This window comes from Spermophilus citellus, assembly GCF_964194105.1.
Source record: "Spermophilus citellus genome assembly, chromosome: 13".
Lineage (NCBI taxonomy): Eukaryota > Metazoa > Chordata > Mammalia > Rodentia > Sciuridae > Spermophilus > Spermophilus citellus.
The window spans coordinates 61,879,446-62,167,803 of record NC_138193.1 but is presented as its reverse complement, the minus strand read 5'-3'; the positions used below and the strand labels follow the sequence as shown (position 1 = coordinate 62,167,803).

Here is a 288,358-nt window from a genome sequence, read left to right as displayed (position 1 = left end):
AAAGGTATTGTGTTCAACTACAACTAAAAAATAAATTTTAAAAAAAATCAATAAATGGAGAGTAATTTAGGAGACCCCTAGGCTTCCCCAGCACCTGAGAAATCCTACCATCTAGGTAAATCCTCCTTCCCTTCCAGGCACACATGGGTAGTTAAAATGGAATCAGTGATATTGGGGTATAAAGCCCCAGCTCTGCCACTCGGAGATGTGAAGCATGTTTAATGGAAAGGAATAGAGATTCTTTACCTGTATGTGGTGGATGATGGCTCCATATTTCATCAAGTCCAGGATGTACTTTTTCACACTTTAATACCTCTGAAGTCAGGATATGTCTCACAATGGATGTGGGAGTGGGAGACTGTATTACTGTGTGCTGCAGTGCCCCAACAGTGTGTCTCTATAGGAGGAGCCCACATCCTACCCTGCTGAGCCCAGGTGCCATGTCACTTGCTGTGGCCAATGGCATGTGAAGGAAGATGACATACATCATATCTGGGCTGAAGTTTTAAAAGTCAACGGCAGCAGCCAGGTGCCATGGCACACACCTGAAATCCCAGTGGTTCAGGAGGCTGAGGCAGGAGGATCGAAGGTTCAAAGCCAGCCTCAGGAAAAGTGAGGTACTTAGCAACTCAGTGAGACCTTATGTCTAAATAAAATATAAAATAGAGCTGGAGATGTAGCTTAGTAGTCGAGTGTTCCTGAGTTCAATCCCTGGTACCAAAAAGAAAAAAAGAAAAAGAAAGAAAGAAAGAAAGAAAGAAAGAAAGAAAGAAAGAAAGAAAGAAAGAAAGAAAGAAGAAAAGAAGAAGTCAACTTGGTTCTCCTCATGCTCTTTTTCATCTACCCCAAGACCAGCAAAGTTTCATATGAGGCTATTTCATGGGCCTGGATCCCACAGGACAGATGATATGGAATGGAGCTACAGCCATTAGTCATTTAAGAAGAGAGAAGCATAAACCTTTCTCCTTTTAGCCATTGTGATTTGGGCTGTTTTGACAGCACAGTCTAGCATATCTTGCCTGGTACTGCGTCTTCCAGTTAATTGACAGATTTTTTTTTCTTTCTTAGTAATTCATAATTGATGGTATTGTTGTTTCAGTGAAATAAGGTTACCTCTCACAGCCTGAATGAGCTAATTCATGTAAATCACTTAGCACAACGCCTTGCCTACAGTAAGTGATTGATTCATGTTGGCCATTGTTACATTTTCTAACTTTCTGGATATAGCCAGTGGTATTGGTCAGTTTTCCTTTACTGTAACATATGTCACATAAATCAACTTAAAAAGAGAAAAAGGTTTACTTTGTCTCTCTCCATTAATTGGTCACATTGCTTGAGGCCTATGGCAGAAGAGTATGTCATGTGGGAGCACAGGGGGTGACATCTGGGTTAAAGCCCTAGCTCTGCCACTCAGAGATGTAAAACAGATTTTCTGGAAAGGAATGAAGATTCTTTATCTGTACACTAAGGATGATAACTCCATATTTCATCAATTTCAGGATGTACTGTTTACCTCCTGGAGGGGAGCCAAAAAGAGAAGAAGGAAGGAGTAGGATCCCATTATACCCTTTGAGAGAAGACTTCCAATGACCAGAAGACCTCCCACTGGGCCCCACCTCTTAAAGGTTCTGCCACATCTCAGTAGCACCAGACTGGGGACTGGACCTTTAACTCATGGGCTTTGGGGAGACATTTCAGATCCAAAGGACAGAGTCAGTATTTTTGACACAGATGGAGTGATGACACATAAAGGTGGGAGACCCCTCAGATCCCTTAGGGAATGAAAAGGTTTATATATAAGTTCAAGTGAATAAAAATGTGGCCTGTTGCTTGCTACTGAAAGCTCTTTGAGGGTGTGGGTTTTTCCAATGCCCTTCCTAAAAGCCAGCCATTGAAAAGGCCACTGTTTGGATACATAACTAAGTTAGAATAAGAATGCTGAGGTTTTTATTCTTATTCATTGACAGTTAATTGGCTGGGAAATGAGGGGGATGGGGAAACTACTCAAGTGTGACATGGCAAGTTTTTGGTGCATTAGAATAAAGAAACTCCGCATGTTTAAAGTAAAAAAGAAACACCTTGAATTTTTGCAGAATTAGGCAGGGACCCAGATCCTGGTCCAGACAAACCGTACTTCTGGCTAATTCTTGACCTTTTATGTTACGATGCTCTGGAACAATTCTCTAGAGAAATTGGGTAGTCAGCCTGCAGATTCCAATGCAAGAAGAGGGTTGCCTACCAGGCTGAGCCTAAGCACAGTTGGGAGGGCAGCTGTCTGTCTCTGGTTCTCCATGACATTTCCCATCCCTTTAGCATCCTCTCCCCTACAACTCACAAACTCACACTACCCGCCTGTGCCTGTCTCTTTCTACCCTTCCTCCACTCGGGAAAATAACCAAAGGAATTTATCCTTAGGTATTAGTGATATATGCATTCCTTCTACTGGAGCATTTATATTTTAAAAAGGGAAACTAGAAAGTGAAAAGGAGATTACAGGGCAGCATGAAGGTTATGTTAGGATCTATTAACTGCAAGAAACAGAAACTTAAACTGGCTTAAGTTAAAAAAATAAATAAGTAAAGGAGGAGGGCTTATTATTAAGCAACCGGAATTGGCATAGCGTGTACAGTGTGGCCACAGGGAACCAAGAAGTCCCGGGCAGCTACTCTCTCCAACTCTTTCCCACTCTCTGGAGTTCCATGGGCTTTCATCCTGCTTGTGTCTACCCCAGTCTTTCTTTAGCAGATGGCTTCCTTCACTCTATGGTCAGCTTGCCCATGGCCCCATAACGTGGCTGCTCCCAAATCCCAAATGGTGGCCCTAATACCTCGTGACTATGTGACTTTTTGCTTCCTTTTTTTTTTTTTTTTTTCCCGCGGAGGAGGTGGGGAGAGTACTGGAGACTGAACCCAGGGCTGCTCTATCACTGAGCTACATTATTGACCCTTTTTATTTTGAGAGACAGAGTCTCACTAAGTTGCTGAGGCTAGCCTCAAAACTTGCAATCCTCCTGCCTCAGCCCCCTGAGTTTCTGGGATTATGGGAGTGCACCACCACACCTGGCTGTGACTTCTGTTTCAAGCCCAGCACCAACTAACTAGAGTTTCTATGACCTCTAACCCTGAAGGCCAACTTCCTCCCTATGGGGCACCTCTTCTTATTTTTCAGTCCTGCCTTCTTCTGGCTCCTCTGCCACCTCTCCCTCCCCAGCCTCCAAGAAGGAAATTTGTAGGATATCCACCTCCCTTTCTCTACTTAGTAAATTCCTGTCTTTCCTTCAATACCCTGCTCCAAACCTCCTCCCCGTGAAGGCTTCCTTAGGGGCCTTCTGTGTGTGGATGCCAAGCACACAGCCTGGCATGAACTAGGTGTTTGGTGTGAGGCAGTTGCAAAGCAGTATAGCATAATGGGTAACAGCATTAACTCCGGTGATGCCCCACCCTGGGTTCAAAGTCAGGCTCTGCTCTCTACTACAACTTTACCTCTCTGTGCCCCAGTTTCCTCTCCTTTAAAAAAAAAAAGTGCTAATGGTACTTCTTATCCGACAGGCTCCCTGGAAGACTACATGGAGAAACATATGCAAGAGGTCCATCACTTATTAGGTGTGAGCTGTTATCTTTACTATTTCTGAATATGATGTTTGTGTAGCGGGAGGGGTGCACACAGCCCTGCTCTTCGCTAGCTCTTTGATTTTGTTGAGGCAAGATTATCTCTCTGAGAGATGCAGGTTGATGATACTTAAAAATATTTTGTGGTGGTGGCATGCTGGTGTGTCATCTTCTTGGAGAAACTCAGTGAATTACAAAGTATCATGTCTTTGTTTAGAGGATCTTGCTTATTTCCTTGGCCCTTCCTTGTTTGCAGGGAACATATTTAGTCAACCAAGCAGGTTATTGGAAAAGGCTTGGGTGTCAAGGGTTAATCCCAGAGCCTTAGGAGTTGGGCCCTGGAGAAAAAGAGATTTTTAGGTATGGTGGAGAATAAGGGTCCCCTGTATCCATGTGAGACCCTGGGAGGTATCTCCATGGGGATGCTAAGTGGGGTCCACTTTGGCTATACATGGGGATTTCTTTTTTCTCTTTCTTTCTTTCTTTCTTTCTTTCTTTCTTTCTTTCTTTCTTTTTTTCTTTCTTTCTTTCTTTCTTTCTTTCTTTCTTTCTTTCTTTCTTTCTTTTTTTTTTTGTCCTAATGGGGACAATTGAATTACATTATGAAGAAATGAGGCTCAGAAAAAGGAAAATGTTTTCCCCAGCCAGGGTGACACACAAATTTATTAGAAAAGTGAAGACTAGGACACTGACCTAGTTATTTTTATTTTTGCTACAAGGGATTGAACTCAGTCTGGGACCCTTTGCCACTGAGCTACATCTTTCTTTGTTTAAAATATATTTTTAATTTATTTTTTTATTTTGAGACAGGTTCTCACTAAATTGCTTAAATCTCACTAAGGTTGAACTTGTGATCCTCCTGCCTCAGCCTCCTGAGTCTCTGGGATTACAGGTACGCACCATTGCACTCAGCTGACCCATTTATTAATACGTATTTTTGGAGGGGCCTGGGGTATGGCTCAAGGGTCAATTGCTTGCCTAACATGCACAAGGCCCTGGGTTCCACCTCTAGCACCTACCCACCCACCCCTACACACACAAAGGATGGCACTCCTCAGTGCCAGGCCCATCTCTGAGTCTGGAGGACTCAGCAGAGCAAGGCAAATAGGGTCTCTGGTCTAATGGGAATGGTAAGCAGTAATCACAGAAGCAAGTAAATATATGCTATATTTCACTGATTCTAAGATGCCTCCTTTTCACATTGAAATCAGGGTGGCTGCATCTTGTGACCAATGATAGGACTTGAGAAGATTTTTTTTTCTTTCAAAGTGATATTTATTAACAAATACTGCACCTTACAATTGATGTTGTCTGTGATTTAATCAAATGTAGTAATATGATACAGGTGACAGCATCCTGACCTCCTTGATCCTGATTTATTTCCTTCCAAACAAGTTTACAATAGAAAGCTCCAGCTTGAAATGGACAATGATCTCTATGATTGACCTGTTCCTGGGGCTTCTTTAGAAATTCCCAGGTCTCTTAATTGTATTTCAGTGAAACCACTTTTGTTTAAAATCAATAAGTAACTTTCCTGTATTGGTAAGGAATTTGTTTGGCTGCAACTAAAAGAAAACCTAACCACCCCTGACTTACCGATCATTTTTATAATCTTAGGGCTGGTGTAGCTGCTCAAATAAGTCACCAGGCCCCTAGGCTACCTCTATCATTTTGATCTACCACCCTCAGATCTTGACTTTAGTCCTCGAGGTTACAAAATAGCTGCTATGCTTCTTGCCCTAATATCCCTGTTGCAGATAAAAAGAAAGACAAGGCAAAAGGCACACCAGTCCCTTTTAAGAAGAATAATAATAAATAGTAGCCAAGGTACTGTGGTACATGCTCATAATTCCAGCTGCTCTGGAAAGTAAGGAAGACAGACCAAGAGTTTGTTCGTTGTAATGGTGCTGGGGATTGAACTCAGGGCCTTGTGCATGCTAGGCAAGCACTCTACCAACTGAGCCACATCCCCAGCCCTAGATTAAGCGTTTGAAGCCAAACTTGGCAACAAGGGTCTTGCCTTACTTAAAAATAAATAAATAAAAATAAGTAAATAAATTAGGGACAAAAAGCCTTTTCAGAAGCCTCAATTGGCTGACTTTGCCTACATCTTGTAGGACAGTGGGGTGTCACATGCTCACTGCCTACCTAGAAGGTGCTCCTGGAAAGAGGATTATGCGTGGTGGAGAAGCTGACAGAGTCTGCTCTGCTGGAAAACTATAATGGCACTGGTAGACCAGAAGAAAGAGGGGAAATAGTTTCTATTGCTAAAGGGAAGTTGCCAAGCATATCATTCTGAAAATGTGACAGAAGGCACTCAGCACGAATGGAGACAGTACCTGTGCTGCTTCATGCTTCTGTTCAAATTCCCAGCCACCTTGAAGACTGGGGTGATCTCAAGGACAATGGCCATGCTACTAAACTCTTACTAACCCCCCTAGATAAGAGAAGTAACCTTTCCAGAGGCAATGAACCCCTGACTCAATGAACCCCTGGATCAGAGCTTTGATTCTTCCTAGAGAGACAGAACTGGCTCTACTGGAAGACCAGAAGCTCATTGGGAACTGCATTGCTAGATGAGAAGGTCTCCTTAACCAGGTACCAGCATCTTGGGAGTAGGACTCACATCTTGGGCAGTGTCTGGCCAGAAAGAGAAGGAGCCTCTGTAAGGGCTACTGGGGATCAGGCACAGTAACAAAGAGGTTACCCTTTGGCAATATTTTACCAGTCCATTGGTCTTTCTTTCCCATATATCTTTTCATCTCAAGCTTGTCAACTGGCCTGTTCATATAATTCCTTTTGGAAATGGTTAAAAAGCTATACACACTCACAGATTTATATTGGTACCTATAATAATAGGGCCCAATCCTTCACTGTTCCCTTGTGATTACCCCTTTGAAAATGACCTTGTGGCTGCCCTCCATTCCTTGATTTGGGCTGCCCATGTGACTTCTCTGGCCAGCAGAATGCAGTGGACGTTGTTTGCGCAGTTCTTAGCCTCTTGCCTACTCTCTCTTGGAACCCACATGAACAGGCCCAGGCCAACCTGCTGGAAGGAGGAGCCAACACAGAGGAGCTGCCCCAGCTGAGGCCATCTGCTAGGTCTGAATGTGTCCCTCAGGTTCAGGTATTGGAAACAGCATCCCTAACATAACAGTATTGGGAGACGGGGCCTAACAAGGTGATTAGGTATTAATGTCGTTTTCAAGTGAGTCGGGGATCATGAGAGTGTATCTGTTATAAAAGCAAGTGTGGCCCTCTCACGCTCTCTCGCTTCTGCCCTCTCTTGCCCTTTCACCTTCCACCCGGGTGTAGCGCAGCACAAAGGCCCACACAAGGTGAAGATGCCATGATTGGACTTCCAAGCCTCCAGAACAATGAGCCAAATAAATCTCTGTTCACTCTTTCTAAATTACCCAGTTGCAGGCTTTCCATCACGGCAGCAGAAAGTGGAATAAATAGCATCCTAGTGCAGCCAGACCCCAGCCGACTTAACAGTTGACCTCGGGGCACGTGTGAGCCCAGCCTAAAGAACCACAAATTAGGCTGGGGCTGGAACTCAGTGGCAGAATGCTTGCCTAGCATGTGTGAGGGTTCCATTCTTAGCACCACTTTAAAATAAAAAAATAAAATAAAGGCACATTGTCCATCTACAACTATAAGAAATTAAAAAAAAAGAAGCCAAAAATTACAGAATTTTAAACTAAATAAGAGGTGTTGCTTTAACCATTAAGTTTAGGGATGCTGTGTTACACAGAAAGAGCTTACTGGTCGACTTACTATGTGCCACACCTGGACACTGGCTAGGTACTTTATGGAAGTGTCTTATTTCTTTTAATGACATGGGTACAGATCAGCATGCAGAGTATAAGTTCGGGGGAGACATAGCCCCCAGCCCACCCCACAGTCTGCTTCTGTCTGTTCCATTCTGATGGAATTTCTATGTAATCAATTGCTCTAAAGAACTTCCAGACTGACTAGAGGGTTAGGATGTTCTGTGAGAGCCTCCTAATGTTCTTCAGTCTCTTGTCACTTAATGGTGTGTGGGGTTGGGAGGTGGCACGCTGGTTAGAATCCACCCAGCTTCCCATTGTACCAGCATCTTTTTGGGGAGATTTCTTGCTAGTTTTAAGCATATGGAGGTCCTAGAGGTCAGGGATAAGGAGGGATCCTTTAGTGCCACTCACTAGACACTCCATGTCCAGCAGGGGAGGAAATATGAGATGCTATATTCTTTTTGTGCAGAAAGAAGTGGGCCTAGATGGGAGGTGATAGCTTAAAACCCTTTGCAGGAGGACATCACCAAAGCAGTGACTATGATAAATGGCACCTTTGTGCCAATAAGGAGCATGTGGCATCAGGTTGAAGGTGCTCCTGCCTGGACAGCCACCCTTCAGCACACATAGCCTCCCACTGAACCTACTGTGGGTTATGGGCAGTTGGTCACAGTTCCTTGATGTAACACTTAACTGAAAGTCAAGGTGTCTGCCAAAAGATAATAGCTTTCAATGTGAAATTATAAATCATTATGGGTAGTATGATATACAAATTGCAATGGAAACATCGGTAGGATTTTACCTTGATTTCATTTTAACTTTCCTTTCATTGCCAGCTTTATCTAAAGTCACTGTCTGGGACACTTTATTCCCATGCCACGTACCCTTCAGTGATGGTACTGATGTTGTCCACTTGAGTAGGAGGAGGTGCATGGAAGCCAAGGAGAGTGAAGGAGCCTTCCCTTCCAAACAAGCTGTGATTATTTCTAAGAAGTCCGTATTTAACTTTTTCAACATGGTTTCTTCATGTATCCTCTGGGCAGTGCTCAGAAATGTCTGATTTCCTTTGGGACTTGGAAGTCCATTTTAATGGTTAATCCAAAAGGTACCCCTTTTTTTCAAAAGCTTAAGGAAGCTTTGTTTAAAAAAAAAAAAAGAGGCTGGATTTGTTTCCTTTGTGATTGGCAGGCCTCTGTTGGAGAGGGAAGACTTGAAAACATTGTGGGCCTTAAAAGGTTCCAACCCACCTGCTGGGTACTTTCTTCCCAGGAATGTGGGAAAATTGAAAAGTGGCCATTTCTCAATGCTTCCCTTTATAACCACAGGGAGGAAGGTATTGCTGAATATCTGCCTTAAGCAGCAGAACCAGAACAAGAAAAGAATAAACAGAGGGAAAAAAAAAAAACCCAGAAGTGTGAAAACACTCCGAAAGTGTTTTTATCTCAAACTTCTTACAAGAATGGAGGTTCCAATTGGGTGGCCCTTTCAGTCACCCACAGAATCCCCTCCAAAAGAATTCCCAAAGAGAGTTGATATCCCCCAGGGGCAACTGCTGAGAGGACCTGTGATAAAGATTTCCAGAACATTCTGGGCTGAGGACTGTCTCCTCCAGGCTGCGTCTGGCTTCATCTTCCTCTTTTTCAACTCCCCTGTGGCCACCTGTTTCCGAGGAGGCTCAGTGCTTGTCATAACAAGGAAAACCCAGAAACTGAAAATAGATCTGATTTCCCAGAATCTCAGGTACTGAGAGGCGAGAGGGGTGGGGACTTCTTGGACATGAGCTCATAGGCGGCTGTCCTGTGCCACACAGCTCTGTCCAGCTCCCGGTGACATCGCAAGAAGACCATTTTGCTAAGAAATACTACCGAGGTTTTCTCTTCATTTTCGAACATACCCTGGTAACTCAGGCCAGACCAAAATGAACGCACTGCTGGGACCTGCTTCTTCTAATTAAAGTGCTAGATCCATTTCCAACCCTGGGAACTGCTTTAGTCCCATAACTCTCATTTCAATGTTTGTCACCTGAGCATTGAGGTCATCTGTGAACGAAGTCTGCCAGCCCAGGCATCTCTGCAATCTCTGGCTTCTGAAATACACTTTGAATTGGCATGAAACTTCTCATTTCAAAGGAAGCTTTGTACCTTGGCTCAATGGTCCTTAGCCCACCAAGTTATATATAACCTGGAGCAAGGTAGCCTTAGTCATTAACACTGTTCATGGCACACCTATATGAGAGCATTTCCTGGTTTCTTTGCGAAGGAATACTGACCCAAGGGGGAAAAAAATATTAGTTCTCTCTTAGAGAACTAATATGCTTAACCACTTGACAGTAAACATTTTTTTGTTTTGTTTTTATATTTTATTTATTTATTTTGGTACTAGGCATTGAACTCAGGGGCACTTTATCACTGAGCTCATCCCAGCCTTTTTTTAAAATTTTGATGTGGGCTGGGGATGTGGCTCAAGTGGTAGCGCGCTCGCCTGTCATGCGTGCGGCCCGGGTTCGATCCTCAGCACCACATACCAACAAAGATGTTGTGTCCGCGGAGAACTAAAAAATAAATATTAAAAAATTCTCCCTCTCTCTCTCTCCCTCCTCTCTCACTCTCTCTTTTAAAAAAAATAAATAAAATAATTAAAAAAAAATAAAATAAAAATTTGAAACAGGGGCTTGCTAAGTTGCTGAGGCTGCCCTTGAACTTGCAATCCTCCTGCCTCAGCCTCCCAAGTCATTGGGATTACAGGTGTGCACCACTGTGTCTGGTGTAAAGGTATCACTTTGATTATAATTTTAAAATACATATTACATTGAGTAAAGATTTGCTAGAGAGATCTGAAATTTCCCTACCTTGTACTTTTATCTGCTCACCTTTTTGCTGTTAACTGCTTCCTCTGGGTACCTGTCTATCTCCTATACTGAGCTGCATGCTCCTCAGGGTCATGAGCCTTACTATATTATTTTTTCTAGGGTCCCAACACCCATGTTCCTTCCCATTGCCTCTTCTCCCATTGTCATGCATCTGGCCTAGTATAATACACATGGAAGGCACTGGACATGAAGAGAATGGGGTAGAGTTACTCTCTACCCACAGTACACTCCACAGTAGGGACACGACTGACCCTGGGGAGATTCTCAACCCACATTCAATTAGACTGAGCAGAAACATAGATTGCAATTGTCCTGGTGAGGTCCCTCAAAATGGACCAACAATACCAAGAGTGGTGAATGATAGGATTGAAGGAACAGAAGCAGACACCCCAGTGATTTCTTTTCTTAGCAGGGTCAGGGTTTTCATGACACCCTAGAGCCTGGGGAGAGTAAACATATTTGAAGCTGGCCAGCTACTCTCAAATGTGATCCTGGGGGCTACCTATGGTTCACCAGAATGGACAAACTAGTCTCTGGCAGAGGTATGAGACTCACCAAATGAAATAAAACCCTCTCATTTAGAAAGAAAATTGTGTTCTGTCCCCACCCATTACTCCTCTGTGGTTCATCTCTGCACAAACATTGGCAAGAAGAGAAGAAGGAAGAAAATGAGGAAGAAGAGAGAAAAAAAAAGACATTTCCTCTTTTTTTTTTTTTTTTGCACCAGGGATTGAACCCAGGGATACTACTTAATCACTGACCACCTCCCACCCTCTCTTTTTATTTTTTTATTTTGAGACATGAGTCTCGCTAAGTTGCTAACACTGGCCTTGAACTTCTGATCCTCCTGCCTCAGCCTCCAGAGTTACTGAGACTATAGGCATGCACCACCATGCCTGGAAAGAGAGGCATTTCCTCATGTAGACTGGCTTGCCAAAGCAGCTGCTCTAAGATGCATCTTCTCCCTGGACTTGCAGACAATACAGCCCTTCTCCTTGCCCACAGAGCACTACTGGCACTCCTGCTAGACAATGTATTTCCTTTCTGCTCTGAGTCCCTTCTTCATGTTGTTTGCCTATTCTCTGGGCATAGCACATTCTTAGCTGCTCCCCACATTGGCATGATGGCTTCTTTTAAAGGCCAAAGTCAAAACTCCTTTGATTGTCCAGTACAGAAACCTACTTCATTAGAGCTTAAGCTAGAAAAGAAATATGTGGGCACAAAACTACCTTATGACGCTGTAATGCCATTCTTAGGTATACCCCCCCACCAAAGAATTGAAAACAGATATTCAGATTCTTGCACATGAATGTTCATAGCAGCATTATTCACAAGACTCCAAAATAGGAACCAGCTGGAATGTCCATCGGTTGATTAGTGGATAAACAAAAGGTGGTGAGCAGGCCCAGTGGCACATGCTTGTAATCTCAGCAGCTCAGGAGCCTGAGGCAGGAGGAACACAAGTTCAAAGCCAGCCTCAGCAACTTAGCGAGACTCTGTCTCAAAATTAAAAAATAAAAAAGGGCTGGGGATATGGCTCAGTGGTTAAGCCCCCCTGGGTTCAATCCCTGGTTCCAAAACAAATAACAAACAACAACAACAACAAACACTGAAAGGTTTGATTCCATTTATATGAAATTTCTAGAATAGGGAACATCATAGAGAAAGCAGACTAGTGGTTGCCAGGAGTTGAGAGGACAGAGGAGGAGGAAATGATTGCTTAAATGGTATAGGGTTTCCTTTTGGAATGATGAAACCTCTTGAACTGGATACAAGTGATGGTTATACTGTCTTGTAAATGCCACTGAACTGTACATTTTAAAATGGTTAGTGGTACTGGGGATGCAGCTCAGTGGTAAAGAACTTGCTCAGCATGTACAAGGCCCTGGAATGGATCCCCACCCAGCACCAAAAAATAAATAAAATAAAATAAAAAACCTTAAAAAAATGACTAGTGGTTAATTTTGTGTTGTATCAATTCGATCTCAATGTAAGTAAAGGAGAAAACAACCCAATGCTTAAAAAATAAAATCTAATGACAATTTAGAAAAAGCAAAAAAAAAAAAAAAAAAAAAAGCTAGGTGTGATGGCACATGCCTATAGTCTCAGCTACTTCAAAGGCTGAGGCAGAAGGATTACTTGAGCCACAAGTTTGAGATCAGCCTGAAACATAGCAAGATCCCATTTCAAAAAAAACCTATATGGACTCATGTAACTGAAAAGTCTGGGATCCATCCATCCTACTAACTTCATATATGGCTAAGGACTCAATGACACTGTCAGGGTTTTATCTCTATCTCTTGGTCCAACATTTGCTGCGAGTAGCCCTCCTACATGGGAAGAGCGGGCCCTGCCAACTCTGGAGTCACACAAGGACTTCACAAACAAAAGAGGAGACTTCCAACTCGTGTGGGTCACGTAGAGCTATCCTTGGACTAATCACCAGGTATGGAGTCCTCTGACTGACCTGGTTTGGGTCATGTGGTCATACCTGTGGCCAGCCTGGGATGGGTGTGGGAGGCAAAGTGTGAGGTCGATGTTACCCAAAGTTCAGGGGCTGAATGGCTCTTTTGGAATGGAGAAAGGGCGACTCTCCATAGGAAAGTATTCCAGGTAGCAGGTGACTCATCCAGGGATTCCTCCTGGGCTATCTTGCTCCTTCCCTAGATAATCCTGCCTCTCTCACACCATGTGCCCAAAGCATTTCTGTCCACTGGGACCTCCATTATCAACAATACAGCACTCATGAGCAGACTCTAGTCCTTTAGGTGACTGTGTTAATTTTGCTCTGTAGATAGCAATTTGGCCCTGTGCACTAACTTTGGAATGTTCTTATCCTTTGACCTGCAGTTATGCTTTTAGGAATACTGTATGTCCTAAGGAAAAAATCAGCAGGAGAGCACACTTGGGGATTGCTTCCCAACAGTGAACTTGGAAACAAATAAATGCACAAGGGAAGAGTTAAATGAGTTATGGGAAGATGAATCAAGGACTACTTTAAAGCTGCTCAAAAGGATAACACAACTGTGTGTGGTGGTGCACACCTATAATCCCAGCAACTTGGAAGGCAGGGGCAGGAGGATCAGAAGTTCATGGCTAGCCTCAGCAATGTAGCGAGGCCCTCAGTAGCTTAGTGAGACCACGTCTCAAGATAAAAAAATAAAAAGGGCTGGGAATGTGGCTCTGTGGTTAAAGCGCCCCTGGGTCCAATCTCTAGTACCAAAAAACTCCCCAAACAAACCACACACACACACACAAAAAAAAGAATAACATATCTGCATTTATTGACTTGACCATAAAATATGGTCAATATATAAAAATATATACATATTAAAAAGTTCAGTGTGGTAGTGCACACTTAAAATCCCAGAAACTTGTGTGGCTGAGGCAGGATGAAAAATTTATTAAAAGCAAATATAGTATGACCCAGTATTTAGAAAGCAATTCTTTTTTTTTTTTTAATATTTATTTTTTAGTTCTCGGCGGACACAACATCTTTTTGTATGTGGTGCTGAGGATCGAACCCGGGCCGCACGCATGCCAGGCGAGCGCGCTACCGCTTGAGCCACATCCCCAGCCCCTAGAAAGCAATTCTTATGGAGCTGGGGGGTACACCTCAGTGGTAGTGCCCTGGCCTCGTATACCTTGCACGAGTTGGATCATCAGCACTGCAGAAATAAAAACAGAATCAAAACAACCCTAATAAATCAGAGGGGAGACCCTGGGTCTCAGACTCTCTATAGACTTAATTCACAGTTTAATGGTCAAAATTAATAAAAAAATAAATGTCATTAGTTTATCACATCTCTGGAAGGACATTAAAAGACCTCTGCGTCCTAATGACTTTAGTAACTTAGCGAGACCCTGTCACAAAATAAAAATAAATAAATAAAAAGGGTTGGGGATGAAGCCCAGTGGTAAAGCACCCCTGGGTTTAATCCCTAGTACCCCATCCCCATAAAAGCCCATCTCAGAATCCCCTTCTTCCTCTTCTGATTAATCTAGCATCCTATAGCTACCCCAGACCCTTGAATGTGCTAAAACCTGAAAACTCTCCTGATCTGTAATCCACAGGCTTTTCCCTGCTCTAGACATCTTCCTGTCCCACTGTGATCCTTTATTATTATGGGGACCAACTTAGCTGTCCTCTGCAAGTAATAACTCTTGCTCTCTCTAGAAGAGAGAAGGGAAGGAAAATCAAATAAGCAAGGTCAGGATTTTCTCCAGTGGGGAGGGGCAGGAAGAAGGCTCCTGTTAATTTTTTTTCTTTTTTGCAGTACTGGGGATCAAACCCAGAGCCTCATGCATGCTAGGCAGGCGCTCTACCACGGAGCTACACCCAAGCCCCTTCTTTTTCTATTTTTAAAGAAGCCATCATACTGTGGCATATTTTTTCCTTCTTTCAAGCTCTAGCAAAGGATGAAGAGAATTGAGATACTGAATCCATCCTCGACACGGGATGATTTCTTTTTTTCTTTAATTTTAGAACTTTAAAAAAAGTAATCTCCCTCCACACATAACAAGTATTATGAATAAAAGATCACTCTTTGGAGGTTTATAAATTTCACCCATAACAGGCTACGATGTAAATTCATTTAAAATAAAGCAGCCATAGGCCTGGGGTGTGGCTCAGTGGTAGAGTGTATGCTTCACATGTGCCAGGCCCTGGGTTCCATCCCAGCACTGAAAAACAAAGTAAGATTATAAAATAAATATATTTATATCTCAGAGTGACTGAGCTTGTTTGGGGGAGTCAGTCCCTCTGATTATGGCATGGGCAGGGAAGGCTGTTCCCCCACAAGTTCCCTGCAGACTGCCTTCAGATTGAAGCTGTCCTTGCAGCCTGGCCCTGGAGTGTTGGCAACTGCCCACTGCTTCTTTGGCTTTGCTATAGCCCCCTCATGTGAGTCTCCAGTGTGTCAGAGTGGCCTTGGCCACGTGTGAAGCCCAGTGGGTACCTCCCACTGCAGAGTTGCTATGCAAAAACTCTGGGGTCTGAGCAGGGTAAAAATTACCCTTCTGCCTGCTTCCCTCTTCCTGTGCCTCTCTCTCCACCCCCTCACCCCAGGGCTGCTCTACCACCTCCCCTGGGTCCTCTCTGGCCAGCTCAGCTTTTGTGTTTAGGCCAGGCGGGGGGAAAAAAGCATTTGGCTCAGCTCTGTTTGTCAGGAGTCCAATATTACCAGGGGTCTCGCCTGGTTTCAAGTATTTCCCGGTGCCTTTCCTTGCTCCGTAGTCATTTCTAGCCAGGATTTCTTGGCTCTGGAAAAGATTGAATGCCTGTCTGAGCCTTCTGGGCCTGTGTTTCATTTGCAGCTGCCTGGCCCTGTACTGGGTGACAGTCTCAGCCCTCCCCAGTCAGCCCATCCCCTCCTCTTGGCCAGCAGAGGAGGCCCTTTGTGTTGTAGTGGTGAAGCTTGGAAGGGAGAGGGAGACTCCTAGTTTCCACCCACCGCCCGGAGTTCTGGGTTTACTTTAGCCCCAGCCCAGCATCAGGGGTGGCACTGCCTTCTGAGAGCGTGCCTTCTGATGGCTTGCTGCCCGCTAGGCCGAATAAAGACAAGAATGCCAACCCCAAACAGCCCTGACCCCTAACTGTGTCTAAGTCAGACTGGGACCTGCTCAGCACCTGGTGCTTTCCTGCTCAAAATTTCCAGCTGTTCTGATCTTTCACACAGGGCTTGACAAGGAGGGAAAGATCTGGAACCAAAAGAATTCAGGAGATCTGCGGAACATCAGGCCTCACTCTCTGGCTGCTGAGGGGAACCCCGTTGTGGACTCCCCAGTTGCTTCCTGCCTTTGGATGCATCAGAGGCAATGGCCTGATGGGCTGCTTGGCCCTGGAATCCAAGAATCAGGAAGGAGAGAGCAGTTTACCTTTGTGACATTGTTGCCATCCCATGGCTGAGAAAGTGTGCCAGCCAAGGCTAGGGGAGCCAACTGAGGGCCTGTTTAGTACATGGCACATAGAAGCAAAGAACTTGGGGCCCCCGATGTGTTTTCACCACCACAGGTGACTGTGCCCTGCCCTGATAGGGTTGAGAGGAGGCTGCGAATGTTAATGAAGTTCTGACAAAGATGTCCTCCCTTTTCTCCTCTTTGAGACTAAAATGTATTTCCCGAATTTTCCTTTTCTTTGCCTTTAGGTATCATGACCAAAGTTACAGACAAATACATGAGCACTTGGACTCTATGAAAGGTAACTGTCAGGGTGTGCTGTTGTAACCTTTTAGAGAGAGAAAAAAAAAGGCATTGTTGACAAGGGTTTCCTCTCTACAATTCTTACACTCCAGAAGTAAGGGAGATAAAATAGGTGACATAAAAGCACCCTGCCTATGCTCCAACCTGCTAGGCCAGCATGTATTTCCAGCCTCCTTCCCCAGGGTTGCTAACACCTCCCCACCCCCATTTTCTGCCCTGGGAGAGAGGAGCTACAGGAAATGCCTCTGTACATAGGGTGTTAAGGAAAGCAAAGCATCCTCCTTAGGCTCTTCCTTTGGACCCGGTGAACTCTCTAGAGGGTGGGTGGGCGGGAGGGGAGGGAAGCGCAGTTCTCACACCAGCTGCGGGGCGGTTGCTGACAGCCACTGTGTCTTGAGTTTGTCCTCGTCCTCTGGGCATCACAGGAGGACTTCACATCCTTCGTTCTCACATCACCCCACTCAGAGAGGGACAGGCACCGGCCTCGACTCCAGATGAGGAAACGGAGGCTCAGAGAGTCTAGGATTGCCCAAGGTCTCTGCGCTGGTCGACTGTGGAGCAAAGGCAGAAGCCAAATAGCCTGGCTCCTGGGTTGCAAGAGGCCCGGGCGTGGCACTCCGGGCGCCACAATCTGCGGGTTGCCGGGGTCCTCTGGTTCGCTGCAGAGATCGAGAGGTGCCTGCGCCAGGCGGAGGCGCGTACAGCAGCCGGTGGCTGCGACCGGCAGCGGCAAGGACATGAGCCCTGCCGGCTTCGCGCTCCTGGCAGGCCCTTGGCCCCGGGCGCCCCAGCTCTAACTCGCGGAAACACAGGCCGCGGCCACCGGCCGCCAGCAACCTCGCGTCGGGAGGGGAGGGCCGGGCGTCGGGTTACCCGATCGTCCGCGGAGCCGGGCGGGGAGGGGCGCAGGTGGCAGCTGGCCCGCTGGGAGGGGGCGCGAGCGGGACTCGCTCCCTGCCAACCGCACGGGGCGGGGGAAGACCATTCTTGGCCTCGAAAGGAAACCAGACCGCGTTTGTATCCAGCTCAATCAGCAAACACTGTGCGTCAGGTGCCATACTGGACTTGAGCCTGTGCAAAGTAGGACAGCTGTGTTCCCGCCCAAGCGTGTGTCCAGTCGAGGGAATGAATCCACATCGAAGAGGAACGACAAAGACACCAGGAAGTGGAGGATAAGGCCTGAGAATCGTGACCAACCGAAGGTATAGGGGTTCCTGGAAAGGAAGTCTATTTCTCTGCAGAGCCATCTGGAAAGCTTCCACACTGGGTCAGGTGCAGCTGCCTTGAAACCTCCTTTGGGGCCTGTCATCTGCCCCATGTCTCCCCATGACAGTCCTGCAAACCTTACCCCAAGACCAGAACCCTTGCTTTCTTCCTCCTGAACCCTACATGCTCCTTGGACACCACTGTCCCCATAGCCCTTTCTAGTAGAGACCCCCTCGAGCCATGCACCTCAGGTCTTGGAGATGACCTCTGCAAGTTTCCAGTTTCTTCTTCCTCAAAGACCCAGCTCCCTAGGGCAGCAAACTGCTTACTTAGTACTATGATGATGGACACCTGCCATTGTTTGTCCAAACCCACATAAAGTAGCCATCAAGACTAATGTAAAGAAAGTGAAGAGTTTACACTAGGTAATAACCCTGTATCTTAGGTTCAGAGTTGCAACAAATATACCATCCTCGTGGGAGATGTCCATAGTAGGGGACTCTGTGTTGAGAGAGGAAGTACATGGCAGATCTTTATTTTTTATGCTCAATTTTGCTGTGAACCCAAAACTGCTTTAGAACATAAAGTATTAAATTTAAAAAAAAATTTTAAAAATTCGATCTGGTATTGTGGGGTGTGCACTTGTAATAAAGACTATCCTTGGGCAACATAGCAAGACCCATCTCAAATATAAAATAAAATAAAATTTAAATTTAACCCCCTCACACACACCTTTGGAATGCACATCATCATAAGCTTGCCACCCACCACTCCTCCACATTAGTGTCATCTGTTTTCCTCCTGGTCACTTCCCCCTTCCCTTGAGAACTTTTAGCACTGGGCTTTTGCTCTCCACAGTCATTATTTTTGGTAACCTCAGCATCAATGCTGACAACCTACCCAATACCTGGCCTCTAAAGCTCTTGACTTCTTTAGCCCTAGCAACATAGGCCTCATGCCCCACTCAGCCTCCTGGTCATGTCCTAAATCTTAGAATCATCAGTGTCTACACTATGTCAAAAACTCAGATCCAAAGATGCCACAACTTGCCATCTGTCCAGCTCATTTTCTCAAGTCTGTGGATTCAGCAATTCTCCTACCTGAGACCTTCAATCCACTCTTTCTCCCCCAATATGTCTTCATTCTCAACCAATTTAGATACCATGGTTAATATGCAAAATCTCCCTCGAGAACACTCTTACCTTTTTTTTTAATTGGACACATTTTTATTGGTGCATTATAATTACATATAATAGTGGGATCCATCATTCCACATTCATTCATGCACATGATATAACAATATAATTTAGTCAATGTCATTCTCCAGACTTCTACCTTTCTTACACTGGCCTCTGTCTACCATACTCACTGGGTGAAAACTCCACTGTGGTTATATCCAACTGTTTACTTCTCACCTACTCCAGAGCAGTTGAACACCACTAAAGTAAATCATCCACTTACTCTGGATAGACTTATTGCAAATTTACGGCTGTAAATTTCAAGTGGGTATTTGAACTGCTGGCCAATCCTACTACAGTTTCTTAGAAAATTCCTGTTCCTTCTCTACAGTGAAACATTTTCTCACTTTCTCCTCTCTGCACATACTTTCAACACCCCTTCCTCTTTCATTCTCAGTAGACTCCATCACAGAGAAAATAGGTACTGATCAACTGCCTGATCTTCCTCCCACCCAAGCCACCAGAATGCCACAGGTCTACATTCTCTCTGGCCATCGTTGACAATCACTCCACTATGCCCTGAGCTCTGAGCCCTTTTACCAGCCCAAGTATTCCCTGTCTTTCATGCACCATCAATTTCTTTCTCTCTACTAGATTCTGCCCATTGAAGTAAAGCAGAACTTAATATCCCTAAATTTAGAAGCATATAAGGCATAGTCTCATATCCCCTGCTGGCTACTGTCCCACTTTTCTGTCCCTCTTCAGAGCAAATGCTCTGGAGAGAGTTGGCCCTATGCTGACATCTCTACTTTGGCACCTCCCGTTCTCTCCTCTACCCATTCCAGTTGGACTTTTCTCCTACTTTTTTGTTATAATCACCCTTAATGGGGATGCTAGTTAGCTACATCTTGAGGTCCCATTAGTGGCCAGTTCAATATCCTGTATTCATCTGGCTTGGCATTGGCATTGACATGTTCTGCTACTCTCCCTGTGGATGACTGAATTATGGTGCTATATCCTGTCATTTCTTGCTCTTTCCCTATCCCTTCAACTAGAGGTAGTATACTGTTTGCATCTTGACTTTGAGCTTGGCGGAATGACTTGTTTTGGCCCATGGAGTAAAGGAGGAAGTGGCATGGTACCAGTTCCAAGTCTAGGCTTGAGGAGCATTTTATGTTTTCATCTGCCTATTCATGTCTTTGATCACCATGGGAGGAAGATGCATCCTCTCTGTCCTGCTGGCACAAGGAGAATGTGGGACATGTATCTGAGCAGACTCAGATCCAGCTGAAGCTTAGAACAGCCCAGTCAAGGTCACCTAACCAACTCCCAGATGACCCACAGACTTGTGTATAGGACATAAGAATATTTATTCTTATGCCATTGAGAGTTTTGTGGTTATTTGTTACCCTGTAATAGAAAACTGACACATTCTTCTCCAAATTTGCTGTTCTAATCCTTGTCATGACAATCTTTCAGTTTTCCTCCAACTTTGAAGGCTGCCCTTCTGATTCTTTTGCTGGCATTTCCTCTACCAGATCTTTAAAAGTTGAACTGGCTTCAGCATCAGCTCTCTGCTATGTTCTATCTTCAATTTCTCTGTAAATGAAATTATCCAGGCCACTGCTTTGAATATCATCTACATGCTGGTTCTCAAGTTTACATCTGCAGGTGGTATACACCAGACACTAAACTTTTTAACACACGTTTACCTGATGTCTGATAAGTCTTGGCATAGCCCAAACAGAACCCCTGATCAACCTCCTGCTCCTGACATGGACATCTATCCATCCAGTTTACCTTAAACTATATGTACCATCCTCCATTTTCTCTTTCTTAATAGGACAGATCATCAGTGTCTCCACCTCCAAAATTGGTCAAGAAACCATTATCACATCTCACCTTACCCATATCCATACCCCAGGGTTTTTTGTTGTTGTTGTTGTTTAATCTCTTCTTGTCTTCTTGCCTGACTTCTGCAACAGTATCTTCGCTGTTTTCTTCAGCTGGGCTTGGTGCATGCCTGTAATCCCAGCAACTGGGGAAGCTGAGGCAGGAGGATCACAAGCTTAAAGTCAGCATCAGCAACTTAATTGTTTACAGTGAAGCTTATGGTCCATGCTCTACACAGTAGCCATATATCAAATAAAACCCACACTCGTTATCTTGGCGCCTAAGAACTGAGATTATGTAGTCCCTGCCATATCCCCCAAAACCTCTCTATTCTCTTGGTTCACAGGTCCTGTGGCACATGCCCATACTCCTAATGATTCAGGAGGCTGAGGCAAGAGAATAACAAGTTCAAGGCCACCCTCAGCAACTCTGAGCCCCTCATTAACTTAGTGAGACTCTGTCTCAAATTTTTAAAATAATAATAAAAGGTCTCTAGGGATGGAGCTCAGTGAAAGTGCCCCTGAATTCAATCCCAAGGAAAGAAAAGAAAAGAAAGAGAGAGAGAAAGGCAGGCAGGCTGGCCAAGCCAGAGAGTTCAAGATTTATAGGAGGGGCTGGATGGCTACAATCATGGGGTGAATGAAGGAAGAAAAGTCCATGTGGTGGGAGGGTTGAACACCATTGCCCAAGTAGACCAAAAAACAGGTACCGTCAAGGATTATGAGTCAAGGACAAGATATGTTCAAAGCAAAGATTTTAAGATGATTAAAATGGTCGAAGGATATGCATTTCTGTGTCCTTAACTAAGTGCTCTCCCCCCTGGGAACCCAAGATTTTAGAAGACAAAGACATCTAAGAGTCTAGGAGCCCAAGGGAGACAGAGATTGGTCCCCTTGGATTTCAGATGCAAGAAAAACCCATTACCCAACCTTTTAGGGACCAATATTGAGTTCCCAGTTTTGGAAGGTCTCCCTAGGTAATTAAGGACTTGCTGAGCGGACAGCAGGCACTCCTACACTTGTGTTAACGAGCTGGCGGCCCAGTGCGCTTGGGCTCCCTTACCCACCCCAACCCCCACCACACACACACACACACACACACACACACACAGGAGCTCGACCAAATCGCTTTCATTCACCCAGTGACTGAACACAGGCTCCAAAAGACCCTCACCCCACGAGCACATCCCGGACCCAGCTACTTGCCTTCCCAGCCCCCTCCACCCAATTCTATTGTCAGGGCTGAACAAAAGGCCCAAGGCATCCTGGGTTAAAGGATTTTTAACTCTGCCAATCCCAGGAGGCTCCGACACGAGGCAGCTTCCTGCTGGAGAAGTGACTGAGACATCTCCCCAGGCGACAGGGGCTTTTTTTTTTTCTTTCTTTCTTTTCTTTCTGAAAAACAGAACCTAGCCGCCAATCAGACACTGCCCCCCCCCAGGACCCCCACCCTAGAGACCTCCTAGCAGTCGACGGGTCTTGAGAGCTCTTCCCCAGTGACTTCTAGCTGTGGCTGTCAGGCTCATTTGCGTGTCCCTCCCCCCCTCCCCCTCTCCATCAGGCAGGACTCGCGCCTCTTCCCCTCCGGGGCTCCCCCACCCCGCCCCGCGCCCAGCTCGGCAATCGCAGAGAGCCAGGCCCCGGGCTCTCCCCGGGTGTCCCTGCGCAGCCCCCAGCGCGAGTGTCCCGGCACGCGGGAAGCCCCGGCCGGCCGCCGCCGCAGCGTAGCCCCTCTCTGGGCGCACCGTGCTCCTGCTCGGGCACCGGCTCCGAACCTGCCCGGCCGGAAACGAAACCCGTTTTCCGAAGAGGAAAGCCTGCAGGCATGTTGGCTCTTAGCACGAGAATTTCAGGGCGGCCAGGTTCGCGAGTGTGTGTTTAAACGTGCCTCTGTCCTAAGCCCCGAGCCCCGGGACGCCCAGTCCCAGAGGTTTCCGGGACAAACTGCATTTGCTGTCACAATTCCTTTTTGCCCACCTTGGCACAAAAGTTATGCATGCATTTTCCTCCTCTTAATTTCTTCACGTAGAAGAGATACCAGGTAAATTAGAAACATATTTCGGAAAGGGGGGAGCAACAAACGCTGGCATTAAAGCAACACAAAAATGCCCTCGCCGGGGTGCACTCCCCGGCGGCGGCGCAGCGCCCTCTGGCGGCCTCGCAGGGCCCCACAGAGCCGGTCCACGCCGGTCTCCTGACCCCGCATGCCCAGAGCTGCCAAGAGAGAGCGGTGCGCGACCCGCCCCTCCTACAATCCGCCCCTCTGCGCAACACTGGGGCAACTTGGGAGGAAGGGAATGAAAGGTGTTGGCATCAAGTCCCGAGAAATGCCAAACGCCTAGGGGAGGGGCGGACTTAAAAAAAAACCCTTGTTCTATTTTCAACGGATGCCTGAAATTCTACCAATACAGCATCGTCCCCTTACCTGCAAAAGGCTTTGACTCCTTTTACAATCCAAATGCTTCAAGGAAGGGCAGCCCTTAAAACAAAGGCAGATGGAAGGCTACATTCCCCCCCCCCAAAAAAGTAACTAGAATCCCCATTACTCTTGGGACTGAGGCAGGAGGGTTGCTTGAGCTCAGGAGTTTGGGGCCAGTCCGGGTAACATAGTGAGACCTTGTCTCAAAAAACAAAAACAAAACTGTAATAATAACAAAGTAACAAATAAATAAATGAAAACACTAAGTAAGGAGGCTTCTCGGGCTGAGGGGTATAGCTCAATGATAGGGCTTATTCCCTATGTGGGAGGCCTTGGGGCATCCCCTAAGTTTGATTTCCCAGTACCACTAAATAAATAAATAAATAAATAAATAAATAAATAAATAAATAAATAACCAATCCATTGCCAATTTCCCCACCAGAAAGACATATCACAGTGTGTACATAATATATGATGGTTCATTCTTTCTCTCTTCCTTTCTTCCTTCTTTCTTTTCTTTTCTTCCAGATGGGGTCTCATCATGTTGCCCAGGTTGGTCTCTAACTCCTGGGCTCAAGCAATCTCCTGCCCCAGCCTCCCAAGTATCTGAGACTACAGGCACATCCCACCACACCCAACAGCAATGATATTTAATAAGTAATGTTTCATCTTCACATTTCTCTTATTGGCTGCCCGAACAGCCTTTTCCTCCGAACAGCAGTTATTTTAGGATGCCCCACCCCCAGTGGCTATACCCCCTTTTCAGATGCCTCTACCTTTCCTTGCCTATTGTATATCTTCAGCATTTCTGTGATCATTCCATTTCTCTTTCTGACAGCCACTGGGAGTTTAGATTCACAACTTCTGAGTCCCCTTAGTCAGGATCACAGCAGTCACTCACCGATGTGTTTGGATCCCTTTTCACTCACGCAGGATCCCAGTGAGACCCAAGAAGATCTTTCAAGTCACCTCTGCCCAACATGCAGCACCATTGCCTGCAAAGACACCTTGCACCCAGCTTCCTCTCTATCTGGAAATTTTTTCCTTTGGTCACTCCTCCATCTGACAAAAGCCAGAAGAAGTGGGGGTGCCAGGCTTCTGAGGGACCCAGGCAGGTCTAATTACTTTTCCCCTCTTGGTCCCTCTTTTCCCTTCCCAAAGGGTTTCTACTGCCTCTGCTACTTGGTGATTGTCTGTGGCAAGCTGGCAGATCATTGGAGGGTTAAACATGGCCCACTGTCAGCTGGTGTGGAAGGGTGACTGGGCCACATGTGTCCCATCCAGCAGACTGGCCTGTGTGGGGTTTTCTGATGGTAGTAGAGTTCGAAGGCTGAAAAGTGCAGAACCTATAAGGCTTCTGGAGCCCCAGGCTTTGAACCAATGTACCCTTACTTCTGCCACACATTCTCTAGGTCAAAGCAAGTCACAAGGCCAAGCCAAACAGAGGGGGTGGGCAAATGAACCTCATCTCCTGTTAGAAAGATCTGCAGTCTTGGATTCATTTTTTCAATCTGTCTTGGGGCTCATTGCCAATAAAGTGAAATTCACTTAAAAATATTGCATCACTTAGATGCACCAAAGACATGCAGTTTGCATTGTGTTTATGTACAGATGCTCAGTAGTCAGAGTACTTGAGCTCCAATCCCACCTCTGCATGTGCCAGGGATGAAACCACAGGAAATCTACCTCACTATCCTGTGCCTCAGTTTCCCAATCTTAAAAAAAATGGGAGTTGTTGTAAATAGTAAATAAGTCAACCCGTACAAAGTGCTTAGGCAGTGTCCAGCACATGACTCTGTGTCCCTGAAGTGATGACTAGTGGCCCACCCCTATTACCAAGGCCACTAGCACCACAGTCCACAGCTCTCTAAACCTCCCACGGCTGCTGGCACTGACAGCCTCAAGACAGCATCAGTGACAGTAGTACCTGGCATTTACACTGCCCCATGGAGACACCAGCCAAATGGCCCATCAGTGTTTGCCAGTTCCTTCGTGGAAGCCTGTTTGTCTAGAGCTGGGACGAGTTTGCTGTTATAAAAAGAGGTCTGAAGTCAGACACACCTGAGGTTCACTTCTGACTCTTTTTCCTGCAGGATTTAGGTGAGCTTATTGATTTCTCTGTGTTTCAGTTTCCATGTCTGTAAAATGGGTGTGACATCATCACCTCCCACAAAAGCATGACAGAAGAACGTAAGATGTCATGCTTAACAAATGCTACTGTTCCTAGGACATGGGGCCTGGGTCCCTGAAAATGCCCCTCCTATGTATAGGTGAAATTGCTGTGGATGGATATCTTTTCCCAAAAATGTCTTCCATTACTCATGCAGCCCTCCCATGCCCAGATGGGGTGGGCGTGATCCTAAGGAATGAGCTGTGCTCTCTCTACGGTTAGCTTAATGTCTGTGCCCCCACAATACTCCCTGAGGCCTATAGCTTTGGGAGTATTTTTTCTTCAATCTAGTATCTAATATTTAGTCCAGAGCTTGGTGTGATACGTACCCAATAAATGCATGATGAAATAATGAATGAATGAACAAAGAGGTCATTCTGATACAGTTTGAGTATCCCTAACAGGAAAATCCAAAATCCAAAATGCTCTGAAATTTGAAACTTTTTTTTTTTTTGAAAGATGACATCTTACTATGTTGTCTAGGCTGGCCTTGAACTCCTGGGCTCAATCAATCCTCCTGCCCCAGCCTTCCAAGTAGTTTGGAGTACAGGTGCATAACCGGGCTTGGGGGAAATTTAAGCTTTTGATGATTCATTTGATGCTCAAAAAGTTTGGGGTTTTGGATTTTAGGATTAGGGATGCTCAACTGGTAAAATTTATAACAATATTCCAAAATCAGGAATAGTCTGAAATCTAAATACTTCTGATCTCAAGCCTTTTGGATCAGGGATCCTCTTTTCCTTGTTCCTAGTTTCTCTTTTCCTTGGGTTAGAGCACTTCTGGATAGTTCCTAAACCCATTCAACTCCTGGGGGCAGAAGGGAAGATGTTGCACAGAACTGGGAGTAGGGAGCACTCCTCAACCCTGCTACCACTGCAGTCACCAGAAGCCAGGTGAACCCCCAGAGACCCAGATGTAACTTGCCTAGTGAGTGGCTTGGATGAGCAGTACTGGGAGAGAGCACTGATCTGGGCACAGTCAGCATTTTCTCCAGAATTGAGTCTTCGATAGCTGATAGAGAAGAAACCCCAGATTCTGCTGATGGCTCACCTGGAATTCAGACCATGGAAAATGACAGAGCCAAGCAGAGATGTAAAGGGGGCAGGACAAACCCACTTCCATTCCTGAGTGTGTGTTTGTGTGTGCCTAGACATACTTGGAAAAAAAAAAAGAAAGAAAAACCACTCATCTTACCTTATTGCTTTAACCAATTCATGAAATGAGTCCATATTCGTGGATGCACACGTCTTGCAGAATAAATGCATGAGAGCCTGAGGGTGAGGGTGGCAGACTGTAGAGCAGATTCCAGGGGCTGGGGGCTGTCCCCTGGGGGCTGGACTTCCACGAGTCCTGTTAGAGAAATCTGTGAGCCAGTCAAGCCAGTGGCCATTCAGTCTAGTGGCTGGAGGTGGTGCAGGTGCAGAGGGAAAAGGGGTCCTTTTGAGACCATGGGACTAGGCTTCCCCTGCCAATGAGAGTGGAAACCAAGCTCCTGTATGAAGAAGCTGAATTCATAGTCTGCCTTTTTTTCTTTTTTTCTGCTTCACCTTAGCTTTTGCAGGAGAGATGTGTATCCGTCCACCAACACTATGGCCCAAGCCTACATTAGAAGGACAGCAGAAAAGTGGGAAGGAGGCGAGTGGGTGAATGTGGCCACAGTGACATAGTGAGCACTCACCCTGAGGGAGTTGAGAAGAAAGGGATCTTGCGGTGTGTAGTTCTGGAATTGGGGACAAGGGTATCACCTTCATCAGAGGGGGCTTGGAATCCCCAGAGTATACATTTAGGCCCCCAGGATGGGGTCTGATTTCTCAAAGGACAAAGGAGGTAAGGCTGAGATTGTGTTGATTCTGAGCTGGGCTAAGGTTACTTAGTTACAACCAATTATAAAAGCCTTTCCAGCAAAGGGTGGTCCTAGGTGTTTACAGGAGAATTAACTTGACTGCTATTTAATATTTTGTTCCAGGGCCCATCTCAGACCTACCTAGCCTCTAGAAATGTGAAATAGTGCCAAACTTCATACTCTTTTGTTTTGCAAATATACTCTTTTGGGGCTCTCTAGGGAGTAGGTCTGGGGAATTCAAAAATTCTAAATATGTGCCCCCCAGATGATTCCAAGGTACCCCAAAATGGAAGAGCTTTGTTGAGGTGGCTCCCAAACCTGGGGTGTCTGAATGGCTGGGAGCTCCACTAGGTTCCACCCTTGCTTGATCTAAGGAGGTGGCTTCAGGAATTGCTCTTCTTAAGGAAGCTCTCTAGATAGTTCTGATAGTCACTCTGGCCTGGTGTCCTTGAAAGAATTAACTGATAAGAGACTTTTCTGACCTGTTACTCTGGGAGACTTAAGTCTCCCCATATTGCCTCTTAATTCAGACCAGGGCATTCTGCACAGACTCCCAGAGCAGGCCTAGGGGTGTGTAAATGCTGGGGCCACTGTGTTCAAGTATTTTTAGATTGATAAGAACCCCCAAATTGGGCCCAACATCAGTAGGGTATCTGAGTGAGAAAAATAAGACAGACAGACACACATACACACACACCGGGGAAATAAGCCTCCTACAGGCCTCTGGTCACCATTCTGCCAGTCTCAATTCTGCAGGGACAGCGGGTACGAACAAGTTGGCTGTGAGAGAATTCTTATACTCATAGGATGTGAATGACATCTACACGTGTGTCTACACCAGCAGAGACCCTGTTTTCTAGCCCCACTGATGTGGAGGCTACATCTTTGCTGGTAGGTAAATGTCAGTGCAGACTGACTTTCAACCCTCAGCCCTCACCAAAAGCAGCCTCTCTCCCCCCCTCCCCCCGCAAAAAAAAAAAAAAAATCATTTCAATTCTTATCCAAAAATAAAATGGAATGCCATTCATATTCCATTTAATATCAAAATGAGCAGGGTATGCAAAGTCAAAAGTATTGTCATAATTAGATGGTATTTGCCTTCTCTACTCCCATTCTCTCACATGTGTACAAAGCTAAGTGCTTTGGGAAAACTCAAGTCTGTTATCACAACAGACTAAATGCCAGATAGGAGATTCCATCTGTATTTATTAATCTAGACACTTTTTTTTTTTTTTGGTACCAGGGATTGAACCCAAAGGTGCTTAACCACTGAGCCACATCCCCAGACCTTTTTAATTTATTTATTTATGTTTATTTTCAGACAGAGTCTAAATTGCTGAGGGCCTTGCTAAGTTTCTGGGACTGGTCCCAGAACTTGAGATCCTCCTGCTTCAGTCTCCCAGAGTCACTGGGATTACAGGTATGTGGCCACCATACCAAATAAGACACTTTTTTATTTTTTCTAACAGAAATGTACAATAGTGCCAAACTTCATACTCTTTTTGTTTTGCATAATAGTTATTTTTCTAAACAAACCAACAGAAATGTTAAGTTAGCATGTAGTGGGTTTGTTATTGTAAGAAATAAATATGTTTTCAATTCCCAATTTCTAAATTGGTAAATATTGAGAGGTACAACCCACATAGTCAAGCAAAAACCTCTTTGAGGTTCTCAATAACGTTTAATGTTTAAGTATATAAAGATGCTTGAGAATCACTGCCCCACTTTGCCTCCTCCCATAGCGAGATGGCTTCACTTTTCTCTATTCAGAAAACACAGAATAGGGTCAGAGGCTCCAGACAGCTGGGGAGGTAAGGGGTTTCAAAGAACTTCTGGGTTTGAAGGCAACAGGTCAGCAGTTACTCGTGAGACACCTATAACTGCTATTTGCCAGTCCCATCTTGGGGGAAGAGGTGTGCCCAGGTTACCACCAACAGGTATTTAGCCCACCTCACTCCTACTTCCCAAAGCCCCAGATTTCCGAGATTCGACTGCGCGAGCCACCTGGTGGTAGTCTCTCGCCCACGCAGTCTTCTTCCCCCAGAGCTGCCTACCACGCACCAAGATCTCAAACCCAGCATCTCATCATCCAGCACCCTTCATCCTGAGGAACAGTTAGGTCCTGAGCTACCTCCTGCCTGTCCCCGTGAGCAAGTCTCTTTCTCTCTCTATCTCTCCTCCCCTCCCCGCCCCGCCTTTTCCTACCATGGATTGAACCCAGGGGCACTCAACCACTGAGCCACATCCCCAGCCCTTTTTTAAAAAAAATATTTTATTTAGAGACAGGGTGGCTGGCTTCGAACATGAGATCCACCTGCCTCAGCTTCCCGATCTGCTGGGATGACAGGCGTGCGCCATGGCAGCCAGCACACGTTCGTGTTTTGATGACTAATTTCAGCCTGCCTCTGCCTCTGTACCTGCCCTTTCTGGGGGCTAGGCCCCATTTGTAGGTGATACACAGAAATAGTACAGTAGTGCTCCCTTTGGGGGAGGAGATACGCTCCCTTTGGTGGATGCCTGAAACTGTAGATAGTATATAACCATATATATACTGTTTTCCTCCCATATTACATACATGATAGTTAATAAATTAGGTGCAGTAAGAAATTAACAACCATAACCAATAATAAAATAGAACAGTCATGTCAATGTACTACAATAAAAGTTATATGAACAAAGTGTGAAAGAGTCAAGACTGATATTCATATTCATATTTTTGGACCTCAGATGACTGCTAGTGACTGGGGGCTAACTGACATCTACTGTAAGTGGTGTATATTGGACCCAAGCCGGGCAGCACCAGGCCAAAGTTTCACTTCTTACTGATATTCCCTACAACAAAGAACCTGGCAATAGAAGGAACCCTGGACATTGCTCACTGATGGATACTCTACCCTGAGGTCAAGTTCCTTTGGGAGGGAAAACTGTGTCCGGATCCTCTGTCTCTCCTCAGCTTAGGCTGGATATCCTGTTCTCCCAAAGCACATGTCAGTTTATAAATTCGGGTTATAAGTTCAATATTCTGATGTGAGGATCAATACTCAAGCCCTCATGACTTTATTCCAGCCATTTAGGGGCCAAATGTTCTTCTATAAGATTCCAGAATTCCTCAAAGTGTATATGCAGATTAACACTTTGTAGCCTTCTTAACGAAAAATAAAGTAAGCCCTAAGATTGAGGAAGAAAACATCAAAGTTGTCTCTCTTTTAATCAGAACTTAGACACTCAGAGTAAAGATACCTCCAAACTGATAACATTATTGGGGGAGGGAAGGAGAATTCAGAGACAGTGAGGTATCCTTGCAGGGAAACTTTATATTTTATTTAGAAACAGGGTCTCACTGAGTTGCTTAGTGCCCCAGAGTCCATTCATTAGAAGGAATGTGACCATGCCATCTCAACCATCTTGAGCCCTGTGGTTTTCATGGGAACCATCAAAGAGTGGTCCCCTTTTCTTTTCCTACAGATCTTCTTCCAACCGGCACCCCCATCACCACCCCCAGGAATCACTTTCAAGAGCAACCCAGAACTGGATTCTATACAGATATCATTTGCAAAGGTGTTGCTTCCCTCATTCAATCTATGTTTTAAGGAGGTTCAAACTATTTTTTTTAATTTACACAGAAATGCCCTTTAAAAACAAATCAGAATTATAAAGTACAAGACACTGATTAGTCTTTCTACTTAAAAAATTTTTTTTTAGTTGTAAATGGATGCAATACCTTTATTTTTATGTGGTGCTGAGGATCAAATGTGCAAGGCATGTGCTCTACCACTGAGCTACAACCCCAGGCTCTAGTCTTCCTATTTTTGTACATGCTTTAAAAATTTCTACAACTACTGGGTGCAGTGACCCATATCTGTAATCCCAGTGGCTCAGGAGGCTCAGACAGGAGGATCGCAAATTCAAAGCCCGCCTCAGCAAAAGCAGGGCACTAAGCAACTCAGTGAGACCCTGTCTCTAAATAAAATACAAAATAGGGCTGGAGATATAGCTCAGTGGCAGAGTGCTTGCCTAACATTTACAAGGCCCTGGATTCTACCCTGATGGGGGGAGTGGTGGTCAAAAATTTATAATAATATATAAATAACAAAAAGAAAGGAACATTCAAAACAAGATTTTCTTTCAATGTTTCTGAAAAAAATCTGGTCTTTGAAGAATTAGGAGAGGTTATGAAATAAAAGCCACTATCTACAAATGAAAACCATAAATTATAAACCTCAATCCTTATTTGGGGAATGGGAGGATAGCATGGCTTAAGACTTTAATTTTAAAGCCTTTGAAGAACATAAATCAATTGTTGTTGTTGTTGTTTTTATTTTGGTACTGGGGGCTAAACCCAGAGGTGCTTAACCACTGAGCCACATCCCCAACACTTTTTAATTTTTTTTTTTTTTTTTTGTATCAGGGATTGAACTCAAGGACATTCAATCTTTGAGCCACATCCCCAGCTCTACTTTATATTTTATTTAGAAACAGGGTCTCATTGAGTTGCTTAGTGCCTTGACATTGCTGAGACTGGCTTTGAACTATCCTCCTGGCTCAGCCTCCTAAGCTGATTAGAGGCATGTGCCACCATATCCGGCCTTAATTTTTTTATTGTGAGACAGGTTCTAGCTAAGTTTTTCAGGGCCTTGCTAAGTTGCTGAGGTTGGCCTTGAACTTGTGATCCTCCTGCCTCAGCCTCCCAAGTCATTGGAACTACAGATGTGTACCATAGCACCTGGCTTATTGTTGTTATTATCACTATATTATTGATTCTTCATTTTTTTCCCATATTTTTATTGGTGCATTATAGTAGTAATAAATAAAGCTTTAGGGTATAATAAAAATGGTTAGATTTGGGAGAAATCAATCGATCACATTGTCTTTCTTCCAGAGCCCTCTTCACACCTTTCTCCCAGCAGCCTCCTCTCTTCCCTCAACCTTTCAAACTTCCACAATGAGAAACACACAGCAAGTATGAAAACCCGCTGTGCTGTCCTACGATCCAGGTTGGGTAACCTGTGCTCCTTGAGCTAGTTCTCTAGACCCAGAGTTCTGTTTCTGAATGCCCAGCACACTAAGAATTTTTTTTTTCCATTTGTAAAGGTTGTACAGCAAGCAAATACACAAAGAAGATGTGCCAGAGATGTCTAAGTGCATCGTCTGGCTGGTCTGCCCTCTGCCGCAGGCTGGCTGGAGCCCCAGTGAAAGGTAGCTTTGCTTCCATCCCGGCAGCAACTGGTAAGAGGTAGAGTGTGAAGTTGCCATGCCGACAGGGAATTCAGTTCTTAAAATAGTAGACTGTGCTCAGGCATTTTCAGGGTGGGTGGGTTTGGAGAGAGAGGGCTGGGGAAGGGGTAGGGAGAGATGATAAACTAATGAGTCAGACCCAACTGGTGACAGCTGTTCCATCATCCCGCTGGCAGTAGGGGGGAGGGGGGAGGGGACAACTCAGAAAACAAGGTCTGAAAGAGAGATCCTCCATTCAGAGTAGGGACAGCTCCGTCTCCTCACACGGTTTTATTGCCCTGCCAAAGGAAATTCCCCTCTCCTGCTCTTCTCCTGTCTCCTCCTGCAGAGAACAGAAGTTGGAAACCATCTCATACAAGAGCCTGTGTGGACTGGGGGGTGGGGGTGGGGGGGCGTCTGGGTGATGCCAAGGATCAGTCTCTGCAGGGGTGACAGGGAGGAGCTTACTCTCACACAGATGGCTGGCCTGCCTCAGAGCTCCGAGCTCCGAAGGCCTGGGGGTATTATTCATCATCGTCCTCGTATCATCTGATTGAAATTTCACACAAAAAAATGTGTCTTTAGGCCCAATGCAGTGGCTCACACCTATAATCCCAGCTACTTGGGAGGCTGAGGCAGAAGGATCACAAGTTCAAGACCAGCCTCAGCAATTTAGCAAGACCCTGAGCAGCTGAGTGAGACCTTGTCTCAAATAAAAAATAAAAAAAAGACTGGGCATGTGACTCAGTGGTAAAAAGCCTTTGGGTTCAATCCCTTGTACCAAAGGGGGAATAAAAATGTCTTTCATCCAAGTTCACCAATCTATCAATCATTCCTTAGGAATCTCCAGTTGCTCCACCGTCTTGTCCTCATGCCTGGAAAAGTGAGCTGTATTTATCCATGCTCTTTATTGTGGTAAAATATAAGTAGCACAAACTGTATCATTTTAATTTTTTTTAATATTTATTTTTTGGTTGTAACTGGACACAATATCTTTGTTTTATTTATTTATTTTTATGTGGTGCTGAGGATTGAACCCACGGCCTCCCAAATGTTAGGGGAGCACTCTACCTCTGAGCCACAATCCCAGCCTCTCATTTTAACTTTTTTAACAGTACAATGCAGTGGTATTAAATTGATTCACATGGTTGTGCAACCACGGTCATCATCCATCTCCTTATCTTTTTTTTTTTTTTTTTTTTGGTACCAGAGATTGAACCTAGGATGCTTAACCTATAAGTCACACCCCCAGCTGATTTTTATATTTTGTTTAGAGACAGGGTCTTGCTGAGTTGCTTAGGGTCTTGCTAAATTGCTGAGGCTGGCTTTGATCCCACAATCCTCCTGCCTCAGCCTCCTGAGTTGCTGGGATTACAGGCGTGAGCCACTACACCTGGTTTTGTTTTGTTTTGTTTTGTTTTTGCCTTGTTCTTGAACTCAAGGCCCTGCATATGCTAGACAAGCATTCTACCACTGAGTCACATCCCCTGCCCTTTTATTTTATTTTGAGACAGGGTCTCATGAAGTTGCTCCTGCTGGTCTTGAATTTGTAATCCTCCTGCCTCAGCCTGCTGAGCCCCTGGGATTATAGGTGTGTGCCACAGCACCCAGCCCACCAGCTCCAGAACTTCAAAGTCATTTTATACTTGACTCCTATCCTAAGTGCCCACCCCAGCAGCTGGCAACTACCTTTCTTCTTTCTGTCTCTATGAAATGGACTTATCTTGGCAGCTTATATAAGTGAAATCATACAATATTTGTCTTTTTGTGTCTGGCTTTTTTCACTTAGTACAGCATCTTCAAAGTACAACATCCATGTTGTAGCAGGTATCAGAATTTATTTCCTTTTTAATTTTGTTTTGTTTTGCTTTTAGACAGGATCTTGCTCGGTTGCCCAACCTGATCTGGGACTTCCAAGCTAAAGCAATCCTCCCACTTCAGCCTCCTGAGTAGTTGGGCTTACAGGTGCACCCCACCATGCCCTCCTTTCTCTCTCTAGTTCCTTATAAAATATGTAACAAATCATCTATGCACCCATGGATGGACATTTTGGTTGTCTCCTCTTGTTGGCTATCACGTGCTGCTATAAGCATTGCTGCACACATACCCGTTCAAATCTCTACTGTTAGTCCATTTGCAGGCTGAGTTCGCTTCCAGAAAGATAACGGGCAGACTGAAAGCCCAGCCAGTGTGACGAAGAGCCTGCAGCCCTGCTTTGTGTCTCCATTCCACCCTCTCCATCCCCTGTGAGGTCACTAGCTCCTTGATTCCTGTCCTTACCCCATGCTCCAACCCTCTGCTCTTGCCATCTCACCCCTGAGGTCAAGGCCCTGGGGACCTCTGGTCCCAGACCTATTCTCCAGGACAGTGGGGAGCTTTAGTTCTTTCCTATTTTTCAGAGTTGAGCATTCTTAAAGAAATTTTCCTGCTTTTTACTGTTATTAGTTTTGCAGTGCTAGGGATGGAACCCAGGGCCTCACATGTGCTAGGCAAGCACTCTACCACTGAGCCACATCCCCTGACCTTTCTGTTCTTAATTACAACTGTATCTTCTAGAACGATTTGAATCTGTTTTTGCACTAAAGGACCCATGTTCCACCAGGAGTTAAAAAAAAAAAAAAAAAAAAAAAAAAGGAAGGAAGGACTCAATGTGTGCCATGTCACTAGGAAGTTTGGGCTGAGAATAGGCACAAGGCCTCAGTTGGCTCCCTCAGGCTAAAGGGAAGGGATTTTATTTCATGGCTGAACAATATGTTCTCCTTTTTCCTCTGGAAGTGTTCCACTTGATGTTGATTGAATGGAGCTAGCTGGGCTCTGGATAAAGCCAGTGCCTAGGTGGGGAGGCAGAGCCCAACAAATAGCAGAATATTTCTAGAACCCTGATCCAGGGAGCTAATAAATTGCCTTCAGTTTTAAACCTAGTTTGTTAGGATTTCCTGATCCTCAGGGCCAAGAAACATCCCAACTGGCTCAGTCTGCCTGGTGTTAGGATTTTGGTTTTCACTCCAAGAACTGTGGGAAGTCATTAAGAGGTTTTAGGCATGGGGTGGGCAGGGAGCAAGGGGTGACAAGATCAAATCAGCACTTCAGAGCATCACAGTCCAGGGTGGAAATGGGCTTCTATGGGGGAGTGGCTGTAATTGGGGGGTACTGGGCTAGTTCTGATGAGAAGCTGTAGAGAAGGAGAAGTGGAACAGACCTGGATGGTTTTAAAGACGTTAGTAAGGTTGATAAGCCTGATGACATTTTGTGGGCATCAAAAGAGGGGGTCGAGGGTGACCTCTGGCTTGTGGTTTGCTCAACTGAATGAACAGGGGTGCTGCCCACAGCAACAAGACTGTGGTTGAGGGGAAGGGATGGAACACTCAGTGTCACATTCCCACAGGAGCAGGGCCTTAGGCGGAGGGGGACACACAGCTGTGAACAAAGTCACACTAGCTGTGAACCAAGTATGGCCCCAAAGTGCTTTTTTTGTTTTATTTTGCTTGGCCTGGTACTGGGGACTGAACCAGGGAAACTACCACTGAGCCATATTCCCAGTCCTTTTTATTTTGAGACAATAAGTTACTGAGGCTGGCCTCAAACTTGCAATTTTCCTGCCTCTGTTTCCCGAGTCACTGGGATTATAGATAGGCATGTACTCTGCACCTGGCCCCAAAGTGCTTTGTGTATATAAACTCTTTAGCACAATAGCGTTACTCCCATTTTATAGATAAGGAAACTGAGGCATAGAAGTGACTTAACATGCCCAAGGCCACACAATCAACAAGAAAATGGGATTGAACCCAAAATGGTTGTTACCATGAGGTTCCCAAGGAAGAAGGCTATAACCAGCAAATGACAGGTAACATTTGTGACACAATGATCTGGGGCTGGGTCCTACTCCTGGGGAGCTGGATTTTGATTGCTAGCATAGCTCCCCTTCTAAGTCAGACCTAAGCAACCTGGGAGGAGTGCTCTGTTTCATGGCCCATGGTCCCAGCTGGAGTCCCCCATCCCACACACGACCTAATGGTCTCCAGCAGTGCCAGGGCAAGATGCTGGCACTTCCTCCTCTGCCTGGGGCTGCTCCTACTGGAAGAAGAGGACATCCACACAGCTGGCTTGGGGAAAAGGGTCTGCCCCTGCTCTGGTTGCCTGCAGAGAGGAGAGGGCCATCCTTGCCTGCTCTACCTCTTTAGAAAGCACCACAACTAGATCTGGTCCCTGGAGTCTGATGGCTGTCCTTGACACTTACAGGGATTTGACCCTTCACTGTGGCTTGTCTTGTCAACACGGTGCTAAACAATGTCCTCAACACACAGGAGGGGGCTCCTAGTGCATTATCCTGGAAATACCTCAATGTAGGTGACTCCAAATGTCAGTTCAGCAATAAAACTATGGATCCCCAAAATGAGGAGCTGGTGATGCCACTCTGTGTGTCCATCACCTGCAGCAGCAGCGTCTTCCTCATTTCTGTCACCCATAGGTGCTGCCCACTTACCTTATTCTGTCTTCCACTATAACTCAGGTGGAGGCTTCTTCTCCCTGACATTCCTCCCCTCGCCCAGCGCACATCGAGACCAAAGTCAGAGGAAAGTCTAAAACTCCCCCACCCATTGCTACTATTCTGTGGCCCAGGGACATGATTTTTATTTCTCATTGCCCTTTCTGCACCTTGACCTCCCAATTCTAAGAGTGGTTTCTTTTATCTGCCAGTTCACAGCAGCGTGGATTTTCGTCCTTCATGGGTATTCACAGAAACAGGTCCTCATAGACCCCGGGTTAAAAACACTCAGTTATGTGGGGTCAAGGGCAGGCTTACGATCCACCTCTGCCTGCTCACTTACCTGCTTTCCTTTCTCTTCCTCTGCCCGCTGCTTGGTCCCCTCCAAGTGTTTGGGAAGTGGCCAGGCAGGGTAGGCAGGACAATTCCTGAGTTTTGCTGCTTTCCTATAGGCAATGGTTGAATGCCCACGAGGGTTTTAGCTCAGGACATGCCATGATTCTTTGTGCTAAACCCTCCCTCCATCCGTGCCTGGGGAGAGCAGAGGACAAGATGGGTGAAAATCTTTAAGATTTTTTTGCTTGCTTTAATCAGCTCCCAAGTCCACTGACTTCTGGCTCTCTGGAGTCCAATAGGAAAGAAAAGAAAGAGTGGATTGAAAATGAGAAAATACTCTGTGAAGGAGTAAAAGGCAGTTGGAAGTGTAACACTCATTTGGAGATGGAATGAATACATGAGATAAAATCCTGAATAAATATCTTGCATGGTACTAATTGCGTTTTAAAGGCTGCCATCGGAGAACAGATAAAATGATGCTGTATTTCATTAGTGGCTCCTGTAATTCTATGGTATTTGCCAGCAAGCCCTATTAAAGCACTCTGTAATTAAAGACCAGTTCTGGGTCCTGTAATTTAGAGCATTATCAAAATATGGCAAGTGACTGGAGGTAAGGCATGGAAACAAACACTGCTTTCATGAGGTCCTTGTAGATCACACAGAATGTGAGTTTTAAAAGCTCAGCCTTTGTGTCACTGCCACCAGCAGGGTCAGTCCACATCAGTGTTTTCCATTTGACAGGCGACCAGTTACATCTTCATTATCCCAAAGGACTGTGGTTGGAGAAATCAATCAGTTCTTTTATAAAAAATAATTTTTAAAATCTGAGATATAATTTTCAAAACAGAAAGTGACCACTGTGAAGTGTATAACTTGGTGGCTTTTAGCAGAGTCACAATATGTATGACCATAACGCCTCTCTAACTTCAGAACATTTTCATCACCCTAAAAGGAAACTGTGCCTATTAACAAAGTCTTGGTCCATTCCTGCTATTATAACAAAATACCTTAAACTGAGTCATTTAGTAATAAAAAGGTATATCTCACAATTCTGGAGGCTCTTAAACCTTCCTAAGCCTCATCTCAAAAATGGGAATAAGTCAAGCAGCTTATCTCTCAAGGACTCTAAGATACAACTCTTTCATAGCTAAACATTCTTAAAACTGGGATGTCTGTCAGTCTGGTGGCAGCTGTCCGGAGTTGTCCCTGCCTGGGTTGCACATCAAAAGCTATGGGGGAAATTAGCTGGGCAGAGTGGCGCACACCTATAATCCCAGAGGCTCAGGAGGCTGAGGCAGAAGGATCACAAGTTCAAAGCCAGCCTCAGCAACTTGTCAAGGCCTTAAGCAACTCAGTGAGACCCTGTCTCTAAATAAAATATTTTTTTAAAAAAAGGCTGAGGTGGGCTAGGATTGTGGCTCAGTGGTAGAGCACTCGTCTAGCACGTGGGAGGCGCTGGGTTCAATCCTCAGCACCACATAAAAAAATAAATAGAATAAAGGGATTATGTCCAACTACAACTAAAAAAATATTTTTAAAAAAACAGGGGCTGAGGATGTGGCTCAATGGTTAAGGCCCCCTGGTTTCAATCCTCCGTACAAAAAGAAAAAAAGTTATGTGGGGAGCCAGCGACCTGAGAGAAAACTCCTGAGATAGTGGTGCTTTGTTGTTTTATTTTAGAGGCAGGGTAGGTACCAGGGATTGAACTCAGTGTCACTGGACCACTGAGCCACATCCCAGGCCTATTTTGTATTTTATTTAGAAACAGGGTCTCACTGTATTGCTTAGCATCTCACTTTTGCTGAAGCTGGCTTTGAACTTGCAATTCTCCTGTCTCAGCCTCCCAAGCACTGGGATGCATGCACCATCTCGCCGTTTTTTTTGTTTGTTTGTTTGTTTTTTAATACCAGGAATTGAACCCAGGTGCGCTTTAACACTAAGACACATCTGCAGCCCTTTTTATATTTTGAGACAGGGTATCACTAAGTTGCTTTGGGCCTTGATAAATTGCTGAGGCTGGCTTTGAACTCACAATCCTCCTCCTACCACAGCCTCCAGAACTGCTGGGATTATAGGAGTGCACCACCATACCTGGCAGCAGGGCTCTTTTTAGTTACACTGTGTCACCAACAATCTTCATAGCCAGCAGTGTTGTTGGCAAACCTGGATCTGATCAATACCTGTGGTCCAAGAGTTATCACAAGAGTGGGCCCTAAATGTGAGAAAGTGTGGACGCTACCTTCACAACTGAAGTTTACTTGGATTTTCCCTTTTGTCTGGGCACAAGAATGATGTGTGGCAAACATTTCTGTCTCAATCTACAAGAGTTCTTTCAATAAGTAAAAAAACAAAAGTCCTAAGTGCTAAGAAATCCTTGTGTCAAATAATTGGCATCTCTTTCTTCCATAAGAAAGCATAAAATAGTGGTGTGTGTTATCTTCAGGGACAAAATACAGGTGACCACTTCCCACAACCTGGAGCTATTGAAAGAACTGGGTGAGACACTGGTGTGAAACAGCCAGGGCCTGGCAGAAAGCAGTCATGTTATAAATGTCAGTGGTTAAGAAGATCAGTAATAATAACATATCTATTTGGCTAGCACTGTGACAGGCATGAGTAATGTCCAGCTTTCTACAAGGGACTCCTCTTCTGATCCTGCCCTGACTCACTGATTCCGGAAAAGGAAAAACTATAATAAATGCTGATTTCTTTTATAGTTCTCAGAAAACCCAATAAATTAGCTGGCCCAATAACACAAAATTTAACAAATGTAAGTCAAAGGCCTCAGGGAAAAGACTTGTTATATGCTATTTGAAGACTGGAAGGTGATACCTAGAGATCACTCACTTGGCACGATACAGGTTGGTCCCAATCAGCAGGTGATTCTGGGCCAAGGGGTGCAGGGGCTCTGCACTCTCCAAAGCTCAGTAATTAGCATGTGGATCTCTTTCCAGCTGTGGTTCAGTGACTGCAGTGGTAATTTGAAATTGGCCATGGTATGAAAATCTACATCACAGGAGTTGGCAAACACTATATGCACTGGATCCCTTGGGTTGAGGTGGCATCTGTAAGCTTAGTATCAAACCACAAGCTGCAGGTGCTCACTGGCTCAGCAAAAGTATCTGAGCCTCTGGGAGTTGTGGCACCATGGGCATTTGCTCTCTGCTTCCTTGGACATGTGTCCTTACTGCTTTATCCCTTTGGGACATAGGCAACCTGCTTGGGGGGATGGGGTTCTTCTTGCTCCAGCATCAGGCCCTGGACAAACCTCTTCTTAGTTTCTACGCAGATGGAATTAGGATTAGTATTGAGGCCTCTGAGAGCTGAGTTAGGAAGAGAGTGAAACAAAGAAAGCACAAGAAAAGAAAAAATTATATAATGAGTAACTGAAAAGAGGCTAGAGACAGGCTCTTTTTTGTACCAGGGATTGAATCCAGGGACACCTAACCACTGAACCACATCCCCAGCCCTATTTTATATTTCATTTAGAGACAGGGTCTCACTAAGTTGCTGAGCCTGGCTTTGAACTTTCGATCCTCCTGCCTCAGCTTCCTGAACTGCTGGGATTACAGGCATATGCCATCTCACCCAGCAAGACAATCTTTTCTTAATTTCTTAACTAAGGTGGGCTCAGCTGAAATTATTAGCATGGCTGAATGTGCAGACTACCTGCCTACTTGAGAAGCAGAATTCTGTTGGCTCAATTTCTCCTTCTCTCCTCTTCAGTCATTGTTAGGTCTAGCAGACCAATGAAGAGAAATGGAGAAGCAAAGAAAACCCAGGTTGTGTGGGGGAGAGAAGGCAGTTTGAGGAGGGCGGTGTTGGAGCAGCCATAGGGCTTGAGAGAAGTAGGTGGGCAGGAAAGGGAATTGAACATATTATTTCATTATATTTTTGAATAGGTGATACAGGCACAGGTACAACTATAAAACCCTTAGCTCCCCCACCATTTGCATCTGACAACCCCATCATCCTTCCTAAAAGCCACCTGTCACCAGATATTCTCCATGGCAGAGCTCCTCAAGCTTCCCTGTGGATGAGGATCACCAGAGGGCTTGTTCAAACAGAGCGCTGACCCCAGCCCAGAGCCTCTCTCCTGTGCTGTGCTGGCACTGGTACAGGGATGATCACACGCTGAGAACCACAGCTCCCCAGGTATTAACAGGAATGTTTTCAGAGCTAAACCCTCTTTCTCTCTCTCTCTTTCTTTCTTTCTTTCTTTTTTCTGAAGCGATATGAGTTTCATGTTCTGGGAAATAAAAATGTGCCTATTGAGACAGAGTTCATACATCACAGTTCCCGCCATGGGCCTTTCCTGTACTGGTTTTGTCACTTGGGATACTCTCATCCTTGGCCTCTGTAGAGTCAAGGCCAGCTCAAAGGCCACTTTGTCCAGGTTCTCCCCCTATGGCAGAAGAAATCTTACCGTCCTTTTTTTTTTTTTTTTTTTTTTTTGGTATGGGGGATTTAACTCAGGGGTGCTTTACCACTGAGCTGCATCCCCAGCTCTTTTGTTGTTGTTGTTGTTGTTTTGAAATAGAATCTTGCTAAGTTGCTTAAGGCCTCACTAAGTTGCTGAGGCTGGCCTTGAACTTGTGATCCTCCTGAGTAGCTGGGTTTATAGGCATGGGCCACCATGCCTGGCTTTACACTTCTTTGAACTCCCATATTACAACAGATATTAAAATGAGTCTCTCTCTATCTTAATTCATATATGTGTGTACATATATATACTTATATACACACATATATACATATATGTTTTGTTAGGGTTTTTTTGGGGGGACTGGGGATTGAACTCAGGGGTACTCGACCACTGAGCCACATCCCCAGCCCTAGTTTGTATTTTATTTAGAGACAGGGTCTCACTGAGTTGCTTAGCACCTTGCTGTTGCTGAGGCTGGCTTTGAACTCATGATCACCCTGTCTCAGCCTCCCAAGGGGCTGGGATTATAGGCGAGTACCGCTCCGCCCGGCTTATTGTTGTTTATAAAGAGATATGAGATCCCAAAATGAGTTTGAAAGATCATTAAATACAGAATTTTGGCTTTGGAACATTTGGTCCAAATGTAACATGGATAAGTGGAGCAGTCTCCAACAGGGACAACTGGGTGAGGACATGACAGTAGGCATGTTGGCAGCTTTGGCAGAACAAGACACCCACCTTAGCCCTCAGAAGGCAGCAGCTGTTCTGTGCCCTTGGGAGAATCCAAACCTACTCTTGCCAACTTGTTCACTTTTCCAAGAAGAGTGGGAAATCTGGATTCTCAAGTGGAACGTTCCAAACAAACACACCTGTGGATTGGTTCAACATGACTGTGTGGGGCTCCTGGCTGCTGTTGGATCCCTCACCCTGGTGTCCCGTTGAACAAAGAGGGTCCGCCCCTAATCGTGAGCCACGTTCTGCTTCTTTAGAAATTAATTAGTCGGGGATTTGGAGGAGCTTTACACAAAGGACTTAGCTTTATTAAAACTCCTTTGGCCCAAAGAAGAAATATTTTAAAAATCCCAACCCTAAGTGCTTAATCTGCTAAAACGCACAACAAATAAAATTAACACTCTGCAAAGAGCTTGCTTCCTGTTTCAGAAGAGCCCCTGTGGCCTCTCTAATCTGATTACAGAGAAGTGGTCTTTCCTGCCAGGAGTGCGACAACAAGCCACAGACTTACCCAACCACATCTCGGTTTGAGAGGAACTAGTCTGCAAGCAGCATTAACTGCACTTTCATTACCTAGAAGAGAATTCCCTCAGTTAGGGCCTGTAGGGCTGATCCTTCTTGGTGAGGCTGATCACTCCTGGGGTGGTGGTCCTCTGAGCCTCCTGCTCTGGCACTTCTAGGAGCACAAGGCCCAGGAGCCTGCTGTAAATGACGCTGGAGAATCTCTGGAAGTCGACACACAACATGAAGTCAGCCCAGGAAGAAACAACTACCTGAAACGCCTTCTCTCCATGTTCTGAATCCTGGTGTGGGGACAGCTCCAGGGTAGCACTCCATATAAGCGCGGTGGACAACTGCCTCAGGTTACAAATGTAGCCACATTTCTCATTTTTACCACTACTAACTCTCATCTACCTTTATGAGTAGGAAATCTAATGATCTGCTTCTTGAAGTGACCCTTTAAACTTTCTAAGAACCCTAAGCACATCTTCCAAAGAGGCGAGTTCTCCATCCTAAGGCCTGATGGAGCGGGAAAGGGCCTCCAACTCACCTGAACTCTCGTTTCAATTGCTGCCACAGGTGTGGCGGTAAGAGACTGTTTGGACACTGGCTGGTCCACACTTGCCCTGTACTTCAGACAACACCAAGCCATGAGAAGCTGTTTCCTAAGCATGGCGTCTTGCCATTCCTGATTCACAGCTGAAATGGTCACACTTAGGTTTTTTAATTTGGATCTGAGTGATTCCAATTTACTGTCATCAAAATGGATCCATCATAATTTGTTAACTGCAGACAACATACATATTTTTGTTTGAAACTTTTTGATAAGTTGGATGGATGCAACAGATGATCCTCTCAGTCTATTGTTTGTTTGTTTGTTTTAAAACCAAGGATTAAACCCAGGGGCGCTTTACCACTGAGCCACATACCCAGACCTTTTTTAAATTTTATTTTGAGACAGGGTCTCACCAAGTTGCTGAGACGGCTTTGAACTTTCGATCCTCCTGCCTCAGCCTCCAGAGTCACTGGGATTATAGGCTTGCACCCTTGAATCCAGCCTGTTTTATATCCATAATGATCAAAATCATAAAACAACTTTTTATTTTCAAATTCTGTCTAGGGACGGCTTTGTGTGTTACTTGACATAGAGAGATAAGTCATCAGTATCTGTGTTTGACTCCTGTGCTCTTAGACAACACAAAAGCAGACAGCTGCGGAAAGGCAGCCCAGATCATGCTCCCACCCCTAAACACTTAGGTAAAATCTCCCAGGTTCATTTTCCTGCCATTCTTTACATACAGGGCCTTGCCTCCTGCTTTGCTGAGAAAATAGAAGCCATGAAACTGCCTCCACTTCCTGCTACCTCGTCTCAAAGTTTCCTGCAGCCAGTTCCCCCTTCACCAGTCCCTTGTCCAATAGAGCAGTGTCCTTCCTGCCACCAAGGCCAGGCCCTTCCAACTGGACTCAGAGGCCTCTTCCCTCCTGCCTTCTCAGGATCCTTACATTAACCATCATGATGAGGACCCCACACACACCTTTTTTTTTTTTTTTTTGGTACCCATGATTGAACTCCATCACTGAATCACATCTCCAGCCCTATTTTGTATTTTATTTAGAGAAACATTCTCATTGAGTTGTTTAGCATCTCACTTTTGCTGAGGCTGGCTTTGATCTCGCCATCCTCCTGCCTCAGCCTACTGAGCCACTGGATTACAGGCGTGCACCATCATACTGGCAACACTTTTTATTTTCAACCTCTCTTTCTCCTGGCTTCTTTTTTTTTTTTTTAAGAGAGAGTGAGAGAGGAGAGAGAGAGAGAGAGAGAGAGAGAGAGAGAGAGAGAGAGAGAGAATTTTTAATATTTATTTTTTAGTTTTCGGCGGACACAACATCTTTGTTGGTATGTGGTGCTGAGAATCGAACCCGGGCCGCACGCATGCCAGGCGAGCATACTACCGCTTGAGCCACATCCCCAGCCCTCCTGGCTTCTTTTGATGGACATTGGGACACGCTCAAAATTCATCGAAAACAAAAACGTCAAGAGCTTTTTTTTCCAGCTGTATTTATTAAGCAGTGGTTTTGATGGCTCTAAAGATCCCAAATATCTGAACCCACTTAAAACTCTGATGAAAGTTGACTCATTTCCCATGGCATCCACACCCAGCAGCCCAGGGCTGGCAGGGTGGCACCTAGGGACAGAGACCTCAGCTTTTGAGTATCTGTGCTTCCTAGGGGGTGGTCTTGTCTGCGCAGTCTGTGGTACCTCACTCTCCTGCTAGTGTTACTGCAGCCCTAGGCCAGGGGCCTGACTCTGGGAGTCCCCACAAATCAGATTTACCCCAGAACCAACAGGAAAAAGTGATGGTGAAAAACAGGAAAGGAACTTCAATCAGTCTGGCCGTACTGGGAAGGCCAGTGAGATCCAGTGTCTCAGCCCTGTCTTCAGGCTCTGGCATGAGCTTTAGGTTTAAATAGAGGCCAAAAATATGGAGATATGCATAATGACTCAGACTTGGTCACACTTGAGTCTGTAAACTGTCAATCCAATATCATCTCAGTTCTTGTTTTGAGGCTGCTCTTTTTCTCAGAGAGGACAACCTCCATTTGCAGCTCAAGATGTTTATCAAACCTGTGATCCCTGGAAGGGACAATTCAGTTCCCATGAGATGATTGCTTCTGCTTAGAAAGGCAGCCAGCCTCGCTGTGGGGTGATCTGTCTGCCGGGCTCCACTGTTCCTGGAAGGTGCCTGGCGATGACCGGAGACTTCTAGGCACCACTTTAGGGGGCTGGAAAGCTGGCAGTGGAATGTTCCTGCAAACCTTTAAAATACCATGATTATTCTTATCTTGGTGTCCTCAGTCCTGAAGGGTGATGAAAGAGGTTAGGTAAATTTAGAGTTAATAAACCTTGTATTACCAATTTTTAGATAAATAATTCTTTTTTTTTTTTTTTTTTTTTTTTTTTGGTGGTGGTGGTGGGAGCTACTGGGGATTGAACTCAGGGACGCTCTGCCACTGAGCCACATCCCCAGCCTTATTTTGTATTGAACTCAGGGTCTCACTGAGTTGCTTAACGCCTTGCTTTTGCTGAGGCTGGCTCTTTGAACTCAGGATCCTCCTGCCTCAGTCTCCCAAACTGCTGGGATTACAGGTATGTGCCACCATGCCAGGCTAAAAATTCTTAAATTATTAATAAGCCACCTGCAGAGAGGAGCTAGAATCTGAAGACAGATACAAAATGAAGGCAGAGATGCCAAGCTTTATCCTACTTTTAGTTATCCACTGAGCAGCTGCAGGCCCAAATGAAGAGTCAGTGCTTTTAGCAAAAGCAGCTTCTAATTCTCTGTTCTAGAAGAATAGGGAAGGAGGGATAGGGAGTTGGGAACCCTTCCTGTAAGGGTATGACATCTATTCATATTCTAAGGGCCAGAATTTAGTAACAGGCCATGCCTAGCTACAAGGAAGGTTGGGAAATGGAACCATTATTCTGGTACCTAGCTAAAGGTAGACACTCTATTACTATAAGGGAGAATGGACACTAGGGTATGAGCCCTGCGTCTCCTCCCCCATCTTCATTTCCTCTTTCTTGCCCTAATTTTTCTTTCCCTCCCTCCCTTCCTTTTCCTCCATTGGGGATTGAACCCAGGGGCTTGTGCATGCTAGGCATGTACTCTATCATTGGGATATACCTCAGGCTCTTTTCTATTTTTGTGTTTTGAGACAGGGTCTTGTTAAGTTTCCCAGGCTGGCCTTAAACTTGTGATCCTCCTGCCTCAGCCTCCTGAGTAGCTAGGATTATAGATGTGCACTGTCCCACCTGGCCCACCCTAATTTTCAAATGAGTTGTTCATATTCATTACCTCTATTTCCCTTCTGTGTTTGGTTTCCATATAAATGAAGGTTTGCCAAAGTGTTCTGAAGAGAGAACATTATGAAAGTCCCTTCCTTGAAGCTGAGACCTTTTAGGGATGGGGTGAGAGACTTGAGAAGAATGAGCCTGGGAAGGCAAGGTCCAGGCGGCCAGGATCATTGTGCAGGGCTGCCCAGGAATTTTCCAGCAGACGCAAACAACCTAATCTCTTTCAGCAAACAAACTGGAAGCCCAAAGAGATTAGATCTTGTGTAAAGATACAAGACACAAGGGGACAAGATAACACATAATGGGGTTGGCAGCCAAAGGCAGGAGGGGACAGGGGAGAGAGGGGGGGCTATGAGGGTGGCTTTCAAATTGCTAATCTCCTCACTCTTAGTACATGTGGGTGGTGGGGGTTCCTTTGATGTAGTACATGCTGTGCTTTCCCAGAATACATAGTTACTTAAAAGAGACACACAGAGTAGGGCAACATTCTTATGTGCACCAATTCCTTTCTGCTTAGATCTGTTCATACTTGTGCTATTTATAAAGTAACATGTGCTTGGAGAGTTGCAGATAAAATTTGTGAAATCTGTGAAAACAAAAGCAATTAATATGAATGTAAAGCCTGTGTTAAGATTAACATGGCTAAGAGCCAAGCACAGTGACCCATGCCTATAATCCCAGTGGCTCCGAAGACTGAGGAAGGAGGATCACAAGTTCAAAGCCAGCCTCAGAAAATTACCGAGGCCCTGAGCAACTTAGGGAGACTCTGTCTCTAAACAAAACACAAAAAGGGATAGGGATGTGGTTCAGTGATTAAGTGCCCCTGGGTTCAATCCCTGCTACCAAAAAAAAAAAAAAAAAAAAAAAATTAACATGGATAATTTCTGAGGCATATCGCCTGGGATCTAATCCTGGCTCCTGGACAAATTAACTCTGTGGCTTTGGGCAAGTGACTTAACACCTCTGTTACTAATTTATAAAGTGGGGATAATAATTAGTATGCTTAGTTTTAGTAAGGTTGTGAAAGTAACAGATGCAAATCTAAATGAGCTTTCACAGTAAAAGGGAAATGATAGGCTTATGTAGCTTAAAAGATGTAAATGGTCAAGCACAAGCATAGTTTGATCAAGGCTCTGATTCAGTTCCTCTGAGATTTCCTTTGACTTTGATCATGGCGGCAAATTAGGCAGGAATTCGGGTTCATCTAAGCTCACCACCTTCCAGGAAAGGGTGTTTGCATCCCAGAGTTCCTGGCAGCCGCAGTTCTGAGGCTCACTGTGGCTGGCCTGGAGCCACGATCCCCTAGATGCTCACTGTGGCCAGTGCTGGTGGGCTTAGCTTAGGCCCTGTGCTGCCCCGATGGAGCTGGGTGAGAAGTTGGCCTCCCAGATCTGCTGCATGCCTCGGAAGGCTGCTAGGAAGCAGGGAGGGCAGATGCAATCATGGGAAGCAGGCCGGAGGAGCCTGCTATGTCCACACACAACGTTTTGACCCTTCCCCCTAGCTGTTATGACCATCCAGGTGTCCTGCGATCACCTTTAAAACGCCAACACAGATCCAGTTTGTCATAACTAGAGAAATTGCCACTTGCTCATAAAGAAAAAGGCAGTATAGGTCACAGCAGCGCCAGGTCTGCCCTCATCTCCAGGAAATACACTGGAACCTAGATGTATATCAGTTATGAAACCCTGTTTCCTGGGCCACAATACGGTCATTATCCGTCCTGGTCACTTTTGCCTTCAGGGTCCCTTCTCACAGGACGTCATAAAAATAAAAGCTAAAGATGGAGCTTAGTGGTAGAGTACTTGCCTAGCATGCATGAGGTCCTGGGTTCAATCCCCAGCACCACACACACACACACACACACACACACACACACACACAGTATTAAATATTCTGTTTTATTACTGAGTTGGTCTTGATGGGGTTCAGGACAAGAGACCCCAAAATATGACACTTTGGCATTTGAAAAGACAACAGAAGCAGAAAGGTCTCTTATTCCTCTGAAGCAGGCAATAAAAGAATTCCCTGAACTCCCTCTGAAGAAGATCTTTCCAGAAGTGCCCTCCCTATACCTGGGAGAGAGGAATGTCCTTATCTCTGAAGGCACAGGGTTGTGAAGAAGAATCTGAACAAACAGGCTTCTCTACGTTCTGGTTCATCAGATAGGCCCCTTCTGTCCTCCAAACATACTTCCTTCCACATGACTGTCCTTAAAGATATAATCCTCCCTGTTTCTTTAGGTCTTCATTTCTGAAGCCTCTGTGCCATATACATTTATATTAAATAAGTTTTTATACTTTTCTCTCATTAATCAGATTTTAATTTTTCCCTGTACAGTATAATGATGACTTTATTAATATTATATGTTAAAATATTATCTTCAACCTGAAAGTTCATTTCCCCTTCGAGTTTAAAAAAGAAATTAAAGCACTTTCAGGTGCTCCTGAAAGTATCATGAGTTCTAGGCATTGTACAGCTGTGCCTAATGGATTAGCCAGCACTGACTCTATCCCCAGAACCAACAGGAGAAGAGGTTTTGATGTGCCTCTCCCAAGAATTGTGTGTTCTTTATGTTGGGCATGGCATTTTCAGACCATTCCGGCTCTTCTAGAGCTTGGTTTGCCATCTTGCTTTTGAATCCCCCTCATTGCCTAATGTTCCCAGCGCAGGATGAGGACTCCTGATCTCCACAAAGGCTGTAATATGTGACAGGCAAGGTGGGGCCCTGTCAGAGGTGGGCTAAGAATAGTAACGGGACTCACAAAAGAGTAGAAAGGGACCCTCTATGCAATGTGCAGGCATTGATGCCATCTGTCACTGAATGAGGATAACAGAGAAGCCTAGAAAGGTCACAATGGTCTTCACACTTCCCTCCCTTGTGTTTTAATATTAGGCTTCTGTAATCTTGAGTGTGCTTATCCTTTTGTTAAAAATCTAATCAGTCTGGGTATAGGTTAGGCTATGCTATGGTAACAAATGATGCCAAAGTTTAAGGGCTTAAGACAATGAAGACTTGGTCTCTGTTCATTCTCCATGCACACCTTGCATCTTGGGGTGCTGAGGGGCTGTCTGCTATTGTCCTCATCAGGGACCCAGGAGGCCTGACAGAGTAGCTGCCATCTGGAACAGAGACTGCAGCAGTGGCAGAAAGAGGGAAAATGGGGTAAATTGCAAATGGCCACCTGGGCTTGGCCAGCATCACCTCCACTCCCTTGTCTTTGGCTTCTAAAGTCCAGTAAGGGGTGGGGGGAGTACAGTTCCAGAATGTTTCCAGAGGGGAGAGTGAGAACTGGCCTGCTAGGCAGAGTAAACATCTGGAGGGAGAAGTGGAGGTGATGCATGAGTATGGAGGCCAGCCCCAGTGGTTACAATAATAATTATAATATTTCCCCATTTTTCTTTAATTCTAACAACATCTGTGCATGGAAAGTAATAGCTCCATTTGAGGGTTGAGGAAACAGCCTGGGTCACCTTATCACTGGAGACAAGAAAAGCACCCACCTGCCAATCTGCTGGTGACACCTTGTGGCAGGTGGGAAGCACCAGACCCTGGGGGCAGAAGCCAGCAGCCCTCCCTGCTCTCTGGCTTCCAGGTCAGAGGTCCTAGAACTGGCCTGTCCTGCTGGCTGAGTAAACATCTGGAGGGAGAAGTGAGGGCCATGCAGGGCCCAGGAGACCTGGATGGAGCAGAGGGTTCTCCCAACTGGGAAACAGGGAGCATTTGAATGTGACCTGCAAAAGGAATGTGACCTGACTATGCTCCCTGCCAGGGAAGCAGGAAATCTTGTGACATATAGCCATCTACATTACAGATTTTTTTCTTTTTCTTTTTCTTTTTTTTTGTACTGGGGATTAAACCCACAGGTACTCTATCAGATACCTACACCTCCAGCCCTTCAGCCCTTTTTACTTTTACTTTGAGACAGACTAAGTTTCCCAAGGCTGGCCTGGTACCTGTTATCATCCTACTTCAGCTTCCTGAGCAGCTGGGATTTTAGGCATGTGCCACCACAGCTGGCCCCTTTATTTTCTTTCAGTCAACTTAATTCTGCCTCAGGGCTCTCATTTATCCGATGGGAATTTGCCCTCAGTTCCTCATGCCACAGTTGTGCCAGCATCTCTGGTTCACAGCAGTGAAATGCTGGGATATTCCTGTGACTTTATTTTTTTGGGGGGAGGGGGGTGCAGTCCACACAGTCTTCTTTCAGTTTACAGGGTCCCACAGGGTCTGGCTAGGGCACAAGAACCCTGGGGAACTGAAGACATTTCCTTGAAAGCAGGTTCTGAAGCATCAGCCCTGAAGTCTTGCTACCTGTCCCCCGACCCCCATCACCTCTCCAATCTCCCTGCATCCCCAACTCTCTTCCACCTGCTGAACTTCCAGACACAGTTTGGTTTAAGTTTTCCATAAGTATATTATCTTTGCTGAAATTCATGAGTAAAGGGATAGAAGCAACATAGATACTAGATGACTTAAAATTCTCCCACTATAAACTTCTAGAAATGCTGAACTTTCAAGAAGAAGGAAGGAAGGAAGGAGGGGGGGTGGGAAGGGGGGGGGAATATCATTCACCAGGCACCAAGACCAGAGCCAGGACTTTGTTTTGCTTCAGGATGCAAAAAGCAATGTCTAATAAAGAGACAGGCAAGCCAGAGGGTAAATCTAAAAAGAAAATGAAATAAAATGAATTCAGAACATACAAAAATGAGACAGGACTAAATACTGGATAACAATAATACATAAGATGGGAGGGTGGAAATCTGATATAGTATCTTAATATCACTAAATTTTGGGGAGGCATGAAAGACATTGATTCACTATTTATATAATATAGAATATGTATGTTCAAAAATTAGAGTATCATTAATTAGAATCGAGTGTACTTCCTCCATGGGAGAAGAAACAAAGCCTGGGTTCGCTTCTGGAAAGGGAGACAGAAGAAAAATTCAGAGAATAATTTATGAATTAAGTCATTAAAAAAAATCGGTTACACATACATATAAATATACAAAAGGACATAAGGAACTACCTCCTAATGTAACTGTGATTATGATGGAGAGATCCCAAGTGAGTTTTGTTTTATCTTTATACTGTGAGAGCCAGCCTTCAAAATGGCCTCCCATCACCCACCTCCTAGTACCCACTCCTTTGTGTGGTCTTCTCCCACCTTAGTCCCAGCAGCCAATAGAATATAGAAGTGGTTCATGTTGAGGCTGTAAAAAGTTGCAGCTTCCAATGCGTGCACTCCCTCTTGCTCTTTCTGTCTCCTTGGCTCTTGGGGGAATTTCATGTGAGCAGCCCCATCGAAAGGTTCACCTGTGGCTCCTGCCAAAGCCACATCTGTCAGCCTGGAAGTGAATTTTGCAGTCTTGGTCAAGCCTTCAGATGAGAGCAGCCCTCTCATCTGAAGTGGTGTTGTGTGGTGGCCATGTGTGGTGGCATATGACACAGGAAGGCTGAGGCAGGAGGACCACAAATTCAAAGCCAGCCTCAGCAACTTAGCAAGACCCTTAGCAAGGCCCTAAGCAACTTAGCAAGACCTGTCTCAAAATAAAATATCAAAAGGGCTGGGATGTTGCTTAGTGGTTAGTGCCCCTGGGTTTAATCCCCAGTATAAAAAAAAAATTAAAAAAAGATAGCAGCCCTGGCAACATATGGGTTGCAACCTCTATAGAGTCTCTGAATCAGAACCCACTAGATAAGGTGCTTCCTCTAACTGAGAGATAATGAATGTTTGATGTCTTAAATAATACAATACTTTTTCCCCCAATTTTCAATTTCTATATAATGTACAGTCTGCCCTCTGTGTCCAGGGGTTCGGAATTCATGATTCAACCCACTCAGAATAAAAAAAAAATTAATTATATCTATACTAAACATGAACAGACTTTATTCTTGGTATTACTCAATACAGTAAAACAATATAGTCTACAACTATTTGGGTAGCATTTACATACTATTAGGTACTATAAATAACCTAGAGCTGACTTAAAGTAAATAGAAGCATAAGTATAGGTCATATGCAAATACTATGCCATTTTATCTAAGGGAATTGTGCATCCTCGGATTTTGCAATACATGGAGTCCTGGAACCAATCCCCCAATTGTTATCAAGGGTTGATTCTTGATTGCTTTACAAGCAGGAAAAAAAAATATTTCAAATAATCTCAATCAAGTAAATCCTTCATTCCAGTGTAATAAAGGGCAACCTGTCTTGATTATCATCAGTGCTCGGCACCGTGTATCAGCTGAAGTTTGCCTGAGAAGAACCAGCTAGAACCAGTAGAGGCATCCTTAATTTTTATTTGGCTGGAGACCCTGGCCTTCTAAAACATCACAAGGGGCTGAATCTTTTCCTGTGGTCCTGACCTTGCAGATACAGCTAAAAATTCAAGTTAATTTCCTCAGGAAATTGGATAACTTAGATTTGGTTAACTGCCTCAAATGCTGCGCAAATTAATAAATAGCAATTTGATTGCAATATATTGGTCACATTGTGTTCAAAGAGGATTTTCTAAATCTGGGAATGTACAGTCTTCTTTTGGAGACCAGTGGACCCAGAACTAAATGTGGAGCAGTAAGAAGAATGCTGTCCCTCGACCGGAAGCCTTGCCTCTGCCAGGAGCAGCTCTGTGGCTTTGGGACAAGTCACTTTGCCTCTTTGGGCCCCTGTTTCCTCACCAGTAAAAGGGCAGCTTTGGAGTATACTACTATTCCTAATAACTTAAAAAATCTGTTAACTTATGGTCCTGCTTCAACCTGCCCTGGGCTTTTGATTTTTCAATGACAAGCCATCTCAAGGCCAGCACCATTCTCATGGGGGCCTTGTACTATCCAGCTACAGCCTGTAGCAATTTAGGTTCAAGTTAATTAGAATGAACTAAAATTTCATTTTTTTTTGATGGGGTAGACACATTTCAAGTGTTGAATAGCCACCTATGGCTGGTGAGGACAGACCATCAAGAGAGTCTGAACATTCCACGATCATGACATAGAGTTCTACCAGATAGGGATACTACTTCAGGGCCTTGCCACTCAAAATGCAGTCCTTAAATCACCAGTATAGGCATCACCTGACAGCATTTTAGCGATGCAGTCTTCTGAGCTCTATCAGATCTGCTGAATCACATTTTGGATTTTAACACTATCCCCAGATACTTCCTGCCCTTGTGAGTTTGAGAAGCCCGACTTTAGGGAGCATTACCCACCTCCCCCACGAAGTAGGAAGCTGGAAGGACAGAGTGGTGGTGAAATATGTGGTCTCTTTGGTTAAACTCCACGGACTCAGTACAGCTCTCAAGGCTGTGTAACCTTAAGCAAATTAAAGGTTGAACTTCTGGGCTTCAGTTTCTTTGTTGGTAAAATAATATCCAATAAAAAATGCTACTTGACGTATCCGAGTATAAAATCTGAGACTATAGCAATATGATGCAATGATCATCGTGCCTAATGTGGAGTAAATATTCTTCAAATGGCAGTTTTGTTATTTTTGGATTCCATAAGGCTTAAAGTCCAAGGTGCAATGCAACTAACCAAAAGCGTCTCTTCCTCTCATCGCCACAGGGTGGCGCTGTGTCACCAGCATTCTTTCCTCTCGCTCCGGCTTCCCCGCAGCAAACTAGAATTTTTGGAGATTTGCAGCGCCTCTGTTTCGGATTACCAAGCACGACTAGGCAGCCCGGACACCGATCCAAGCATTCATCTAGCAGATAATGGGAAAACGGGCCTCAGCTTTGTACCCAGCTGGAATACAAAAGTTAAAGAACACACAAAGAACTGAATAAGGACTATGTGAAAGTTGTCCTGGAAGCAAGAGGCTCCTGTCCCAAGGCTGGGGGAAGGGAGTTGAGGATTTTCTAAATCAGTTCCTCAGTGATTTGGGTCCCACACTCCCCACTTTCAGGCTGTGGTTTTTTTGCAGGCCAAGTGGTGGTGGGGGGGGGTGATTACAAATTAATTTGGTGGTGAGATAGTGGGAGTCGGTTTTCTTCTGGTCATATTCCAAAGCATCTCAAACTTTAGGCTACATCACAGTCCCTGGGCACCATTCTCAGAGTTTCCAATTTAGTGGGAGGGATAGAGTAGCCTGACATTTTTCATTTCCAACACATTCCTGGTGATAACAATGCCGCTAATCTCTTAAACTCCTGAAAAGCTCACCTGGGACAAGTGGTATAATCCTGGCTCAAGAGAAAAGCATCACTCCAAAGGAACAGCAACCCCACCACCATCACCCTGTGGTGATCCCCTCTGCTCTCAGGAAGCTCTAGGGGAATGCCTTGGCCACAAGAGGGTACTTGTTAGTCAGAACCAGGTGTAGACAGGAAAGATGGCTGTCAGGCCAGGCACCCTTCCTATAAGACTCTTAACTCAGAACTCCTGCTCTCCTGAAAAGGGTGGTGAGGACTCTCAAAACTCTGCTTAGCCCCAATGTGGGTACCAGACCTGCAGAGACCACTCTTTCTGCTCGACACCCCCAGTCCAAAGCAGTGTTACTGTCCCCAGGCAAAGTGCAAAGGGAAGGGGTCTAGAAGATTCTGGGGTGTGTGTGGGGGGGGGAGCCAGGCATTTCAACAACTCAGATGGGACCCCAGGGATTGGTATGGGCTGACTAGAAGTCTCCTTACCAGAGGGGCTACCTGATCATGAGCTGTGAGCTTTTTTATCCTTTCAAAAAGGGTGTGAGAATTACTCACGGTGTGCCAGGAAGCACTATTTTTCTGGGTTAGAAAGTGAGGTGAGTTAGTTTAGAGAAAAATAATAACTTCTAGAATGGGTGCTTATCTGAAGTTTGGGAATCATTGGCCCAAGGAATCTACTCCAGAGGAAGCCTGGGTGAGACACACAGACTTCATGGGAGATTCTGTGGCCGAAGGTTGAGGAGGAGTCTTTAAAGAGCACAGCCCTTGCCTTGCACAGTCATAGACTCCCTTAGGAGACGATCACCAGGTATTTTTATTTTCTGTGTTTCTGCCACAAGAGAGCCCTACCCTACACCACCAACTCTAACTTTTCCCCTCTGTTATGAGAGAGAATCATCCTCTCCCAATTTCCACTCCAAACTCTGGACCTGAGAAAAGTGTATAGCTCATGCACTGGGATCAATGAACACTAGTAAAACCGTTTTTAAAAGACATTTCCTTAGTGAATATAGGAATGCAAAATGGCACAACAACTATGAAAACAATCTTGCAAGCTCTTAAAATATGAAATGTATATAACACAGCCATTCCTCTCCTACACATTTCTGTACTTTCTCAACACAGACAAAAATACATGTCCCCACAAAGATGTGTACATGAATGATCACTGCAGCTTTATTTGCAGCTTTATTGGCTAAAACCTGAAAACATCTCAATGTCCAATAACAAGTGAATGAATACACAAATTGAGGTATATCCATTTAATGAAATACTCTCTGTGATTTAAAAAATGAATAAACTATCAATATACTCAGGCAGGGATGAATAACTATGCTAAGAGAGAGAGAAGCCAGACAAAAAGAGTACATACTGTAAGATTCTATTTATAGAAAATTCTAGAAGATGCAAGCTAATTTAGAAAGCTGGTCACTGTTTGAGGATAGGGTAAGAGAGAAGGTTAACACAGGATTATAAAGGAGTACAAGGAAACTTGGAGAGGGGGCAATTGGCTCTATTCATTATCATGATTGTGGCAGTGGTTTAACAGTTGTGTACTTGTCTCAAACTTTTAAATTGTACATTTTAATTTCTTTTTCCTGTGCTGGGGAATTGAACCCAGGGTGCTCTACCACAGAGCCACATCCCCAGCCCTTTTTATTTTGAGACAGGGTCTTGCTAAGTTATTGAGCCTGGACTCGAACTTGTGATCCTCCTGCCTCAGCCTCTTGAGTTTCTGGGATTACAGATGTGCAACCTCTATGCTCTGGCCTTAACCATACATTTTAAATATATGCAATTATATGTCAATTATACACCAACCAAGCTCTTAAAAATAATAATGCAATTCAACAATAATAAAATAACCAAATAAAAATTGCAAAAGACACTTTATTAAAAAAGAGAGCAAGTAAGCCCATAAAATAATGTTGTACACCATGTATATTAGGGAAATAATATAATAAATACAAATTAAAACCACAATGACATACCACTGCGTATCTATCAAAATAGCTACAAACAAGAAAACTTACTATACCAAGTTCAAGTTCTGAAGAGGATGTGGAGCCATCGGAACTCACACTTCTCAACAGAATGCAAACTGGTAGAGACACTTTGAAACACAATCTGACAATTTCTTACAAAGTTAAATATACACTTAGTTTAGAACCCAACAATCCTACTCCTATTTACTCCAAATAAATTGTGTCATTTTACAATAGAATAGTAACTCAAGAATAAAAAAGAGGGACTGGGGTTGTGGCTCAGTGGTAGAGCACTTCCCTAACACATATAAGGCACTGGGTTCAATTATCAGCACCACATAAAAATAAATAAATAAAATAAAGGCATTGTGTCTATCTACAACTAAAAATTTTTTTTTTAAAAATAATAAAGAAATGAACAACCAATATGTGCACACAAAATGGATGGATCTCAAAATAATCAGAAGCCAGATTTCAAAGGCTGTATACCAGAAGATTTTATTTCAATTACATTCTGGAAAAGGCAAAACTGTAATGAGGGAGAATATTGGAACTTGGGGTGGAGCAAGGTAAACTATAACAGGATATTTTTTCTGGTTATGCAACTCTTCTGTATCCTGTGGTGGTTACACAACTTTATGCACCAAAGAGTGAATTTTATTCTTTTTTCCCCACATTTTTATTGCTGCATTAGAAGTGTACATAGTGATGGAATTTGTTTTTACATATTCATGCATGCACACAATATAACAATATGGTTTGACCAATAGACTTTTTTTAAACTTTATTTTATTTATGTATTTTTTATACATAAAAAATATGTATAAGAATCTGAGAAGCAAACCCAGTGCCTCACACATGCTAGGCAAGAGCTTCACCACTGAGCCACAACCTCAGTCTTTTACTCTCTTTTAATAAAAAACAATTTAAAAATAATAATTCATATTTTTGTAGAAATGTCAAGTGATATAGAAGTATAGAAAGGAAAAAGGGTAAGGTCCCTTTACACAAATATGGCTCAGAGTTTTGAGCCTGCTCTCCAGAGCTAATCATGATTGACAGTTCACTGAGCATTCTCTCAGACTATTTTCTAAGGAAGACATATGAATTTATATAGATATTTTGTTTTTTTATAGAAATGAGATTCTCTCCTATCTATGGCTCTGCATCTGCTTCTTGGTGCACTGTAGTGAGGGCCTTGAAGAAATCAAGTTTAATTCTAATGTACATTTCTGTAGATGGCAGACGGGGTTGGAACCCAACTCTCAACTTTACCAGGTGGGTGACCTTGGGAAAGTCATGTGACCTCCTCTACTGGGTTCCACAGGCCTGTTGCAGAGGTTAGAAGTGTGCATGCTGGGCTGGGGCTGGGGCTGGGGCTCAGTGGTAGACTGCCTGCCTAGCATGTGTGAGGCACTGGGTTTGATTCTCAGCAACAAATATAAATAAAATAAAGATCTATCAACAACTAAAATAATATATATATATATTTTGAAAAAAAATAGTGTGCATGCTCACACATGCTAGTTACTAGCTGCTCAGCACAGTAAGAAATTGTCCTGTTATTACCTCCTGACCTCAGGTCTAAGGAACATAGGATCCCTGTGGGGGCTTTCCTGAGTGGTTACTAAACAGATGTTGCCAACAGCTGCCCTTCCCCCAAAGGCAGGGGGCAGGGCCTACAATTCTCTCCAGGTCAGCACCAAAAAAAACAGCTGAAACTTGCCTTGGGACATTGGCTAGCAGGGCCTGTATCGATTTTGTTCTGGAAGCCTTTCAAGCTGCGGCTACCTCTGTGATCTCATTGCAGTAGCCAGTTACAAAAGCCAGCGGCTTCCCTCAATGGCTGATGAAGACTCTCATGCTTCTAGAAAGACCAGACGCCTGGGCCACTAGAGTCAGCCTTGTGTTTAACAGGGTCTCAGAGCTCAGCATCTTCACCAGTTCACTTAACCACCACCCAGGTAACTGTAAGGGGCGTGGCCACGAGGCTCCTCCTTTCCCCACTCAGCCAATATTGATCCTGTCCCTACGTGCAACAAAACCACACGCAGCACTTCCTAAGACCTTTTACAACCCGGAGCGGCTTGTTGGGCAGGTCAGCGGTAAACAAAGGAAGGGCGACCTTAGCTGATTCCCTGTCTGATCTTGCCAATATTTAAACCAGGTCAATTCTTCCGGACTAGCGCACCCTGTAAGTCTGGGCTGCAAATGCAGAGGCCCAGCGAGCGCTAAGCGAAGTAAGCCAATCCCAAAAAACTAAAGGCTGAATGTCTTCTTTGACAGCCGGACTCGCAGCTGTGTGGCCTTCAATGCTTCAATCGAGTGTGATCACTCAATGCTCTTTGCTGCTTTCATGTTTTATTTTAATTTTTGCAGAAATAAGACCACAGTCTCAGAAATTTTGAAATGTGACTTTTGCTGTTTACTACAAATTCTATGGACAGAAAAGTGAGGGGGAGTAGCCACCAGCCCAGAGTGGAAACTACCTTTTTAAAAAAGGATTGTCATTTATGCAAGAGGTCCACATACACACCATAGTTCACACTCACCTTTCCAGAAATTGTGCTGGGAATCCAGAGGAGCGGGAAATCTTGTACTTGCAAGTAAATAGACTTTTGTTATAATTTTATTATTGCTATTTAAAAAAAAAAGCAGTTCAAGTAGATACTTTGAAAGCAAGTAGAGGAATATTAGACAAGATGAAATATATTCTTGGAAAGACAATATAAACCAAGGGGAAGCTCAGTAACAAAGGTAAAGAAAACATGTGACAGAGTTTAGAGATACATTATAAATTTAATTTTAAAAAGGGATCATAATAATTAGAAAATTGCACATTAAAACAACAATGGCATCTAGTTCATGCTTAATAAAATGACCAAAATCCAAAACTCTAACACCACCAAATGCTGGCTAGTGTGTGTGGCAACAGGAACTCTCATTCATTGCTGGTGGGAATATAAAATGGTACAACCACTTTGTAAGAGAGCTTGGCAATTTCTCATAAAGCTGAATATACCCTTTTATGATCTAGCAATCTCTCTCTCCATGGTATTTACCCAAAGGAGTTGAAACTAATGTCCACATAAAAACCTGCATACAGATGTTTATCATAACTTTATTCATAATTGCCAAAATATGGAAGCAACCAAGATGTCCTGAAGTAGATGAGAGATAAACTGTGATACATTCAGACAATGAATTATTTTCAGCACTAGAAAGAAATGAGCTCTAAAGCCATGAGAAGACATAGAAGAAACAGAAATGCATATTGCTAAGTGAAAAAAGCCAATCCAAAAAGTCCACCTTCAATCTGATTCCAACTGTATGACCTTCTAGAAAAAGGCAAAACTATGGAGACAGTGAAAAGATGGATGGTTTCCAGGGGTTTTGAAAGGTGATTTGCACTACTTACTAAAAATTCTGCAGGCAGAAGGGAAGAGAGCTGCCACCAGCCTCAATGGTAACTACGTTTTCTCAGGAGAGAGGGATGGAGGGAGGGGTAAATAGAGCACAGAGGATTTTTTAAAAATTTGTTTTATTTGTTCTACTAAGTTGTACATAACAGCAGAATGCATTTCAATTCATCATACACAAATGGAGTGCAACATTTCAATTCTCTGGTTGTACATAGTGTAGAGATGCACCATTCATGCAATCATATGTGTACCTAGGGTAGTGTTCATCTCATTCTACCATCTTTTCTATTCTTATAACCCCTCTCCACCCTCCCCTTTGCCCAATCCAAAGTTCCTCCATTCTTCCCATTCCCCATCCCCCTGCATCATAGATCAGCATCCATTAATCAGAAAACATTCAGCCTTTCGTTTTTGGGGATTGGCTTACTTTGCTTAGCATAATATTCTCCAGCTCCACCCATTTACCTGCAAATACCATAATTTTATTATCTTTTAATGCTGAGCTGAGTAATATTCCACTGTGTATATTATATACCACAGTTTCTTTATCCATTCATCTATTGATGGGCATCGAGGTTGGTTCCACAGTTTAACTATTGTGAATTCAGCTGCTATAAACATTGATGTGACTATATCACTATAGTATGCTATAAACATTGATGTGACTATATCACTTTGGATATAAACTGAGGTGTGGGATAGCTGGGTTAAATGTTGGTTCCATTCCAAGTTTTCTGAGGAATCTCCACACTGCTTTCCAAAATGGTTACACCATTTTGCAGTCCCACCAGCAATGAGCACAGAGGATTTTTAGGGCAGAAAAATACTCTGTATGATAATATTCTGTATGAAAATGCTCTTATGTCATCTTACGTTTTTCAAACCTGTAGAATGCAACAACAAGAGTGAACCCTAATATAAACTATGGGCTCTGGGTAATAATATGTTTTTTTGTTTTGTTTTGTTTTGTACTGGGGATTTAACCCAAGGCACTTAACCACTGAGCCACATCCTCAGCCATTTTTATTTTTTATTTTGAGACAGGGTCCCTCTGAGTTGCTTAGGGCCTCAATAAGTTGCTGAGGCTGACTTTGAACTTGTGATACTTCTGCCTCTGCCTCCCAAGATGCTGGGATTACAGATGTGCATCCCCACATCTGGCTGGGTAATAAGGATTTTAACAAAGGTACCACCCTGGGAGATGCTGATAGAGGGAGAGGCTGTGTGTAAGTGTGGGGACAGAGATCCCTGGGAACTCTATACTATCCACTCAATTTTATTGTGAAGCTAAAATTGCTCTAAAAAAATAGAATATATTTTAAAGTGGGGGTCATGATATTCAGTAACAGTTTTGAAGTTTTTGAATCTATGACATGATGTTCAATTCACTACAGGGGCACTCATTTCCTCACTACTGTTATGAAATATTAAAATGCTAACTTAGTGCTTGCACAGCATGCTAGTATATAAATGCACCATGACTTATTTACTTATTTAGTTCTGGAAATTTAGGTTGTGTGTGTGTATCTGTGCATGCATGTGTGTTGCTATTATACACAATACTGCATTCATAGCTAATACTTACCAAGCCCTCACTTCATGCCAGGCACAGTTGTGTGCACCTTCTAAGCATTATCAAATACTTCATCTGGAATATAGCCCTAAAACATTTTACTGCCTTATGTGCATAGATAAGAAGACTGAGGTCTAGAAAGGTGGAAAGGCAGAGCCAGGATTTGGACCAGACATTGGCCCCAGCACCTGTGCACACACCAGGCATGCTAGGTCATGAATGTGTTGCTGGTTATTTCCTTCCATTTCTAGAAGGGGGATTTCCAGATAAAAAGAACATGAACTTTCCTCTGGTGGTACTTGACATGTGAGCTCAAGACACTCTCCAAAGACTGGTTCAATTCTCATTCTCTTCTGCTGGGTTGGAGGGACAGATTGGCCCAGCATTGTCCACATCGAATGTTCTGTTTGTTCATGCTTTATAATCTGATAGGTGAAAAACATGATTTCATTATTGGTTTAATTTCCATTTCTTTGATTTCTTGCACATCTCTGCCTTTTTCTTAGCTTAGTCATTTGTTTTGTTTGTCTCAGTGAGTAATCTGATCTGTCATTTGTCTTTATTTTCGGTTAAAATTTAGAAAATTGAACAACATTTTACACATCAAGACTAGCAAACCTTTGCCTCTGGTATTCATTGCAACTATCTCAGTTCATGAACAGTTCTATCCTATTTAAGGCATTATTAGTGTTCAGTTCTTTCTATATTATAACATACACACACACACACACACACTCAAAAAAAAAACCCCACTGTTCTTTTATTCCATTACCGCTTAGAATGTGTTGGGACAAAGGAACAGTATTCCCTTGGTGTCAGGTGTCATAGAACAGATCTGGATCTATTTTTCCTCTTTTGGAGCCATGGGTTCTCAAACTGCACTCTAGACAACAGACCTCTTCCAGAAGTTTTTTTGACAGCCCATACTCTAGTGTTGATAAGCTGGACACGCTCTTGTAAGTCAGATGCCTGTGAGTTGGGAGCTGCCTATGTTCTCAAAGGATTTGAACACAGGCAGAGGGAACCAAAAAGTATTTCTATGCCCTGAGGACCTGGCTGGTCCAAGGCCCACTGCAAGAAGAGAGGGGATGTTGTGGGAGACAAGATCTGGGGCTGGAGCGTTCATCCTGGGTGTCAAACTCATCTCTGGAGATGGGCAAAGAAGAGGTGGAAATCTTTAGCAACCTACAACCTCAGGCAGTGTCCCTGGCTGAGCCAGGCAGAAAACTTATTGAGGATACTGAATGACCAAAAAGACAGAACCAGGTTGCAAAATGGAAGAGGAAGATGTCATAGGACAAGAGCCCATGCTGTATCCCCGGAAGCAGTTTGTTCTGCCACCACTTGGGTCTGAATGCACTGGTCACCCTGCTGGCACTGTCAAAGCAGAATGTGAAGTCTAAGGTAGGTACATCTAATCAGCCAAGCTCTAGTGACACAAGACATTGGGACAGAGAGTGCCCAACCTCAGCAGTGGGCTTTGCCTTTTGATCGTGTTCGATGAGGTTGTTCTAAACTCAGGAAGGGGGTCAGAGGCTGGGCTGCCAATACTTTACAAATATCCCTTAGAGCGAAGACCAGTCCATCAGTCTCTGTGGCTGTGCTGACTGCTCAGAAGTGGAGGTTATCACAAAGGGCAGTAAGAGCCCTGTCCCTGAGTGACAAGATCTCCTGGAGGCAGCAATGGGGCTCTCAGAGGGAGAGTTTATCCCAGTGACTCTTATCTAGGGACAGTGTTGGCAATGGAAAAAGACATTTTGGGTTGTCACACCTTGAGGGAGGAGTGCAAGCAGTATCTAGTGGGCAGGGGCCAGCAGGGATGCAGCTCACACCCCCACCAGAGAAGGATCCCAACAGAAATGTCAACAGTGCAGAGGTTGAGAAATCTTGCTTTGTGCAGAGGTCCTCACAGGTCAGTTCTCCAGGCACATTTACCCACAGAGGACAAAAGCCCAGCACGGACACTCAGCCAGGATTCAGATTTAGACTATAGTATGGGGCTTCTGGGTAGCCCAGGATGACAGAGACATAGGAACAAGGACCTTGCAGGAATTTGTCTTCTAACAACTAACATTCAGAGGCTAGCACAGGCTCCTGCCAGGGATCGGGCAGTATGGCCAGAGAGTCTTGTGTTGACTGGGACCAGAGAAGGCTTCTGTGTCTTCAGCTCTCAGGAAGTGGGGAAGAAGGGGTAAGGACCCAAGTAGGACTGACAGTCTCCAGGCACCCCTTAAAACCAACTACAATTCACTCTTTTATTTTTTTTTTTTTTATTATTTGTTCTGATCAGTCATACATGACAGCAGAATGCTCTTTGTTTCGTTGTACACAAATGCAGCACAACTTTTCATTTCTCTGGTTGAACACGATGGAGAGTTGCACCGTTTGTGCAATCATACATGTACCTAGGGTAATGATGACCTTCTCATTCACCATCTTTCCTATCTCCATGCCCTCCCCCCACTCCCCTCCATTCCCTACAATTTACTCCTGAGCCCTGTCTCCCTAGTTAGACTGTGATCACCATAAGCACATATTGGGGAGGGGGCCTAGGAGAACGAATCAGAATCAAGGTCTCCTGGGAGGCAGGAGTTATTGGGAAATAAGACAAATATCTATTTGTTTTCAGAGCACAACAGACAGAAATTAAAGCGTAGCATACTCTTCTTGGTAGGTGGAATATTGTTTTTAAACCTGATATATCAGTATCAAGAAAACTGATCTAGACTTAATTGCTCCAAGCTCTCTTGGATTTCTCATAGGCCCCTGGATGGTGCTAATTTTCCCAGCATATCATATGTTGGTAGGATGTTTTTGCTTTTTCAAAACACACTTCCGGGGCTCTTGTCAACTCTCAGCATCTCAGCAACCCTATGAGGTAGGCCTCAGTATTCCCATCTGACAGGCCAGGAACAGAGGCACAGACAGACCAGGCAGCTCACCCAAGGTCCCAGGGCTAGTTAGCAACCAAGTGAACCGCCCCTGGCCTTCCTTCTTCTGAAGGACACGTTGATTCCAAGGGGCTTTCTGAAAACACGTGGGCACTATGACCAGGAACTTCCCCTTCTTGCTGTATTACTTCATGGTCAGCATGCCTCCCCGGGCTGCCTGCTCCCACTCTGGTTTGATTGGCAGTTTTCTCCTATGGGGAAAACAACCTCTCAGTAGCCACCTACTTATTATTTTTCTCACATGGACAGGAGCTTTTTAAGAGGCTGTTGCTCTTTGTGAAATGCCAGATTAAACCAAAGCAAGAGTTGCCTTAGCCACAGACCCTCCCCTGCTGCTCTGATCCAAGTGGGGGAGAAGGCCCCGGGAGCCAGCTTCCTTAGGAATCATAGACTGAACTAGTCTTTATTTTACTAAATTGGTGCTAATTGCTATGGTGGACATTTGCTTGTTTCTTTTCTTTTTTTTTTCCTTTTTGAGGGGGGGAGGGGTACCTGGGATTGAACTCAGGAGCACTTGACCACGGAGTCATATCCCCAGCCTGATTTTGTATTTTATTTAGAGACAGGGTCTCACTGAGTTGCTTAGCCTCTTGCCATTGCTGGGTCTGACTTTGAACTCTCCATCCTCCTGCCTCAGCCTCCCAAGCTGCTGGGATTCAGGTGTGCACCACTGTGCCCGGTGAGACATATTTCTTTTCTTCTTCTTTTTTTTTTTTTAATCCTAAGATTGTTGTTAAAACACATTTTTTTTTGAAATTGTCAGTAATCAATCCACTCAAGACTATACATTTTAGCACTAGAAAATATTGATATGTGCTTCCATGATTTACTAGTCTAGATGCAACTATAAAATAATAAATTACCACAAAAGCTTCCAAACAGTAATTGTACTCTTATCCATCTTCTTATTGATTTTGAAGTCAGATTCCTTTGAGTCACTTGGCCAGTTTTGGGGGTTTTAAGCAATACAGTGACATGCATTTCACATCTGAGATAACTGGGTTCCCTTTTTTACAACTGCTGTTTCTAAGCGCTGGGACTCTTAATCTACAAAAGTAATTTTGAATAACTTTGTTAAGGTATGATTGGCATACAATAGATTACATATATTGAAAGTGTACCGTATGATTCATTTTTACCATATGCACACATCTCTGAAACCATTGCCCCAATTGAGATATTTCCATTGCCCCCAAATTTCTCTCAACTCTTGAAGTTTCTTACTGTTGTCTCTTTTCACCTTCCTCATCCTCATTTCCTGGGCAATAACTGATCTGCTTACTGTCATAACAGAGGAGTATTTTCTAGATTTTCATGTAAATAGAATTGTAGAGTCTCTCCTCTTTCTATCCATCTTCCTTGACTCAGCCTAATAATTTTGTGATTCATTCTTGTTAATCTGTTGTATCATTTGCTCATTCCTTTTTGTTACTTTTTGTTACTGAGGACTGACATTCTAATTTGTGTGCAATGATATGTCACTATGGCTTTAATTGCATTTCTCTAATGACTCATGAAGTTGAACATCTCATGAGTTTATTTTCTCTCTGTATATCTTCTTCAGTGATATGTCCATTTAAATTTTTGCAAAAATAAAAATTTGCATGACTTGGTACTCCATATGATTGATTTGTCACCCCACCACCTCGTGCACTGACCTTCCACTTGAGACACTAATTCAAATCCTGTAAGTGTGCAGTCAAAATCCTAGCATCAGTAAAAACTAACATTACATGACAAGTCATGTGCTAAATGTCTTATGCATGTTAGCTCAGCTGATCCATATAACATTTAATTTGGGGGGTGAGAAAACCATGACACAGACTTGCCCAAGTTTGCACAAGTTAGTTCAGTGGCGGAGCTGAGACTCAAACAGCCACATGGAGAAGCCAGAAAGAAATACATAAAGAAGCATTGGTGGGCAGATTGAGAACTCATCCAGCTTTCTCTGCAACCACTGTGCAGAACAGGAATGGAATTGATTCAGTGTCCAAAGTTTTGCCAAATTCAAAGAACCAAAAGTCATGACATTGACCAAGTAGATTGTGAAATGCCAGATTAAACCAGATTAGGTGGTCTTGGCTAGATAGAAAGTGAAGACAAAAGGGGTAATGGAAAGCAAGGAAGAAAGAAGACATCTCCATGAGATTTGAGGGCTCAGAAAGGACAAAAGAGTACCAGAAAGTAAGATGTAGGAACTTACAAATTCAAAGATGACCGGGCTCTTGATACTGATGGGATCCAGGGCTGGATGTTAGCAATCAGTTAAGTGGAGTCAAACATCATTGATGGCTTGCATCTCAAAAGAGATACTCACTTATTTCATTTTTGTTTCCTACGGAAAAACACAGAAGTTTCCATGTTATCCAGACTATGTTCTATTTTTTAATTCATGGTGTTTTTACACAATGAAATCCATCATTCTCTTCCTGTATAGTTCTGGGTGGTGTTTTAGAGGGATCAGCCATTAGCTTGCCTGGGACTGTCCCAGTGTTAGCACCGGAAATCACACATCTGGGAAATGCCTCTGTCCTGGGCAAACCAGTACAGTTGGTCAATCTAGAAGCTGTGGACTCTTTCTCGCTTTGACAATTACTAGTAGCCTTCTTTTCGTTCTCATCTCCCTTCTCTCCTGATGATTTCATCCTGAAGCCCAGCTCCTTACTGCCTACCTACAACACAAAAGAACAAACTCACAGACTGGTAGGAACCTACATCTTCAACCCTAACTCCCGTTACCCCTTCAGGCATCCAAGATTCTAGCCAAATTGATTTAAATATGATTCCCCAAATTCCCTTCCCCATCCAGGTGTCTCCATTGGTCTGGGTTGCTATAACATAATTCCACACACTAGGTGGCTTAAACAACAGACATTTATTTCTCACAGTTATGGAGGCTGGAAAATCTGAAATCAGAGCACTAGCATGGTTGGTTCTGCTGAGGGACTTCTTAGTTTGCACATGGCCAAGAGTGCAAAGAAGAAGCAACCTTTCTCTCTTTTTTTTTATAAGGACACTAATCCCATTGATAAGGGCTCCACCCTCATGACCTAATTACTTTCCAAAGGCCCCACATCTTATACCACCACATGGGGAATTGGGCTAACATATGCCTCTCGTATGGGTAAGAGACAGAAGCATTCAGTCCATAGCTCCAAGTTTTCCTATCTCAGATCTTTGTTTAGGGTCTTTTCCCTGAATTCTCTCTCCCTTCCCAGCCTGCCTGCTTCCTGGTCTTCCTTTTTGAGTCTCCTTTGAGGCAACCTCATCCAGGAAGGCTTTTTTTAAAAAAATCCAAAGCCTTCATTATTAGATATGTATAGCTTTGAACTCCTAGATTAGTTACAATTAGGAGGTGGCAGAATGTCTGACACCAATATGCTCAGGCATGGTTGGGAACTGAATCCAACCAGCTAGAGGGTGTATTTCTCCTTCCATCCCTCATCTCAGGTTGCCTCCTACCTTGGTAGGCTCTCCCTTGTGGCTATAAGGCAATGTCAGCAGCTTCCCCGGCTATGTTATCTCAGAGAGTGGGTAAAGAGTGGAAGTCATACAGCAGAGAGGCCACAGGTGGAAGCTCAAGTCCTCTCACACTGACTACCACCACCATCCTGAACCCAGAGACTCAAGCTAGGAATAGACAATGCCACCAACTGGAAGAAATGAAAACGGAGTACTGAGAGACATTGTTTTTTCTTTTTTTTCTTTCTTTTTCTCTCTTCTCTCTCTCTTTTCAGCCATTCACCCAGTCTCCTCTACCCTTCCCCCTCGGGTCGTCGCAACCTCAACATATGTGAAACCAAAAATTGTGCATGAAAAGGGTCTTTAACAACGAAATCACCAGAATAATATAATATAGAGGACTTGTATGTGCCCCACCTCCCTTCCCCCTTTTTTATTTCTTTTCTTTTTTCTCGTATTTTCTTTTTCCCGCTCTCTTTTTTCTCTTCTGTTCCTTGTTATTTGTTTTCCTCCCTCTTACTCCCTCTATCCCACTTGCAACCCCCTAAATTTTACTATTCATAAGTAGGGTAATCTTATAAATACAGATAGGAATTTGAATCTATACATTCTTCCATAAATTACCCATCTATTGGTTAGAGCTCTCCAAAGTTACTAAGCTAGATTAACCCCATACCCTCACTCCTTTCCCCATAAACATAACATCTTACACCTGAAATTCAGTTTTCTTCAAGCTACCAGAAACAGTACGCCTTTCATGAAACTAATGACTATATTTGTAAACGATAATCAAAACCAACATTTGTAGACATAGAGTCTAGCTATAAATGTAGTAATAAGGAAAACGTGTGCTTAGATGATGTACTATTGATATTGAGAACTGTTAACATTGTCTTTCTCCACAAAAGGGAGACTTTGCAACTATACAAGAGCAATATAAATATATAGGGGGAAAATTCAATAACACAACAGTTTCACCAAGCAGAAAGAAACGCGAGCAGTATGAAATGAAAAGGAAAGAAAGGACCACAAGCAATGCAGGTCAACTCAACTTTAGAAGAGGTAATATCTGCAGCAGATGGAATGTCAGATAAAGAATTCAGGATATACATGCTTCAGATGATCTTGAGTCTCAAGGAAGACATTAGACAGCAAAATCAGACAATGAAAGATCACTTCGACAATGAATTACATAAACAAATCCAAGAAGCAAAAGATCAATTATACAGGGAGATAGAGATTATTAAAAACAAACAGAAATGCTAGAAATGCAGGAAGCAATAAACCAAATTAAAAACTCAAATGAGAGTACTACCAGCAGAGTAGAACACTTAGAAGATAGAACATCAGACAATGGAGACAAAGTATTTCAACTTGAAAAGAACATAGACAACTCATCAAGACTGTTAAGAAACCATGAGCAGAACATCCAAGAAATATGGGATAACATAAAGAGACCAAACTTAAGAGTCATTGGGATACAGGAAGGTATAGAGGTCCAAACCAAAGGAATGAGCAATCTATTCAATGAAATATATGAGAAAACTTCCCAGACTTGAAGAATGATACAGAATCCCAAATCCTAGAAGCCTACAGGAAGCCGAATGTGCAAAATCATAAGAGATCCATACCTAGACACATTATAATGAAGATGCCCAACATAAAGAATAAGGAGAGAATTTTAAAAGCTACAAGAGAAAGGAAACAGATTACATTTAGGGGTAAACCAATCAGGATAACAGCTGATCTTTCAACACAGATTCTGAAAGCTAGAAGATCCTAGAACAACATATTTCAAACACTGAAAGAAAATGGGTTCCAACCAAGAATTGTGTACCCAGCAAAATTAAGCTTCAGGATGGAAGATGAAATTAAAACCTTCCACGATAAACAAAAGTTAAAAGAATATGCAGCTAGAAAACCATCTCTTCAAAACATCCTCGGCAAAACGTTACAGGAAGAGGAAATGGAAAATAACAATGAAAACCAACAGTGGAAGGTAGTACAGTAAAGGGAAAAAATAATCAAAGAGGAAAAACAAAATCATGTTCAGTAACATAAATAAACAAATATGGCTGTAAGAACAATCCATATCTCAATAATAACCCGAAATGTTAATGGCTTAAACTCACCAATTAAGAGACACAGGCTAGTAAAATGGATCAAAAAAAAAAAAAAAAGATCCAACAATATGCTGCCTACAGGAGACGCATTTGATAGGAAAAGACATACATAGACTGAAGGTGAAAGGTTGGGAAAATCATATCACTCATATGGACTTCGGAAACAAGCAGGAGTGTCCATACTCATATCAAATAAAATAGATTTCAAGCCAAAGTTAATCAAAAGGGATAAAGAGGGACACTACTTATTGCTCAAGGGAAACATACACTAACAAGACGTAACAATCATAAATATATATGCCCCAAACAATGGTGCAGCTATGTTCATCAAACAAACTCTTCTCAAGTTCAAGAGTCTAATAGACCACCATACAATAATTATGGGAAACTTCAACACACCTCTCTCACCACTGGACAGATCTTCCAAACAAAAGTTGAATAAAGAAGCTATAGAACTCAATAATACAATTAATAACCTAGACTTAATTGACATATATAGAATATACCACCCAATATCAAGCAGTTACACTTTTTTCTCAGTAGCACATGGATCCTTCTCAAAAGTAGATCATATATTATGTCACGGGCAACTCTTAGAAATTATAAAGGAGTAGAGATAATACCATGCATCCTATCTGATCATAATGGAATGAAACTGGAAATCAACAATAAAAGAAGGAAGGAAAAATCATGCATCACTTGGAGAATGAACAATAGGTTACTGAATGATCAATGGGTTATAGAAGACATCAAGGAGGAAATTTAAAAATTCTTAGGGATAAATGAAAACACAGGCACAACATATCAGAATCTATGGGACAAAATGAAAGCAGTTCTAAGAGGAAAATTCATTGCTTGGAGTTCATTCCTTAAAAAAAGAAAAAAAACAACAAATAAATGATCTCACACTTCATCTCAAAATCCTAGAAAAAGAAGAGCAAAACAGCAGCAAAAGAAGTAGAAGGCAAGAAATAATTAAAATCAGAGCTGAAATCAATGAAATCAAAACAAAAGAAACAATTGAAAAAATTGACAAATCTAAAAGTTGGTTCTTTGAAAAAATAAATAAGATCGACAGACCCTTAGCCATGCTAATGAAGAGAAGAAGAGAAAGAACTCAAATTACTAGCATACGGGATGAGAAAGGCAATATCACAACAGACACTTCAGAAATACAGAAGATAATTAGAAATTATTTTGAATCCTTATTCTCTAATAAAATCGAAGATAGTGAAAGCATCGATAAATTTCTTAAGTCATATGATCTGCCCAGATTGAGTCAGGAGGATATACACAACCTAAACAGACCAATATCAATTGAGGAAATAGAAGAAGCCATCAAAAGACTACCAACTAAGAAAAGCCCCGGACCAGATGGGTATACAGCAGAGTTTTACAAAACCTTTAAAGAAGAACTAATACCAATACTTTCCAAGCTATTTCAGGAAATAGAAAAAGAGGGAGAACTTCCAAATTCATTCTACGAGGCCAACATCACCCTGTTTCCTAAACCAGACAAAGACACTTCAAAGAAAGAAAACTACAGACCAATATTTCTAATGAACATAGATGCAAAAATCCTCAATAAAATTCTGGCAAATCGGATACAGAAACATATCAAAAAGATCATGCATCATGATCAAGTAGGATTCATCCCTGGGATGCAAGGCTGGTTCAATATACGGAAATCAATAAATGTTATTCACCACATCAATAGACTTAAGATAAGAACCATATGATCATCTCAATAGATGCAGAAAAAGCATTCGACAAAGTAAAGCATCCTTTTATGTTCAAAACCGTAGAAAAAGTAGGGGTAACAGGAACATACCTCAATATTGTAAAAGCTGTCTATGCTAAGCCTCAGGCTAGCATCATTCTGAATGGAGAAAATTGAAGGCATTCCCTCTAAAATCTGGAACAAGACAGGGATGCCTTCTCTCACCACTTCTGTTCAACATAGTTCTCGAAACACTGGCCAGAGCAATTAGACAGATGAAAGAAATTAAAGGCATAAAAATAGGAAAAGAAGAACCTAAATTATCACTATTTGCAGATGACATGATTCTATACCTAGCAGACCCAAAAGGGTCTACAAAGAAACTACTAGAGCTAATAAATGAATTCAGCAAAGTGGCAGGATATAAAATCAACACACATAAATCAAAGGCATTCCTGTATATCAGCAACAAATCTTCTGAAATGGAAATGAGGACAACCACTCCATTCACAATATCCTCAAAAAAAATAAATAAATAAAGTACTTGGGAATCAACCTAACAAAAGAGGTGAAAGACTTATACAATGAAAACTACAGAACCCTAAAGAGAGAAATAGAAGAAGACCTTAGAAGATGGAAAAATATACCTGTTCATGGATAGGCAGAACTAACATCATCAAGATGGTGATATTACCAAAAGTTCTCTATAGGTTTAATGCAATGCCAATCAAAATCCCAATCATGAAATTCATATGGAAAAATAAAAGACCCAGAATAGCAAAAGCAATTCTAAGCAGGAAGTGTGAATTTGGAGGTATAGCGATACCGGACTTCAAACTATACTACAGAGCAATAGTAACAAAAACAGCATGGTACTGGTACCAAAACAGGCGGGTGGACCAATGGTACAGAATAGAGGACACAGAGACCAATCCACAAAATTACAACTATCTTATATTTGATAAAGGGGCTAAAAGCATGCAATGGAGGAAGGATAGCATCTTCAACAAATGGTGCTGGGAAAACTGGAAATCCATATGCAACAAAATGAAACTGAATCCCTTTCTCTCGCCATGCACAAAAGTTAACTCAAAATCGATCAAGGAGCTTGATATCAAATCAGAGACACTGCGTCTGATAGAAGAAAAATTTGGCTCTGATCTACATATTGTGGGGTTGGGCTCCAAATTCCTCAATAGGACACCCATAGCACAAGAGTTAATAATTAGAATCAACAAATGGGACTTACTCAAACTAAAAAGTTTTTTCTCAGCAAGAGAAACAATAAGAGAGGTAAATAGGGAGCCTACATCCTGGGAACAAATTTTTACTCCTCACACTTCAGAGAGAGCCCTAATATCCAGAGTATACAAAGAACTCAAAAAATTAAACAAAAAGAAAACAAATAACCCAATCAACAAATGGGCCAAGGACCTGAACAGACACTTCTCAGAGGAGGACATACAATCAATCAACAAGTACATGAAAAAATGCTCACCATCTCTAGCAGTCAGAGAAAGGCAAATCAAAACCACCCTAAGATACCATCTCACTCCAGTAAGATTGGCAGCCATTATGAAGTCAAACAACAACAAGTGCTGGCGAGGATGTGGGGAAAAGGGTACACTTGTACACTGCTGGTGGGACTGCAAATTGGTAAGGCCCATTTGGAAAGCAGTATGGAGATTCCTGGGAAAGCTGGGAATGGATCCACCATTTGACCCAGCTATCGCCCTCCTCGGACTATTCCCTGAGGATCTTAAAAGAGCATACTATAGGGATACTGCCACATCAATGATCATAGCGGCACAATTCACAATAGCTAGATTGTGGAACCAACCTAGATGCCCTTCAATAGATGAATGGATAAAAAAATGTGGCATTTATACACAATGGAGTATTACTCTGCATTAAAAAATGACAAAATCATGGAATTTGCAGGGAAATGGATGGCATTAGAGCAGATTATGCTAAGTTAGGCTAGCCAATCCCTAAAAAACAAATGCCAAATGTCTTCTTTGATATAAGGAGAGCAACTAAGAACAGAATAGAGAGGAAGAGCATGAGAAAAAGATTAACATTAAACAGGGACGAGAGGTGGGAGGGAAAGGGAGAGGGAAGGGTAATTGCATGGAAATGGAAGGAGACCCTCATTGTTATACAAAATTACATACAAGAGGAAGTGAGGGAAAAGGGGAAAAAACAAGGGGGAGAAATGAATTACAGTAGATGGGGTAGAGAGAGAAGATGGGAGGGGAGGGGAGGGGAGGGGGGATAGTAGAGGATAGGAAAGGCAGCAGAACACATCAGACACTAGTATGGCAATAGATAAAACAGTGGATGTGTAACCAATGTGATTCTGCAATCTGTATATGGGGTAAAAATGGGAATTCATAACCCACTTGAATCAAATGTGTGAAATATGATATATAAAGAACTATGTAATGTTTTGAACAACCAACAATAAAAATTAAAAAAAAAAAAAGAGTGGAAGTCATTGTCCCAACATCCCAGAAGTCTTGAGATGTCTTCTGATTGGACCACTGTATCCCATCACCAAAGCCAGGAGGACATGCAGTGCCAGGGACCAAAAGGGAGTTCTCCTTCAAAGACTAGCCTGACAGTTACAATAAACAGCCCCCTGGGAGATATCCTGCCTGGGAGACACCCTGCAGCCATCTATCTCCCTGAGACATCCTGCGGCCATCTGTCTTCCTGAAACATCCTGCATTATCTCACCTTGTGAAGACATCCAGCAACTGCCAATAAGAGAGCTTCCCCATCCCCAGCCCATAAATACCCCTGTGTGAACAATAAAAGTTTGCAGCTTGATCAGAACTCCTGTCTTGCTGTCACCCTTCGTGTCTCTTGTCCCTTCATTCCTCCCCATCTAGGTTCGCTGCCCACGTTGATGTGTCCTGCCGGTCGGGACAATGCAGGGCCATGCACAGGTGGTCACTGTGCACTGCCCAGCATGCAGAGGTGCCAACACATAGACTGTAGCCCCAGTGCTAGGAATGAAGACCTCCCTTCACCTCCCTGGGTCTCAGTTGCTTCATGAGTCAGATGAGAGTGGCGACTCTCTAGGTCCCTTCTGACTCCAATCCACCCTTCTGCATCACCCTCCACTGAAATAGCATTTTAATGGTTTGGCTACTTTTTAGTGAAGAGGCTTAAATTCTTTTTGGTCAACCCCTTCTAGAAAAACAAGTGGATGGGAGGCCTTTTTCAAAAGAGGAAAGAGAGAAGCCCCCAAGAAATTGTGATGTAAAAATAATACACATTGTAAAAATTCTCATTCCATGCAGCCACTGGTTACATTCTATTTGAGTCAACAAAGTATTCTATGGACACTGTTGAGCATTGGCTTTGTGCTTGGAGCTGTTTTGTGTACACTGTCTCATCTAGCTTTTCCTAGTGAGCCCCATGGAAGAGATAGTACTGTACTTGTTTCCATTTTAAAGATACACAAAAAATAAGGCCAGGTATAGTTGTGGAGGTTGCCTAAAGAGCATGTTTATGGAATGGTGACATCAGGACTCGAACCTATGTTTGCTGGGCTCCACATTTTTGCTTTGAATCAATATGCTTCATCATGCCTTTGTCAGTCTATCTGGAGCTCGCAGCCTCAACTGAGGCTCCCATCCTGAGGAAAAATACATTTGCTGGTGCATAAGAACACAGGTGTTTTTTTTGTTTTGTTTTTTGTTTTTTGCAGGGTAGGGAACAAGTACTGGGGATTGAACTCAGGGACATTCGACCACTGAGCCACATCCCCAGCCCTATTTTGTATTTTATTTAGAGACACAGTCTCACTGAGTTGCTTAGTGCCTTGTTTTTGTTGAGGCTGGTTTTGAACTCTCAATCCTCCTCACTCAGCCTCCCAAGCTACTGGGATTACAGGTATGTGCCATCCTGCCACCCCCTGCCCCCATCCCACCCCTGCCAGCGAACATGGGTGTTTTTAAAAGATTCTATTTCCTAATAATGTTATATTTGGAATTTTTTATAACAAAAGAATAGAATTTTAACAAAATTCTATTTAACAAAATTCTATAACAAAAGAATAAAATTCAACCAAACATTCTTGGCAAAGGGAGAAACACAAGGATGTGTCTCTGTGTATCAGGACCTTGGGTCAGGATGACCCTGAAGATTTTTATATTGATCTAAAGAAGGTACCATTTTTTTTAACAGAACACTGGCTTTCTTTGGGGTAACAGGTGCACAAAGGGACTTGCAGCTGAAGGTACCAGTTCTACCTAGAAGAATAGAAATTAGTCATTGAGTGGGGTTTCTGGGAATTCCCCCTGCCATGTGGCCTTTATCTATTTCCCTTTCCCCTTTCTTCCTGAGATTGCAGACAAAATGCTGGAGAGCACACAGTCATCCTTCCAGCATGTGTGTAGCAGCCACATGCTCAGGATAGGGGAACAAAAAGACGGAAGGAGCTGGGAACACGGGAACATAATGAGGCTGCCACATCTGCCCTGACCCTAGTGCTCTAGTCTAGACTTGTGAATTGGGGCAACTTAAAACTCTAATTTGCTTATGCCACTGTTTTCAATTTCCTGTTATTTGCAACTGAACCAAACCTCTGTGTGGGGACAGGAATTTCTGCAAACATCAAGTTCATTCTGGTTGGAGAAAAAAATGTAGGACTCCTCTCTTGCTGAAACCAAGCACAGAGGCTGTCACATAGGTGAAGGGCCAAGGTTAAGAGCTGGATTTCTGGTTTTAGTTTCCCTGTGGGTCAGGCTATGCTAGAGGGGACAAGCTATGGCCAGTGAGGGCATCCTGGTACCCAGTACCCTGCTCCTTCTGTCCCAGTTCAAACACCTTCCCAACATCCCTACAGCTGGAGACTCCCATGACAAGAAGTCTGGATCTGGGTAGCTCCAGGGTCTGTTCAGGGACTCAATATTAACTCTAAGAGCCCTGGTTTGGTTTTTTTATTTGTTTGGTACTGGAGATTGAACCCAGGGCACTCAACCATTGAGCCACATCCCCAGCCCTTTTTTGTATTTTATTTAGAGAGTCTCACTAAGTTGCTTAGGGCCTCACTAAGTTGCTGAGGCTGGCTTTGAACTTGTGATCCTCCTGCCTCAGCTTCCCGAGTTGCTGGGATTACAAGCATCCTCCACCTTGCCCAGCTTTTTTTTTCCTTTTAATTGGTTCATTCATTCAAATAAAGACTTGTTGAGGGCAGGGTGGTGCATGTCTGTAATCCTCAGCTGGGAGGCTGAGGTTGATCTAATCTAAGGACAGCTTCAACAACTTGGTGAGACCCTGTCTCTAAATAAATAAAAATAAAAAGGGGATGTGACTTAGAGGTAAAGCATTTCTGGGTTCAGTCCCCAGAATCAAAATGTAAAATTTCTCAAAAAAAAATTTTTTTAATTAAACAAGACTTGTTGATGGAAAAAAGAAAAAAAAAAAAGACTTGTTGAATGCCTGCTAGATTCCAGGCACTGGAAATATTCAAGTAAAAGAGAAGGTCCCTCGAGCTAGTCACACAGAGGAAAAAATTCAAGTAAAAGAGAAGGTCTCTCGAGCTAGTCAGACAGAGGAAAAAATTCAAGTAAAAGAGAAGGCTCTTGAGCTAGCCAGAGAGAGAAAGAAAGTTTAGAGCAGAAAAAGCCATCAGGGGAAAAGTTTAACAGGAGACTGCTACTAACACCATTCTATCACCAGAGGGCATAGGTGTCCAACCAACAACACCACCTCCATATGCTGGGAGGCCCCCAACCCCCGCAGTTGATAGATGGGATCCTGAGACAGGATCTCAAATATTAACATGCCCTGTATTTGAGGCAGGAGGGCAGCGAATTCACAATGCTTTAAATTTCAAAACAGTGAAGCAGCTAAAAGAGGCTGTAACAACCTGTGGTCCTCAAGCACCCTTCACTGTAAGCATGGTCGAATCCATTAACAACTTGAACATGACGCCAGCAGATTGGGCTAATATGTGTAAAGCTGTGCTAAATGGAGGACAATACCTGTTATGGAAGGTTGCCAATGAGGAATTTTGCAAGGAGACGGCTAGGCGAAATGCAGCAGCTGGTTATCCTCAGAGAAATCTAGATATGTTGTTAGGAAAGGGACCTTATGAGGATCAGCAGCAACAAATTGCATATGATCCTGGTGTATACACACAAATTGCTGTAGATGTGGTTAGGGCATGGAAGACTTTACAAGGACATGGAGGTTTACAAGGTCAGTTATCTAAGGTAATACAAGGAGCTAATGAACCTTACATTGAATTTGTAGATAGGCTTATTCAAACAGCTACCAGAGTTTTTGGGAATACAGAACAAGCAATGCCATTAATAAAACAACTGGCTTATGAGCAAGTGAATCATTGGTGCAGAGAAGTCATTAGACCATGGAAACATGAAGATTTAAACACATATATTAAATTATGTAGAGACATTAATGAACAAGGGCAAGTCGTGGCAGCTGCAGTGCAACAGGTTTTAGATGCCAGGCCAAGAACATGCTACAATTGTGAACAAACAGGACATTTTAAAAGGAATTGCCCCATAGGAGGAGGGTTTAACAAAACTAGGTATCAAAGGAGTAGAATACCGGGTATTTGCCCACGATGCCATAGAGGGAGACATTGGGCTAATGAATGCTGTTCTCAAACCACCATAGAGGGTACTCCATTATCAAAAAACGAACAAGGACCAGGTGTTTATCCACGATATCGTGGAGAAAGGCATCGGGCTCCATTGCCAAAAAATGGACAGGGGGGCCCAATGCTCTGGGGCCCAAGACCACAAATATACGGAGCACTGGAGGAACCTAGCAACCCCATCAGGGTAGTGCCCAGGACACATTGTCCATTAGATCCCTCATCAGACAAACCAGAGGGAGCGCAGGGTTGGACATCTGCGCCTCCACCAGAGCAGTACTAACTCCAGAGTTGGGAGTTCAAATCATTCCCTCAGGGGTAAAAGGACCTCTTCCCAAAGGAACAGTAGGCTTATTATTGGGATGCAGTTCTTCTATTCTAAAAGGACTTTTGATAAGTCCTGGAGTAATTGATCCCGATTATGAAGGTAAAATAAAAATTATAGCCAGTTCTCCAAAGGGTATATTAGTAATTTCACCAGGAGATAGAATAGCACAGTTACTAATAATACCCAGCCTACATGATAAATTTTCCAGTCATACTATAGAAAGAGGTTCCAAGGGATTAGGCTCCACAGGTGTAGATTGGGCTATGCTTTCTTTAAATTTAGATTCTCGCCCCATGCTAAAACTAAATATTCAAGGACATGAATTTAATGGGCTACTGGATACAGGTGCAGACCTTAGCATCATCTCTCGTCAAGAATGGCCAAAACATTGGCCATTACAACAAGCCACTCAAACGCTTTGAGGCCTAGGAGTGGCGACTAATCCCCATAGAAGTGCAATGGTATTAGATTGGAAGGATCCTGAAGGATGTGAAGGAACTATACAGCCATATGTATTGGATCATCTTCCTGTAAATTTATGGGGACGAGATGTCCTAGATCAATTAGGTTTGACATTAACAAATAACATCAACCAAAATGCACCCACTATTATGACTAGACAAGGTTTTAGGAAAGGAAAAAGATTAGAAAAACAAGAACAAGGTATAGCAGCACCAATACAAATAGATCAAGGAATGGACAGACATGGGTTGGATTTTCAGAAAGGGCCACTGAGACAATAAAAATTACTTGGAAATCAGAAAGACCAGTATGGGTTCCTCAGTGGCCCCTGACTAAAGAAAAGATACAAGCAGCCCATGACCTGGTCAAACAACAATTAGCAGAAGGACATATACAACCTTCTGTATTTCCCCATAATATTCCCATTTTTGTCATCAAAAAGAAATCTGGTAAATGGAGATTATTGCAAGATTTAAGAGCCATTAATAATGAGATGGTTATTATGGGACCTGCTCAATTGGGGAATCCTCAATTGTCTGCTTTGCCAAAAACTTGTATGTTTTAGTTATAGATATTAAAGATTGTTTTTTTTTTTCAATTCCAATTCATCCTGAGGATAGTCCACATTGTGCATTTCCTATCCCTGCACTGAATCATGAAGGCCCTGATCAGAGATATTAATGGAAAGTACTCCCTCAAGGGATGGCTAACAGCCCAACTATGTGTCAAATTTATGTTAACAAAGTAATCCAGCCACTTAGAAATCAAAATCCTGAACTACAAATATTTCACTATATGGATGATGTATTATTAGCACACAAAGATAAAAACACATTGCTAGAATGTTATGCCACACTTATTAAAAAATTATAATCTAGAGATAGCAATAGATAAAGTACAATTAAATTTTCCAATTAATTATTTAGGAGTTCTATTATCCTCAACCATGGTCTGTCCACCAAAAATTCAAATACAAGTAGATCAACTCAAATCACTTAACAACTTTCAAAAGTTATTAGGAGACATAAATTGGATAAGGCCTTATCTAGGTATACCAACAGGAGAGTTGGGACCTTTATTTGATATCCTAAAAGGTCCATCAGATCCAAATTCACCCCGAATGTTAATGCCTGAAGCAAGAAAGGCATTAAAAATCATTGAAACATATATGGAAAATATGCATTTGGATAGAATTGATATAACTGTGCCTTTATTATTTATTGTACTACTTGTGGTAGTGTTGGGGTATTTTTGCTGATGGTGTCATCAGTGGTACAATTTTTCCAAAAGAACCTCACCCCCCCCCCCCCCCCGCTGGTACAAAGACCTATCCACAGGTGTGGCTGTATGCTGGATTGGTAGTCAATGATGGGTAAGATCCAATTGCAATGGTACCAACCTAAGACAGGAGGCTGACGCCTTAAGGTCAGCTCATCCCATGACGGGTAAGGACCATATGTACTATTGGACAACCTAAGGTAGGCACGGTCCCTAAGCCACATGCTTGTTGTTTAAACAGAGAGGGGGAGATGTTGAGAGCCACAGCCGAAGGGGCCCCAGCAAACTTCCAGCTGCCAGCAAACTTCCAGCTGCCAGCTGATGATTAGCTCACAGTGGCCCCAGCAAACTTCTAGCTGCCAACTGATTGGCTCCTCTGCGGTGATGCTCATTGGGCTGTTTCCCCGCCCTTTCAGACCACGGAGCTGCTCATTGGGGGACTCTTTTTGGCTCCGCCCACACGACCCAGCCAATCGGCCTCAGAGCAGGAGGAGTGGGGGAGGTTGAGAGGCTTGTGGGAAGCCGGTGGTGGCAGTTGGGCTCTGAAGGTTTTCCTGAAGAGCTGTGTGGTTTGGCGTGTGTGTTCTAAAAATAAAGTTCGTTTCTTTTGACAAGTGGCTCCTGAATTGTGCCCAGCCAGACTGTGGCATTTGTTCTGTGTGCTGAGGAGAGTAAGAAGAGAGAGCAGGAGAGAAGTTACCGAGGTCTGCACTCACAGCTTTGGGGCAGGTACCCACCTGTGAGCCTTAGCAGCCCCTTTTGTTTCTGCCACAAGGGGGCTCTTGCATGCCACTACTTAATGCAGCCCTGGGGAACTCATCCACCTTCCCCCAGACTGTCAGGTTAGCTGGTTAGGACCTGTCCCCTGAGCTTTGCACTAAGTCTAGCACTCAGTGAGTACTGAGGGTTGATGCGTGTTTGTGAGAATCCCTGTTAATTCACTAATGATGTGCTAAAAGTTTTACTTTCTCAGTATCATTCATTTTTAAGAACATTTTTAGTTATACATGGATACAATATTTTTATTTTGTTTATTCATTTTTATGTGGTGCTGAGGATCAAACCCAGTGCCTCACATGTACTGGGCAAGCGCCCTGCCACTGAGCCACAACCCCAGCCCTCTCAGTATCATTCTTAAGAGCAAAATTTGGAACATTATCACCTCCAGCATACAAGGTCACTGCAGGCTCGTGGTTTTCTGTCAAGTACGGAAACTGAGACACTGAGAGTTTAAGTCCCTCTCCATGGCTCGGCAGGTGAAAATGCCAAAAGCCAGTCCAGGTCCACAGCCACAGCACTGATGTCTTCTCATTCCCCACCCCCCACCCCAGTACCAAGATTTTTTTTTAAATTCAATCCAGGGGTTGAATCCATGGTCGTTCCAACTACTGAACCCCAGCAAGTTGCTTGGGGCCTCACTAAGTTGCTGAAGCTAGCTTTGAATTTGCAATCCTTGTTCCTCCTGCCTCAGTCTTCAGAGTTGCTTTGCCCAGGACCAAGATTGAACCCAGATCCTGACACATGCAGGCAAGTACTGAGCCACATCCCTGGCCCTTCCTATTGTACTTTAATTTGAGGCAGATCTTGCTAAACTGCCCAAACTGGTCTCAAACTTGCCATTCTCCTGCCTCGGCCTCAAGAGCCACTAGAATTACAGGCTGTGTCGCTGTCCCCAACACTGGGGTAATTTTGAAGCTGCCTTACTATTTACTCTTTCCTGCAGCCAACACTTAAACTTGACAATAACAACTGCAAAAACCATTTGGTCAGAGGCCTGGCACTGCCCACCTGAAAAAACAAGTTGCTGCAACGAGGGTTATGTAAAGGAGGGACGCAGTTCATGCTCAGCGGGAGCCCTGCCATGGTGACTTCAGCATCCTGGCCAAACAGTGAGCCTTGGTGGTGTTAGCTTGCCAATGGCCTTGGCATTGCCATTCTGCTGGCTGCAATGCCAACTGGCTCCCATGTGTCCACCACTCCCTGACACTTTGGCAGTTCCTCTGGTGCTACTGGCAGTCCCAGGCGTTGTGCCACAGTTCAGGCTCTCCCCACCTCTGGAGCAATGGAAATGTGCAAGACCATAGTCACTGCAGTGGGAAAGGCTGCATCCAGCCCCATTAGTGTTCAGAAGTGGAAGCCAAATCCCAGACAGGTCTCAAGGCTCCTGAGTGGCAGAGCCTAAATAAGACTCTCCTTGGAAACGTTTTCCCTCCTTAAACTGCTGACCGTCCACTTCCCACTCAAATGGTCTTCCATATTGTTCTCCTCTTAGATCCAAGAGCCATCTCCCCTGTCCTTACCCAAGGCCCCAGCATTGGTCCTACTGACCATCCTAATCTCAGCAGTGACCTCCCTGCTCAGCCTCCGCTATTGTCCCTTCAATCCTTTCTCCACCAGGGAGCCAAAGTGCCCTTTCCAGAGAGCAGGTCAGGTCATGTCACTCCCCTATTAAAAGTCACTGATGGCTCGCTCCTCCTTGTCCTGCTGATGAAGCCTTAGCACAGGTGGCGGTTCTCCCTGCCTGGCCCTGGCAGGCTTCTGTAGATTCATCCTATGCATCCCTGACATTCCAGCTACATGACTCACCTAACTTACTGGCTTTTAAGAGAATTAAATAACGTCTGAAAGTGTGTAGCATCTGGAGCATGAGAATCCAGAAAATATTGGCTGTCACCTGGCTGGGATGGGGCTCCCTTCCAGTAGGCTCCCTTCCAGAGCCCCTCTATGCTTATTAATACACAAGCTCAGCTCTGCTGTCCAAGCTAGGACACATGCCCTTAGCTATGACCCTGGGCCAGACCCTTACCACCCAGATTGAGGTTACACATTCCAAGAGAAGGAGTAAAATGCAGATCACCTGCCCCGCTCAATAGTTTTCAGTTTGTTTGTTTTTAAGAAAAAAAAATTACAGTAATGCAGAGAAACAGCCATATAGTTCATCATTATTTCCTGGCTGGAGAGGAAGGGAGCCACTATTTCCCTTTGAATCCCCACAACCACAGCTGCAGGTCTGAACTCAGGGCAGAGGCAGGACTTCAGGAATGTTCGCCGCAGGGTTCAGGGGAATAATGGGCAGGAGCTGCTATTTCTATCATAACTACTCCTTCCTACATGTAGGTACTTGCAGTCAGACAGGCACCGATCCTGATTTTATGAGTGAGTTTATTACATCCAGAGAACGGCAGCCAGTTCCGTGGTCACAGGGGCAGCCCCCATGAGCCTTCCTGGGGAAGGCCACTTCCTACCCACACTGAGAACCAGAAGCTGTTGGTCCATTAACCTGTCCATCTATCCATCCCTCTGTCCGTCTATCCATGAACTTATTCAAATGACATTAACTTTGCCTCTTTCTCATGTTTGCTGTTGAATAGGACCTGGGGGGAGGGGGAGTCAGAAAAGCAAACCAGCTTCTACTTTCATTCTTTCTTCCTTCCTCTCTCTTCTCCTTTCTTCTGCCTGGAGTACTTAATAGAGTGTTCCTTAAAGATGATGAACTATACAGGAGATAAACTCAATTATTTTCTCCCTTTTATTATAGTTGATTTTTTAGCTTATAAAGATTTCAAACATATGGGAAAGTATGGAGAATACTGTTACAGTCACCCAAGGGCACATCACTTGCTGGGATGAACATTGACCTTTTTGCCATATTTGCTTTGAGGGTTTTGTTTTTTTTTTTAGGAAACAGAAGGTCACGGGTCCAGCTGAAGTTGCCTCCCTCAACCTCATTCCACCTCCCTTCTCTATCAACCCTTCCCAGGGGGTGTGTAGTCTTCCAACAGGGTTTAGGCCGTTACTAGATCCCTAGGTACGAACCCCATGACAATACATCCTGTTGTTCAACAAGACCTGTGTGGAGAATCAGCCTGTGGGGAGAAGTCAGAAACATTTTGGATTTTATGTGCATGATATCATACTGTATGCATCCTTTTGCAACTTGCTTTTTTATTTTATTGGGATTTTAAAACTGTAGGTGTGATACATGCTGGTAGTAATGAGCAAAGGTGGAGAAGGGAAAAGTTAATTATCTCCTTCTGCCTGACTCCAATCCTACCACCCAACATAACCACTGGTAACAGTTTGACAAACATCTTTCTGCACCTTTTCTTTTGCTTGCATAAACAGACATAGGGCCTCAATGCTGAGGAAAGATCCAGGGAAAGTTCAGGAAAGGCTGAAGAATCCAGGGATAGCAACATGCATAAACATGGTCTCCCTCGTGCTATAGCGCAACTAGAGGCCGCATGGAAGATGTGCAACTTCCCCTGTCGTTAACCCACAGAATGTGGGTTTCCCCACTCAGAATAACAGATCCTGTGGTCTGAAGAGGGACCAGGATAGTTGACGAGCAGCATTCCTTCATTAAATGTCTCTAAGCTGAGCCACTGGCCAGCCAGGTAACCATGGTAAAAAGACTCCAGACTTCTGAAATCCTTTTGACCATTATCAACCCAATAGTTCCAACAGAAAAATCTGCTGGTGGGTCTAAGTGTGGGGACGCTCTTGGGAGGCCACAATGACACAGCCCACAGTTTGACTTTGGTATGACAGAGAAGAAGTTCGTGGTGGTATGCGTATGCTGACCGTGCTGTGACCCAGGAATGAGAACATGGAATGCCAAGAAAATCTCCCAGCATTGGTATTCTGTCTACTTTTAAAAAGTGGAATAAGACTAGACATGTAGTGTTCCAAGCTGGGTAGAAATGATTTCCCTTTCCTTGCCAAAAAAAAAAAAAAAAAAAGACAATAAGTAGACCTAAAGTTTTGTTTTGTTTTTTGTTTTTCAAAATTGCTTTCAGGTTACTGCAAAGTGGGAAGAGAAACTGAATGTGAAACTTGGGCCCCACGTCATCTGGGAGACATGTTCAATTTTCAACCCTTGAGGCCATGATATCTTGAGAGGTCTAAAGCTTGCTGGGATTTCTCCATTGAGAGTTGAGATGATCTCTAAGGAACCTCCAGATGTTAAATTCTATGATTCTTTTTTCTCTTTTCCCATGCATTCAACAACTTTATTTGAGAGCTGATTATTGTGGGAATCAGACTGGATGAGAAGCAGCAAGCAGCACTCGGAGAGGAAGAGAATGCCAAACTTCACTTTATGCAGGGAGGCCCAGAGAAGAAACTCCAAATTCTGAGCCATGATCCACATTGTATATGTTTTAACATTTATAGGTTATTTGGCATCATCTTAGACCCATCCATCATTTTTTTTCTTTAAAAAGTGACTGGAGGCCTTGTGCAGGGTCTCTAACATAAAGCACTTACAGAAACAGATAAGAAGAAATGGCTCTTTCCCCCGGCATCTGTTAAATCTCTAGCCTGGAAAGCCTGGCACAGGGGTGTTTACATTTCAAGAGGGAGAACTCAGACTCCTAGAGACAGTTATGTACAATCCAAAAGTAGAGACCCATGGATGATTAGGTTTCCTGAAGAAAGGCTGATTAGAAGGGGAGGGGAACTGACTCTTTTTCTAGGCATTGTTTCTTACCATAACATTTTTAGGGCTGGAGATGTGGCTCAAGCGGTAGCTCGTTCGCCTGGCATGCGTGCGGCCCGGGTTCAATCCTCAGCACCACATACAAACAAAGATGTTGTGTCTGCAGAAAACTAAAAAAATAATAAAAAAATGTTAAAATTAAAAAAAAAACATTTTTATAATTTCATTTTACAACCAGGTCTGGTTTTGCCATCACACTATGTGTCTGTCACTGTCTTAAGAACTGGGGAAATCAGTGAAAAACCAGACAACCCCCCCACCCTCATGGAATTAAGAACTTTTAACAAACAATATTAAAACACAAAGACTGGGGCTGAGGTTGTGGCTCAGTAGTAGAGCACTTGCCTCCCATGTATGAGCACCACATATAAAATAAATGAATAAAATAAAGGCCCATCAACAATACGTATATATAATATATACACACACACAAAAAAAAATTTTAAAACCCAAAGACTTCTACTCTTTGTCAATATTTCAATGATCATCCATGCATCTTTCAAAGTGTATGGAGCCCCATGACATCCTCATGCTGATGGATAGAACAGGTGTTTCCGGCACTGTTTTCCTAATGGGTAGACCAAGAATGGATAAATGTGAGAAAGGAACATTGGAATAAATAACGAGTCTTTAAGGAGACAGAAAAAGGTGGAAAGGGACAACTCTTTCTCTGTTGAATCTCTGTCTAGCCCATCTCATGGGATGGAAAAACTTGAACGTGCATGTCTTCATATTGAATAACAGAAAGAAAACTGAGTCTCCAGACCTAACTCAAGAAGCAGGTGATGAAGTCTGGTAAAGGTTACCGAGGTAAGAGAGGCAAGGAGTCTTGATTCCTTGAGCAAACAAGTGCTCTCTACCTGGCTTCATTTTTTCCAAAGAGCGTGAATACCCATTTAGCATTGTTGGGGCTCAGAAAAGCAATACCCCAAAGTGAAGGCCTAGTGAGTGAATTTTCTCTTTGACCTTCCTCTCCCTCCTATCTCTCACCCCCCATTCTCCCTGACACAAGCCATAGAAATTAGAATTCTGCTTCCCCCACCCAGGTCAAAGAAACTAGACTTCCTTTTCCCCAAAGTCAACCATGAAATCTAAAAATGCTACTCTTTCTTTTTCCGAACTTTCTGCATATGAGCTGGCCATAAAGAAATTATGGTAGATCCTAAGACCCTCAATCCAAAAAGGGTCCTGCCCCAGACCCAGAAAGAGGGAAGGTCACACAGACACACCTTGCTGGGTTTCCCCACTTAACCTCTCACTATCAGGTCACCCCTTTTTAATTCAATCACATTTCTATATAACGGTGTGTGCTTTAGCTAAAGCTAAGCATAAAGATGGAGCATTCACCCTGGGTCTTGAGTCTTCATTCTGAAAGCTCCTATGTCAGGTAAAACCATGAACAAATAAATTTGTTAATACTTTTCTCTTTTAACTTGTCCTTTGTTATAGAGGAGTCAGCCATGACCCTGTATGATGGGCAGGAAGTGATCACCCCCTTTCATACCCCTTCAGCATTGTTAAAGCTGAATATTGATCTTTCTTAGATTTTTTTTCCTTCCTCTCCTTTTCCCTGCCTTGGTGTTGAACCTGATGACAGCAACCTGCAGCCTTCATCCAGGAGGACCCCTCTTGAGGCTGGAGGGCCATTTGGTCCTTTCTTTCAATGCCATTAATATCAGAGCCAGAAATCCCTTAAACTTCCCAGTGAGGTCTTTATAAGTCTTTAATAACTTGCCCTTAACTCCCAGTCCAGGATCCTGGCCAACCTTCCCCAAACCCTCTTCATTAGTAATGAAAGGGCTGTTTAGTGTTGCGGTCAAATGCAGGACCTTTTTGCTCCTTTCCTTGCAGAGCTGTGAAGTCCCTTTTAGGCTGCTGTCTCCACCCAGCACTACCCATCCATCAGAAGATGTTCTGGTCCTGTGAGTGGGCCTGCTGAGCCAGGAGGTGGCTTCCACGGTGATTTAGAAGATCCCCAAAAAGTCTCCCCACATGGCCTTGAATTGGCATCCCAGGCATAATGAATTGTCTGAATCAAATTGCTTTCTTTAAAAAATGCTGGATAACAAATTTTAGGATAGCAAGTGTCCATATTTCATGAGTTAAAATGGGGAAAATATTAATGCAGTCCCAACCTATCCAAAAAGCCCCAGCCAATACCCTCTCAATCAGTGAAACACTCAGACACTTACATAATGATCCACCAAGGAGCTCTATCTATTATCTATCTATCTATCTATCTATCTATCTATCTATCTATCTATCTATCTATCTTTGCAGTACTGGGGACAGAACCCAGAGGTGCATATAGTCTAGCTACATCCCCAGCCCTTTCAGTGTATTTTGAGAGAGAGAGAGAGAGAGAATTTTTAAAATATTTATTTATTTATTTATTTTAGTTTTCAGTGGACCCAACATCTTTATTTTATTTTTATGTGGTGCTGAGGATCGAACCCAGCGCCCTGCACATGCCAGGTGTTCGCGCTACCGATTGAGACACTTCCCCAGCCCCCTTTCAGTGTATTTTGTTTTCTTTTGTGACAGGGTCTCACTAAGGTGCATAGGGTCTTATTATATTGCCTAGGCTGGCCTTGAGCCTGTGATCCTCCTGCCTTAGCCTACTGAGTTGCTGGGATTATAGGTGTGCACCACCATACCCTGCTAGTTCTTTATCCTGTCTGAAGGTCTCTTCTACACAGCCAACTCTCCAGCAGCCCTGAGTCTTGCACTGTCACATGGGAACTTCTGGATCTCCTGCACTTCTAGGGTTAAGTGAACCAACAGTAATACCCTTTGTACTGGGACCCAGTTCATTCATCCTCTTACTATCAGAACTTTGCATATTGCTGGGAGCATTGTGACACTGCTGTCTGATGTAGAGGCACGTTGGACGGTGTAGTGCTATGATGTCATGGTTAACTGTGGTAACCCTCCACACCATCCTGGATATGGATATTGTACTGATCATACTGGTCTGTTGCTGAGTGTAGCTTATGTGGTGGTGGTGGTTTGTTGAATAGTGCAGTAGTGACATAGTTGTTTTTTGAAGGAGGTAGCGGAAAAAGTAGTGGTTTGTGGAATGACCCAGCAGTATGGAGTGTGATTGATGCAGCCGGGTGGCTTAGTGGTTTATTGAAGAACTTAGCAGTGTGGTTGGTAGAACAGTGCAGGGGTGTGGAGTGAAGAATCATACATATTTAAATCCTCCTCTGCCACATATTAGCTATGTGATCTCAGTTGGACAAGCTCCTTAACCTTTCTGTGCCTCATTTTATCCTCTATAAAACATGGCTAGTAACCTTGCAGTATTGCTGAAAATCAAATGAACTTGGAACATATAATAATTATCACATTTCCTGATACATAATAAAATGCTTAATAAATGTTAACTAAAATAATTATATTATTTTTGTGTGATCTACTTCAGTTGCATAAACTGGTTAATGTGTCAGAAGAAAGAAAAAAAATTCCTTCCAAGGACAAAGAATTTGAATACTTGTTCATGTTCAAATAATGCAAGGAACAATCCAAGCAAAACCTTGCCATGCGACAGGGAGAAAGTTAGACATTTTTCTGGTGCATTTTTCAGATCTAATTCCTAGTTTCCCTTTTCCCTCCCTTGACTCGAGGCCAGCTTGCCTGGATCCTTACTATTGCTGATCTGCCCTGGAGAGTGAGTCATCATCCACAGGAAGGCACTTGCAGAAGAGGGGGAGTTGAACACTTGAAGCTGCACCATGAAAGGTCATTACTAGTCAACAGGAAGAGGACTGGGCATTCGGCCCTGCTTGGCAGCTGACCTTGGCCTTTGGCAAGCATCCCTTGTGGGTTTGGCATGTGGCAAAAGTGGGCAGGTCCTCCTGACTCCTCTCTACCCCACACCCTTAGCCCATACCCGGGGCCAATGGGAAGGTCATCTGTCCCTCTTAAATCATAATACCTGTGTTTAGACTCTCTAAGTCCTTGCTAACTGGAGACTGGCAGTTATAAACTAGGACCAGGTACTTATATTTGTTTATTGAGCTTTTTTTTTTTTTTTTTTTTTTTTGGTACTGGGGATTGAACCCAGGGTCTTGTGCATGCTAACCATATGCTCTGCACTTCCAGCCCCCAGGTTCTTATCTCAACATGAAAAGCAGTATATGAAGAATGGCTAAATCTACATCAACATCAATAGTGATGAGTCATGATGATGATGTGCACCTCTGACACAATGTGATAAGAATGACGCTTCAATGGTTTTCCTCTGCCACACCTACAATTCCTGCCTAGTCATGAATGAAACTGCAGAAAAATCCCAATGGAGAGGCAGCCTATAAAACATATATTCAGACCCAAAACTGTCAAGGTCATCAAAAACAAGGAACTGTCACAGCTAAGGGGAACCTAGGAGCCTGGAGAACAAAATGAACAGATATTCTGCAGTATCCTGGGACTCTTGAACAGAAAAGGATAGTAAGTAAAAACTAAGAAAATCTGAATAAAGTATGGACTCTGGTTAATTATAATAATGGATCAATGCCAGGCGTGGTGACCCACATCTGTAATCACAGTGACTCAGGAAGCTGAGGCAGGAAGATTACAAGTTCAAGGCCAGCCTGGGTAACTTAGCCAGACCCTGTCTCCAAATAAAAATGGCTGGGGGTATAGCTCAGAGAAAGAAAAAAAAAAACTCCAAACTTCCTTAAAGGTGTTTTTTGTTTGTTTGTTTGTTTGTTTTTTAATGTGCACTTGAACTAGCATTTTTTTTCTAAATTTTATATAAAAATCTACTTATGAGCTGCAGTAAGGGGTTCATTGGTAGAGAACTTGCCTAGCATATGTGAGGCACTGGGTTCGATTCTCAGCACCACATACAAATAAATAAAATAAAGGTCCATTGACAACTAATGTGTGTGTGTGTGTGTGTGTGTGTGTGTGTGTGTATAAAATCTACTTATATATCTCAGTTCCAAATCTACCATGCCCTATTTAGGACAACTAATTTTTGTTTCCAAGTTTGAAATGAATAAATAGTAACCCATTGTATACTTCCTGGGTAAGTCCTTTTTTAAAAACAATATATTTATTATTTTTCCAGTTATAGGTGTACACAATATCTTTATTTTATTTTTATGTGGTGCTGAGGATCAAACCCAGTGTCCCACACATGCTAGGCAAGCACTCTACCTCTGAACCATAACCCCAGCCCCCCTGGGTGACTCTTCCAAAAATAATGATGAAACTTGTTAATTTGAGTTATACTGCCTGTATCTACTTTGGCATTCTCAGGTGTTTTAAATAGCATAGAATCTTCCCTGAGAACAACAAATAAAGGCCTCTTGGAAAATCATTCTCTCCCTCAGGATGGAATTGGGTTTATAGCTGAAGGTCTCTCCTTCCACAATCATGAACGTTTTTATTCTTTTTATCTGCATGGGTCCACAACCTGGGTGAAATTAATCCTCTTTTCCTGCACTCATTTCTAAATGATTCCATTTTTAAATGTAAAAATAATGCTCGTTACTGAATAAAAACTTATTATAAAAACAAAACAAAAATCAGAAACATTTATTTCTTAGCACAAATCCACTCTCATAAAAAACAGCTGACCTGCCAGTGCCTGGTGGTACACACCGGCAAGCCCAGCAGCTCAGGAGGCTGAGGCAGGAGGATTGTGTGTTCAAAGCCAGCCCCATCAGTTTAGCAAGGCCCTAAGCCACTGAGTGAGGCCCTGTCACTAAATAAAATATTAAAAGAGGGGTTGGGGTGCTGGGGATACGGCTCAGTGGTTAAGCGCACCTGGGTTAAATCCTCAGTACCAAAAAAAAAAAAAAAACCCACACAGCTAACCTGATTTATATTTATTATATTTATATTCTTTTTTAAATTTACTTTTTAGTTGTTATTGGACACAATACCTTTATTTCATTTATTTTTATGTGGTGCTGAGGATCAAACCCAGGGCCTCGCACATGTAGGCGAACACTCTACCACTGAGCCACAACCCCAGCCCCTTATTTATATTCTTGCAGTTCCAAGTACATATATTTTTAATATGTAAATATTTATACACAGAAGACATTGTTGACTCTCTATGCAACATCTACCCTTGTTCTTTTCTAAATAACCCATTTTTATCAGGAAATTCAAGCTATTTCTTGTGCCACAGATTGGTTTAAAGGGCACAGGCTGCGATTCTGGCCAATGAGACTTGAGAACAAGTCACCCGGGACTTCCAGGAAACACAGGTGTTTTTTTAAAAAAATAGCACTCTTATATTTAAACAACTTTAATTTTAGATTTAAAAGATTTTATAGATCTCAGTTCCAAACTTATCATATCCTACTTAGGACTACTAATTTCATTATGGAAAAGCAGAAATGTTTTTTTTAAAAAATGACAACAACAACAGACTCAACAACTATCATCTTGTTATGTAATAATCTGTCTGAAACAGAAAGCACTGAGGCAATACCTCAAGGATATTTGCTGCAAACTTTGAGGCAGGAGCAGAATTTGTCAACTACTTTTAAACTGATGGGGGCTTCTTGGAAAGACCCCTCATATCCCAGGAAGAGGCAGCCCCTCTTTTTTGCTTAATGTTGCCTTATTTGAATTGGTTGCTAAGATAATCTCTTCTGAGTGATGGATATATTTTACATTAAGAAAACCCAAACTGAGGGCTGCGGCTGCGGCTCAGTGCCAGAACGCTTGCCTCGCACATGTGAGGTACTGGATTGGACCCTCAGCACCACATAAAAATAAATAAACATAATAAAGATATTGTGTCCATGCATAATTAAAAAATATTTTTTAAAAAAACTGAGCCAGTTTCGAGCCTGTAATCCCAGCGGCTTGGGAGGCTGAGGATGGTGAGTTCAAAGCCAGCCTCAGCAGCCTAGCAAGGCCCTAAGCAACTCAGTGAGACCCTGTCTCTAAAAAAAATTTAAAATAGGGCTGGGGATGTGGCTCAGGAACTGGAAAAAAATCCCCAGTACCCACCACCAAAAAAAAAAAAAAAAAAAAGAAAGAAAGAAAAAAGAAAAGAAAACCCAAATTGTCTCTGAGGGACTGAACTGGAAAATCAAACTAACACTTTGAATGTGAACTTCTCATAAGGGCAAATATCCTCATGGCTTAAGTCAAATAAGCCAGGGTTTCCTGTATTTTGCAGCTGAAGACATCTAAATTGATAGAATATATTGTTTCAAAAATAGAATCTCATTACCTAGGTGGATCATTTTGTCCCCTTAAGACTGAAAGGCCCATATCCCAGGAATCACCTCAGTTCCTGAAAACCTGGACCATTGTTTATCCCTACGTCACAAATACTTCGGCAATTTTTTTCACTTAATATATCTTGCATGTCTTTCCATATTAACATATGAACCCTTACACAACACTTCCATTTTATTAATTTGGATGCTATGTAGAATTCCTTTAGATGGATTGTTCCACTAATAAATGTTTTAAATAACCTTAGCCTATTTGTTTTGACAATTACATTGTTCCCTCCTGGGTATTTTTCCCCCTTAATGAACACAATACCTTTATTTTTATTTATTTATTTTTATGTGGTGCTGAGGATCAAACCCAGTGCCTCACACACACCAGGCAAGTGCGCTACCACTGAGCCACTACCCCAGCCCTCCCTCCTGGTTTTAAAAGAAGCATTACATACACTTGGTTTGCAACTTTTTTTTTTTTTTTTTGCTTGTAAGATTTTATAATATGGTAATCTTTGAGTAGGCAAATAAATCCATAAGTAAACAAAAAAACCTCCTGGAGACATCGCCTCATGTTTTAACATGCTGCTTACTCATCAACCTCTCTTAATAGAACTGTCTCATACTTTCCATCTTAATCTTGCCCATCCATTTCCCCTTCATTTGTTCTATCCTCATGAACTTTGGATTTGAAAGCAGAATTTGCTGACATCACCACAAAAGCATTGCCCGTCCTGCATCTCACTCCAAGTGATGTTTCCAGACTTTCGAACTTGAAATGAATTTGCTGGAATCCAAGTTGTACCAAATTTTGAAGAATAAAGTAAAAGAATGAACCAATTTTCTCTGGAACAATTAGATCAAGAACATTTTGTTCTGTTCCTTGAAAGTCATATTTCTTCTGGAAAGGGGAAAGTGTATCCTTTAGGATTATTTTAACATAAGAAAACTCATTGCAAGTGACTTTAAGATAAGGATTTTTATTGTTGTTTCTCAAAACAAGAAGTCCAGACATGAGGGAAATCCTGGGCTCAGCTCAGAAGTTGGTTGATGTCATCCAGGACATAGATTCTCTCCATCTTTCTGTTTTTCCGTGTTCAGTGATCGGGCTTTGTTTCCAAGCCTGTTCCCTCTTGACTACAAAATAGCTGCAGCATCACACACTCAAAGAATGGCATCTCAAGACAGAAAAAGGAAATGTCCTTATCATCTATTACTTTTTGAAAGTGAGGAAAATCTTCCCAGAAATGTTGCAGATATTCTCCAATTTTATTTGCCCCGATCATATCTGTATCTTTATCTAAACAATCACTCAGAAACCCATGAATGTGTCAGTCATTATAAGCTCAGATGAATCAAGAGCCATCTCCTGCTTCCCTTAAAGAACATCACAATATGGCCACTGGAGGAAGGGGAACAGAGCCAAGCAGCAGGGAGGAAACTGTCAGGTGAGGGGAGTAAGAAGCCACTATTGGATGGCCTGATAGATAAGATAGCTGTGGGGCACACCTGTAAATCCCTGCTAGTTTGGAGGCTAAGGTAAGAGGATCTCTCAAGTTCAAGGTCAGATTGGGCAATAATTCAGCCACACCCTGTTTCAAAATTTAATTTTTTTTAATAGGACTAGGTATGTAGTACAGTGGTAGAGCACTTGCCTACCATGCATAAGGGACTAAGCCAGGACTCAAAAATCACCCGAACTGGGGAGGTAAAAAAAAAGATAGGACAGCTTCCAGAATTTTATCAGGTTATATATACTTTGGGGAACTGAGGCTTCTCTCAAGTGGTATTCCAGTTATATAATGGTTTCTGGTTTTGGTTTAAATAGGATTACTAGGAGGTTATTTTAAAAAATTATTTTGGCTCTGTTGTTGATTTAAAAACAGCATCTACAGCAGCACCTCTCTAAGCCTCAGTTTCTTTGTATGTAAAATGGGTCTAATAAACTGGAAATGACACACAGAGTCACTTGGAACAGTTCCTGGCACTTAGTGAGCATGTGTAAATACTTGTTATTCCAGTTTTTGATACAATTCCAAGATAAATTATCTCGTTTCCTAAACTGCACCAAATTGGGTAAAAATGGCAAGTTAGAAAATGTCTAATGACTTAGAGGCATTTATTGATTTAAAGTTCATTCCAAAAGGTGGCTGCCAAATGTACCTTTTTTTGGGGGGAGGAGGTACCGGGGATTGAACCCACAGATGCTTTACCCTGTGCTACATCCCCAGCTCTTTTTATTTTTATTTTGGAAAAGGGTCTCACTAAGTTGCTAGGGCCTCCCTGATTTGCTAGGCTGGCCTGGAACTTGTAATTCTCCTGCTTCAGCCTCCAGAGACACTGGGATTACAGGCATGCACCACCATGCCCGCCAGACTTTAAAAGTTTTGAACATCCCAGCCGAGCCAGGCGCCAGGCTCGCCCTCCTTGTTCCCTTCCCCTAGCCACCCCCTCCCCCTTCACCATGAGCAACTTAAAGCCTGACAGCCAGCACAATCCTGAAGGAGGAGGTTCGGACATTGTCAGTGGACTCCCTGTGGACATTAAACCCAGAGAACTCTACCTGCTCTTCCGGACGTTCAAGGGACATGAAGGGTCCCTGATCAAGCTCACCTGGAGACAGCCTGTTGGTTTTGTCATCTTTGACAGCCAGGCAGGAGCAGAAGCCTCCAAGAATGCACTGAAGCATATTCGCTTTGATCCTGAGAACCCACAAACCCTGAGGCTAGAGTTTGCCAAAGCCAACACCAAGATGGCCAAGAGCAAGCTTATTGCAACACCAAATCCCACCAGTGTTCACCCTGCCCTAGGAGCACATTTCATCGCCCGGGATCCCTATGACCTGATGGGGGCTGCTCTGATCCCTGCGTCCCAGAAGCCTGGGCCCTTTATCCTCTGTACACCACAGAGCTGACCCCAGACATCTCACATGCTGCGTTCACCTACCCAGATGCCACTGCTGCTGCTGCTGCTGCTGCTGGCCTACATGCTCAGGTGCGCTGGTACCCCTCCTCTGACGGCACCCAGCAAGGATGGAAGTATCCCAGTTCTGTTGGTTCTAGAACTATGTGGTGGGGCCAGAATAGGGCCCTGAGCTTCCACCGCCCCCTGCGGCCTGTGCAGAGCTGCTGCTTCTCTGGAGATTATGAATCTTAAGCCTGACTCAGTGAACGGCTTCCTGTTCCTTTCCCTCTTCCTCAGGCTTGTTCCACCCCAAACCCTTCTCCAAGGCCTCCCTGGAGGATTTGAGGGCCTTCTTGCTGGAACACCCAGACCCAGCTAGGAGGCCTCACTGTGACCCAGCAAGACCTGACCTGACCTCCTACTCAAACATGCTTCTTAAGCTCTCCCTCAAGGAAAAGAGGCATTTAATTTTGCATGTTTTCTGGCATGAATTAAGACACTTCAACTTGTGTATATGTGAGTGTACAGTTTGTTCTCACACTGTCTCCATAGCAACAGGTCCTAGCTTGTGGTGCCTGGTCCCTCTCTCCACACCCCGCCCCTACACCCACCAGGCTTCATAGAGGCCTGAGCCCTGTGGCCACTTCTCCCCTGAGGACCCCTGTGCCACACACACTTCCAGGCTCAGCAACCACCACATGACATTTGCCTTGTCATTTGGAATCAGTCCTCTACTTCCTTCTCAGATGGGCCAATAACTATAAGAAAGTCCTCTCCTCTGCCCATCTTGCTGACCTCTCCACAGGGCACCCTGCTCCCAACACTGCTCCCTGTTTTTTCCAAACCTTAAAATCAAACAAAACGAGAAAAGGGTTTTTGTACTCTGGGTAACAAAATATTTATGCATCATAAAGGATTTTCATGTGTGTACTATTAATTATTAAAGAGACCTTCTTTGCCGTGTCGGATAAGTTTAATGCTTGGTTTGAGGTATGAAGAAGAATAGGGTTTCCATTCTTCAGCAGCAAGCCTTTGCGTCAGGCGTTGGTTTAAGAAAAATAAAGAAAAAAAATTTTTTTTGAACTTTAAGAAATTTGAACTTTAATTCATAGGACAAGATCATTTTATTTTAAACCTTAATTCCTTTTAGACATTAGCTCAAAACTTAGAATTTGAGTTCATTAGACTGAATTAAATGAATTAATTCTAGGGCTCTACTCCCATGGGAATTTGATAATTATAGAGATGTTTTTGTTCAAATTTGGGCCCTCTCTGTTAGAATTGTATTACCAGTAATCTTCTTACTATTTAACTAATTGCAAAACCAGTTAAGCACAGTAGTAGTGTGTGGCTGGATGTAGTTTTAGATAGAAAAATAGAATTAGTTGTGGGATTGTGGCTCAGAGGGAGAGCACTCACCTTGCATGTGAGAGGCCCTGGGTTCGATCCTCAGCACCATAGAAAGATAAAATAAAGATATTGTGTCCACCTATAACTAAAATAAATAAATAAATAAAAAGAAAAATAGAATTAGCTTTGTCCCAACCTGATCTGAGAACATGTGGCAGATTTTATTTTATAAAATAGATCCCACCAGCTCTGTCACTCAGTGGTAGGGTGCTTGCCTAGCATGTGTGAAGCACGGGTTCCGTCCCCAGCCCCAGGCAAAACAAACTAAAACGTAAAATAGGCCCTGTAGTGAAATGAGCCAGACACGAAAGGACAGGTGCTGTAAGACTGGATTTTTATGAGGTCTATCTAAGTAGTCAAACTCACAGAGAAGGAAGTAGAATGGGATTGCCAGGGGCTGGGGACAGGAGGGAACAGGAATTTGGTGTTTAAAGGGTAGAGAGGTTGAGTATGGGCATGTGAAAAAGTTCTGGAGTCGGATGGTGGTGATGTCTGCACACCAATGTGAATGCACTTAATGTCACTGAAGGGTACACTAAAGAGTGGTTAAGTTAGGGCTGGGGTACAGCTTGATGGTAGAGTATTTGCCTAGGATACACAAGGACCTGGTTTCAATCCCAGCAGAGCTATATATATATATATATATATATATACTTAAATTGTGTATGTTTTGCCACAATTTCTTTTTTAAATAGGGGGGAAATGGCTCACAATACTGTTTACAATCACATGTGCTCTTCCCACACCTTGCTACTCTCCCATTAAGAGCTAGAGTCTCTGTGGGCTGGGGATGTGGCTCAAGTGGTAGCGCGCTCGCCTGGCATGCGTGCGGCCCGGGTTCGATCCTCAGCACCACATACCAAGAAAGATGTTGTGTCCGCCGAGAACTAAAAAATAAATATTAAAAAATTCTCTCTCTCTCTCTCTCTCTCTCTCTCTCTCTCTCTCTCTCTCTCTCTCTCTCCTCTCATTCTATCTTAAAAAAAAAAAAAAAAGAGCTAGAGTCTCTGTACAGAGTCTGAGGACTGCAGGTGGGATGCTGGGGGAATTCTGAGACTCAGGCATAAAGGCATACAATTCATGCAAAGAATCCAGCCCAGCTGCTATCTAAGAGGCAACTGTATTCTGAACCCAAAACTGGTAAAGAGAATAACAATGGATTGTTGTTTTCTAACACTAAATTTGTAAGAGTCTATGATGCAGCAATTATAACTGGAACAAAAATGATTTAACTAATTCTTTTATCTGACTCTTTCATTCTCTGGGTTGTCTTCGTCCCTTCCTGAGATGAAATATACACTGGCCAGCAGTGGTCCTGAGAGGACATTCAGAGGTCCATTCCAATATCAGAAGGTGGGAGCAACACCCTCTAGGCTGTTAACCACTGAGCCACATCCCAGCCCTTTTTATATTTTATTAGAGCCTCACTAAGTTGGTGAGGCTGGCTTTGAACTTGCAATCCTCCTTTCTCTGCCTCCCAAGCCACTGGGATTACAGACATGAGCCACTACTCTGGGCAGGTGATGACACACTTGATAAACTCTAAGCAATGAAAGAACAAATAGCTGGATACCCTGTTCTCCCCGCTCCTCACATTTCCTGTGGAAACATCCACCTGAGCCCCACTCTTGGCCTCTCTCCCTCTCCTTTCTCAGTATTCCTTTCAGAAGGGACATCTGATTGACGAGTCTGAGAGAAAGATCTAGGCATGCTGATCCCAGTCCCTTCTTCTCTGCTTTTGGGATGGCCTGGTTCCTGGTTGACATCTCTGCCATACAAAAATGAATCATTTGCCTAGTGGATCCTCTGACTGAGGAATGTCACTTCAGCCCTCTTGGCAGTAGGCCTTAGCCCTGTTCCCTTAGCAGCTTTATAGATAATAAAAGTGATAATTAAATTTCCAGCTGCCAAACTTCTGTGTCTACATCTCAAATAATTCAAAATTCAAAAGGGAAGGAGAAGGGTATGTAATTTCTTTGACATCAACAGTTCCTGCCTATCCTTCAAATCTTCTCCTTGTTCTTTAAGACCCAGAGCAAATGCCAGCCCAGATGCCCCTCCTTCCCAAGTAGGCATGACCTGACCTCTCATTGTTGTTTTTCCTGGGTTCCTTTTTAGGTACTTGTAACATCTGGCTTTAAAGTCATCTGTGCACTTCTCATCCCTCATTACTACCTGGCATAGCTTGTCTTCAGCTGTGATAACTGGGCTTTGAAACAACCAAACTTCCTTTTACTGTCCTGCACTCATGTTATTTGCCAAATGCAGACTCTCATGCATCAGCTGGCAAAATGAATATTCCCAGGGATCTCCCAGCAGAGTTGCTCGCCAGCCAATGGCTGGTCTGTAGTTTCATCACTTTTATTAGGATGCCAATCAATTATTTAATATTTTATTACATTTTCAGTGATTTATAAAATAAGTGTTAAGCAGAAAAATAAAAACGTTCAACCTGATGATAAAAAATAAAGATCTCATAAACTTGATGTTGTTTAGGTAAAGTTGGAAATCGTGAGGCACACTGAATGCTAGGGATATAAAACCCCTATTTGAATATTTCATTTGACTGTGTTTGTGAAGAAAAATAGGCAAAATGGAAAGGACTAGTAGAACACGGCATATTAATCAGGTTCTGCAGAGGACCAATAGGATCAATAGAGAGAGAGCAATAGAGATAAAATTGTTAAAATAGTAATATGTTGTGTTGTGTGTAGTTAACTACAATATAAGAAAAGGAATGTGGTGAATCACCCGCTTTATTAGTTTGACATGTGTTTTTACTGGTGAGTTAGTTAAGACTTTGTGGTTGTAAATTACAGAAGCAATGAAGCTACTTGGAGTAAATAGGGAATATATTAAGGGACTGGAGTGTATCCCAGAACCCAAGGACAGGAATGCTAAGAGGTCTTGAGAAGGACTAGAATCAAGAACTGAAGGGCCATCTGAGTTCTGCCCTGTCTCTGCTTTCCTCTGTGATTCTGTTGCATCCTCATCACCGCTGCAGTCTGGTTTCTCTGACCCCTGGTCCACTGAATGGACCAGGCTTGCTGCCTTCTTCTCTCTGTGGCTTCTGGAGATGTTACACTCCCATGTTAATAGTAGTTCATAGTGTCTCAGCCTAATTCTACAGTCCCAAAGAAGGAACACTGACTAGCATGTCCTGAGTCTGGTGGCCTCCCCTAGTTCACTCAACCCTGGCCAACAGGTGGTACAAACTTGACTGCCTCTGAGAGAGGAATGGCTGAGCATATACACCAAACTGTGCCTTAAAATTTGGAAGTATTGCCGAGTGTAGTGGTGTATGTCTAGAATCTCATTAACTTGGGAGACTGAGGCAGGAGGATCATAATTTTGAGGCCAGCCTGGGCAATTCAGCAAGATATCCTATTTCAAAAATAAAAAGGATTGGGGATATAGCTCAGGTAAAGCAACTCTGGGTTCAATCCCCAATACTGGGAATGGGGGATGGGATTCAGCCTGCAGTGACTTTGAGACCAAAGGAAATGGCATGGAACATAACCATGATCCAAAATAGCCAACAATATTCAGAATGTTGAATAATTAACTCAGTCTCAACCCATCACAAAAAAATATCCATCCATCAGATGGATAGGCTAATCAGGATAGTGACAGCTGTACACAACTAGGAGTGGGCTGAGCATTAGTCCTGAGATGGCCCCCAAAGATAGAGGAGCATGTGCCCAAGGGACCCCTGTACCATCACACGGTCACTTAGGTACCCTTCCTACACCATCATGAGAAGGACTAGGAGGAGGAGGACTGCTTGGGTTTCAGCATCCACGGGATGCTATTATGTGTAGAAAAGAACAAAGATGTTATTCATGTTTCCATTAACAATGAATTAGCTTATAAACCTATCAACCTAAATTTTTTCAAAAGGCTTTAAGCTCAACATATGAATTTTATATATTTATAGATCTAGTAATTCCTTGTATTAAAATAAAAAGTACTCACTTTTGCTTTCTTTTTAATTTATTCTCAATAAGCTTATACATTTTATAGATAAATTGCTCCCTAAACATGTAACACATTTACAAACTCAATTAATTAAATTCCTTTAGAGATTTCAAACCTTGGTCACAAACATAGCATATCTAAATTCTCCTAAGAGCTTCAAACATCAAAAACAGACTTATAAATCTAGCAAGTAAAATCTTCCTAATTATTCAAGTGACTCATAAACCTTGGAAAGCAGATTTACAAATTTAATAAATAAACCAGATTATCTTAATCACCAAGAGCATCATAAAGGAAAAATTTTGAAAAAATTCAAAATTTGTAATTATACTTATATAAACACAATTTACACCAAGTTGTCAATGCTGTTAATTCATTACTTAATCTAGGAGTTATAAATTACTCATGTAATCAAGGGGAACAGAATTGCCATATTAAGTATATTAATTGAGTTTATGAACTCCAGATACTGAAGGTCCCCAGGGCTCAGTCCTTGAACTTCCTATCACCTGGCCGTCTTATTTAGTCCTATGGCTTTAAATACCATCTATGTGCTGATGACTGCTTCCTTTGCATACCTCCAGATCCAGGAGGCATGTTGAGCACCCATATTCCTGATCTTCCTTTTCCAGACATTAAGTAGAATCGTGCTTCCTCACCCCCATGAAGGCCACGTGATTGACTTGAGCCAAGGAAAAGCAATGGGTCATTTCAAAGTGAATGTATGTATTTCATTGCTGGCATGAGACTCCCATTTTTTCCTTCCTCTGGCCATAGCAGTAGTCCAGATATTTGAGCTTCTCTTATTCGGCGACCCAGAGGGGAAATAACATGGAACGGAATCCTACATGTGACAAATGTTTGTGTTAATCCAATGAGATTTTGCAATTGTTCCTGCAGCCTTGGACATCACACTTATCTGCCCAGACTTCTCAACTCTAGAAAAAGATAACAAATGCTGATTCAACATCTCCACTCAGACATCTAGAAATGAAGTTTCAAAGGGCACTAAAGAGAAATAATTGCCATATCAAACCCATTTTTTTTCGTGGTGGTACTGGGGATTGAACCCAGGGCACTCTATCACTAAGCTACATCCCCATCCTTTTTTATTTTTGTGTTTTGAGACAGGGTCTTGCTAAGTTGCCTAGGCTGTTCTCATAGTTTTGCTCTTCCTGCCTCTCAAGTAACTAAGATTACCAGCAGGCAAAATGTATATTTTTCAGAGGTTTCATTAGCCAGGGAAAATAGAAATCACACTAGGAATTTCCAATGGAAGAGATATAATACAAGTAATTGATTGCAAAGGTGTCAAGCAACTGGGAGGAAAAACAAAAAAAAGGAAATGCTGCAGCCAGTCAGAGGTTAGAGGGCAGCAGCTACCACATCCAGGACTGGGGAGGAAAAGGGAAGAGGCGGTATTAGTAGAACCAGGACTTCAGAAGACAGAGTTTTGCAGGGCTGATGCTTAGACATCTCCCTGCACAGGTGGTACTCTGCCCTCTGATGAGGAGGTGGAGCTGGATGTGAGTTTGAACTGTTGGGAAGGTGTATGAATACACCACATTTTCTTTAATCCATTCATAAATGAACATCTGAGTTGCTTCTACATTTTGACTATTGGGAGTAATGCTGCTATGAATATGGGTGTTATGGATTGACTGTCTCCTCCAAAAGTTCATGTTGCAACCTTACTTCCCAAATGTATATATTAATATTATTTGGTGATGGGCCTTTGGGAGGTAATTAGGATTACATGAGATTATGAAGGTGGGGTCCCCATAATGACATTAGTATCTTTACAAGTAAAGGAAGAGTGTCCTGAGCTAACACATTTTCTCTGTCTCACCATGTGTTGCTTTGTGCCATGATGTGATACTGGATAAAGGCCAACCTGATGCTGGCATCAAGCTCTTAGACTTCCCAACCCCCAGAACCATGAGATAAATAAAGCTCTATTCTTTATAAATTATGTGGTCTTGAGTATTTTGTTATAGAAGCAAAATGGACTAAGACCAATGAGTATATATATTTTCTTCTCTTTTATAATCCCTTTTGTCCCTCCTTTTATAGGTGACTTGCGTCCTTTGTCATGTCTGACCTATCATCTTCTTTCATCCCAAAATAAAATTCATAGGTAATATTGCCTACTCACCACATAATTTAAAGAAAATTCATGTAACCAAATGATATGTGTTTCATTGTAAGTGCCTGGGAATGATCACACAGGGGAATTATAACAAAATAACCAGATATTTGCCTATTGCCCATGGTGACCGTGCCCACAAAGGTCAACAATCTCAGAAGTATTATATTACTGTTCAAATACCACAAACAGCTATGCTTGGTGGCATGAGCTCCCCAAATGTGTAACCAACACTTAATAAAGTCTGAAGCAAAGCTGTCTTTCTTCAATGTCCATGACAATTGCAATCTTAGAAATTTTATGCCCATTTACATTGGGCAAAAAAAAATAGTTAAAGTTTCTGGGTAAAGCAGAATTAGGTTCTTGGCTCAGATAACTTTAAACAGATAATTCCCCTTGGAACTATGGCATTGGAACTCATGGAAGACACAGGAAGATGGCTTGGGCATTGCAGGATCTCGAGCGCTCCCGACTCATGCCCTCTAAAGGCCAGTAGTCTTCTTCAATCATTATTGACAGCCAAGAGATGCTCTTGGGCATTCCCAAAATGCCCCCTAGGAGGCAGTACTGCCTATATTAAGAACGACCCTTCTACAGGTGTAGTCTCCATGTTTCTGTCAGTTAAGTCTTAACCACAAAAATTTCAGGGGCCATAAGAAAGCACCTTGCAGACTTATCAGTGGGCAGCTGACTTTGCCTAGAGGTTCCTCAACAGCTGGGCTGCATCTTCCTTTGACTGCAAGACAGCCCAGGATGTTTGCTCCCAAACTTCCTTCCCTCAGGGGGAACTCCCAAAGGGGAACTTCACTCAGGGGGACTTCCTTCAGGGGCATTGCCTCTGATGGCTCTCCCAGCCCACAGCTCCCTCCCCATTCTCTCTCTCCAGTAAGGCATCTGCCCCAGGAAAATCCTTACACATTTTATTCCATCTTGGCATCCTGGAAGACGGAACAACACAGTAAAAAGGACCACAAAATCTTCCAGGCATACAGCAGTGTTTATGTTTATGTCCTGTTTTGGAGGTGAGGGAGTGGAACCCAGAGAGTGCTGGGAGTGGACTGGTTGGTATTTGAACTAGGACAATCTCCACTGTGATGACTGGGGGATGCACCTGTGCTCTGTGCCTCACGCTCCAGAAGGTGGGGCCAGGCATGGTCTCATGGTGACAGCACAGGCACAAGGGAGCAGCTTAATGTCCCTATAAACCCAAGTCAAACCTCCACTCCTCTCAGGTCAGTTACAGAGAAAATCACATGGCTGAGCTCAGATTCGGAGCTGGAGGGCCCTGACACATAACATGACAGAAGGTCAGGATGCAGGGCGTGTTGAAGAACTGGACTCTTTTGTAATCCCCGCAATGTCTGTACATTTTTCTTTTAAGTAAAGTACCATTCTTGCCTGGGCGTGGTGGCGCACGCCTGTAATCCCAGCTGCTCAGGAGGCTGAGGCAGGAAGATCACAAGTTCAAAGCCAGCCTCAGCAACTTAACAAGGCACTAAGCAACTCACCGAGACCCTGTCTCTAAATAAAATCCGAAATAGGGCTGGGGATATGGCTTAGTGGTTGAGTGCCCCTGAGTTGAATCCCCAGTATCCCCCGCCAAAAGTGCCATTCTTTTTCAATTTTTACAAACATTATCACCACCCTTACAATTCTCTATAATCACATCATTATACCATCGCTTTTTTTATAAGAAAAATTTATAAAATGTTTTTAGTCTGAAATTCTGAGTATTCATTCTTTAAACTGGGAAAGACTATGTTGTAGTTACTTGCGAGTTAAAGTCAATTTCTCCTCCATGCAATGACCCAGTGCGTGACTGCCTGGGACAAAGATTAGATCAGTCACAAATAGCAAAGAATTATCAGAATCTTGAAACTCCTTCCACACAAAAGTGCAGAAAGTTAGGACATTAATTTTTTTTATATAAATTCAATCAGATTCAAAGTTGTCCCTCGATAACATCACTTACTCATAAGACAACATTCTTTCTTAAGTAGGAGGAAAATCTGTTGTGTTCTAGGTCAGTAGCTAAGAATTATATCTAATCCTGGTTAGCCAAGATTATATCCAATGCCCGTGGCTGTGGGCACTGTGTATAAGCATCATTTGTCATGTGAAAATAAGTGGAGAACCAAAGCCAGAGGCCGTAGTGACCTCTCTGCTTCAAACTTCTATAATTATACCTTTGCCAAAGTTACTCAACTGTGCATGCCACAAAATCAAACAAAGTCTTTTCCTCACCACTTATATGTTCTTGTAACAAAAAACAATGTCTTATAATTTCAAAAAAATTTTAACCCACCGAAAAGTTTCCAGAGCAAAACAGTGAACAACCATACACTCCTCATCCAGTTTCACCAGCTACTAACATCTGGCCTCTGCTGCTAACATTACCCTCTTCATATTTACACATTCCCCTTTGCAGTCCTCTTGAGAGCCATATGCGGACTCCATGATACTTAGCCCCTATGCCCCTTCAATAATGGAAATACAAATTAGTTTGTGTCTAGGTTTTATGGACAGCTCTGCTCTAAGCTCAGGAATATGCATTTTAACCCCCTATCAAAGTAATGCTTATCTCTTTTTTTTTGTATTAACTCTGTGAGCCTTGAAGAATGATTTGTCTTCTTAGTAAACAACTCTGTGAACATTTGGTTGTATTGTTGAATTAAATCCCTACTCTTAGAAAATGCTAGCCCAACTAATTTACATTTCCATATTGAAGTCGTGTTTTTGGGCATTCCTATTTCACTTGGCCTCTCTAAGAAGAAAGCATTAGTTGACATATTTTAGCCAATCTCTAAACCATAGGAACAAACCATTACTTCTGGTTCATCCTACTTTTTGCTACTACTCGGACAAAATTCCCTGTTTAGTGTTGATTCAAATTATTTATCTGAATCTGAGCCTGACCTTTTGGTTCTAGGAGCATCTTACAACCCCCCTCACTTTTCTCTCTCTTCCTTTTTTAAAAAAAAAAATTTTGGGGTAGAGATGACACTGAAGGACCCTAAAGGAAGGTCTACAGATTACACAGTCACCAGTACTTTGATACCAATGTATACTAAGTTGTCCTTTACTAGGAAAAAAAAACCTCATTTATTATTTTGGATTTTCTCTTTGCTGACTCTGAATGCTAAGTAATCTAATGTATTTTAAAAACAAATATTCTGCCAGGCATAGTGGTACATGCCTGTAATCCCAGAGGCTCGGGAGGCTGAAGGAGGAGGATCAAAGCCAGCCTCAGCAATTTAGGGAAGTGCTAAGCAACTCAGTGAGACTGTCTCTAAATAAAATACAAAAAAGGGCTGGGAATGTGGCTTAGTGTTACATGTCCTTAGGTTCAATCCCCAATACCAAAATAAAAAATTACATATAGATAGAATTGTAATTTCTATAAAGCTATATTTATAGAAAAAATACAAAAACATAAACTGACATTTAACTTTTAAATACAATTGTTAAACTATCTGATGTCTTTCAGTAAAGAAGTACTCTAGAATCCAAATTTGCCCAAGATACAGAATATAATTTTCTTTTTTTCTATAATGACAAAAAAAGATAATTTCTACTATGTGATTCCACTGATTACTCTAGTGACCCTAGTGAATAATGTAGGAAAAACACAACAAGCCAATGTGGTGATGCACATCTGTAATCCCAGCTACTTGGAACACAGAGGAAGGAGAATCACAAGTTTAAGGCCAGCCTGGGCAACTTAGCAAGACCCTGTCTCAAAATAAAAACAAAAAGGCCGTGTACACAGCTCAATGGCAGAGTACTTGCCCAGCATGTGCAAGGTCCTGGGTTCAATCCCCAGTACTGAAAGAAAAAAATAATTGAACTGGTTATCACATGTGAAAATAGAACTGAGATAATCTCTTACTAGCAGAAGCCAGCATGTGGGTGTGTCTCACAAGCTATTCTCAGATACATAAGTAATTGACAGTGACAACCAGTCACTTTGACAAGGTAGGAATAACACCAAGTAAAACCTATAGCCATTGCTTAAATTAGGGAAAATTGATTTTCATGATGGATGATGATGTGATAGTTTCAAGTGCATGACTAAATGTGCCAAAAGACCTATTTTTAAATTTTTAATGGACAAGTAAAAATTAAGTATATTTATGGTATACAACATATGTTAATATATGTGTATATTGTGGAAGGTTAGATCGAGCTATTTCATATAAGCATTACCTCAAATCCATTTTGCATGTGGTGAGAACAATTAATATTTACTCTCTTAGCAGTTTTCCAGCATACAATATATTGTTATTAGTTTTAGTTGCCACGATGTATAATAAATCTCTAGAACTTGTCCTCCTATCTAACTAAACTTTTGTGTCCTTGGATCAACAGCTCCCTAACCCCACCATCACTCCCAGCGTCTGGCTACCATTCAACTCTGTTTCAATAAGTTAGACACACACACACACCACCACCACCACCCCCTCTTTTTTTTTAGTTGTTGATAGAACTTTATTTATTTGTGGTGCTGAGACTCAAACCCAGTGCCTCCCACATGCTAGGCAAGCGCTCTACCACTAAGCTACAACCCCAGCACCTGAGTTAGACCTTTTTTACAGAGCACATACAGGTGAAATCATGCAGCATTTGTCTTTCTATGTCTGGGCTATTTTACTTAATATAATATCATCCAAGTTCATCCAGGTTGTTGCAAATAACAAGATTTCCTTCTTTTTAAAAACTAAATCTAAATAGTATTCTATCATGTATATACACCACATTTTCCTTATTCACTGACCCACTGAGGGACAATTAGATTGATCCCATATTTTGTCTATTATATATAGTGCTGCAATAACCCAAGAGTGCAGATATCTCTTCTCTCTCCGTGAACACATATACTGAGTTCATTTCCTTTGAATATATACCCAGTATTTAGGATTGTTGGATCATATGGTAGTTCCATTTTTAATTTTTTGAGGACCCTCCATACTGTTTTCTGTAATGACTACACTAATTTATTTTCACATCAATGATATACAAGTACTTTTTTCTTCACCTCCTCATCAATACTTGTTATTTTGATGGTAGTCATTCTGACAGGCATGGGATTATATTTTACTGCAGCTTTAATTCACATTTCAGACTATTAGTGATCTTGAGCATTTTTCACATACCCATTGGCCATGTATGTCTTTGAGAAATGTCTATTCAAGCCCTTTGCCTTTTTTTTTTTTTTCTTTTTTTGCAGTGATGGGGATTGAACTCAGGGTATTGTGCATGCCAGGCAAGCACTCTACCAATGGAGCTATGTCCCCAGCCCCCCCCCCCACCCTTTACCCATTTTTTTAGTTATGCTTTTGACTTCCTCTTGAGTTGTTCAAATTTGTTATATATTTTGGAAATTAACCTCTTATCGTATTATTGTTTGAAAATATTCCCTCCCATTCTCTAGGTTATTTTCTTCACTCAGTTGATTGTTTCCTTTGATATGCAGAAGCTTTTTTGTCTAAAAGTAATCTCATTTGTTTTTTGTTTTGTTGACAGTGTTTTTGGAATCATATTCAAAAAACCATTGCCCAGACCAATGTCACTGAGCTTTCCAGCATATTTTCATTTTTTTTTCCTTTTGCATTGGGGATTGAACCCATGGTCACTTAACAGCTGAGCCACATCCCCAGCCCTTTTTCATATTTTATTAGAGACAGCATCTCCCTGAGTTGCTCAGAGCCTTCTTGCTAAAGTGCTGCGGATGGCTTTGAACTCATGATCCTCCTGCCTCAGCCTCGCCAGTCACTGGGATTACAGACGTGCATCATTGAGCCTGGCTCCCCCATTTTTTCTTCTAGTAGTTCTGTGGTTCCAGATTTTGCATTTAAATCATTAATCCATTTTGAGCAGATTTCTTTCTTTCTTTTTCTTTTGTGGGTACTGGGGATTAAACTCAGGGACACTCAACCACTGAGCCACATCCCTGTCCCTATTTTGTATTTTATTTAGAGACAGGGTCTCACTGAATTGCTTAGTGCCTCAGTGTTGCTGAGGCTGGCTTTGAACTTGCGATCCTCCTGCCTCAGGTTCCTGAGCCACTGGGATTACAGGTTGAATAGATTTCTTTATATGGTCTGAGGCATGGGTGATTTCATTCTTCTGCAAGTGGATATGTAATTTCCCCAGCATCATTAATTGAAAAGACTGCCAAAGGAACTTTCCAATAGACTTGTCCAAAGAGATTCCAGAGCTGACAAACTTTTGGAAATATTGATTTATATATGCTACTCTGGCCTGCAAAATATAAACACTTTAGTAGGAATGTTACTGGGGATCAAAGATGGCTGAAAATGTTTTGCTACTCTGCCCCTAGAGTGGTGTTTAATTCTCCTCCTTAGAATTTGGGCTGGCTTTAGTGACTTGCTTGACAACAGAATGGGAAAGAAATGATACTCTAGGACTCTGTGGCTAGATCAAAAGCCTTGCAGATTCTACCTAGTTTCTTACACTACTCATTCTGAGAGAGGCCAACTACTCAGGTTTGACTGTCTAAGATGACCAGACCACAAGGAAGCCCAAGCTAGCCACACTGACAGAGAAAAATGCCTAGCCAGCCACAGCTAGCCCAGGTGCCATTTGAGTAAATGCAAGAGCCATTTTGAAGATTCCAGCTTCAGTAGATGTGACAACAGGAAAGAACCAAAGATCCTAGTGGATAGCCAGAACTTGGAACCCTCCCGTCTCAGCCTCTCGCATTACTGAGATTACAGAGGTAATCCACTGTGCCCAGAACACATTCTTAATGTGTTCCCAGCTATCTCCAGCCATTAAGCACCCCAGCTGAGGTTTCAGTCATCAGGGAGCAGAGATGAGATTCACTGCCATGCCCTGTTGAATTTTTGGCCCACACAGTCAGGAGCATAAGAAAAGGATTGTCATTTTATGTCATTCTATTTAGGGATGGTGGTTGTTTTATGCTAACACACACAAAATTATGGAGCTGAGCATGGTAGCACATGCCTGTAATCACAGTAGCTAGGAAGGATGAAGCAGGAGGATCACAAGTTCAAAGCCAGCCTCAGCAATTTAGTGAGGCATTAAACAATTCAGTGAGAACCTGTCTCTAATAATATATATAAAAGGGCTGGGGATGTGACTCAGTGATTAAGCGCCCTTGGGTTCAATCCCCAGTACAAAAAAAAAATTATATATATATATATATATATATATATATAGGCAGCAAGCAGAGCTGAAGAAAGGGGAAATCAGAAAGTCTATGGGAAGGATATTGTGTTTGAACTGGGACTGGTAAGAAAGCGCCCCTCCCCCCAAATGTGGCGCAGCACACAATCCTATTTTTGTTTCACAAGTAGAGGACACAGGTCTAGACAGTAAGCTGAAGCCAGATCATGGCAGACCTTAAATGCTTGAATGACAGGGTGAGGAACACATTCTTCTTTTTTTTTGGTACTAGGGATTGAACCCAGGGGCACTTAACCACAGAGCCACATCCTCAGCCCTTTTTCTTTCTTTCTTTTTTTTTATTGAGACAAGTTCTCAGTAAGTTGCTGAAGCTGGCTTTTAACTTGGAACCCTCCTGTCTCAGCCTCCCACATTACTGAGATTACAGAGGTAATCCACTGTGCCCAGAACACATTCTTAATTATTTGGGAGCCAATAAAAGCTTTTGAATAAAAAGTGATACGAAGGAGTTGTCCTCCAGTATTGTTCTTTTTTTTTTTTTTGTAGTTTTAGATGGACAGGATACACTTATTTTATTTATTTTTATGTGGTACTGATGATCGAATCCAGTGCCTCAAACATGCTAGGCAAGCACCACCGAGCTACAGCCCCCGCCCTCCAGTAGCATTCTTTTATGCTTCTTCAAAAACATCAGCCCATCTTTTAACTGAGTGCATGCCTATGCAAATAAAATGATTACATCTCCTATCTTCTCTTGCAGCTAGGTATGGTCATTTTTACTAAATTTTTATTAAGAAATATGAGAGAAATAATGTGTACAACTTTTAGGAAGTGTCATGTCACCATGCCTCCCTGCTACCTTGGTTTTTGGGGAATAGAACACATGGCCTCACACATTCTAGGTTCTAGGCAAGTGTGCTCTGCTACTGGGCTACAGACCCTGCTTTCATTTGTTTATTTTTATTTTGAGACAGTGTCTCACTAAATTGCCCTGGCTGGCCTAGAACTTGGAATCCTCCTGCCTCAGCCTCCTGAGTAGCTGGGATTAAAGGTGTTCTTAAAGGGAGAATGAATGCCCTCATTGGTCCATTTTTTTTTTCCCTAGAAGATTACCCTTGGGCAAGGCAAATTACAGAATGGCTGAAACAAGAGAAACTTTGGAGGAAGGAAGGCTGATTAGGAGAACTAGATAAGAAGTGAGGAAGTAAGAACTAAGCCAGTATGATAGCAAAGGGAATGGATGGGAGGGAGGAATGTGATAAATATTGCGAAAGGAATGTCTGTGGGACTTGGCAACAGATCAGAGCAGAGAAGACACCAGAGGGGGAAAATCAAAGGTCTTTGAAATTTCACACACAGGTTACTGGGTCATCAATGATATTGGTAACAGAAACAGGGAAATCAGATTGGTAAGCAGGCTTGAGGAAGGCAACCATAAATTTGGTTTTGAGTGTGTTCAGTTGAGATACACAGGATATCCAGGTGGAGATGTTAAAGCAGGCAGTTGGAAAGTTATTTCTAGAGCATAATTTGAGAACTTTTGCATAAAGGGGGTAGTCAAAGGAAGAAGATGATGGGCAAAATAGAGCTTGTGTCTGTAGAAATTACTCTTTTTTTAGGGCACAGAAAAATAAATTGGTTCTGGTAAACTAGATAAAAAATATGTAGGCTCTTTACTAGACGCATCCCTTCCCTTCCACCAAAACCCCCTACTAATTCTAGCCAACAGCTTACCGGCTTCAAGTAATGAACCAGGAACTGTCCCAAAATTTGGACAGCTCCAAAAGTTCCTTATGAAGGCATCTTAATTTGCACAAGTATGTCATGATACGTTTTAAGATGACTCCTTTTCCACAAGAAATTGAGAGTAAGTAGCCTTCCTCCCCAAGTGAGGTACATATTAAAACTTTCACAGACATCATAAAAGAATAACTCTTTTCAAAAGTAGAATGAGAAAATATAAATACAAACGTAGCACAGTAAACAGACTCTGCAGAGATTTCCCTTATATCTGCGGTGGCCAGAGCAGATGTTAAATAAAGGATAAAATAAAAAGGAAATCAACTGGACGTGAGCAATAAGGAACCACATTTCAGGATGGTTAAACTGCTGTCTGCAATGCTTACGCGCCACGGCGGGCTCCGGGATGAAGAGGTTAACGGGGCTTGTGTTTCAGCTGCGGTTACGTGGCAGAAACGCACAAGTGGTGGCGCGCGAGCTCTTTCTTCTAGAAGAATTTTACGCCTTCAGCCCGCACACCGCAGAAAACGGCCGAGCAATTCAGGGGACCTCCAGGCGGTCCCAAGTCACACAGCCAGGCGCCCCGGGCGCTCCATTTGGCGCCACCGCAAGTACCCTTTCATTTATGGGTAAAGCTTTGCTAGAGCCCTTAGTGAGCAAGTGGTAAGGCTTCTTTCATCCATTCACGCACCCATCCACCCACCCACCCCTCTTTTGTCTCTGGGCCGGGGACTGTGCTGGGCACCATAGCGTGCTTTACCGCCCCAAACCCCACAAGACTCAGGAAAAAAAAAAAAAAGATTTTACGCCAGAAGAGGAGGCAGTGGAATGATCGCCCTGGATCCTCTTCTCCGCTCACATCCCCGCTCCGAGGACGCAGAAGAGCGCTCTCGACCCTGACAAGAAGCCTTCCCCACCCCCATCCCCTGGTTAAGGAACGCTGCGACGTTCCGTGTTCTCCTGGCCCTCTGATCCCGAGGGTCCAGACCCCGGCTGGCCCGGAGCGGCCCGGCGGGTGCCAACGAGCCCGGGCCACCCCCCAGGCCGCGCCTCCCGCGCTGGTCCGGGACCAGCTTCCGTTAGCTGGGCCGGCCGATCCCTCAACCCGCGCCGGACAACCCGAAGGTGGCCCAGAGCTGCCGGCGGCGGTGGCTCCCGGGTTCCGATTGGCCGTATCCTCGGGGGGCGGGGCAGAGGGCGGGGCGGGGCGGGCTCTGGCCACTCCCCGCTCACTCCCTCCTCCGTCTGCGTCCTCCCGCTCAGCTCCAGCGTTGCATCATCTCCAGCTCGTGGCTGCTGTGAAAAAGGCTGGGCGCGGCGCGGTCCGCTCTGTTCGGGACTGCAACCCGCAACCCACGCCTCTGTTCGCCCTTCCCGCACCTGCTACTCCGCCGAGACCGAAGACCCTAGGGCCGCCTCCCAGACTCTGCCCGGTGTAGCTGGCAGACGCCGCTACCTCCGCCCGATCCATTCATTGGGAGCCCGTCTTTACAGAGCTCAAGTTCCCTGTCTCCTCCAGCTTGGGGCACACGGCCGCGCCATGGAGAAAAGCAGCGAGACCAACGGCTACCTCGACGGCGCCCAGACAGGGCCTGCAGCGGGGCCTGGCGCACCCGTTACCGCGGTGGGACGCTTGCGGCGTTGCTCTGGCTTCCTGCGGCGCCACGCGCAAGTGTTGCTGACAGTGTCGGGGGTGGTGGCGGGCGCCGGCCTGGGTGCCGCGCTACGCGAGTTAAACCTCACCCGCACACAGATCACCTACCTGGCCTTCCCCGGAGAGATGCTGCTCCGCATGCTGCGCATGATTATCCTGCCGCTGGTGGTCTGCAGCCTGGTGTCCGGCGCTGCTTCTCTGGACGCCAGCTCCCTGGGGCGTCTGGGCGGCATAGCTGTTGCCTACTTTGGCCTCACAACGCTTAGTGCCTCAGCGCTTGCTGTCGCTTTGGCGTTCATCATCAAGCCAGGATCCGGCGCGCAGACCCTTCAGTCCAGTGACCTGGGATTGGAAGACGCTGGGCCTCCTCCGGTCCCCAAAGAGACGGTGGACTCTTTCCTTGACCTGGTCAGGTAATACTGCTCATTTAGCCAGAGGCGAAGTGGGTGTCTCCATCCAGATGGTACACGTACACATATATTCTAAGTTAATTGGCTGTTGGTGGCCTATAACTTTTTTATATATATCAAAATAGTGTGAGGAGCCTTTGCTTGCTCACCACACCTGTGTAAAACAGCTGGAGTACACCGACCAATATCAAGGAGCAGGGACACATCTTTTATCAAGAGCCAGTATCACCGTTAGATGAGTGTATGTGTTAGGGAAGAGTATGCCATTCCATCTGTACTTCACTCCTTACACTCAGACTGCCCTCACTGGTTAAAAAGTGTTTGCACCACGACGAATATCTTCACCCCATATTGTCCCCAAAGTGCCCAAAAGCTTCTGGGAGCTATGGGTAAAGTGCCTGTTGGGCCATCCTACCTGCACTTTAGGGCCTTCTCTGATTAAGCCCTTGGGCTGTGAAGGAAGCCGGCAGTTTTCTGAAGAGTTGTCAGTGGACCCTAGGATAACAGGACTGGAGTTGTGTGGGGCCCTTGCCCAGAAACATGCCTTCCTGGGATGTTGCTGCCCACCCAGTCAAGACAACTGAAGAGTATAGTGAGTTTCAAATGACTTTCTTTGTGAGAAGGTGTGTGTTCTAGGGATTGGAACAAAGATGCATCTTCACTTAATTTTGCATCCTTTTGGTGACTCATAGTAGTTATATTTCATCCCTTGAGATGATGTAGTTTCCAAAACCTCACCTCTTTTGGTTTCTCCAATAACCCAAAGTTCACAGATGGGGAAGCAGCAGCAGGCAAGCATTTACTAATTTAACCAGGTTTGGTTGAGTGAGGTATCCAGCTGGGGACCTCCCAGTTTCTGCTAATTCTAGATTCTGAGGGTTGGAAGTATGTTTGGTCTTGAGTCATTGAGACAAACCTCATTGCTGAAACTAAAAAGCAGCAAACTCTGGGCAAAGTGACTTGCTTTTCTATTTTTCTGTCTGGAAAATGTGATGACTGTCTGCTACTTAAGAAAGAAAATGTTCATCTAAAACATCAAAAACAACCCAAAATCCAGGACATTTCTACTGGGGAAAGAAAAAAAAATGAGGAGGAGGACCATCAGTCAGCTTTTGCAGGGAAGAGTTCAGGGATTCTTGGTTGCAGAGGTCTGTGACCCAGGGAGAAAGTATGGTGTTCAGCTCTGCTGGGCTGGTGGTAACTCAGAGGGTGCCTCAATAGTGTTCTATCTCCAAAATATAAATGGTGGTCATAAAATGGGGGCAATAGCCAAGATAAAGGAGGATACCTCATTCCTACTAGCCCCAGAAAGGACTTATTATTTCCTGGTCATGGTTTTCCATCTAAGCCCCTTTAGCTCCTGCTTCTGAAGTGAATATTAACCCAGTGTCATAGCTTAGCAGTCAGTATAGGTTCAACTTCTCAACAACTTGGGCCACACCTGCCTGGGAGGGCTAAGGGAGGCTTTGTCCTGGCTTGTTAGAATAGGTAGTGTTTTATAGTACTTCCAAAGGCCAATTTCATTTAATCCAGCAGCTCATGGATGAAGAAAGGGCAGATGGTATGGTCCTGTTTTACAGGTGAGGAACCTGAGACAGAGAGAGATGAAGCAATTTGTTCAGGGTCATGTAGTGGTTTATCAAAAGATGAATTAGGAAACCTATGGGTCTCCGGTCCTACAGTGCAGGGCTCTGTATTTATCATACTCTCTCTTCCCCCAAGTCAACATGTTATAGTAATGTTTCACATTTGTAGTTTAATGTCACCATCCCAGAAAGATCTGCTTTGGACCAAAAGAGGAACCAGGTCAGTTCTGACTGGGCCAGGTCAGATACCCACTTCCTCCAACCAGGAGTTAAGGATGAATCCCTTAAATGGAGGAAGGTATGCAAAAACTGAAGGAAGGTATGCTCAGTTTTGGTTTCATGCTGAGTGCCTCCGGGGAGGAAACTAGGCCTGAGCCACCTAGAAATGCTTCCTGGGCCTAGAGATTCCTTGGGTCAATTTTTAAAATTTGCTTCCTTCCACAAACCACATGGATGCCGATTTGATATGACTCTGGGCTTATTCTTTGGCAGAGAGAGGCAGGACCCAGTCCTTTCTGCCTGTGGGCAGGTAAATAAAACAGACTGCCAGGTAATACCTCAGTTATCCTGCATACCCTTGCCTGGCAATTGTCCAGAACTCAAACACCTGGAAGACTAGGAAAATTCCCTGGTGAGTTGGTACAGTTGCCACCAAGGTCTTGTGCTCCAGTTCATGGCCTGTCCTGATAGTGGAGTGCCCAGAACTCCCAAGGGGTCTGTCGTGATTTCTTAACTTATATTTTAAAGATGGATCTACAAGTCAGGGATGAAGCAAATAGATATTCATATGTGTGAGTGTGCATGCATGTGCGTGTACATGTGTTTCACCATATTTTCATTTAATTTTATTACGATTCTTATCTATAGATATCATATATACTAAGAAAATATACAATTTTGAGAGGTTTGGAGGTTTTTTTTGAGTGATATCAATTTATTTAAGCAAACAATAACATCATACAGACACACACACACACACAAACTGTAGTCAGACAACCAAGTCTGAAGCATCAGGTGTGGGATCAGGAACTGTACTGTGCAAAGAACAGTTTTCATTGTCTAGTGACCAGGAGACTGACTACACAGTTTTTAACAAAGGGGAATCGTGAGAGTACCTACCTCACAAGATTGTTTTGAGAGTTAAATGAGTTGTCTGTAAAGCTCTTAGAACAGGGCTGGCCCAATATCTGTTTGCTCTGGCTGTACATGGATCAATAGATGAATGGAAGCTTTCCATCTTCAGAAATAAGGTTTTATGGAAAACTGCAAACTCCTGTTTGGGAGTTTGCATAATGTAGACCCAGGAGCTGGATATATAATATGAATTGAATGTGCAAATCTCTTATTTTTTTTTCATTAATGAATGAATTTATATAAGAATGGACTTTTCTGGTCATTTGGAGGTGGTGCAGGGAACAAAAGATTTGAAGTCAGACAGGCCTAGTTGAGAATCTTGCTTCAATCTTGTGCAGTGAGCACATCGCCAAATGCTTGAGCCCTTTGAAGGGATGATCATTATACTTACTACATATTTTTTGTGGGTACATCCTATTTTGCTTACTGTTGGGATTCATTATTCCATAGTCATACATGCACATAGTATAATCTGATCAACCTCATTCCTATTACCCTCCTTTCCCTGCCCTTTCTCACTCATCAGCTTGCTCTACTCTACTGATCTCCCTTCTATTTATTTATTTAATCAGTACATTATAATCATATGAAAAGGCAGGAGTTAACATTTTAATTCAGAATGTGATTCTTGAGTAACTGGTTTGGTTTTCCCAATACAATGGATTTGAGATAACAAAGTAAAATGAGAAGTTGGAGTGAGGAGTCTGGTGCTAGAAGCGCAAAGAAGTGATGGCAGTTAACTACTGGCAGGTGGGAGAATGACAGTTTCCTTCTGAGCAGCCCAGGTAGAGTGGTAGAGCATGCCAGGGAGGTGCTCTACCACTGAGCCACATCCCCAGCCTGGCCTTAGTTTTCTTGAGCTATAAATTGAAGCGATTGAGGCAACTGGCTTCAAACATTCCTTTGGGCTGTAAAGTTTGTAATTTTCAAAAGGAGTTTCAGAGGTTAAACTGCAGAGGAGGCAGGTAGTGACAGGGACTGAGCCAGGGCTACTGCCTGGGAACCTGGAATAGTACAGGACTTTCAAAATTGTGTGTGACCTGAGTGATTGACTTGTGACTTCTCATCCAAAACAACGTGGTTTAGGCACCAAAGACAAACAGATCGCCAAGAGACTAGTCATTGTAGAACTTCTTGATCCCCAGCAATGGTTACTGGTTGTGGGTCATGTCCGTAACTCCTCCATTCCTTGGTTTCCTCATCTTTATAAGAGGAATCATGATACTACCTACCTCATAGGATTGTTTTGAGAGTTAAATGAGTTATGTTTGTACTGCTCTTACAACAAGGCTGCTTGCACTTGCTACAACTGGATCAATACAATAGAGAGTTGGGTTTTTCCAGCTCACATGGGCTAATGGGGTTGGCCTTCTTTCCATAGCCTGAGATAAATGGGAAGAAAAGAACTTTTTAGGGGAGTTCCAGATGACTTGAAGCTAAGGAATCCTTAGGCATTTTGGGAACCGTGTGGCATCTAGAGGAGAACTATGGGAAATTTGGAAAATGGAGAAAAGTAAAACTAAGGGCTGGAGATGTGGCTCAAGCGGTAGCGCACTCGCCTGGCATGCATGCAGCCCGGGTTCGATCCTCAGCACCACATATAAAATTCTCTCTCTCTCTCTCTCTCTCTCTCTCTCTCTCTCTCTCAAAAAAATAAATAAATAAATAAATAAGTAAAACTAAACACAGAAAAGCCTTCAATTCTGAAATGGGGCACATCCTCACAGATCCTCGCTGACCTTCCAGTTTCTCTTTTCTCTGCCTTACATGTGTATGCTCTCCAAAATCAACCTGGGTTTTCAGTGTTTTGTTTTTGTTTTTTTCCAGCATGTTTTGCACATGCCAGGAAGGTGCTCTACCACTGAGCCACATCTCCAGCCTGGCCTTAGTTTTCTTGAGCTATAAATTGAAGCGATTCAGGTAACTGGCTTCAAACATTCCTTTGGGCTCTAAACTTCGTAATTTTCAAAAGGAGTTCCAGAGGTTTAACTGCAAAGGAGGCAGGTAGTGATAGGGACTGAGCCAGGGCTTCTGTCTGAACTGGTAGCCAGAAGAAAGGCCCTGGGCAGCAAGGATACTGCCATGTACCTGGTAGACAGTAAGAATTTTTTCTGTTACCTGGTTTTCTAAGTTTTTTTCCCCTAGTGCTCATTTTCTCAATAGTGGACAGTGCTTAGGCCTTTCCCTTCACAGATAGGCAGGATGGACTTACTTGCCTTCCCAAGGATTGGCACAAATATTTATGGTGCCTCTCAAGCTGCCAAGAAGACATCTCTTGAGTAGGTGCAGAGAAACCTATTGGAGATTGGGATTCAATATTAGGTCAGAACGGGCACACCCATAATCCCAGTGTATGGGGGAAGCTGAGGCAGGAGGATTGTAAGTTCAAAGCCAGCCTCAGCAGCTTAATGAGCCCCTAAACAACTCAGTGACACCCTGTCTCTAAATAAAATACAAAAAAAGGGGCTGGGGATGTGGCTCAGTGGTTGAGTGCCCCTGGGTTCAATCTCCAGTACCCAAAAATACATACACACACACACACACACACACACACACACACGGAATTACACAGTCAAGGGAGTGAATTGTGAATAAATTCTTTGAAGTATTGACCCCACAGGTTGCTTTAACTATGCCTTTGACTTTTTTCCTATAGACAGAATGAAACAAGGATCCAAATTAACAGATTTCTCAGCCTAACTAGATACTGAGAGGGAAAAAATAGAAGCTCATAATTTAAAAGAAAAAAAAGTTTTAATTTGACCTTTTCTTCTATCAACACAGGAGAATACTTGAATAAGAATGAAAATAACATACATCCAGGGAGATGGTTTGGGTCGTGATTAAGACCTGGCACTAAAGCTAGCCACCTGGGTTCAAATCCCAGACAAGCCATTTAGCCTCCAGTGACTCAGTTTCCTTCCCTGCAAAATGAGGCTAATAGTAATCCTTCCTCCCCAGAATTACTTGGAGGATTCTACGAGTTAATACTTGAGTGCCTTGCTGGTATTCTAATGTATCCCAGACTCTGGGGACAGGGCTATTTGATACAGAGAGTGAATGCTGTTCTCAGCCTTGTTTCCCAAAAGTCTCCCCAGGAGTCCAGCCCTAGCCTTTCTGGCTGGTATCTAAAACTGGATGTGGGCCTGAAAGAGAAGGTAGATCGACACACACATAAACACATACAGCCACCATCAGAGTGTGATTCCACTCTCCCAGCCTTCCCTTGGCTTCCAGACTGGTAGGGGGTACCAAGATCTGAAGGGGGACAATCCTGTTAACTGGTTCTGAAATAACAAACACTATGGCTAATAAATATTTACCAAATATACATACCATGCCATATCCTGTTCTGGAGTCTTTGAAATTTTTATAGATTTAAAGAATTTTTGAACTTAAATAAAAGGAAATACTTCTGGAACAAAAAACTTTTACCTAAGCAAAAGTTAACTATTTTACATTCTTCTCATATAGAACAGGAAAACACATACCACCCCTGACAATAGGACCAGAAGAACAAACGGCACCAGATGTATAAAGAAGGAACATTTTTGAAGTTTTTCACGCTGAGCTGCCTGAGCCTGTACAGCAGCCCCATAGCAGCTCTGCATTTGCTAATTCAGCCCCGCCTCCTACCTGTTTTCCTGTTTGTTTTAAGTAACGTATCCCTTGATTCTTGTAGCACTGGAAAGTTGTCCATTCATTCTGACTTGGATCTCTGGCTTTAGTAGTACCATCTTGGCCTTTACACACATTTTTTCACTTTGACCCACAGTAAAAAGTACATTTTAGGAGGAGGGGGTGGGGCGCAGTGATGAGGCACTGTGTTCCATCCTTAGCACCACATAAAAATAAATAAATAGAATAAAAAAGTTATGAAAAAAATACAGAAGAACAGATGCATTTTTTTAAAAAAAAAGTATATTTTACATTGTATCCACGTACATAATAACATTCCCCACCCTGACATACAGCAGCTGAAACAGGTTCACCAAACAACATTTTCAGTGTGATACATGCCACTAACTTCCAGCCTGTCTAACGTGTTTCATCTTTTATAAAATACTGGTTAGCTGGGCACAGTGGCGCACGCCTGTAATCCCAGCAGCTCAGGAGGCTGAGGCAGGAGGATTACCAGTTCAAAGCCAGCCTCAGCAGCTTAGTGAGCCCCTAAGCAACTCAGTGAGACCCTGTCTCTAAGTAAAATACAAAAAAAGGTGTGGGGATGTGGTTCAGTGGTTAAGCACCCCTGGGTTCAATCCCTGGTACCAAAATAAAATACTAATTAAAGCCAATAAATTGATTTTGTGATCTACTCATACTTGAGAAACCTTAGTCTAACGCATATGTGGTATTACATGATTCAAGTAAATCCCTCAGGATCAAACAACAGAAAGAGGAAGTATTTGCCAACTTGAAGACAAAGATCTCCAGAGTTAGAAATCCCCTAACATCCAGGAAGAGGGAGCCATGTTCAGAGTGGAACCTAGGAAGACAATTTGTTCCTACCTTCCAGGCTCTGGGTCTCCTGCACGTCTGTGCCGTCCCACAGGACAGACACTAGCCACACAAAGCTATTTACATTTAATTAATTTAAAAGTAAATAAAATTAATTCAGTTCCTCAATAGCTCCATTCGAAGTGCTCAGTTGCCACTTGTAGAGCACAACTACAAACATCTCTATTGGCCATGCTGGTCTAGATGGAGCATGATGGGAGATGGATCAACTTCATGACTCCAAGCTTGGGGGTCCCCATGTGCTGAATGAGGGATCGCCTCCAGAATCGTTTCCAGCTCCATATCTCTAATTTTGAAAGTCCATAAAGTTACTGTGTGAATATGAGCAGTTGGGAGGAGTCCCTGGAGACAGCGCTGGGGAACAGAACGCTTGGCTGGCGAGCAGCTAATCATTTCGTACAGGAGAGTTCAAGGGAAGGAAGAGCCAGAGGTCACAGCCGCGTCTGTGTTGGAAAGATGAGGCTAAGAAGAAATCAGAGGATGTGCTTTCCTCCTGCCGCCCAGGCTCCTATCTGCTGCTCCTGATCCCCGATAAACCCGGGTGTCAGGTGAATGGAATGTGCTTTTTTGGTGGGTGTTTGGGCTTTGGCTCACTGCCCCTAGGAAAGTCCTTCCTAGAAACTGATATCTGAAAACAGTTCAGCTGTCTCATGGAGTGTGTTTTTAGGTTGCGGAATCTCCTCAGTTTTCGCTCTCTTCACTTTTTAAGCAGTTTTGAGGTATGATTTGTATACTGTAAAAGGCATCCATGCAAGGTACAGTGGGTTTTGAGAAATAGTTAACCCACGTAACCATACCACAATCAAGATATTGAATGAGCTGGGTGCGGTAGCCCATGCCTATCACTATAGGAGGCTAAGACAGGAGGATCAAAAGTTTGAGGCCAGCCTGGTCAACTATTAAAAAAAAAAAAAAAAAAAACTGACTGGTGATGTAGCTCAATGGTACAGCACCCCTGAGTTCAGTTTTTCCCTAGCCTCGAGTTACTAATGGGCTTTTTATCACTGTCAATTAGGTTTTCTTTTTCTAGAGTTTCATATCAGTGGGATCATTCAGTATGACACCTCTCTTTGGCACAATGCTGTTGCAATTATCCATGTTGTTATGCATATCAATAGTTGGTTCCTTTTTATTGCCAAGTGGTATTCTATTGTATGGATTTATCTTAGTCTGTGTATCCATTCATCTGTGATGGACACTTGGATTTGGAGCTCTTAAGAATAATGCTATCATGTGTATGCACTCTCTGTGCAGACATTTATTTTCATTTCTCTTGGGTAAATATTCCAGGAGTAGAATTTCTGGGTCACATGGTAAACATATGTTTAACTTTATCAGTAACTGCCAAAATGCATTGTATTCTTCTTAAGAATTTAATTTTTTTTTGGCACGAGCTGCTGTTTTGCCTAAAGTATTGCCTGTACCCCTCTGTTTCCATTAGATCTTGTCTTGGTCTGAAAACAAGTTCAGGGTTAGGGTACACAATAAAAGGACCAGGCAGGACAGAGAAGGATTTAAACAAATAGTGTTGTGCTTTTTGGAAAAGAGTACATTACCAGGCTGTACTCTAGGATAATAAATGTACTCTAGGATAATAAATGTGTGGGATTTTAAGCTACTAATGGTAATTTGTTTTGTAGCAATAGACAACTAATACACTAGCCCACACAGTTAATGAGATGCAAAACTACTTCATTAGAATACTCAGGGCCCTCTCACAGGGATTGAGGAAACATCTCAATCCCTGAAGGACGTGAGGAATTTCCAGGGGAAAGTGTTCTCCTTGGAAAGATAGATGCTTTTGAATTTAGCTGTTTCCTTAATTTACCTGTCCTCATAGAGAGAGAACCCGGTCACCAGCTCAGTCTGGGAACTACTGAGAGTTGGATGTAGAACAAGGAAACTTTGTCATGGAGCACTTTATGCTTCTGAATAGAGGAGCAAACAAAAATGTTATACCAAACCTAGCCCACAAGATTGAGATAGGTTAGAGAGTTGTTTTGTAATGGCAATAATAGGCAAATGTTGCTCTTCACCTATATACCAAAGACTAGCCAATGCAAGTTGCTAGTCTCCCCCCACACCTTTTTTAAAGTAAATATACATATGATAAGAATCAAATTTCTGATCACAATTTTGCAACCATTAATTCAGCCAAAGATCACCTTTTTTCAGCTTAAATGCAGGCATGTACTTGCTCGTCTTCTCTAAGTATGTTAAAAGCAATTCAAGTTTTATAGGTAAGTTTGGGAAATGCTATGTTGCAGCCTCTAAATGCTGGCCATCCTGTAAGAGGGCCCTGGGTATTCTAATGAAGTACTTATGCATCTCATTAATCTTGTGGGCTGGTGTATTAGTTATCTATTACTGCAAAACAAATTACCATAAATGTAGCAGCTTAAAATCCCACACATTTATTATCCTAGAATATTTGTGGTCAGGAATCTTGTCATTCTGCTTCAGTCTCTTACAAGGCTACAATCAAGGGTTGGGACAGTGCTGGTGTCTCATCCAAAGGCTTGACTGAAGGATTCATTTCAGAGGTCACCTGCTGGTTGGCAGAATTCAGTTAGTTGAAGTTTGGGCTGGTTGCCTTGGTTCCTAGTTGGATTTTGGCTAGAGGCCATCAGCAGTTTCTTGTCACGTAGGCTTTTCTGACAGCTGCTTGCTTTCTCAAAATATGCAATCCCAGAAGACAATCAGGAGACTCAATAGCAAGATGGAAGCTAAAATTTTAGGTAATCAAATCATGGAATGAACATTCCATCACCTTGGCTGCATACTGTTGGTTAGAAGCAGGTCACCAACCCTACCCACACTCAAGGAGAGAGGATTACTTAAAGGTGTGACTACCAGGAAGCCAGCTTAGATTCTGCCAGCCATTGGGTTGCAGCCAAACCTGTCAACCACTGAAACCCAGTGCACCCCAGCAAACACTCTAATGACAGAAGTAAGAATCAGTGGATAAATCTGACACACATTATAAAGGATGAATCTGAGTCTTTTGCTCTTCTAGACTTCTTCTCCAGAATTAGGTAAAATAAGAGCAGGAAGGAATTGTGGTGTTAACAAATCTTGGTAACATTGATCCAAGTTTTTGTAGATGAGCACCAGAAATTACAAAAAATAAACAACAACAACAAAAAAAAAAAGAATAACAACAATCCCATATTATTCTTGCAGGAAGTGGGTAGAACAAATGGACTGTCAGCTGGAATATAATTTCTTGTATATCAAGACCAGTAACTTACTGAGTCTAATCCAACAGAGGCACTCAATAAAATGTGTTTATATGAACAGACTTTGGACCCAATCAGTTCTGTTGATCTTCTTTTGTAACAAATACTTTATAATAACCTATAATAACCCTAAAATGAAATCCAAAAATAGAATTTACCCACCCAAATAATTTCAAAACTTCAGAATGACTTAACTAATATAAAAGATGAAAGAAAAATAATTGTGATTAAAAAAATGTGTTTCAATATGTAAATTCTCCAAAACAAAGGGGTTGGATGATTGCTTTTGGATTAGTAATTGCTGCTAATGAGTTAGTTATGAATGCAAGCGGATACTTAATACTGGGGCATGGTATTAGGGACTCAGATCTAGAATTTACCATTAGTGGTGTAATTTTCTAGGAAGATGGATATTTCTTGGAACTTTCTGAACAAAACAACAACAACAAAAAATCATCCCATAATTTCTACAGAAATTGCATTCCTGGAAAATTCAGTGTATGTTCAAGGTGTGCAAAAATAAACCTCCCACCCCACCCCTCCAAAAATGAACTCTTCTTGTGGAGCCAGTCCAGGCTCACATAATTATATATAAGGTTATTATCTACAGGTATGTCATGCAGGACATTGAAAACTATAAGGGCCTTGAGACAATTATTGTACAGGACTGCCCTGCATTTATCAGGATAAATGCCTGGGACCTAGGATAAATGCCTGGGACCTGGCATTTCCCCAAACACACACTCCCCCCAGTTGCAGAAATGGCTGTCCATTATTGCAACAGCAAAAGACCCCTAGGATTTTGCTAGTAGGCAGGATCTCTTGCCATTGTAAACCACTTTACAAAGTAATGTAGTTATCAAGACTTGTTTGGACTCAGTTAAACCTAAAGATCAAGGAGTGTTGCACTCAGGCTGTGGATGTAGCTCAGAGGTAGAGCACTTGCCTAGAGGTGGAGCACTTGAGTATTGTGGTCAAGCAGCTGAGGCATGGTTGGAGTGTTTGGGTCTAGAAAGAACTAAAGTACTTACTGAGGGTGGAAGGAGAAACAACACCAAGTTATGCTGTTAGAAATGGCCATCTTAAGCCAGATGAGGTGGCACTCACCTGTAATCCCAGCAGTTCAAGAGGCTGAGGCAGGAGAATCACAAGTTCAAAGCCAGCCTAAGCAACTTAGTGAGGCCCTAAGTAACTTAGTGAAACCCTGTCTCTAAATAAAATATTAACAAGGGCTGGGGATATGGCTCAGTGGTTAAGCACACCTGGGTTTAATTCCCTAGTACCAAAAGAAAGAAATGGCCATCTCAAAACAGACACTTTGCACACTGAATCTTTTTCTTTTCACACTGAATTTTAAGAATACTGACAAAATGCTTTCTTTTTCTTACAGAAACCTATTTCCTTCCAATCTTGTGGTTGCAACATTCCGTACGGTAAGGTTTGATCCTTTGCCAAATATATGAAACTTTGATGGAGGAGAAATATAAATCGCAGCTCTAGAGTTAGGTAAAGTAAGAGCAGGGCGGGATAGTGTTAACAAATCTTGGTAACATTGACCCAAGTTTATAGATGAGCACCTGAAATAAAAAAATAAAGAATAACAACAACAAAAACTTTCTACAATGTCCCAAAGATACCCACATCTTTTATAGCTAAAAAATAAGCCAAATCACATGTTGGAGAGATCTTAAATATTTTAAAATTTTAAAAATACAAAATTTTTTCTGATTGGAAAGGTAATATGTACTCATTGCAAAAATAAATAAATAAAATTTTTAAATGTGGAAGAAAACAAAAACCACCCATAGTTACTACTAGAAATATCCATTATTAACATTTTGTTATATGTCCTTCAGATATGTTTTTTCTATGCATGTACACATTTAAAAATAAGTATGCTATAGGGGCTGGGATTGTGGCTCAGTGGTAAAGCCCTCGCCTAGCACACATGAGGCACTGGGTTCAATCCTCAGCACCACATAAAAATAAAATAAAGGTACATGTCTACCTATAGCTAAAAATATATATTAAAAATTGGTAGAAAGAGTATTATAAAAAATTAAGTATGCTGTGCCTATTGTTAGTAGATGTATATACTATACATACTGCTTCATAACTTGTTCTTTTTTTTTTTTAATGCTTTTTTTCTTTTTTCAATGCTGGGGATGGAACCCAGTGCCTCATGCATCCTGGACAAGCGCTCTACCTCTGAGCTACATTCCCAGCCCTGCTCTTTTAAACTTGCTCTTTTTAAAACAATACATGATCAGCATTTTCCCATATAGATAAATATCCCCCCTGCATAATGCTAATGGCTATAGAATATGCTGTTAGTGCAGGTTCCCTCCATGTGTCCCCTGCTGATGGACATTCAGGTTGGGACTCATTTTTCCCCTGTTTTTAGCAAAGCATCAAAATACACTCCTGTGGCCATTCTTGACAGAGAAGGACCATAAAGGTTAGATTAGGTGGTCTAATCCTTTGCTTTTTTTAGCAAAGACTTTTCTGTTTCCACTTACAACCTCTCACTTTTGTTGTTTTTTTAATCTGCATACAAGCACAGAAGCAACTTATATATATAATGTGAGGTAGCAGAAAAAAAATAAATTTATGGAGCTTTCAGTGCCTGTCACAGAGTAGGTGGGTCAGTTTTAACCATGGGACAACTGAACACCTTTGCCTCTCTGAGCCCTTGTTAAATCAAAGCTGGTGAATCCAGAACTCATCGGAGGTTGCCAGGTCTTTACCTCTGAATGGGCTCCTCCAGACAGTTCTGAAGCCAAGAACCCTTGGTGGGGGTCAGAAAGGCACAGGCTGTAACAGATTCCACTCAGCAGTATGGACTGCTATGGGGAGGTTCCTGTGGGCACCATGCAGAGGTGTGCAAGGTCAACCAACTATAGGACCAACCCTGCAGAGATATCTCACTTCTAAATTGTGAGTCTCCTGAAAGACTCAAAACAGCAGACATCATTTGGCCCAAGTCCCTTGCTTTAGAAAGCATAGGCTCAAGCTAGATTAGAAACAGATGCTAAAGAGCAGTCACACTCAAATAAGTTCTGAAATAAAATGAGGCATAAATAAATTAGTGAAAATAAAGTGACACATTTAAAAGTAAACTTTGACCTTATGGAATTAGTGCCAAGATTCTTTAAATAACATGAAGTCTCAGCTGTTGGAAATATCAAACTATCAGCAGGAAATTGAGCACATCTTCTCCAACCCATTGCCCAAGGAACAGAAGGAAATTCTCTCTGTTTCCTTGGGTCCCTAAGTAACCCAGAGGCCTGTTGAAGGACATGCTGCCTTGGTCTTAATGTAAATTCTGTGCATTTTCATCAAGCCAACCAAGTCCCCAGTGCTCAGTGCAAGTCATGCTGGAGGAGAGAGAGACCTGGCACTCCCTGAGTTCCTCTGGGTGGGGCTCAGCCTGGGCACTAACCATGAGTTTTTGTTCCTTTTCTTTTTTTATATAGTACGCGACTGATTATAAAATGGTGACTCACAACACCAGCTTTGGAAATGTGACCCATGAAAAGGTAAAGCTACACAAAGTCACTTGTGTAGAATATTCATAAAGCAAATAATGTTTCTTAATTAAGGAACAGTTGAGATGTGTCTTTTTCTCAATAGGGTTGAAAACTTTGGGGTCTGAATGGACTAGTTAAAGCTAACAAGTTAGGTTTGCTTCTTTGGTTATTTGTGAACATGGCCAACTGCACTTGTGGTACCTGTAGTACTAAATCCTCGGAGGATCTGTGAGGTACTTTATAACACCCCCTCTGCTATTCTGAAATACAATGAAAAACTGATTCAACCGATTCCTACACATAAAACTTTTTAAAAATAACATAATATAAGGAAGAAATAAAAAATGTGTGAGAAAGCAATCTATATTTCACCATGTAAATGCACAATTATAAGACATAATGAAGTTTTCAGATATTTGCATCTACTCAAAAATGAATAAATTTGGCTTTAAAATGTGAGATGGAGCTGGGCCTGGTAGCAGATTCCTAGAGTGCCAGCAAACTACTCAGGAGGGTAAGGCAAAAGAATCTCTTGAGCCCAAAAATTGCCCAGGATAGCCTGGGCAACATATTGAGATCCCATCTCTAATAAATAAATAAATAAAAGCAGTGAGACAAAACTCAACTAAACATTGTTGCAGTTTGAAATAAGTGCTAAAAATTTTTGTAGCCATGTATGGAATTCACCTAAATATCAACAGCAACAACATCAGATTGACATTGTGTTGTACTAGTGACTTGGATAGTAGCACTTTGGCCACTGGTGATACAATTTTCTGAAATAAAAAACAACATTACAACAAAACAGTTTTCCTGTGTTTATATCAACTTGATATTCTTTGGAAGTCCATGTATGTTAAAACTGTGCAGAAAAAAAAATAAGCTATGTATGTATAAAATGGAGTTAGCTAGAGCTCAGATCCATAAATAGGATTTCCCCATCTCCCCCTGTGTGAATGTCTGGTGGGATGCTCAGAAAACTGTGGGGTGTAGAAGAGTCTGCACTTTGTTTTAAAATATGTGAAGGCCTTTCAGGACATTTATCATTCTTAATATCCTTGTCTACTATTTCCTAGTAGGACATCATCAAAGTACCCCCCCATAAAACTACCCTGGTTCATTAATATAATTTAATCAGCAGTCCTTAATTAAAAAGGCCAGAGAGGGTGGTTGGACCTCTCTGCCAATCCCTGATTGCCACAGCCAGGTTCATTGGGATACGGGCTCTCTAGGTGGGCTTACCTCTGCATGCCACCTTCATGGTGTATAAACTACTTTGACATGTCATTTGAGTCTTAGGACAACCTGGTGAGGTAGGATTTATTAGTCCCACTATAAATTACTTGAAAGGATGATCTTCTAAGGTTGATCAAGACTATTCATAACCAAGAGCACTGTGTGAATCCCAGAACATTGTCTCTGCAGTGTCTTCGAATTTTACAAACCTTGAAGGCATTCACTGGCTGCTCAGATTTCCCCCTGGAAATGCTAGTGACTCTCAAGCACCCCCTGCCACCTGACATACCCTTACTTTCACTATAAATTTAATCCAGTAATGAAAAGAGTCAGTCTTTGAGACAGGAACAGTGTGTCCACGCTAGTTCAAGGCTTTCAGGAACCCTGTGATTAAAGATTGTATAAAGATTAAGTCATCTTTGTCCCCCAAGGATGAGATGTTGGTGACAGATTGAGAAGTCGGGGACTCAGAAACACAAGGTCTTGTGGAAAGTCTCCTACCCTGACCCATGCCCTATATTCCTTGCCTACTTTGATCCCATATTAACAACTCGCTATAAATACCTCCTAGGGTTTTGTTGAATAATCATTAATTCATTAAACAGTGATTTACTTGGCAGCCAGTCTGTGCCATTTGTGGGCACTAGACCACAAGCATTGCTCAACATAGGAAAAGCCGGACTCCTTCACAGCTAACACTCTAGTGGAGGAAACCATATAAAAAATACATATGGCCACTAGAAAATGAAGCAGGGCACATAAACATACAGGGAAAGTGTGTTTATGTGTACCAGGTGATGGTGAGGTGTGCCATCTTAGCCAGAGTGGTCAGGGAGACCTGATGAGAAGGAGGAGATATAGGGAGGCTGGTGGGAAGGGTCATATAGTCAATAGGAACAGAATATGCAAAGGCATACCAGCAAGAGGCATAGCTCTGGGTGCAACTCTGGCTGTATCTCTGCCTATGTCTACTCTTCTATCCCCACCCAATGCTGTTTGCCAAGGTGTGTGCAAACATCTTGCTGCAAAACACCTGCTTTAAAGATGGGAGTCATTTCTTTAGAAAAATTGTTGTTATTGCCCTCAAGTTCAGAAATCCAATTCCTTATCTGGAATTACCTGACCTCAAACACCATACCTGGGAATGGCAGGTCTACTAAAACTAACTTTGGATTAGCAGATGAATTCTCTGGTTGCATTGATTCTCGATCCTTGATTCCAGTTAAGATTTGGGACATGGATAAAAAAAATGTGGGTTGATAGCCCTGAGGTCACTACCAAATGTTAGCCCTGCAGCTCATAAAATCCTGGAAGCGTTCACTTCTCTAGAGATGCCTCTGCCACCCCCCCACGCACATACAAGTTATCAGTAGAGCACATACTACAACCCAAGCTTTCTTCCTCCCCAGCTCTTTAACCTGTAGCCTGGCAACTTTAATAGACCAAGTCCCCAGGAGAAAATAGTGCTATTCAGAAGATATTCAGATATTCTTATTGTCTTTGGTATCATAACACCATTTGTAAGAAGAACCCTGTCTAGATAAATGAACCTAGAATGATCTCCAACAAAATATCCCATTAAAAAAAAATAATAATGGCAAATTCTTGTTAGTTTTCATTTGCCAAACACAGTCTAGGTGCTTTACATTTATTAATATACTGAATCTTCAGCCTTCTATGCTAGCTACTATGATTGTCCCCGTTTTGTACATGGGGCACTGAGGCACAGAGAGAGTTAACTTACTTACACTCACAACTAGCAATTGTAATATAAGTCAGGCTCCAAAGCCAATGCTCCGTAATTATTATTTCTACTGTTACTCTATAAGTCATATAGATGTCACTGATATATTTCAGTATAGACAAAAGCACTGGATATGGTGATCATCATCCTATATTTCAACTTTTCTATTAATTTTGAAATGTTTTGTGATGAAAATTTGGAAGAATGCCAGGCATATTAGCACACACCTGCAATCCCAGCTACTCAACAGGCTGAAACAGGAGGATTGTTAAGTTTGAGGCCAGCCTAGGCAACTTAGTGAGACCTTGCCTCAAAATAAAAAGGGCTGGGGATATAGCTCAGTGGTAGAGCACGTGCCCAGCATGCACAAGGCCCTGGGTTCTGTCTCCCCAGTTCCACAAAAAAGGAAAGAGAGAAAAAGAGAATAAATAAAAGCAACCCATCAAGGTGGTTGTCCAACCATCCTTGAACACATCCGGTGACAGGAAGCTCACTACTTTATAATTGAATCTGTGCCATATGTATTTGAACTCTTCAGAGTTAAAGAGGTAAAATTTTTACTTGTTCATTTTCTGCATCCTCAAATACTATCTCCCCTCAGGTTTTTTTATTCATAAAACCACTAAAGAAAAACAACATTACAATAATGAGCCTTTTATCACTCGGGATAGTTTGATGGAAATGTCAAGCAAATACACCCTAAATTCTCTCTTCTGTTGTGATGTGAACTTGGACCATTCTGTCTCCTCTGATCCTGCAGATTCCCTATGCCACTGAGATTGAAGGAATGAACATTTTAGGATTGGTTCTCTTTGCCCTGGTGTTAGGAGTGGCCCTAAAGAAACTAGGCTCCGAGGGAGAAGAGCTCATCCGCTTCTTCAATTCCTTCAATGAGGCGACAATGGTGCTGGTGTCGTGGATTATGTGGTGAGTGTCACCCTGCCACTTCCTCTTATCTCGTTTCCCCTGACATCCAGGAAAGAATCCAACTTTGCTATTCTAGTTTTCCCGTAGGGCCACCTGGCCCAGAGATCTTTTGTGGTTGGTGGACCTCAGGCCAGTCTTGATACAGGAAGGGATGCATGTAGAGATGGCTTCTCCTCTTATCCAGGACCTAGGGAATTAGGTGTGCACCATAGTTACCAGTCACCCCTGCAGTGCCCCCACTGACCCTTGGTGACTTTGTCACTATGATCTATTTAGGAGTTTCCACCATTGACCCATGCCATGTGCTCTGTCCATATCATCTTATGGAGCTTTGAATTTGTCGTCTGTCACATAAAATAAGCCCGATTTATCTCAAAATGATAGACTTCTAATTTCCAAGAGACCTTTCACTATAGTATTTCACAACATGGAGGACCAGCCCAACTTCACTCCAGGCATGAAAAAACATGTAAAACTTGGAATGGTCTTTTGTTCATAAGTTTTTATTTCATAGATTACTTTTTGTGAGAATATCAAAAGAAGAATGATTATTGAGTAAAAAGAACAATAGATTGATTCATGGCTAAAAAAGTAAAAAGTTTGACCAGCTCACTCAAAACAACTCAGGAATCATGTCAATTCCAAAGCTCAGACCTCATAAGTTAGCTGGGTATGATGGGACGTGCCTGTAATCTCAGCAGCTCCAGAGGCAGAGGCAAGAGGATCACACCATTGAGGCCAGCCTCAGCCTCATAGCTTCACAAGGCCCTAAGCAACTAAGTGAGACCCTGTCTCAAAATAAAAAATAAAAAGGAATGGGATGTGGCTCTGGTACCAAAATAAATAAATAAATAATGAGAGAGAGAGACCTCAGAAGCTTTACTTGGAATTTCCCCCAAGCCAGACCTCTGTGGCTTTTAGCTTTTACCCATTAGTTGTTAAAAACTAATTTATCCTTTCTTGCATAATGTCCTTATTGTCAAACCCTTAAAAAATCCCAGAACTCTTTCTCAATCAAATGAGACTGGGTGATAACTGGACTGGTTTTCAAACCGGACTGGTTTTCAGAGATGTTTGAAACATAGAGGCCAAATCTAAAGCACCCCCCTCCCCCACACCACCAGTGGTGTTTCTCTTGCTCCATCCAAGGACCCCAGAGCCTGCCTCTGTTCATTGCAAACACTCCACTTCGTATGACTGCAGTTGTTCTCGGGGAGAGACTGGTATTTTCAGAAAGGAAACTTTTCTTTCATCAGATGTCAAGTTCTTTTCTTGGCTTATTTTTTGACTCTAAAATTCTTCCAAAGTTTGGACTTAAGAAAACCCTATGCAAGAAAGTATTATTCCCAGTTTAGAACATTTGTTTTTAGTCTGGAAACTCTTTGAGTCATTCCTTCAGTTTGATGTGCCAGTTATGTAAGTAGGTTTTCGGTGAGGCAGATCTTGCAGGGTATCTAGCTGCAGAGGGAGATCAGCTGCCCAGGAAGCACAGGTCACATAGCACTGGAGTGTCATATGACCTCAGATGGTCAAGGATCTCAACCACACATGAGAGGGATCTTCAGTAGAAGCCCACTCTAAAACCACAGCAGCTGCCTACTCACCCTATGTATTCACAGAAATAACTTCTAGATGAACCAACCATACACACAGTCAGCAACCTTTGCAAGCCATACAGTTTCTGTTTCAATAACCCAACTCTTTCATTGTAAAGTGAAAGAAGCCAAAAGTAACTTATAATAAATGGTTGTGAATGTGTTTCAATAAAACTTTATTTACAAACATTTACACTGCCAACTCTTGGATAAAACTAATCAGGAAGAAGAAAAAGAAAAGAAGAATCCTCTAAAAATATTTGAAGGAAATATATGAATAGGGAAAGTCTACCTAAGCAACATATAAAAAGCAAAAGCATTTTTAAAAGCTTCTAAACTTGAACATGTCAGAATCCAAAGAGTTTGCATGCAAAAGATACTTTGAACAAAGTTAAAAGTCAAGACACTTATTGGAAAAAAAAAATAATAACATATTACATACCATGTATAGAGAAATAAAGAGTTCTGTTACTGAAAAAGAAAAAGACTGAAAACACTATTAGAAAATGGACAAAATATTTAAGCAGGCAGTTTATCACAGAGGAGAGCTGAATGACCAGTAAACATTTTTTAAAATAGTTTTAATTGTAGATGAACACAATACCTTTATTTTATTTATATGTAGTACTAAGGATCGAACCCAGTGATTCACACGTGCTAGGCGAGCGCTCTTATCACTAAGCTACAACCCCAGCCCACTAGTAAACATTTTAAGGGAGGCCCAACCTCATTATAAATCAGGGAACTAAGGACTGGGGTTGTGGCTCAGTGGTAGAGCACTTACCTAGCATATGTGAGACACTGGGTTCAATTCTCAGCACCGCATATAAATGAATAACATAAAGGTCCATCAATAACTAAAAAACATATTAAAAAAAAGAAATTAGGGAACTAAAAAAAAAGAAATGAGGTAGATTTCTAAGTCCTGACATGAGAGGATCTCAAAGGCATAATGCAGGGTAAAAAGTCAATAAATGTACAGATTTAAATCCATTCCTATATACCTTAATGCATAGGAAGTTAGCACGACTATCTGAGGTGGAGCCTGGCTTGGGAATTGTATCTACAGAGGATTTTAGTCTAATTTATAATGTTTTAGTTTTTTGAAGGGAAAATGTGTTCATGTATTACAACAAGGATTTAAAATTAATAACACTACTTACAATATCTCTAGAAAGAAATCTCGGCATTGACTGTCCCCAGTGGGTACTTAAGGGATAGAAATGAGAGATTTCATACTGTTGACCCTTTTGTACTCCTTGAAATTTGAACTCTGAAACATTATTACATATATAATTAAAATTTTTTTCAAAATCAACAGTCCTACCATGAATACTCCATGTGTGTATGTCACAATGCATTCTACTGACATGTATAACTAAAAAGAATAAATAATAAAAAGAAAACAAACAATTAAATTCTTCCTGAATTGCTATTAAAATTTTAAAAACTGACATTTGTTCTTTGCAGCTCCCATAAGTCATTCCTTCCCTTTTTGCCTTTAAAAAAATCTTCACGTTCTAGAAGTGTTCCCAGAGTGTCATTGTTACTGACTTTTTCCCACGGGATCATGTTTGCCAAACCACAAAGAATGTAAAATTTCACAGAATGGAAAATCTGGCTCGATTTTGTATCACAGCAGTTCTGTGAAATAAATGTTAGCCCTCCATGTTTCTAAGTTCTCAGAAGGAGCCGGAACAAAAGCTGAAAGTCAAGCTCACAGTCCCAGAGGCTTTGATCTTGAGTCCCTGGCTTGCTGCTTGGGAGCCCCTGTGGTTAGTAGTATCCATCTGTTAAAAGCACGTGTCTTGGCCTAGGGATATAGCTCAGTTAGTAGAGTGCTTTTCATATACACAAGGCCCTGGGTTCGATCCCCAGCACCACACACACACAAACACACAAACCATATGTCTCCAAGAGAAAAGAAGTCTGGGCTCTGGTGCTGACTCCAATCCCTACGGTAAGTGATCAACTTTGTTTTACTCAGTCTCAACCAGTAAGATGAGCATGATCTACCCCCATGCTCTTCTGTGCTCAGAGTTATCCCAGAGCAAGATGACGATGTCCTGGTTCAAAGTTCCTGCATTCTGTATTAGGATTAGGAAGGGCTGTCATCTCCCAGCCCCTCCTTATCACCTTCCTGATGAGTACCTTGTGCTTATCCCCTAGGTATGTACCTCTGGGCATCATGTTCCTGGTCGGAAGTAAGATTGTGGAAATGAAGGACATTGTCGTGCTGGTGACCAGCCTTGGGAAATACATCTTCGCATCTATATTAGGCCATGTTATCCATGGAGGAATTGTTCTGCCACTTGTTTATTTTGTTCTCACACGAAAAAACCCATTCAAATTCCTTCTGGGCCTCCTCACACCATTCGCAACAGCATTTGCTACCTGCTCCAGGTGAGTAGGCTTGGAGGGCTTTGGCTGCTCCAGCCATATCAGTATGGAACCAGGTGAGATCAGGGAGACAGATGCACAACCAGTTCTTTTTCTTCTTGTGCACATTTTGTACTACAAGGCAATATGTGATCCTTGAGAAAATTTGGAACAGGTGAATCCAAGAAAATAATATCACAGGTAAATGCAGGAAGTAACTGGGAGTCGGGAGGTGAGAAAGCCTGTGTTATGCCAGAAACTTTGAAACAATTCTGTGTTTTTCTTCTTATTTCAAAGGAGGAAAGTCAGAAACTAAGACAGTACTCATTGCTGTGTTCCAGGGTCTGAGATGAGTGATGTATTAGCCTGGTCTGAAGGAACTGTTCTCTTAGTTCGTTGGTTGTTTTTCCATTTCTAGTTCAGCAACCCTTCCTTCTATGATGAAGTGCATCGAAGAAAATAATGGTGTAGACAAGAGGATCAGCAGGTTTATTCTCCCCATCGGGGCCACTGTGAACATGGATGGAGCTGCCATCTTCCAGTGTGTGGCCACGGTGTTCATCGCCCAGCTCAACAACGTGGAGCTGAATGCAGGACAGATCTTCACAATCCTGTAAGCTCAGTATTTTTTCCCTCATTTGGGGTCTGGATTAAAACCTGAGGTTTTTCTTGTGATTTCCTTCAAAAAAGTTTATTGCAACTCAACATCTCATTTGCAAAGTGTGGACAGTTTGGATTCGTTAGAGTCATCCTTCAGTAATCTTGGGGGGCATTAGTTCTAGGACCACTCCCCTATAATCCCCACAACCCCCTGCCAATCACAGATACCAAATTCCATCAAATTCAAGTCTCTTACATAAAATGGTGTAGTATTTGCACCTAACCTAAGCAATTTTCCAATTTTTTTTTTTTTTTTTTTTTTTTTTTTGTGATACTCAGTTTAACCCAGGGGTGCTCTACCACTAAGTAGCCAAAGCCTTTTTTATTTTATTTTATTTTTTTTTATTTTGAGACAATCTTGCCAAGTTGCCAAGGCTGTTCTCAAATTTATTATCCTTCTGCCTCAGCCTCCTGTGTTGTTGGGATTGGAGGTGTCCAGCAACATGCCCGGCTTCCCATATACTTTAAATCATCTAGAATACGCTCAGTCCCTGATACAATGTAAATACTGTGTAACGGGTTGTTAGACTGTAGTGTTTAGGGAATCATGACAAGGAAAAGTCTCCATGTTCAGTAAAGAAGAAATCTTTAAGAATTTACATTTTGATCCGTGGTTGGTTGAATCCATGGATGTAGAACCTGGGCCTAAGGTAGCTGACTGCATTTGCAGAGAATGGCTCTTCTCTTCAGGCCCCAGAATCCACGGTGGTGTGTTTTTCAGTTTCTGTACTATGACTGCCATATTCTGCATATCTGTGTTAAGGGCTGACCCTGCTTTGCCATCCCCTAGAGTGACTGCCACTGCGTCCAGTGTTGGAGCAGCGGGCGTGCCAGCTGGAGGGGTCCTCACCATCGCCATTATCCTGGAGGCCATCGGGCTGCCCACCCATGACCTCTCTCTGATCCTGGCTGTGGACTGGATTGTGTAAGTAGCAAGTCCTAAGGACACCAAAACCAGAAAAGTCTTTTGTGTAGTTCCTTGGAAGCTTGACTCTCTGCTAGGCCTGGGGCATGCAAAGAAACCTAAAACACACTCCCTGCCTTGTGAAGTAGCCTACAATAAAGCTGGCAAGTCCAGATTTAGAGCTAGGAAAAGTTAAACAATATGAGACCCAATGCCCAGGATCATCCATGAACAACCATGAGATGCTAGTACTGAGAACTTGCTTGTAGCATCCAATACAGTGAGGATTCAGGGCCAAGGCTCCCAGCACAGGCCTAGGGGGCACAGGGACCATGGAAGTTGTTGGCTGCAGATGAGAGATAAGTAGTCGGAGCGGTGATCCTTTAGGAATGGTTGTCCTTCACCTGGAAATGTCTAAGGATCAATTTCTGTGGGAGGAAAGAAAGTGAACTCTGTTAATGCGAGAGTTTCTAAATGTTGATTTCTTGAATCTTGTGATACCTTTTGCAGCTGTAAATAATATCCCACTGTGTAGAGAGGGTCAGCTGAGATGCTGATGTTGAGATAGGAGAGCACATGGGCAAGAAACTGAACTAGAAAAGTGAAAATATTAGAGTCAAATGCACATGAACATCAATGAATGACCATGAGATGCCAATACTGAGAACTTGCTTGTAGCATCCAGAAGCCCAGGCACTTGGGTTCAAGTCCTGGCTTCACCATGTAGCAGTTGAGTAACGTGAGCTCCTCTGTGCTTTGGTCTGCTCATCTGTAAAATGGGAATCATAACAGAAGCTCCATCACAGCTGCAGTGAGGGTTAAATAAATCCACACATGCAAAGCACACAGAACACTGGGCACATGGGAAAGCATTTGATAGATACAGTGAAGACATTCCTGCCAGGCTAGTCATAGCCAGGCATGAGAAGACCTGAATACAGGAACCTGGCACTGAGCTCTCAGATCTACTCATGGTGGTTGGGTGGTTGGATGGTCGGGATCAGTTTTTCCAACTTAACACCCTTAGTGAAATGAGAGTAAAATGTCCTGTAGATGCCTGTTGTCCAAATCCTCCATTAAAAGGAATTCCGTCCCCAAGCTGGCAACTTGGATAGAACCAGAGTCATATCAGAGCTCATGCAGCTGCCTCTGGTGCAAGGAGAAAGGACATCAGAGGTACTTGACCAGGGAAGAAATAGGGCCCATGCCAGCTGACCCACCAAGCCCTCCAGCCACCCATGCCCTATGATTCTGCACCCATGGCTTGTGTCCTCTAGTGCCCCCTGAGAAGATCACATTTTCTCCCCTCTCTTCAATATGGACACAGTACCTTCTTTGAACGAAGATAGATATTGGACTCACCTGTGGTAGATAAGCTAGAAAGGATAGTGCTGTCGTTCTGTGAGAGGGCGTTTGCCAACAGCCATGGAATGCACAGGAAGGTCCCATTAGTGAAGCTGGGCCAAAATGAGAACAGCTCAGTGTGACACTGAGGGGAAGAGAACTGAACACAAAGCCATGTCTACTCTACTCTGCCAACTTTATGGAATTTTATACGATGGTGTCTATTACATATAAAAGACATTTATAGAAAGATGTCTGGAAGGAGCTAGATCGCAGCGTTACTCTGTACTCATTCAGATTTTGGAATATGGGTAACTTGTTTGCTTCTTTATACTTCTTTTTCTTTTCTTTTCCTTTTTTTTTTTTTTTTTTTTTTGGTACTGTGGATTGAACCCAGGAGTGCTTTACTCAGCTCCTGCCCCAGCTCCAGCCCTTTCTATTTTTTGAGACAGGATCTCATTAGGTTGCTTAGGGCCTCACTTAGTTGCTGAGGTTAGCTTTGAGTTTGCAATTCTCCTGCTTCGGCCTCCCGAGTCACTGGGGTTACAGGCATGCAACACTGCTCCTGGCCCCTGGTCCTTTTTATTTTTTATTTTGAGACAGGGTTTCACTAAGTTTCTGAGCCTTGAATTTGCAATACTCTTACCTCAGCCTCCTGATTTGCTGGGATGTAAGATCAACTTCGAGCAAGACCCTTAGTAGCATGCCTTTCAGGAAACAACAAGGTATCCCTCCTCATTACTTCCCCAGGGCTTTCCAGCCTGCCTGGGACAGGGCCAGCTCCCTGCTAGCTCCCAGTGGTGGTACTGGAGGTGACTCTTGCCTTTGCTTTTCCTACCAGGGACCGGACCACCACCGTGGTGAACGTGGAAGGGGATGCCCTGGGTGCGGGCATCCTCCACCACCTGAATCAGAAGGCCGTGAAGAAAGGGGAGCAGGAACTGAGCGAGGTGAAAGTGGAAGCTGTTCCCAACTCCAAGTCTGAGGAGGAGACATCACCTCTGGTGACACACCAGAACCCTGTAGGCCCTGTAGCCAGCGCCCCAGAACTGGAATCCAAGGAGTCGGTTCTGTGAGGGGGCTGGGCCTGCACCCCGCCCTGCTCCCACCCTGTTTGACACAGTCACAGCCCTCATGGACTTTTAATTTCCAAGCAATGCTTTGGCCTAGTCACTAGTTAGAGGAATTACCTCAGCACAGGTGTTGGGCTCCCCGGTGAGAACGGGTTCCCAAGGACCAGGACACGGACATTTGGCACCAGGACTCTGTTTGGAAACACCCCCTCAAGCTGCCAGGCTTGGGAAAATCGTGGGCTCTCGGGGGCCTCTGGGTAAAGCCTGGAAAAATGTGGATGTATTCTTCATTGCCCCCGGTCAGCGGTCATCAGATGCTCTCTGGGCAAACCAAGGGCCTTTGTGGTCACCTGTCACGTTGCCTTATGGACAGTAGTAATTGGAAAAATTCCCAAATTCTTAACCTTGGCTAGAATTTGCTGAGCTGCAACTCAGGTGTTTCAAGAGTTTATGCTCCAACTAAGTATGGGTGGCTTCTAGGGGACCCGAGGTACTGCCCAGTGTCAAGTTAGAAATACTCCAAGTCGGGGCTGGGGATGTAGCTCAGTGGTACAGTGCTTGCGTAGCATGCACAAGACCCTGGTTTCAATTCCCAGTACCACAAAAAAAGAAAAATACTCTAGGTGGTGTTAGCACTGCTGGGGTGCCTGGTCAGTATCACTAAGGAACTCTAATTTCCGAGATCAAAGAAAGGCAAGGGAGTACACCCTGGGGGTGAGGGTGGGGACCCTGCTAAGGACAGGGCAAACACATCTGCCCTGTTCCCATCCCAGGCTGAGGTACCTTTCTGCTTCTGAGGCCTGAGCCTCTGACAGTACTTCAGCTTTATCTCCATCCACTCTGATTTGAAAATGGGCCAGAGGGGCCTCTTTCTCTGGGGAGGTGAGATGTGGTCATCACATTCACAATCCATGTTGGTTTATTAATCTAATTTTAATTTTTAACTAGACCCTAAAATGTCACACGGCAGAAAAAAACAAAACTACAAAACCCACCTGCCCCCCACAAATAAATCCATGCTCTAATTGGGGTGGGATGCCCCTACTCCCCGGTCCCCAAGCTTTGGCTGATTTCCATAGATGAGGACTCCTTTCCTGCTGGCGCATCAAAGTTTAAAATTACCAGCAAAATGGTCCACATTCCTCCAGATACTGTGCCCCAGTTTTAGTCCAGGGAAGGGTTCTCTTAGAAGAGAGGGTGTTGCTGGTTGGAGGGAAGACCTAAGTCTGCTCCTTTACCATGGCTGTTGATGTGACAAGTCCTGGGCCTCACTTTACCCCATTTATAAAATGGGGCTAATGTCACCTGCCTCTTAACCTACCTCAGAGGGATCTGGTGAGGCGAATGAAATCCGTGAAAATGACCATTTCATCATTTTGGGGTTTTGGAGAGCAAATGCTAACCCATGTGTACTTCTTATCCACCTAAGTGACAGCTTTCTTCTGTGGAGGCCACCTTCTGGTGGAGACAGTTCTCCTGAGCAGGAGATCCTCTATCCTGCCTCTGACCTGTTCTCTGAGTCGTTATTTGGTAACATCCCGTGCAGCCTCTCCTGAGGTCCTTTAGGCTGTGATGAATTTACTCCCCACCTCCCACCACATTTCTGGGTGCCTGTCTTCTGTGTGATCCCCATGCCCAGCCACTGTTTGGGCCACCTCCCCAATACACACATCAGGCCATTAAAGTCCCCAAACGCTCAGTCTCGTTCCCTCTTGGTTTCCCTGTTTGTGTCACCAGGTCTTACAGGTAAACATCTTTATGATGCATCTGCCATTACCATGAGAAAGAAAGACAGAGAAATACCCCTCCATTTTAGAATAGGGTGTCTGTGCCTGAGTGGATGGGGTAGGGGGAAGCCATGGGGCTCAGAGATGACCTGCTCTGTGGGAAAGCCTGCTCTCTCGAAACCAGCTAAACCACTCCAGTATCCTGTGAATCCAGGAGTGACCAGGAACTGAGAAGAGGTACCTGGAAACTTCTAGCCTGTGGCTAGAGCTGGTTGCCAATGCCTTCTGTTTTCAAAGGGGGTGGGGGAGGGATAATTGCATTGTGGGATTCCATACTGTAAATGAATATCCACCACTTTACAGACTTCCGTGTACAAATGTGTGCAGGTATATATACTAGTATGTATATATACTGTGTGTGTGTGCGCGCGCATTTGTGTATGCATGTGTACCTGTGTGTTAGTTTTAGCTCCAATCCAAGGTAGTTTGAATTTGGATAGAGAACTAACTTAAAAGTATATGTCTTTGGCTTCCTGCTTTTCCATTTCTAAAGATGAATCTTACAAAGTGCACAGGTTACGGTGAGGCCCATTGGTTGAACACTCATGTCCTAACGTAGCCCTGCCATAAGGACAGTTCTGCTGCTGCCACCTGGAGAAGCCTGCTTCCATGTGATGGGCAGACGACTCTCCCCTTGGAGACTGGAAGAGAACAAAGAAGGGGCCATGTCTCCTGTTTCTCAGTCTGCAGAGGCGTCAGTGGACCAGGGGTCACCGACCAGGGAAAATCCCACTGCACCCTGTCTGAAATGTCTCCCCCCACCACTCTCTTTCTAACGTCATAAAAACTGTTCATCTCTGTTTTGTATGTGTGACACTTGCCTTAAAAGTAGCACAGTCCTCAAAAATGAATACAGCATTTCTACTGGTGTCTGCGAGTCCTTTGTTCCTGTCTTGTGTTTGAAAAGGCATTTGTTCTAGGGGTGGCTTGGGAGGACTGAGTGGAATTTTTTCCCTGCTCCTTTCAGCCAGCATGAGCCCCTGAAGCAGGATAGGCTGGCTCGGGTGGGCAAAGCTTCAGAGACAGTTGCCACTGATCCTTCTGTTGCCACCAGCTTACTTGGGTGAACATCAAGCTGCCTGGGGCCTCCCATCTACACTATCAGGGTTCATGCAAAAAAGTGTGTTGTTAGCCAGGTGTGGTGGCTCATGCCTGTAATCCCAACGGCTTGGGAGGCTGAGGCAGGAGGATCACCAGTTCAAAAGCCAGCCTCTGAAAAACAAGGTATTAAGCAACTCAGTGAAACCCTGTCTCTAAATAAAATACAAAATAGGGCTGGGGATGTGGCTCAGTGGTCAAGTGCCCCTGAGTTCAATCTGGGTACCAAAAAAAAAAAGTGTGTTGTTTGCCACATACCTCCATAAAATTAATTCTTGTCAGGACAACTAGGTTGCAGGCCTTAACTGAGCATCTACAGTAAGCCAAGCGCCAAGCCAGGAATAACAAAGAAGAATGCCCCAGGCCATAGAACTACTGAGACAGTCCCTAAGGGTGGGCAGTTAGTTGCCCATGCCTCTACCATGGTCCCCACCACACCCAGCCGTTCTTTTGTATCTTGTTTTCAGTGACACCACATTCCAGCACAATTAGGAATTCTAGAAGCCTCTAATAAAAGGATTATCCTGCAAGCTCATACTAGAAGCCCTCTATTCCTCTGCTCTGAAGAAACAGATGCCTGTTCCAACCTGGATACTTCCAGCTTGTCATAGAATATGGAAACCAATTTTAATTTCTGGGAAAGGCACAAAGGATGAGGAGAGAGACTTTGCACAGATCAAAGGCCTAGTGTGGCCTTTGACAAATATTAATTTGCATTCCTACCCTGGCCTGTGGTTGCCTTGATTCTCTCCTGTGGAGAGTGCTTGAAGGCTGGGTTAGTGCCTACTGATTGAGTTTTGTTTTGTTTTGTTTTAAATAGCCAAATCAAAAGCAGCAGTTCCACACACTCAGCTGCCTCTGCCTAGGTGACCAGGAAGTGCGCTGGTCTGTTGGATCAGGATCCTTCTCAAAGGAACTTTCACTTACCTCCATGAGCAGCATAAGCCATGCAGCCAGGAGGAGCATAGGGCTCCAGTCCCAGCTCTGCCACTCGCTTGCTGTGTGACTCTGGGCACAATAACCTCTCCGCGGCTCAGTCTCCTCAGAGTTAAAATGGGGTTAATAAACTGGGCACTGTGGCGCACGCTTGTAATCTTAATCTCAGGAGGTTGAGTCAGGAGGATCACAAGATCCAGACCAGCTACTTAGCAAGACCCCCATCTCAAAACAAAACATAAAAAAGGCTGGGGAGGCAGCTCAGGGGAAGAGCGTCCCTGGGTTCAATCCTCAGTACAGCAAAAATAAATAGATGATATAATAAAATGGGGATAATAACTGCAGCAATGATGTAGGCTTTTGTGAGGATTAAATGAGTTAGTATATATTAAGTGCTCAGAAAAGCACCTGGCAAATGAAATGTATTGTCAGTGTTTGCTCTCAAATCAGAGTAGATAGAAAGGTTCCCAACCAGCCTGTGTCCCTTGGTGCCTGGGCCCAACAAAAAGCATGTGTGCATTTTTTTTTTGCGGGGGGGTGGTAGGGGTACCAGGGATTGAACCCAAGGGCGCTTAACCACTGAGTCACATCCCCAGTCCTTTTTATGTTTTATTTTGAGACAGGGTCTCACTAAGTTGCTTAGGGCCTCGCTAAATTGCTAAGTCTGGCTTTGAACTTGCCATCCTCCTGCCTCAGCCTACTGAGCCACTGGGATCACAGGCATGCGCCACCATGCCCAGCTCTGCATGTGTGCATTTGACCCTTTTCCCTTTGGAGAGATGGAGAGGAAAATCTGCCCAACTCGTAGGCCTCTCGGCTCATCCATCCTTATGCAATATAAGAATGAGTCTAACATTTTGTTCTAAAAGCATTTGGACATCTGCTTTAAAGGAACTGGGCCTTGTTAGGATGCACTTGGATGACTCTTCTTCACAAAAGGAGTGTTCCATTCACCGTTTCCTCTCTTCAGTTATGTTCTTCCAAGTCGCAACCCAGAATGCAGACAGCTCCCAGCAACACGCTGTCTTCCAGACAGGGATTTGCAATCTTGGCCAGCACTTAGCCCCTTAACCATCACGGAGGGACTCAGGGAAGGGAAAGACAGGCGTGGGTGTTGGGTTCCGATCTGCCTGCCAATCTCAGGGCTCTTGATCTGCAGGCCCCCAACTTGGGGATCTTGATGAGTGAGGCAGCACGTATCAAGAGGGAAGTGATTTAAATAAAATTTCCCCTCTCAAAGGAAAACAGTCATGAGCTCTCATGGGTTTTTAACTAACTATATTGAGAATTGGAGCTTAGTGTTTCAAAATTTCTCTGAATTATTTGTTATAGGAGCTGTATTTTTAGCCTGTTTCCTGTTGTTAATCCCACAATGCCACAGACTGAGTTAAAAGAAAAAAGGTTTATTTGGGCTCATGATTCTAGCGATCCAAGGTCAAAGGCCCAAATGATGATGACCTTCTTGCTGGAAGAGTCCTGATGTGGTGCAAGACATCATATGGCCCAGACAGGGAGTACACATCACATGTATGTGTATGTACATGTAACGTGTACATCTTCTGGTGTGCCTCCCTCTTATAAAGCCACAAGGATTCCATCATGAGAGCTCTATCCTAATGGCCTTATCTAGTCCTAATATCTCCTAAAGCCCTCACCTCTGAGAAACACCCATCACTGGATTAAGTTACCTGCATCTTAATACCTCTCAGTGGGGATTATATTCAACACATGAACCTTTAGGAGTCACACCCAAACTGCATCTCAACCACAGCAGGAGCAAGACATAGAAGAACATTGGGGGCTGGGGTTGGAGCTCAGTGGTGGAGCACTTGCCTAGCACATGAGAGGTGCTGGGTTCGATCCTCAGCACCACATACAAATAAATAAATATATTCCATCTACAACTAAAAATGTTTTAAGAACAAAATAAAACAAAAAAGAACATTGGGCTGGATTGTTAACAAATATAAGATTATTTGGAGCAAGATGTGATCTTGGGATTCTTAGGGTGATTTATAACAGGTAAATTTGTTCCAGGACCAAGGGCACATCATGCCCAATATCTGCCTTTAAGGGCAAGAGAAAACCATGCATGAAGTTCAGAAGTGTTCCTTCTTTGAAAAAAATAGCTCCAGGGATGTCCTAAAGTTAGTAGATCAGTAAGATTCAGCATCTCTCTCTCTTTCTTTCTTTCTTTCTTTTTTTTTTTTTTTTTTTGCATGCTGGAGATTGAACCTAGGGCCTCTCACACATGCTAGGCAAGCTCTACCACTGAACTATATCCTCAGCCCCCAATTTTTTTTAATAATAGGGATATAATCCACATGCCATAAAATTCACTCTTGTGAAATGAGCAATGCCATGGTTTTTAGTATATCCACAGAGTTGTGCAATTATCACCATAATTTAATTCCAGAAAGTTTTCATCACCCCAAGAAGAAACCCTGGACCCCTAGAAATAAAAGTAGAATCTACTTTCTCTCTCGTGAATTTGCCTATTCTATACATTTCATATATGTGGGATCATAACATCTCTTCCTTTTATAGATGCATCCCAGGTAAAGAGAATTGATGTTCAGAAGGAACCACTGCCCACCTTCCCACTCACTACAGCCTTCTCCCCACACACTCAAAGGAGGCCTTACAAGAGAAGATCCACTAAAGGTTCAGTCATTTTCACTTGTTCTCCATCTATTCAGAAGAATTTTTTTTTTTATCAGGAGTTAGACCCAAAAAGTGGAAGGGGGGAGCAACAGGGGAGGTGAAGATTTCTGGTTAATGTATTAACCAGAACACTTAACTGAGAAGATTCTTTTGCCCAAATATGTATAACAGATGTTGGTCTCTGTATCTGAACCACATACTAAGTTAAAGTGTGGTCTGCATCCAGGCAACTGATTCTGTTAATACTGGCAGGGCTGCCATACTGCGTAGTACCATGGGGGCATAATTCACATTGCATTCTGGGTGAATGATGCTCACAGTTGGGCAGTGTGAAGACTTCCTGTGTGCACATGATAGCCCTGGACTCTAGAGGGCAGCTATAATTTAAAAGTTTGACTCAGCTGACCACAGTGGTGCACGCCTGTAATCTCAGCAACTCAGGAAGCTGAGGCAGGAGGATCACAAGTTAAAGGCCATCACTCAGCAACCTAGTAAGACCCTGTGTCAAAATTAAAAAGTAGAAAGGCCTGGAGATGTAATTCATTGGTAGAACATCCCTGAGCTCAATCCCCAATGCCACAAAAGAAAAAAGAAAGGTTTGACTCACATTCAAACACAAAGCATGTTGAATATGTGTGCTCTATAAAAACGGTGTTGCTGTTCTTGTTTTTCCTTTTAAGAAGTGTGGGCTAATGAGTCTCCAAGGCAAAGGGGTTGTGGTCAAGAGGAACTTCCTTGCCAGACACAGTGGCCCACTCCTGTAATCCCACCTGCTTTGGGGCAGGGGGAGGGCTAAGGCAGGAAGATCACAAGTTTGAGGACAGCCTCAACAACTTAGCAAGTCCCTAACCAACTTAGAGAGACCCTGTCTCAAAATAAAAACTGAAAAGGGCTAGGGATGTAGCTCAGTAGTTGAGCGTCCCTGGTTTCAATTCTCGGTACAAAAAAAAAAAAGAGGAACTTCCTTAACCAGCTGCAGGTCATATTGACTTCCATTTGCTTGTGTGTTCCTATAATAAGGCATCCAGGTTTGTTGCTAGGCACTTATAGCATCAACATACCTTTTATCTCTCTGTTCTCTGAGCACCTGGCTGTCTGGCTGGATTGCCTCCAGCCAAGCCCCTTTAAGACCAATCTCATGACAAAGGGCAGTCTCAAGATCTCAAGACTGGTAGACCATTTCATTCAGTCTTCTCAGAAACACAGCACAGTAATGGCCAGAACTGAGAGAGGCCAAGTGTCAAAGAGTACAATAGCATCTTTGGTTTTATTCCATTTATTCCAGGTCAAAATCCAACAGAACTGATCTATGGAGTCAGGAGTCCAATGAGCAGCATCCTATGGGTGAAGGAAGAGGGTAGTGATTGGAAAGTGACAAGAGGGCCCACTGAAAGTTCTAGCAGTGTTTTATTTCCAGACCTGGATGAGTGTTTGCTTTGTGATAATTTGTTACATTCACACTTAACGTTTTATGCACTTTTCCATAATTAAGAAAATGGGGTTTTATGTACTTTTCCATAATTGAGAAAATTTTTTTTTAAAAATGAAAGAGCTGCCAGGTATGGGGGCACACGTCTATAATCCCAGAGACTCAGGAGTCTGAGGCAGGAGGATCACAAGTTCAAAGCCAGTCTCAGCAACTTAGGACCTAAGCAACTTGGCAAAACCCTGTCTCAAAATTTAAAAAATAAAATACAATAAAAAGGGCTGGAGATGTTGCTCAATGGTTAAGCACCCCTGGGTTTAATATCTGATACCAAAATCAAAAAAATTAAAAAGTAAACCAGTGCAAATAAAAGTTGTCCTTTAGCCACAGATGCTGCTAACTAGGAAAACCCATGTGGTTACTCAGTCTTAAAACCTCAAGGGACACCTGTGAAGAGGGGACAAAAAGCCACATTCACAGGGATATATAGGGCAGAGCCGACAAACTCTACCCCTGGTTCTCAACCTCGAAGGCTCATTAGGATCACCCAGTTTCAAAAACTTGCCAGTGCCCCACCCACAAAGATTCTCATTCAATTGGTCTAGGCTTGCACATGGATATTGATATTTTACAAAAAGTTCAAGTGGGACAGGCATGATGACATTTACCTGTAATCCCAGTGACTCAGGAAATGAGGCAGGAGGATCACAAGTTTGAGGCCAGACTGAGGGCAATTTAGCACACACACACACACACACACACACACACAAAAGTTAAAAATAAATTAAATTAAATTAAAGAGATTGGGGTAAATTAAAAGAGCTCAGTGGTAGAGCACCCTTGGATTCAATTCCCAGTACCATAAAAAAAAAAAAAAAGTCCAGGTGATTCTAATGGGCAGTCAAGGCTGCAAACCAAGGGCTAGGTATGATACCGCCCTTCCTGACCCAGGTACTTTCTCTCACTGTCTAGTCAGTGCTATTTATATGAAAAGCTCCAGATGGTGTTCCATTTTCCTATATTCACATTTCCTACCATTTGCCCTTTTGTACAATTAAAGGGTGCCACACGCGGTATTGTTGTATGCAAAACTGACAGCCGTGTTCACACGAGAGATGACAGTCCTGAAGAACAGACTTGGCATGACTTTTTCACAATACCACCAGCCGGTACAACAAGCATCTTGTTGGTGACATGCATTATCATATGCATGTCACCAACAAGAGCTCTGGTGGCACTCCATGCAATGTGCACTTGTCCTCAGTTCTTTTGTTTTGAATTATGCAAGTAAGATGTGTTTCATTCCCCAGATGTAATAGCCATCAAAAAAACATGCAAATGACAAAGGTGGCAAAGGAGCCATAAAAGTGCCGAGGAAGTATATCAGATGGATATCAAAATGAACACAAAGAACTGAATGAGGAAACTGAAGATAAAAATCAACAACTAGGGAGTACAAAGAGCCCTCCCATCAAGAAACATCAGGGCAGCCAGAAGAGAGGTCAAAACTGTGAACAAGATTAGAAGACAAGGTAACAGGACAACTGTCACAACTTGAGATTTGGGGAGAATGATGTCAAGACACATTTCCTTGGGCTCATGCCCAAGTCTGTCTTGAAGTAAAGTGTATCTGCCTTGAATAAAGAACGCGCTCTCTGGTAAGGGATTCAAATTGCAAACAACGGAATCCACTAATTACAAAAAGCACAACAGCGTTCATGACAGAGCATTACTTAGGAGCATACAGAACTTCCCAGAGGGACAGGAAAACAGGTGGGTTACTAACAGTCTGGAACAGGCAGTTAAGAGCCCTGACTTCTAGAAGAGCTGCTCTAACACCAGTTCCATGGCTGCCACAGCCCACCACTCTACACCTGTGACACCCCCTCCGAAAGCTACTCCAGTGGGATTTTTCCAGGGTAGCCCCACTCCATAATGCTCACGGCCACCTTCCCAGGTGCACCTTCACACAGGAGCCACTGCTTGACAAAACTGCTGGGAATTCTGGGAAAGCAATGTCCTGGTTTCGGCCTTTCTAGCTCAGAAAGCACACCTGTGGGACCTGGAATGGCTTTGAGTAGCAGACCTGCAGTGTCCGCCACCATTCCTATTGACAGGGCACATCCCTCTCTTCTGGAAAAGGTCTGGACTCTTCTGAATGCCTATTAGATGACAAATGCAGACTTTCGTAAATGATTACTTCAAATCCTCTCCTGGTGCTCCTGCCCACCAGCCAATGGATCTATTTCTGCATTGTCACCATGTTTGTTGAACAATATTTGTTTCATAGCTCTTTGAGTGTTTTATTGTACTTGCCCTTGTTCTCTCCACCCTGTTCTCTCAAGTGGCAAACAGAGAAATGAAAGTAATGATATTTGTAATTAGAAACATACATCCCATAAATTCAATAAAATGGAGATAAAGATTAAAATTACCAGTAGATGCCAGGCACAGTGGTGCACACTTGTAATCCCAACAGCCCAGGAGGCTGAGGCAGGAGGATCACAAGTTCAAAGCCAGCCTCAGCAACTTGCGAGGCCCTAAGCAACTCATCCAGGCCCTGCCTCTAAATAAAATATTTTAAAAGGGCTGCATGTGTGGCTAAGTGGTTAAGCACCCCTGGGTTCAATCCCTGGTACCAAAAAAAAAAAAAAAAATTACCAGTAGAATCAGGCATGGTGGCCCACACTGTAATCCCAGCAACTCAGGAGGCTGAGGCAGGAGATCACAAGTTTGAGGCCAGCCTCAGCAATTTAGCCAGACCCTGTCTCAAAATAAAATGAAGAAGGATTGTGGATGTAGCTCAGTGGTAGAGCCTTTGCCTAGCATGCATGAAAGCCTGGATTTAATCCCTGGTACTGAAAAAAAAAATACCATAGTACCCAAAGCCTCAATAAGATTTTCATTGGGATGAACAATTTCTTCACATGTCAAGAGTACATTTCTACTGCTAAGACTGTGTGAATGGAGAACATGGCTTGTGGACAAAGTGTCTTTAAGAATTTCATAGTCTTTCTGGGAGAGGACCCCTCCTCTTATAATATGGAAGACTGTTTTGCAGTTTTGCCCGTTTTTACTTGGATGCATTTTCCAGACTCCGTCAATGTATGAGACGGGGCTTCCCTCTACAGAGAGGAGAAGAGAAGTGGAAGGGGATGAGGAAGGACCCCCAGGTTGGGTCCTCTCCTGCTGGTCACCTGAGACAGCCCCCAGCACCCATCACCTTGGCCCATCAGCTACCATCCCAGTTTCCCGTTCTTAGTACCAAGACCCTGCCTGGCCCAACAGTCCAGGAAGGGGACAGCCCAGGCCCTTGGTCCTCCACTTGTTGCCTATTCTTGCTCATCCTGACCCCCTGGTCTGGCTGGCAATGAAATGAAGACACTGAGAACAGTTGGAAGCAGAAGGGAGAGGTCCTCTTTGCCACAGCGGGAAGAGGTTCGGAGGAACCTTCCAGGTGAGCTGAGCAATGCTTGGGAAGTATCCATTGTAGGGCATCAGGCACTACTTGGGGGTGGGTATTTGACCTGGGCATGGCTCCTTCTTAGGTGGCTAAAATGAAATACTTCATTTTCTGATAAAATGTCCTACACTTACAAACATGTCATTTCCATCTGGGTGACAGTAGTGACTTTCAGCAGAGCACAGATCCACATTGCTGAGGGTAACACCAGCATGTCCCATGAGGCTGCTGACCTGTAAACTATAAACTGCTGAACTTAGACTAAATTCACTTTTTTTTTTTTTTTAAGAGAAATGGCTTGGAACTTCTCCAAATCACAAAAGATGTTTTAATTGAAGCCCAATGAAATAATTACTGGAGCTAGAGGGCCACCCTGTGGTTAAGTGTTAAAAAAGGAGGTCTGGGCTTTTCTTCATCCTTTGCAATTCTGCAATTAGAATAGTTCCCCCTTATCTCTGGTTTTGCTTTCCCAGGTTTCAGTTACCTGAGGTCAAGCACTGTGCAAAATGATTAAATGGAAAATTCCAGAAATAAATTGTCCCGACCGGCAGGACACATCAACGTGGGCAGCGAACCTAGATGGGGAGGAATGGACAAGAGACAGGAAAGGTGACAGCAAGACAGGAGTTCTGATCAAGCTGCAAACTTTTATTGTTCACACAGAGGTATTTATGTGCTGGGGATGGGGAAGCTCTCTTATTGGCAGTTGCTGGAAGTCTTCACAAGGTGAGATAACGCAGGATGTTTCAGGAAGACAGATGGCCGCAGGATGTCTCAGGGAGATAGATGGCTGCAGGGTGTCTCCCAGGCAAGATGTCTCCCAGGGAGCTGTTTCTTGTAACTGTCAGGCTATTCTTTGAAGGAGAACTCCCTTCTAGTCCCTGGCAATAAATAATTTATATTTTTGTTTATTTGTTCCAGTACTAGGGATTGAACCCAGGGGCACTCTGTCACTGAGCTACATCCCCAACCTTTTTTATTTTCTATTTTGACACAGGGTCTCACCAAGTTGCTGAAGCTGGCCTCAAACTTGCATTCCTCCTGCCTCAGCTTCCGTAATCACTGGGATTACAGAGGTGTGACACTATACCTGGCAAATGTATAAGTTTTAACTAACTTTTTATTAATTATATTGTTATAATTGTTCTATTTTATTATTAGTTATTGTTAACCTCTTACTGAGCCTAATTGATAAATTAAACTTTATCTTAAGTATATATGTACAGGAAAAAAAACATACTATATATGGGTTAGATACTATCTGCAATTTTGGGTTTTCACTGGAGGTCTTAAAACAAATACCTTGAGGCTACTAATAATCTTTTCACCCAAAGAGGCAAACAGGAACATTAAGCCAATTTTTTCCAATTTTCTGCTTAGAATGGTCAATTAGCTTTGCAGACCAAAGTACATTCCTGGACCTCACCTCACACCTGCTCAATCAGATGCTCTGGGTTGGATCCCAACCACCTGAGTTTTAACAAGCCTTCCAGGTGCCAGGTTAAGACAGAGGACTGCCAGTTTAGACCAGTTGGGTAACAAAGAATCTTTTGCTCTGGGTTAGCATAACAGCGTGAATTAACTGAAATTGATTGTAATTATTGTAGAATTTGTTCATTCAGCAACTATTGTATTTCATTCTATTGCAAGGTGATCTGTACCCCAACAGGGTAGATTCCTGCTCAGGAGGTATGAGCTGCCTGGAAAATAAAAAATCTGAAATAATCAATAAGAAATAAGACAGAGGGCTGGGGTTGTGGCTCTGTGGTAGAGTGCTTTCCTAGCATGTGTGAGGCACTGGGTTCGATTCTCAGCACCACATACCAATAAATAAATAAAATTAAAAAAAAAAAGAAAAGAAAAAGAAATAAGACAGAGCCAGAAATTAGATTCAAAGAGGAGCACCAGATGGGTCTTTCAGTCCTGATAGGAGCTGGAACTGAACAAGGGGAAAAGGGCCCCTTATTCTTTATTTCAGGGGTAGTACATCAAAGGCAGGGATAAGGTTTCAGGGGGAGGAGTCTTGGTTCCAGACTTGTTTCTCCATATGGCAGAGGTCTTGCAGGAAACAGGTTGATTGGCATTTTGGTTTTTTTTTTTTGGGGGGGGGGGGTTTGTTTGTTTGTTTTGTTTTTTTTTTAAGAGAGAGAGACACAGAGAGAGAGAGAATTTTAATATTTATTTTTTCTTAGTTCTCGGCGGACACAACATCTTTGTTTGTATGTGGTGCTGAGGATCGAACCTGGGCCGCACGCATGCCAGGCGAGCGCGCTACCGCTTGAGCCACATCCCCAGCCCGGCATTTTGGCATCTCCAAGAGGTTGTGTGGCTCCAGCAGGTCACCCCATCTCTGGTGCTGTGACGAACTTGATTGGAGTGAGCCAGGACCCCATGTGAACCAGGCATTCTCAAACCAGCAGGGTTGCTACTGGGAGTTCCTGATACCAGGCTTTCCTGCCTGATGGCTTCCACATCACTTTAGTTCATGCACTGTTCGTGGATGGCTCCCTTCACCATTCATTTAACAAACGTGTTCTGTGCTCAGCTAGAAGGCCTGCGTGATTGGAGAAAAGTAGCTAGAGGAGAGAGCAGAGGAAATGAGTTCTGAGAGGTAGGCAGGGGCCAGGTTGTGCATACAAGGAGAGCATGATGAGGACTTGTGCGTCACGGGGCACTGGATGGTACTGACCAGGGAGTGGATATGATATGACTGTCCTGCTATAAATAACCAGTCCAGCTACTGCAGAGAGAACAGCCAGCGGTGGAGGGGAGGCCAGAGAGAGGCCCACACAAAGCTGAGAACCTGGCCTGGGCCTAGCCTGGAAGCACTGAGATGGCTGAATTCTGTGTAGATTTTGAAGATAGAGCCAACTGGACTTACGTGTAAATTGGATATGAGATGAGACCAAGAGGAGTCCACAATGATACCAATGCTTTGAGCCTAACCTAAACTATATTTAGGAAGGATAATGAGATACCCACCACGGATACACTTACAATGTATCTCGAAACTTAGTAGTTTACGAACATAGTTAAAATGTTTTAGTAAGAAAAAAAAAACAATGAAATTAAGATTATCGGCCAGGCGTAGTGATGAATGTCTGTAATCCCAGCCATTCAGGAGGCTGAGGCAGGAAGACCACAAGTTCAAAGCCAGCCTCAGCAAGTCACTGAGGCCCTGAGCAACTTGGCAAGACCCTGTCTCAAAATAAAAAATACAAAGGGTTGGGGATGTGGCTTAGTGGTTAAGTGTTCCTGGCTTCAAGACTATGGGTCATTTGGGAGTTCCACACTATTTAGCTAATTCTTTGTTTTTGTTTCAAACAATAGTTCATCTTCTTTTCTGAAAAGGTGTTTGAACTAAAGATTGCTGAATTTCAGGCAGTACTTTTGTACACCGACACCTATGATGAAGGTAGGGGCTATGCTGAAGGTAATCTATAGGTATTCTTCATTATAGATAGAAAAATAGGATTCCTTTATTAGCTTGCTACTTTATTCTTCCCGCTGTACCAATTAGCAGCAATTATGCATGCCGGCAAACATACATTTTAATACATAGCGGATACCTACTGCCTCTTAGCAGCCAGATTCCTTACAACCTCCACCTTTTGGAGCTCAGGCATGAATTCCCAAGCCACACTCAAAGTTGGGCACAGTGGCACTCACCTGTAGTCCCAGCTGCTTAGGAGGCTGAGGCAGGAGGATCTTGAGTTCAAAACCAGCCTCAACTTTAGTGAGGCCCTAAGCAATTCAGCAAGACCCTGTCTCTAAATAAAATACAAAAAAAGGGGCTGGGGATGTGGCTGTTTTGCTCAGTGGTTAAGCGCCCCTAAATTCACCAGGACCAAAAAAAAAAAAAAAAAAACCCTCACTCAATAGCTTAAGGGATGCATCTAAAATTAAGGTTAATGATTTAGCAAGTTTCATTATTTGGTTTTCCCTGGCAACCACCCAGACTTCCCCAGGTTGAATCTAATTCAGTCCGTGGTCATTGAGTGCTTACTGTGTACAGGGCATGGTCATACTGTAATGACAAATAGACAGGATGAAGACAGCAGATGACCACGAACTGCAGCCAGCAGTGAGGAAAAAGAAAGGTCCCCAGAAGACAAAACTCTCTGAGCTTCTGCATTAGCACTGATAACACAAGACAATTAAATAGCCCCTCAGGTGGATTATAGCTAAATTACACAATACAACATAATACAATGCCTAAATTACATAATAATAGCCCATCAAATTTTAAAAAGGAAAAAGAAAAAAAAGTGAAGATGTTAGTAACTGTAGGCAAATATATAAGACATTTTAGAAAAAAGTAATCAAAACAATTAGCACTTCACTTAAAGGGTTTTTTCTGTTGGTTTTGTTTTGGTTTTGGTTTACTAGGGCTTGAATTCAGAGGTGTTCTGTCAGTGAACTACATCCCCAGCCCTTTTTGTTCTTTATTTTTAGACAGGTCTCACTATGGCTTTGGGCCTCACTAAAGGTTACAAGTTCAAGGCTGAAGCTGCCCTCCTGCCTCAGCCACCGGAGTCACTAGGATTACAGGTTTGTGCCACCATGCCCAGCTAAAGGAGTCATTTTTAGTTGTCTCAATGATTAATTAAATTCAAACTATCTCATTTCCATGAGAATTAATATGATGTTATTATAAATGGGCACAGAAGTTTCTATTAAGAAAGAATTTGAAAATTGAATTTTGACTGGCCAAATAGACCCCTAGTCTTTGGATCTTTTTATATGAATGGGTTATCCTGGATATGACGGGTTGGAAAGAGAAAGAATAATTGCTAGGCCTTTCCTCCCCTTGAATTCTCTCCTCTTCCTTTTTTCCTTCTCTTTGTCTTCTTTTGCTTTTTATTTGGAAAATTTAAAAATATACACAAAAGTAAGCAAAATAGCATAATAGAAGCTTTATATATTCATCATCCACTGGTCATTCTACCTCATCTAGACTCATCCAGATCCCTTTCCTGAATTATTTTGAAGCAAATCTCAGACATTATATATTTTTGTCCATAAATATTTTACTGTGTATTTTTTAGCAACTAAAGGGTCATTTTTTTTTAAAATACCTCAAATTCCATTATTATATCTAAATAATTAATGTTTTTTTCAGTACAGGGATTGAATGCAGGACTTTGAGCATGCTAGGCAAGGATTCTCCTGTAGTGGCACCCCCTTTCTCCACAGAAAAGTCTTAATTGGGCTTTTCCAGAAATCTTCACCATGGCTGATTTTAGAAGTGTCAGCAAGAGTCTCTATAAAAGAGTTCAATGTAGATAAACTTCCAATTTTCATGTTGCCCTGTTTTACTTGGTCACTGGCCGGGAAGAAATCAGCACTACAGGTGCTGGACACCCCCTTACCAATTTCTCACAAACATTTATCCAGCATAGTAGTTTGTAAAAATTTGTAAACAAGGCCTCTGGCCTTGAGCTGGGCTTCACAGAGATGTCTACATTTCTAAGAGAAGTTACCAATTGGGCTCAGTGGTAACAGCTAGCAGGAGGAGGAAAGAAAGGGGAGAAGAAGTTCTCCCCTTCTCAGGTATTGTCCTTGAAGGGTTAACTTGCCCAGAATAGTGAAAGAAAAAGCTGCTTTTATGTGAATTTCTGCAGTCTGTGAACTTCTGAGCCCCTCCTCTTACATGATCTGAAACTACCTGAACTTGAGATTCAGGGGATTGATTGATTACAGCAAAAGCTGTGCCCTCTGAACCTGACTGCAGCCAAATAAAACTGTTTCCTGCTGTCTTTGGTGCCCTGCCTCATCTGTCCCTACAACACTCCCACTAAGCTACATTCCCAGTGGCTATTGAAAATTCTTTAATCTGATCAAATCTCTACTGAGTTCAGATTTCCAATTGCTTAATAAATTAAGCTATAAAAAAGAGGTTTATTTTGGCTTGTGACAAGTAATAACTTTCTATAAGAATCAGACTCTGCCATTGAGACTTAGTCCCCCTGTTCCCCCAACCCTTAAAATTTTTTTTCACTGAAATGAATTGGTTGAACTCATCGGGGCCTTTGGCCTGGAGAATCCGCACAGTCTGGATTTTGCTGATTACAATTCCATGACAACCTCGCCTTATGTGCTCCTCTCTCCTCTCCTTTGAGCACCATTGCTGGTTGGAATTGATTCAGGTTCAGTGTTTTTTCAAGACTCTTTTGTGGGTGGTGATGTGTTATTTTAGCAGGAGGCTTCTCATGTCTGGTGCTCTCTCTTTTTGGTCTGACAAAACAAAAGGATCATGGGTCCTGAAATACAGACAGGGTTATGACAGTTTATCAGGTTATGATAGTTTAATACCAAGTCCTTATAACAGCACTTACAGAGGAAAGGTGCTGGGGATGCTGCTCAGTGGTGGGGTGCTTGCCTACCATGCATAAGGCCCTGTTTGGGATCCCAGTACTACCAAAAAAAAAAAAAAAAAGGAGAGGGAGTGGAGAGAGAATGTTCTGCATTTACTATTTGGTTTCCCAGTGATATAGTTCATACAGAAAAACAGGATAAATGATTGAATCTTTTTCTTTTTTCTGTTAATTTGTTATATATGACAGCAGAATATAATTCATATTACACATATAGAGTACAATTTTTCATATCTCTGGTTGTACATAAAGTAGAGTCACACCATTCAGGTCTTCACATATGTACTTAAGATAATGAAGTCCATCTCATTCCTGAATCTTTTTCTTTATCAACCAGTTTTCAAAATAAATGGGTTGGCTTTCTATCGTCTTCAACAGGGAACAATTTATTTCTTCTTAGGAATATCATTAACCGTAGCTTCAACTCTATTTGATGTGTTTTAATTCCTTGCAGTTTTTATCCTCACTGATGCTGAATTCATCCTGCCTTTAGCCAGTGGAGGCTTTCAGTTGGCTTCTGAATTCTTTTGGCATGACCCAAGTCATCTTTGAAAGTTTCCATACTCTCCAGTATGAAAAGACCTTCCAGTCTCATTTCATAATTTCCTGCTAAAGACATGGACAAAGATTTCTCCCAGGCATCCTGGTTTCTTTTGGTGGGAAATAATCATTTGATCCCATAATCTGGAGGTTAGGGGTGCTCAGTGCTATAGGCTGAGTCATTGCTTCTAGGTCTTTTGCAGACAGGGCCAGGAGATACATTCTGAACTCACACTGATGGTCCCCATTTAGAAGCACCACTATAGGGTTTTGACTTGACCCCTCTATCTTATATCCATATCTTCTTTCTCCTACACTGAAACTTCTAGTTTTCATTGACTCTTGGAACAACAGAATTATAAGGTCACAATAATGTGTTACCATTGGGCTAAACATTAATCAGTGCCTAGGAAAGCTTGCAGTGAGAATTTTAAAGTCTTTAAAAGAATGTAGTAAGCCAGGCATGGTGGTGTACACCTAATCCAAGCTACTCTGGAGGCCTGAGATAGGAGGATCACAAGTTCAAAGCTAGCCTCAGCAACTTAGTGAGGTCCTAAACAACTTAGCAAAATCCTGTCTTTAAAAAAAAATAAAAATAAAAAGGGCTGGGGATGTGGCTCAGAGATACAGCACCCCTCGGTTCAATAAATAAATAAATAAAAGAATGTGATAATGAGGGAAATGGAGAAGGGAAGCTGGCATTCCCCTTTAATCCTTAGGAGAGGATCTGAACAGAGTGACCTTAGTTGTGAAGTAAAGCAATGAACTCAAAACATCTGAACAAAGTCCCCTGCACAGTGGGATATAAATGCATATTCTCTACATTTTCCCCCAGCTTGTAGACACTGCGGGGCCCTCCACTGTGGCCTGGCCCCCGCAATAATAAAATATCCAAAACCTCTCCGTCTGCTTGGGATGTTTACAGCCTGGGGGGGGAGGGGATTGAACAATTTATCACACAGCAATAAAATTTCATAATCACATAACAACATTTCTGAAAACAAAAATATGATCATTTGGTTTTTGTGTGGGTTTTTTGGGGTTTTTTGTTTGTTTGTTTATTTGTTTGTTTTTGTCTTTTCAGGAAACATTTTTTTGTTGCTCCATGTTTAAGAATTGTCACTGATGATAGAAAATCAACACTTTTTGCTCTCCTGCATAGCCCAGCTCAGCTTCTGAATCTTGTTTTTTGCAGACATATCAACATATTTCTCTTCAATATGAACAATCATTTAACTCATGATTGCCACATCAGTCTCACCTCCAATTTCAATACTTGGCCTTGACTTAGAAAGCTCTTCAGGACTGTCCTTAATTCAGAGAAAACAGCTTCAGGTAAAGGAGACGTGGTGGTCACTGTGCAAGGTACTTCTCCGAGGTACACACTCACAATGGTAGAAAAGGCAGAAATGAAGCCATGGGCATTGCCTAGGCGACTGTTTTTAGCAAGCAAGTCCATCAGGTTAGACCTGATGGGGAAAACCTCCCTTTTGTTGTCATGTCATATAGGTTTTTTTTTTTTTGGGGGGGGGGGGAGGCGGGTGTGCCAGGGATTGAACTCAAAGGCACTTGACCACTGAGCCACATCCCAGCCCTATTTTGTATTTTATTTAGAGACAGGATCTCACTGAGTTGCTTAGCGCCTTGCTAAATTGCCGAGGCTGGCTTTGAACTCTGGATCCTCCTGCCTCAGCCTCCAGAGCTGCTGGGATTACAGGCATGTGCCAACGACGCCCAGTCTAAGTTTTTCATTTTGATGGAACGCTTAATATAGGGATTCAGAATAGAAGCCGCCACATTGGGTTCCCTCATGAGTCGTGCTACTCTCAACAACTCCTTTTCTACTTGTTCCGGTTTATTCTGTTTAGATGCAGTAGAACAAAAAGCATAGCATAGTGGCCTTCAATGCCGTATATCTGAACAGGAGGTCTTCAAGCTTGGTAAATGGTCTGACCACAGATGTGCGGAAGCATCACCTGCCTCAAGAGCCCGGTCAGCCATCTTCTCTCCTGATCATTTGGTTTTTAAAAATGTGTTTTGTTTTTCTGTCCTGGGGATTTAACTCAGGGCACTTTTCTACTGAGCTACATCTCCAGAACTTTTTATTCTTTGAGACAGGGTCTCACTAAGTGACTTAGGGCCTCAGTAAATTGCTAAGGCTGGTCTCTGATTTGCAATCCTCCTGCCTCACTCCTGAGTCACTGGGATTATAGACATCTGCCAACACATACAGCTGTATGTGTGTATTTTTAAAACACAATTGCATATTCTCTACATTTTTCTCTATCTTGCTTTTTTTACTTCACAATGTACCTTAGAGATCAGTCCATGGTGGTATTTAGAGATATTCTTCATGTATTTTTATGTAGACAGCTGCCAATCAGTGTTTATTGTACCCTGTGCCAGCATTGTTTCAAATGGTGTATACAAATTATCCCACTTAATTTTCCTAACAACCTAGTGAGATTGAAACTATTATAATTGCCATTTTTTAAATAGGAAATTGAAGGTTGAGTAATTTGTCCAAAGGAGCTCAACTGAAAAGCAATGGATGGCATACATCTGTAATCCCAGCAACTGGGTAGGCTGAGGCAGGAGGATCACAAGGTCAAAGCCAGCCTCAGCAAGAGCAACTTAGCAAGACCTTGTCTCAAAATAAAACTTGAAAAGGCTGGGGATGTGGCTCAGTGGTTAAGTGCCCCTAGGTTCAATCCCTGGTGCCAAAAAAAAAAAAAAAAAAAAAAAAAAAAGGAAAAAATTGGATAAATTTTACATCTTCATTTTTCATATATTTCCTTATCTTTAGTTAGAGGAAATTTACACTAGCATACAATTAGTAGACATCAGTGTCCCAGAATACTCAGAAGCTGTGCCTGATCACAAAGATTCCTAGAGAAGTTTCCATGGATTCAGATGGCTTACAGAGCAAACAGAACATTTAAATAGACACAGAAGGTAGATTGAAAACTGCTTTTAAAAGCTATTCTAGTATGTGAATAAAAGCAGCCTCGATTAACTATACAAATGATGAGATGACTTGGAATAAATGAAAAATTAAAGTAAGCACAGTGTCACAGAAATCATCGACAGGGTGTAAATTCTCTTTTTTTTTTAATATTTATTTTTTAGTTTTCGGCGGATACAACATCTTTGTTTGTATGTGGTGCTGAGGATCAAACCTGGGCCAGCCCTCATGCATACCAGGCGAGCGCGCTACCGCTTGAGCCACAACCCCAGCCCCGACAGGGCGTAAATTCTTTGGGCACAGACAGAGGGACATGTCTACTGACATGATCCATCTCTTTCCTTATTTTGTTGTTCTTTTTTCTGTTGTGTCTTTTTATAGCAGGATCTTTTTCAGTCATCAGCTTTCCACCCAGGGGAGATGGAAACGTTCTAGAGAGAGGGAGCTAGAGAGCTAGGAGGCGAAGCCAAATAGCATCTATTCCAGGCCTTATTTTAATGCTTTGTATTCTAATTGTTTATATGCCTGGTTTCTCCTATTTATTTATTTATGTGCTGGCAATTGAACCCAGGGGTGCTTAACCACTGAGCCACATCCCCAGTCCTTTTTAATATTTCATTTAGAGACAGGGTCTTGATGAGTTGCTTAGGGCCTCGCTGAGTTGCTGAGATTGGCTTTGAACTGGGGCTTTGAACTATAAAAACAAAAGAAATTCATCTTACTAAAGTAGAGTAACTTGTCCAAATTCGGAAATTTCATAAGGATTGTTTTAGAATGTGAATTTAAAAGGAGGTCAACAGCTAAAAAAGAGATGAAACGGTTTTAGGTATGAAATATATATTTTAATATAGAAAGTAAAAGAAAATTTTTTGGATGAAAAAGTCTTTTGCCTGGTAAAGGAAAAGGTTGTAAAATGTCTAAATAAGTTATAGAAGGTTTATGGAGGGTAAATTTCAAAAAGTTTGTGTGTAACTAAATTGGTTATATATAATTAACACAATTAGGTAAAGTTACATAAGGCTTTTTTTTTTCTTTTTTTATAGTGTCGGGGATTGAACTCAAGGCTTTATACATGTGAGGCAAGCACTTTACCAACTGAACTATATCCCCCACCAGGCTTTTTCCTCTTAAAAGAAGATTTCTAATCTACAAGGCTAAAGGTTTATGAAGGGGGAAGGGTGTCTCTGACATGGAGCATGCTTACAGAAACAGATGAAAAGAAAGGGCTCTTTTCAAAGACATCTGATACATTTCAGGAGGGAGTGGTTAGACTCCTAGGACAGTTATTTACAATCCAATATGTAGGGACCCATGGGTTAATTAGGCTTCCTGAAAAAGAGCTGAGAGACTGGAGGGGAACTGACGCTTTCTCCAGACACAAGCCAAATATACTGATATAAACCAAAGTTTGACTCTCTATGTATTAAAGTAATAAGGATTTCTTAAAACTTTAATCTATTCTTACTTATCAAGTTAATTTCTTATGTCTGTTAAGTTTTGTAATTTAGAAAAACTAATCTTTTTTTTTTTTTTTAAGAGAGAGTGAGAGAGGAGAGAGAGAGAGAGAGAGGAGAATTTTTAATATTTATTTTTTAGTTCTCGGTGGACACAACATCTTTGTTTGTATGTGGTGCTGAGGATCGAACCCGGGCCGCACGCATACCAGGCGAGCGCGCTACCGCTTGAGCCACATCTCCAGCCCCAGAAAAACTAATCTTAAAGGAATTATTGTTTTGTCTAACTCTGGTTAAATAACAACTAATATTTTAGAATATTCCACTATATTCCAGAGTCGTAAGTTTTTCTTCAAAAGCAAAATTTCGTTAGTATAAGAACATCAGTGTAATTGTGATGTTATTACTAGCTTCTTTGTATACTGGATGTATTTGTATTTTTCAAATGTACAAGCCTTTAAAGTATAAGTTTTTTTTTAACCTTTATTTTATTTATTTTTATGGGGTGCTGAGGATCGAACCTAGGGCCTCACATGTGCTGAGTCTCAGTGAGCGCTCTACCGCTGAGCCACAACCCTAGCCCCTAAAGTATAAGATTTAAAAGAACATTTTACTGAGCTTGTGTTCTCAAAACTAAAGTTCTTCATAACAGTGGACTCTTACAGACTTATATAAAAATAACAAATTTAGTTGGGAATTTATTTATGCCATTTAATATCTTGTAATTAGATAAAATAATTTGTCATAAGTTATAAAATTTTGTGTTAATCTTTACACCATGATGGGAATTTGAATACATTTTTGAAAGGTGATAGGATAGCCTGGTTTATTTAAAGGTTGACAATTTGGGATAGAAAGACATCTTGCCACTTTCTCATAGAAGGGGGTTAAAAGCTCTTTTAACTTGTTTGATTCATGTTTCAGATGTTGAATTATGTTAATGTTGAATTATGTTAACTGATTCATATTGACTCAGAAAATGATATATAAAAACTTTATAAAATCATATTTGAGAGAGAGAGAAAGACCAGTTTCAGAAATAAAACACCTTACCTAAGCTTTGTCAAGAGGCCACCTCACCCAAATTAAGACTCGTCTCTCACTTTATTCTATGTTAAGATAATCATTCAAGTTCATTTAAAATTAGGTTCAAAAGGTAGATTTAGTTATAAGGATTACTGTAATCTTGAACAGGAAATATATAACTAAGTAAAGATTTGAGATTACAAAAATTATATTTCTTGGTTCCTAGCTATGATACAAACTAAATATGTTTTTGCTCTTGTTAATCTCGTATTTTCCTTGTAAACTTTATAACTATTGTTTTCTTAGTGCCTTTCAGAAGTATAACTTCTAGTATAACAACCTAAGTGAATTTGAGATAATTAGGCCATCACCTATAGGACAAACAAGGTGTGAGGCTGACTTCCAGGACTTAATGACCCCATTTCAAAATTTTGTTGCTCATCTTATTATAAAAGGCATAAGTTGAGTTGTACAATTGTGAAAACTGAGCCTTCTTTCATTGTGATACCCTCTTCAGTTCAACAACAGCATTGGCTTTGACAATTCCTCACCTGCTTGACAGGTGACTTTTGCTAATTTTCCTGGCCAAGTAGAAAATACACATCAAGTCATTTCTCAGTGTTTGGCTACTTCTCCAGTGCTAGGCCATCCTCTATAAACTAAAACTGATAATACTCTCACTGATAGCAGTTCTTCTTTTCAACCGTTTTGTGATCGGTATCATATTGATCACCAAACTGGTATCCCTTATACTCCCCAAGGCCAGGCCATTGTAGAACGGGCTCACTTGTCCCTTAAGTTACAATTACAAAAACAAAAAGGGAAAGATAGAACCCCACAAAATTGGAGGCTGGGGTTGTAGCTCAGTGGTAGAGCTCTCGTCTAGCATGTGCGAGGCCCTGGGTTCGATCCTCAGCATCACATAAAAATAAACAAAATAAAGGTATTGTGTCCAACTACTTCTAAAAAAGAACCCCACAAAATTGTTTGAATCATGCTATCTTTGTTTTAAGATTTTTTTAATTGTGATTTTTTAAAATTTTTTTTAATTGTCTCACTGCTCAGAGTGACACAATGTACCTCGCACTGCAGGAGGCCCTCAGGCCTAGTCTGGTGGACAGACTTACAAACAGGACAATGGAATGGCCCAGATCTGGGAGTGATGTGAGGTAGAGGCCATGCTGTGTCTTTCCAGAAGGTGCAGCTAATCCTATCTGGCTACCTGAGTGTGTTGTTTGTCATCACCATGGAGGATCTCAAGCCACCATTCAGAAAACTGAAGAACCTGACACATCAAGCTGAGCAGATCGTCAAACAGCAGGGAGGTACTAAATCTTCAGCCACCATGATTGTGGCTATGCTGGCTTTGTTGAGCTGTCAGATAAGTAGGGTTCATGGGGCAACTTATTGGACTTATTTCCCAGATCCACCTTTAGTGCACCCAGCAGTGTGGACTGGAGAATCCATTCTAGGATTTACTAATGATACACGCAGAACGGGAGGTTTTTCAGATAAACATATGGCCCTTGTTCATACAATTGGATTTAATTATACTGGATATAGTGGGAGTCTACCTATAGGTTAGTCCTACTATTTAAATGTGACCTCAGAGAAGTCAGAATATGGGGAAGCCAAGGTAGCCATTGTCATTGGCCCCTGGATTTAAAGTGTATGTCCAGTTAGAAAAATGGGACTCCCCAATGACATAACCGTGTTCCCCACAGAACATCCCCCAATACCTTATTGCCCTAATCACACTACCACAGAATCGGGAGCCTTTTCTAAATGCGTGGAGTGTGCCAATATTTTGCCACTGTGACATAATGTCTCCGGCAGTAGTGGATATATTTTGGACTGGTCTCACAGATTTGATAAGAGGCACCCACATCAGGAACTTTGACTCCTGGAGGATTTGTTAGTAATGTTCTGACCTTCAGTGGTGATGGCATACAAAGAGATCTGCGGCGTTTGATAGCTGCCTTAGATTTCATCTATTATCCTGGCAGCTCCCTAACTGATCTTGTGGACAAGAGCTGTAAAGTGGTTCCCTGTTACAACCTGAGGGCCTGCGTACAATCTCCTTATGTTTTAATTTCTGGGAATATAAAAGTAAATAGAACTGGAGAAAAGTACTATGTAACTTGTCCAAGTTGCAATCTGACTGATTGCATTACTAGGTATAATAGAGGACAAGGAGTGCTTGTGTTACTCCAACCCTCCTTTGTTTTAATCCCAGCCAACATTTCTCCCATCTAGCTGAATAGACACCAGTGTGCTCTTGGTCTTATTGCATTTGGAGTAGTCATTTTGATATCTGTTTTGGTCTCTGCCGTGACATCCACCCTATCCTTATCCAAAAGCATTCAAAATGCACATTTTCTATGATTTGGCTCAAAATACTTGTAAGTCTCTACAAAATCAGATAAATATTGATGAAAAAACTAAATGATGATTGATGAAAAAACTATTGATGATAAAAACTAAATCAAATATCCTGGAAGCTATGGTGATAAATATGGGTAATGAGCTTATTGCTCTTAAATTCAGACAGTGGCTTTGTTGCCAGATTGGCTACCAATCTGTTTGTTTTACAGCAGCAAGATACAACATTTCTCAATGGGACTGGGAGAAAGTTAAAAATCATTTAATGGGCATTTGGCAGAAAAATAATGACAGCCTAGACCTTATGGAGTTACATCACATCCGTGATATTCAGGAGAGCAGGAATGATCTTGTGGATCCAGCATGACTTGCTGAACAAATACTTATTGATTTAAAGGATTTTAATCCTTGGAATATGTTAAAATATCCGATATGATACATTTTTGGAATTATGTGTTTGCTACTGATACTCTTTTGTGTTATAACATTAGGATGCCTCATCTTCGGAGAAGAAATCCGACAACTCCATATCATAGCTCATCATCAAAGTGGGGGAGATGTTGGGAGTGGTGATCCCAGTCTCTGACTGTCATGTGACAGGAGTCTGCCTGCACTAGGAACTCCTTGTACAAACGCACAAGTTGAGACTGCTCAGTTGCTCTGGTGACACTGTTCAAAGGAGGTTCTGTGCATGGCACAACACTATCAGTCTTGACCCTGAATTCAAATACCACCTGCCAGGGGTAAAGAATTATGAGTGCAAGTTGATAATTACAATTGGGGCTGCCCAGAACTTCTTCCTTCATCCTGCATGCTTTGAAGAAACTCCCTCCCCCCCAAAAAAAATAAAATAAAATAAAATAAAAAACACAACAACTTTGATGTTAAAACCTATATAAAAACATGCCAAGCTAGCTCTGGGTCATTATATCTCCATCAGAGTACAAATGATCCACCTGGTCTCCGCTTTTTCTCTCTTTGTCTGTCTGTTTATCTTTTCTAATCCCCCATCACCCCTCACTGGTTTCCTGAATTAATGGCTGCACAGGTCATAGCAAGAGCACCTCTCCTTCCCCTAAGCTCTGTGGTGTGAAGGGGATAAGCTGGCATTGGGGACCTCCTGTGGCACCCCCCAACAGGGATTGATCTCCTGATGCAGGTGAACTTCCCCCTCAAGCTCTGCCAGAGATCCCACGCAGCACCTGAGATGGGTGTGACCTGCCAAGCTGTCAATCAACCTTCTGACTGCAAGACATCACAAGCAAGACTCCGCCCTTGAAACCTTATCCCTGCCTTTGATGTCCTCCAATATAAGGGCTCCATTTTTCTTTTTCCAGTGTGGAAGCTCCATCCCTAAGATTGGCTAGCCCGTCCTGACCCTGCTTTCTAAAAATATTTCCTGTGTTCTATGGTTTTTTTTCATCGCTTTATCTTTCTTAGCCTTTATTTCGCAACCAGCCCATTTCACCCAGGGGAACCCCATTTCTAACAAGCAGAAGTGGGAAAAGAACTTTCCAGGAAAGGGGAGCAGGTCAAGCAAAGACAAAGGTAGGGAAAAGAGGGATATGTCCAGAGATTGATGAGTAATCAGCCCACTGGGACACACAGCCCAAGTACAAAAGCACTGAGAGAAGACACCAGAAGGCTTGGTTGGGTCTGTGGAGTGTCGGCCTAGCACTGCCAGGTCCTGGGGTAGGGAGCTCCTGCATTGGCAATAGGGAGTCGTGAAAAGTTCCATGTGTTATAATTGTTATCTTCTTTATGGCTCTTTCAGACTCCTAGCGGGTAGGAGAGCTGGTGTATGCAATAGTAATTGATAAGATGAAAAGTCAGTCACAAGGCAGGAGGACAAGGTTAGACAGACTCACCTGTAGAACCAAGGGCTCTGAGGCTGCCGTGGGAATCTGATACTGGACCCGGATAAGCCCCTCTTCTGCCCAGGGTAAGCCATTCCCATTTAACATGTCCTTCCACACGAAAAAAAAAAAAAAAAGTTGCCCCCTGAGGGTAATGGCAACCGTAACCATAACACACCAAGGCTGCCCCCGGTGCTGAGAAAGTGAACAGTCATGAAGTTCCCATCTAACCCTGTCTTACACTGCCTCTCCCAATAGCAACTTGACTACCTACTTCCAGGATTCAGAGGAAATATTCTAACATATATATATTTTTTTCCATCACTTTAGTGACCTTAGGCAAGTCACTTAACCTCTGTGTGCCTCAGTTTCCTTGTATGTGAAGTGGGGATAATAAAAGTACATGAATGTCAATAATGTTTTATGATAATAATAAAACCGTTGGTGAGATTAACTGAGACTTATTAACATGTAAATTGCTCAGTTCTGCCTGGTACATATTAAGTGTCCATTAAATGTTATCTATTGCTACTGTAATGAGTATTTGAAGTTTTAACTGAAGCATCTGGGTGCAATAGACTGGATACTACTGTGAGCTGTGAATCCCACTGTAGGCTTTTCATAGCAGAGGACTGAGATCTGTTAGCAAATTACCTAGATTAAGGATCTGAGAGCACTGGCTGCCGGAAACAAAAAAAAAAAAAAAAATGGGGAATCACTGGAGCATTTCTTTGGAGAAATTAACAAGGGGTGTGCTTGTCATTGAACGCTCAGCTTCAAACCCACCCTCCATACTTGTCTCTATGGGGACTCCACCAACCACATTTTTTCTTTGCCAACTGGGGACAATAGAGGGATATGGCAGGGCTGTCTGCTTCACCACACCGCCACCGTCACCCTAGCAAACATGCTCCTCTCCTGCTCCTCTTTGGCAGGAGCCATTGGTTATGGTAGCAGCAGTTGATTCCAATTTACAGTTTTCCCACCTCTCACTGATCCAACCTAATCACATCTGCAGGGCAGCCAGGACCCATAGCTGGCACTCCCATCCCCCCAGGTCTGGGTGTCAGCTCTGCAGACCAGACCACAAGCTTCTGTGTTTGTCATTGCAGCTGCTCTGCTTGTGCCCCAGCCCTAGGGGATGCCCTTGCTCCCTGCAGGTGCTATGTCAACGGCAACTTAGTGGGATTTTTTTTTCCTTTTTAGTTCTTCAATGCCTAGTTAATGACTCTTTATGTTAAATTCTCAGTTAAAATAATTGATGTGGTTTCTGTTTCCTATGGCTTCTGAATGATGGAATGGGGTAGTGCCCACCTTTACCCAGCCTAACGGAGAGGAGTGTCAAGATTTTGTAAGAAGCCAGGCATGGTGGTCCACGTCTACAGTCTCAGCTACTCAGGAGGCTGAGGCAGAAGGATAAATCAAGCCCAGGAGTTCAAGGCCAGCCTGGGGCAACAATAATGAGATGGTCTCAAAAGGAAAGAAAGATTTGTTGGAGACCCTGGATTTGGACTGGGCACCTGCCCTGCCCTGGGCCCAACAGACCAAACCACTGTAGTTTTATCTTAGTCACAGCTTTGGCTTGTTGCAGTTGACTATGAACAAATAGTTAAAGTTTAACCAGTGGACTGGTTTACTGACCAGGCTATTGCAAACTAAGGAATCTTCTATGTTTCACTTCCATTTTTCTATCAATGCTGTCTGAACACATGGTTGGTGGGGATTTTCAAACCCTGCTCCAGCTCTGGGAACTGCCTAATTTGTGAGTTGTCTTTGGTTTTGGTTTTGTTCAAATAAACTCTACGAAGTTTAATTGGTCTCAGGAATGTTCCATTTAATGAGTAATTCATCTAGAGCCCTTGATGAACTTGATAAGTATCCCCTACAGTTATTGGGACAGAGCAGACGAGTGGCTTGTCCCCACTGGGGAACTTCAGAGGTCAGAGGTGAGCTGATGAGCTGCTCAGGGAGGAGCGGGAAGAGCTGTTGGCACATTGGGATGGACCTGCACTCCCAGATTCTAAGGTCACAAGGAGTGAGAGTGTCAGACCCAATTCAAGCCACATTTGGTGAGGGGGAGTGGCAGAGATGGAGCCAGTGGGGTTATCTAAGCCAACCAGGGCCAGCTAGAGGAGCCATGCACTCTCTGCCCAAAGGAGGCTGGAGTTGATTCCTAGGTACTGTGGAGGGAGCAAAGAAATGTCTAGAGTGCAAGTCAAGGGAATTCAGGTGGGACCAGCAGTGTTTAGCTTCTCAAAAGAAAACCCCAAGGGAAAATTGAATTAAATTTTAACACCTCCAAACTTGGGGAATACAATGCCATCTTACAACAGTATTACTCAGGTTAAAAAAAGTTGCTGGGCCCCCTCCCATTTTTACCTCCTCAGGGTACAATCCTGAAGGATTAGAAAATTGGGATAGAAACCAGGTGACTTGGGAGGTGAGGCAGGGGGATTACAAGTTTGAGGCCAGCCTCAGCAACCTAGAGAGACCCTGTTTCAAAAAAAAAAAAAAGGCTGAGATGTAGTTCAGTGGGAGAGCACCCCTGGGTTCAATCCCTGGGGGCAGGGAGAAAATCGGGCCGAGGTGGGTAGACTTGAGCTGGGGACAGAAAATAATTACACCTTTCCCCTTATCCCCACATCTCATAGCAGGCCCCTGTAGGGAGAGGGGAGAAGGCTTGAAATTAAGTTAGGAATTCTGATTACTTAGAACTGACAAAAGGGCTGAATTGAGACTGTGTTGATGACTTCAAGTGATAACTTCTTAAAAGTAACCAAAAAAATAATGGGGCTTGCTGAGTTTAATGCATGCCCAAAAGAAGAATTACTGCTCCTCCCCCAGAGATGAGAGGATTTAAACTAAAGTTAGGATTATAACTCATAAATCCTGCTTGTTCAACATGCACTTAGATTAATAATGCTGATAGTTGTGTAATTTCTGTTAATAAAGCATCTTATTTTTCTCTATAGATTGTTACTGTCCCCCAACACTCTGCAAAAATTTGTGCCTTCTGTCAGCTTTGTCCTTGTTAAATGTGCCCATGAACAGGGTTTGGTGACACAAACCTGTAATCCCAGTTACTCAGGAGGCAAGAGATCGCAAGTTCAAGGCCAGCCTGGGCAAATTAGTGAGAGCAGAGTCTTCCAATAAAAAGGCCCAGGGATGTAGCTTGGTGGTAAAGTATGGGCCTAACATGCAGGAGGAGGTCTCCAGTCTTCAACTCTTTAGGGCACAATAGACTCCACCTTGTGGTCATACTGGGGAACTGCACCACTGTTGTCCATGGTCCTACCCATGGTCACCACCCACTCTTTCCTGGTCCCTCTTTAGGTCTCTTTAAAAAAATAAAAATATACCAAGATAAAGTCTATTTAATGGGACCTCATTCATCTTAAACATAATTGACCTCAAAACAAATATATATTTCTTATACATCCTCTTCGATCAATATTATGTTTTCATTGATTTCTTCAAAGCCACATGGGTCAAGTAGGTAAACCCATTTTCACACTAAATCCTTATAGTAACTGGGAGACACAAATGTTACTAACCTCATTTCACAAATGAGGAAATTTAGGCCTGCAGGGTCAGTTTCAAGAACTCACCCAAAGTCACATATCTTATTTTGGGAGAAGTCGAAATTTGAGTCACATCCTAGCTCTATTTTGTATTTTATTAGAGACAGGGTCTCACTGAATTGCTTAGGGCCTTGCCATTGCTGAGGTTGGCTTTGAACTCAGGATCCTCCTGCCTCAGGCTCCCAAGCTGCTAGGATTAAAGGCATGTGCCACTATGTCTGGCTAAAGCTGGATTTTTTTTTATTTGTTCTTTTAGTTATACTGACAGTAGAATGTATTTTGACATATTGTACATATATGAAGTATATAGCTTCCCTTGTGGTTGTACATGATGTGGAGTTACATTGGTTGGGTATTTATATATAAACACAGGAAAGTCATGTCCAATTCATTCTACTCTCTTTCCTATTCCCATCTCTCCTCCCTTCCCTTCATTCCCCTTTGCCTAATCTAGTGAACTTCTATTCTCTGCTCCCCCCACCACCATTGTGTGTTAGCATCCAAATATTAGAGAGAACATTCAGCCTTTGGTTTTTTTGTTTTTGGTTTGGTTTTGGGTTTTTATATATATATATATATATATATATATATATATATATATATATATATATATTGGCTTATTTCACTTAGCATGGTAGTCTTCAGTTCCATCCATTTACTGTCTAATGTCATAGTTTTATTCTTCTTTATGGCTGAGTAATATTCCATTATGTATATATACACATTTTCTTTATCAATTCATCTGTTAAAGGTTACCTAGGTTGGTCCAGAGCTTAGCTATTATGAATTGAGCTGCTATAAACACTGATGTGGCTGTATCACTGTAGTATGCTGATTTTAAGTGTTCTGAGTATATGCCAAGGAGTGGGAATAACTGGGTCAAATAGTGGTTCCATTCCAAGTTTTCTGAGGACTCTCCATGCTGCTTTTCAGAGTGGTTGCACCAATTTGCAGTTCCACCAGCAATGTATGAATGTACCTTTTTACCCACATCCTTGCCAACATTTATTGTTACTTGTATTCTTTCTCTTAGTGGGGAGATATCAGGATTAAACTCAAGGGCACTTGACCACTGAGCCACATCCCCAGCCCTATTTTGTATTTTATTCCAGGGTCTCACTGAGTTGCTTAGCACCTTGCTTTTGCTGAGGCTGGCTTTGAACTTGTGATCCTCATAGGCCTCAGCGTCCCCAGTTGCTGGGATTATAGGTGTATACCACCACTCTCAGCCTTGGTACTTGTATTCTTTTCTTTTCTTTTAACATTTATTTTTTTAGTTGTAGGTGAATGCAGTACCTTTATTTTGTTCTTATGTGGTGATGAAAATTGAATACAGTGCATCACGCATGCTAGGCAAGCACTCTACCTCTGAGTCACAACCCCAGCCTATACTTGTATTCTTGATAATTGTCATTCTGACTAAAGTTGGATGAAATCTCAGTGTAGTTTTAATTTGCATTTCTGTAGTTGCTGGTGATGTTGAACATTTCTTCATATATTTGTTGACCAATCATATTACTTCTTCTATGAAGAATCTGTTTACTTCCTTTGCCCATTTATTGATTCAGTTATCAGACTTTTTGGTGATAAGTTTTGGTGTTGAGTTCTTTATCCTAGAGATTAATGGTCTGGAGATGCAGGTGGCAAAGATTTTTTTCCCATTCTGTAGGCTCTCTCTTTGCATTCTTGATTGTTTCCTCTGCTGTGAAGAAGGTTTTTAGTTTGGTATCATCCCATTTATTGTTTCTTGATTTTACTTCTTGGGCTTTAGAAGCCTTGTTGAGGAATTCAGTTCTAAGCTGAAGTGATGGAGATTTGGGCCGATGTATTCTACTAGCAGGCGCAGGGTCTCTGATCTAATGCCTAGGTCCTTGATCTACTTTGTGTTGATTTTTGTGCAGAGTGAGAGGGGTTTAATTTCATTTTGCTACATATGGATTTCCAGTTTTCCCAGCACCATTTGTTGAAGAAGCTATCTTTTCTCCAATGTATGTTTATGGAGCCTTTGTCTAGTACGAGATAACTTTATTTATGTGGGTTTGTCTCTGTGTCCTCTGTGTCTTTTATTCTATACCATTGGTCTACGAGTCTGTTTTGGTGCCATACTATGCCATTTTTGTTACTGTAGCTCTGCAGTACAATTTAAGATCTGGTATTGTAATGCATCCTGCTTCACTTCTCTTGCTGAGGATTGCTTTGGCTAGTCTGGTCCTCTTTTCCATGACTGCCTTTTCTATTTCTATGAAGAATGTCATTGAAATTTTAATGGGAATTGCATTAAATCTATATAGTGCTTTTGGTAGTATGGCCATTTTTGACAATATTTATTCTGCCTATCCAAGAACATGGGAGATCTTTCCATCTTCTAAGGTCTTCTTCAATTTCTTTCTTTAGAATTCTGTAGTTTTCATTGAGAGGTCTTTCACCTCTTTTGTTAGATTGATTCTCAAATATTTTTTTTTAAGGCTATTGTGAATGGTATAGTTTTCTTAACAGTAAAGGGATCTTGATTGTTGCTTCCTCTACCCATAAGCAGAAACAGTTTCTTGATATCACCTCCTGAATGATACTAGAATCTGTGTTTTCCTCCCTTTCCCTACAGCCTCAATCTTACTTCAGCCCTTCAGTCATTACATTGCATATGAAATACTACAATAGCCTCCCCACAGGTTTCTATGGCTCCCCAATCCTGCTCCATTGAAGAGAGGAGTCAAACTCAGTGGTGCACACCTGCAGTTCTAGCAACTCAGATAGATGAAGCAGGAGGACTGCAAGTTTGAGACCAGACACTGCAACTTAGCAAGACCCCGTATCAAAATAAAAAATTATAACAAGGGCAGGCGTTATAGTTCAGTGGTGGAGTGCCTGCCTAGAATACATGAGGTCCTAGATTCAATCCCTAGAGCTACAATAAATAAGTAAATAAACAAATATCCAAACCCAAAGTCACCGTCCATTTAGAGGACATTTAGGCTAGAAGTATCAAGAGTTTTAAAAATGGATACACCCTGGAAGCTGGGGTTGTAGCTCAGTGGTAGTGCACCTGCCTGGCCTGTGTGAGGCATTGGGTTCTATTCTCAGCACCACATATAAATAAATAAAATAAAGGTCCATTGACAAAAATATTTTTTAAAAAGAATGGTTACAGCCTTTCAGTCAGCACTTAAACAGACTGAATTTGTGCTATATGCACAAAGATGGTCAAGGGGTATTACTGACACAATACATCCATCCTTTATAACTTTCTAAATATTCTACATAGAATAAATTATTTAAATCAACTTAATTTGAACTCCAAAACAACAGGATTTTCCACCTCAGGCTATGCTTGGGAAGTCCTCAGAAGGCCCTGCAATTATGGGTCATTCATCTGTCACTGACAAGGTCATCTGTGTTCCAATTTACCTGGTTCCCTCAGTTCTAATAGCCCATTAGTTTTAGTGCCACCCTTGAGAAACATGGCTACTGGTGAGTCAGGAAACAGCTGTGGAGACAGCTGTTTCTCTCTGAGGTCTGGCCACCCCCTGGGGTATTATCAGAAAGCCGGACATGGGCCTCAGCTTTGTAGAACACTGGAACCACCACCTCCCCTTGAAGCAGTGTTTTAGCCTGGGCAGAATCTACCACAGCAGCCTGTTGGGCTTCCCCTGGAGTCCTTTCCCGTCTCTCCACGCACTCAGGGGGTTAGACTTCTGAAAACAAAGCCAGGAAGGGAGGTGTTTTGCTGGCAGCTTTTGCTTTCAGCCTGCCACAAAGCACCCCGGAGGAAAGCCAAACAAAGCTTGCTACCTGCTTGAGGAGGGGAAAGAAATGGGAAAACACAGGGGGGAAATCCCACATTCATAGCTCAAAAAATTACTATACTTAAAGAAGCCCCAGGATGACACAATTTCATAAAACATGAGTTGAGACATGAAGTCTGTGGGTCACACATGGATGCTGACACAGTCTGGCCCTATCAATGAGCAAAATTGTTTATTTTAGTTGTGCATTTCCAAAGTTTTGGTGAAAATGGCTGAATGAATAGATATTACAGTGACTGACCCGGGCTTTCCAGCTTTACCCTCCCTTCCACACCTATGGAAATCGCTTTCCTGTCTGTTATTTTATCTATTACATCGACAGGATCGATCTGTCGCTGTGAGGGGAGTCTGAGAAGGTCTGGAGGAGATCTGTATTTGAACTTTCCAGGTCCTTGACTCCATTGTAGGAAAGAATTTAAGGGTGATTCAGGTTTTAGTAAAGTGAGGAAGAGCTTTATTAGAAATGAAAAGCAAAGGTGCATGCTTTCAGAACAGAATGTGGGCAAGCTCAAGAGCATGGTGCTGACCCGCTGTGGTGGTGCACACCTGTAATCCCGGCAACTCGGGAGGCTGAGGCAGGAGGATTTGCAAGTTCAAAGCCAGCCTCAGCAACTTAGCGAGACCTTGTCTGAAAATACAACATAAAAAGGACTAATGAGGTAACTGTCAGTGGATGAGCACCCTTGGCTTCAATCCTCAGTATGTAAAAAAAGGGGGGAGGGTGAGATGTTCCACCAAGGCTTATGGCTTTTACTGGAGTACATCATTAGGTGGACTATGTATGATCCAAAGGGGCTGGACTTTCCTCAGAATTGGGAAATATTAAGATCACCTTTCCCCATTAGGGGGCCTGATACATAGATTTCAGCTTACATCAATGCCTGTGGTGGCTCGGTGGTCATTAGGTGATTGGGTCAGAGGGTCATGGTCCAACTAATATTAGCCAAGAGGTTAATGGTATCTTTCTAATGAGGTCTTGTTCCTGTTTCGCTCCATTCCGGAAAACTTATAGGGAACTAGAGAGTTACAAAATGTTCAGTGCATTCTTACATTTTGATACTTTTCTGTCCCTTCGGCTTCTTTGTCTGGCTCACAAGTTGTTTAGGAGTTGTTTGTTCTGGACTTGAACAGGGATATCTTTCCTGTAGAGACTCAAGTGTTCTCTCCATATCCCTAACTTTCCACCTCTGTGGCCCTGGCTTCCCAACTTCATTCTGCGCATCTCACTTTCACTTCACACTCCAAGTCCACACAGTCTTCACTCAGGCCAGCCTCCTGTGCACACATTTCACTTTTTGTCAGTGAAACAGGAGGGGAAGGTCTGAGCAAATTCATTCCTCTTCAACATACCCTGGTGGAAGTATCCTATACAGAAGAACTTCCTCTACAGAAGTTGCCACTTGCTACTACCATTTAGATGAATGGATTGGAATGAGCCCCAGTCACAAGCACGTCCATGCTATTAGCCAACCAGACCTACTGAAGTAGCTTGGAGTGAAAGTTCCGACCAGCAAGTCCACCTTCTATTAAATAGTGACCAGCTGAATAATCTGATCATTTCTCAGGGGCTTTAAAGACACATAGGTGTTGGTATTGCAGGAGGGTAAAAGCAGAGGTAGAAAGAGATGGTAATTTAGGTACTATAATGGGTCTCATAGATAAAGTCAATCAGGTCATCAGGAACTCTGTTGGTCTCATTCACTCCTATAGCAGGTGAGTGTTCCAGTGGTTGGGGAATAGAAGGAAGTATAGATGTTTTCCCTCTATACTTCCTTCCTTCCTCCCTTCCTACTGCCCACCCCCTCAATAAACTTTTCCTTTTTTTTTTTTTTTTTTGAGGTAGTAATGGGGTCTGAATGACCTCCCTATATGAGTTTGAGGTGAATCCCCATGTGAGTCTTGGCAAAAGGGAAGGCCATAAATCCCACAACAGAAGCTGAGAGGGTCAGGTACTTTCCAGCCCCACATCCTGGAAGTTGGAGCTTGAGCACAAGATGATTGTGATACCGAATCAGAGACTCAAAGTCCATTGAGAAAAACTTTACTGCAGCAGCATCAAATGTAAACAGTGGCCCGAGCTAACAACAGTATGCTAGCCATACTGTTTGTCTTTTTAATAATTCCATTACAGACTTTAATAAAGACAATCCCTGGATACATGTATAGTGCATGTATACATATAATATTTTAAGTATTATCAATCCTTTAAAATACAGAGTATTTGCTTTCTCTAAAAATAATTATAGTAGCACACTTATTGTTTCATTCACAAGCACACTTTAGTCAAATAAAAAGATCTGTGTAAAGTGCCTCTTTGCTGAGATGAATAAAACCCCACACTACACATACACATAAAATCTTAGATATGGATTTCCTCCAAATAATTTTTTTTTCATTTCACTTTTAGTTATATTTTAAAAAGTTAAAGTCAATAAGTACTTTAAAATATATATCACATCCAGGGCTGGGGAGTAGCTCAGTGGTAGAGTGTTTGCTTAACATGCACTAGGCTTTGGGTTCAATCCCCAGTACCCTTTGGCTCTGGCATGATCAAGGGTGTGCATTCTTATTGAGGTTCAGCTGGCAACCACCAACATGGAATGTAAGCAAAGACCACAGGGTACTTTTGTCTTCAGGTGACACCTGAGAAAGGCAGGCAGTGATTAAAAAAAAAAAAATCAGACATGACTCTGGAGAAAAATTTTACTGGCAGAAGAGCTCCACACTATACAAACAAAATTACCCACGAAGCCTTTAGGACAGGGAAGTCAAAGACTTCTCAAGCTTCTCCAACCAGGGAATCATCCCATCCTCTGAAATTATGTGTGAGGCTAGGGCATTGTAAGAGACCTCCTTGGCTTTTCCAGCCTGAAGAAGCTGAACCTGTGGTTCAATATCACCCACCTCACAGTACTTGACCTAGTGGAGCATCTCCGAAACTTCAGGCACCAGGCCCAACATATAGGGGTAGCGGCCTGGATGGCTGCAGTGGCCAGCCAGACTATTCTTGTCATGAGAAAAGCTGCAACCCTATAGAAAAGTTGAAAGAGTGCAATGTAGATAGCCTTAGTATGTACATAGTTATTAGTGATTAATTATCTATTGCTGAAAAAAAAAATCTCCAAACACCATAGCTAAACAGTACAATGTTCCAGGTGTGTATCGCAGTGATAGAGTGCATGCCCTGAGTTGATAGAGTGATTGATAGAGTGCAATCCCCAGTACCAAAATAAAGTGTTTCATGATGGTTAACTTTAAAATTTAGTCTACACATTACAACATTAAAATGGGATGATGTTGAAACTTAGAGGAAGAATAGACCATCACCTACAGATGTTGCACTTAGGTCAAATACAATAAATGATAAGACTTTGAGAGATCCTACTCAGGAAAGTGATAAGTACATTTTGCTGTTGTAGGAGAGATGGTTGATTATGTTGTAAGGGAGTATTTTTATTTAAAATTGAAAGCATAGGGTGAAGCTTGTCTGTGACTATTGGGCAGCCTAAGGGCTAAACTATAGTGGGGATATTTTTGGCTACCTAGGATCTAACTATTCTTCTAGTTGGAGGGTGAGTCTTAATTAAGTTGGGCCCCTCCTCCCCACACTAGAAGCCAACAGGTTGAATAGAAGCCACAGTAGAAACCAGAACTCCCCTTCCCTATTGGCAGTTAGAACACAAGCATATAACTAGACTAGACCCAAACTAGACTAGGTCCTTTCCAAAACACGAATCCTGAGTGAAGGCATAATTTCACAGAACAGGTAAAATATAATTCACGGCCACACCAAGGTGCAGGCATGCACCCTAATCAAGGTTGGAGCAAATGGTTTGGCTAAGTAACTTGCTACTGGATCTCCCTGGGTTTTTATTTCTAGGCCTGGTTCTCTAGCTTTTCTGGTGCAAAGAGTATAACCACACACAGCCTCCAGGCTTACTATACCTGCACTTGTAAGTACCAGAGGAAAGAGCGAGCCTCTCTCTCCCTTCTTCATTCTCTGATATCCCTGACAAGGGCTCAGACCATGGCAGGTAGGCTCATATACCCATCACTTGGGAAACCTTTGAGAACAAGAGGAGAGGGATTATAGTTGGCTAAGCCTGGCCTCCATGCTGCCCTTTCTCCACACCATCTTAAAGAATTGTGGTACAAAAGAACCATCTGATTAACTGAATGCAGACAATTTCTCAAAGGAAAGATTACTGTCAGGCAAAAACAAAAGATGCTCACAATATTTCAGAATTTTAGAGCAAAAAGGAAGATGGAACTCATCTATTCTATTCCCTCTCTCACAGGTGAGAAAATCATACAGGGTACAAAATGACAAAGGTCATAGAAAAAACAGATGACTACGGGGGGGGGGCAAAGGAGAAGAGAAAACACCTTTGGCTGAGGATCTCAAGGAGGGCTGATGAAGGTGGGGAGATTTGACCTGGGTCCTGACATACACAGAGTATAACATGCTTGTCTTATGCTTACAGTAGAATTACTAACTTCCTTTCTGGTCACAGTCTATTTATCTCAAGTTCCAACACCCATAACTTCCTTAGCTTTTTTGAGTACTTACTCACTTGGCTTTGATTCTCTTTCAAGTTCCCTTCACTTGATCTAGTGCCCCAACTCTCTGCTGGCCAGACCTGGCTGCCTGTTTGGACTTGTTCCAGTTCTGTGTTCAGCTATGTTGGAAAAGTCCCAAATCTCAAGTTTGTGGGATTAAGTGACTCATCTGGAGGTCTCCTATGAGTACTGAAACAACCAAGGGCCACAAACACAAATGTCTTCAGATGTCAGGTAAGTAACAATAATACGTGAAATCTCTGGCTACTACTTAACATACAAGTGGTACTTGTGGATTCATTTATTTGGTGTTGGGAAATGAACCCAGAGCCTCCCATAGGCTAATAAATTTTTATTTAAAAACAAAATCAGCTGGGCATGGTGGCGCACGCCTGTAATCCCAGCAGCTCAGGAGGCTGAGGCAGGAGGATCGCAAGTTCAAAGCCAGCCTCAGCAAAAGCGAAGCACTAAGCAACTCAGTGAGACCCTATCTCTAAATAAAATACAAAATAGGGCTGGAGATGTGGCTCAGTGGTTGAGTGACTCTGAGTTCAATCCCTGGTACCAAAAAAAAAAAAAAAGGTTTGCAAGTTCAAATCCAGCTTCAGCAACTTAGTGAGTCTCTGAGCAACTTAGACTCTGTCTCAAAATAAAAAATAAAAAGGGTTGGAGATGTGGTTCAGTGGTTAAGCACCACAGGGTTCAATCTATAGTACTAAAAATCAAAAAGCAAACAAAACCATCTGAGGACTAACTGCCGCTGTCCTGATAGGTTCAGGAAAACCTAAGCCCCTTATCGCCTAACTACAATGGGGGTCAAGGAGCTGCAAAGGAATTCAAATCCTGCTCACGGTTCACATTTACAGACTGTTTTTATGAACTGGGGGGACATTTTGTGGAAATCAGAAAATGTTGATGAGAGAAAATCATAAGGGAGGGTCTGAGATAGGTTACAAAGTGACCCCCTTCCCCATGACTGCCAGGTAATAGTTCCTCAATGATTCAGGGGCTCAGTGGTAAAACGTTTTTGCCTAGCATGCCTGAGCCCCTGGGTTCAATCCCTAGTACCCCCAAAATACAAAAACAAACCCTCTGTTTCACTATTCTACTCGGTGGTAATTAGGCTCCTAGGCATCTTGGCTCCCACTTCCCCTCGGACTCTATCACCGACTCCGCATTAGACCAGGCTGCTCAGAGTGCCACTAAGCAGCTCCTGGTTCATTTATCCCTTCTCTCCCTCCCAAACCAGCGTGCGTCCCACCTCTTCCTTAATGCTGACACCAGTCGCCGGGCTGAGCGATCGTCCAGCGGCGCCTGCTTCTGACAAACCCTAGCTAGCACCTGTTGCCGCCTGCGTCAGGCCACCAGGTTTAGACGCGAAAGTAAACAGACGCTCCAAGCAAGACAGAGCCCGCCTCCCCGGCAGCGGCGTGTCCAGAGCACGTCCGCGCGCCCAGAGCAAAACAAATGAATGAACGCCTGACTCGCCGCTCCGCCGACAACTAGGAGAACGGGCCTCCTGCCTCGACGCTCCGGGCAGTTCCCAGGTGACAGCCCCTGGACCACGCGCCCTCCCACGACCCCGCTACCCGCGAAAAAGTGAGCCCGACCCGCGACTGCTTAAGGCGAGAATGCGGTCGGCCAAAGCAGATCGGGTCTCCCATAGGCCAAGGCGACGTAAGGGGCGGGGTCTTTTCGTCGTAGCGGGCTGTGTATTGGTGGAGTCTCCACACTGAGGGCTCAGATTGGCTGCTCCGGCCTCCCGGCGCGGACGGAGAGTGGGAGGGCCGAGGGGCGTGGCCGGTGCTCGGTCCCGCCCCAGCGTTCCGGGCGCCAGCGAGAGGGCCACGGTTGTTGCCTGGGATCCCGGGCTCGGGCTGCCGCATGGGACTGCGGGGCTGCCCAGGACGTGCGAAGGTTCGAGGTGCGGTGAGTAGGCAGTATCTGACGTACGTGTCGGGGTGCCGGGTGTTGGAAATAGCGTCCTGGGCAGCCCCGCGCTTGCGGTGCGGCTCCCTCCGCTCCGCGATCTCTCCTGGGCGGCCTGCGAGGCCCGGGGCCGTGCGGGCTGGAGGGCACAAAGGCTTCCTGGGGGTGGGGGCGCCTCGTGCCTTCGCCTCCATCTTGCATACCGAACCGGGCCGAGGTGAGGGGCGGGAGAAGGGCTGAAGAACGGCTGGGAGCGGCAAGGCCCTGCGGAGCGAGCGCGTGTCCACACATCTGGCGGCCCCGCAGCTGCGCCGCGCGTCTGCCTCCACGCGGGGGAACCCTGCTTCTCGATCCGGGGGAACGCAGCCCAGGGTCATTCCCACTGGAAAGATCGAGACGAACGATTCTCTCGCTCGTTTTCTGGATATTGATGCCGGGGCTAGGAAGAACGCTGTCCTATCGCTGTGACCGTAGCAGAGGAAGAAAAGCAAAATGACTCATTTTTTAACCCAGAAGAGCTATCCTTTCCAGCTGTCATCACTAGAATGGTTCCTAGCAGCCCAGGGGCACTTGTCCAAAACCTATTCCAGACCCTTTATAATTACTAGGTTTCGTTCAGTGTATTGTTTGTAATAAAATGAGCGGAAACCTGCCAGAGTCAGGGCAGACTGGACTTCACTGGGAGTCCCAGGTGGCGAGGGCACAAGGGAGCTAGCTTTGGCATATACCCCATCAGCTCTCAGATCTGGGGTGTAAGGGATCTTGTTAAAGGGCATGACAAAGTGTTTTGTATCAGTTTGCTTTGGGATTGATTAAAAGAAATGCAAGTCACTATTTCTCACCTTGTTCCCTCCAGGCCCTTTCTTCAACATCTGGGTAAATTCTGTTCCACTCTACAGAAAAGAGCAAGGGACTCAGTTTCACCTCTTCTAGGAAGCTTTTTAAAAGTTCTTCCCCATCCTAAAACTGATGATCACTGCCCTCTTTTGGGCTGCTTTCTATAACCACTGTTTTTACACACCGCCCTGTGTTGTGGTTTCCCCAGCCCCTAGCCTGATGAAGGCACTCAGTGATGGAAGGAAGCCGGAAGAAAACAAAAAGCAGTAGTGGGGCCAAAAGTTGAAAAAACAGGAACTTTTATTCTTTTAACTTTTTGGGCCAATAGCTTAGGCTAAGTCAAATCGGACTAAAGCTCTGCTGAGTTAACAACTCTGTGTAAATTAACTTCTCTGAGCCTCAGTTTCCTCATTTGTAAAGTGGAGTTAGTAATAGTACCTATTCCGTGGGTTTTGAGGATTGAATAAAATACTGATAATAAAATGCCCAAGATAGTTCCTGGCACAAAGAAAATATTTAGTAGCTGTCAGCAGTTGTTAGGATAAAAATAAACAGATACTTGAACAGACTCACCAATACTAAATTTCTGTAGAGTACTTGACCCTTCAGATCTGCTTTTTAGTCGTTATATGATCCTTAATTTTAAAAAAGAAAAAAAAAATCCCTTAAACCTTTCCTGATTCTCTTCCCATGGTGAAAAGTATTCCATAGATTATCTGTTTATGTTTCTACAGTCTTACCACCTATTAGAGATTGGGTGCCAAATAACAGTTTGACCAAGTATCACAGTAGAATTTTTTTTTTAGCATTTATTTTATAGTTGTAGGTGGACACAATTTCTCTATTTTATTTTTTATGTGGTGCTGAGGATCAAACCCATTGCTTGCTAGGCGAGCGCTGTACCTCTGAGCCACAACCCAGCTCTAAAAGCATTTTATTTTTATGATTATTGTTATTTTTTAGGTATAGAGGATTGAACCCAACAGGGCTTGACCACTGAACTATTTTGAGACAAGTTCTCACTAAGTTGCTGAGCCTGGTCTCAAATTTGTTATCCTCCTGCCTCCAGAGTTGCTGGGATTGCAGGTGCATACCATGTCTAGCCACTGTTGACTTTTAATGTGATGTATTACTCAGATTGGTCATGTGATAGGGCAGAGGCATGAAATAGATGGTGCCTGATGTGACTGCCAAAAAATATTTAGGATGAGAGACAGAAAAGTTCTTTTTTATTATTATTATTTTTGAGACAGGATCTCACTAAATTCTGTAGGTCCTTGATAAATTGCTGAGGCTGGCATTGAACTTGCCATCTTTCTGCCTCAGCCACCTTAGCTGCTGGGATTATAAGAATATGCCACCACATCCAGCAAGAAAAAGTCTTTGGCAAAAGGCAGAGTTTGTGTAGGTGAACTTTGAGTGGCTTTTCTCCTTAGAACTAAATCTATTCTCATGAAGAAACTGCTTCCTGTCTTTAAATTTGTTTCTAGACATGTGAAAAGTGGAAGAAGTCTTCCTGTTGTCTTTGGACTGTTTGCTGACCTAGAGGTGCCACGTGCAACCCATGGGGGTTGCTACCTCTCTTCCAGGTTTTCCTGTGCCTCATCTGGTTGCAGGAAACAGACTGAAGTGTGTATTTCCTTCCAACTGTAAGCCCCCCTTGGCATGTCAGCTTCTCTTTAAATTATTTCACATCTCCAAAACAAGTATCTTCGTTCCTCTTCTTACTTGTAATTCACAGGAGAAATTCAAATATGTGATTATGTTTTTAGTATAGCCACAGTACTATTCTTTCTGGGAACATCCTTATAGCTGTGACATTTCATAATTAGTATTAAAAATTTGCTACAAGATGTGAGCTTTTTCAAGTATCTTATTGCAGAAGCTTTCAGGACAAGGACCATAAATTTCCTTCTGTGTGCCTGGCATGTGTGCGCTTGCTTGCCATTGGACAAGACCATCCTACTTACCAGCCTGGTGTTTTCTGAAACATTAGTGTGCCTAGCAAGTCATTAGGAAATTCTGCTAAAATGCAGGTTCTGCTTCCAAGGCTGTAGGTGAGACCTGAGTGTCTGTATTTCCAGAAAGCTCTGAGGGGATATGGATGCTGCTGGTCCTGGATCACATTTTTGAATAGTGAAGTACTAACCTAAGTATCTTTTTGCCTTTTTCGTGTGTTTAAAGATTGATTTTATTTTTGCAATTCTAGAATTGGGCAACATTTCCTTCCATAAAATAAAATAAGTGTTTCTTCTGTGCTTACCTTTTAGAAGATTCTGTTGATGTGGTGTTAGTGCTGGTGGTGGTGGTGGTGATTTGGTACTGAGGATCAAACCCAGGGCCCAGTGCATGCACCCTGTGAAGCATGCACCCTGCCATCAAGCTACACCCCCAACCCATCACATTTTATTTTCTTAGGTATTGGAATAAAATCTTATATTTAGGAATTTTTTCTCTTTATTCTGTTCTTAGCAAGTCCATTATCTTGTTAAGTGATTTTAGGAATCTGAAGTGCTTGTATTGTAACAAGATTTTTAATAAAAGCAATTGAGGCAGGTAGGTTGAAAGAAAAGAAGAAATCAAGGGTGAGATTAACACAAAAGTGATATGCCTCTACCCTGTACATTTTAGTTATATGGGACTGCTTTTCTAGCTCTGGCCTTCGTAGCAGCCAAAGCACAGAGGGAAGTTTTATAAGTTTTGCTAATACCTATAAAGTAAAAATGGGTTGCTCAATAGAAGCAGCTCTTTCTGTTAGTGAGACCATAGAATTCTTCTTTCATGGGTTCTCCAAAGAGGACATTGTAGTGTACTAAGTGGCATTCTTCATAGTATCTTTTGAGAAAATTGGTAAGATTCTTATCAGTCTTTATGTGTGTAGCCTGATGGCCTCCCAGAAAACTGTCAGTATAGTAAACCCAGTGGCCTGTGAAATACAGCCATGTGGAGCCAATACAGCTTCCTCTGACAGTAGGAGCAACTTGTGTTCCAGGAAAACTATTTTTCTGCTTGGCTCTTTGGTGGGAAAAATTAATTTGAACACATTTATTTCGCATTTGGACCTCAACATCCTTGTTCTTTGAACTTTGATGCCAACACTCTACTGCCTGAGGAGGAGGCCCAAGAACTTGGGATGATGGGAGGGGTGACTGGGCTCAGCCATGCTCCTTGTAGATGTGGCAGTTGCATGTCTCTAAAGCCATTTACAGACCTTGGCTTTGCTGTGAGGCTGGCTGGTGGTTGTAGTCAGTCAGCCAAGAGGTGAGTGGGTGAGAAAGCGAGGGGACTGTTAGCCTGGCTCATGCACTCCCCAGCATAATGATCTATAGGAACCCACTGTCTCCCCCCATAGCTGTGGGGACTCCTCCTGTTCTGTGGACCCAAAACAGAACTTTAAGAAGCAGCCTGAGGGAGTGAGAAAAGAAAGATATGAATGCCTAATGGTTCAGGAAAGGCCTTACTCTATCCTTCTGTAGCTTTGAGCCTGGTCTTCATTTTCACCTCAGGGAAGGATGGGCTGGTCCTGAGGACTGAGGGACTCCAGACAGCCTTCTGCAGCCAGGGTAACAGCAGACAAATAGCAGTTGCTCTGGGCCATTGGCCTGCAGTCACAGTTTTCCCTGCACCAACCCTGCTCTGAGGTGGGCCTCAAAGTCACCTCCCGTTGTGGGCCACCCCAATATATATCTTTTCCCCCTTTCATGCAGCCACCTTGCCTGGATTGGCATTCTTTTCTCCTATAATGGCCTTGGCATTCTTTTCTCCTATAAATCCAGTTCCCCCCCAGGAGTCTTGAACACAGCCACCTGCCCTGTGGGTTCTACCCTCCCATCTTTCCCCTTGCCTTGGTTCATACTTGTGGAGGAGGAGAAGCAGGCAGAGCCGCTTCATATGGCTCATTGGCCACATTCTGCCACTGTGTATTCATCTCTGTGTGCATTTATCTCTATGCCTATGGCTCCTGTGAAAACAGATTTCACCCATAGGGGCCCAGAACTGGTAATGCTTGCTCTGTGAAGCAGCACCAGGCCCCTGCCAGAACGGAACTTCCTGGACACAGTTGGGATAAATGGGATTGTTATAAAGAGAAATCATGATGAAAGAATCTGTATGCTCCCCTAGTGGATCATTTTTCTATTTGAATGTTTTAGTCAAGAGTGGACAGCCTCCATCCCCCTTTCCCATTCCTCTTTTCTCTGTCCTGGACAGGAATGAGTGGGAGCAAGCCTGGCAGCTGTGACAGGACTGCCTTCGAGTGATAAGCAGATAGCAGGAGGGTCAGGTGGCCAGGCTTGTAGAGTTAACGTTACCTCATACGTGGTGCTGAGCATATTTTTACTGTAGGACAAGAGTAAGCCAAGCCTACCTCACTCCTAATTATATCTTGTAGATCATACAGCCTTTGTGGGTCCTGGAAACTATGGAGGATTTTAATAGCAAAGTCCAGGTGGACCCTAGAATATGCAAAGCTTATATGGCCTGTCTCTTGGTTTGGACGGGGACCAAGCAGTTGTAGTTAGTGGGTTCAGACATTCTCAGGCAGTGATGTATTTCATTGCTCATTGTTTATATTCTTTTTTTTAATATTTATTTTTTAGTTTTAGGTGTATACAATATCTTTATTTTACATTTATGTGGTGCTGAGGATTTACATTTATCAGTGCCTCATGCATGCTAGGTGAGCACTCTACCACTGAGCCACAACCCCAGCCCCTCATTGTCTATATTCTGATGCCTCCTTTCACTCAGTGCCATCTTCTGATGCTTCCCTACAAGGAAGGAGGCCAGCTAAGGAGGCCATCATGGAGCCGCTGTAGTGCAGCAGCTAAAGTTGATGAGCAGCATAGCAAGGGATGCTCTTCAGTGTGAGCAGTCCTTTCGGCTGTTCTGAGAGGGACACACTGTCTCTAGAAGGAAGGTCCAAGCAGGCGCCCCACCCTCAAGCAACAGTTACTACATCAGGGATTTTTCCCTCGTTATCTCTATCCCTGTCAATTTCTCCCTTTCTTTGTATTTAGTATCATTTCATGTAAGATTTGGAAGGCATAATTGCTTTTATTCTTTTATTTCACATTTGTCTAATTCTCAGAAATTATGCAGCATAGGGGAAGGACATGATTTATTAGGCATATCAATAAAATAAGATTGTGAAGGGACTGCTTAACCACCTGTATTCTGTGTGTGTGTGTGTGTGTGTGTGTGTGTGTATATATATATATATATATATATATATATATAAGCTGTAGTTGGACACAATACCTTTATTTTATTTATTTATTTATGTGGTGCTGAGGGTTGAACCCAGCACTTCTCATGTGCTAGTCAAGTGCTCTACCACTGAACCACAACCCCAGCCCCTTAAATTCTGTCTTTTTGTAAGTACTGTTTCCATGAAAATTATTGGTTTTCAGACCTCCTTACTCGTTTAATGAAGGGCCTCTGGTCACGCTGGTAAACCTAGATTAGGTTTGTGTATGCCCTTGTGAATTACTCAAGGGTGTCTCCTGAACAGCATAGAATAGTTACTGTAGTTCTCCACACTCCCTTCCCCAGGATAAGAATAATGAAGTCCAGATAAGAGAACGCATCCTCAAAGCAAAATATTTTCACTTGTCTTCCCTGGCTTCATCTCACTCCAGCACTGACTCAACACTCCTTAGTGAGGGGCATAGGGAACTCTGGCCATTGAGAGAGTTTTTAGGACTGGAGCAAGAAGGAGCAATCAGGGGTTGTGGGTTAGATTCGGCCGTCACCCTAATTTCTCCAGCTCGTGGGCTCAGCTTGTTCCCACGGTTGTGAAATCACAACTTACCCACAAATGTCTTCATATGCAGTTTCTTAAAGAGCCACAAGGTGAGGATGTGGCTTCATGAAAATCCCTCTCAGCAGGACTTGGTCACTCTGTCCTTCCATCCGTCTTCTCCACCAGTCTTCTCCTTCTACTCTGTGCTTTTCTTCTGTCACTGGTTCCCTGCTTGGTCCGTAAAGAGCTTGGGTTCTAGAGTCAGACAGCACTTGGACTTGACTTCTGAGCTGTGGTTTCCCCATCTGAAGTGAGAAGGGGCCCTTCCTGCAGTGGGATGCCACACTGGCACATGCAGGTGGGAGTCTGGATTGACAGCACCCAGAGGCTCCTGGCAACGTGTGCGGGTCCTCTGCACCTCAGGATGCTGGCATGTGTGCAGATGATGTGCTGTTCATCAGAGTATTATTTGTAGAAGCAAAGATTGGAAATAACCCAACTATCCATTAATATAAGTGACTGGTGATGAAAAAGAAAAAGGAAACCTGTGCGTTGGTAAGGAACAGTTTCCAAGGTATTTTGTTTTAAAGTAGCAGCTAAAATAGATAATCATGTTTGTGTACACATTGGGATGCAGAAGTCATCCACAAAAACTACTAAGGCTGCTTACCTGTGTTTGTGGGAGTATCTGGTGGTAAACATTTTGATTTATATGAAAGGTTGACTGCTGTTTCTCCTGTGTAACTCCTTTGTTCCTTCCTTGTAAGGTGACCTGTTAACACTGATTCTGTCAGTGCCCCCATGACACTATTGTTAATAGTTGATGCTTAGTACATGTGCTGTGCCAGCCACTGTTTGAAATGTTCTGCATGCACTGGCTCATTTATTGGAGGAACAGGGGACATGGACAGAGGGAGACTTTCACATCTGTCGTGCATTTTGTATTTGAGCCATATATTACCTGTCCAAAACTTGTTTTTCTGACTAACTCCTGCCCTATCTGGTGCTTGAGAGAATTAAATGAGCATGCTGGTAAAGTGCATGCTCTTTTGAAGGGTCACCCCTAAAGCAGGGTGGAGCCTCATGTGCCTAGGAAGGACACAGTGAGGACTCTAGTATTCTGGGATAGAGTGGTCTCAGGTGTATGTGGTTCTCTCCCTGGTTGTGTTTCCTGACATGTGAGCCAAGTGTGAGGAGCATGCAGCTGCGGCCTCCTCCCCCTTGGCAGCCTCCCCTGCTGCCAGCAGTGCCTGCTCTTTCATGCTTTGCCTCCAGTCTCTGAGGAAACAAGGCTATTTCTGTCCACATTTGAGCTTTGAGATTGGCCTGAGTCACTGCAGGTGGCTGCCGACATCCTGGGCATTCATAGTTGCCTTACCTCCTCCCAAGCCCTCCCAGAGCTGCTCTTCTGTCTTCAGCCCAGCACCATCCTGCCCTAGCAGCAGCCCCGGCTGACCAGCTCAGGCCCAGGCTTGTCCTAGATCTCTTCCTATTTGCAGGTTCATCTCAAATTCTTTTCCTCTTCTCTGAGTGCCCACCTTGTGTTCTTCTGCCTACCTGGATCTCTTCACATGGACTAACTCCGGTCCCACCATTACCCACCTGGTTTCCACAGCTTCCCTCAGCCATCAACATCAGCATAAGCCCAGGCTAGTGCCAGGCACAGTGAGTACACACCTGTAATCCCAGTGATTTGGGAGGCTGAGGCAGGAGGACAAGTTTAAGGCCAGTCTCAGCAACTTAGCAAGACCTTTAGTATCTTAGCCAGACCTAATCTAAAATTAAAAAGGTCTGGGGATATAGCTCAGTGGTAAAGTGCTGGATTTAATCCCTAGTAACAATGACAAAAAAGACCAGGTTAGATCCATTGACAACTAAAAAAATAAAAATAAAAATAAAAATAATTTTTTAAAAAGCCAGGTTAGCCTGAAAAGGTTACTGATCTCTCCTTTAGGTCTCTGACCATCCTTAGAATGAGAGGCCCAGCCTCATCCATAGCCTGGGCATAAGATTCTATGTGCTGAGAGGGCCCTGCCTCCTCTGCCAGGCAGAGCCAAGTCCCATAAGAAGTATCCTTTCTTGGGCCCAGTGGGAGGCAGGGCATGCCCTGACTTGCTATTCTCCAGGGTAGAAGGGATAGAGATAGGCCAAATCACCTGCCAACAGACAGACAGGCTGTTGTGACACAGAACCACAGTAGGCTATACCCAGAGAGGGCCCAGCTGGGCCTCTGGTTCAGTGGGGTTGGGTCAGAGGGACTGTATGAAAAGGTGACATAGGCAGGACCCTAACCTTGACTCTGACTCGGACTGCTGAGGCAGTATCTCCCCCAGTCTCCCTATTGAACCTTACCTGACCCTAGTGTTCCACAGTCATCAGGTGAAGTGTGTTTTCTTTCTTTGCTGTGAGTTTGGTGCTCAGCAAGAGGGCCTGGGGCAGCTGCCCCCTCTATCCTGTGCATTGTGTAAGATGTCAGAAACTGCATGGGGGCAAACCAAGCAGTGACAAAAACAGCCTAAGGAAATAAAAACCTTTGCTCTTTGTTCTTGAATTACAGAACTGAAGAAACACCTAGTGATTAGGATCAGGATTGGGTGATTAGGATCAGGATTGTGTCTTTTGGCCACAAACCTCCACCTGTCAGAAGGCCTACCATCATCCATCTCCTATATAAGTTGTCCCTAACTCAGCCTCACAGGAGTGTGACACTTTAGGACAGAAGGGTCCTAGCTAGCTCACCACCATAGAGTTCCTTCTCTGCCACCGCCCTGCTCCTCCACTAGGCCGGTGCTTTGTGCTGCAGGCCCACCAAGCCTTTTGCACCTTAACACCTGTACTGACCTTCCTGGGTTCCTTCTGCTGGGGACAGAATCAGCTACCATAAAAACAGAGGACAAAATGTGCTTCTGTGTTCCCTCTGAAAGTTCTGAAGCCGGGGAAAACCTGGACCTTAGCATTCCCTGTGGACATAGTCGCTGTTTCTTTTTCCCTTTGGCCAAAATGTTTGTCTTAAACATTAAAAACCAAGGTTTCCAGGGCTGGGGTTGTAGCTCAGCAGTAGAATACTCAACTAGCATGTGCGAGGCCCTGGATTTGATCCTCATCACCACATAAAAATAAAGAAACTGGGGCTGGAGTTGTGGCTCAGTGGTTCGGCACTTGCCTGGCATGTATGAGGCCCTGGGTTTGATCCTCAGCACTGCATATATATAAAACAAAAGATCCATTTACAACTAAAAAATATTTTTAAAAAACAAAATAAAAGAACAACAACAAAACACAAGGTTTCTTGAACACAGATGAAAAAAAATCTTGTTTTTCTCTCCTGTTCTGTAGGGAGTAGAAGGCTTCAGGGGAGCCCTGACCTAGGGACAGCTTGATGGCCCTGGGTGAAGAAAAGGCAGAGCTGGAAGTATCTGCAGATGCAAAGGCCCAGTCCTGTGGGAGATGGAGCCGTGGGGAGCAAAAGGTGGATGTGCCGGGGCCCATGAACCAGGAGCAGCCCCAATGCCTAGAGGTTGAAGGAGGGCCGGCCTCTCCTTTGTGGGGGGCAGAGGGGCTACCTACTCCTGCCAGCACCTGCAGAGCTTACCTGCCACAGGCCAACGCTGCCAGCAGAGCAGCTGTTAGGTCTAGGCCTGCCCCCAGTGGCCTGCTTCCTCCTGCCAGTGTGGGAACTGGAGACCTCTTGCACTCTGTGGAAAGCCAGGTAGGTAGGAAGGCAAACAGGACTGTGGGTTGACACAGTGCTGTCCTTTGGAGGTGTGGACGTTTCCTCACCGACTAACATCCTTTCCCTGCCATGGTGCAGGTTGGAGGGTTGGAGAAGCCTGGGAATGAGGATTTCTATCTCAGGCTTACTTTGAGAGGTAGGCCTCCAGGCCAAGAGGGCACTCTGTCCATGGTGTCTCTTGTTCCTTAAGAGCATAACTTGACCTTGAGGACTGGTGAGGGTATGGCCAAGAGCCTGCTGCCCAGAGGGCTAGACCAGGGGACCTTTGACAACTGGAGCCCTATTGTGTTTCTTCTGAGTTGGTGATTTGAAGGATTCAAGAGGACCCTGGGGACATTTTGGGCTTCTGAGGGCCCTGAGACTTGAATTCCCTTGGGACCAGGAGACCTGTCAGAACCCCTGTGGGGGACAGCACTGTCTATGGCTAAAGAGAATTTCTTGGGCATCTGACTGCAAGGAACCCAATGAGAGGGAATCCTACTAGGTTCTGAGAATGTGGCCAAATCACTGCATCTTTCAAGGCCTTTTTATAATTAGAAGGTGACCCTAATGATCTGTCCCTTCCAGTTCTGACATTCTATATTCTGCTTGCCTAAACCTTTCCTGGGAATGGCTTCTTTTTTGTTTGTTTGTTTGTTTGTTTTTTCTTTTTTGTGGTGCTGGGAATTGAACCCAGGACCTTGTACATGGGAGGCAAGCACTCGCCCAACTGAGCTATATCCCCAGCCCGCTTTAATGTTCTTGATGTCATTGTGACCTTGGCTGCTGCTTGCTTCCCCATGGGCCCCATCCTGTGGGGAGACTCTTGAGTGTGACTGGGAGCAAGGGGCTGAGCTAATGTGGTGGGGCAGGTAGCAAGTCAGTCAGCACAGAAGTGGGCAGCTTCACTAGAGTGAGTTTGCTTATCGAGGTAGTACCTGGGCTCTTCCCAAGTGCTTTGCTCCAAGAGTTCAGTGACCCTTTCCTCTTGAAGGGCAGTGCTGTTACCCTCCCCACTCTACACACCAGCAAAGTGAGGCTCAATCTTAGTTCTGGAAGGTGGTAGAGCTTAGGAGTTGACTGGTTCAGGTCTGGGTTCCAAAGCCCATCCCTTAACAATTGTGCTGTCCTGCCTCTATGGAGGCTGAGTTTTTCACTGAGCTGATTAAAAATTCAAAGTGAAGAGGCTGAGGTGAGGGACTATGTTGTCAGAGTTCACCTACCACTGGGGAGCAAGCTGAGCAGGGTGCAGCCTGGTGAGGTTTGGATCTCCTGTCAGCCACATAATGATCAAAGGTAGCCCACCCAGGACTTGCTTCTCAAAGAATGGGCAGTGCTCTCCAGCTGCAGCATGACAGAGCTGGGTTTTGCTTGCTCACAAACTGGCCATCCATAGAGGAAGAACTTCTGAAAGGACTGGGGACAGGGATCTCTGCTGGGGCAGCCTGAATCACTCTGCTTCTTGCCTTAGGCCACAGACTTTTTTACATTTTGAGATTTTCCCTGCCTGCGTTGTCGTGGGAAAAGAAATTGGGTTTGATTATTTTTACCCGAGTGCCTCTTTGTCCCTTACTATTGCAGATGGAGGAGACCAAGCCTTCTACCTCCCAGGAGCTACCTCAGAGTGTTGACATGCCCAGAACTACAGCTCTTTGCTCAGGACATGAGGCTGATACTGAAGATGACCCTTCCCCAGTTGGTTCCCCCTGGGTGCTCAGCCAACAGCCTCAAATCTCACTTTTCCCTTTCCCATCACCGTGGAAGTCCGTCGTAAGCCCAGGGGCTGCTGCTCCTCAACTGTCCAGCTGCAGTGTCTCTGCCTCCTCCTCAGGCAGCAGTCTCCAGAATCAGCAAGAGAAGGTGGAAACCCAGAATGGCTCCCTTACCAAGATCCCCTCCTCCCTGGAGCTGGCTGTCCCTCAGAATCCCCCTTCTCTGGTGGGGTCAGGGCCTCAGCTCCAGTGGTCATCACAGTCTGCAGCTTCTGGGTGTGATGCTACTGGCTTGGGCCGGAGGCGCCTCTCCTTCCAGGCTGAGTACTGGGCCTGTGTGCTTCCGGATTCCTTGCCTCCTTCCCCTGATCGCCACTCCCCGCTCTGGAACCCAAATAAAGAGTATGAAGACCTGCTGGACTATACTTACCCCCTGAGGCCTGGGCCTCAGCTCCCAAAGCAACTTAATAGCCATGTGCCAGCGGACCCTGTCCTGCAGGACTCAGGTGTAGACCTGGATAGCTTCTCTGTCTCTCCAGCAAGTACTCTGAAATCACCCACTAATGTCTCCCCCAACTGCCCACCAGCACAGGCCCCTACCTTGCCATTTTCTGGGCCTAGAGAGCCAAGCCTTAAGCAGTGGCCCTCTGAAGTGTCCCAGAAGCAGGGCAGCATGAGCCTGGCATCTTGGAGCCAACTTGCATCCACCCCTAAAGTCCCAGGAAGTAGAGATGCCTCTTGGGAGAGCAGAGAGAGAGCCTTGAGGGGCGTGAAGAATCGGCTTCCTGTGGGTGAACACCTCGAGATGGGCGGTTCTCCCCAGCTGAGGACAAGGGACAGAAGGTGTCCTTCACCCAGGCCAGAAAGGGAGAAGAGGGCCTGCCACAGTGTCCGGCGCCCTGCCTGCATGGATTCTAGATGGAAATCAGAAGAAGAGGTGGAGAATGACGATGAGTTTCTTGCCCTGCCCACTCGGCTGACACAGGTTTCTAGTTTGGTTTCTTATCTAGATGCCATTCCCACCTTGGTGACCCTGCCCCCTGGAGTCGCTGAGGGGCAGAGTTCCCTGGAAGTATCAGACACTGATGGGCCAGCTTCCCTTCCATCGGACTCCAGCCAGAGCCAGCTTCCTTCTGGGACTACTGTCCAAGGACCTGGATGCCCCAAGGGACAGAACCACTGCTGCCTGCACAGCTTTGTCCAGGCCCGAGACTCGGCAGGGGAAGGCAATCTGGTGAGCAGCCACGTGCTTGGGGTCTCCTCTAGACTGCTGAAAACACACCCCTCCTTGCCAGCTGTGTTGGACAGGTGGCCATTCTTGGACCCAGGTGCTGAAAGGCAGGATCCCAGAAAAGAGCAGGGGAAAGCCTCCCTGTTGCAGTGTGTGCAGGTAAGGACCTGGGGCAGGGCGGGACGGAGGGTTTCTTGTCTTCCCCAGTCCACAAACTTCACAGTAAAACTTGCTGACAATGACTGGTACTTTTCACATCCCGGCACTGTGCTGTACCTTATTTAGTTCTTACAATTCCTGAGGCTGGGGTTGTGGCTCAGCGGTAGAGCGCTCGCCTAGCACGTGCAAGGCACTGGGTTCAATCCTCAGTACCACATAAAAATAAATAAATAAAATAAAGGTATTGTGTCTAACCACAACTAAAAAAAAAAAAATTTTTTTTTAATTTTTTTTTGAAAAAATTCTTGGGCTGAGGTAAAGCGCTTGCCTCGCATGCGGGAGGCACTGAGTTCTATCCTCAGAACCACATAAAAATAAATAATGATAATGTGTGTTCATCTACAACTAAAAAATATACATAAAAAATATTTTTAAAAAAATCTTACCCCATAAGTACTATTATCATTTTGCTGTTTGGAGAAGAAGGCAGAGTGTGTGGGACCAATGCCAGGAATCAGACCCAGGTGGACCCTGCAGATCCTGATTCCAAACCACTAGCCCTGGCTGCTTTTCCTCTCAGGTATCCTGCACAAAGGGTTCCTGTGCAGGTGCCCTTAGGAAACACTGGGCTTTACAAAGGTAGCAGCTCTCTCAACTGCAGGACTTTTCTTTTTTTTTTTTTTTTTTTTTTTTTATTAGAGAGAGAGAGAATTTTTTAATATTTATTTTTTAGTTATCGGCGGACACAACATCTTTGTTGGTATGTGGTGCTGAGGATCGAACCCGGGCCGCACGCATGCCAGGCAAGCGCGCTACCGCTTGAGCCACATCCCCAGCCCCTGCAGGACTTTTCAGCGCTTCCTCTGCCACAGTGGTGTACTCCACAAAGTAAGAGGTGTTAGATGTCCCATGTCCTAGACTTCTTGGCCACTGAACCTTTCGTTGGCTGCCTGTTAGAATCTGAAGATGTGGGGCTGGAGATGGAGCTCAGTTGGTAGAGTACTTGCCTTGCATGCTCAAGGCCCTGGGTTCAATCCCCAGTACCACACACACACACACACACACACACACACACATCTGAAGATGTGATCAATACTGGGTGGAATAGATTGCTAATGGTCAGGCAAATCTGGACTGTAAATAATGGCCCTGCTGCCTCTGGGATTTTGGCTCAGTCCCTTGAGTTTGCTTCTTTGTGAAATGTGGAGCCCTGCCTCTTTGGGATATTGTGTGGATTAAATTAAATAATTCATATCAGGACTTTGTGCAGTTACCGACACCCGGGAAAGGTTCAGGAACGTGCCTTTCCCCACTCTCTGGGCATCCTTCTGCCCTCCTTCCCCACCAGGTGGCAGAAGGATGCTTGCCTGCAGCGTGGCCCTCGGCCTGTGAGCCTGTGCTACCCACATGTCCTAGCACTCGAGGTGGGTTTTAACCTGCCTGAAGTCACATGTATTATTTTCTTTGTCCTGGGTAGCAGGTAGGACAAAGGTTATTGGACATGTTATCTTTTGTGGTAAAAGATGGAGATAGCATGAGGTAAAAGTTGTTTTCAGCAATGGGTTCACGTTGGTCAGGATTTGTTCCCTTAGAAACGGTTTGATGGTAATGGTGCTATCCCAAGAATTGGTTTCCAGGACAGAACTGCTCCTCTCAGCTGTCCAATCCATTGCCTTTACAGTTCACTCCCATTGCATGGGCTGGGTTTTCTTAGTCTCTCATTTGGTGTCACATCTGACTAAAGGGAGACAGAATCAAGAGGGGCTTCTCATTGCTCTGGCAGAGGAAGGTCTGGCGTCATGGGATGGGAACAGGCAGGGGAAGAGAAGAGAGGAGCCTGAAGGAAAGCTCTGAGAGGTGCACACCATTCCCAGAGCCATCCTGATATTTTTAGCCTTTTGATTACAAATAGGAGTTCAGTCACTACGTGTGTTCATTTATTTGTCTCTGCAGACGTTTTGCTGTCAGCTGGAAGAGCTGATCCGCTGGCTGTATGATGTCTCAGATGTCATTAACCTTGGTTCTCCACCCAGGTCTAGTCTTACAGGTCTCAAGTCTTCTCTGCAGCTTTACCGGGTAATGTGTGGTCCTGGCTTCTGGCCTTTTTACTTTCGAAGAGTGATTGCAAAAGCACTTAATCACAAAATAAAATCTCAAATAACTGATGCCTAATATGTTGTAGCTCAATTATAGCTGAAACTAATCAGAGGGGCTTTTCAAATTCTAAGTGTAAAACTTTGTAAAATGAACTGGACTGTAATCCCAGCAGCTCCGGAGGCTGAGGCAGGAGGATCTGCTGCCTTAGCAGCAGCGAGGGACTAAGCAATTCACATTCTCTAAATAAGATTCAAAAAAGGGCTGGGGATGTGGCTCAGTGGTCAAATGTCCCTGAGATCAATCCCCAGTACAAAAAAAAAAAAAAACTTCTTAAAATAAATGAATTGATTCCCAGGCCAAATAGAATTAAGAAAATATACACTGTAAATACTTCAGGGTGTTCTGCATTATAATTTTCCAAATATCTCAGGGTTTATAATTATTGGCCTGCACTGTTACAGAACCACCAGTCACAGATGACTATTGAAATTAAGATTTTTCACTTGCATTAGCTGCATTCCCAGTGCTAGTGGCTACCACTCCAAACAGTACAGATACAGAACATTCCATCTCAGAAGTTCTGATGGGCTTTGTTATTTTTTAAGTATCTGAGCTGAAATTTTCCTGACTTCAGAATGTCAACAGGGCATTCAGATGAAGCAGATTTAAACAAAAATCTGACATCAGTTTGCTTCTGTGTGTCTTTGGGCTTGGGTTTGGCTTTTTTGGGGGGGAGGTTACCTCCTTTTCATTAAGATTCCATTCTTTTAAAAATACCTCTTTGTGAGATCCAGTTAACTTGATCCTAGGGTAAGCATATTGAATGGGATTAAGCATATTGAAATTATGTAATTTTTATCCTGAAGCCAGGGAGAAAAGACTTTACTGCTAATCAGGCTCCACTAAAACTCAGGGGGAAGGTTGGTGAGGGAAAAGCAGGTTTTATTCTAAACCAGTTTTGAGTAGGATAAAGGAGATGAGGGTAGAGAAGACCTTTCTGTCTCAAAGACCATTTGGGGGGCTGGGGTTGTGGCTCAGTGGTATTGTGCTCGTCCAGCATGCATGAGGCACTGGGTTCGATCCTCACCAGCACATAAATGTAAAATAAAGATATTGTGTCCACCTAAAACTAAAAAATAAATATTAAAAAAAAAGACCATCTTGGAGAATGGAAATCTTTTATGAGAGGGGAAAGGGATACAGTAGGACAAAGGTCAGGGATTTCAGGATTTCCCCCTCTTCTAAACAACCTGGCCTTTCTTATCTGAGTCACTGTTACCCTCTTATCACATCAAAGGGAACCTCTACCTCCTGGGGCCAGCATCTCCATCTTATTTAGACAAACCTATTACCTTTTTAACTGAGGGAGGGAGAGGGATCATAGAGGGCTTTCTTTAGAAAGAGAGATTGAAGACAGAGAAATAGATTCATTTAAGGTAGAGAGTAAGAAGTACTCCAAGAACAAAACAAAAAAATTTTGTGGAAATACTTTGGTTAAAATAAATAAATAAATAAGCAAGCCTCCCAGAATGTTCTATTAAGCAGCTAATACATTTAACCTCTGGTTGGCCAAGCCTTCGTAACTTCTTCCTGAGGGGCAGAGACAGCATTTGTGGTCTGAGTCTGATGACAATCTAGAAGGGGTCTTCTCTAAATCTGTACAACCTTAAAACCTGACATTAACTTCGACAAAAGAGGGCGTGATTTACAAGTTCCTCAGGCTGCACCACCCTGACTCAGAGCCTGGCCGGAACCACACCCAGGCTGAAGGGAGGACCTTTGTTTTCTCTCTGAGCCAACCAAAATCTGGCAGGCAGGCCAGCTGCTCCACCCTCAGGAATGTTATTTACTGCACTGTGGAGAGAGGTAGCCTGAGTTCCAGAAAGAGCTTGAAGAAGGCTGAGTCTCAGGGTCCTCTGTAAGCCGAATCCATGACCCCATGTTGCATATATCTGTAGAGAAGAGGAAATGCCCTGTTAGACTTACCTCAATGGTCTTTGTAGCCTGTCATTAACAGGTGCATATAGGCTAACCCCATTCCCTTCATTTTATCCTTCATGCCATTCTCTGCACCTCACTTCCAACAACTATCTTGCTTTGTGAGTTCAGCTGAGATCTGAGCTAGGAGTTACTCCTGCAAGTCAGTGAGGCCTAAGCCTGTGTCACACAACTGTCACAAACTGAGACTGCACTGAACCCCTTCCCCACACAGAATACTGCATGGCTCATGTATACGTATGAGTTAACCTTGGCTCCTGCTTAAATCAAGACTTAGTATAAAAGGAGCAAGATGGTGCTCACCTATAATTTTAGCTACTCTGAGGCTGAGGCCTAGAAAAATTGGAGGCCAAACCAACATGGTGGCACATGCCTGTAATCCAGATGTAATGCTAAGGCAGGAGGATAATAAGTTTGAGGCCAGCCTGGGCAACTTAGCAAGACTCTGCCTCAAAACAAAAAATAAAAAGGGCTGGGGATATAGTTAGGTGATAAAACACCCCTGGTTAAATCCCAGTATTTAAAAAAAAAAAATTCCAACTATTATAAGCAAGTGTGCATGCTCACATATTTAATTTACTTACTTTTAAGGTGTTAGCTGTGGGTGTGGCTATTTTGAGGGGGAGAGCCCCGTTGGGGATTGAATCCAGGGATGCTTTCTCACTGAGCTATGTCCCCATCCCTTTTATTTTATTTTTACAATTATAATTACCATAGAATTTTGTGTGATGTGACAAATAAGCCCATTGAGTTCTTGAGGCAGAAAGAGGACAGTGGTATATACAGTCATTAGTGTGTTCTTGAGTAAAGCCAAGAATATTTCCCCTAGTACTTCACAGATTCTCCATGTTGAGAGAATAAATCTGAACACTTGCCAAGTTCATTAAAAGAGTCTGGGATCCCAGACCCTGTATGTGTTTCTGGGCTTGCAGGTCACGTTTCTTCAGTATGTCACAGAAACAATTTTTGTTGACATTTGGGTTTGTATGAAGTGGCCCAGCCCTTTTACTTTTTTTATTTTGAGACACGGTCTTGCCAAGTTGCCCAGGCTGACCTCAAACTTGCAATCCTCCTGCCTCAACCTCCTAAATCACTGGAATTGCAAACACGAGCCATCACACCCAGTTCTGTGTTCACATATTTTAACTGAAGCCTTTCCCATACTCTGCCTATCTTAACTTAGTGGGGTTAAGGCAGCATCTCAACTACATAAGAGTACCAAGGAATAAAATAAGTGTAGATATCAGGGTAGAGGAAGACTGAAACCATGAAAAAAGTAAATCCAAGAGTGAAATTATGGCTCAAAAAGTTAAGCACCAGGGGCTGGGATTGTGGCTCAGCTGTAGAGCGCTCGCCTAGCACGTGTGAGGCTCTGGGTTCAATCCTCAGCACCACATAAAAATAAATAAAGATATTGTGTCCAACTATAACTAAAAAAGAAACATTAAAAAAAAAAAGTTAAGCACCAAGCTGAGCATGGAGGCTCATGCTTGTAATCCCAGCAATTTCAGAGGCTGAGGCAAGAGAATCACAAGTTCAGGACAGCCCCAACAACCTAGTGAGACTCTGTCTTAAAAAATAAAAAGGGCTGGGAATGTGGCTCAGTGGTTAAGAGCTCCTGGATTTAATCTGTAGTACCTAAGGGAAAAAAAAAAAAAAGAAAAACAACTAAGCACCAAATTATGCCCCATGGATTAAAGGTGGCCATAGTTTTGACCTAATGTTTCTTAGCAACTAAAAAAAGATTAAAACAATTGACTACAAAGTTTGGTAGCTGTGAGGGCAAAACAGATGAGCTGCTTGGGAAACTTGCCACTTCCCTGGTCGAGGCAGTAACCCTAAGGTGGAGGCCGAAGCTGCCAGAGGTCACTAGCCACATTGCTTATTCTTACTTATCAGGTCCAGTAGAAAAGAGTTTATTTTGGGAAACCCATACTGTTGTGAGTTGATGAGAACCCCATAAAATAGGGCACAACAATAAATCTGTTCATGAGCCAGCCTCAGTCAGGGAATACTCTTGTCAAACTAAACAGAAGGAAAAAAAAATTAGGCTCAAGGAAGATGAACTTAAACTAGTACACTTTTTACTTGAGGAATTCTGCAGACCAAGTGGTATCTTCCATGTTAGAGGACTCAAGCCACTTTGCATGGTGTTCATTTAAGTTTTATAAAACAATAGTAATGAAGTTTTGTTTTCCCTTTTCTTTCCCTATATGTCTTAAGGAATTTAAGAATGATATAGATGAACATCAGTTCCTGACAGACAGTGTCTTACAGAAGGGGGAGATTCTTCTTCAGTGCCTATTGGAGAACACACCAGGTGAGATGCTTGAGAGATTATTGTTTAACCTATTTTTTTTATTTTTGATTGACACACAGTTGTACCTATTTATCGGATACAGTGTGACATTTCAGTACATGTATACAATGTGGAATGACCAGATCAGGATTGGTATATTGGTTATCTCATTTATCATTTCTTAGTGTTGGGAACATTTAAAATCCTCTGTACAAGCTATTTTGAAATAAACAGTTAATTATTGTCAACCATTGTTATCTTTCTGTGCTGTAGAACACTTCTGAAGTGGGGCTGGGGATATATAGCCTGGGGCACAGCGAAGCTCTAGGTTTAATTCTTGGCACTGCAAAACCTGAGAAATTATTTCTCCTATCCAGCCGCATTCCAGAACCATTAATCATTCTATGATTAGAGATACCTCTCTTTCTGTAAGATCTGCCTTTTAACTTCTACATAATGAGAACATGCAGAATCAGGTTTTTGTTGTTTGGTTGTTTTTGTTTTCTTTGTGTTTATGGAGCTGGGGATCCAATCCAGGGTGTCATAAACTCTGGGAAAGCCCTCTAAAACTGAGCCACAACCCCAGCCCCCAGAATTTGTCTGCATCTGACTTATTTCACTTAATATTCTATCCATGAATATGAAATGACAGACTTTTGTTCTTTTTTATGCTTTCAATTTTCCACTCTGTAAATGTACTTTCCTTACCCATTCATCCACCAGTGGACACCTAGGTTGATTCCATATCTTGGGTATTATGAATGTGTTGGATGTGAACATGTGAGTGCAGGTGTCTCTGACCTGCTGATTTCCTTTCCTTTAGATGTGTATACACAGTAGTAGGGCTGCTGAATTACATGGCAGTTCTGTTTCTAGTTTTTTGAGAACTTCCATACTATTTTCCATAGTGGCTCTGCTGATTTACATTTCCTACCCAGCATTATCTGAGTGTTCCCCTTTTTCCAAATATTCACCTTTAATTTTTTTGTCTTTTTGATAATGGTCATTTAACTACAGTGAAATTTTACTTTATGGTGGTTATGATTTGTATCTCCCTCATGATTAGTGATATTGAGCATTTTTTATATATTTCTTGCCATTTGTGTATCTTTTTTAAAATGTCAACACTCAGTCATTTACCCATTTTTAAATCAGATTATTTGGGTTTTTTGTTGTTATTATTTGAATTCCTTTTATACTTGAGAGTTAATCCCTTGTCAGATGACTAGTTTACAAATACCTTCTCCATTCTGTAGGTCTCTTTATTCTGTTTTTTCCTTCACTGTGCAGAAACTTTTCAGTCAATGTAATCCTGTTTGTCAGTTTTTGCTTTTATTGCCTAGGCTTTTGGGGTCATATCCAAAAATTGTTTGCCCAGACCAATGTCCTGAAGCCTTTCCTCATGTTTTATTCTAGTAGTTTCATAGTGTTAGGTCTATGTTTAAGTCTTTGATCTATTTGGGGTTGATTTTTGTAACAAGGGTTGTGTTTTAGTCTTCTGCATGTGGATTTGCAGTTTTCCCAGCACCATTTATTGAAGAGACTTTCACCAGTATTCTTGCTGCCTTTGTCAAAAATTGACTGTAGATCTATGTGTAGATTTCTTGAGATCCCAATTCTGTTCCATTGGGTCTATGAGTATGTTTTTGTGCTTGAGGGTTTTTTGTTTGTTTGTTTGTTTTAATGATTTTTTTTTTTTCTATTTTGTTTGCAGTCTTAAGGATTGAACCCAGGGTCTCACACATGCTAGGCAAACATTCTACCACTGATCTATATCCTCAGTCATTTCATTATAATTTGGCAGGGCTCAAAGTTGGCCAGGCTGGCTTCAAATTTGAAATCCACCTGCCTCAGCATCCAGAATAGCTGGGACTGTAGGCATGTACATCTGTGCCCAGTTTATGTGCTTGAGCTTTTAATTTAGCTAGAGCTTAATCCCTCTCAGCAGCAGGCCTGGTGAGAATACAATGTTGCAGGAACCACCCCCACCTGCCTTAAGAGTCACATGGAGACTTCTGCCAGGTCTTTTTGTCATCATTGCCCTGCAAACCCAGGTTGAGGCAGTTGTCATTAAAAGTAAATCTGTCAGAAATCCAGCTTAAGCTTGCAAGAATGGCGCTCATTTGCTTATATAGTTTCTTGGTAGTGTTCTGGGTGGGAATCGTGATTGTATTCTAACAATCCTTAATTGTGGCTGGAGTATTCAGTGGGTAACACTCAGAGGTTCCTCACTTTACTCAGATCAGGTTGAACTCTGGTTTTTCTGCCTTATTTTCTACTTTAGGGAAGGAATTGTTCCAAAAATCCTTGACCAAAAGGACTTGAGAATAATCTATTCTCATGGATTAGACTGAATGAAGAATTAAACTGATGAAAGGGAATGGGGTGGCAGTGGCATGCAAACCAAGCTCAAACCCATTTTGCAGGATGAGTTCCCAACTGGTGTTGTGAGAATCAGAGACTAAGAGGACTCCTAGCTGGGCGTGATGGTGCACTCCTGCCGTTCAGGAGGATCACAAGTCCAGAGCCAGCCTCAGCAACTTAGCAAGACCCTGTCTCAAAAAGGGATGAGGATGTAGTTCAGTGGTAAAGCACCCCTGGGTTCAATCCCCAGTGCCAAAAAAGAAGAGAAGGTCTGAGTGTACCAGGTGCCTACAGTTTTACACACATCTTTGTCCTTATAGGGGAAGAGGTGTGATATGGAGGTTAAAATCTTGAACTGAGGGAACTCCTCAAAGTAGTCCCTAATTTCCTGTAAGACTATGTACAAACAATTGCTTTAAGATCTCATCTATTTTTTGCTTGAGCTTTGGAGTGAGATGAGATTTATACTGGAATCCAAGAGTACGCAAAGCTGAGCAAGACCTCAGGAGCTTGAGAAGGCACTTTTTTTTTAAGGCACTTTTAACAGAGTAGTGGGTGTAGACTAGGGAGGTAGTATAGACCTAGGTTCTCAACCCCAGCACAGTTGCTGTATGTTATAGAGGGTTTTCCCTATGCAATTGCAGGATGTTTCGCAGCATGGATGTTTCGCAGCATCCCTGACCCCATAAATACCAGTAAGCCCTTTTACTCCCACAGTGTGACAACTGGCAGCACTTGCAGATATTCAGTGGTACCCTGGGAAGTACCTGTGAATCAGCAGAGGGGTTCTGATGGACAGTGACCCCTAAAGGGTTTACAGTAGGAAAATGATTATCTCTTGTGAGTTACGTGAACCCTTTGCAATTCTCTGCCCTTTTAAGGCCTTTGGCTCTTCCCTGGTTCCCTTAGACTAGGATCTTTAGGTTTTCTATTGGGGCACAAACTCAGCATGCCAAGCTCCTTTGCTGCTGTAACTACACCAGCATTTTACTGAACACTTAGCATGGGCTGAAACAGTTGGCATCTTTTTTTCCCCCATTTAATCACAGCTCTGTGAGATAGATGCTATTATTACCTTACAGAATTGTGAATTTGCCTCAGGCAGCCCCGATGTGCTGACTCTATACTGCTGTCAATGTCTGGAGGTGTGAGGCCTGAGCAGGGAAAGCTCAAATGCAGGAGCCTCTTTTCAGAGGCCACATGTGAAAGTAGGCCTCTGTAAAGTGACTGACCTTCACTTTAAAAAGTTTTCCAGTAGTTTTCAGTAGCTAGCCTGTGATAAGAACACCCCACTTGACGCTGCTCTCAGAAGGGATCCCGGGGTAGTACTGGCCAGAAGAGGAGGCTTTCAGTTAGAATCTATGGTTCATGGATATGTATCCAGGCTCTTTCAGATTGGTACAATGCCCCTCCCTGTCCTCTGCCTGGAATAATCAGAACGCTTGGCTGTTTTGTGAAAATCACAAGTTCCTCTTGACACTTCACACTTTTCTTCTTCCAGGAGCACCTTATCAGAGTGAGCAGAGGCCAGCACATGCCCACTCCCGCCCAGCTTCACAGCCCGCTTTCTTACTTGACTCCAAGTATAACCCAAGGGATTTTCCCTTAAAGAGTTGCCCATCTCAGCCTCCTGCCAAAGGCCTCCACATTTTTACCCAGTTACTTGTACAGATTGACAGTTCTGTCTTGCATCTCAACCCTTATAACTGGTCAAATGACTGGAACCTGTTAATGTTAAGCTGTACAAGGCCCCTGATTGTATTCAGTTAAAACACAAAAGTTAGAAGTGGGTGTGTTGGCACATGCCTTGTGATCCCAATGTCCCAGGAGGCTGAGGAAGGAGGATCACAAGTTCAAGACCAGCATGACTCTATCTCAAAATACAAAATAAAAGGGTGGGGATGCAGCTCAGTAGTAGACTACCCCGGGATTCTATCCCCAATACTGCAAAAAAAAAAAAAAAAAAAAAAAATCCTACTGGGAAATTATTCTGTACTTCATTTCCCTTTCTAGCTTCTCTTTTCCTTGGCCCCTACAGTCAAAGATTAAAGTATAATCAAAAAGTTCCCCTGAATTCCACTGACAACACACAGGAAGGCTGAGTAAAGTCTGAAGGTAGAGGGGAAACACCCAGCTCAGCCACCTTTATGACCAAGCTTTACTGCACATCTCCGCCACGCCAGCTCTCTAGAGTTGTCAGAACAGCTCATTGCCCTGATGACATGGCACTCTGCGGCTTCCCCAGGGGCTGACCTCAACATAGCCAACCTATATTCCTCCTTCTGCCCATCCAGTCAGCAATGTTTGAAGGCATGCAGCTTCCCCTTTCCCTTCCTCTGTTGGCAGATGTTGTAGCTGTGGCAGGAAACCAGAAAGCATGTTAACACAGCTGATAAAGGCACCGGAAGCTAAGGCAGCCTTTGTGCTTAAAATTTTTTTTTTATCTTTTGAAGGAAAAAGTCTGCTGTGCGTAAAATACTCTGGCTATATATAAAGCCCATCCATAGCACCGCTGTAGGAGTGAAGCCCAGCCTAATGATTTTGTCCTAGACTGCTCTCAGATAATTTTCTTTTTAAGTCTGTTCACTTAGGACCCACAGAAGGACTCATAAGCATCCCCTAATACATTACCAAATCACTCATATATGAAATGTCCTCAAGCCAACAGAAGTTGATAGGAGCTGGTAGCATCAGCAGTTTTATCTTGGCATGTTTTTATATATGTGCCCGATCTCATCTCTGAAGTTAAATTATACTATCTAACAGAAAGCCATGTCTGTGTGCCCTATTGTCAATTATGTAATTCCAGAGTACAGCTGGTGAACTACTAGCTTTAACTGAAAGTTAATAATGTAGCCAGGTGTTGTGGTACACACCTGTAATCTCAGCTACACGGGAGGCTGAGGCAGGAGGATTCCAAATTCCAGGTCAGCCTAGGCAACTTAGCAAGACCCTGTCTCAAAATAATAAAAAGAGTTGAGGAAGTACTCAGAGGTAGAATGCCCCTCAGTTAATTATCCAATACTGCAACGACAAAACAACACAACAAACATTAACAGACCCTCATTAAAAATTAACAGTGCCACAGAAGTCCTGGGAACATCACTGTTTTAAAAAATAAAATGGGTGGGCATTCTGAAACTACTGCTACAGCCCTATTTCAAGCAGAATGCTGTATCTTTGTATAACTTTATTGTTAGTTTTAAAGGATGTCCTTGGGAGGATTGCGAAGCAGTCTGGTGAGCTGGAGAGCCATGCAGATCGCCTTTATGACTCTATCTTGGCCTCTGTGGACATGCTGGCTGGCTGCACCCTTATCCCTGACAGTAAGCCAGTGACAGCAAAGGAGCGCCCATGTGAAGGGGTTTAACCCGGTAAGTAGAGGAGCCCAAGAAGAAAGTCTGCCCTGCAGCCCCGGTGCTGATTAGGGATTAGAGCTGCTGAAATAGTACTGGAGGAAGGCTGCCTGTGGTGCTGAAATAGGGGACACTAACACAGCCCGGAAGGAGGGTGTGAGTTTTCCTGTAGCATCGAAAGCCCGTTTGGTGTCTTCCTTACCTGGTTTCACTCCTGCTGCCTGCTGAGAACAAAAGTGCTCTGTGCACCCATCTTTATTGCATTACCTTCCCCAGTCCTAGCCCCCAGCAGCAAAATTGTCCATACTTACTTTGTTTCTGCACATGAACGCCTCTCCTTTATGGGGCTATGGTCAGGTTGCCTCTGCCCTCAGGTTCTTCTCACCAGCTTATTTGATGCTCCATCTTTAAGCATCGCTGACAGCACCAAGTGCCCATGGAAACCTAGAGTTACTGCTACTTCTCCCAATGTCCCAACCCCCTTGCCACAAAGGGTTTCTGCAAATTTCCCACACTGCTCCTTCCAAAAAGGGCTGGGGGACAGAATAAAATACATCTTGGAGACTTACATAGTACAACTTTCTTTTTATCCCTCGAAAACTCAAATAGGGAAAGAGGAAAGGAGGTAAAACAAGAGGGGCTAACTGGTACCAACCTTGGGTTTGCACTGAAATTTCCTCTCCTACAAAATGATTTTCTAGATGTGAATTCACTGTAGCTATGTCAAGAGCAGGGAGTCCCTGCATTTTTACATCAAAGCAATTTTAGTAATTATCTTAGTTCTGAAATGGATACATGTGATTGCTGTTATTTCTTCCTGCAACATTATGCCTGTAACAAATGCTTTCTCTTTCAGGCATCTTCTCAGGCAGAGATGAAATTGTCAGCCAAAAGTTGACTCTTGGGAAGGAAACTGTCAAGAAGTATTTGCAAGAGCCATTTAACAGTTAAGTCAAGGGAAAAATGTTAATGTATTTTTAGCTTTAAATGCCTTTCTCTTCTCTGAAGTAAGGGCTATTAAATTACTGGTTTTATTTACAAAGAATCCTTCCAAACTATATTCTTTTTGGTGCTTTTCCACAGAAAGCATGTGGCTTTGCAACTTTTGTTAAAATAAGATTTACAGTTACAGGCCTTGCCTCCCCTATGTCCAGTTTTAAAAAAGAAAAAAAAAAAAAGAGCTCCTAAACTCTTCTTCCTGCTGAGATTATTCACAGAAGGCTGCTTTGAGAAAGAAGGTTCCAAATACTTGGTATTCTCAGACACAAAAAGGGATCAAGTGAGGCTTAGTAAGTTCCTTTTTGAAAATTTTAGCCCTCAGTCTGCAGAAGAAAAGGGGTAAATGAATAGAACTTCTACAGATTACTTTGGGCAATTGTGACATCTTTTGCCATCTTCAGGGCTTGGGTCTCCACCTTCCTGGCCTAGTATCTTAAAAGAAAATGTGTCTGGGAATTAGAGAACTGCCATTGTGCTTCAGCATGGCTAAGGAGCTAAGGATCAAACTTAGGGTATCTCTGGGAGGAGGATCCTGTCCCTCCACTCCTACTCCCTTGGAAGACTAGTGCAAGGTCAGGGAAGTGAATGGATAGGATCACACCGCCTGTTTCACTACAGAAACTAAAACTGTCAATAAAGGAAAAAAGGGAATTCTTTGTTGCTTGGGAGTTGGCCTGTTAAGTACCTTGTCAGAAAAGGGAAAAATATGCATGGATATAAATATATTTAAAGCATTATCTGTAGCTTTTTGAAGCAAAGCAGTGTTTTGCTAGTGACCGCAGAATCTTCAAAAAAAAACAAAAAGGCACTTAAAAAGTTTCTATTTTGACATTGAAAGAATATCAAAGAAACAACATTAATAGGATCCTATTCAATGTGACTTTTCTGCCTCTACATTTCTCAGACTTTACAGTCACTGGAAAATAGCTGGAAGTTCTAATAATGAAAAGTGAACCATTCAAAATTAACGATTCAGGGCTGGGGTTGTGGCTCAGTGGTAGAGCACTCACCTTGCACCTGTGAAGCACTGGGTTCAATCCTCAGCACCACATAAAATTAAACAAAGGTACTGTGTCCATCTACAACTAAAAAACTACTTTTAAAAACACTAACTATTCAATAGTAGCTTCACAAAAAATAAGTTCTTAAAAAGGTGGGTATGCCCAGTGGACTCTACTTTTAAATACACTGACATATTTACATTTGTTAATGTAGCTATAAAGTGGAACATGCCTTTCACTGAGTATGTTGCTGTTAATGAATTAAACCCACCCACTTAAATCAGTCTGTATTAGCATTAAAAAGTTGGGATAACCTTATAAAAACAAACTGGCCAGTATATCAATTGAATTCATATTGTGGCATTCATCAGCTTCAGCTGACAGGATATTCCAAAATAACAGAATCTGAAAATTCCTACTTCCCAAGAAAATGGTGCCTTAGTTTTAAGTGATAGATTTGTTCATCCTCTTTGAAATAAGTTGTGAAATAAGGTGCTTTCTGAACCTGGCTCTAGCCACTGAGGACTATCAATATAACTGTTAATTTTACCTTCAGTTTGAGACCTCCCTTTACAACTCAAAAAGAAATTGTTTCAACCTAGGAAGATGCTGGCCAGGTTAGATTCAAGTAGCCATCCCTTAATGATGAATGGAATTTGAATCCACAGTGCAGTTGCAAAACTAAAGGGTGGATTGGGATTTTGTTGTGCATCCAGGGTGAAGTGCTAATAAATGAGAGACTGTTACAATACAGGGCTGTTCTAAAACTTAAACATGAGCATGAAGGGTTTATGTGAGATACAGTGGAAAGATAATGTACATGATGAAGAAGATTTCTTCCTATTCAGCAGACAGCGAGTTAACTGCTCAGACCATAATCACTATTACTCTGTAATGACTTCCCAGAGTGTGCCACAGCTCGGAACACTCTTCATTACCTAAGCTAATTTATGGCAGCCAGTTATATTTAAAACATAGCAAGTGATAATTCCCTGTATTTGTGAACAGGCCCATAGTAACCTTGAAATGTTTGTACTTGAAGTAGGGTTAGAAATGGGAATTTGTTTTTCTCAAAACCATAATTATTGGTATATACATAAAAGCAAAGAGTGCAGCATGCTGAAATATGTTGTAGTCCCAATTTTTGACTGCCATGGGGGGAAGAACACTACAGTTCTCCCAAACTAAGTCTGTAGATATGCTTACATATTAAAGTAAATTCATGTAATGTTTTTCTGCTAACTCACCAAGAATAAGCTGACCATTTAAACATCTTTTGCTGTATGAAACTAAAGTGCATGGCATCACATTGTCTAGTATCAGTTTTGTATCATTTAGCTATTTTAGAAAATATTTTCTGAACTTTATACTGTATTGATAAGGCAAAAGAAACTTTTTTTTAAAGCATTAAAAACAATATATTCACCCAAATAACTATTGGTGACTTCAGGAATTTGTCAGTTGCCTTATGTAAGGATGAATAGATCCAACAAGCACGTCTATAATACAAAGTAAACTATGATTTTATTGTGAAATTCTCATAGATGGAAAATTAAATTGAATATTTATTCTGTCCATTTCATTTTTACAATAATCTTACCACTTATTTTTGTACCATGTATTTCAATTGCCTGTTTAGTGAAAAATAAAAATTAAAAAAAAAACTATAATTTTTGGCTTGTTTTTTAACTTAAGTTTTCTCATTAAAGACCCCACAATAAAATGTGTTGCCATCAGCCACATCCCAAGCCCATATGTGAAGAATGTTTTGTCTGTTGCTTCAACCTAAAGAAACAGTCCTTGACTTCTGTCACCTTAAAATGGTAGTGTCAGCAAAAGACTTGTTTTCCACAATAAAAATAAAAACAAACCCTAGAATCTTGAAGGTCCTATTTAACAAAATTTTGACACATGCAAAATTTCACTGAAATAAATATATTTTTCTCATTTATAATTCCCACCCAGCATTTATGTTTTCAGTTAATTTTTAGGGATATAATTTCTAAAATTAGGGCACTCAAGTTTCCTGCTTTCTCCTTTAATGCTTAAACTCTCCAACATGAGTTATACAATTGTGAAGGACAAAATAGTTGACATCTGACTCAGAGCATGGAAGAAACTTCAGCACACATTATCTGATCATTTGCCAATTATGAAGGGTGTGCCGCTCTTCACTGCTACCACAGATGAATTAACAAACTCTTGATCAGTGGAGCCATTTCAAATGATTTTAGAGAAGCATCAGAGATGGTGGGGCTAGACAGCATACATTCTAAACTTGTTTTCCATACAATTTGAGCTTCTTGAACCACTAAAATTGATTAAATCCCTACACAGCACAGAAGCTGCCCTAGGTCATTTATCAGGTCTATAATCTAGAAAGCAAATAACTGGATGCTGCGCTACAGGTAGGTCTACAATGCCCTGGTTGCACACACAAATGTCTGTTTTCAGTATAATGCAAGGCTCTATTTCCCTTTAACCATAAGAATTAAAACAATACTTATCACCATACAGTTTGATATTACTTCCAATAAGTACAATATTTATTAAACATATCTTCAGTTGTTTTGTTACATAGTGTGCAACAAATTACAATATTCTGCAGCCACAAATTATATGCAGAGTATGAAGAAACTATTAATCAGATAGTGTAATCTTTCCATTTATAACTCTACAAGGAAGAACTAGCAAATCAGATCTTACATAGAACATCTCACTAAACTTTATGCATGGAAAGTGACAGACACTGGTTGTGCTGTTTGATACAAAATGGCTGAACTTCATCTTCAGAAGACTAAACCCGACATCTAAACATGCCAATATAAACATCAAAACAAAATATATTCTAACCAACCACGGGAAACAGTCTGGTATCAGGAAAGCAACAAGGATTACACACATTATTTTATAAACCAGCACACAAAGGTTTAAAACAGTTCTGAAAATGAAGTTAGCTGTCTTGAGTCAAGGGAATAAAAAAAAAGTCAGTATTGACCATTTACAATCTCTGACCTTTGTGGAGACGGTAAGAATCTGTTGTAGTGCAGCTACATACAGTACAATTCAGGCAATTTTGTTTTTTCACTTGGGTTCAGATTGCAAATTCATTGCTGTGAGAAAAGGACGGAGGCAAATTTTAGCAGCAACCTCCACCTGACTGCTTGACTGGAGTGCTCTGAATTTTAACATTGGACTTCTCTGCGCCACCAGCTGTTGCTCCAGGGCCCATTCGCTTTTTAATCTCAGCTGCCATCGTCATGAAAGACTGTTCTACATTCGTTGCGTTCTTAGCACTGGTTTCCAAAAATGGGATTCCAAGGGAATCAGCAAATTCCTAAGAGAAATAAGACACAATGAACACTGAAAAACCTTTTTCACTTAGTCCACTTCTGCCATATAAAATGGGAGTGAGGAAAGTCTAAAATTTCACTGGATCCAAAGACACTACATGTACAATTGTTGTCAGTATCCTAGTACACATTTTTAAGTATTAAGGTGGTTGGTTGTATGGCCATCATGTGACTTCATATCCATTCATAATTAAAATTCAACAACTTCAAATTCAATTTGAAAATCAAACTTTAAACATACCTTTGCTGTTGTGTAGTCTACTACTTTCTTCGTGGTCAGATCACATTTGTTCCCTACCAACAACTTGTTGACATTTTCACTAGCGTAACGATCTATTTCCTGCAGCCACTGTTTAACATTATTGAAGGACTCCTAAAAAGACAGATATTTTTAAGAATGATCATACATACAATTCTGGACAGGCTTAAATATAAAAATATTAATAGAGGAAAATACAGCTCTACATTTAAACTAGCAAACCCAAATTGTTTTTGAGATGTGCAAATCGAATGTACTATAAAGAATAGTTTTTGAAATTCAATAAAGTTTTGATTTATGAATAAGTGTTAAGTATTACTCCCAGATGCATCAAAAGATGCTATTTGGGCCAGTGCAGTGGCGCACACCTATAATCCCAACAGTTGGGAGGCTGAGACAAGAAGATCGCAAGTTCAAAGCCAGCCTCAACTGTTGAGAGGCTATGCAACTCAGACTCTGTCTCTAAATAAAATACAAAAGAGGGCCCTGAGTTCAATACCCAAATAAAAACTACTGGGTATGAAGCTCAGTGGTGTGGTGCCCCCGAGTTCAATTCCCAGTACCCCAAAAAACGTTATTTGGGCTGGGACTGTAGTTCAGTGATAGAGGGCTTGCCTAACATGAGGTCCTGGGTTTGATCTCCAGCAAAAAAAATATACATTTTTTTTTTTTTAACATCTCAGTAATTTGAAGAGACTTTCAAACTTAGCACTCTTCCCCAGCTTTTCTGGAGATAGGATCTTGCTATGTTGCTCAGGCTGTCCCCAAATTATTGACCTCCCACTTTAACCCCTCCTAGTATCTGGGACTGCAGGAGGGTGCTGTGCCACATAACAGTTTTTCTCTATGCTTCTAATGGCACTGAATCTGAGTCTAAGTGTAAGATATCTCCTTAATTCACAGCTGAGATGAGATTTTAAGATTTAGCATTTGCTACAAGAAAAATGAATTGCAGGGCTGGGAATGTTAACTAGCTCAGTAGTGGAATGCTTGCCTGGCACGCACAAGAGCCTGCCACAAATAAAAACCCAATTTTATTGGGTTTTTATTCTTTCTCATAGGGGGAAAAAAAGTGATCCTGAAATCTGCTAAATTTCTGATCAAAAGAAAACTTAATGGCCCGTGGACCACATTCTCCCCACATCTTCCAGACTTCTTTCAGACATTCACTCTACTAAAATCCATATTCCATTCAAATTCTGAACCATAACCAACACATCTCACTTTTGGCAATTCTGATAGGAAGAGTCTAATCACCAGGTATATTCTTGTTTCTTTGTTTTTTAAATATTCTTTTTGTAGACAGACACGATATCTTTATTTTATTTATTTTTATGTGGTGCTGAGGATCAAACCAGTGCCTCACATGTGCGAGGCAAGCACTTGCCACTGAGTCCCAACCCCAGCCCCAGGTATTGTTGTTAATATATAAAATGAAGATTGCAATACAAGAAACCATACAAGACATAATTCCCTACAATTCTCACCTTAGATCATTTATTTAGTTGTTAATGACTGCCAGAGTCTCTTGAAAGCAAATGTAAAAATAATTACTAAATTGTCTCTTTACTAAAAGGAAATAAATATCTAAATGATTCATTGAGAGAGGGCAGTACTAGGAATCAAACCAGGACCTTGAGCATGCTAGACAAGAGCTCTACCACTGAGCTACATCCCAGTCCATGATTCAGTTTTATCTGAAGAGAGTTGTGGCCTTTTTAAGTATCAGGGATTGAACCCAGAAGTACTTAGCCACTGAGCCACATCTCCAGCCTTTTATTTTTTGAGACAGGACTTCCAAAGTTGCTTAGGCCCTCACTAAAGTGCTGGGATTAACAAGCATGCACCACTGTGCCAAAGTGAGAAAAATCTTCTGCCATAAAAATAATATTGATGTCTTATATTAAAATAAAAGAATCTGACATTAGTCAAATAGTAACTTCATGCTCTGTCACTATAACACCATCTTCTCTTGGAACTTACCTGATCTGTCACATCATACACAACTATGATGCCATGGGCTCCTCTGTAATAACTGGAGGTGATTGTTCGAAATCTTTCTTGGCCTGCTGTGTCCCACTATTGCAAAACAATCAAGAAACCAAACAGTTCCATTAAAACAGAGTTGGGGAAGGTTCAGAAGGGAAAACAATCTAGTTGTGATATGGAAACAACAGTCCTTAATATTCACATGTCCAGAAAAGAAAGTAATGCCTGCAATTTATCCCGTGGTAATGCTATCAAAATTATAAGCTCTTCGTGAGCACAAACCATGTTATGCTATTCATATTCTATATAGCGCTTAACACTATGCTAGGCACACAGGTTGACTTGGTTAGGAAAGGGGCCCAAAGCCCCATGAACAGAAATACACCCTCATGAGGCAGAGTCAATGGCTAGCATGTTTTATCATCATAGAAAAAAAGAAGGATCTACTTCAGGTAACTACTCATCAAAATAGCATTTTTTTTTTTTAAAAAGAGGGAGAGAGGGAGACAGAGAGAGAATTTTAATATTTATTTTTTAGTGTTCGGCGGACACAACATCTTTGTTTGTATGTGGTGCTGAGGATCGAACCCAGGCCGCACGCATGCCAGGCGAGCGCACTACCGCTTGAGCCACATCCCCAGCCCCAAAATAGCATTTTAACCACTGCAGCCAGATACTATCTTAATCCTAGAAAAGTAATGTATCAAAGACACTTATAACATTAATACTGTGAATTTAAAAAAAAAAAAAAAAAAAACTATTTTTGAAAAATACCAAGAAGAAAACTCAATTTTTAAATTTACAAAGTCTTGGTTTTTATGCAAGCTCAGGGAAACAAGCACAAAATTGTGTAAACTATACCCTGGTTCTAATCAGCCCCCATTACTGTCTCTCTATAAACATCAACATCCATGACCAAGGGGTTGCTGTTTCTCCTTCTAGAGATAGCCTACATTCTCCTTTGAATGTGTTGGTGCTTTCCAAAATAAAAATTTGTGCATGTCTAGAAAAAAGGAGGGGAAAAAAAGGACCTGTTTGTAACAGGATGCTGGGCATTTTGTTTGCTCCTAAACAATGGCCTCCTCTTTAAAAAGTGAATAATTAACCAGGCACCATGGCCCATGCCTGTAATCCCAGCAGTTTAGGATACTAAGGCAGGAGAATCACAAGTTCAAAGTCAGCCTCAGCAATTTTAGTGAAACCCTATCTCAAAATAAAAAATAAAGGCTAGCAATGTAGCTCAGTAGTATAGTGCCCATGGGTTCAATCGTCAGTACCCAAGAGTATATAATTAGAATTGTTACTCTACCATAAGTTACTGATAGGGCTGGGGAAGTAGCTCTGTATTCTAACATGCCACAAAACCCCAGGGTTTGATCTTGAGGACATAAAAAGACCCCTGTAATTCTGGTAAAATTTGAAGACCAGCTGGATATTAACACATAAGTGTTAACTTTGTTAAATGTGATTTTAAAAAATAGTAATAAAGTAAAAGACAGTTGCATTCTGGAGCAAAGAAAAAAATCACAATGTCTATAAATTTGGGGGGCAGGGCGTGGTACTGGGTATAGAGCCCGGGGACACCTACCACTAAGCTATATCCGAAGAGTGTTGTTTTTTTTTTTTAAATACCAGGGATTGAACTCAGGGGCACTCAACCACTGAGCCACATCCCCAGCCCTATTTTGTATTTTATTTAGAGAAAGGGTCTCACTGAGTTGCTTAGTGCCTCACTTTTGCTGAGGCTGGCTTTGAATGTGCAATCCTCCTGTCTCAGCCTCCCAAGCCATTGGGATTACAGGCATGTGCCACCGTGCCCGGTTACCCCAAGCCATTTTTATGATTTTTTTTTTTTATTTGAAAATAGGGTCTCACTAAGTTGCTGAGACCAGTCCTTTTTTTTTTTTTTTTTTTTAGAGAGAGAGAGAGAGAGAATTTTTTAATATTTATTTTTTAGTTTTCGGCAGACACAACATCTTTGTTTGTATGTGGTGCTGAGGATCAAACCCGGGCTGCACACATGCCAGGCGAGTGCACTACCACGTGAGCCACATCCCCAGCCTCTCTGAGACCAGTCTTGTACCTGAAATTTTCCTGAAATTTTCACAGGCATATAAGGTGGTGACCACACCTGGCTTGTAATTTATTTTAATATACTCAATCCTCAGAAGAAAAAAAAAATGCATATAATGAAGCAAATAATCGAAAAGATTAACAGTCATTATCTAAAACCAAAAACAGGAGGCTTCATTTCTTTTTCTATCCAAATTACTAAGTCTGAGAGCTCAGAAGACTAATTTGAGCTATTGTTATCAGTAAGGAGCCTCAAAGTTTTTAAGAATAACACTGGAGAAGCATGACCTCTGAAGTCAAGCCAACCTGACTACAAAAAATCAAATCCAATTTCATGGTTCCTGTTAACACCAAAGAATCATTTACCAGTTTCTTCAGCTGTAAATCAAAGATGCCACTCATCTCATGTAACTGCTGAAGTTTAACTAATGTTTTTTAAATGCATGGCAAGGTGCCTGACTATAGAAGCTATTCAGTAAAATATTAATATTTCTTTCCCTTCCATGCCCAAAGACTCCTTTCACAAGACAGTATAAGAAAAGAAAGTTTTCTGACTAAAAGTTAACAAGGAATCATAGCTAACTAAAATAAGAAATGGCATCTAAAGAGTACCATTTCTGATGACTCTTTGCTACCCTGAAGATCTTCCTGACTTAGTACACCAACAGCACTAATAGTACCCTCTCATTATCACAGGGTAACTGTTTTTTCTCTTCACTGAAACATGATCTTATGGCTGTTTTTCTCTGTAACTTCAACTATCCAATGCCTGGTATAAATGTAGGCGTTTCCATGTTATGTTCCATGAATGAATGAACAATTACAGAAAGAGGCCTTTCTATGACTAGACTCCACACCTATCCTATCCTACCCAATGTTTTGTAAAATGTTTCTTTAGGGAGGGTTGGGGAGGGGGGTGTTGAACCCAGAGGCACTTTATATCACTAACTAAGCAACATCCCCAAACCTTATTTTTTATTGAGTCAGGGTCTCAATAAGTTGTTTACAGGCTGGGGATGTGGCTCAAGTTAATGCGCTTGCCTGGCATGCGCGAGGCGCTGGGTTCGATCCTCAACACCACATAAAAATAAAATAAAGATGATGTGTCCACCAAAAAAACTGAAAAATAAAAATTTAAAAAAAAATAATAAGTTGTTTACAGCCTCACCTAATTACTGAGACTGACCTGGAACTTGTTATCTTCCTGCCTTAGGAGTCTCTGGGATTACAGGTGTGTACTACCCATGCCCAGCTAAAAAAAAAAAAATCACTAATTTCACTAAAGACCCAGATGTCACAATTGAATAAGAAAAGCTGAAATGAAAACATAATTAAAATATAAGTCAACAGAATCAAGAGTGTGAAAGACCTAGAAGAATACCTGGAAAGATAAATGAAGCCAAGCAAGATGAAATGTAACAGAGTTAAAAGTAAAATTCTGCATGCAGACTTTAAAAGCACTAGTCACAGAAATACAAGATAAAACCTTTTTCTTTTTTGGTACTGGGGACTGAACTTAAGGGTACTCAACCACTAAGCGACATCCCTAACTCTATTTTGTATTTTATTTAGAGATACGGTCCCACTGAGCTGCTTAGCACCTCACTGATGCTGAAGCTGGCTTTGAACTTGAAATCTCCTGCCTCAGCCTCCCCAGCTGCTGGGACTACAGACATGTGCCACCACACCCAGCTCTATTTTTTTTTTTTTAACTAAAAACAAGCAAACCAAAATTTTAAGATATGCATTACTAGGGTAATATGGCTATTGGACAGCAAAAGTAAACTAACTTTCTTTTTTATCTCCTCCAGAGGATTAATGATGAGGAGGGACATGAGCCCCTAAAGGCCAGAAAGAAAACTTTGTAATCTTGAGTTACAGGTTTTAAAAACATATGCTCCAACAAGGAATGGCTGACCAGCTTTAGAGACAGAAAGGTTGTTCAATAAGCTCAATCTACATGGCAGCCTGCACCAGCAGACAGGAATCAGTCTGATTCAGGTAGCTTCAAAAGACAGAGAAGTAAGATAAAGGAAACTGGCTTTAGCTCAATAGAATTAAAAATTAGGTTATAAATAGGAGTAGATGCTTTGAAAAATGATGAATTTCCCAAAAATTTAAAAACAAAACAAAAAAATGTAGTACCAGATATGGGAAGGAAATTCCTAATGAAAATGAAAGGCAGAATGAGTGACCTATAAGATCCTTTCCAGGCTTGGGATATATAGCTCAGTTGGTATAGTGCTTGCCTCCTATGCACAAGACCCTGGGTTCAATCCCCAGCACCACAAAAAAAAAAAAAAAAAAAATCCTTTCCAGCCACTGTCACCTAAACAAAATGTGAATGTTTCACAAACATACACTCAAATTTTATGATGATATCATCACACTCATAATAATCCTTAGCTTATAGGCTTAAGCAGGTCTTTTTGCAGTATTCTCTACAATGGCACATATAAAGCTCATACTCTAGCTATAATGTGAAAAATCAATATGGAAGATAACCTGTTCATTGGTTCAAAACATTTCAAAAGCTATTTCTGATAACTATATCCTTAGAGTATCAGTATCAGTATCTGGGACTACAGATATGTGCCACTTTGCATTCACTTGTACCAAAATCAACAGATCTTTTCCTATGTACCTTCCTTTCCTCAATACAAAAATAATAATAAAAATAAATAAAATAATAAAAATCCTACCAAACATCCATTTATCTGAACATGCATCAGTAACATCTAAATAGTACACAAAAGTTCAAAACAGGCATTCACATCTCTCATACGCACCTACAGAGCTACTACATTTGATTATCACAGCTATCTTATAAATTGATAAAAAAAAGTCTGATGATACCTATTTTTTTTTTTTTTTTTTTAGAGGTACTGCATATTGAACTCAGGGCTGCTCTACTAATGAGCTACATTCCCAGCCTCCACCTCCCGGCTTTTTAAGACAGGGTCTCACTAAGTTACTAAAATCTTGAATCTTGAACTTGTGATCCTTCTCTCTCAGGAGTCATCTCCAGGATTAAAAGTATGTGCCACAGTGCCCAACTCATCAGACTCATTTTAGAGAGGAAACTGAATTATCAAGGGAAATAAGTTAAACCCACAACTAACATAACTACCAGAACCAAGACAATAAATATAAACTCTTATTCAAAATTCAAGACTGCTTCCAGTTCACTGTGACATCAGCTCCAAGAAAAGAAGTTACTGGTTTTCTAGTTTATCTCATACTACTAATAGTCAACTATAAAAGATACTGGCATTTATTTTTTTAAGTTCACATATATGACCACAATGGTAGCACCAAGATCCATATTAAAGAAATGCAAGTAAACTTATAACTGCCTGCATTTAATTGGAGGTTGGGGATTGATATGGGGGTTAGGATAACCTGGGAACACAACATACTGAAGACAGAGATATAGGTCACTTGGTTCTGCCAGTAACTTTAGCCAATCATTAAATCTCTCAGCATCCATTTTCTTAGAATAAAATGACCATGTTAATTTCATGGTCATTTTAGTCTCAGTTTCCTTCCAACCAAATTTTATGTTTCTATAAAATTGGTGCATACTATCTAAAAAAGTACAACAGAACTAAATAAATACTTCTTTTTTTAATAATTTTATTTATTTATTTATATATCTTTATTTTATTTTTATGTGGTGCTGAGGATTGAACTCAATGCCTCCTGCTTGCCAGGCGAGCACGCTACTACTTGAGCCATATCCCCAGCCCCTAAATAAATACTTCTTTTCAACAAAACTACCTATGAAGTGCCTCTCCTAGGTTTCTTTTAATGTTCCACAGCACTCTTACAAAGTCATACAGAAAATGCTCAGTAACACTTTCACCAGAGACAAAGTAAACTTAGCTCTCCATCAATGAAAAGAAAGTGAGACTAAGACCAAGTTTGACTTAAAATGTGAAATTCTCTGCCTTATAAAAATCCTAATCCTTGGAAATTATTTTTAGTCTAAACAATTATTCTACCATCCTATCACAGGTGCATGATTCTTAAGATATTTTGAATCCAATTTTGTCAGTATTGAGAGGCCCCGAGTTCAGTCCCCAGCACAAAGGTCTGAACAAACAAGGAGGGAGGAAGAAAGGAAAAGAAGGGAGAGAAAAATGTCAATGAGAAAACTAATCCTAGGAAATTATAAGTATAAACAATTATTGTACCACACTTATCATAAATGCATGACTTAAAATACTTTTCTGTTCAATTTTGTTAGCATATTAAATATACATGTATAAAATAGTACATTCTAAATTTACCAAAAATTTTCCCAAAGGAATTTCCAACTGAAAGCCACTTACTATTTGAAGCTTGATTGTTTTCCCATCTAACTCTATAGTTCTTATTTTGAAATCCACACCAATTGTGCTGATGTAGCTTTCTGTATATGTGTCATCCTGCAGTGGGAAAAAAGTTAATAATGAACATTGTTCAGTAAATTTTTAAATGTTTACTTTTACCTATAGTCAAAGTTTATTCTGTTTTTGTTTTTTGTGGTGCTAGAGATAAACCTCACACATGCTAGGCAAGCACTCTACCATGGAGCTTCATTCCTAACTCTGAAGTTAATAAAGTTTATAAAATGTTGACAAGAGCCCTCTACCCTGCTCTAGTACTCACTTCATGTTCTGAATACAAAGTGTTGACTAGTTAACAGTAGTTTCTTTTGTCCTTAAAATTTTTTCAATAGCAAATCATTTTGTTCCCAAATACCTTTTTACCAATTCCTTACACATATCATAAATAAAAATATTTTATAAGTGTGATTGTAAATGATTTTTCTATTTATTCCATCCATACATCCACCTACCTACATTTCTGAAATAGGATCTTGCAACATTGCCCACACTAGTCTCTTGAGCTCAAATGATCCCCCCACCTCAGCCTCCCAAATGCTGGGACCACAGATGCATGCCCAATATAAATACTTTCTCTAATTGCTATCCAGCAAAACTCTTGCTCCCCACCCACCCAATTTATTCATCACAAAGTATGATTACACTTCACTCCCTCCTGGATTTTTTTTTAAACAAATCAACTGTATTTGCTAGTTATGATTTTTCCCCCAGCACTGGGGACTGTACCCAGAGGTGGTCTACTACTGAGCCACATCCTCAACCTTTTCATTTTTTAAGACAAGGTCTTGCGAAGTTGCCCAGGTTGGCCAAGAAATTCAGATCCTCCTGCCTTAGTCTGCTAAGTAGCTGAATTACTAGTGTGCACCATAGTTATGGTGGGGTTTCTTTTGGCTGCACTAGAGATTGAACACATTGTACTAGGCAAGCTCTCTACCACTGAACTATTATGATTCTTTAAATTGATATGTAAGGCGCAAAAAACTCACCCTTCTAAAGTATACAACTGGACTTTAGTATATAAACAAGTTTGCATAATTGTCACCAGTATTTAATTTCATAATATTTTATGACCCCAAAAGGAACCCTATACTCATTAACAGCCCCACAGCCCCTCCCTATTTCTACTTTGTCTCTGTAGACTTGGACATTATGGACATTTCATATAAATGGAATCACATAATATATGGTGTTTTGTGTCTAGTTTCTTTTACTTAGCATGTTTTCAAGCTTAGTCCATATCGTAATATATATCAGTACTTCATTTTTATGGATGAATAGCATTCCATTGTATGAATACAACACATTTTGTTTAACCACTCTTAGATATCTGGGTTGTTTCCACTTTTTGCTTATTGTGAATAATACTACTACGAATTTATGTACACCAGTTTTCGTGTGAACACATTATTTGTCAATTTTTTAACCCAATGTTAAACTTTTAAAATTGCACCTGTTTCTCTAAAGTCATAACATTTTACTCAGAATGAAAACACTTTTAAGTGGGGGAAGGAAAAAAAAGTATTTTGTGAAGCCAGGTAAGGTGGTATATCATGCTTATATTCTAGCAACTCAGGAGGCTGAGGAAGGAGGATCATAAGTTTGAGGTCAGCTTGGACAACCCAGCAAGACCCTGTCTTAAAATAAAAATTAAAAGGGTTGAGAATGTAGCTCAGTAGTAGAGTATATAAGAAAACGTCTAAAACCGAGTACAGTGGTGTACACCTGTAATCCCAGAGACTCAGCAGGCTCAGGCAGGAATATCTCAAATTTGAGGTCAGTCTGAGCATCTCAGTGAAACCCTGTCTCAAAAAATATAGCTCAGTAGTCAAGCACCCCTGGATTCAATGCCCAATACTCCCAAATGAAGAAAAGACAATCTCACTCCATTTGAAAAAATGTCTGCCCAGCTACCCAATTCTGCGTAACTACAGTTTATCTGTCAACTGGTTCTTTAATGTTTAGAGGGAAAAACCCAACAACAACAAAAAAAAAGCTAATTCAATTCAAATCAACTACTCTAATACTTTTCTGAGACAACCAACACACCCTAGTATGCAGTGAAGTGCGTTATGTGTACTTCCTATTTCTTCACACAGGTCTTTAAGAATCAAATTTTTTGAAAAAATTAATAATTTTTACTATTTTTGTTAAGGACATTCTTAGATGAAAATGGCTTTTCAGGGTGGGGGAGCATATCAGTGCACAAAGGTGAAGAATATCATGACTGTGAGTACAGTTTGGTTTTTAACACTACTTTAATGTGTACCCAAGATGCCAGCAGCAGTTTTAGCCACCAATGCTTTTGCACCATCACAGCAAATATCAGCACAGTGAAAAAGGTAAATGTTTTTTGTTGGTATAGTTCCTAATTAAATATTTACTTACGGTTCAGTGATAAAAGAGATTGCCTAGCATGCAGGAGGCCCTGAGTTTGATCCCCAGCACCATAAAAAACAAATCTAACATTAGAATACTACTACAAAGACCCTGAGAGGGTCTTGATAACCCCTAGCAGTCTTTAGTCCATATTTTAAGAACCAAAGATCTATACAGTGAGAAGGGAAACATGCTAAATTTAAAGGTAGTTTTAATCATTAAAAATTAAGGAGACTGTGGATTGTATTATGCCAAAAGTCATATTTCTGTGAGTTTCTGCATACAGAACACCATGCCATTATCCAACAAAGTTTCTACTAGGCCCTACTTTTTCTCTTTGTTCTATTAAAATTTAACTTGAAGGTTTCTTTTCATGTCAATTTCAACACAAGCCAACTATTTCCCCTTAACACCTATTAGAATGAACCACTGTGTGACTTCTACCAAAATACCAGACACTCTGATTTTATAACCACACTTTGGTGTATTTCTTTAAAGGGCAACATTTATTTAACAATCCCAGTATACCACTAGGGATGTACAACTGTAGTTTTAAATGTGTATTAATTCTGGAAGAAATAAATTTACTCAGAATAAAAACCTTTTTGTCTACATAGAAAATACAGCATTAACTGTATTATTATAAAGCATTTTAAATTCAACTTACTGCAAACCTAAGAAGGAGGCAAGACTTTCCAACCCCGGAGTCGCCAATCAGAAGTAACTTGAATAAATAATCACTGCAAAAAGAAAAAAAAAATCACATTAATAAAAAGTATATTGCATTGTAATTTCCATAATGATAAGAACATGGTTTTTAAAAATTAAAAAAAAATATATGGGCTGGGAATGTGGCTCAAGCGGTAGCGTGCTCGCCTGGCATGCATGCGGCCTGGGTTCGATCCTCAGCACCACATACAAACAAAGATGTTGTGTCTGCCGAAAACTAAAAAATGAACATTAAAATTCTCTCTCTCTCTGTCTCTCTTTAAAAAAAAATTTCTTTAAAAAAAAAATTTAAAAACAACAACACATGGATAATATTAACAGCTCACTGTGAGGACTATAGCTCCTGAAAAACCCATGGGTGGCTTAAAAGAAGCCAAAACTAGAACCAAAAGCAACTCTTACTAAACATGACAGAATTACATAAAAGGAAGATAGTCAATAAAACCCATGTCACTGAGACCCCTGAACTTCCTCTTCCAAGGAAAAAATGATAGGAAATATATGTGATACACATTCCTGAAGAGCCCAAACAAATTCCAGTTCCTCTACAGAATTAGAAGAGAAAGTTAAATGTCTATTGTTCCAACCAATGAATGTATTAGGGTTTCCTTCAAATTCCAAAACCAAATCATTGCTTCATGACATTCCTCCAATGAAAGGGATTTTATGATCCTTTCCCAGCATCCCACCTGGAATTTTCCCTCAAAAAACAGATCATTTCTGAAAGACAATATTATAAACATTTTATGTTAGAAATGTGATAAAACCAAAGGTGATTTATTCAAGCTCAGAACTTTACTAACATTCTAAGCTTGTATTCAAATATCCTTCAAAAACACTGAAAGCTAGACTCTGCCTATGTCCTCTATTATTGCCAGGTCTAACTCAAAAACCAGCCCCCAAGAATTCCTCCTGGGACCTGAACACAACAATAGATTAAGACTCCAAAGAAATCTTTCATAAATCATTACCAACTCAGACAACTTCCATATGTTCTCAGCAAATTAAAAAAGAGCAGGGGTCTTAGCTCAGTGGTAGAGCACTTGCCTACATATGTGAAGCACTGAGGTCGATTCTCAAGGCCACATATAAATAAAGGTCCATCAACAATTTAAAAAAAGTTTAAGAAACATTCAAAAGGACAACAGATCAAGAATTTACAAATTCTTTTTTACTGACAAAGTATATATGGTTTTCAATTTTCTCATTTGTGTCAAAAATGAGAAAACTTTAGTTTCTCATTTTAGTTTTAAAAGCTAGTATCTACTTAAAGGTGAAAAACAAAAGTCACAAAATTTAAATTAGGTTATATTAGCATTATTTACATAAAATGTAAAACTTTTAGAACTGGTTATCTGTGAATATTCACAGAATGTTACCTAGGTTTAGAGTAATAATGCATTATTTTAAATATCAATTTGGTTTTACCAAATTATGATATGCTTATTGTTCCTAATTATAACTGAAGAATTAAAAACAAAGTTCTAGCAGTAGCAAAATAGACATACAAAAGGATATTAAAAGCTTAGTAATAAAGATATTGTGCCCACCTAAAACTAAAAAATAAATTAAAACAAACAAAAAAAAAGCTTAGTAAATCAGAAGCACGACTAGGGTTGTAGCTCAGTGTTACAGTGCTTGCCTAGTACTTGTGAGGGCCCTGCATTCAATCCCTAATGCTACAAAAATTAAAACAAGAACAGAATGAATCATAGTATGAACTAAATAATTAAAATCCTTTCAATTTTAGATTATTTGAATAAACAACCTGAGTCATCTGTACTGAACCCCAAGGCAATAAAAGGACTGCATTAGGCCACAGATGATGTCTAAGGTATGGTACCATAAAGATCAAATTCTCTACTTTCAGAGCAACCATAAGGCTGGAAAAAACATGAATACTTCCTAATTGTTACAAGTAACAAAGCTTCTAAAACTTAGATTTTAGTCTTAAGCAATGGTGCATGCCTATAACCCCAGCGACCTAGGAGGCTATAAAGCAAGTGGATTGTAAATTCAAGGCCTGCCTGGGCAACTTAGACAGTATCGCAAAATAAAATTTTTTAAAAGGGCTAGGAATGTACTGCAGTGGTACAGTGCTCGCCTAGTATGCAGGAGGCCCCAGGTATGATCCCCAGTAATACAAAAAGGGAAAGCGAAAGGAAGGAGGAAAGAAAGAAAAGAGTAAAAACCTTTAAGTCACTTTTTTCAGTTAATATTAAAGTTTTAAAAACAGTATTTTTATTAGAGATATTTGAGTTTCTAGACATTTCTGTAACTATAATTTACAAAACAACAGTAAAACTGTCATAGAAAATATACAAACCTAGTAAGCGAGGTCCAGTGACACATGCCTGTAACAGCAGCAGAGACTTGGGAGCCTGAGGCATGAGGATCACCAAGTTCAAGGCCAACCTCAGCAATTTAGTGAGACCTTGTCTCAAAATAAAAACTAAAAAGGGTGGCTATGGAGGCTGAGACAGGAGAGTTCAAAGCCAGCCTAAGCAAAAGCAAGGTGCTAAGCAACTCTGTGAGACCCTATCTCTAAATAAAATACAAAAAAGGGCTGGGAATGTGGCTCAGTGGTTGAGTGCCCCTGAATTCAACTGCCAGTACCCCCCCACACACACACCAAAAAAAGGTTAGGAATGTACCTCAAAGGTAAAGTGCCCTTGTGTTCAATCTTAACTATACCCTCCCCCCACAATAAAGCACACAGGAACCAACCTGAAAATTCGCTCAATGAATAAGCCAAAATAATTTTGAGCCACAACCAGGTATGGTGGCACATGCCTATAATCCCAGCAGCCCGGGAGAATGAGGCAGGAGGATTAAAAGTTTGAAGCCAACCTGAACAACGTAGTGAGGCCGTAAACAATTTAGGGGAGACCGTCTCAAAATAAAACATAAAAAGGGTTGGGGATGTGTCTCAGTAGTTAAGCACCCATGGGTTCGATCCCTGGTACCAAAATAATAACATCAACAACAATGATAATTTGAACCACAAAGTAAACAACCATGTATTGCTGGATTGTAACTCAAAGAACAAATATCCTTGAATCTACACTAGTATAAATTAAATAAATGGGAGAAGAGGGGGCTGTGGCTGTAGCTCAGTGGTAGAGCACTTGCTTCGCATGTGTAAGGCACTGGGTTCAATCCTCAGCACCACATAAAAATAAAAATATTTTTTAAATAAAATTTTTTTTAAATGGGAAGAAACAAATCTTCCCTAATAGGAAAATTCCCATAATATATGTAGAAGAAATAAGAGAAATAGATCAATAGATCTCCACATTATTAACTGCTGTGTGGGGGATCTACTGCCAAGTAGCTTTAATTAGTGAATAAAATTTAGAAGGAGAAGCAAGATACAGTGGTGCATGTGTGTAATCCCAGCTACTCAGGAAGCTGAGGCAGGAGGACTGCACATTCAAGACCAGTCTGGGCAACATAGTGAAATCCTATTTCCAAAATTTTTAAAAGGGTTGGGGATGTGACTCAGTGGCACAGCACCAGCCTAGCACACTTAAGGCCCTGGGGTCAATCAATCCCCAGTACCACAAAAATAAACCTTAAAGGAGAAACAGGATATTTGCATAGCAAAGAATGTCCCCCAGAGTGTTTATTTCTGGTGGCTTTAACATATCCCACAAGTTATTTGACTATTCCTCCCACAAGGAGGAGTGAACTGAACAATACTTGATTGGTTTCTAATAAACAGTGTTATCAAAAGGAGAAAATTGGGGCTGGGGCCATAGCTCAGTGTTAGAGCTAGAGCGCTTGCCTCACACATGTGAGGCACTGGGTTCAATCCTCAGCACCACATAATAATAAAAATAAAGATACTGTGGGCTGGGGATGTGGCTCAAGCGGTATCGAGCTAGCCTGGCGTGCGTGCGGCCCAGGTTCGATCCTCAGCACCACATACAAAAACAAAGATCTTGTGTCCGCCGAAAACTAAAAAATAAATATTAAAAATCTCTCTCTCGAGCTGGGGATGTGGCTCAAGCGGTAGCGCGCTCGCCTGGCATGCGTGCGCCCCGGGTTCGATCCTCAGCACCACATACCAACAAAGATGTTGTGTCCGCCGAGAACTGAAAAATAAATATTAAAAATTCTCTCTCTCTCTCTCCTCTCTCTCACTCTCTCTTTAAAAAAAAAAAAAAAAAAAAGCGTCAAGATCAGCAACTTGAGAGGCTGAGGCAGGAGGATCTTAAGTTGCAGACTAGCCTCAGCAATTTAGCAAGACCCTGTCTCAAAATAAAGATTTGAAAGGAGGCTAGGGATATGGCTCAGTGGTACAGCACCTTTGGGTCTAATCCTCAGTACAAAAAAAAAAAAAGGGTCAAGATCATTTTTATATTGTGTGCATGTGCAGATATGTAACATCAAATCCCATCATTATGCACAACTATTATCCACCAATAAAAAAATGTGGGGGAAAAGAAGAGTTAAGATCATGAAAATAGGAGAGATTAAGAAATTCAGATTGAAGGTGACTAACATAACAAAACACCTAAATACAACATGGTATTCTGAATTAGATCCTAGCATAGTAAAAGTAGAAAACTGAAGAAATTAGTATAAAGTCTACATTTTAGGGAGCAATGAACCAAGGTTAATTTCTTAATTTGACAAATGAGCCATGTACACAAGATGTTAATATTGTGGAAAGCTGGATGAAGAATAACACACAGGAACTCTCTACATTGTTTCTTCAACTCTTTGATGAATCTAAATTTAGTTCAAAATAAAACATTTAAAGAACTACTAACAATGATGAAGAAATGAACAAAATAGGTACCAACAACAATCCCTTCAAAAAGCAGCTCCTGCTGGGCACAGTGGCACACCCATGTAATCCCAGCAATTCAGGGGGCTGAGGCAAGAGGACTGCAATTTCCAGGCCACCCTGGGCAACTAAGGGACAACCTGTCTCAAAATAAAAAATAAAAAAAGGGTTAGGGATGTAGCTCAGTGGAAGCATACATCTAGATTCAACCCCAGTACTGAGGGGAAAAAAAATAAAGTTAGCTCCTGATTTTATTGATACACACACACACACACACACACACACACACACACTTATATGAGATACTTTGTGTTTTCCATTTTGTAATCAAATCATAAATCATGAATTTGTAAAATCACTTCTAAAAGTCAATTTTGAGGCACATTAAGGAATTCTTTTCAACTGCTTGAATTTATATTACCATGAGCAATGACACTAAATTTAAGTATCAAATTCAGAGGACAGTGGTTAGGGATGTGGCTCAGTACTAAGGCACCTGCTTATTAGTAATGCTTGAAGACTCTGGTTCCAACCAGACACCACAAAAAAATAGAGATCATTCAATGAGAAAGTTAAAACATGCAGGTAGGAATGGCATCACTTAAGGCTGAATGAAAAGGAGGAGACTGAGGGAAATTGGTAGGCTTTTCACAACTGAATGACTGAGTATCAAAGACAATAACAAGTGAAAAAAATATTTTTTGCTATCAATTCCTCCTGAAGTCAGCTCATGGTCTACCTTAGTGACACTGGAGATTTCAAGAGTAAAACACAAACAATGTGGTCCAGTAAGAATGAATTTTATTCTATCCAGTTTTCATGAAGTTGAATGATAATGGCAAAAATGTATCCTTTTTTTGGTCAACATATTAGAATGATCTTTTGCTTAAGTGAGATGAGGAAAACATGAACTATACATTCTATTCCAGATCAGCGAAAGGCTAACCCCAAAATGCTTGATTGAACTTTCAGATTAGAGCTTTATTTCCATTATTTATACAATATTCTTGAAAAAATTACTAAAACAAGTCAAGCATGGTAGCTCACACCTGTAATCCAATTATTCAGGATGGTGAACAGAAGGAACACAAGTTCAAAGCCAGTCTGGGCAACTTAGATCTAAAAAAAAAAACTTAGGCACACATAAAAAAGATTTGGAAAAATGCAGACTTCTAAACTGTAGCATCACAGCTGACCTTTTTTTTTTTTGGGGGGGGGGGTTTTACTGGGAATGGAACTCGGGCACTCAACCACTGAGCCACATCCACAGGCCTATTTTGTATTTTATTTAGAGACACTGTCTCACTGAGTTGCTTAGCACCTTGCTTTTGCTGAGGATGGCTTTGAATTCAAGATCCTTGAGCCAATGCAGAGGTGCACACCTGTAATCCCAGCAGCTCAGGAGGCTGAGGCAGGAGGATTATGAGTTCAAAGCCAGACTCAGCAACTTAGCGAGGCATTTAGCAACTCAGCAAGACCCTGTCTCTAAATAAAATATAAAAAGAGCTGGGGATGTGGCTCAGTGGTTGAGCACACCTGGGTTCAATCCTCAATACCAAAAAAAAAAAAGATCCTCCTGCCCTCCTGCCTCATCTTTGTGGGATTGTAGGTGCGCACCACCCGCACCGCTTGACATTTCTTTTGTATATCTTTTTTAAGCAGCCTATATAGCCTTACCTCTACTCCTGTTATGTCACCATCTTAAAACTTACAGGAGCAAGGAGATCTCAGAAACACTTCTTGTTTTCTTTTGTAGTAATGGAATCAAAACCAGGGTCTTGCACATGCTAAGCCCATAGTCTATCACTGAGCTACACTCAGGCTTCCCAACTTTTGTTTTTTGTTTTTTAATTGAAACTGGATCTCACTATGTTGTCTGTCCTGGCCTTGAATTCCTGAGCTCAAGTGATCCTCCCAAGTAGCCAGGACTACAGGTGTGTACCACCTCGCCAAACAAGAACAGTTTGACATAGCATTTTCTCACAATACAGCCTCTAAAAACAACCTAGGTTGTTAGGGGATGTAGCCCAGTGGTACAGCATTGCCTAGCATGCACAAGACCCTGGGTTCAATTCCCAGAACCACAAAAGAAGAAAAATTCAAAAAAAATACAAAATTAAAAATAGGCTGTCCCGAACTTCTAATGATAGAATTCTTTACCTTCATACCAAGGAGGTTGAAAAAGCACCAAAATCCATATGTGACACTTGCCCATGCTTCCAAGGGTGCTGTGAGACCTTAAGTTCTTATGAGATTGCCTAAAATAAAAATAAAAAACATGCCAGCCAGGCCTATAGTGGTTCCATGTGTTAAAAGTGTCCGTGATAAATCCAAGCATATTTTTCTTACTGCGGAACAGATAATCAATGCAAAAGTGTCAAAGGCACAAGCAAAAAGCCAGAAGAACTAAATATAGAAATGAAGCTTCTAGGCTGGGGGTACTGCTCAGTGGTAGAACACTTGCCTAGCATGCACAGGGCCCTGGGCTCAATTCCTAGTGGATGCATGTCTGTGTGTGTGTGTGTGTTGTGTATGTACACATACACAACACACACATAAATAAATCCCTGTTCCTATGATCAACCACTAAAATTACTTGTTTTTCTTTGTTAGAGACAATACCTTAATCTTCCACGTTTTATTTTAGTTGTGTTTAGAATATTTCAAAAATTCAAAGCTGAATTCTGAAAATGAAGGAAGCTTTGGTAAGGCAGAAGGAAGTGCTCAGTGATACAAGAGAACAAAAGATTAGACAGTTTTACAATACATATACAATAAACATTTGCTGAAAAACACCAAATGAGGGAATGAATGGATGTAACCATGCTCTACCACCTTACCTCTCAAAGCTTGCATGGGTTTTGAAGCTAGAAACACCTTTATTAGATTCAGTTTCTATCCAATACAAGTTACTCAAAAGTTTGATTAACACCCACCACCACCCAAATTAGGTTTATCAAGATTAGGAAAAAGTTCTCTGATCAGCATAGTGACACACACCTGTAATATGAGCTACTTGGGAGGTTGAGGCAGAAGGATATCAAGTTTGAGGCTAGTTTGGGCAACTTAGCAAGACTGTCTCAAAATAAAAAATAAAAAGGACTAGGTATGTATAGCTCAGTAGTAAAGCACACCTGGGTTCAATCCCCAGTACCATGAAAAAAGAAAAAAAAAAGAAGGTCTCTAAAACATTTATCACAATGTCTGTCACATGATAGGAGCACAATAAGTACTCAAGTATTTTTCCTTCCTCCCTCTGAAACACAAGGTAACTTACTAAAAACTTTCAAAGGTACAGACAAAAACTTTAAGGCTATTTTATTCAAAGCTTCTATTCAGATGAGTGAAGAATGAAAAACAATCACAGAGTCTTCCAATTTAAAGGGAAAGTTTAAAAATCACTAGCTAATAGTTATATAAGTAGTATGACCATATCAGACATAACTATCAAAGCCTAGTAACATAAAATACTAACATGGTCTATAGCAAGTGTGCCGTCTACAAGACAGTTCTCTGCCTCACTTGCTTTTTTAATCATAAAGACTTCCATGACTTCTAAGGACCCCAAGTATAAATATCCAAGAGCACTCAAGCGCACACACACACACACACACACAAAAAAAAAAAAAAAAAAAACTGAAAATGGATACAAATAACTTTAACCCTGGAGAAATTATAATTATCAATCAACACAAGACTTGAAGGACAAAGTCAAAGGTCCATTCAAACCTAACATGTATTCTCCTAATGAATGCTTAAGGGTAATTAGGGTAATTAGGTAATTAGGGTAATTAGGTAATCAAATTAAGGATTGAACCCAGGGGTACTTTATCACTGAGCTACAACCCCAGCCCTTTCTTCAAATTTTTATTTTGAGACAGGGTCTTACTAAGTTGCTTAGGGACTTGCTAAACTGTTGAAGCTGGATATGATTTTTTATATCACCTGTGCCTGAGCCTCCCAAATTGCTAGGATTACAGCAGCGCTGGGCATCCCTTAACATTTCTAAAGAGACCTCTCTATTGTAGTGTTGTTATATGAGGAAACATTCAGAAAAGTTAATCATAAATTCTTAAATTAAGAGGCACAAACTTGGGCTGGGAATATGGGATATAGCTCAGTTCAGTTTGTAAAGTGCTTGCCTTGTATGCACCAGGCCCTGGGTTCTAGCCCCAGCAACACACACATACACACACAAAAAAAAGTCCACAAACGGGACCAGCCACTGTGGTACACGCCTGTAATCCCAGGAGCAGGGTAGCTGAGACAGGAAATCTCGAAATCAAAGCCAGACTCAGCAACTTAGCAAGGCCCTAAACAACTCAGTGAAACCCTATTTCAAAATAAAATACAAAATAGGGCTGGGGATGTGGCTCAGTAGCCGAGTGCCCCTGGATTCAATCCCTGGTACCCTGCCCCCTCAAACCAAAAAGAGAGTCCACAAACTGGGCAGGTTGGTGCATCCCTGTAATCCCAGTGGCTTGGGAGGCTAAGACAGGAGAATTGCGAGTTCAAAGCCAGCCTCAGCAACTTAGCAAGGCCCTAAGCAACTCAGTGAGACCCTCTCTCTAAATAAAAATACAAAAAAAGGGATGGGGATGTGACTCAGTAGTTGAGTGCCCCTGAAAAAAAAACAAACAAGAGTCCACAAAAATGGCAGGAGCCTAATTACCTGACTTGGATTTTAATTTCCCAGGGCTGGGGATACAGTTCAGTGGTTGAGCATCTAAAGGCCCTGGGTTCAATCCCCAGGACTACCCACCCCAACACACATACACACACACTGAATTCCTAAAAGTAACCATCTGTAGGAAAGTAGAAACAGCATACCAGGACTAAAATCACAGGCCCTTAAATTAAAATTCCAATTCTGCTGACAACTCCAAATGCCCTGGGCAAGTCTTTTTAACTCTTTAGTCTGATCTTTGTTTCTTCATCTTTAAAACTAGGACAATATGAAGGCTAGGGTGTAGCAGAATGGTAGAGCAAATACTTGCTTAGAGTGTTGGGAGGCGAGGGGGTTTATTCCCTAGCACAAAACAACCATACAAAAACCCTCCTAGGACACTTTTTTAAAGAATTTATTATGAGGATAAAAGAAATAATGTATATATTTAAAGTTTCTGACTAGTGGAGGAAACTCAATTTTTTTTTCAAATTGTCTTTAATTGACTCCACCCCAAGACTAGCATATCAAGGTTTCTAGAGAATCCTCAATGTTGAGCTCCTCTCCACTTAAAACAAACTTCCTGTAATAACAGAATTCTCAGGCCCCTTCTACAAATTTTTTGCACTATTTCCCTATCCTATTCTTTAATTTATCACAGTATTTAACTTGTTGGCTGGGGGTGTAGCCCTGTGGTAGAGCGTTTGCCTAGCATTCACAAGGCCCTGGGTTTGAGTCCCTAGTGTCAGGAAAATAAGTAAATATGGACAGAACCAGGGTTTTTTTTTTTTTTGACAGAGAAAGGGAGGACCAGATCATCAAAATAAAATCATGCCCCAAAACATCACATTTTAAAACTCAAATGAGGACTGGGAATACAGCTCACCAACACCATAAAAAAGTAAAATATGTATTTTTAAATGTTCCTAGAGGTCACAGGAGTACATATCTATAAATGGGTCAAGAATATGTGTCCAAAAATCAAGAAAATGGAAAATATCTATAGGCAAAGTAGGAAAAAAATAAATATTTCTACTTAAGTACTATTATTATGCAAGGAAACACATTCAGAAAAGTTAAATGGATTCTTGTGCTTGGAAAAATTCAATTATATAATTCACTGTTTCATTTTTAAAGTAAATTTGAGAGGCTGACCCTCTTAAATGCCCTGTATAAAATCCCTAGTCAGCCAAGTGTGGTGGCACACATCTGTAATCCCAGCAGCTCAGGAGGCTGAGATAGGAGGATGGCAAGTTCAAAGCCAGCAACAGCAAGGCGCTAAGCAACTCAGTGAGACCCTGTCTCTAAATAAAATACACAACAGGGCTGGAGATGTGTCTCAGTGGTTGAGCGCCCCTGGGTTCAAACCCCAGGACCAAAAAAAGAAGAAGAAGAAAAAAAAAAAAAACCCTAGTCAAGTGGCTGGCACAAAGAGTAGTGGATACTTCTTAAACAATACTTGTCATTAAAAAGTGATGATGGCCAGGCATGGTGGTGCACACATGGGAGACTGAGGCAGGAGAACCACAAGTTCGAGGCCAGCCTTTAGGCCAACTTTGAGAGACCCTATCTCAAAATAAAAAATAAAAAGGGCTGGGGATGTGGCTCAGTGATTAAGCGCCCCTGGGTTCAATATCTGAATCTCTTTACCAAAAAAAATTAAAAAGGTGATGTTTCACCTCTGAGCAAATGCAACATAATTACTTGTCAGAATTAAGAATCTGCAAACACAACAAAATAAACTTAATTGGACTTTATCATAATCTTGAGATTTAAATAAGGCAGGATGTTCTGGCCAACTGAGCCAACCAGTCACAAAAGTAACAAGGAAAACTTCATTTCCTAGTTTTCCTTCCAAACCCTATTTCTTATGCTTTAGTTGGCCAACAAACCAAGAAATACTTTGTTCTCTGGCTCCTCAGGGGCTCAGAACCCCACCACCACCACCTACATATATCATTCCACCATTATCCTTTTATAATTTGAAACATTCCCAGGGTGGTGCCAAAGAAAAACCAAGACCTAGGTTTTCTTCTCTAAATTCTATTCCTGACATCAAAGCAGCAATCTCAGCCCCACCTTCTACAGGAAAACAGAGTAATAGTCTGACCAGTCTCTCCCTCTAATGAGGAAAAAAAAAAAAAAAAAAAAATCTGGGCATTTTGCCCAAATCTCTTACTAAAACTCCTAAGTGAAATTAGACAAAGAATGATAAAAAGCTGATAAGCTACATGTCTAAAATATCTTATGCATTAGCAACCCTAGTCTCAATTTTGGTTTAAGACATTCTAAGTTGATTATTAGCAAGTCTTTTATTTTACTCTAAACATCTTCAAATTATCAGAAGAGAAGGAAAAGTAGACGGCATTTGCAAAAAAAAATTATTCTTTACTACTGGAAATAAAACTTAGCAGCTCAGGAGGCTAAGGCAGGAAGAAAGAGTTCAAAGCCAGCCTCAACAATTTAGTGATGGGGCTGGGGATGTGGCTCAAGCGGTAGCACGCTCACCTGGCATGCGTGCAACCCGGGTTCGATCCTCAGCACCACATACCAACAAAGATGTTGTGTCCGCCGAGAACTAAAAAATAAATATTAAAAATTCTCTCTCTCTCTCCCCCCTCTCTCACTCTCTCTAAAAAAAAAAAAAAAAAAATTTAGTGAGGTCCTAAGCAACTCAGCAAGACCTTGTCTCTAAATAAAATATACAAAAGCGCTGGAGATGTCGTTCAGTGGAGTTAAGCGCCCCTGTGTTCAAACCCCAGTATCCAATCAATCAATCAATCGAATTTAGCTGGCACAAGCTGTAGTCCCAGCTACTCAGGTGGCTGAGATAAAAGGATCCTAAGTTTGATGGAAACCCTATCTTTAAAAATAAAATAAAATAAAAAGCACTGGGGATGCAGCTTAGTGGTAAATCCACTAAGGTTCAATCCTTAGTACCACCAAACTAGAAAATTACCAAAGTAACACTTGATTTCAAAGCTCTTTCATCTTTAAAGCAACCTTTTTTCTGCTAATTGGATATGGGGTTGTGGTTCAGCGGTAAATACTCCAGGCCCTGGCCTGGTTCAATTCCCACCACCACCAAAAAAAATAATAATAATAATATATAAATTTTATGGCACAAAATTGTCAACTTTCCTATTTTAAGTTAATTATGATAAAAAAGAAAAAAAATTTTGGAACCTGGGATTTAACCCAGGGACACTTAACCACTGGGCAACATTCCCAGCCCTTTTTATTTTGAGGCTCGGTTTTGCTAAATTGCCCAGGCTGGCTTTGAATTTGCAATCGTCCTGCTTTAGCCTCCTGAGTAGCTGGGATTACAGGTGTGCATCACCACATCCAGCAAAAAGTAAATTTTTAAATGTAAGATTTCAGTTCTTATCTATAAATGATCCCATAAGATCATCCCATTCACAAACACAAAAAAAAATGTGAGTACATTTTGTGGAGACTCTTATAAACTTAAATTACCCAAAGAATTACAGATTTGATTCTTTGCTGACACTTAAAAATCATATTCTGGACCATAAAAATACAGTTATTGGGCTGTGATTGTGGCTCAGTGGTAAAGCGTTTGCCTAGCACATGTGAGGCACTGGATTTGATCCTCAGCACCACATTAAAAAAAAAAAATGAAATAAACATAAAAATGACTTTATTAAAAAAGAAGAATATAGTTATTTTTCTTCTTTAAACTTTTTGGAGGGGAGAGGTGTATAGCTCAGTGGTACAGTGCTTTACCTACCATGTTCAAGTTGTGGGTTTGATCCCCCAGAATCACAAAAATAAACAAATAAATAAATGAAAAATCACTAACAAAAAAAAACTGTATAAAAGCCAGGAATATTACTAATGAAATCATACTGTCAGATAACAAAACTGACGACCTTTTTACTTTCAAATACTTAAAGGAAATAATGTGAGGGCTGGGAATGTAGCTCAATGGTAGAGTACTCGCCTACCAAGCCCAAGGATCTGGTTCAATCCCCCTGTACTGCAAAAAATAAAAACAAGACTTATTTGAAACAGGTTTGGTTAAAAAAAAAAAAAAAAAAAAGGTCAAATGTTCCTTGAATCCACCATTGCAGAAAAGCAAATTGAGACTGAGACATATTTTTAAAGAGGAAAAGAAAAGCTAAAGACAAAGTAATCCCTTTAAAATCTGTATTTAAAAACTACCATTTAAAAAATAAATAAATCAGGCCCAAGAGCACACATCTGTAATCCCAGCAGCTCAAGAGGCTGGCAGGAGGGCTGGGGTTGTGGCTCAGCGGTAGAGTGTTCACCTCACACGCATGAGGCACTGGGTTCGATCCTCAGCACCACATAAAAATAAATAAATAAGATAAAGGTATTATGTTCAACTAAAAAAATATTTAAAAAAAAAAAAAAAAAAGAGGCTGGCAGGAGGATCTTGAGTTCAAAGTCAGCCTCAGCAATTAGTGAAGCTCTAAACAACTTAGCAAGATCCTATCACAAACAAATAAAATAAAAAAGGAGTAAGGATAGGATTCAGTGGTTAAGTACATCTGGGTTCAATCCCAGAACCAAAAGTAAAAATAAACTACAATAGATAGAAGTAGACTACTACTTTTCTACTATAATTCACTGGTACATCCAAGATGGGTCCACGCGTTTTATTTTCAATACATTTATTAAGACATATCTAATATATTCTTTAAGACAAAATTATTTTCTTGACACTAAAAAAATTCACTAGAAGTATTATGAAAAATGTTTCTGGTATGAAAATAATGTTAAGTACTTCTTAACTAGTGCTTCATCACCTGGTTCAGAAAAATCAAAATTTTTTTTCCTCAAGAAAAAGGAAAGTTTTGACCCCTTCTGCCTACTTTTCCACTGTTAGGATTATACTTCCAGTTGCTTTTCTTATTTGCAGTTGAAATTGCTAACAAGCCAGTCATCACCTTTAATTTCTACCTTAAAGACAACCCTGGATTGTAATTTATCCCCAAATCAATCTAATAAAACAGAAAGCAGTCAAAGGGACAGATTAAATACAACCATTATTTTGGGGCTAAGTAATGGTGATGGAACTCAGGGATGTTTCACCACAGAGCAACATCCCAGTCCTTTTTTATTTTGAGACAAAGTCTCCCTAAACTGGTCAGACTGATCTTGAACTTGCAAACTTCCTGCCTCAGCCTCCTGAGTAGCTAGGATCATAGACATGTACCACCATACCCAGCATAAAATTCTATCATCAACGCTCAACATTTTTTTCCTCCTCACCCCTAAACCAAAAGCTTACAACTTAAGGATCATAAAAGTAAGAGCATTCAGTAATAAAACTAGCAAGAAGTAATCTCATGTCAACCAATATAAATCTACAACCCTACTCCTCCTTAAAGAAAATTTTTTCTTTTGTCAACATCCTATTTTCTCACAAAATTCTTAGCAGCACCCATTCGGTACACCTTTAAGTTTCTAAAAAGAATGATACAAATTATAGCTGATAAACTAAAGCAAGTAAAGGAACACTTGGGATACAATTGTAAGCATTAGTTACTACTCCATTCATTAGTTACTAAATCAAAATTCTGAAATCAGGAAAAGCCCCTGCCCCAACCAAGAGTTTAATTTAAGAAAAGATTTTAAAGTTCAGATAAGATATTAAAGAAAATAGACTTCTATCTGGGTGATAAAACACTAATAACAGCCAGGCACAGTGGTGCATGCCTGTAATTCCAGCTACTCAGGAGGCTAAAGGATGAGGATCATCAGTTGGTGTCCAGCCTCAGCAATTTAATGAGAGCCTGTCTCAAAATAAAAAATAAAGATATGGGGATATGGTTCAGTGGTTAAGGACCCCTGAGTTCAATCCCCAGTACAAAAATAAATAAAACTCTTAAAATTAACTTTTCTGTTTTCCAAATTGGTAAACAAATTTCAAAGACAAAAAACAGGTGAAGACAGATTGTTAAAAGGCTTGTTCTCCTAGTGATGTTACCTTATAAAATATCCATCACCTCATATCACCTTAAGCAATTTTCATTAACACTTTTGCAAAGGTTTTCCCAAACTCCTGGATTATTTTATTAGGCAATCTAGAATACCAACAGAGTAAGCCAAATATTAGAATACTTAATTCTAGAAAAAAAATATAACAATCATTCCTGGAGCCAAGCTCAGTAGTACATGGCCATAATCTCAACAACTCAGGAGGCTGAGGAAGGAGGTTTCAGGCTAAGCCTGTGCAACCTAGCAAGATACTGTCTCAAAAAAATAAAATAAAAAGGGCTAGGGATTTAGCTCAGTGGTAAGGTGCTCCTGAGTTTAAGCCCCTGTACCCTCAAAAAAAAAAATTAAAAAATTTCTGGGTTTGATTCTATTGAGATTATTAAACTAGAGACCTCAAAAGAAAGAATAATTTGGCACAGTCATATATTTCAGAATTATTGTCCTTGCCATTTATTAGTCATTTCTCTTCCTCCCCCCTCTTGGAAAATTCTCCTTAATCTCCTACAAATGTAATTGCTAATAATTCTCTTACAGGTGTCTTTTCTACAGTTTTCCAAAACTCAACAGTCAACCACAACCCACTATCCTCTTCTGAAATTTTATTGCTCTTGATATATGCCAAGCATCTGGAATTTTATGGGTTTATAGGTATTTAACAAGAATAAAATCTATTTTCCATACTGCATTACAAGCTCCTTTAAGTTAAAAATCATATTCTTAAATCCTAGCACTAATAGAATGATTTATACCACCTAAAGAGTATTTGTGGGGTGCAGTGGCATGAGGGGCTCAGGAGGATCATGAGCTCAAAGCCAGCCTCAGCAACCTTGAGGTGCTAAGCAACTCAGTGAGACCCTGTCTCTAAATAAAATACAAAAATAGGTCTGGGAACTTGGCTCAGTGGTCCCTGAGTTCAATACCGAAAACAAAATGTGTTTACATACTTTCAAATCTCACCACTACCTTAATAGGAATGAGTCCTATGCTATTTTACAAAAAGAGAAACATTCAGAAACTGAGTAACTTATCAAATTTTTATTCAACTAATTAATCTTCAAGATTTATTTAGAGTACTAAATATATTTCACAAGTACAATATATTTCACAAGTACAAGAAACAACAGAGGTTTACAAACCTCCATAAAATGGTCAATCCATACTCCTGACTACCAGGAAAACTACTAATTAGGAACCCCAAGTTCTTCTCTGCTCTACCATGCCAAACCCACAGTCCTTGGAGCCCTTGATAAAGAAAGAAAAAAACTGCCAACACAGCAAATATGTCACTGTAAAAACACTATCTTCAACTTCTTAAAGTATACAGAATTCCAATAAAATACTATGACTTCTGTTGAGTGCAAAAGGGGACATTTCAGCATCAAACCACTGTATTACAAAACTTGAAATCAGAATGTATTTTGCAAGAGCCATGTGACAGACACATGACAGTCAGCTAAACTAATGGGTGGACCTTTTAGGGGGAAATCTTTAGCAGTAATTGATTAAAGGACAATTCAACTTTCAAGACAAATACTGATTTGTGCTTTAAAAAAACTTACCCTAACCCCTAAAGGCTTCTGACGCTAAAAAGAAATACCAACTAAATCTCCTCTAGTTATTAATTTATACCTATGTAAACTGGAAGATTTATTTTAAGAGCCATTGAGGAGCCCCTAACAAAGTCTTTCCAAAGGAAAGTGAATACCAATTCCCATGAAATGTGCCAGGTATGTCACATCTGTTGTGGTGACTTCTTGAGTAAGCAAGAAAAAAGAATACATTAACATTTCATGACACGTCATGGAACCTCTTTCCCTATCTGCAAGCATTCAAATAGGTAATCTAAAACCTACAGATCTATATAGGTCCCACTTTGAACTTGACAGCAACCTCTTCCTTTTAATTTGGTAGTATCAGAAAGACATTCCTTGGCTTCAGTTGTTTTGTTGTTGTTGCTGACCTACAGAAAATAAAATGACTTAAGTGTCCTCTACAAATGGAAAAAAAAAATTCACAAATACCCAGGTATTTAGGAGGGCAATGGACCGGCGAGTTCTTTGCAAACTCTTCCAAGAAACAACTCAAAAAGAGAACTGAACATTTTAAATCGCTCCTCACCATCTACTCATTCCCCTCAATCCCACGCAGTCCCGAGAAACATCCATATTACCTGAAACCTGGCGGGGAGGGTGGAAGAAGAGAGAGCCAACAAGCTCAGGATTTACAAGTAAAGCTGGTTTCCACCCTGACGATCCTGACAGCTCCTCAGGGTGCGTGCGGAGGGTCTGCCAGTGCCCTCTAGGAAAGCGCCCCCACCCTGCCCCCGCCCCTTAAAAACAAGTCCTCTTTCCAAAGTCACTGCCCTCCGGGAGAGGCTACCCCTTCAGACAGCCCTCCACCGGACGCCCAAACGCCTCGACCCCGCAGTACACCGTTCCTCCGCAGCGGCCGCGCACCCAGGCCCTCCAACCTGACCCCGGCCAGGCCCGGGAGGCTCACCCCTCCGGCCCGGCCCGACCCCTCCCCCAGGCCGCCCCTCCGCCGTCAGACAATGGGGCCCGACTCCCGGACGCCAGCCTCTCCCGCCCCAACACCCTCTCCTCATCCCGGCCAATGCCCCACTCCGGCCCCAGTCCTCTTCGCCTGCTTAAAGCTTCCCCAAGCTGGCCCAAGACCCAGCCGAACGGTGCTCTCCTGCACTCACTATTCGGGATTCATGCTGGACATGTCACTGCAGCTGCCGCCGCCGCCACCGCCGCCCTTGCTGCTGCAGCCGCCGCCCTGACTCTCCGCGCCACGGGTAATTGAAGGAAAGGAATGAGATAGGTTGTTCCGGGAGAGCAAACGTCTTCCCCCACTCCGTCCCCTTAGAACACAATCAGCAGCCGCCGCCACTCAGCTATCGCTTCCACCCAAAATGGCCGCCGGCGAACCAGGAAATAGGGAAGCCTTAGACCAAAGGGCCTTTACATAGCCCAGAGGGCGGCCGCACCGAGTGGCACGCCGGGAAATAGAGTCGCGAGCGCGCCTATGCTTGCTGAGGACCGACGGTGCAGCTCCTCGATCAGCACTCAGCTTCCCGACAAGCCCTGCGGTTCTGACGCATGCGCACTTTGAGGGCTTGTAGCCCACCCCATTCCCCACTCCCTCACCCACTAATCTCCTCCCCTCCCTACTCCCCTCCCTGCTGACTCGCTGGCTAGGACTTCGCTCGGACTCCCCCTAGCGGATTGGCTAAGGCCGAACGGCCCTGGTGATGTCATCAGTGAGACGTGGCAGCCGGGCGAGTCAGTGCCGGACCCGGGAGGGGGGTAGGGAGGGGCGGAGGGCGGAGGGCGGTGCCCGCCGCGATAGAGGATGGGGGTGGGGGGGAATGGGCTACCAGAGAGGAAAGGAGGGAGGGGTCAGAGCCAGAGGGACGACCCGAGTGTGGGGGCGGGGAGGGAAGGGGGCTCCAAGACAAGCTTGACTGGTGCGGCTTCTGCTGGCTTGACCAGCTTGAGGCCTGCCCCTCCCGGCTAATCTGAGAATGTCGGATCAAAGGACAGAAGGAAAGTCAAGGGGCCCCTGCCAAAGACTCTGGCTCTCTGGACTGCTTGAAGCCGTTCTTTCACCCGACCCCTACTAGGTTGGATCATCTCCAGTGAAGGCCTCAATTCGTATTGCAGCTCCTGGATATTGCAGTAGCCACCAAATGGACTCTGCCTCTATCTCTTCTCCACCCCACCCTATTTGCATACATAGCCAGATTTATCTTCCCTGAAACCACCACTATCACAACCCCACAACCTTCCCTGGTTCCATACTCTGGATGGGACACCGTCCTGAGTCATCTAAATTTCCACTCTTCCTGCTCTGGCACTAGCCTTCAAGTTGAATTGTACAGCTTTTTTGTTAGTTATTACTTATTTTCTAGTTGTTCTGCAAGATTGAAAAGTAATAAGTGATAAAAACATGCAATTCATCACCTTATAGACCTACAAACTCCAGAAGTAACATTAACATTTTATTTGTAAGCAGTATGGTCTTAACTAATCAGCTCAGGAATTTAAATCTCCACTAAACTTTAACATATTATCTTGGGTTATTAAATTACAAAGGGCATAGTATAATACTTTGTCCAAAGTTTATCTTACAAGTTGCTCTAAGAACCAAGAAAAGTATCTCCTGAGACTGACCACAAAATCACTTAAAATTGGGGCTGGGGATGTGGCTCAAGCGGTAGCGTGCTCGCCTGGCATGCGTGCGGCCTGGGTTCGATCCTCAGCACCACAGACCAACAAAGATGTTGTGTCCGCCGAGAATTAAAAAATAAATATTAAAAATTCTCTCTCTCTCCCTCCTCTCTCACTCTCTAAAAAAAAAAAAAAAAAAAAAAAAAAATCACTTAAAATTTCTGTGACACCAAACCAGGTGTGGTGGCTCTAGACTGTAATCCCACCCATAAGGTAGGCTGAAGCAGCAGTACCAAATTGTAGGACAACTTGGGAAGTTTAATGAAACCCAATCTCAAAGTAAAAAATAAAGCCTGATGCAGTGGCATAGGCATAATTCCAGCAACTGGGGAGGCTGAAGTAGAAAAATTTAGAAGGCTGAGGCAGGAGGATTGCAAGTTTGAGGGCCAGCCTCAGCAATTTAGCAAGACCCTGTCTCAAAAAGAACTGGTGTTGTAGTTCGCAATAGAGAGCCCCTGGATTTAATCCCTAGTACCAAAATAAATTGTTTTCTATGACACCAAAATATGGGGAAAATATGGGTTTTCATTTCTACTAATACCAGCTATACCCTTAGCTACAAGTCCTCCATATGCCTTAGTTGAAAACCTCATCAAACAGTACACAACAGTTCTTTTACATCATGATGACCTTTTTCCCCTCCTACTGGGAACTGAAGTGAGGGCTCTCTACCACTGAGGTACATCCCCAGTCCTTTTTATTTTTTATTTTGAGGCAAGGTGGTGGTAAATTGCTGAGGCTGTACTCAAATTTGTGCCACTCCTGCCTCAGCCTCCTAAATAGCTTCAATTACAAATGTGCATCTCTCCCTAGCAAAGTATATTAACTCATACTTTTAACAAGTTTTGCTGATTCAGACTTTAATATATTTCATGTTTAGGTGTTTAGGAACAACCACATTTATAGTTCAGATTCATACCTAAGAATAATTTATTAAACTAACATGAGCTCTGCTGACCACCCCACTGTTGAACCAGAACCTTTCTGAGGGTAGGGATTGTAAACTTGGTGGTAGAACACTTGCTTAGCAAAAGCAAGGCCCTGAATTCAATCACCACAAAATGACAACAACAACAACAAAACTCTTCTAGGACCTTTTCCTGGGGCCATTCAGACATTTGAACATTTGTTGGCTTTCTTTTTCTTTTTTTCCTTCTTTTTCTCTCTTTCTTTCATCATGTATTTCTTTCTAACACATGATAAATGTATTTGGAACTTCAGTTTGAATATCTTTGAGCAATACAAAGACAGATGATTACAGCTGTCTTCAAGATTACCATCCAGAGAGAAAGAACACAGGCAAAATCTATAAGAGCATAATACAAAAATAGGTTAAAATAATATAAACTGTATAGGGACAGAAATCAGATCAGTGATTTCCAGGAACTAGGAAAAGGAAGAGAGAATTGCTTCAAAAAGTTGCACAGGAACTCTTTGATTTAATGGAAATATTACACACCTTCATTGTAGTGATAATTACTCAATTGTATGTGCTTGTCAAACCTTACAGTACTGCAAAGCACAGTGGGACACAGCCTGTTCTCTCAGCAACTTGAAAGCTAAGGTAGGAAGGTCACAAGTTCCAGACCAACCTGGGAAACTTAGTGAAACTTTGTCTCAAAAAATTTAAAAGACAGGGGATGTAGTTCAGTGGTAGAGCGCCCCTGGGTTCAATCCCCAGTACCTCAAAACCAAAAACTCAAGTACAGGAGTAATTTTAATTGTATATAAATTATACCTATTATGAACCACGTATTTTTAAAACAATAAGCAGTGAAAATAAAAGGAAAGAAACAGGGGCTGGGGATGTGGCTCAAGTGGTAGCGCGCTTGCCTGGCATGCGTGCAGCCCGGGTTCGATCCTCAGCACCACATACCAACAAAGATGTTGTGTCCTCCGAGAACTAAAAAATAAATATTAAAAATTCTCTCTCTCTCTCTCTCCCCCTCTCTCACTCTCTCTTTAAAAAAAAAAAAAAGAAAAGAAACAATTCAAAGTCAAACAACTGGGGACATTTCTATGAAAGGGGTGGTATTGAAATTAGGCAATTTAATTAAAATTGACAACCATTAAAATTTTGATCACTGACAGAAATGGGAGGGAGGGAGCCATTTATTCCAGAATAAGAGACGGTGAGCAAAGCCATGGAAGTATGAAAACGCACATGAGTTTAAGGAATAGTGATCAACATGTGATCATAGGGTCCTTAAGAGATAAGGTGTTTAGGTTAAGGTGAGACCTTGCTGAGTCTCCAGATGCCTGTTAAAATATTTAGGCTAGCGAAGTAGTGCACTCCTGTAATCCCAGCGATATGGGAGGCAAGAGGATTGCAAGTGTGAGGCCTTAAGCAATTTAGCAAAACCCTGCCTTAAAAGAAAAAAAAATTAAAAGGGCTGGGGATGTAACTCAGCGGTAAAGCTTCAATCCCCAGGACCAAAAAAAAAAAAAAAAAAAAAAAAATTAGACTCTGCCTATAACAGTGGTCCACTTTATGCTTTGAATATAACCCTTGCTGCTCTGCCACTGCAATTTATTTTTTAAATGGACATGTTTCATTTTCTAATCTCTCCCCATCCCTAATCTCAGGGAAACAGGATTACCTTTCTTCCCCATCCTAGGCTGAGTTATCTGTCCCTATACCCACCAAAAACACCATAGGAAGGAAGTAATCCAGATTTTGGGGATGGTACCAGAAGATCTTAGAAATGACTATCTCCCAAATTAACAAGTGAATTACAACTCTAGAAGGAAAAGATGTGGAATGTAGCCTTTGAGTCACTTCTTTAAAATTCCCCTGTTCCTGATGATGGTCAGAATCACAGCCTTTGGCAAAGCAAAAACCTTCTTTTTCCTTTTTGTCAAAACCATGTCCTCGTTATTGAATTGGCATTAGGAACAAGGGACAGAGCTTTCAGCAACATGGCTAGGAATGTGGCTTAGTGGTAGTGCTTGCCTAGCAGGTGAAAGGCCCTGGGTTTGAGTGAAATGTCAAGAAAAGTGAACTGAGCAGCTCAGTGTTTTAGGAACACTTTGGAGCTATTTGCAGCCTGGAGGTAGGAAGATTAGTAAAAGGTAATTATATTCCTTTGGGCAAAAGCTGATGTATCCTGGCCTAGGCCAGTTGCATCAAAATGCAAAAGAAGGGAGATTCCAGAAAGGAACAGATAGAATCTGAAGCCATGGAGGGAAGAGAGATACTAATGTCAACTCAGAAATTTCCAGTTTACCTACCAGCAGGAACTAGTCAGAGAACAGGGTGGGGATGTATGCAGTGGAGCCAAGACAGGCCAGTGGTGTGATTGGAAGTGAGACAGAGCTGCCCTGGTGAGGCAAGACTACCAGAAACTGTTCTGAATTGGCTTGTACGCATGTGTGCACACACACACACACACACACACACACACACTCAAATCTGTCAAAGGTAAACAGTTACGTAACCATGGTCCACTTTATGCTTTGAATATGTCCCTACTGCTCTAAAACTGTTTTTTTTCCTCTTTCTTGACCTTCTCCCCACTGACCTTCTCCTTCGTAATCTTCTCTTTTCTGATCTTCTCCTCCCTGACCCTCTCCTCCCCGATCTTCTTGGTTTTCTCCTTCCTTGTCTCCTCTTCCTAATCTTGAAAAACAGGATTCTTCTGAAGCCCCTCTTTAAAAGTCCCCTGTTCCCCTTCCTGGGCAGAATCACAGCCTCAGGGACAGGAGTCTCCTGTGATTCTCCTTTGCTAGCAAAGTAACAAAAACTTTTTCCTTTCTCTCAAAACCATGTCCTCCTTATTGGATTGGCTTTGGGGACAAGGACCACGCTTTCAGTAACAGGCACTAAAGTGGTAAGATAAACTTTATTCAGGAATAAACCATTGCAATGGGGAAGAGGTCCTGATGGGAACTGAGCTCAATTTCAGGAGACTAGGGGACAGCAAAAGACAGGAGATTTTTTGGGGGGGAGAGGTAGCAGGGATTAAACTCGGGGACACTCAACCATTGAACCACCTCCCCAGCCCTATTTTATATTTTATTTAGATACAGAGACTCACTGTGTTACTTAGCACCTCACTGTTCCTGAGGCTGGCTTGGAACTCACAATCTTCCTGCCTCAGCCTTCCAAGCTGCTGGGATTACAGGCATGCACCACCACACCCAAGACCCAAGTACTTTTAAAGGTAGAGGTATGCTCCTGGCTTTGAAGAATGCTCAAGAATGTTGGTTCCTGGCACTAGTAGGCCATGTGGGTTTTTTCATTGGTGTTTACCTGGAGCAGAAGCAAACTTTTTGCATCTTTTTCCCACAAGTTAGAGCAGGTTCCCTGGGCTGTGAGTGAGAAGGAGTTATCTCCTTGAACATTTGTTTACATTTCAAATGAGACTCTAGAAGAAACTAGAAGTCCTAGAAGAAACCATCAAAGGACTGAAAAAAAAAATTCTAACCACAAACTTTCTGCTGCAAGAGAGGGTTCAGGTTTGAGCTAGAAGAAGTCATAAATTTCCCCAGTGGTACTGACCTAAGGCAGGCACCATAAGGCAGTGGTGGTAGGAGTCATCTTAAGGATACAGCCTTGAGCTATTAGAAATTATGCCAGTACTGGGCATGGTGGCACATGCCAGTAGTCCCAGCAACTCTTTCAGGCTGAGGCCTTGTCTCAAAATAAAAAATGGAAAGAGCTGGGGGTGTACCTCAGTGGTAAAGAGCCCCTGGGTTCAAAACACAGTATTTAAAAAAAGAGAAAACCTACTAGAGTTTGGCTAAGGAGAGAGTTTCTGTCAAAACAGAACCCTTGATTTGTTGGGCTCAGTCCTTGGAATACAGTCTCTGAAATTCATTAGCAAGAAAGAGTTGAATCATACCTCCTTGCCTTATATTCAGTCTAGTATTTTCTTTATTTTTATTTTATTTATTTTGGCACTGGGGGATTGAACCCAGTGGGACACTTTACCACTAAACTACTTCTCAATTCTTTTTATTTTTTTTTATTTTGAGACCAGGTTTTGCTGAAGAGCTGAGGGTCTCATTGAATTGCTGAGGCTGGCCTTGAACTTGACATCCTCCTGCCTCAGCCTCCAGAGGAGCTAGGATTACAGATCTGCTTTATCACACACAACTCAGTCTAGTATTTTTCTTATAATATCTTCAGTTGTTTTTTAAATGTTCTAAGTGTAATGCTTGATCCCTTGAGATCAGAGCACTAATTGCCATCATTGTCCTACATTAGTGGGATTTTTTTTCTCTGTGGTAATGGGGATTGAACCCAGGGTTTTGCACATACTAGGTAAGTCCTCTACCACTGAGCCACATCCCAGCCCTTTTTATTTCTTATTTTGAGAGAGGGTCTCAAAAAGTTATCCAGGCTAACCTCAAACTTCTGAACCTTCTGCCTCAGCCTACAAAATGACTAGGATCATAGGTGTGCGCCACTGTGTCCTTCTTGACCTACCCATTTTTTGAGATGATTAAATTAAGATAGTGTTTGTGGAAGTGTCTTCTATGAAGGGGGCCTCAAAAATGTACACTTTCTTTGTTTTTGTCACCCTTTCTAGAAATAACCTTCCTTTCTCCATTTCTCCAAGTCTTTTTTTTTTTTTTTTCTTTTTTAGAACCCCTGCCCAGAGGCAAACAGATCTCTGGGAATCTCCAAGTTTTACCCATTGTAAAGATACAGTTTAAAGTCCCCATTCCTTTACTAAAATATGTCCTGACTGCCACAGTGGAGAAAATATCCCTCCCTCTGAACCATACCTCCATACCACTGCGTACCCCTATTCTAGTGGCACACTTCTTGAAGATTTTCTACTTGCCTCTGGGGTTTAGCCCACAACAAATTTTCCTTAAATATCGGGTGTTTGATTTATTTGTAAAATCAACAAATACATTTTAAAAAATACTTAGTCAATTATATTGAACACACAAGCACTGCTCATCTTTCTACATAAAAGAATAAATTCGGGGGCTGGGATTGTGGCTCAGTGGTAGAGTACTTGCCTAGCATGTGTGAGGCACTGGGTTCAATCCTCCAGCACCACATTAAAAATAAAAAAACAAAGTTGTGTCCATGTACAACTAAAAATATATTTTTTTAAAAAAAGAATATATTCAGGATGAAGGCTCTTAAAAGTGCCTTTAAAAATATCCATATATATGAGAACATTTCACACTTCACACAGTGACTAAGATGTTTTAAATGTTTTTTGGGGGGTTGTTTTTTGTTGTTGTTGTTGTTGTTTTTGTTTTTGTTTGTATCAGGGAATGATCCCAGGGGTACTTAACCAATGACCCACATCCCCAGCCATGTTTTATTTTGAGACAGGGTCTTGCTAAATTGCTGAAGTTGGCTTTGAACTCTTAATCCTCCTTGCCTTAGCCTCCCAAATCGCTGGGATTACAGGTATGTGCCACTGCACCTGGCAAGATGTTTTAAATGCTGAGTGAAGGGCTGGGGATGTGGCTCAAGCGGTAGCGCGCTCGCCTGGCATGCGTGCGGCCCAGGTTAGACCCTCAGCACCACATACAAACAAAGACGTTGTGCCTGCCGAAAACTAAAGGAAATAAATATTTAAAAAAAAAATGCTGAGTAAAGTTTCTAGATAAACCTTATATAAAAGCAAGTCCCAGCCACCTGGTCGCTTGTATTCTAATATGTATATACCAATAACAACCTTTTATCAACCAAACCATTGATTGGTAAATCTCAATAATGGCTTCAGTTATGGGAAATGACCGTGGGTGTGACACCATAGCAGTTCCCATGGGGTTACTAAGGTGTCACTTGTTTTTCTTTTTTTTTTTTTTTCACTTGTTTTTCAATCAGCTAACTCATGCCAAGGCCTTAGTTGCTTTAAGGAATTCACTTATTCCCTCTCAAATAATGGCAAATGGTGGATAAGCTCCATTTGACCTAATGGCCATACCACATAACTAAGCTGGGCAAATCAAAATCTCAGAACTAGTAGATAAGCAGCTACATAACAATATGAGGTCACCCTCAAAGCTTCAGAAAATATTCTATATAGCCAGGCATGGTGATACATGCCTGTAATCCCATCGACTTGAGGGCTAAGACAGGAAGATCACAAATTCAAAGCCAAAACTCAGCAACTCAGAAAGACTCTATGTCAAAATAAAAAGTAAAAAGGACCGGAAATGTAGTTCAGTGGTAAAGACCCTTATGTACAACTGCCAGGATCAATAAGGGAAAGAAAGAACAAAATCCTACATAGATGCTGGGCATGGTTGCACACCTGTAATCCCGGCAATTGAGGCAGGAGGATCACAAATTCAAAGCAAGACTGGAAAACATAGTAAGAACTTTTTCAAATTAAAAAGATAAAAAGGACTGGGGATGTAGCTCAGTGGTAGAGGCGAAAGAATGCATGTGTAAGGCCCTGGATTCAGTATCCATGTTGCAAAATAAAATTAAAATAAAACAGAAAAGCCTTCTGATATTCCCTGGAATTGGGTGAGAGGTGTGAGAAAGTGGAGTTACTTTTTCCTACTTACTTTGCCACAAAACACTCACCTAAAAACTCTTATCAGGAAGAGTTGTCTTTGCATATTCCATGAAATCCATCTTGGTCTTCCATCTGGTTGGTTTTCACGGGTTATTCATTCAGTAATTATGTTAAGCACCTATTCTGCTCTCACATGGAGATATATCTGTGATCAAAGCAGACCAGGTGTGTGCCCTCATGGAGAATGTAAATTCTCATGAGAGAGATCTGACAGTCAACTACTACTATTTCCTGAAATCTAAAATTCTAAAGCATCATTGATTTCCATCATAGGTTTATTAATAACAGCTTTCCTTCCTTCTTTCTTTCTTCCTTTCTTTTTTTAGAACCAGAGATTGAGGCCAGAGGTGCTTAACCACTGAGCCACTTCCCCAGCCCCTTTCATTTTTTATTTTTATTTATTTTATTTATTTTTTTTTAAAGAGAGAATGAGAGGGGGGGGAGGGAGGGAGAGAGAGAGAATGAGAATTTTTAATATTTATTTATTTATTTATTTTTAGTTCTCGGCGGACACAACATCTTTGTTGGTATGTGGTGCTGAGGATCGAACCCGGGCCGCACGCATGCCAGGCGAGCGCGCCACCACTTGAGCCACATCCCCAGCCCCCTCATTTTTTATTTTTAAATTTTTTTAAATGTTTATTTTTTAGTTGTACACAATAACTTTACTTTGATTATTTATTTTTATGTGGTGCTGAGGATCGAACCCAGGGCCTCACATGTGCTAGGTAAGCACTCTACCGCTGAGCCACAACCCCAGCCCCTCATTTTTTATTTTTTGAGACAAGGTCTCCTTGAGTTGTTTAGCCAGCTGAATCTGGCTTTGAACTTGGAATCATCCTGCCTCAGCCTCCCAAACTACTGGGATTACAGGAGCACGTCATCATGCCTAGCTAATCACAGCTTTTCAGGAAAGAAAAGAAGTTCTACAATACTAAATATACACATTATTGGATGTTAGTATCAAAAATGCTCTGACTGGGCACCGTGGCACATGTCTGTAATCTCAGCAGCTCAGGAGGCTGAGCCTGGAGGATCATGAGTTCAAAGCCAGCCTCAGCAACTCAGCGAGGCCCTTAGTAACTCAGTGGGACCCTGTCTCAATATAAAATACAAAAAAGTGCTGGGAAAGTGGCTCAGTAGTTAAGTGCCCCTGTAGTCAATACCTGGTAACCCCCCCAAAAAAAAAAACAAAAAAGCCTCCCCTAAAATATCTCCAAAGCAACATGTTACTAAGATACAATTCAGTTTATTGCTTACGTGGAAAGACAGAATGCTATCTAGACAATCTTTGCAATATCTCAGAGTCAGATAAGGGCAAGGTTGGGCTATTCATTGGACTTGAAAAGTCTGGTTTAAGGTGGGTCTTTTAATAAGGGGAGTAGTTTAGGATTAGTGGACTCAGGAATTTAAAAATTTGGAATATATATTTCCTTATTTTGAATAGTTTATAGATCTTCCTGAAAGTTCCTGTAATCAACGATAAATGATAAATTTATTTACAACTTTCGTCTTTCTGGATAAGAGTTTCCTGGAATAGTATTTATCTTGATGAAGGCAGAAGAATAAGAATCATGTTATTAAGAGTAAACTATGGAGCTGGGTTTGTGGCTAAGTGGTAGAGCACTTGCCTAGCATGTCTGAGGTACTGGGTTCCATTCTCAGCACCACGTGTAAATAAATGAATAAAATAAAGGTCCATCAACAACTAAAAATTTTTTTAAAAAAAAGCAAACAGTGATGGTCTCAAAAGCATGTAAAAATGCGTTTCAGAGAAATGATTACCCAATTAAGTCCATGTAATTATAACATTGTGGAGAAATATAGAGTGCTTTGGGAGCATATAAATCGGGCACTTGGCCAGGCATGGTAATGCATGCCTGTAATCCCAGCGGCTCCAGAGGCAGGAGGATCCCCAGTTCAAAGCCAACCTAGGCAACCATGAGGCACTAAGCAACTCAGTGAGACCTTGTCTCTAAACAAAATACAAAATAGGCTAGAGATGTGGCTCAGTGGTTGAGTGCCCCTGAATTCAATTCCCACTACCAATTAAAAAAAAAAAAAAAAAAGGCTTTTTTTTTAAGTAACTTGTGTTAGAACTAAGGCAAAATGATGTTTGACTAAATGAAGGAATGAAGAAATGGGAAGATGAGAGAGTACCTGCAAAGGTCCTGTGGCAGAAAGAAACATAGTATACTTAAGGACTTGAATATCAGCAAAGCTACAGCACAGAATGAAAGAGATACACTGTGTAGTTGTTAGAGGAGGAGAGCATTGCTGCCCTTTTCTATGTTTCACAGTAACCATTTTTTGAGACAAAGCCAGAACAAAACACTTTATGCTCTGAGATCTAAAGATTGTATTCTCAGAGTCATAATCAACATTTTCAAATCCTAAAAACCATGATGAACAAGCCTCCATTCCGAGCTGTCATAATCAAATCAGATTCAAACTATTGCCCAACAACAGCCAAACCAGTTCCAGAATATCCTCCTACATGAGTTCAAACTTGTGGTCAAACAGGTTGTCTGGATTCTGGTCTGGAGGTCTGGCCATGCCCAAAAGAAAGCCAAGAGTGACCAGATAAACTTAAATTAAGGAAAAATAATTGTTATTTTTGTGGACCTGGGAGTTGCATCCAGGGCCACACCCATGCCAGGCAAGGGCACTTTTTTGTGGGGAGGGGTTTACCAGTTATATGACCCCAAAGGCATATAACTACTGAGCCACACCTCCAAACGTTTTTTTGCTTTTGAGACAGGGTCTCACTAAGCTGACTACTGGGCCACATCCCCAGCCCCTTTTCTATATTTTATTTTGACACAGGGTCTTGCTAAATTGCTTAGGACCTTGATAAATTGCTGAGGCTAGCTTTGAACTTGCAATTCTCCTGCCTCAACCTCCTGAGCTACTGGGATTATAGACTAATAATGTTCTTTATACCAGCTTTACCACCTTATTGCTTTCCTCATTATAAATAAGGTGAGTGAAATCTTTGACATGTCATTTTATATGCATAAATGATGCTTTGAAACGTTTTTGAAAGTTATACATTGTTCTTAGAAGTGCAGCCTCATGGACACCAAAAGAATCCTTTATATTCAAGAGGAATGATGAATTACAATAAAACACTACTTCATGCCCATTAAGATGGTATGAGTCAAAAATTCAGAAACGGCAGGCATGGAGTCTCACGCCTATAATCACAGCAGCTTGGGAGGCTAAGGCAGGAGGCTCACAAGTTCAAGGCCAGCCTCAGCAATTTAGTGAGGCCCTGTCTCAAAATAAAATAAAAATAAATAAAAGAATTGAGGATGTAGAATAGTAGTAAAGTGCCCCTGGGTTCAATCTCCAATAACCCCTGACAAAAAAAAAAAAAAAAAAGAATGGTGTGGTTAGTAATGTCAAATGCTCAAAAAAGCAAAAGGAGAAGAATGCAGAAGTGGGAGATGCAGGAGAGATGAGTTTAATGAATTTTTTTCACAAAGTTCAGCTGTGAAGGAAGGGCAAAGGACCTGTATATGGTAGATGCAGTTTTGAAGAATATTTTTTAAGACTGAAGATAACAGAATAAAGATGTTCATAGAGAGTGAGAAGTTGGAAAGACAGAAGAGAGATTATTGCTAAATCGAGGTAGTGAAGAGCAGGGCCAGTCCAGGGCACTGGTATAATCTGACAGCATGGGGGATATTTCCTTTGGTCAAATGGGAGAGATGGAAAAAGGCAGGTTGTGGAACACGTGGGTTTGCAGGTTGGGTCATAAGAAGATGAGGAAATTCTCTGATGACTTATGATCTTGCTGTGATGTTGCTCTGGCCATCTGAGGGAGTGAGGAGGAATGTAGTAGGATCAGGGAATGAAATGGTTGCTCCACGTAGTGGGTTGGCTATGTGAGCATAGTGCTATGTGAGCATTTGTGCTTGTGTGTGTGTGTGTGTGTGTGTGTGTCTTTTTCAGTGTTGGGGATCAAAGCTAGGGCCATATGTAAGTTATCTGCCACTGACTACCCACCCCCAACCCTAAGCATTTGTTAAAATAAGTGCAAAAACAGAGACAGGAAGTATACCTGCCAGTTTCATGAAAGTAAAGGCATCTAGGAATAGAAGAGAGAAGTTGGAGGCCAGAGAGGCCTCAATGTGTTAGTTCTTTAAATACAAACAAAATCTGAACTGGGCACAGTGGTGCACACCTGTAATCCCAGTGGCTGAGACAGGAGGATCACAAGTTCTAAGTCAGCCTCAGCAAAGTTGAGGCACTAAACAACTCAGTGGGACCCTGTTTCTAAGCAAAATACAAAACAGGGCTGGGGATGTGGCTCTGTGGTTGAGTGCCCCTGAGTTTAATCCCCAGTACCCCCCTCCAAAATTTTATTTATTTATTTATTTTAAAGAGAGAGTGAGAGAGGGAGAGAGAGAGAGAGAGAGAGAGAGAGAGAGAATTTTTAATATTTATTTTTTAGTTCTCGGCGGACACAACATCTTTGTTGGTATGTGGTGCTGAGGATCGAACCCGGGCCGCACGCATGCCAGGCGAGCGCGCTACCGCTTGAGCCACATCCCCAGCCCAATTTTTTTTTATTTTTAATTTTTTTTAAGAGAGAGAGAGAGAGAGAGAGAGAGAGAGAATTTTTAATATTTATTTTCAGTTCTCGGCGGACACAACATCTTTGTTGGTATGTGGTGCTGAGGATCGAACCCGGGCCGCACGCATGCCAGGCGAGTGCACTACCGCTTGAGCCACATCCCCAGCCCCCCAATATTTTTAAATAAATACAAAAAAAAAAAAAAACCCACTATGTGCCGAAGTCTTGGCTGGGCACAGAATCACGAGCCACCACACAGCTTTGTAGATTCAAACAGCAATTCTTTATTCCCGAACTCACACCGGCCTCCACACACGCTCTGGGGCAATCCCAGTTCTGCTGCCACCCAATTCACCTACTCCACGAGGCTTTTTTCCCAAAATGCTCTCTGAATCTCACGAGAACTCCAAGGGAGCTCAGGTAGCAGGAACGCCCTATTTCCAGCAGCAATAATCCTCAACATCGAACTTCCCTAAAACCCAAGGTCTTAAACTGGGAACGCCCTAAACCCAAGGACCGGGATACTATACTTCCTCAAACTGCAGGATACACCCTAATCCTGGATCCACCCTGGTCGTTGAGCAGGGTCACCTTTCTCAAACACACATGCAAGGTCAACAGCGAAATTAACATGGGGTACGATGGCAAGGAAATTTCGATGCGTCATTCCTACTTGATAATGGCCCTCAGCAACTATGGCCCATGGTGAAGAAGGAAAGTCTCCTCCTATCCTAGATCTCAAGGGACCTAAGGCATCTCTGATGCAAGAATGATAGTGACACACTAAAGCCTCCTTGAATGGGAGGGAGGAATGTGGAGGCACCAGAAGGGGAAGGTACTCCTCAGCACACTGATCCACACAGGGGCACGGCCAAAATATCACAAATGCCTTAGGCAGGGCATGCTTCTATGTTGCAAACCATGGCAGGAAATGAGTCCTATCTGGAAAGGATTAAGGAAACTAGAAGAGATGCAGGAGAAGGGCACATTGGAGGCCAGCCTCACCAACTTAGTGAGGCCCTAAACAATTTAGAGAGACAATGTCTCAAAATAAAAAATAAAAAGGGCTGGGGTTGTAGCTCAGTAGTAAAGCACCCATGGGTTCAATACCTAGTACAAAAAAAAAAAAAAAAAAGAAAGAAAGAAAGAAAGAAAGAAAATGCAACCATCTCCTTTGATTTATTTTCTTCCTTCCTTTTTTTTTTTTTTTTTTTTTTTAATACCAGGGATTGAACTCAGGGACACTCGACCACTGAGCCACATACCCAGCCCCATTTTATTTAGAGACAGGGTCTTGCTGAGTTGCTTAGTGCCTCGCTGTTGCTGAAGCTGGCTTTGAACTCAATCCTCCCTAGTGGCTGGGACTATAGGCATGCACCACCACGCCCAGCCTTTGATTTATTTTCTATTGCTGCATTAATAATAATAATAATAATAATAATAATAATATTGGCTCATGCTAAGTAAGTGCATTTAAAGTGGTTTGGGGCCAGGTATGGCAGCATACACCTGTAATCCTAGTGGCTTAGGAGACTGGGACAGGAAGATCAAGAGTTCAACGCCAGCCTTAGCAAAAGCCAGGCACTAAGCAACTCAGTGAGACCCTCTCTCTAAATAAAATGCAAAATAGAGCTGGGGATGTGACTCAGTGGTCAATTGTCCCTGAGTTCAACCTCAAGTACTCCAAAAAAAAATTTTTTTTAAAGTAGTTTTGGGTAGAATAAATTAGGACAGGTATCTTAAGTTATTAGACTAAGGTAGTCTGCCCGAAGTCTCAGGAACCAAATTACTTTTTTCTATCTGGCAATTTTTATTAATGGATAAAAATTAAGGAGAGAAAAAAAGAAGAAGAAAAGCTTTGAGAGTTAATCTAGAATGTAGATTGTCAAAACTGATGAGCATATAAATTCACTGTTCTTGTGACACCTGTCACCTGCCTAACATTGAGCCAGGTGCACCTGTTTTTCAAGAGAACTCCAGAGACAATGCATCTAGTCAGGCTGGCAAGAAAAGGAATGAGTGTCACACAGAACGTATATTTATGGCTTAATGAGACACAAAGGATTATTATTTATAACACAATCACCATATGTAATTTATGAAGTGATTAAATCTTGTCCCAAAAGAACTCACATGGATCTAAGCCACAATGACCCAATTATTTAGAAGATTTTTTTCCCCTTTTTTGTCATAATCTGTTTTCCAGTGACCAGAAAAGGATTTGAACTACTCTGAGATAAAATGCAAGGCCATAATGGCCTTTGTTTTCTCTGAAATTACATGGAAACAGAAACAAAGACTTAGCTTTAAAAAAATAAAATATAAATATAAATAACCTGAGGCTGGGGGTGTGGCTCAAGCAGTAGCTCGCTTGCCTGGCATGCGTGCGGCCCGGGTTCGATCCTCAGCACCACATACAAACGAAGATGTTGTGTCCGCCGAATATTAAAAAATAAATATTAAAATTCTCTCTCTCTCTCCCTCTCCCTCCCTCTCTCTCACTCTCTCTTAAAAAAAAAATAAATATAAATAACCTTACCATAAACTCCCAGATGGGACCATGCACATTTTGGGATTTTGATTACCAAAGTTTCATCCTTAGTATTTTCATATCCTTCCATTTCCTTAGCCCTTACATGTATGTGGTGGTTTTTCTTTGGAAAGTGTTTTCAGTTAATGTACAAGATCCTTCCAAACCCCTTGGGGTGAGCTATATCCACTTTCTATGGCGATAAAAAAATATTTGGCTGGGGCACCCACCAGGCCAATGAGGCATAAACCAATCAGTGTTGAGCTCTCAGTAAAGCCCGGGAGGAACCCACAAGAAAACACTAGCCCTGCCCATTTGTAGGAGGAGGAGATGGATGATCAGGAAAACTATGCCTGAGGTTGAATGCTCAATATTCTCTACTTCAAGGCAGCAGGACTGGTTCCAGGCTACCTGATTTCCAATCTGAAATCACCCTCCAGCCCTTAACCACTTTAAAAGAATGATGGAATTCCAAAATGAGTAAAGAAGTTTTTCCTCAGGGCACTACAAAAAGAAAGCAGTCAGGTGTGGTGGTGCACACCTGTAATCTCAGCAACTCAGGAGGCTGAGGCAGGAAATCACAAGTCGAGGCCAGCCTCAACAACTTAGTGAAGCCCTAAGCAATTTAGGGAAACCCAGTCTCAGAATAAAAAATAAAAAGGACTGGGGATGTAGCTCAGTGTTACTGGGTTCAATCCCTAGTACCAAAAAAAAGAAAAAGAAAATTAAAAAAAAAAAAATGGTGGGCTGGGGCTGGGTCTCAGCAGTAGTGCACTTGCCTGGCATGTGTAAGGCGCACTGGGTTCAATTCTCAGCACTACATATAAATAAATAAAATAAAGGTCTTCCAACATCTAATATATATATATATATATATATATATATATATATATATATGAAAAGAAAGAAAGAAAAAAGGGGGGATGGGAGAGAGAAATAGTAGAGCCTCACTATCAATATTCAATATTCATGCACACCTTATGAGCACTGGAAGTATAGCCTCATTGTGATCAACTGTTTTTAAATACCAATTTTTTTTTTGTTTTTTGTTTTTACAGGGGGCGGGGATACCGGGGATTTAACCCAGAAGTACTTTACCACTTAGCTACCTCCCCAGGCCTTTTCCTTTTTATTTTGAGATAGAGTCTCACTAAGTTAATTAGGGCTTCACTAAATTTCGGTCCTTCTGTCTCAAATACCGATTGTTTCTGGGTTGTTATATTTGTTTGGTATATTTGCTCATTTAGTTCTGCATTTTTCAACAGTAGCATTATTGACATCTTGGGCTGAATAACTCTTCTTTCTTCTCTTCTTCTGTGTGCCATGTGAGGGATATGAACACCAGATCTTCTACAAGCTAAGCAAGCTCTTTACCACTGGGCTACACCACCAGCCCCTGAATAAATCTTTCTTGCAGGTGCTGTCCTATGGATTATTGGATGTTCAGCAGCATCCTGACTTCTATGCACTAGATGCCAGTAGCACTGTCCTAGTTGAGACAACCAAAAACTGTCTTCTGACATGGCCAAATGTTTCAGATGGTTCTCCAGGTAAAAACCACTGGTTTGCTGGGCACAGTGGAGCATGCCTGTAATCCCAGTGACTGTGCAGGCTAAGACGGAAGGATCAGAAGTTTGAGGTCAGCCTCAGCAATTTAGCAAGGTCTTAAGCAACTTAGCAAGACCATTTCAAAATAGAAATAAAAAGCGCTGGGAATGTAGCTTAGCAGTAAAATGCCAACGGATTAAACCCTCTATTACCAACAAAAAAAAAAAAAAAAAAAAAAAAACACCTGCGAAACAAAGTGGAAAACAGTGGTTTACTAGGTTTGTTTTGACAAAATTTTGGATACAGATGGAATTATTAAATCAGCTAAGTTCCAGTAGCAGACATCTTTGAATTTTATCATGCATAGACCTAACAACACATTTGCATTTTTTTTTTCATTATAATGATTGAATCCCAGGGCCCCGCATATGCTAGACATGAACTCTACCACTGAGCTATACCCCAACCTTTTTATTTTATTTTGAGATTAGGTCCCACTAAGTTGGCCAGGCTGGCCTTGAACTGATATTTTCCTGGCCAGAATCACATTTTCTAACCATTTGTAATACAAAGAATCCATTTCTTGATATTTTTCTAACACATCCAATAATTTCTTTCTTTTTTCATGTGATGGGGTATTGAACTCAGAGCTTTGTACATGCTAGGCAAGAGCTCTACCACTGAGCTACATCTCCCTAGCCCCTCCCTTTATTTTTATTTTGAGACAGGGTCTTCTTAAGTTGCTCATGCTGGCCTTGAACTTGTGATACTCCTGTCTTAGTCTCCTGAGTACCTGGGATAACAGGTACATGTCACTGTGCCTGGTTTACATATCTTGTGTTTATTTTAGAGTTATAATACATCACCTTTATTTTTTCCTTTAATTATAATAATTTCATATTATCTTGGGAAGTTTATTTAAATTATTTTGCATTTTATCTTACAAATGTTATTTCTAAAGTGCTTAGACAACTGAAAAGTGCTCCATGAGTCCGAAATGTACCTTTTGAGCTTGTCCTATGCTCATGTTCATAGCAGCATTAGTCACAATTGACAGAAGTGGGGTCAACCCCGAGCGTACAGCTAACAGATGAATGGAAAAAGAAGATGTGGTCTATACATACAATACAATATTATTCACCCTCCAGGAGGAATGAAATTCTGCCACATGCTGTCACATGAATGAACCTTGAAGACTTTATGCCAAGTGAAGTAAAGCAATTACATAGAACAAACATTGTATGAGTCCAGATGATTCCCCTTAAATTAATAACCTGGAATAGTAAAATTCATAGAGACTAAAGTAGAATGGTGATTACCAAGGGCCAGAGGGAGAGAGGAATGAGGGTTTCTCTCAACAGGTACAGAATTTCTCTCTCTCTCCACCCCCACCTTTTTTTTTTTTTTTTATATATATACTGGGTATTGAATTTAGGGGCCCTCAACCATTGAGCCACTTCCCCAGTCCCATTTTGTATTTTATTTAGAGACAGGGTCTCATTGAGTTGATGAGTGCCTCGTTTTTGCTGAGGCTGGCTTTGAACTCTCAATCCTCCTGCCTTAGCCACCTGAGCCACTGGGATTACAGGCATGTGCCACGGCTCCCGGCCAGAATTTCTCTTTCTGGGATGATGAAGTGCCAGGTACAGTGGTGCACATTTGTAATCCCAGCAACTCAGGAGGCTGAGGATTGCAAATCTGAGGCCAGCCTAGCAATTTAGCAAGGCCCTAAGCAACTTAGTGAAAACTTGCCTCAAAATATAATAATAATAATAATAATAATAATAATAATAATAATAATAATAATAATAATAATAAATTAAAAGGGCTGGGGATGTCGCTAAATGGCTAAGCTCCCCTGGGTTTTATCCCAATGAATAAATAAATAATCTAAAAAGAGCCTGGAAAAAAAAATTTAAGGGAGCTAGGTACTCCCTGTAATCTCAGTGGCTCTGGAGGCTGAGGCAGGAGGATTGGGAGTTCAAAGCCAGCCTCAGCACCCCGTTTCTTTTCTTTGCAAAAAACCCTACGAATACAAATTTGACACTATATCTCTGAAATTGACTTGTTCTATTGGAAATAGAAACAAAATTGAGTGTCTGTAGTAGAATATGTCATAATAAATTTATGATAGTTGATTAAATTAAAAATTGGGGAAAAGTTGTCAGGTGGGCGATGAAGGGCAACCAATATCTAAACATACATAAAATAGGGCATTTGTTGTCTGAATACTGTAAACAGTGTAGACAACCTTCTTGCCCTTCCCAACCCGGTCCCCATCAGTTGGCATGGATGTGATTATATGTAAGTCAGTTTTTATTTTGTAACTAAGAATGCAGAAAGGAAGTCTGGGGAAGGGGGAGAGGCTGAGGTTAAGGAATTGGAGAATGGAAGGAGATAGAAAGGATTCCAGCATCTACCTCATTCTTTGAATTGGTTTTGAGCTCATTACTAAGGGTGAGAGGCAGAAATTGATGGGCTATTCAAGACCATCTTTGGGGCTGGGATTGTGGCTCAGCGTTAGAGCGCTTGCCTAGCAGGGCGGGACCTGGGTTAGATCCTCAGCACCACATAAAAATAAAGGCATTGTGTTGTGTCCATCTACACCTAAAAAAAAAAAAAAAGACCATCTTAGACCTGTCAATAACAGAGGAGGAATGGGTTGGGCTCAGTGGTAAAGCACTCACTTAGCATGTAGGAGGCACTGGGTTCAATTCTCAGCACCACATATAAATAAATTTTATTTATTTATTTATTTGTTTATTAATTAATTAAATATTAGTTAATTAATTAATTAATTGAAGGTCTAAAGAAACAGGGAAGGAAGAGGAAGCTCCGTTCTTTCATTTTTGATGGTCCCCACCTGTTCTTGGCTTCTTCTTATTTTTTTTTAAATCATGTTGAGCTCTATTTTTTGTTTTTTATTTAAATAAGGAGAGTCTGTTCTCAGATTCTGAGACCTGGAAGCACTGCGAGACCCAGAGACTCTAGCTTAGGGTTAGGAATCAAGGGATACCACCATCAGGCCACAGTCAACAGCTGTGGACCAAAGGGATCTGGAGAAGATGTGGGTAGCAGGGGTGTCATGACAGGCACAATCAGAGCATACCTTTGGTTGCTCCCAATAGTAATGCAGGGTCACTCGGAGGTAGGGGATGGGAGTCTCTTTTTATTTTTATTATTTTGTTGTTGTTGTTGTAGTTGGACATAATATCTTTATTTAATTTATTTATTTATATGTGGTGCTGACGATTGAACCCAGTGCCTCAAACATGCTAGGTGAATGCTCTGCCAATGAGCCAAACCCCAGCCCCAGGAGTCTCTCTTTATGAGTACAGCAATGCATAAAACCTAGTAGATATTGAATGACACATAAGTTGTTTTACTTAACTCCTTTAATAATTCTGAGAGGTGGGATTATTGTTATTCTCATTTTATAGATAAGGAAACTGAGGCTCACAGAGGTTAAATAACTTTCCAAATGCTACATGGGTCCTAAGAGGCCTAGCTGGGATTAGAACCAAAGTATATTTGACTCTAAAATCTGTGGGTTTTTTTTTCTTTTTTGCATTCTGGGAATCGAACCCAGGGGTGCATTACTACTGAGCCACATCCCCAGCTCTTTTTATTTTTTATTTTGAGACAGGGTCTCACTAAGTTGCTTAGGGCCTCTGTAAATTGCTAAAGCTGGTCTCAAATTTATCATTCTCTTGCCTCAGGCTCTGGAGTCACTGAGATTACCTTAAGCATGTGACTATCTTTTGTTTGCTACAACAGTGACTTTTAAAAGGGTCATAATAAGAGTGGGGGTCAGGAAACAATTCCAAAATATTTTCAGATAAAGCCATGTAAAAATAGACATTCTCTAAAGTATAACTGTAAAAAAATAAAATTAAAAACTTCCACATATCTACCACTTTCTTTGCAATATAGATGTATATATAATTCACGAAAGACAGTTATGGGATTGGGATGAAGATCAGTGGTTGAGCACTTGCCTAGCATGTTTGAGATCTTGGGCTCAAACCCCAGCACAACAACAAAAGTAAAAAAGAAAGAAGAAAGCAAAGATTTCAAGGTTCGTTATTTTGTCTGACCCTTCTGATACATGCTGATACTTCTGGTTTACACAATGTCTTCCAGGACAAATTCCTCTGACTTGGTTAACACATTCCAAGAGTTTATTTAGCAGAACATGGCAGAGTGATCCTGGACGCCCTCTAGTGGGATCTCTTTTGTGTTTAACTTGGCTGCCTATTTGGTTGCAAAGAAAACCCTAGAATGGAAACTCCTGGAGGTCAGGGCCCTTATTTTGTACTCTGCCATATATCTGGACACCAGAACCAAAGAAACAGAGTAGAGTAGGTGCTGAATGAGTGAATGAGTGAATGTATCCAGTAAGTTTGACCTAAAGCTGGCTTCATACATAAGAATTTAAGGGGCTGGGGATGTGGCTCAAGTGGTAGCGCGCTCGCCTGACATGCGTGAGGCCCGGGTTCGAGCCTCAGCACCACATACCAACAAAGATGTTGTGTCCGCCGAGAACTAAAAAATAAATATTAAAAATTCTCTCTCTCTCTCTCTCTCTCTCTCTCCTCTCTCACTCTCTCTTTAAAAAAAAAAACTTAAAAAAAGAAATAAGAATTTGAGTTTAGTCCAAAGGTTTCTCTATACACATTGAATTATAATCTAAGTGAATCATGGGACAGGATTCTGAGGAGGTCCCTCCAAGGGGACAATGGGACTTCGATTCTGCCTGATCGAGTTTTCAACTTATGTGTCATTGAAAATAATTTCAGGATGCCTTGAAAGAAAAGTATAAGCAAAGATTTTTAAAAAGAGAGCAAAGCAAAGTATATGCTCTTTGCCTCTCACAGAAGAGAAGATGAGTAATGCACCTAGGTTTGAGCTCTCTGACTCTAAATCATTTTCCTTGTAAGAAATGTCCAAAAAAAGAAAAAAGAAAAGAAAAGAAATGTTCGGGTTGCCAGGAAAGCTTTTGTGAAAATCAAATCCCAGTCAATCATTTGATATTTGGGGTTTAGAATGTTTCTTCTTGGTTAAGCAGTCTAGCCGTAAATCAGTTGTGAGCACATTGTGTAGGTCTTTGAATCTGGTGACATTTAAGTTGATTATGTTTTTATTCTAGTTGATCTGATTCAAACATATGCTGGAGTTTTGTTCATCTGACTAAAGAGACAAGCATGGCTGGTCATGCTCATAGATCTAGGTAAGGATTTCTTTCTCTCCCTGAGAGCCCTTCAACTTGATGTGTAAAAACAATCTGTAACTCATGCTTGCAACAAGTTAACTGAGTCTCAGCCAATCTCATAAGAGACCAAGGGTTCAAAGCATTCAAATAAGACATATGGAGCTCCAATCAATCAGGATGCTTCTGCATCTGACTTTCTCTCCTCCATGTCACTTCCTTTTATCTGAGCCCATGTGGTGGGTTGAAGCATTTTAAACAATCTTGAGTCTGCACTGCTGTCTGATTAAAGAATGGCAAATAAAGCGAACCAAGATCTGCAAAAAAAAAAAAAAAAAAAAAAAAAATATATATATATATATATATATATATATTTTTTTTTTTTTTTAATTTTAATGCCAGACTACGTGAAGAAAAGGGGAGAGGTATTTTGGACATCCAGAAAATGGAACTACAGAACCTATCTGACCTCTTGAGAGTTAAGGCACCTCCTTTGGAGCATGGCCTGTGCTTATACAAATTCCTGGACCACAGTCCCCTTTTATCTTCCCCTAACCTCGTGTTTCAAACCTTAGCCTATGGATGATCTCTCCTTCATGAGTCATCAATATCCTCTCCTCTCACCTCCTCAAAAAAGTCCTGCATGGGGCTGGGGATGTGGCTCAAGCGGTAGCGCGCTCGCCTGGCATGCTTGCGGCCCAGGTTCAGGTTCGATCCTCAGCACCACATACAAAAACAAAAGATGTTGTGTCCGCTGAAAACTAAAAAATAAATATTAAAATTTCTCTCTCTCTCTCTCTCTTAAAAAAAAAAAAGTCCTGCATGGAGGACAGGCGCAGAGGACAGTTAGTTTAGCTAAGAGGGGTCATTGGGTAAGGCAGGTACTGTGGTTGATGTGGCCTGTACTTTGTTCTTTATTGTGGTCCCTGGAACCTGCAGCACTGACATCATCCAAGAGCTTATTAGAAAGACTCTCACGGAACATGGGTGCATATTTGTAACCCCAGCTACCTGGGAGGCGGAAGCAGGAAGATTGCAAATTTGAGGCCAAACTGAGCAACTCAGAGAGACCCTCAGCAACTCAGCAAGACCCTATCAAAGTAAAAATTAAAAATTAAAAAGGGTTGGGGATGTAACTTAGTGGTAAAGCACCCCTGAGTTCAACCCCCAGTATCAAACAAAGAATCTTTATCCTAACACAATCCCAGGAGAATTGTGGGAACATTAAACTTTGTGAAGCACTGTTATTCTAGGCCATTCTTGTTGCACTCCTGTTAGACACCATGCAGCTCTTCTGTATTTATTTATTTTTACCTTGGTAGCACTGTTTTGGGACTCTTTATTTTGCCTCTTTTTTAAAAAAACAATTTTTAAAATTTTAATTTATATATGACAGCGGAATGCATTACAATTCTTATTACACAGAGCACAATTTTTCTTTTCTTTTTTCTTTCTTTTTTTTTTTTTGAGAGAGAACTTCAATATTTATTTTTTAGTCCTCGGCAGACACAACACCTTTGTTTGCACGCGGTGCTGAGGATTGAACCCAGGCCGCACGCATGCCAGGCGAGCGTGCCACAGCTTGAGCCACACCCCCAGCCCCAGAGCACAATTTTTCATATCTCTGGTTGTATACAAAGTATATTCACACTAATTCGTGTCTTTATACATGTATTTTGGATAATAATGATCATCACATTCCACCATCATTTATAACCCCCTGCCCCGTCCCTTCCCCTCCCACCCTCCTGCCCTATCTAGAGTTCCTCTATTCCTCCCATGTTCCCCCTCCCAACCCAACTATGAATCAGCCTCCTTATATCAGAGAAAACATTCTGCATTTGGCTTTTTGGGGATTGGCTAAATTCACTTAGCATTATCTTCTCTAACTCCATCCATTTACCTGCAAATGCCATGATTTTATTCTCTTTTATTGCTGAGTAATATTCCATTGTGTATATATATCACATTTTTTTTACCCATTCATCTATTGAAGGGCATCTAGGTTGGTTCCACAATTTAGCTATTGTGAATTGTGATGCTATAAACATTGATATGGCTGTGTCCCTGTAGTATGCTGTTTTTAAATCCTTTGGGTATAGACTGGGGAGAGAGTTATTTTGCCTCTTAATTTATTTTTATTATTTTAAAACTAGAAGAGCTGCTATTTATTTATTTATTTATCTCATATTTATTTATGTCAAACTTGGGGATCAAACCCAGGGCTTCGTGCATACAAGGCCAGTGTTCTACCATTGAGCTTCTACCCCTAGACCTCAATTGCTATTTATTGACCACCATAATTTTTTTATCCCCTTTCTTTCTTTTCTTTTCTTTTTCTTTTTCTTTTTCTTTTTTTTTTTCTTTTTTTTTTTTTTTTATCCAGGAATTGAACTCAGGGGCACTCGACCACTGAGCAACAACCCTAGCCCTATTTTGTATTTTATTTAGAGACAGGGTGTCACTGAGTTGCTTAGTGCCTCTCTGTTACTGAGGCTGGCTTTGAACTGGCTATTCTGTCTCAGCCTCCCAAGCCACTGGGATTACAGGTGTGTGCCACCACGCCTGACCTTTATCCCCTTTCTTTATAGATGTGGAAACTGAGGCTGCGATATTACACATCTGCTCAAGGTTGTAAGCATAAAGTCAGTGCTGCTGCATAATTCCTAAGCATTCTTTGCCACATTCAAAAGGTAAGTGCTTAAAATATAAGGATATGTCAATTTCCTCAGAAGGAAAAATATCATTAGATTTTGTTTCTTCGTTTTCAGGTTCTTGGAGTTGATGTGAGGCAGCCTAGGTTCCGGCTGCTTGGTCCTCCTAGAGAGGTGCTACCTTAACAAGCTCCAGAGAGGAAACAAAAGCTTCCACCAAGTGTTTCCCTCCAGACCTCTCCTAAATCAGGGCTCTTGACTCTGGCACACTTGAGAATCACCATGGGAACTTAAAAAATACCATAATCTGCGCTCCATTCCCAGTTATTCTGAATTAATTGGTGTGAAGTGAGGGCTGGGGATCATTGCTGTTTCTTTCTTTCTTTTGTATCTATAGATAATTATCAAATGCAACCAGGATTTAGAGCCTGTGCCCTAAGACCAGTGAAACCAGTGGCCCCTAGGTCCAAGTGAAAGGTCTGAATATAGCTCTACAAAATGCTGTAAAAATGCTGTAAGTGGATACCAGGTGCCTCAGCTTTCCATAAACTAGATCAGTAAAGGACTTTTTCCTGATGTGATTATAAGACCAATTCACAAGCAGTTCTGTAATTAGAATTTATTTTTTATTTCATTTTTAAAAAATATTTATTTTTTAGGTCTAGATGGACACAACACAATGCCTTTATTTTTATGTGGTGCTGAGGATTGAACATGCTAGGCAAGTTCTTTACCGCTGAGCCACAATCCCAGCCCTAGAATTTATTTTGTGGTGAAGAACACAGCAAAGGAACACAAAAAATAATGAGTGAGAATGAAGCCACCCTGGGCTCCCGCTGGCTAATGAGGATGAACTCCTTCCATACTGCTGAGTAGCTCTGGAGTCTCTAGGAGAGAGCGCGCCCGCTGCACATGGCAGGGCCTCAGGACATGCTCATAATGTGGCTGGGTCAGTAAAGAGCTAAAGAGAAAATTTATGCTATTCCAAATCCTGAAGGTCTTGAGAAATGCAAAGTATATTTTATTAATGGAACTCAGTATTTGAATTAGGAACAATGAATAACAGATGGTAAAAATGCTATTAATTTCAGTCCTAGCATTTCTGGGAAAGATAGCAAATAGTTTTGACAATTAAAACAACAGTATATAAAGTAAAGGGATTTTTTTTCTTTCTTTTTTTTTTTTAAATTTTATTTATTCTAATTTATTATATATGACAGCAAAATGCAATTCAATTCATATTACACAAATAGAGCACAATTTTTCATGTCTCTGGTTATACACAAAGTAGAGTCACACCATTCATGTTTTCTTTTTTAAAGAGAGTGAGAGAGGAGAGAGAGAGAGAGAGAGAATTTTTAATATTTATTTTTTAGTTCTCGGCGGACACAACATCTTTGTTGGTATGTGGTGCTGAGGATCGAACCTGGGCCGCACGCATCCCAGGCGAGCGCGCTACCGCTTGAGCCACATCCCCAGCCCTTTTTTTTCTTTTTTTAAAGGCATAAACCCAAAAGGAGGCTCCCAGCTAAACAGCCTAATTAGATCAATACAGACTCTCAGGCAGGGTCTGCATGTGCACCCAAAGCTTCAAATCAGATTTTTAGCCTCCCCACAACACATTTTCAAATGAGTATTGTAAGATGAGGAATCAGATAAGGATACCCACTTGTACCAGTTCTAATCAATGTGGTACTGGAAGTTTTAGCAAGAGCAATTAGGTAAGACAAAAAAACAGAAACATAAAGCATTTATGTGGCAAGAAAGGGGTAAAATTATCTTTTTTGCAGATGACATAACTAACATATAGAAAATCCTAATACACACACACACACACACAGAGAGAGCTAATAAATGAATTTAGCAAAATATCATGATATAAGATCAACACAGATTGTTACAGTTTGAATCTAAAATGTTCCCCAAAAGCTCATGTGTTGAAGGCTTGGTGCCCAAGGCAACAATGTTCAGAGGTGGAGCTTTTGGGAAGTGATTGGGTCATGAGGACTCTGACCTCATCAAGAAATTAATAATTTGATGGCAATCCTGGAATGTGGTGGAAACTAAAAGGGGGGGTGCTACTTGGAGAAATTAGGTCACTGGTGGTATGCTCTGACAGGGTATATCATGTCCTTGGCCCCTCTCTCTCTGCTCTGCTTCCTGACTGGTGAGGTGAGCAACTTTCCTCTACTATGTCCTCTACTATACCTACCATGATGCTCTGTTTCACCTCATGCCCAAAGCAATGGAGTCAGCCAACCATGGACAGAAACTTCCAAAACCGTGAGTCCAAATAAATCCTTCCTCTTCTACCTGTTTTTCTCAGATATTTTGTCCTAGCAACAGAAAACTAACATAAAAGTGTGAATTGTATTTCCCTAAGCTAGCAAGGAACAATCCCAAGATTAAGAAAACAATTATATTTACAATAAAATCAGAAAAAAATAAAATGCTTAGGAATAAATTTAACCAAAAAAGCGCAAGATTTATACACTGAAAACTACAAAATATTTTTTTTTCTAGAAAATATTTTTGAAATTAAAGGAGATCTGAGTAAATGAAGAGACATTCTATGTTTATGGACTGGAAAACAGTATTAAGATGGCAATACTACCAAAAATGATCTAGAATTCAATGCAATCCCTATCAAAATCTCACTAATCTTTTTTGCACAAATGGAAAAGATAATACAAAAACTCATACAGAATTGCAAGGAACTCCAAATAGCCAAAACCATTAAAAAAGAAAACAAAAATTTGGAGGACTCACACTTCCGGTTTCAAAAATTTCTACAAAGCTAATAATCAAGACAGCAATAAAGATAGACATATAGATTGATGGAATAGAATTGTTCTAGAAATAAACCTATACAATTGTTTTTCTTTTCTTTTTTTTTTTTAAGAGAGAGAGGAGAGAGAGAGAGAGAATTTTTTTTAATATTTATTTTTTAGTTCTCGGCGGATACAACATCTTTGTTGGTATGTGGTGCTGAGGATCGAACCGGGCGCAGGCATGCCAGGCGAGCGCGCTACCGCTTGAGCCACATCCCCAGCCCAACAATTGATTTTCAACAGGGGTTTCAAATGATTTCCAAAAATAGTCCCAAGACTATTTAATAAAGAAAGAATAATCTTTTTTTTTTTTTTTTTAGATAGAGTGAGAGAGGAGAGAGAGAGAGAATTTTTTTTTAATATTTATTTTTTAGTTCTCGGCGGACACAACATCTTTGTTGGTAGGTGGTGCTGAGGATCGAACCCGGGCTGCACGCATGCCAGGCAAGCGCGCTACCGCTTGAGCCACATCCCCAGCCTGAAAGAGTAATCTCTTAACACATGGTGATAGGACAACTCTGTGTCCACATGTAAAAGAATGTGGACACAATTCACACCGTTTACAAAGATAAACTCAAAATAGGTCAAAGGCCAAAATATAAGAGCTAAAAATATAACACTCATGGAAGAAAACATTGAAGGAAGTTTTTATGACCTTGGATTAGGCATAGATTTATTAGAAACACCAAAACCACAATCAGAGAAAAAATAGGTAAATTGAACTTCATCAAAATAAATATCTTTTTTTTTAAATCTTTTTTTTTTTTAGTTGTAGATGGACAGCATGTCTTTATTTTATTTGTTTATTTTTATGCGGTGCTAAGGATCAAACCCAGTGCCTCACATGTTCTGGGTAAGCGCTCTGCCACTGAGCTACAACCCCAGTCCTCAAATTGACATATATTGTGTATTAAAGGACACTATGGAGAAAGTGAAAATATGGGCTAGGAATATAGCTCAGTGCTTACCTAGCATTCCCAAGGTCCGGGGTTCAATTCTCAGACCCACAAAAAAAAAAGTGAGAAGGTAACCTACAAAATGGGGAAAAGATTTGCAAATCAGCTGAGAAACATCCATATCAAGGATTTTTTAAAAAACTATAAATCAACAACAAAGAGCCCAATCAATTAAGAGCAGATACCTAAGGATCAACAGAGGGAAGTTTCTAATGTCAATGAAGTTTCTAACGATATGGACCAGGACAAGTAAATGGGGGAAAACAACATGTAGGAAATAGAGATGCTACAGGGAGAAGGCAATCAGCAACCATGAAATAACAACAGGGTACAACTGGTGGGAAAGCCAAAAACAAACAAAAGACAGTATTCCAACAATAGTCCTGGAAATCAAAAAGTAAAACTACTCAATAGCAGGTTCAGAAAATAAAGCAGAAATTGTCAAAGCTGTCATCTGAACCCAAGTTAGCTTGACCCCAAAGCCCACAGAAACAAAGGAAAGATACCTTACCTAAATTATTCATTAACTTATATTTTCTTATGATGGATAATAGGGCATCTTATATTGCCACACTTATTAAAAATTAGCTTCAAACTCTTAATTGTTTGGAATCTACTCAATGAAAGCCAGAGGTAACCGAGTGCTTTTTTTCTGGAAATATACACAATGCAATAATTCCTAGTTTTAATCTCTTTAATTAATGTAATCATCATATGCAATTGTACATAGCAAGGCAGTTTCAGGTTCTCACTTCCAAGTTGAAAATAATAATAATAATAATAATAATAATAATAATAATAATACTAAAAAGGGCTGCATTAGAGCATGCCTGTAATCCCAGTGGCTTCAGAGGCTGAGACAGAAAGATCTCAGGTTCAAAGCCAGTTTCAGCCCTAAGCAATTCAGTGAGACCTTATCTCGTGGGGGGTAGCTGGGGATGTGGCTCAGTAGTTAAGGGCCCCTGGGTTCATTCCCGGTATCCCCGGTACCAAAAAAACCCACAAAGGCCATGTGCAGCCAACCTAGTCTCTGCACAAGCTGTGCCCAGTGCAGTGCACCCTGTGCCTGTGCCCAAGGACAAGGCCATGAAGAAGTTCTTCATTTGCAACTTAAAAGAGGCCATAGTGAATATTTTAGACTCTTACTACATACTTTCTAAGCTCTGTGTGAAGCTGCATTTCTGCATGAGAAGTGCCATTCCCAGCAAGGTGGCCAGGAATTCAGGTCATGAAGCCTGGAAGGACCCAGGCCCCACTGGATTTAGACCAGCTGGTGCTGCCCCATGACCTCCAGGAAGGATCCTTAAGGACTAAAGAAAAACCTCCTCTGGAAAATAAATAAACAAACAAACAAACAAACAAATAAATAAATAAATAAAATGAAATTATAGTTTTTAAAAATATGCAAGGCATACAAAATACTACAGGGAAATATATATGTGAGGTTATATTGTTAATTTTTTTGGCTTGGAGAATTCATTTTGAGTAAAATTTATTTTTTATCATCATCATCATCATCATCATCATCATCATTATTATTTTTCAGTGCTGGGATCACATGCTAAGCAAGCACTCTATCACTGAGCTACATCCCTAACCCTTTAAGAGTTCAGATTTTTTTTATGGCCATATCTTTTCCCAGACTTTTGAAAAATTCTATAATAAAAATAGCCAAATGCTGTTGCAACAGAAGAAACTGCCATTCGTGAAAACATGGTGTGTTTAGTTGTCAGTGTCAGCCTCCCAAAACGTCGGCAGCCATAAATGCTCCTTCATCCCCTATTTTTCCCCATCACTACTTATTGTACCATCATTTTATATTATCAGTCAAATTCCATTTCCTTTTCATTTATCTTTTTTTTTCCCCCTGCCTGGCACTGGGGATTGAATGCAGGGGAGCAGGGGAGCTCTGCCAATGAATTATATCTCAGCCTTTTTAAGTTTTTATTTTGAGACAGGGTCTCGCTAAGTTGTCTCTAGCTAAGTTTATTTTTATTTTATTTTTTTAGTTGAGCATGGACACAATACCTTTGTTTTACTTGTTTATTTTATGTGGTGCTGAGGATGGAACCCAGTGTCTTACTTATGCAAGGCAAGGGTTCTACCACTGAGCCACAACCCCAGCCCCTAAGTTTATTTTTTATTAAAAACTTAAAAGGGCTGGGGATATAGCTCAGTGGCAGAGCACTACTGAGTTCAATCCCCACTACCCCCCCCCTCCCATATAGATACATGTATTTATATGGAGATTTGGGAACTGGGAGGAATCCTAAATGTCATCTAGCTTTTTTTTTTTTTTTTTTTTTTTTTTTAGTGTAAAATATGTGAAAAATTGAGCCAGTAAGAAAACTGGAATTCAAGTATGCTAGCTCCAAGTCCACCACAACTTCTGCCTCATAGAACTTCCAGAAGTAGATATCGCAATAGTTCTGATACCAGCATATAATTACTTTAAAACTTTGAAAGCTCTATATGGTGGTGTGGTTGTACACACCATAATTTCAGAAGCTCAAAGGCTGAGGGAGGAGGATCAAGAGTTCAAGGCCAGCCTCAACAATTTATCAAGGCCTTCAGCAACTTAGGGAGACCCTGTATCAAAATTAAAAAAAAAAAAAAAAAAGAGCTGGGGATGTGGATCAGTGGTTAAGAGCCCCTGGGTTCAACACTCAATACAAAAAAAAAAAAAGAAAAAAAAAACTTGAAAATCAGGAAACAGTAACTGGGTCAGCTGCTATAACTACAGCATAAAATAAACACATGATTTTGTCCTGTAGTGCTGATGATCAAATCTTCCAACCTCACATCTCCTACATATAATAATCAACAAGTATTTCTTAAGTAACTGTGAAATACATGACAACAAATAAAGCAGCTAGACCACAGTGTGAAGCACAGTAGAACTGCTGTGCAGAAACTGACCACACTGCTCAACACCACTTGGTGCAATTAATTTTGTTGAATAGCATTAATTTAGGAGTGTTATATATGAAGTTGAATTCTCAAAATTAAACAATGTTTTTTTTTTAAGCTGGTATTATTTTATTATAGTGAGTAAACCATCAAAAGTTATAGGGATTGGGGATGAAATGGAGTAGAATCCAGATGATTGGGGTGGGGTTGTGGCTTGGTGGTAGAGGGCTCACCTGGCATGCATGAGGCACCGGGTTCCATCCTCAGCACCACATAAATGTAAAATAAAGATATGGTGTCCATTAAAAAAAAAAGAAGAAGAAGAAAAAAAGAAAGAAAAGAAAAAAATGATTGTTTAAAAAAGAAAAAGAATCCAGACGATTGAAGACAAAAAGGGTTTTCTTTGCTTTGGTGCTGGGAATTGAACAGAGGCCCTTGCTCATGCTAGACAAGCCCTGTACCACTAAGCCACATCCACAGCCATTTTTTTTTTTTTTTTTTTTGGTGTTTGTTTGTTTGGTACCAGTGATTGAACCCAAGGGCGATTTATCACTGAGCTAAATCCTTAGTCCCTTTTATTTTTTATTTTGAGATAGGGTCTCACTAAATTGCTGGGGCTAGCCTAGAATTTGCATCCCCCAGCCTCCTGAATAGCTGGGATTACCGGAGTACACCACTGTGCACAGCAGGAGATTATTCTTAAACTGACTTTAACCCACACCAATTGTCCTGTATTGAGTCATGTCTTTTCACTTTAAGGGAAGTGCAAAGTGAAATCAATGAAACAGCTGAATTGATATGAGTTCCAAGAATTGCAACATAGAGAACAATTAAATCATTCATAGAAGAAGCCATTCAAAAACAGCCTAGTACCACTGTAGTAAGAAAATAAGGAACAGGGCTGGGGGTGTAGCCCAGTAATAGAGCACTTGCTTAGCATGCATGAGACCCTGGGTTTCATCCTAACACAGCAAGAAACAGAACAAAACAGAAGTAGAAAGAAAAAGTGTCACTCAGGATTCTCTATTTAAAAAAGGTTTTAGGGGCTGGGAATGTGGCTCAAGGGATACCGATACCGTGCGATACCGTGCTCGCCTGGCATGCGTGCGGCCTGGTTTCCATCCTCAGCACCACATACCAACAAAGATGTTGTGTCCGCCGATAACTAAGAAAAAAATAAATAAATATTAAAATTCTCTCTCTCTCTTAAAAAAAAAAAAAGGTTTTAATTATTTTTAATTTATGGCCTAATGGAATTCACATTGTAGGGTTTTTTTTGTTTTTGTTTTTGTTTTTCCTGTTTTGTTTTGTTTTGGTACTGGGGATTGAACTCAAGGGTGCTTTACCACTGATCTACATCCCCAATCCTTTAAAAGATTTTCTATTTTTTTTTTAATTTTGAGACAGTGTCTTGCTAAATTGCTGAAGCTGAGATCGAACTTGCCATTCTCCTGCCACAGCTTCCCAAGTTGCTAGGCTTGCAGATGTGCACCATTGCACCCCACACATCATAGTTTCTTTTGCTGAAGAAATGCAACCAGAGTATGACCATTCAGTTTATTCATTGCACAAATATTTATTGCATGGCACACGTCATACTGGGCAAGGTACTATTGTAGATACGTAGCATATAATATCAAGCAAAACATCCCTATCCTCACCCCAGCTGACATTTAGATGATAAACATCATGCGTAAAGAAGTTAGGTAATGTGTTAGAAGGCAGTAACTGCTATAGGGACATAAGGGCAAAGTTAGATGGATCCAGCATATGTGGAGGTGCAGGCTGGGATCTTAAACGGTAGGCTTTGATGAGAAATTATTTATTTGTTTAGGTATTAGGAATTGAACCCAGGAGCACTGTACCAGTAGCTCCCCAGCCCTTTTTATTTTGTGAGACAAAGTCTCACTACATTGCCAAGGCTGGTTTTGAACTTGTGATCTTCCTTCCTACCTCAATCTCCTTGGAATTACAAGTATCTGCCACCATGCCTACCTTGAGAAGTGACTTTAAAAGAAGATTTGAAAAAGGTGTGGGGCTGGGGATGTGGCTCAAGCGGTAGCGCGCTCGCCTGGCATGCGTGCGGCCTGGGTTTGATCCTCAGCACCACATACCAACAAAGATGTTGTGTCCGCCGAGAACTGAAAAATAAATATTGAAAATTCTCTTTCTCTCTCTCTCCCCTCTCTTACTCTCTCTCTAAAAAAAAAAAAAAGAAAGAAAAAGGTGTGAATGTTTGGGAGAAAAGCATTTCAGGAAGAGGTAACAGCTAGTACAGAGTCCCAAGAAAGCAGGAACATCTTGACTTTTCCCAGAAACATCAAGGTGACCAAGAGTGGGAAAGGAGCATAGTGGGCCAGGAGGGAAGTGGAAGGAGATCTCAGAGGGCCTGGAGCTGTTGCAAGGTTCCTGCTTCCATTTTCCTTATTTATTCTAAACTTTGCTTTTGAACAGAGAAGAAATTCAATTTAACTTTCATATTAAAACAGTCTTTCTGGCTTCTCTGTTGAGAATAGACTGAAGGCAACAAAGCACAGAGACCAGTGGGAGACCACTGCAATAATCCCAGCAAGGGCTGGAGGTGACTCAGGCCAGGTGCACAGTGGCAGTGGAGAAAAGCGATCACATTATGATTGAGTTCTGCACAGGATTTCCAGAAAAATCAGATGTGGGTCAGAGGAAATAAAAGAGAGAGAGAGTGACCCCAAGGTTTTTACTCTGAACAACTACAAAAAGTGGAGTTGTCATCAACATAGGGGAGGGAGCTGCCAAAGGGGCTTTAAGGAGGTGAGTCAGGAGTTTGGGATATATTACTTTGACATCCAAGCAGGAAGTCAGCGGGCAGTTTGAAGTTTGAGAATGGAGTTCAAGAAAGAATTCTGGGGGGCTGGGGATGTGGCTCAAGGGTAGGACGCTCGCCTGGCATGCACGGGGCACTGGGTTCGATCCTCAGCACCACATAAAAAATAAAACAAAAAAATAAAACAAAAAATAAATAAATAAATATTAAAAATTATCTCTAAAAAAAAAGATTTATGGGATAGGAGACACAGTTTGGGTGTTGTAAGTATATGGATAATATTTATATATTATCATTCTCTCAGCATGAACATTATATATATATATATATATATATATATATATATATATATTTTTTTTTTTTTTTTTTTTTTTTTTTTTTTTTTTCTTATGCTGAGTGCAGTGGTACATGTGTATAATCCCAGTCAGTGACTCAGGAGGCTAAGGCAGGAGGATCTCAAGGTCTAAGCTGGCCTGGGCAACTTAGCAAGATCTCATCTCAAAATAAAAAAATAAAAAGAACTGGGAATGTAAAAAAATAATAAGTACTGGGCAAGGTACTATTGGTAAAGCACCCTTGGTGTCAACACCTAGTTAAAAAAAAGAGAGAGAGAGAGAATTTTACTACGTTGCTCAGACTGGCCTTGAACTTGTGATCCTTCTGTCTCAGCTTTCTGGATGGCTAAAACTAGAGTCATACACCACCATGTCCAGCCTATACATATATCTTCTACCTCCATTCAAAAATTAGCCATATTAGCTCTATGTTTTTCTATTTATACATGCTTTTACTTTGTTGGTTTAACAGATCCATTTCAGAGTTGGAAACATCTTGTTACTTCATTCTTGAATATTCTTCCCCCTGCCCCCAACACTGGAAATGAAACCCAGGGGTGCTCTACCACTGAGTTACATCCCTAATGCTTTTTTCTTGTTGGGTACCAGAGATTGAACTCAGGGGTACTTGACCCCTGAGCCACCTTCTTAGCCCTATTTTGTATTTTATTTAGAGACAGGGTCTCACTTAGTTGCTTAGTGCCTTGCTTTTTTTTTTTTTTTTTTTTTTTGATGAGGCTGGCTTTGAACTTGTGATCCTCCTGCCTCAGCCTCCTGAGCCACTGGGATTACAGGTGTGTGCCACTGTGCCTGGCTCCCTAATGCTTTTTTTTTTTTTTTTTTTTTTTAAAGAGAGAATGAGAGAGGAAGAGAGAATTTTGATATTTATTTTTTAGTTCTCGGCGGACACAACATCTTTGTTTGTATGTGGTGCTGAGGATCAAACCCGGGCCGCACACATGCCAGGCGAGCGCGCTACCACTTGAGCCACATCCCCAGCCCCCTAATGCTTTTTTAAAAAAACTTATTTCTTATTTTGAGACAGGGGCTCTTTAAATTTCTCAGGCTGGCCTGGAACTTGTGATCTTCCTGCCTTAATCTCCCCAGTCACTGGGATTACAAGTGTGCACCACTGTACTTGTCTTATAAATTGTTTTAAGTGAACCTAATAAACCCAAAGACATGGATTCCATAAAGGAAACTCACGCCTTGTACTAGTTTTTAGGCCTAATTCTGAAAAGATTAACTTTTACATTGGAGATGGCTAAGTGGTCAGGAAAATCTCATTCTTTCTTGGGCTTCCTGAACATTGGGCCACTTCCCTTCATGAATCAGGAAATAACAAACAAAATAAATCGTGTGTGGAACCAAGATCAAACAGTCACAATCAAACAGTATTATTTATAATAAATAATAAAATAGTTGACATTGGCCACAGCTAGAAACCCAGAGATAAAAGACTCTGGATTAAAGACTAAAGGGTGCTGGGGTGAATTGTGAATTTCATTTGACTCTCAGAGAAACAATCTGGCCCCTCCTGGGAAGAAGAGTTAGGCTCCAGGAAAGCACCAGTGGGCGATGTCTCTAAATCCTTTCCTGGAGTCAGGGCTTCTCTCTATACCTCCAGTTTTCTGCCAAGAACCTTTCCTGTCTCATTTTTCAACCAAGCACAGAATTCAGAAAAAACTACTTCAGACTTCAATCTATGAGTTTCAGAACAGTATCAAATCCAGAAAAATATCAGCCCCATTCTGAGCCATAAGGAGGTATTTTAAACATCAGAGGGAAAAAATAGATAAAAGTAGAAAAAAAAATGAGTCCCAGAAGAAAAGAGAAGGAGCAGACAACAGGGAAGAAAATGGAAGAATTAATTATGACGACTATTTTCCCACTTAGTATACCTACACTTTATGTAGTAGGATCAAAGTAAAAATGTCCTATATAAAAATGGGCAGCATCCCACATTCCAGGAGGATTACCAAGGGATGTATCTTTTTTGTTTTTTTTCTTATACTAGAGATTGAGCCTAGGGATGCTTTACCAGAAACTACATCTCCAACCCTTTTCATTTTCTTTCAGGCAGGATCTCGCTAAACTGCTTAGGGCCTCACTTGATAGCTGAGGCTGGCTTTGAACTTGAGATCCTTCTGCCTCAGCCACCTGATTTGCTGGGATTACAAACTTGTGCTGCTGTGCCCAGCAAAAAATATCTTGTTGAAAAGAAAGGCAAGGAAATGGGCTCTGTTATGCAGCGGTTGGTCCCCAGGCCAAGCTTAGAAGCAGGAAGTTTGGAAAAGAGGCATGAAACCACTTTGTATAATGACCTCAGAGGTTATCTATAATCAGGTCAGGGAAACCTATGCACATTTGTTCCCTTGACGCAAACTTCCTTTTTCCGGTTAATCTGAACTTAAACTGTTATCATTAGGAATTATTGTTAGTCTTGGAAAATTGAGGATGTTGAGTTCTGTCCAAGAGCTACCCACAGTAGCTCCCCACAGAGCTGCAGGAGGGAACTGAGAGAATTAAGCATTCCTATCTGACTGTTACAGTGGCAGAGGGTTCCTCAAACATACTGAGTGTTTGTTTGTTTATGTGTGACATACTGCTTAAGGGCTTTATCCATGTTAACTACTTTATTTTTCACAATAAAATCTTATGAAATAACCATTGCTTTGTGGATGAGGAAACAGGAACAGAGACATTAAAGGACCTGTTTGAGGTCACTCAGATGGCAAATGGGAAAACCAGGTTGAGATCAGGCAATCTGAACCTGAATTTTTACCATTTCACCATACTTTTTGTTTTGTTTAAGACAGGGCCTCATTAAGTTTCTTATGGTCTTGTTAAAATGCTGAAGCTTGCAATCCTCCTGCCTCAGTCTCCCAAGTAGCTGGAATTAGAGGCAAATGCTACTCTGCCCATCAACACCTGTTTCTTGTAAAAGCCCACACATGCATTTTGTGAGCCTCCCTGCAGGAACACTCAGTCCAACATGAATTGCAGTTCTCTCACCCTTACTCCCTTCCTACCAACCTCACTACCATTTCCTGCCTCAGCATCACAATTCCTGACACTGAATAACTTTGGACCTCACTTGATCTAGAAGCCTAACATTAAAGAAACAGAACTTTACTAGAACATATGCATATTCTATGACCTAGCAATTCTACTCCTAAAAACTTGCATGGAAATGCAAATATGTGCTCACTAAAAGATGCAACTCAACTTTGAGAACTCTCAACCATCTTATGTTCACTTTAAATCTTAAAATGTTTTAATAAAAAAATAAAGTATTGCAGTTGAAATCGAAACCCCCTTTGCCTTCCAATCCCTGTCCTAATACCCTTCCTTAGACCCTCTCAGCCAATCATAAATTGTATGTTTTCATACCTTTACATAAAAATACTTGTATTTGTTGAATTTGTTGCATTTTTCTTACCCTTTGAGACTGAGCATCTTCTCCTATTTCCTCTTCTAAGAATTTTCTTGTCATGGTACTCTTTTTTTGTTGTTGTTGGATGTTGTTTGTTTATTAATTGTAGAAGCTTTACGTATTAGGGTATTTACAAAACATTTCTGTTCATATTTATTGCAAATATTTTCCCTCACTCTTTCTTTTTTTTTTTTTTTAGTTGTAGTTGACATAACACCTTTATTTTATTTATTTATTTTTATGTGGTGCTAAAGATCGAACCCAGGCCTCGAACTCCTTGCACGTGCTAGGTGAGTGCTCTACCACTGAGCCACAACCCCAGCCACCCCCCCTCTTTCTTTTCACATTGTTTGTAGTGTCTTTCGCTTTGTCAAAAAAATTAAATTTTAATGTAGTCAAACATGTCTATTTTTTGTTTGTTTGTTGTGGGTATTGGGAATGGAACGCAGGATCCCCCACATTAGGAAAGTGCTTTAGCATTAAATTACATCATTTAACTTCTCTGTGTTTTTGTCTTGTTTAAGGAGCTCTCCTCATGCCCCCAATATGCAAATATCCTCTTGTATGTTATTTCCATGTTTTATTTTGTGTTTAGATTTATTCACAAAGTGCCACATCAGACACTTCCTGGAATGCATAAGAATACACTGGAGTGAATAAGGAGAGATTTTCCCATTTATAAGAGATGAAATTGGAAAATAAGTTGGAGGCGGTTTTATCTTCAAACTTTTCCTATGTAGTTGATGAAAAAGAAAAATGGATACCACAAAAATAATTAGTCTAGCAGCTAGCCCATTTGACATCTCGTTAGCAAGAAGTGCAAAAATATTAACTATTTTGTAAAGTGAATTCTTTTTTCAAGTGATACTCAAAGAATGTGATTAGTCCTTGAAAATATTCTAGTTTCTTTCCAGGTAATGACAACACCTAGGGATGAGTGTTGAGAATACTGAAAATAATTGCTTAAATTAAAATACAAGAGGTGGAGTGTGATGGTTCAATCTCCAGAGACTAGGAAGGCTGAGGCAGGAAGATCACAAGTTCAAGGCCAACCTGGGCAATTTAGCAAGACCCTATATCAAAATAAACTGAAAAGATTGTGGGTGTGACTTGTGGTAGAGCACTTGCCTAACATAACATGCAAGAAGCCCTGGGTTGGATCCCCAGTACCCCCCCCCCCCACCACCACCACACACACAGAAGAAAAGCAGGAGGAGGTGGAGGAGAAAAATCCATTTTTGGTTTTTGTTGCAAAGCTCTTTCCATTGTTCCCATCAGAACCTTCTTCAAGAGCACTGCACTTTTTGTAAATAGCTACAAATTGGAGGACATGAGGTTGCTAAACAAAAGTTGTTGTTGCTCCTACTACCCACACTCCTACAATGTATGCTATCTTATTTCAGGCTTTTCCAACAAAGATCAAAATACATCATCATCCTTAATTGAATCAGTCATTTTGAGCTAAGCATGAATTTATAGAGTAAGAAGTTTGCATTTACTTTAGAAAGTGGTGGAGAGATGCTTAAAAGTCTTCGAGGCTGAGCACAGTGACACATGCCTGTAATACCAGTGGCTCAGGAGCCTGAGGCAGGAAGATTGCAAATTCAAGGCCAGCCTCAAGCAACTTAGGCCCTAAGCAACTTAATGAGACCCTGTCTCAGAAATAAAAGGCAGGAAGAAATAAAAATAAGAAAGGTTAAAATGTAGCTCTGTGATAAAGTGCCCCTGGATTCAATCCCCAGTACCACCCTTCCTGCCCCAAAAAATAGTCTTTGAGGAAGTCCCACCCTAGCTCATTTCAGATAGTTTAATCTGACAGTCAAAAATGGAATAGAAACAAGATATCAGAGAGTCTTGGGTTGCTGTTTCTAGTAGCCTCCTTCTGGCTGAGTAAGCTCTGTTCACAATGATCTGTTTTATTACTTGGCAGCTGCTGAGAATGCAGCTGACTAGAAGAGCAGAAATTGCTGCTGTCAGCCATGGCAGGGAGGAGGGGACACTCATTTTGAAAATGGATAAAATGTGAACGTTCATTAGATTATTTTTTCAACATTTGCTGGTAGATAAACCAACAGCCCATTCCAATCCCCTGAAATATTCTTATAGGTTAACTAAGGAGGTTGGGGAAGGATTTTTCTTTCTTTCTTTCTTTTTTTTTTTTTTTTTTACAATTTTTTTTTTTAAGAGAGAGGCAGAGAGAGAGAGAGAGAGATAGAATTTTAATATTTATTTTTTAGTTCTCGGCGGACACAACATCTTTTGTTTGTATGTGGTGCTGAGGATCAAACCCGGGCCGCACGCGCATGCCAGGCGAGCACGCTACCGCTTGAGCCACAACCCCAGCCCTGGGGAAGGATTTTTCTTTACAGCCACTCCAAATTGTTTCTTGAAGGTGTTTTCTCTCAAATAGATCAGAGAAAAGATATTTTTAGTTAGGAAAACCAAAAACTGGATTAAGGACACGTGCAGCTTGGAACTCCTCACCAAATTCTCCTTTTTTGTTCCTTCAGGAAAGAAGGCAGTCACAGTCTTTAGTTTTGCTCTCTGGCTACATTGACAAGGTTAGTCAAATACCTTGTACAGCAGAGTTCCTGGGTTAATGATTGATCTAACCAGGGTAAAAGCCATCTGCTACTGTCAAGCTGCATTTTATTCTGTTTTACCAAAGTAGTTAGCTATTGCTCACTGGTGATGTAGCTTAATGCTCTGTCACCAGACTGTTCTAGAACGTAAATATAGATTATGTTCTCACCGCTCAGCGAGAAAGAGAATTTCCCTTCGTGATAGTGCTATGATCCTTCTGATAATCCTGAAAAGAAAAAAAGAAAAAGTGACCCAGAGAATCAAGATAGCATTTGGGTAATGTTTAAGTCAGACTGAATCTCAGATTTGAAGGCATTTTTAAAGTGAAGGTTGATTGAGGTATTATGTACATACAGAGAAGTGCACTGTACAGATCATTGGTGTTCAGCTTAATGAACTGCCACCAAGTACACACCGTAGTGTACTGCTCCAAGATCATAAAATGGAACATTATCACAATCCCAGGAACCCTCTGAATCTGTACCAGTCACAAAATCTCCTGAGGTTAATCATATCTTCTCCTTTTCTTTCCTTTCTTTCTTTCTTTCTTTTTTTTTCTTTTTTTTTTCTTTTCTTTTCTTTTTTTTTTTTTGTGTGTGTGTATGTGTGTGGTGCTGGGTATTGAACCCAGGGCCTTGTGCATGTGAAGCAGACACTGTACCAATTGAACTATATCCCCAGCCCCTCTTTTTTTCCTTTTTCTGTAGTGTTGGGGATCACACCCAGAGTCTCTACGCAAGCATTCTATCACTGAGCTTTATTCCAAGCCCCAATTTAGCCTATTTTGGAACTTTATATAAAAGGAATCATATATTTTGATATCTGAGTTCTCAACTTTAAGGGTGAAGCTCATCCATGTTGTGTGCAGCTGTCGTTGGTTTGTTTTCATTGATACAAAGCATTCCATTGTGTGCACATGCCATGATTTATCCCTTCTACCATTGATGGGAATTTGGGAAGTTTCTAGCTTTTGGTAGTCATGGATACTGCAGCTATCATAATTCTTTTGGTGCCGGGGATGGAACTCAGGGCCTCTCACCAGCTAGGCAAGTGCTCTACCACTGAGCTACACCCTCAACCCACAACATTTCTTTTTCTTTTCTCCATCCTTTCTTTCTCTCTCCTTCCTTCCTTCCTTTTTGTAATTCAATATGGAAATTGAACCCAATGGGAATCTACCATTGAACTACATCCCCATCCTTATTTATTTATTTATTTATCTATCTATTTATTTATTTTTGTGGTGCTGGGGGTTGAACCCAGGGCCTTGTGCATACAAGGCAAGCACTCTACCAACTGGGCTATATCCTCAGCCCTTAATTTATTTTTTATTTTGTGACTGTTTCATAAAATTACCCTATCTGACTTTTTTAAAAAATTTTTTTAATATTTATTTTTTAGTTTTCAGCGGACACAACATCTTTGTTTGTATGTAGTGCTAAGGATCGAACCCAGGCCGCACGAATCGAATGCCAGGCGAGCGCACTACCGCTTGAGCCACATCCCCAGCTCCCACTATCTGGCTTTGAACTTGAAATCTTCCTGCCTCAGCCTCCTGAATTAGCTGGAGTTAACAGTGTGCACCATCAGTGTCCAGCCAAGATGAATTCTAGAAAGCAATGAATTTATCACAGGTTTCCAAAGTCATGTCAGAATGACTCAGGAGAAAATTGGGTTCTCATTAGCTAAAGATGGGACAATTTAAGCATCAATAAGAATAATAGTTATAATGAGTTAAAAAGCATTTAGTATGTGTAAATATTAAGCCCAAAATTGTGCCTGAAAAAAAATCTCATTGGGAGCATCACGCTAAGTGAAATAAATCAGACTCAGAAAGTCAAGCATCAAATGTTTTATCTCATATATGGAGGGAAGAGAAGGAGAGAAAAGGAAAAGGAATAAGAAAGGGATCTATGGAGTAGTGTGGAAGTGGAAGGGGGTCAGGAAGGAGGAAGAAGGGGAGGGCATGGGGAAGTAGTGGGGAATGAAATCTACCAAATTATGCTATGTCTATATATGAACATACTACAATGAATCCTGATTTCATATATAATTATAATGCACTCATTAAAATAATAATAGAAGGGATATCAGTGGAGTAAAACAAATGGATAGGGGGAGAGAGAGGGAAGGGAAAGGGAATATACTAAATATACTAGGGAATGAGACTGACCAAATTATGGGTACATATAAAAATGCCTTAATGATTCCCACTATTGAGTATAATTTAGTGTACCAATAAAAAAAATTCATTGGTTATCTTTGGAGAATGCTAGAGAACCAATTCATTATTCTGAAAACTCATAAATAAAGGGAAATAATCAAACAGTTCTTAAAAGGGGACTGTATATAAAAGAGCCTATGGATGCTAATGACTTTGTAGTTTTTAAATAAAACAGGAAGATTGGACCTTGGTCATTAGGATGGAGACAGTTCCGTTCTATGCTGTTAAGAGTTTACTAAATTCTATAAAATGTATGGAATAGGGAATAATGCTTGTATTGTATTTCTAATAAATTTTCCCCGTAGATTCATAATCCTACAGATTCATAACCTTGGGTAGCCATCAATAAATGTTAATAGATGATGACAAATATAGAGAAAGAGACATCACCACACAGAGTGAAACAAAATATTTTAATTTGTTCAAGCATACTGCAACCCATTAGTCATTTGTGTTAGTTTTCCAGGGAAGCCACCATTTAAACATGCTCTATATATTTCTCAGTTATATCATGGGCCTTTATTTGCATATATTTATTTTACTAACTGCAGGAGAGAAAAATATTACAGCATAAGCTTTTTTTAAATGACCAAGCAAATTAAATAAAATGCCATGACCTTTTCTTCTCTCTTGTCAGTTTATTTTAAATTATCACTTTATCCCGTAAAAAAAGGATGATTTTCCAATGGCATGTGATTTTTCCATTCTAATAAACTTCTTCAGAATACCATCATACAGAGAACTGACCTGCCTACTTTGTGTCCTGCTCTATAATCTTTAGACCTATCTTATGGGTGGGTGATGATTACCCCATCAGCTCAACCCCTCATTAGGACAATTCACAGTAATTGCCATGGCTTAGATACATGACCCACTCCAGAATAAAAGAGATTTGGGGATGCAAGTCATATCTGTTCCACTCTTCCAGGAAGGACAGGGAAATGGACCCTGAAATGCAAGAACTAACAGAGCTGGTGTCTTCAGTCTGCTCCTGATGATGAGGTCTGCAAGGGCTTCACATCAAGGGTACATATCTTAGCTGGGCGTGGTTGTGCAGTCTTGTAATCCCAGCAGATCAGGAGGCTGAGGCAGGAGGATCACGAGTTCAAAGCTGGCCTCAGCAAAGGAAAGGTGCTAAGCAATTCAGTGAGACCCTGTCTAAATAAAATACAAAATAGGGCTGGGGATGTGGCTCAGTGGTTCAGTGCCCCTGAGTTCAATCGCAGTACAAAAAAAAAAAAAAATACATGTCTCACAT

General features: G+C 41.9%; 3 protein-coding genes, 1 long non-coding RNA gene and 2 pseudogenes across 11 annotated transcripts; 3 read left to right on the top strand and 3 right to left on the bottom strand.

Moving 5' to 3' along the window:
* Positions 1–95,974: 95,974 nt before the first annotated feature.
* LOC308632793 (RNA-binding protein with multiple splicing 2-like) lies at positions 95,975–96,707 on the top strand (annotated as a pseudogene). The gene has a single exon. The product of its transcript is annotated as an RNA-binding protein with multiple splicing 2-like (transcript).
* A 16,796-nt stretch (positions 96,708–113,503) lies between these two features.
* Positions 113,504–141,406, top strand: SLC1A4 (solute carrier family 1 member 4). Its single transcript, XM_081264056.1, has 9 exons — positions 113,504–113,521; positions 114,122–114,925; positions 126,790–126,832; positions 128,876–128,938; positions 132,670–132,836; positions 136,601–136,834; positions 137,229–137,423; positions 138,261–138,395; positions 140,560–141,406. Exons 2-9 carry the CDS (start codon positions 114,399–114,401, stop codon positions 140,792–140,794), a joined length of 1,599 nt encoding a protein of 532 aa, XP_081120182.1. The 5' UTR covers positions 113,504–113,521; positions 114,122–114,398; the 3' UTR covers positions 140,795–141,406.
* A 12,945-nt stretch (positions 141,407–154,351) lies between these two features.
* On the bottom strand, positions 154,352–182,398 carry LOC308632140. The gene is made up of 3 exons (XR_014018436.1): positions 181,971–182,398; positions 179,054–179,179; positions 154,352–154,741 (listed from the first exon to the last, which is right to left on the bottom strand). It is a non-coding gene; the product is annotated as an uncharacterized lncRNA (long non-coding RNA).
* LOC308632413 (ATP synthase subunit O, mitochondrial-like) lies at positions 160,219–168,873 on the bottom strand (annotated as a pseudogene). Its single transcript has 3 exons — positions 168,778–168,873; positions 160,812–161,054; positions 160,219–160,569 (listed from the first exon to the last, which is right to left on the bottom strand). The product of its transcript is annotated as an ATP synthase subunit O, mitochondrial-like (transcript).
* A 99-nt stretch (positions 182,399–182,497) lies between the features above and the next one.
* CEP68 (centrosomal protein 68) lies at positions 182,498–209,949 on the top strand. 6 transcript variants are annotated; one of them, XM_081263911.1, is made up of 8 exons: positions 182,499–182,633; positions 184,966–185,104; positions 192,555–192,927; positions 194,512–196,032; positions 197,986–198,108; positions 202,351–202,447; positions 207,991–208,164; positions 209,003–209,949. In XM_081263911.1, the coding sequence occupies exons 3-7, from the start codon at positions 192,598–192,600 to the stop codon at positions 208,158–208,160; spliced, it is 2,241 nt and encodes a 746-aa protein (XP_081120037.1). In that variant the 5' UTR covers positions 182,499–182,633; positions 184,966–185,104; positions 192,555–192,597; the 3' UTR covers positions 208,161–208,164; positions 209,003–209,949. The 6 variants fall into 6 exon arrangements, with proteins under 6 accessions (XP_081120038.1, XP_081120037.1, XP_081120033.1 ...); XM_081263909.1 differs by having other exon boundaries at positions 182,525–182,638; XM_081263910.1 differs by having other exon boundaries at positions 182,525–182,638; positions 184,966–185,124.
* A 1,697-nt stretch (positions 209,950–211,646) lies between these two features.
* Positions 211,647–243,708, bottom strand: RAB1A (RAB1A, member RAS oncogene family). The gene is made up of 6 exons (XM_081263913.1): positions 243,470–243,708; positions 225,255–225,327; positions 222,155–222,250; positions 215,742–215,837; positions 213,741–213,872; positions 211,647–213,483 (listed from the first exon to the last, which is right to left on the bottom strand). The coding sequence occupies exons 1-6, from the start codon at positions 243,490–243,492 to the stop codon at positions 213,286–213,288; spliced, it is 618 nt and encodes a 205-aa protein (XP_081120039.1). The 5' UTR covers positions 243,493–243,708; the 3' UTR covers positions 211,647–213,285.
* Positions 243,709–288,358: the final 44,650 nt, after the last annotated feature.

Excerpts from the sequence above, each read along its gene's own strand:
- SLC1A4 (XM_081264056.1), top strand. The coding sequence starts at position 114,399 with ATGGAGAAAAGCAGCGAGACCAACGGCTACCTCGACGGCGCCCAGACA. Across the intron at positions 114,926-126,789 it reads TCTTTCCTTGACCTGGTCAG|AAACCTATTTCCTTCCAATC; the intron begins GTAATACTGCTC and ends TTTTTCTTACAG. Across the intron at positions 138,396-140,559 it reads CTGGCTGTGGACTGGATTGT|GGACCGGACCACCACCGTGG; the intron begins GTAAGTAGCAAG and ends TTTTCCTACCAG.
- CEP68 (XM_081263911.1), top strand. The coding sequence starts at position 192,598 with ATGGCCCTGGGTGAAGAAAAGGCAGAGCTGGAAGTATCTGCAGATGCA. Across the intron at positions 198,109-202,350 it reads CTTCTCTGCAGCTTTACCGG|GAATTTAAGAATGATATAGA; the intron begins GTAATGTGTGGT and ends ATATGTCTTAAG. Across the intron at positions 202,448-207,990 it reads CCTATTGGAGAACACACCAG|TTTTAAAGGATGTCCTTGGG; the intron begins GTGAGATGCTTG and ends CTTTATTGTTAG.
- RAB1A (XM_081263913.1), bottom strand. The coding sequence starts at position 243,492 with ATGTCCAGCATGAATCCCGAATA. Across the intron at positions 215,838-222,154 it reads AAACAATCAAGCTTCAAATA|TGGGACACAGCAGGCCAAGA; the intron begins GTAAGTGGCTTT and ends GTTTTGCAATAG. Across the intron at positions 213,484-213,740 it reads TAGACTACACAACAGCAAAG|GAATTTGCTGATTCCCTTGG; the intron begins GTATGTTTAAAG and ends TATTTCTCTTAG.